This window comes from Lissotriton vulgaris, chromosome 1_2, assembly GCF_964263255.1.
Source record: "Lissotriton vulgaris chromosome 1_2, aLisVul1.2, whole genome shotgun sequence".
NCBI lineage: Eukaryota > Metazoa > Chordata > Amphibia > Caudata > Salamandridae > Lissotriton > Lissotriton vulgaris.
Genome location: NC_141686.1, coordinates 181338311 through 181626668, shown reverse-complemented (window position 1 = coordinate 181626668; position 288358 = coordinate 181338311).

Below are 288358 nucleotides of genomic sequence, written 5' to 3'. Positions count from 1 at the left end.
GGTGTAATCTAAAATTCTGTTTGTGACATTCAAATTGTAAACATTGATATGTGTGTATGGTTTGTGTGAGAGTGTGAGATTGGAGTGCTGATGGTGATCAACCACGTATGAAAGACTTTGTGATTAGAGTACATTTTATGCTAATGTCATTTTTATGAAAACTGTATTGTGTATTGTTTGTTATCTATTCATTTTGTGTATGTTTGGTGAAAATTAACCAACTAAAATTTAGAAAAACATATGATAAATTAAAAGTGATTTATTCTGACTGACAGTCCAAATCTACACTCAGTTTAATTTTTTGTGTGGATCAATTCAATTCTCTCTAGCAGAAGTTACAGTACTGGCATTTGTTTCGTTGTTTTGTGATTGAGAGGCTTGGCCTTACTGTGGGAAGCCCACACCCAGTGTTGTTTTTCCATCCTCCTTGTCCAGGTCATCATTCGCCTTGACCAGCTCCTAGCCCTCCTCCTCCTCATCTTGTACTTTTCAGCAAGTCTTAGCAACTGACATAGTAGCTCAGAGGAGTATTGTATGTTTTTCTTTATTGCCCGCTGTCCTCAGCTTGTAGATGATGTAGCACCATCGTCCCAATACCTGGAAGGAGATGTAAATAGTGGAAGGTCATCAAATACAGTTTTTTGCTTATATTTTAATATGCAACTTTAATTGACATTGTCCTGCAAAAACAATAATAAAGTTAGCACCATTTAAACATAAAAAGCATGTGAAATTAAGGGATGGAATTATTATATCTATTATATCTCATTAACTTGAACTCACCAATTCCAGCCTCAGACAATCAATTTCCAGATCCAGCATCAATAAGAAAAATGCTCAATTCATATTGACCATGTATAAAGGTATGTAATAACAATAGAGGAGTGAATATCACAGTGCTCAACTAATAATACTCAGCTACAAAAAACAGTGTGTCAAAAAAACCCGATGTGTCGAAAAAACACACGACTCACAGGAATCGCAAACACCTACCCCAGTTGGGTTGTAACCACAACTGGGCACCTGTATCCCACATTGTAAAACAGGACAGGGATCTCCCTTTTGTAGAAGGACCCTCACTCACCACTAGCTGGTGACATGCTTCATCATGGGGTCCCCGCTGGGGTGGTCTAAAACCTCCCCAGCGTGCTACAACGCCTGTTTACAGCGGAGCAGGATGTGGTGAATGCAACAGTGCCCAAATCAAAATGTTGTGATAATAAGTGCAGATTAAAAAATACTAGGTTGTAGTCTTTATACCTATTTTAATAATGACCAACCCGTATTTATTAAAAACAAGAGGGCGGACTGATAGGTTCTGTGTTAGGAAATCGAGCAAATCGCAGTCAAACAGCAGAAACATGTTGACCACAATTTTTCTATAACTATCAAGGACACTGGTTTCCTAACACAGAACCTATCAGTCCGCTCACTTGTTTTTAATAAATACGGGTATATTTTTGATTTGCGGTTACATGGATCTGGGAAACACAAGTTTTGGAGTTATTAGGATCGCACTTACCAGCGTATTATTAGCTGGGTTATAGGAATAAGAACTGAGAGCCTAATTTTAGCCCTGAAGAAGTCTGTGGTCTATAACCACCAAAGACGAAACACGTGTTGGCAACGGCTAGATTACTGTTGTGGTTTGTATAAGAAGACACTAGTAGTCAGCTGTTAGTTTCTTGGAGTCTTCTTTATTGATCCACCTCAAGTAGGATAAACAGAGATCAACCTGGTACAACTCTATATCCAGTTCTTGTACTCCTATGCCAGTCCCAGTCAGCCCCACCAGGAGCAGCCTGCCTACCTGCTTAGCCCATCTCCAACTGTCACCCACTCACACACACAGGCACCCAGGCATTCCATTCATCACAGGCACACCAACATTCCTTCACCATCTCATGCACTGGCTGAGCAGCTAGGAAGACCTAGGCTGACTTACATGGCAATGTAAATCTCAGGATACAACATTATCCCTTTCCTTTAAAAAAAAAGAAAAACAAAACAAACAATCTCAAATGAAAAGAACTATACACAAAAGCAAAAATGGCCATATCTAAGGGAAGCAAAAGAAATATAAAGCATCACCAAAGAGAGAACAATACTAGTGAGAAAAGATGGGAAATATACATCATATAAGAACATGCATCAAAATCCCCCATCCTCCCTGATGACAACAGTGAAAAATTAATTAGATGTAAACACTGGGAAGGAACAATGTAAAACAATATTACATGAGCAATTAACCATGACCCCATCCTTTCCCAAAAACACAAAAGCACAACTCAATAGTGAAGGGTACACAGACCCTACGACAAACACCCAAGTCCAGAAACCAACATCAAAGGTGTACACACACTACAAATACACGTGTACCACAACATGGACATACAGAAGGTTCACACACAGCGAGGCGCAGGGCGACTTACATACAACAACATCTGAAGTGCAGGACGACTTACACAGAACAACATGTGACGCGCAGGACGACTTACACACGACAACACCTGAAGCGCAGGACAACTTACACAGAACAACATGTGAGGCGCAGGGCGACTTATACACAACAACATCTGAAGCACAGGGCGACTTACACAGGACAACACGTGACCCTCAGGGCGACTTACACACAACAACATCTGAAGCGCAGGACGACTTACACAGGACAACATGTGAGGCGCGGGGCGACTTACACACATACAAGCATAAGTGTGCAGCGCAAGGCGACTTACCAACACTTAATACAGGATGATGGAGACCACCCACCATAACCAGAACTACCCTCAACTAAGGGGAAACCAGTGATGTCCACCCTCCAAGAGACATAAATATCCCAAACTGTAAATAGCGTAAAACTGTGGCATCGTAAAACTGTGGCATCACTACCTGCAAAACCGGAAACATAGGATAAGGTCCTAACACAAATCCACAAACACTAGACGTGGTGATCTAAACCCCACACCGGTGAGCGATTTCTCCCCCTAGATGTGCTGCAAAATGTAAATGCAACAAATACATCTTCCACATAACATGCACCATAACTTGTGAAGCGATACATTGCAAAGGTGCTAGTGTAATTGAGATAAAAAACAACCGGACACTTCTATTCCAAATTTAGCATGAATTCCGAAAATCTCATTGACTCGTTCTGTTCTTTTCTGGGTTCCCAGTATAACTTCCCAGATCCACTGTTATACTGCACAGATCCACAAGATGGCAGAACAACCTATTGCAGAACATTGAAAAACAATAGATGTAGAAAAGTCACCGTATCTGTAATGACAGAAGAATCCCACGAAGTGAAGAAAAACGAGTTGAAGCGAGTTGGTCATCATGCCTCTCTCAAACTTATCTGCGTACCCCCTAGAAAGTTGACACATTCACAATGATGAGGTAATTAGACTTGTAGATGGCGGTACTACTTAGCCGCTGTCTCTATAACATCGCGTGCCCTCCATAGGCAACAGAAGGTCCCTTCTAAACCTAAAATGGCACCAGGTACAATTACATCATTCCGGGTGGTTCAAAGTAGCTGCATGCACCAAAACGCCAGTGAACAGCGCAGCAAACGATGCGTCACAATAGATTATCGGGAAAATGCAGTCCGAAGATGTCACCAGAGAGATCTCGGATCCAAGGCACACACGAAGGTGAGCGCAAGCAAAGACACATTTAAACTTTGAAATCGGCAGTTTGAAGTGGTAATAAAAAGAAAAAATTACCAAAAGGATTGCTCATGCTCACTCATAGTTAATAAATATAGTCAAAAACACATTTCCTTCACGCTTTCCCTTATCTTTTCTCGAGCGATAAAACTGTCAAAGTCAAAACATTTTCTTCACGCTCTCACTCCTCTTTGTTTGAGCGAAAATAACTGTTAAAGTCAATTACCCAGCCTCTCAGCCGCTCATCTGGTTGAAGTTTTGTAGCTCGGCTGTAAATTAGTCGAGCAAACCATTGCCCAGTTCCTTGTAGATTAATTTACAAACGGACAGAAAGAGAGGAAGCAGCGGCACTTTTGATAAAAAAAACGATCTTCTCATTTGGGGCCGGTTCCGATCCGGAAAATAGCACTTCGAATCCCGGAACGAGGCTTGTATCCCCGTACGAATCGTACCTCTACACGTCTCCGTACGAATCAGCAAGTACGATCCCAATCCAAAGCAACACTCCATACACCTCGTAAAAAACTCCATACAAATCGAAAGTCCATACGAATGGCATATGGCTGACGCTTCACGCAACGTCCGAACGTAAATAGACCGCGTCATCCGTACCAGGAAGTACGATCCGTGTTGAAGACACTCGGTACGGCTCTTCTGCTACGAGAGTCAAAAACTGCATAGTCAGATGTGCCGCACCTAAGTCATCGATGTCGGGGTACAGTACGCTACCGCATATCACCAGTGTCATAGTCAGACATGCCGCACCTACGTCATCGATGTCGGGGTGCGGTACGCTACCGCATATCACCAGTGTCATAGTCAGACGTGCCGCACCTACGTCATCGATGTCAGGGTGTGGTACGCTACCGCATATCACCAGTGTCATAGTCAGACGTGCCGCACCTACGTCATCGATGTCGGGGTACAGTACGCTACCGCATATCACCAGTGTCATAGGCAGACATGCTGCACCTACGTCATCGATGTCGGGGTGTGGTACGCTGCCGCATATCACCAGTGTCATAGTCTGACGTGCCGCACCTACGTCAACGTTCCCGGGGTACAGTACGCTCCCCCATTTTACCAGTGTAATAGCCAGATGTATGGGACACAACTCTGCAGTCACAATGCAAGTGTAAGCGATGTGTAGAAAACATACCCAGCATCAGAGTGTGTGTGGCTAAGACCACCACCAGTGCCCAGCAGTGCCCAGCATAACAGAGTGTGTGTGGCTAAGACCCCCACCAGTGCCCAGCAGTGCCCAGCATATCAGAGTGTGTGTGGCTAAGACCCCCACCAGTGCCCAGCATAACAGAGTGTGTGTGGCTAAGACCCCCACCAGTGCCCTACTGTGCCCAGCATAACAGAGTGTGTGTGGCTAAGTCCCCCACCAGTGCCCAGCAGTGCCCAGCATAACAGAGTGTGTGTGGCTAAGACCCCTACTAGTGCCCAGCAGTGCCCAGCATAACAGAGTGTGTGTGGCTAAGACCCCCACCAGTGCCCAGCATAACAGTGTGTGTGTGGCTAAGACCCCCACCAGTGCCCAGCAGTGCCCAGCATATCAGAGTGTGTGTGGCTAAGACCCCTACTAGTGCCCAGCAGTGCCCAGCATAACAGAGTGTGTGTGGCTAAGACCCCCACCAGTGCCCAGCATAACAGTGTGTGTGTGGCTAAGACCCCCACCAGTGCCCAGCAGTGCCCAGCATATCAGAGTGTGTGTGGCTAAGACCCCCACTAGTGGCCAGCATAACAGAGTGTGTGTGGCTAAGACCCCCACCAGTGCCCAGCTGTGCCCAGCATAACGGAGTGTGTGTGGCTAAGACCCCCACCAGTGCCCAGCAGTGCCCAGCATAACAGTGTGTGTGTGGCTAAGACCCCCACCAGTGCCCAGCAGTGCCCAGCATAACAGAGTGTGTGTGGCTAAGACCCCCACCAGTGCCCAGCAGTGCCCAGCATAACAGTGTGTGTGGCTAACACCCCCACCAGTGGCCAGCAGTGCCCAGCATAACAGTGTGTGTGTGGCTAAGACCCCCACAAGTGCCCAGCAGTGCCCAGCAGTAAAAGCAGAAACATACCATTGTTAACCCCATTACCATCAGGAAATAGACACATGTTACAATTCCCAAATCTGAACATCACACCAGCTCCCAGACACACAGCAGTCAAAGCCATTATCAGAAAAACTAATGTACTGAAACAAAAATAAATAGCTTTATTCAGCTGCATCCAAATGTCAAACGCAAATATGAGTCTATGCTCACAGAAGGCCAATGGCCAGTCCAAAGAACTGATAAATAAGTCTGTGGCTTCCTGGATGTTGTCACACCCAAACTTGCCTGAACATAGGGTTTAATCGTCTGTGGAAACAGTGGGAGCATCATCTGGGGAATCCTCCGGCACCGCAGGGACAGGAGAGTGAAGGACAGGTGTAGTGGGTGCAGGTGGAGTGGATTCCTCCACACTGGCTGGTGCATTGCAGAAAGTAGCAACATAAACTTGGCTGTACACACACCTCCGCCAGTTCTGTAAAGCTACCACCTGAACCCGGGGACACATTGGGGGTGGAGGTAGAGGGTTGTGAGTGTGTGGTTGCGGGTCTGTAGATGCGTGTGTGTTGTGTGTCCCCTCTCCCTGTGGGTGTGCCTACATCCCCTTGAGATTGGGTGAGTGGTGATTTGAGTTTCTTCTGCCATGTGGGTGTGCTGGGTGTGTCTGTTGTTGTGTCGGACCTGTGGTGTCTGCGTGTGCTTTGGGAAGGCATGTGAGAGGCTGAGGTGGATGGTTCAGAAGGATTGGGGGGGGCAGATGCTGCTGGGTGGACAGAGCTGCCGTCAGTGTTGACTCTATGGCAGCCACACTCCGACGTAGATCAGACATTCCAGATGACATGCCATCCATGAACGACACCAACTCTGTAATGAGTTGTGTATGTCCATGGAGGACAGTCAACATGGATGTCTGACCTACAACAAGCTGCCGGAGTAGGTCCACAGACTCAGCACTGAGGGCAGCAGGGGGCACAGGGGTAGGTGCAGCGGTGCCGGGACCAAAGGAGACACGGGGGCTAGCACGGACCCTAGGGACACGAACAACTGGGAGGGTGGAGATTGTAATGGAGGAGGAGAGGTCAGCCAAAGATGTAGAAGAGGCCATTTCTGCGTATTCCCCCTCCTCCTGAGAGTCTGATGCTGAGCCGTCGGCATTGTAGGAGGTGTCGGTCACATGGGGTCCGGCCCGCAGTCTCTCCTCACCCTCCGTGCCACTGCCTCCCTCCGACTCCTCAAGCAGGTGGCACTGTCGCTGGGTCCCTCTGTCAGGTCCGTGTCTGTGTCTCCTCCAGATTGTAGTGATGACGCTGTTGGCAAGGAGAATTAGAAAAACGTATCAGTCACCTGTACACATTAGACAAATCAGCTAGTTACAAATTGACAACATTTTTTAACATGGCATGCATCATGAGTCCCAAAAAAACTGAACTATGCACAATGCTTAGCCTACTCTTGGCCAATCTGAAGAGATACTACGTAAAATGTATAGTAGGGTAGAAGTAACAGGCAAGGCAACAACTTGTATTAGAGAGACACATTGATGACCGACTGCATGACAACTGGATTGCTGATGATCATTCACTGTTCATTTTCCCACACTGACACACAAAACCAGACCTGGTCATGGTTCAATAGCTGTGACCCTGTGCCACATGCTCAAAGTCCTTCATGAACTTCCATATGATGCCATCCTTGTACCTGGAGCCAAGTGTACCTTCACCTCACACTGGCATTAAAGATGTCTACACCCAATTTCACATTGTCTCGTTGTCCATCTATAAGATTAAGAGTATATGCACACACACACTGCACAGTGTGACTATGCACAACCCAAAATTACATGTACTGTACAGTGTGCACCTGTAGCTAACACATGACAATTAGAAAGTACACCATAGACAAAGGCCCCTGAGGCAGACTTGTGCGGAAAAAAAATGTTGAGACACCAGATCATAGCGAAAATATGTATAAGGTCAGACACAGTGCACATGTGGTGCTACTTGTAAGGTAACAACAGGTGTCACAGACCTCCCTCCAACATTATGATGTGCTAAGGAATATGCATACTTATACATAGCATCTTAGGAGTACCTGTGAATGAAAAAGTTTTGGCAAAGAGCAGGGCAAATGTTGACTAAGGCAAGGCATGTAAAGGCATGTAAAGAAGCATCAGCTGACACTTGGCCATTCTCATGCCAATGCATGAAGTGTCTGTCTGACAACACCACTCCAACTGTGGGAGTGTTAGCATGCCTTGGAGCACTGCAGGTAGCATGTGTCACACATGACAACAAACAGACAAGTACCTACCCCCGTCTTGCTGCTGTCTCCCCTGCAACTGCCTATGGAGGTCTGGGAACACCACTTCCAGGACCCGGAGCATGTGGGGGGTGAGGTGGCGGGTGCCGCCATGCTGGCGTGGAGCTTCCAGCTTCAGCTGGACTCTGGCAATTCGGCGGGTCCTGCACCGGATGTCCTGCCACCTCTTCTTGATGTTTCTGAGCCTCCTGCGAGGCCCCCCCTCTCTCCTGACAGCCCTGGCGATGTCCAGTCAGATGTCAGCCTTCTCATAGGCAGATACCTGTCACAAATGTAAAGATAAAGAACATCAGTACACCTGGACCATGTCCCAAAGACACACATATGCACAAATTACATGAGGACAACAGGGCATAGGATGATGAACACACTTGCATCATTGTCCAGGAGTTTGTGGCCTGTGAGCAAACAGAAAAGCACAACATGATATTGAAAGGCTACAGATGACATAAGGGGTACAAACCACTCATTCTGCATGGCACCCACTGAGCAATATCTGCCACATGAGAGTGCACTGCAGCACATGACATGCAGTCACACACCCCACTACAACAAATAACCCTCAGACAATACTGTGCACACCGGCACTCACTCAAAACAACATTGCATCTCTCAGAAATATGCATACACAATGGCTGTAGTGTCACACACACACACAACAGGTGCACACTCCAAGGTAATGCACACATAAATCACCTGATCCTCTGGTCTCCCATACAGCTTGCTGTATTTAGGCAGAAGGGCATCCAGCAGGGCCATGTTCTCCCCCTCACTGAATGAAGGTGCCCTTTCCATGGTCAGCAAATCAGGGCCCAGAAGATACAGAGACAGCAGCTGTGTTTACCACTCCAATGTTGTGCAGGCAAGTGCCCTCCCTCAGCCACATGCTGCCTTATATCTGTGCTGCTGAGGGTCTGTGAGTGCAAGGAGTAGTGTGTGATAGGCCACAATAGTTAACATCCTATGTTCCATCCAATCCAATGACACAAAAGGCCATGACACACATATGCATAGTTTGAAAAGTGAGCCAGATCTGAACAACAACTTTTGCAACATTGTATACTTTTGCCCAACTGAATTTTCCAGATCACCTGTAGGACACTCTCAAATCCCTGTAACCATGACAACCTGGCTGCATTCTACTCCTACCATTGTTCCCCTAGATGTTCAGTATGTTTCTGTTTTTGAAAGTACACACAAGTACGGTGAGATTGCCATCGCAAATGCAACTCATTGAATGGTGAAACAAGGCGTACACACGCACGTACGATAGGGGTACGCTCTGCTCGCGTATGGCTACAATGCATTGGGAAACGAGACGTACACACGCACGTACGATAGGGGTACGCTCTGCTTGCGTATGGCTACAATGCATTGGGAAACAAGGCGTATACACGCACGTACGATAGGGGTATGCTCTGCTCGCGTATGGCTACAATGCATTGGGAAAAGAGGCGTACACACGCACGTACGATAGGGGTACACTCTGCTCGCGTATGGCTACAATGCATTGGGAAACGAGACGTGCACACGCACGTACGATAGGGGTACGCTCTGCTCGCGTATGGCTACAACGTATTGGGAAACGAGGTGTACACACGCACGTACGATAGGGGTACGCTCTGCTCGCGTATGGCTACAATGCATTGGGAAACGAGGTGTACACACGCACGTACGATAGGGGTACGCTCTGCTCGCGTATGGCCACAATGCATTGGGGAAATGAGGAAGAGGCCTACACATGCATGTCCGGTACAGTGCGTCAGACATGCTCAAGTGAATGGTTGGGTAGGCTGCGTCCATGACCTCATTCAGGTCAACATTGGGAGAGTGACCCCAGGAAATCGCATGGCAGGGATGTATTGAGCATGTGGATGTATACATCTGCATGGCATCCTCCCATCAGCAGGCCCTAGGTCTGGCAGACAGTGATGTATCACAGGAAATGTCATCTTGTTGCTCACTTGATGTGTGAAGAGCTGTTGAGACATGTCAATGATCATGGTGCACATGTGTCTCACATACATACAACACTTATCAGCTGAGTAACGTATGCAACATGTTGTGCTGCACGACAACACTGGAAGGGCACACCATTCAGTACATGGAAATGTCACATCATGACATTGACATGCCCACCTTCACAGATGTGAAAATGGCGCACAGCATGACCCTTGTGTCACCATCTCATGTGTGTGCCATGTGCGACACTGTGCATGCTGAAATCATATGATAGTAACAGGTCTGTTTCATATTCCTCCCTTTACAATATCCACAACCGTCAGACAGGATCTGCAAATCTGTGTCCGGCAGTACCCTTGTGCGTCTGTAGGCAACGTCTGTGGCTCCATGTGTGTCATTGGCGTTGTGTGTGCCATTATGACGTTGCCTGAGTACTCAGACGCTGCCTACGTGTGCTGACGTCAGGTCTGAATTTTAAACCCCAGCAGCGCAGTACTGGTATGAGTGTCACCTTAGTTATTTACAATTGAAACTTTGTACTATCACTTTTGCTGATTTGACTTTGATATTCTAATCTGGACGCTGCCAATAGGGATGTCCGATGTCAAGCCTGTGAGGATTGCCACCAACTGATGTCGGTTACTGACCCTCACCGTCGGTTACTACTCTGTCGCAACATCAAACACGACAACAAGAGCTGCTCCAACTGCCGGGCCCTGACTTTGGAATGTAGGCGGTAGTGGTCCCACAAGCGGCTCCAACTCCAGCAGTTGCCTTGCACTGCAAGAGGTCATGGTCTGGACGGATGTAGAGGGACCGTGCGTTGGGTTTGAGCCATCAGAGGTCCAGGAGTCAACATCAATCCTCTGTGGCAAAGTTGTCTGCAAAACACAAGAAGTCAGAGAGGTCATCGCTCTTTCAACTCCCCACGATGCACGTGCAATGCAGCAGGGGATATGTGTAACACCGCCCACACGGCTCCGTCACAGTCACGGGTGTCGTAGCCTGCCCCACATCCTCCAGTCCATGGGCAGCATGCAACGCAGGATGCGTTTGAGCGCTTCCTCATGGCCATGCTGTCCCTCACTCCTCCGACGGGCAATGCTGCGGCATTGGGCCCAGCGGACACATCTGGGCTCCCTAGTGGGTCCAGTGGTCTGGCCCTGACGCTGACTGGTGCTTTAGCTCAGACGGCGCTGGCGCATTTGGCACTGTGCCGCTGGGCCACACTGGATCCAGAACTTGATTCTGGTCCTCGCTGGTTGACCTCACGCACGCACCGTCTACAGTCACTCAGGTCTCACCCTCGGCGCCGTCATCGTGTGGTGCCGTCCACAAAACCATAATCTAAATGGCTCTGGCGCGGGAACGGCACAGCCAAACGGTGCCTTAGATGCCGCATGGGGAGTATTAATTAGACGAGCCGGCCACATCTCTCGCCAACCCTGATAATCATGGAATGGGTGATAAGGAGTATTGTGATTGGACTAAAGACCCACTGACACGTGAGTGTCAATCCCAAGACGAATGGACATATAGACTGGGGGATGCGAGTGGTCTGCACACCTCATCAGACACTGTTTTTGCCACAAATCCAACCCTGGCTTCGGAGCAGGGCCCAACCTACAGTGTGGTGTGGACGCCGGCGGCCAAAGCCTTGCCCCTTTGTCTCCCTGTCGTGGCTGTGAGGAACAACCGCCTCACTGACGTTCTTAAAGTGCAGTCAGGCTCAGCTGAGCCTCTGCAGCCGTGTCACGAGGCATTGCCTGATGCTATTTGGGGCACTAGGTCCAGACGCGATGCAGATTTGGCTGTGGATAGGCACGTGGGCAGATGCCAAAACCCGCCACAGGACTACCCATGTGTCCTGTCCTGCTACCCCACCACAGAGAGCCTGGGCATCCTGGCCTCCAATTCACAGACCACATTCCCATCTGCCCTGCCGGATAGGGTATCCATGAGGTATGAGCAGTAGGCCAAGATGGTATCATCCTCCCTGAGTCTGGAACTGTGGTCTTCCAACATCACATGCCTCGTTGTCCGCTACACCCACTCTTAGCGGGATACGGTTGCGGAACTGCTGCCCGTTGTTGGTATGGGCAAAACTTGACCAATCCCTTTTGAAAGGGCAAGCAGCGGCATGGCATGTGATCCTGTGTGGGCTGGATCGCATCGACTCACTGGGCAGTGGCAACCACGGAGGCAAATCGTAGCAAAGCCTGGTTGGAGTCCAAACAATTTGTACCCGATGTCCAGAGTACACTCATGGACATGCCGTTTGATGTAAGTTGCCTTTCTGGCAACAAGGCAGACCATGCGCTGGAGCACATTAAGGACTCCAGGGCTACGGGCTTGTCCATGGGCCTGTTGCCCCTGCACCAGCAAACTGATACCTCTTTTCTCTTTTCGTGGACAACGGGAGGTCAGTCCATACCTCCCCTGCTACATCTGCGTACACACCCCCCTACTCTGTTCTTTCATGGCCATGTGACACCAGTGGGGGGCATGGTTCGCCAACACCCCTACCACTAGCGCACTGTCACATTTGACATGTGGGCGCAGCAAATCATCCCAAGTGGCTAATCCCTCACCCTTGATGCAACCACTGAAGCCATGCCACCGCCATCCAAATGTGTATCTGGAGATCATTGGCAACTGCAGCATGCATGAGTCACAGCCCTCTAGGGCAAGAGGGCCAACTTCCCCGTTCGTGGTCCCAAAATAGGGTGTGTCTGCTACTCTGACTACTTACTGCTACCCAAGAATACCAATGGGGGCGTACCCACTATCTTGGACACATGTAATGCCAATGGCTTCCTCCGGAAGTAGACGCTCAAAATGCTGAGAGTGGCCCAGGTCCTACCTGCCCTGGACCAAGGAGACCGGATGGTAGCGGTGGACTTCCAGGATGTATATTCCTACATCCCCATCCTGCCGGCCCACCAGCCCTACCTGCGGGTCACGTTAGGCCACAAGCACTTACAGTTCTCCAGCTGCACTTTGGCCTTAGCTGCGCAACACGGATGTACATGTCAGTACTGGTATCCAGAGTTCTCAGAATGTCAGTTGACCAGCCGGGTCACCTGCCTCTCCTGGAGGACCCTATGTTGCTGCATCAGAGGACGGTCCACCACCCGTACCTGGACAGTCTCCACCTCCATGCTTGGAGATTGAGCGGCGACTGTAGAGGCCGTTTGACTTTCATCCTCAAGTCTGTAATTTCATCCATGCTGCCAGGTGACACTACACAAAGTTTGAATACGCATGCAGGTGGACAAGATTAGTGGCAAGGTGCACACCAAAGGCTATGGACCCTCATTCTGCGCCTCTTCATGAAATGCATCTCTTCCTTCTTCCTCATGCCCAGTAGGGCTCTGCTCTGGACACTGTCAAGGGCTACGTTAATGGCCTCACACCCATACGAAGGCTGATTGATCAACCTTCTTTGTACTAGTCCCCTATTGTGAGTTGTTTTCTGCAAGGCATCAGACACACGTGTCATCATGTTCCGTATGTGTTGACTCAGTGGGTCTTCAACATGTTACTTACATTTCTGTAGTGTGCTCCCTTTGAGCAACTGCACAATTTTCTTCTCAACCTTCTTACTCCGAAGACTGCTTTTCTCTTTGCCATCAACACTGCCAGGAGAGTGAGTGAGCTTCAGGCTCTTACTACATAACCTCCTCACCTTTCAGTCCATCCGGACAAGTTAGCGTTTCAGAATACACCCTATTTCCAGCACTAGTTTGACACAGACTTCCACATCGGCCACTCTTTCACCTTGTACACCTAATTCCCACCTATGCATCCCCCAAAGGAGATGGAGCAGATAGACAGTCTGGACCCAAAATGTGTGCTCACATAATATGTGGATGGCACACTACAGTTCCTGGTGGATGAACACCTTTTAGTCTGTCACCTGTATGCTGTAAATTGAAGGCCGGTACACAAGCAGACCATCTCTCTGTGTGTTTTCTGGTGTATGAAGGCTTGGTACCCCTTCCCAAATACGTAGACTCATGTTGGGCTGAGTGCCCATTCCACTTGGGACACGGTGGCTACTACTGCCCTGGGTCGGGGAGTCCCCTTGCAGGAAATTTGTCAGGCAGCTACGTGGGCCTCAATACACACGTTTGGAAAACACTACTGCCTGGACAGCCAAGTCCAGAGGGATGTCTAATTTGGCCACTCCATCCTCCGCTATTTTCTTGTGTGATTATTTTGTTCAAAACCCACCACAGGCATTGGTCTTGCTGGGGTATGTTTTCCAAGGTAGGAATCTGTTGCAGACTACTGCTATTTACAGCTGAATTGTTACAACAGGTAAGTAACTTGTTCATACTGTTAAGTATATCTGCTGTAGGAGCATAGATGATGTGTCATTGCTGTGATGAGAGGGTGTCCCATGTACGTACACCATGCCACTTGTGCCAATGATCGGTCCATATGTGTGATGGCATCATACACAAATAGTCTGTAAGATATATTTGGGCGGTCAGATGATGCCCATGTTTGACTATTGCAAATGTTACATGGCAAACAGGATATGTCTGATGATTGCTAATTATGGTGCATGTGTTGTGGGTGTGTGCATTGCTGTCAGCTGTCTGGAGGTCCAGACAACCTGCTAATGCAAATCATGTGACGTGTGTGACTGACCAGATACATTGTCACGCTTACTCAGACCTTCCCGTCAGATCATTTGTATGCATGTCAAGTCCATTCCACAGACCACAGGTCTTGTACTTTACATGTAGGAGTGGCTTGGAGCTGTCACATGTTTCCTGTGTGTGTATCCCACGCCACACTCACAATGGCATTGATGTGTTGAGCATTGTTGCTTGTGCCATGTATATTGTGATTTTCTATGTCTGACAGTTCTACACAATTTTTCACTGGTAAATGATTTTGCAGGGCACCCCCTCTGCCAAGGCCGTTGCCAGACTTGGATGCCATGAGGGAACGTGATTGCATATGACGTTACCGCTTCCCAGCACAGTTGATTCAGGAACTGACGGACAGACTGGAAGCACACCTGCTACCACGACATAGGTATCCGACTGCGCTAACACTCAAGGTAAAGGTGATGGCGGCTCTACATTTCTTTGCCACAGGTACGTTCCAATTTACCATAGCTGATGTGGGAGGGATGTCACAGACCATGTTTAGCCGGGTATTAGGTGATGTATTGGATGCAATGTTGCTGCACATTGATGAATTCATCACATTCCCTACTCCTGAACAATTGACAGATGTCAAGGGGGAATTCTATGCCCTGGGACGCATGCCACATGTAATTGGTGCAATTGATTGTACACATGTTGGTCTGGTGCCACTACAGGCTCAGGAGCAAGCGTACCGCAACAGGAAACACTACCATTAGATAAATGCCCTGGTGGTGTGTCTTGCCAACATGCTTATCTCACATGTTTGTGCTCGCTTTCCAGGATCTTGCCACAATGCATTCATCATGAGGCGTAGCAGGATACCACAGATGATGCTGCAGCTGCAGAACCATCGGGCATATCTAGTTGGTGGGTGTACTCTGTTAGCCATGTATGTCATTATGTCATTAGTTCATGAACTGCATCATATTACACACTCATTTCCATGATGTCAATTTGCAGGAGATGCAGGATATCCTAACATGCCGTGGCTAATGACTCCCCTATGCAATCCCAGGACAGCTGCAGACCAGCGGTACAACAATGCTCATGGGAAGACCAGCCGGGTGATTGAGCGTACTTTTGGACTCCTGAGGAGCAGGTTCAGATGCCTGGACAAGACAGGCGGTGCACTCCAATACACCCCACTCAAGGTGTGTAACATCTTTATTGTTTGCTGCATGCTGCACAACATGGCAGTGGAGAAGGCTGTGCCACTCATCCTCGAACCTGAGGAGCTGGAACATCCGCCCGTTGAGGATGAAGGCCTTGGCCAGGATGCAAGTGACGAGGAGGTTGAAGATGATATCCGGAGTCACCTCATCCGCAACTTCTTCTCATGATGGTGAGTCATAGTAGAATATTGTCCAGTACTCAACTTCAGAGTTGCATGGGTAGCATGCTGTGTATGCACTATGCAGCTGACTGTATGCAATGTCCTTTTTTATGGTTGATGTGCAGATGTCATGCAACACACATATGTGCTATGTGTGTAGTTGGAATGTACACGTGTACTACAACATCAGGGTAATTAACATGAGAATGTGAAAATGACATTCAACAGTACTTGACCCCTTGTGTGCCTCTCATCCTCAGCTCACCCTGCTTGTTGTCCGCTGGTGCCATCTTGGTCATCCTGCTATTGATCATCATGATTGCAACGTCAGCCGAATCAAGGGAGCATGCATGGACATGTGGAAAAGTCTATTTGGGTAAGGACTCATATTAGGCTGTTTAGCGTTGGTATGTTTTCAATAGTATGGTACATGTTCTTGCACATGTACTTTGACCATGCATACATGTCACCACATCATGTTTCCTATTACATGTAGGCCCACTCCCATGACAGGATAGCCACCCCACCTGACAGTCATCTGTACTTGTTTTAGACTCTGATGGCAGCATCAATGTGGGTTGACATTGACACTGATACATTGCATATACCATGGTTCAACATTGTGTGGGAGGTCTCAACCACAGACTCTGTGGGGGATTGCAGCCTCACTGTGTGCATTACAATGTATCAAGATCATCACCTCCAACTTGTGGACCAGTCCAGTTTGGTACATAACAACCATGTGGTGTAAGTGTGGCCCAGTGAAAGTTCCACATGTTAAGGCAACTGTCCTGTGATTCTGTTTGCATGGATGCATCACCCCAAGTTGCAGTATGTCATGTCGCTGTTGTGTCGTTACCTCACTGCAGGTTGTGACTACCGCTACACCAGCCTTCACTGTGAGTATGAGTTCTGTTTACATTGACCTGATGCCATGCATGTTGGGCTGATGACATCACAATGGTGTGCTGATGCACATGTTCAATATTCTGTGCCACCAGTGGGGTGCGGTAATTCCCATGAGTCTCTTGTCCCTTGCAGCATGTATGTGCGACTGTCGGGTTATTTATGTGGCTTGGGTCCTCATTGATTGTTGTTTACTATCATTCTACTAGCATGTCATGTTTACCATGCTGAGGCTCAGTTACTATCGCAAAATACCTGCTACATAGTGCCTGTATTGCATTTAGGTGATTGTCTTCCACATCATATGTGATGCTGACAGCAGTTGTGGGTGATGTACAGTCTGCCCTCATGGCCCTTACGGGTACACATGTACATGTACAGATGTTACACTTTGCAGAAGTACAACTTCCATATGTCTACCTGTGTTTGCAGGGGATACATCAGCATACATAGTAAACGATTATTTCTGAACACAAATCTCTTTGCATCGTAGCAGATTTGTGACCTTTAACCAAGACTGAAATAGGTGACAGGCTGTCCTAGGTTTCATGTGTCCGTGTTACGGCATCTGCTCTTATGTGATAGCATGATGACTGGTCTCAAATTGGCTACAGTCGGTACATTTCACAGGTGTGACAGGCACAGTGAATGTCATGTGGAATTTATAGTGTCTGTGACATGAGATTGTACTCTGAATGCTTGTGTGCCTCTGTTTCAGGTCTACCTCCCTGCAGTTTCCATCCTCTCCTTCCCTCGCCTGATCACCCTTTTGTTTCTGTCATTTGTATTCAGACCAAGGAGCTATCTGGAGGTGGAACCCTTTGAGCATCACACCACTCTGATGGAGTAAGGTACGGCCAGTCCCTGGCAGTCTAGTGCAGAATATTTCAGCTGCTTTCCAGGTGAGATCATTCTTTGACTTATTTGGTGTACTGGTTGATTCCACTGTCCATGTATGTTGGATTTTTCTCAATGGCCTCACAAGGTAAATCATCATGTAGTGCATGACATGTAATTACAAACGAATATTGTGCATCCTTGATGTCAATGCACATGTCCTTGTTATGTGCATGTATTATGTATGAACTATTGTAGGATCATTGATGATAGGTGTTTACCTGTACTGTGACAACATGGATGTTGTAGGTTTTTGCTTAAGTACAGTATTGTGTGTGAGGTAGATCGGTATGCAGCTGCTGTTCTGCTTTGGACACAGTACATGTAGACTACACTTGCTAATGGTGTGTGTCCTGTGCCCCACTTGTCCCTAAGGGGCCAGGTCCTGTGACTGTCATCTTTGCTGATTACTGTGTAATTTAATATGCAGTGACCCTGAGTGAGGCAGACACTCCTGCTTCCACATACACAAGTGAGTTAGTGGCTTGAAACAGCCCTTGTGGTATGTGCTTGTTTTGGAAGTTGACGTACACATTCTGCCTTGCGCTCTTCACTCATTACTGGTGCTGCATACACAGCCACTATGTTGCGCACACTACCCAGATCCAGGACCACACACGACTACAGGTGACCCCTCCTTCAAGCCATTAGTAGAGCATGCTCCAGCCATCCTGCACACAGGGAACACCAGACAATCATCCACCTGGTATCTGAAGACCTCAACCTCACCCATGACGGATCATCTGCCTGTGTGTGCAACTCATACTGACAAGACTATGCAGAGACACATGACAGTGTGTCGAGGTGCAACCAGGTTATGTGCCTCGAGGGCACACACACCTTCCTTCCACCAAAATATGGACAGTGTTACCTTGTCAGCACCACAGCAGCACACCTTACCTTCCTTACAGTAACCTGGCAGTACACTCCCTTGGCAGACCTATTCTATATTTCCCTCACAGCCAGTGAATTAGCCACCGGGTACACACACCATTACCACGTCTCATGGGTGTGGTGTGATGTGGCCATTCTGGTGAGGATAATTGTCACACGTGGCTAGGTGTTCTGTAGGCGTTGCACACATCACATCAGTTGTGTACTTGTAACTCCATAGGGGAGGTCACGTGATCAGGTGAGCTTGTGTGAACTGATACAGACCATAGGCCACAGTCTGTGCTGCCACCCTTTGCCAGTGCACCATTAATCACATCCACAGTACAGCTGCATCTTGATGATATTTGACATACCTGAAGACACAGTTGTGGGTACTACCAACGTGGCCACCTACCTTTATAGCCCTGATCTATACACCTCCAAGTTACTTTCCTGTGCCTGTCATTGACAGCAGTTTTGTGAGGCTATACACCCTACAGCATTTACAAACCTTCACAGGTGTGTATTTCCATCCATGTATCTATTTGTTGGAATATTGTTACCTATGTGTGTCCTCATCCAGACTCATATCCAAGTGTGTGGATGGCTACGGTTAGTTGCGTACTCTTGCATTTCATACATTTGCACACACATATTCTTTATACTGTGGTTACAGGATGACTACACAAATGCGTGTGATGACATTGTGATTTATTAGGTGATCCTGTGCAGCAAACGTGAGTAGGTGCTGTACAGAAAGGGGGGAATCCAAAGTTCACTGCTGGGGATGAGATGCCTTGCCCATCAAGTCAACAGAGTCCAGCACACAGTGCTTGGCATCATTGGGCAGATTGTGACCAGCAAGTCCATGTGGGAGAGTCTGATGGGTGATGCTGTTGCACCCAAGGCCAATATGCCAGGTCAGGTGTCCTGGGAGTTGTGCATGACCTACTTCCTCTAAACGTCGTAGCCGTGGACGACCCTTCTTCCTTGGGGGACCCTCAGGTGCAGGCCGGGGCGATGCATGGGACGCTACGTCAGACAGTTCCTCCTCCTCCTCCTCCCTCCCTGTGGCTGGTGTTGCACTTTGCCTTGATGTTCCTGCCTGGTGACACAGGGAGGGTGCTGCATGTTGTCAGCAAGCCGGCGTAGTGATTGGCTCATGTCCCGATGCACCATCAAGAGCTCAGCCAGAGTTGCCTCCACCCGTCCATAGTGTTGTTCTTGCCTGGCATGTTGCTCCGCCTGCTGTTGATTGAGTTCGGTGAGGGCCTCAGCTACCTGGGTAACCTCCCTGGTGTCCTGCCTGTATGCCTACAGAATGGAAATCAGTTCAGTCAGACCGGTCCCTGCAGCTGACTGCCCAGATTCTCGCCTCCGCCTTGCGCCACTCCCACCACCCTGACCCAAATGAGCGCAGCCTGCGGTTGTGGGCACATCCGATCAATGGGACCCCCGAGTGCTGGCAGGGTGGATGTTGTCTGCCACCTCAAGGGTATCCGTCAATGAATGTCCCTCATTTTCAGACTGGCTGTCTGTTGGATCATGGGCAGGGCTCCGACCTGTCTGCTGGGATGTGGTGGGAATGGGTCCGGTAGTTGGCACGGATGTAGCTGGTACAATTGCAGCAGGGGTTTGGGATACAGAAGGGCCAGGTTGGTTGGGGTCATCCACAGTGCATTGAGTGGCGTTGCTGTCGGTGGGGTGAGAGTCCTGCTGAGCCTGGGACTGGGATCCTTCTCCCCCCTGGTTGGGGGTGGTTGCCACACGTTGCCCTGTGTGTGTGAGAGACAGACACAGTTAATGCACTATCAGGGCACATATTTATTTTTTATCCATTTTCAGCATCACTGTTCCACAAGCTTGACATTGTTGTCATTGTTCAGGTGTGTGAGAAGTGGTAGCAAATTGACATGTAGTTAAGTTTTTTTTCCTTCTTCCATTCTCTTGACAATGAGTGACACAGCCATTGCTGTGTCTTGTCTTGCCACCACAACACTGCACTGTTTCATGCTCCATTCAGGATGTTATGTTATGTTATGTTATTTATTCTTTTGTATAGCGCAACGGTTACTCAAAAAGAGTGTCACGGCGCTTTAGGTAAGGAGAACTGATTCGCAATAACATAACACAATAAAAAGAGAGTACAGAACAAACAGGTAAAAAAGGGACTGCTGGGAGGTCTACTGGGCGAACAACCAGGTTTTAAGACCTCTCCTAAAGTCAAGAAGACTAGTAACCCCCCGAAGTGGGAGCGAAAGCGAATTCCACATCTGTGGAGCCAGCAGGCTGAAGGAACGGCCGCCCAGGCGCGCTCTCTTAACTCGAGGGACAACCGCCAGGAGCAAAGATTCTGACCTCAGAGAGCGAGCCGGATGGTAAAAGGCCAGTCTCTTTTGGAGATGCTTTGCTCCCACAGCGTGGAGAGCCTTGTAGGCCAAATTCATAGCCTTAAAGGCGATCCATTTGCGGATGGGTAGCCAGTGCAGCGTCAACAATAGACCCGAGACGCTGGCACGTCTGTTTAGACCAAAAATGGCCCTGGCCGCTGCATTCTGCGCAACTTGAAGCCGCTGCAACAGGTACTCTGGTAGGCCCAGGTAGAGAATGTTGGCATAATCCAACCTGGAGCCTATCAGAGCCTGCACAGTCAGCCTCCTGTGCTCCTCCGACAAAAGAGGCAAAAACCTCAGCAGCATCTTTAATAGACCGAAACAGGTGCCGGTCACCCCAAGGATCTGGGCTTTCATCGTCAGCCCCTTGTCCATCTTAACCCCCAAGTTTTTAGCCATAGTGGAAGAACCGGACGGAGGGAACATATCGATGGGCCACCAGGCCTGCCAGCTAGGCTCCGTATCGCACCCGAAAAAGAGTACCTCGGACTTATCGGAATTGCACTTGAGGCTGTTCAGTTGGAACCATGTGAACACAGCCCCAAGGCAATTCCGGATACTCTCCCCGTCAAAGTCTGCCCCTCTCTCGCAAGAAAAGAGGAGCTGGGTGTCGTTGGCATACGACACGATCCAGGCACCAAACGACTCTGCCACCGCCGCCAAAGGGGTCATAAAGATGTTAAAGAGGGTCGGGCTCAATATAGAGCCCTGAGGGACCCCGACTCCCAAAGGCGGCATCACGGCGGTGTCAGGCGATGTCTAGTGTAATACATGTCCTTGAGACATGTTTTGTAGACGCATCATTTGGTGATACAGTAAGGCAGTGTAGCAAGTGAGTGAGCCCAAAGCACCTGTCTCCATACCTTGTTGACCTCTTACATCTGTCTGTCTCCCTCCCTCTGACACTCTCCCTGTGTGTGGCAACCTCTGTCGCTGTCCCTCTGTCTCCGTCCCCCTCTAAGTCTGTCCCACTCACTCTCCCTCTGTCTGTCTCCCTACCACGGTCTGGATTAGACACCCTGTCACCCTCCTCCCTCTGTATTACACCTTCTGTTATCCTCCCGCGGTCAACTCACCCCAGTGACCTGTGCACACACAGTCACACCACAGCACTTCATAGGTCCATTGAAGAACATACACCACATTGTCGAGGGACGTAACTCAATTACCAGCAGTAATGTGCCAACTGCCTGAGACACACCCAGCATTTGCAGGTAACACAGTACTGTTACAGGACACACAGTCTGTATAGGCCTGTAGTAGAGAATGGGCCCTGGTGTAGTCAGAACAAGGCACTCCTGTGAACATTCCAAACAAAAACTCCTGGACAAGGTCAGATATCCTGTGTAGGAACCCTCAACCACGATCAAGGTAGCATGTCTCATGAGGGCACAGCCAAACCACTAAAAAGAGGTACGATTGCTACTGACATACCAAGTACAACCATGGCCCGTAACACACCCCGTACAGAAATTAATCCCATGGGGACAGGCAATGGAGTGCTACACTGTCACAATGGTCATGTACCACAACTAAACAGTTTCACATATGACTACACATACAACAATAACATGCACAGTGCAGATGCTCAAGTCCATTGTGCCTCTCCCACAATGCACTTGGCCCATCATATGAACGTTGTGCATCACTCGAGTCCAAACATGGACATGTGTATTGCCAAGGTGATGCCTGTAGTACAAGTGTGACGTCCTAACGCCATGATGCAGATGTGGGTATGCATGTCCTGGGGGGTTGGCATAGCTTGGCCATCATGGAACAGCAACAACTATCCAAAGTACTGCAATGTATCAGTAAGAAATAAACTCTGTCTCACACAAGAACCTGCTGCATCTGAACTCTGTGCATGTCTGACGCAGCCATACGGATTGACACTGTATCAAGTGATCCCGCCATGATCCCGCTGGGTCTCAAGCGAATGCGGCCCCCAACGGCCCTTACAAGTCACCCGCATGCACGCACACCACACGCACACCCCCCTCAGGCGAACGTGACCCCCAACGGCCCGTACAAGTCACCCACATGCACACACACCACATGCACACCCCCCTCAGTATACCATCCCTGGGAGGAGAAAGTCATGACCCTGCTGCCACCGGTGGGAGTACACGGAATAGTAGGAGTCATTGAGCCTGGTGAGTACACAACAAACACATGTAATATGGTGGATCTCAACACAGTGCACAGCAGGATGGGGGTGGGTGGCCATGAGTCACAGCGCAGCAAAACTGAATGGGGGTAGTTGCATGGGGAGGGAGTTAGTCATAGGGTAGGAGGCTGCTTCCATCCCATATGACCCAGGTACACACACAAGCACCATGCTGAATGCACAGGGAGTGTGAAAGTACAGAGAAGACAGCACACCACACAAAACTAGTGTACGGGCCGTTGGAGGTGTTGGGGGTCACGTTCGCCTGAGGGGGGTGTGCGTATGGTGTGCGTGCATGCGGGTGACTTGTAAGGGCCGTTGGGGGCCGCATTCGCTTGAGGGGGGTGTGCGTGTGGTGTTTGTGCGTGCGGGTGACTTGTACGGGCCCTCGGGGTCGCGTTCCCTTGAGGACGGGGTGTGCGTGTGGTATGCGTGCATGCGGGTGACTTGTACGGGCCGTTGGGGGTTGCGTTCGCCTGAGGGGGGGTGTGCGTGTGGTGTGCATGCATGCGGGTGACTTGTATGGGCCATTCGGGGTCGCGTTTGCTTGAGGGGGGTGTGCGTGTGGTGTTTGTGTGTGCGGGTGACTTGTACAGGCCATTAGAGGTGTTGGGGGCCGCGTTCGCTTGAGAAGGGTGTACGTGTGGTGTTTGTGCGTGCGGGTGACTTGTACGTGCCGTTGGAGGTGTTGGGGGTCGCGTTCGCTTGAGGGGGGGTCTACGTGTGGTGTTTGTGCGTGTGGGTGACTTGTACGGGCCCTTGGGGGTTGCGTTCGCTTGAGGGGGGTGTACGTGTGGTGTTTGTGCGTGCGGGTGACTTGTACGGGCCGTTGGAGGTGTTGGGGATCGCGTTCGCTTGAGGGGGGTGTACGTGTGGTGTTTGTGCGTGCGGGTGACTTGTACGGGCCGTTGGAGGTGTTGGTGGTCGCATTCGCTTGAGGGGGGTGTACGTGTGGTGTTTGTGTGTGCGGGTGACTTGTACGGGCCGTTGGGGGGCGCGTTCGCCTGAGGGGGGGTGTGGTGTGGTGTGCGTGCATGCGGGTGACTTGTACGGGCTGTTGGGGGTCACGTTCGCTTGAGGGGGGTGTACATGTGGTGTTTGTGCGTGCGGGTGACTTCTACGGGCCGTTGGTGGTGTTGGGGGTCACGTTCGCTCGAGGGGAGGTGTACGTGTGGTGTTTGTGCGTGCGGGTGACTTGTACGGGCCGTGGGAGGTGTTGGGGTTTGCGTTCGCTTGAGGGGGGGTGTGCATCTGGTGTTTTGATGTTTGTGCGTGCAGGTGACTTGTACGGGCCCTTGGGGGTCGCGTTAGCTTGAGGGGGGTGTACGTGTGGTGTACTTGCGTGCGGGTGACTTGTACGGGCCGTTGGTTGGTCACGTTCGCCTGAGGGGGGTGTGCATGTGGTGTGTGTGCATGTGGGTGACTTGTACGGGCTGTTGGGGGTCACGTTCGCCTGAGGGGGGTGTGCGTGTGGTGTGCGTGCATGCGGGTGACTTGTAAGGGCCGTTGGGGGTCACGTTCGCTTGAGGGGGGTGTGCGTGTGGTGTTTGTGCATGCGGGTGACTTGTACGGGCCCTCGGGGGTCGCATTCCCTTGAGGAGGGGGTGTGCGTGTGGTATGCGTGCATGCGGGTGACTTGTACTGGCTGTTGGGGGTTGCGTTCGCCTGAGGGGGGGTGCGCGTGTGGTGTGCATGCATGCGGGTGACTTGTATGGGCCATTCGGGGTCGCGTTCGCTTGAGGGGGGTGTGCGTGTGGTGTTTGTGTGTGCGGGTGACTTGTACAGGCCATTAGAGGTGTTGGGGGCCGCGTTCGCTTGAGAAGGGTGTACGTGTGGTGTTTGTGCGTGCGGGTGACTTGTACGGGCCGTGTGAGGTGTTGGGGTTTGCGTTCGCTTGAGGGGGGGTGTGCATCTGGTGTTTTTATGTTTGTGCGTGCAGGTGACTTGTACGGGCCCTTGGGGGTCGCGTTAGCTTGAGGGGGGTGTACGTGTGGTGTACTTGCGTGCGGGTGACTTGTATGGGCCGTTGGTTGGTCGCGTTCGCTTGAGGGGGGTGTACGTGTGGTGTTTGTGCGTGCGGGTGACTTATACGAGCCGTTAGGGCTCGCGGTCGCTTCATCGAGGGGTAGACGGTTGGTATGTTTGCGTACGAATCAGTCTTCATGCGCGACTACTTTGGCCCGTACGAATCGCGTACAGGCTTTCCGCACCAGATCGTACTAGTGTTAATGTACAGCATGTTTAGTAATCGTACGGAAGGATTTCCAATTCTTATTCCTACGGGTCACCGACTTGGAATCGTACGGTGCGATTATTTTCGTACGGTAATGAATCGTACTACGCAGGTCGTACGGATCTTTCCCATTCGTACGGAATCTGCTACGAATACGAATCGTACAGAGATTTTTTTTTTACGGATCGGAATCGACGCCCTAGTGTGCACACGTAGAGAATACTGCTAAAATTGTAAATAGATCAGAGTCAAACAAATATGAGTTAGTGATGACTCATAGCTTCCATTCATCCATAGCTTGAAAAGCTTAAAACAGATAAACAGTATTTCATGGTCATACCAGTATCAACTTTGAAAAATGACCATGTCTGTGCTAAAAAGGCACGAAGCTTAACACCACGGCGCTCCTTGCTCCACAGAGTTAAACATAACTCTAATCTTGACCAACCACAGTTCTCTTGTGCAGTGGATACATCCATACTGCAGGGTAAAAGTCTCTACAATCATACCCAAACTGCAAACAGGCCATACCTGTGGAGAAGTCTATGGAGTAGGATCAGGCGGCAAGTTGGGGCCGTCCGATGACTCGACACTGGTGGGGCTAATTTGCCTTTTACTCCATACTTTTTCTTTCTTTTTTTTTGATGTTGCGCTTGTTACACTGTTTACTTAGGAGTCTCTGGATTTGTGTTCAGTCCTTAAGTACTCTTGGGTCTTGGTCCTTGGTCCTCATCGCCAAAAATAATGTTGTGGTTTGTATAAGAAGAAACTAGTAGTCAGCTGTTAGTTTCTTGGAGTGTTCTTTTTTGATCCACCTCAAGTAGGATAAACAGAGATCAACCTGGTACAACTCTATATCCAGTTCTTGTACTCCTATGCCAGTCCCAGTCAGCCCCACCAGGAGCAGCCTGCCTAGCTGCTCAACCCCTCTCCAACTGTCATCCACCAGGCATTCCTATCATCATAGGCCCACCAACATTCCGTCACCATCTCATGCACTGGCTGAGCAGCTAGGAAGACCTAGGCTGACTTACATGGCAATGTAAATCTCAGGATACAACAATTACATTAAGAGTGATCACTGGAAAATCAAAAAAAAGAGAAGAAACACACAACTCGTCATTTGTTGATATATAGTCTTTAATGTTTGTTAGCTCAGGGTATACTTTGGATTTAGGGTCCCAAAACGTGTTTTCCCCATGTTATTTTCCATAGGAAACTTTAGACACGGCTAGAGACCAAACTGCTGAATGGTATTACACCAAATGTGGCAAAAAGGTAGTCTCTGGTTCAGAAACAGTCCTTTTTGTTAAATGGTGTAAATCCGTACAGTAGTTCCTGAGAAATTCAAAAAATAAAGTTGGAAAATGTATTTCCCATAGGAAACTTTAGCCAAGGCTACAGCCCAAACTACTGAACAGAATTACACCAAATTTGGCAAAAGGTAGTGCTTGGTTCAAAAAGTGACGTTTTTTTTAATGGTGTAAATCGTTCAATAGTTGCTGAGAAATTCCCCCCAAAAAAGTTTGGATATCTACGGACGCAGTGGGATCGCAAATCCTCCCGACAACAAGCTTAACTGTGATTTGCTGCCAACACTCCAAACCAGGGAGTTTTGGCAGCCATCTTGTGACTCAGTAGAACCGAGTCACAAGAAAACAGTAAAACAAAGTTAAACGTGAAGAAAAGGGGTCAGGGTAGAAATACCCTGACTGCCTAGGCCTGCTCAGGGGGTCCTTTTTAAATATGTTCGAATGCGCGCTGGGTGGACAAATCCAGACAAAATTAAAGAAAAAGTTATGCAGGGGCTCCCCCACTTTATTTCAATGCACCCCCAGGTCGGCCAGGTCCCGGGTGCAGCCGTATAACCATACCGCCACCTCCTCGGGGCTATGTAAATTAGGAGCGGGAGGGAGATAATATAGAGGGAGAAAGAGTGTGAGAGGGAGAGTAAGTGCCGACACTGTAGACAAAAATATCACAGCTCACCTTTCCACCATTGGTGTGTCTCCAACCACATGCCGGGACATACTGCAGCCCCCAAGCTCACTCATCTGAAACATAGTATAGAATCAGTAACCACAGAGTACATACATCTGCACATGCCTTCATTGCTGTGCCGCCCCTGCACACCCAGGCTGCTGCACCCCATCCACTCCTGGGTGCACAGGGGCAGGCAGACCCCTCTGGGCAGTGGGAGTGGATGGTGTGCAGGAGCTTGGGTACACAGGGGCAGGTGAAGTAGTTTCAAATAAATCCAGGCAGAGTCTTCATTAAGATGAAGAGTAGTTTATTGGAGCATCCACCTTCTGAAGACCAGCAGTGTAACTGAAGCTAGGCTGATCTTCAGAACGTGGGACAACAATACACAAACAGTGCATGGATGCATAGAGAAGAAAGTTCCATAGGGAGAATACATAATTTAACATTCTAAAAGAGATTCTATCCTTAGACCAATATATTCTACTACCACATATCCCCCCTCCTTGCAAAATAAATGAAGGAGAAATTAATGATAAAAAATTATTTAAATAATACATCTTCAAATTTCTTGGGTAAACGTTTCTGTCTCTTGGAGGTAGGCAACAAACTAGAAGAAGAAGTATGGTATCAACATCAAGATGCAGTTCAGAAAAGGAAGAGAAAAGTCAAAAAAAGGGTGCATGTTTATGTCTTTAAAAAGCATGTTTCTTATTGGTTAGTAAAAAATGTTTGAAAGGTACATTACGTAGGATAAGCTCATATTTTGGAAAGTTGACCACACCTGCTGTTTGTATTTGCAACATTGTGTGGTGAATTGGAAAATATGCTGAACTTGTGACCTGTGAGCTCAGTTGAGAGTTCCATGAACTGTTACTTTGGAAACAGGTATCAAGCAGGATGGGGTAGGGTTAAAAGTTAACTGTGGCATTAAAATGTAAATGTGTTATTAATATTAAAATAATATGTTATTACAGTGGGATTTTCCAAGTGAGTGTTATCTTCAATTGTGGTGTGTTATTAAAAAATTGTGGTAATATTATTTGAAATATATTTTTGAACTCCCGTATGGCTTTGCAGTGCCATCGCTTACGGTGCACGGTGGATGCGCGACTCCAAAAAATTCCAGAAGCGGTATGAGTTCATTTAGAAGTCAGCTGGCAAGGGTTGATATGGGTAACCAATAGAAATGTGCTGTAGAATTTGAAATAATCTGGGAAGCAATGTGATTTGTTATTTAGATGTATATGTGTGGAGAAAGAGAGGGAAAGTTTGCCCTTACTGGTTTTGCTTTGCTGCGAGCAGTGGTGTACATTGATTGTGTGCATAAGAACATCTGTTCTTTGTTACTTATACTTCATCATCTACAAATCAATTTCAACCGTGATTTATACATTTGTGAGGTGTATAATGTGTTGGCTTTGTTTTTAAAGGTAAAGTATGAATCATGAACTGAAATTTGGCATACATTATTAAATGTAGAAATGTTTATTACAGTTTGTTGTAATGTATTTAAATGTTGTTTATATAGATTATGTATAGTATTATGTGTATTTTGGAATATGTATTACTGATTATGGTAGTTTGCTTCAGTGTGTTGATATGTACATTTGTAGTGTATCGCATCATTTTAGGTGTTGGTATCAAGTTGGAAGTGTATATGTTGGGTTAAGGTATCAGTGATTAGACTAGTTTTTATAAGTCTTTAGAGAGGTACAGTTGAAATATGCCACAACATTTTTGGTGTTTGTTCTGTGAATTTATGAGGTGTACATAGTGTTATGGTACTGAGATATCTATGCATGTTTTCAGGAATTTAATTATAATAATATTAATAACAATAATAATAATAATAATATTTGCATTTTTAGAGCGCCTGGTTACACTGGGCCAGTGTGTCCCCGTGCTAAGGTACCAGCTTAATTCAGTGACAACAGGGCCTACAACCAAGACCTAAAGTTATACCGCAGGAAACAAATCGGTCTTGACACCTTTCCGAAAAATAGACTCAGAGCACTCCAGCCGGAGACTCTGAGGAAGTGTGTTCCACAACTGAGAAGCCAGATAGCGAACAGAACGACCGCCCATCCTGGCTCTCTTGATGTTGGGAACACACACATTTCCTTTCCCACCAAATCTTAGATGTCTAGTCGGTACATAGGAAATTAAAAGGTCATGCAAGTACAAGGGCCACTTCCTTTGTATAATCCAGTGACTAACACACAGGGCCTTAAACTGTACTCTCTACCTAATAGGAAACCAATGTAGGGAGGCCAAAGCCCTAGTTGTTGAGGCTCTCTTAGGAAGCATAAGAATACATCTTGCTGCTGCCTTCTGGATGCACTGCAATCTCTGCATGCATTTGGCAGTAGCACCCAGATACAGGAGGTTGCCATAATCCAGACGAGAAGTCTCCAAATCGTGCACCATGATCTTCCTTGATGCAGTGGGAAGAGCGTCTAGAATTTTCGGTAGACCTCGTAAGATACCAAAATAGGCGCCTGCCACCCGCCTGGTATGGTAATCAAAAGACAACTTGTTGTCCACCCATACCCAAAGGTTCTTGGCTTGTTCACAAGGTGTAGGAGTAGGGCCCAGAGTCTGGGGCCACCATACCGAAGACCACACTGATGGAGCCTTCCCTATCACCAGCACCACGGTCTTGCTGCCATTCAATTTTAGGCAGTTATTTGCCATCCACTCAGACAGTTCTTGAAGGCAGGACACAAAATTGGAGGCAGCACCAGCCCGAGCTTGGTGAGGAGGACCACCAGCTGGGTGTCATCAGCGTAGGACAGGGCAGGGTATGGTGAGACTTATAGCAGAGACATGTGAACGGTTCCTGCTTTCTATTTGGTTAAGTGTAACATTATAAGTAATTGTGAAATAGTAAAGCAACAGCACAAAAGTGAGGTTTGAGATATGTTTGTAGAGATATTATCACTCAAGCAGTTTGTATGTACTTCTAAAATGTCCCAGACATTACCTTAGCACTCATGGAATCACTAGGCATTACCTATGTACTTGTGCAATCCACCAGACATACATCTGTAATCATAAATTCATGAATGGATTAGTACACTGGTTCAATCTATCCGTCACTATACTTTCACTGCTACAATCACACTGTCAGGATGTATGCACCATTCTAATCACTTAGGCAGTGCTGATGCACTTTCTAAATCATGTAGGCCCTACCTATGCAATTATGTAATCATCCAGGCACTACCCTACTACTGTTCCAATCATCCAAGCACTACCCTTTTTCTCATGTAATCACCCAGGCAGTACTACTGCACTCCTTTGATCACTGAGCCAGTACTGGTGAAGTGATTTGATCACACAACCACTACCTAAGCATGTATAAAATCACCCAGGTACTAGTTTTACACTCCTAAAATGCCCCACATATACCTTTGCATCCATGGAAGCACCAGGCAAAAGCTATGTATTCCTCTAATCCCCAGACATTACTTAGGGAATTATGTAATCATCAATTCATTAGTTAAACACTGGTTAATTCACCCACACACTACCATTGCACTCCAGCCATCACCCTGTCAGGATCTATGCATTCCTGTGGCTTAGACTCCCAATATTGACTACCTGTAGTTCTTCCTCTCTTAAAAAGCATTACTGAGGAAATTTCCATCTCACAGCCGGATGACTCCCCAGTGATCCGCAACAATAATCTCGCCCCATGTAACCAAGCCAATGTGAATAGCTATCCACACCAACAAACCAAGGTCAATGGGGTATCTTTTAATATAGGCCTCCCCTCAGGAATCAATAATTGAACTCCAGGAAATTAAACTTCCACCCTGGAATGTGGCAGGCATAAGGTCCAAGATACCTGACCCTGATTGGTATAAGCTAGAGGACGACTGCCACCTATGCCTATTACTGGAAACATTGGTGGTTGAATGTGTTCATAGGGTAGGTTTTACAAAATTCAGCATTGAAGCTAAGCAGTCCAATGTTGGTCGTCCAGCTGGTGTCCTTTTAATCTGGGTCAAAAATACCTTGACCTGCAAAAACAAGGCTCTCAACCTCGGCTCTGATCAAATACTTGGGATAGAACACTCCTCTCTTAAAGGGAACACCCAACTTAGCTTATTTAATATCTATAATTGCTTTAAGACTCCTCATAAACTATCTGGTACACTAACAACATTAACTAATTACCTTGAGACTGCCAAAGGGAATCACCGACTCATAGTTACGGCGATTTTACCACAACCTTCGAACCTATAGACTATGTACAAGAACTAATACTAGATGTCGACAAAGCTAAAGGGATCACCAAGCTCCAGATACCCCCCATTAAGAAACACACTAGGGTGGGGCAACAGGTTTTATCTTTTACCATCTCCCATGGAGTCTGTGCTTGCAATGGTAGGGCTGACTCTGATAGAGAAGCATGCCACACAATTAAGAGGGGGGCAACCAAAACCAGGATTGATTACATCCTGGTTGATACTGAACTTTGGTCTAGTGAAAAATATATGGTCGTATTAATACGGTAAGATAGTGATCAGAAAACCTTGGCCCTCACACTTATGGGCTAAGCTCTATTGTTCGGCAACTCCAGGACCAAGAGTGGTCCGGTTATCACTAGCAATAATAACAAAAGAGTCAAATGGCCAATGATACAGGCTGATCCAACTGCCCTTTCCAAAATATATTCTGCGGTGGAGCAGACTCTTGTTTATCTGAGTACCACTGCTACCAGCATAAATGACATCCTGGCCATATTCCTTAAATTGACCGCCGTAATTGGACCAGTCTTTTGCAAATTACAAAAGGGTCAACACTTAAAATAGAACATAGCCCCTTGGTATAACATGGCGTGTGGCAAATCCAAAGCTGACTTAACCATGGCAGTTAAATAGAAACTTCCCCTAGCTGTAAAGAAGTGAAGGAAGGCCAAAAAAGACTGGGAGGCAGAATACTGGGCCAAGTTCGTCAAGGCATCAAAGCTAAAGAATAGCCAGCTGTTTTGGCATCTTCTTTGCCAAAGGTTTCCCACACTCAAAAATAAAAACTGATTTTCATATTCAGCACCATGTGTGGGAGGAGTACTTTAAAGAGCTATACGCAGGACACTGGACTACTCTTGACCCGGGCTTGCAACTCAGACTACCAAACACAGTTTTAACTGAGGAGACAGTCATCAGCGTAGAGGTAACCATCGTAGCCATAAATGCACTACAGAGAGGGAGAGCCCCGGGCCTAGACACGCGCCCGGGAGACCTGTACAAGGCTGAACCATCAATCTGGGGCCCCGTATTACAAGCAATTTTTAACGCCATCTTTTCTGGTGGCGAAATCCCGGCAACCTGGAGGGGTGGCGAGATTATTCCCATTCACAAAAAGGCACATAAAGGGTTGCCCTGCAACTATAGGCTGATAAGCCTTATAGATGTCTCTCAAAAAAATGTCTGTAAAATAATCTTGACTAGGATCCAAAACTAGATAGAGGATAATACCGTCAGACCTTGAAGCGGGATTCAGGGCGGCCAAAAGTACCACTGATCAAGTCTTCAGATTTCTCCTACTAATCTGGAAGGAAGTGACCATTAGAAGTGACCACTTGTACGTTGTATTTTTGGATCTAAAACCGGCCTTTGATTCAATAGACCGCAACCAACTATGGGTTGCTCTGAGCGAACTGTGTATCCCAGCCTATTTACCTAACATTTTCTTTATTTATTTATTTATTTATTTATTTATTTCGGCCAATCTTGGCCATAAAAGACACATATACACATTAAAAGTAAACAATCATAGCAGCATACATAACAACAATTTTAAGTCAATAAATTTAAAAGTATTGTTAAAAATGATTTTTACAATCTCCTTTTAAAACATATTTCATTTTAGCTACAAGATTTTGTAAACATATACAAGGGTCCTGCTCAGAGTACCTAACCATGTTTCTTACGAATAATGTAAACAGAGTAGAGGAACCTGCTTATGCTAAATACAATATACTGGGTTGGATTGCTTTTCATGATCCTATAAGCTATAGAACAGGATCTGGTTCCTAGAAGGTTACACATGGGTTTTAGCCATTTCTTTCGAGCCTTCATGTACGCACTACATATAAAAAACATATGAACGTCGTTCTCCATACAGGCGTTTAAACACATAGGGCAACACCCGCTTTTAACTTTCAATTCTCCCAGTCTTTTCTGTGACCATCGTTCTGTATTATGGTTCAGCATAAGTATCCCATATCTGAACTTCAAATAGAGGGACTTTGCGATAGGTGGCTCTATTTCGTCCAAGAATGATTCAAAACGAAACTCATCCTTGAATGATAGGAAATCTTGAACTGCGGACCCAACTCTACTTCCATCTACCAGTTTGTCACTCATGTGAGTCCAGAAGGCTCGCTTGACTATTAATTTAGAAGAGGTCGGCAAGTTGTCAGGAGTCTCCCACATTGAGTATAGGCCCAGGAGAGTAAACCATTTTTTGATATGCACAAGCCACTGGATGGAATTAAAAGAATCAAGATTCAACAGCTCTTGTAGACCATTTCTGTATTCTACCAGTTCTGGGGTGGTCCATAACCTAACCCAAAATATTAATGGTCTTAGAATGGCAAAATAATCTGTTCTTTTAAAATTCAGGTCAAGTTGGAGGGGTATTAAAGGTGTACTATTTGGGACCCTTACAATGGCTCGCATAAATTTGTTGTCCAGGCTCTGAAAACTATCTTTTGCCCAAGGTCCCCATATCTCCGCTCCATACAACACAGCAGATTGGATTTTGAATTTAAAAAGTTCTAAAACAGGGGTTACACTTTTACTTGTGCTAGCATTCAGTTTGCATATGATAGGTTTGACATTGTGGGCATATGATATCTTGCTTTTCTCAATTTGGGCTTTCCAACTTAGTTTCGAATCAAGTGCAACACCCAGATAAGAAAAGTTTTCCACAATTCCTAATTTCTGACTATTCAAGGTCAAGAACCCTCTGTCTGGTTTGCTGGGATTTAATGACATACATTTAGTTTTATCTGCATTAATTTCCAAACCCTTTGTCATGCAGTATCGGCTAAAGGAGTTAAGGAGTGCCTGGAGTCCCTTCTTGGTCTGAGATATGAGAATAGTATCATCTGCGAAGAGCAACGCAGGCACCCTTTCTCCATTGAGCTGCTGGGAATCATTAATACAACCGTTCAGATAGTCTGGGACATCGTTGACAAACAGAGAAAACAAGGTAGGGGCCAAGACGCACCCCTGGCGAACCCCGCATTCAATAGGAATGTTGCGCATCAGCTCACCATTTGGACCCCACCTGATGTTTGCAAAGTTTCCAGCGTGCAACTCAACTATTTGTGCCAAAAGGCACCCTGGTAAGCCTACTTCACTTAACGTTTTCCAGAGCAAGCTGCGAGGGACAAGATCGAATGCAGCTCTCAGGTCGACGAAAGCTACGTACAAATGACCTTTCCTAACATGCACGTACTTCCAGATCAAACAACAGAATCAAAATATTTGATCAATGGTGCTGGTCTTACTCCTAAACCCAGCTTGGAATTTGGAGATTATTTTGGAATCTTCCAGCCAGTCGTTGATCCGGAATAACAAGTGTTTGGCATATAGTTTTTGCAGCGTGTCCATAAGACTAATTGGTCTATAATTAGAGGGTATCAGTCTGTTCCCCTTTTTAAAGATTAACACAACTTCCGCTGCATGCCAACTATCTGGAAAGCAACAATTTGTAGACAAAACATTAAACAAACGGTTCACATAAGGAGCCCAAACCCCAACATCATGTTTATATAGGTCCCCCGGTATTTTATCTGGGCCTGGTGCTTTAGTGTTTTTTAATTCATTAATCGCCCTTATTGTTTCCGCCAGTGTAAAGTTAAGGGGTTCTATAGGAGGGGGAGACCATAGAATCCTGTTGTTATCACCATCATATTGTTTGTAAAGAGATGTGAAATGGGTCACCCAAGTCATTTCGTCCAAGAACATGTCTTTCACAGCTCTGCCTGCGTGCCCCTCATTTGCCACCAGCCTCCAGAAGCCAACATTATCATTGATTTTTGCAGCAGCTAGCATTTCAGCCCAGATCGACTCCTCCCATAGTTTTTTTGATGTTTTTTGGGCGCATTTGTATGCCTCCCTTGCAAGTTTAACTTCTTCTTTTGACTTACTTTTGATAGCAAGCAGTAGGTTTCTCTTAGCCATCCTGCATGAGTGGTCGTACCATAGCTTTCCATGACTGCCCACTCTTATGTTTTGTTGTTTTTTCTTGGCATTTTTGACAAATATGTTTTTAATTCACTAAAGAAGGCATTGTGGAGTTCGATAAAGTGATCAAAGTGTACAGGTAAAAAGGTTTGGTCAGCTATATGTTCAAACGTCTGCTCAAAGAGAGAGTACACCGACGCTAGGGCCTTGCCATCCGCCAAAATACAGGGCCATTTTACTGCGCGTCTATTGTTATTTATGTGAACGTCCTCACACATTTTTCCGTTGGTGTTCTCAGTTGGTGAGGTAGCTGAGTTGACGAGAGTGTCACTAAACATTTGCACATCGATGTAAAGTTCCAAAGGATAGTGATCACTTTCCCCCCTACTTGTCACTTTTAAGTCAATCAAAAAATGCCAGATACTAAGAGAAACAAGTATGAAGTCTAGATTGCTATTGGCTTTGAAAAAGGTTGGTTGTTTTAGCAGGTCCGAGGGGAGGCGGCCGTTACATGCTCTAAGACCATGATCTGCAGTTAGCCGGCCAACGTAGAATACTTGACAAATTTGGAAGTTTCGAGCTGGGGAATTTTAAACACTTGGTCCTCATCTTCAAAGACATCATTGATGCCAGGAACAGGTTCGAAATTGCAGTTTAAATCACCTCCCAAAATAACCGGAGTATCTCCAACTACATTTTTCAAAAAGAGATCCAATGTTTCCAAAGTAGGTGAGACCTTGGAATGGCCAATTGGTCTGTTGTATACATTGATGATGTAACATTCATTTCCGTTAGGGGGAATAAACTTTAGGGCCAGAATGTCAGGAGTGCCTGTATCGATAGATTCAACCCTCATGATCAGAGTGATTTTAAGCCATATGATCAGACCCCCTGATGGTCTTCCTCTGTCAGACTGGACTGCCTCAGTTCCATAGGTTTTGTATCCGACCTGTGTGGAACTTCAATTGCCCAGGTTTCTTGCAGCAGACAAATGTCACTGGTGTCAACATAGTCTGCCCATTCGGGGTCCTTTAAATTCTTAACAACACCAGCGATATTCCATGACAGGATAAGCAAGCGAGGTGTTAGGCTCTGGTCATCAAAGGCTGACATGATTGCCGGCTGATTAAGTACACTGCCTAACTGTGAATCGGCCATTTCTTTCTCTACCTCTTTAGCCATATCTCTAACTACAGTATCAGATCCCCCGTCCAGACAACCCATATCCAGGCTGTAACAAACTTTGTCGACTGGTAAAGGCAGTTCCTTGTTCTGGTGGTTAGGCATTATACTACGCATCCTATCCACAACACCCTTATTATCTGTGGTCATTTGTTTGTCCGTTCTGGAATAAGAAGTGTCATTACCAAGACTACAAAAGGTGTCATATAGCTTGGAAATACAATCTGGCATAATTCCAAGTCAGTCGACGGCATCTAGACAACTGTACCTATTGAAGGTGGGAATACCAGACCACATATTTTGATCAACCTGTCTAGCCAAGTTAGGTGCGTAACCGTGATACTGATTAACAGTATTCCAGTTAGGCCCATATTGTATAGGCCTGGGTGGAGGGTAGAAAAACGATAGGGGCCTAGCTTCAATGGGTGGTGTAGCTCCATATGATTTCCATTTGCAAATCTGTTCAGCACTATGGGGTTCCTCACAGGAAATGACTATACAGTCACCCATAATTGATTTAGCCATGGGCCCTACCCACGGTACCCTCCGAACCATAAGGATTTTGCTTTTCATGTGGTTCGGAATGGGTTTGTTTGTGTTTAACCAATATATCACTTTATTTTTTAGGGATTGGAAATTCTCTTCATATTGGCTTTCTAGTTCAGGGACCCCTGTAAGAACGGCTACAAATGGGCTGGCGTCAGGTGGCAGGTCTATATACCCTCCTTTAAAGTTATTATACGCATGGCTAGATTGGTAGTTTGTCTTGCTAGTAGTATTGGCAAAAGATCTGTCAGACAGGGGTTTATTACTGACAGGAGTGATATAAGGGTAGGCAGGAGGATTTGATGGGGGTTTCTGTGGAGCCGGTGCATTCGGGATAGAAGAATGGGTGATGGCAGCATTTGGCAGTTGGGACGTTTTACTTTGGCCATGACTTTTCTGCAGGGGTTTGTTAGTAGTGTTTACAGATGAAGAAGTTGAGGGTAATGAGTTTGATTTGTCAGTAGTGTTAGTTAATTGTTTTGTATTTATATTTTTTACTGTTCCCTCTTTTTGTTGCTGATCGCTAATTGGGTTTTTATTCGTGGTTAACACAGGAGCAGCAGCTGGAGCTTGCTTAGGGACTATAGGTACATCAGTACAATTAAGCCTTTAGCTAGATAAAGTGATGACACTTTTCTCTACCTCAAGCAACTGGTTCTCAATACCGGTTAGTCTGACTTCTAGCGGCCTAAGTAGTCTCTTAAGCGTCTCCCACACCAGTTTTAGAAATTCTTCCCTTCCCCCTTCTTGTTCTGTCATATTTAAAGAGACTCTCTGGCCCTCGTGAACAGAATGATCAGCCATTGTAATCGAGTTTTGCTCATCTGTGCTGTCATTAGCACTTTCTACAATTAAAGGTGCTTGCTCAGATATGGTATTGTCAATAGTTACGCTAGGCATGTTTGGAGCACCCCCCATAATGTTTTGGCTAAGGGCTACCTTTGCCTTTTTCCTAGCATAGGCAGTTAAATGTTTGCGTTTTCTCTTGTGTTTTAATGATGCCTTAGCAGGCACCTGGCTTTTGTTAGACTCTATTTCAACCAGTGCTTTTGGGTTCTCCCCATTTTTGGTGCCCTCGGTACTCCCTATCGGAGGATCCAAAGGTGGAAGGCTTTCAGGTTCAACACTAACGGAGGGCCCAGTGGATGTGAGGTCATGGTTAATAAGGGGGGTTGTTTCCTCTGCAATAGAGTGAACCTCGGCCAGAGTGATGATTGGTATGGGTCCAGCGGTGCGCTCGGGAGTAGTAGCAATACTACCTAAAGAGGATTTTTTCTTAAGTGCAAGTTCGGTAGAAAGCCTCCTAGCAGACTCTAGTTCTAGTGATACTCTGTGCTGGAGTTTGGTTATTTCGTTATCAATTGAAAGACTAGTCCTAGTGATAAAATCATCTAGGGTGCCTGTGGCCTTTTTTGAGGACTTAGTAGACTTACTCCTAGTTTCACGGACGGACATTATGTGGGCAGTATGTGAGATAAATCAAAGCAGAGAACCCAACTAAATAGCTCACATAAAAAGACCAAGAGGGATAGCCCGGTCCGGTCTTAATCTGTCTATAACGGCCTAAAACGGCCCTGTCTTTGCCCAGTCTTCGCCCGGGCTGCGTCCCGCGCTGCGGGAGTAGGATGTTATTATGTAGGTGGCGAGAAGGGCGGGGGGCGGTCCAGCAGGGAGTGCGGACCGGAAGCTCTCCGTCGGTCTGGCAGGGACTTCTGGGAATTGAAGTCCCCGCACGCTCGCAGCCCCGCTGAAGCCACATGCCCGGTACCGCTTTTCCTCCTTACCGCCTCGATGCTCCTCAAAGACGTGAAGTTATGATCCCCGCCTCAGCACAGACGAAGGGGCACCCGCGGAGCGGGTGCGCCGAGTTGTTGAAGGGTGAGCTGCTGTGCCTCGCTGACAGTGCTAAGTTCCTCCGTTGGGTAGGCAAAATGATTGACAAAGTGTCCCACTCGTTAGGCAAACAGAGTGCTGTAATGAAGCCTCAGGAGGGCGGGGGGCGGGCCAGCAGGGAGAGCGGACCGGAAGCTCTCCGCCGGTCTGGCAGGGACTTTTGGGAATTGAAGTCCCCGCACGCTCGCAGCCCCGCTGAAGCCACACGCCCGGTACTGCTTTTCCTCCTTACCGCCTCGATGCTCCTCAAAGACTTGAAGTTATGATCCCCGCCTCAGCACAGATGAAGGGGCACCCGCGGAGCGGGTGCGCCGAGTTGTTGAAGGGTGAGCTGCTGTGCCTCGCTGACAGTGCTAAATTCCTCCGTTGGGTAGGCAAAATGATTGACAAAGTGTCCCCTAACATTTTGATTTACACCATAATACTTATGGAAAGGTTAGGTGGAACACTGAAGGCAGCCTGACAAAATACATATTAGTACAGAAAGGTGTGCGCCACGGTTGCAACCTGGCCCCAACACTATTCACCCTCTATATTAATGGTTTAATCGAAGAACTATACAATTGTGGTGGTGATCCCCCAAGAATAACAGGCAGTTCTGTACCTTGTCTACTCTTTGCTGATGACACCCTGTTAATCTCAAGGACACCTAGTGGGATATAGAATCTCTTAAACAAATTTGACAAAGCATGCAGGAAGAAGGGGTTAGAAATAAACTGCTCCAAAACAAAATACATGACTTTTAATCCCTATAAATTAAATAAGGGCAAACTCATGCTGGGCTTGCAACCACTGGAGCAGGTCAAATACTTTGACTATTTGGGTGTACGCATCAGCGATAGGTTGCCCTGGACGCCCCAAACAGAGAAGAGCGTTGTGACCCTCCAGCATGCTGACTGCCCTATAGTCAGGAGGGATAGGGTGTCTCCTTATCGCCCAGTGTCGCCTATTTTGGAACTCCATAGGGCTAAAGGTCTAGGAGCAGCCCTTTATGGAGCTGAGCTCTGGGGGTTTAAAAATCTAAAAGATCTAACCCTAACTGAAAATAAATTCACCAGGCGGTCCTGAACCTACCGGCGAGCACCCCCATTATTGCTGCTAAGACTTGATCTTGGCCTAAAACCCATAGGCCATTTCGCTATCCTCAGGGCACTCCTGTTGTTTTGAATCAGAATCTGGACCAGTAAAACAAAGATCCGGTCTAATTGTTTTGCACAAACAATCAGGCCCTATAAAATCGTTCAATAAAATCAAGGACTGCCTTCTGGCACTGGGGTAGGGGTGGTTTCGGGAGGTCCCGGGCTCCATAACAAAATCAATGGTGCCTCACCTCAAAAAAAGGTTTTGGGAGTACATGGATCACCAAAATACAGAAGGTGTTGTACATGGCACTTTAACCACTAGTTTTTAAAATTTTAAAGGAGTCTTTGGTTTTGAAATATTTATGGATGATATTGAACCCCCACAAGCAAAAGCTTTGTACATTCAATTTAGACTTGGGACTTTACCTTCGAATCACTAAAGTAACACTTGGGAGAATGCAGTTGTAACACCTCTGTACCCTACGTGTCACACCAGTTCTGAGACCACTGATCATTTTCTTTTTTATTGTCCCACCCATGCTGATCATACGAAATCCTGGATAATCCCAGTATGCTGCTTACTGTCGTTCAGATCTCCTAGCAAAGCTCTACGCATCTTTACATCTGATACAACACGGTGGCTCATATTTGCAATATTGAGATTTTTGCTGTATGCTTGGTGGAGAAGGTCCAAACTGCATAAAAGTGCCTCTGTAAACATGACTGGTTAATATCGACTTCTATATGTTCTTGTGATGAAATCATGTTTTTATGTACTCCTTCTAGTGCTGCTATAGTTCACTTGTCATACGATTTTTATGAAATATGGGTTTTTAACCTTTTATCGTTTTACATATATGAAATGCTTTTATTACTGTAAATGATCATATTTTGATTGAATTAAGAATATATACTGGTAAAGTGTATTGATCACACAGCCACTACCTAAGCACTTATAAAATCACCCAGGGACTAGTTTTGCACTTCTAAAATGCCCCACATATTACCTGTGCATCCATGGAATCGCGTCTCATCAAATGGGAAAAGGATCACTTGTCCTGCAAAAACTTAGGTCTGCAGGTTGGTAACTGGGTATCTCCCAATAAATCGACATGCAAAGATTTCTTCTATCTCCACACCACACCGTTAAAAACATCCGCTCTAACAGCCGCCACCATTTCCGGGTGGACGGAGGTAGAGACAGCACATGCTGCAGACGAGGACGCGAAGGCGAAAGGTAGAAGACGAAGGCTTCGTGCAACTGACAGACGGAAAGCGCAAGTATAACCTGCCCACACTAACTAATATTTTACTTCCTCTAGCGCTACCTTCCTCTTCAAACCCCCCTCCCCCGATGAAGCTACTAGCTACAAAAAAGGAGGTAGGCACAATCCTAAAGACCCGATATAGATCCACGCCCAATCCGACATCGGTCACGGTTTCAAAACCGCCTTTTTAAAAACAGAATTTCGGAGGGAAGATAAAGGGGTCCCTGCCTTCTTATGTACTTAAAAACACGAGAAAATGAAATGTGTTATATTTACTCTCCAGATTTAGTGTAAATGACGAAAAAAAAAAATTACCACCTCTGAAATGAGAGTGATTCTGCGCTAAGTATTGCCATTTTACAGTTTCTTTATTCGAAATCAAGTGATTTTGAATGTGTACATATTTGTACTTTATCAAGTCTTTTTTCCCTTTCCCCCAATCTCCCTTTTGGTTGTTGTTGTGTGCTTTCGGTTTACAGGTACATTGTGACCTCTCAACACTTGGAGAATCAGGTTATAAATTTACCTATTCTTACACTTTTTTTCACCACTCTCACCCCCTGGTCCTGAAGAAAGCTGTCTGACAAATTGTCAATCAGAGCCGAAACATGTCGACCATTTTATTAGACCATTAAAGTGTGCTAGAATCCATAACAGATTCAACAGCAGCACGAACTCCCTTTTTTAAGAATAGCCCGAATCCAGATTTAATAAATTTTCAAGTACTGGCTGTCCGGACTATTTTTTAAATCACTCACCACTTTCCCGATCACTTTTTTCCACGATCACTACTGCCTTAAACTTAAGGTATAACCTCCTGGTGGAGGGTGCACACAAATGAATTGACCCAGTGATTACGCACACACGTGTGATATAAGCAGGGACACATCACATACCGCTAACGAAAGCAAGAAAGAACTAAAACACACATGTATGAGTGTCATTTTATTGGGAGACACCCAGTTACCAACCTGCAGACCTAAGTTTTTGCAGGACAAGTGATCCTTTTTTCATTTGATGAGACGTAATTAAAACAGGAGACTGAAAGGATCTAATCTCTCCCCCCCCCCTAAATTGATTATTTGCATCCATGGAATCACCAGGCAAAAGTTATGTATTCCTCTAATCCGGAGACAGTACTTCTGCAACTATGTAATCATCAATGCATTAGTTAAAGACTGGTTGACTCACCCACTCCCTACCCTTGCACTCCAACAATAACCCAGTCAGGATCGATGCATTCCTCCAATCACTTAGGCAGTGCACATGAAGTACCTGTTGACTTCTCCAATCACATGTACATTTGTGGTATATCGCAAAATTTAGGTGTCGCTTTCAAATTGGAAGAGCAGTCTGTCAAGTTTCTAAGGTGTGCATGGAGTTGTGTGTGAAGTATGGGGCATATTAACAAGGGCCGGCGATAAATATCACAAAGCGTGCTTGGCGCTTGCATATTTATCACTAGCTATCTGTGAAATGTATCTCCCGGTTAGCGCTTTATCAACAACGTGCATCGCCGAGGCGATTAAAATTCCAGAGATAGTATGGATATTGCCGTTTTCTATGTACTAGATGATAGGGCATGTGGTCTTAGCCATCGAATCCACTCCCAATGTAAAATATGCCTTAGTCAGTAATTTAACAGACATTAAATTCCTGAGTGAAGGGACACTTAACGCAATTTAAATAATCGCTACGCTTCCTTGTTAATATCGCGAAGTTGCTTTTGCGATATTTTCCCTGGTTGGTTTCACCGCCACGCCTACTTTACATCTCATTAGCGATGCAAAGTTAGGCGTACTGGAAATGCGCTCTAAGTCAGCAAAACACGCGATAGCGTGTCTTTGCTGATAAGGCGATAAAATTATTGCTGCTTTTCGGCCGAAAACGACCACAAAAGCGGTGATAATTTTTTAGCGCCACCTTGTTAACATGCCCCGTAGTCTCTACTTGCATATGTTGAGTTAAGGTATTTGTGATTAGACTAGTTTTTATAAGTCTCTAGAGAGGTACAGTTGAAATATGCCACATAATTTTTGGTGTTTGGCTTAAATTTGAAGTCTGTTCTGTGAATTTATGAGGTGTACAGAGTGTTGTGGTACGGAGGTTTCCATGCATGCTTTACGAAAATGGTGAGATTTATAGTAGAGAAATGTGAATGGTTCCTCCTTTGTATTTGGCTAGGTGTAACATTTAAAGTAGTTGTAAAATGGTAAAGTAGCACACAAACTCATGCACTGCTAGAATTCCCTAAGCACTAGTCTAGCAGCGCAGTCATCGCCCTGTTAGTATCCATGCATTCCTCTAATCACTCATCCAGCACCATGTACTTATCCCATCATTCCGCCAATGTAGCAATGTAATCATCTTGTCAGTACTGACATACTCATGCAATGACTCAGGCACTAATGTATGCACTGCTTCAATGCTCTGTGCACTATCCATGCAGACCTCTAGCCAGCTACATACTACTGATCCTCCTATTACCCAGTTACTATCCATGCAGTCCAGCAATCCCTGTCACTCCTCACGCACTCCTCCAATCACTCATCCTGCATCATGTACTTTTCCAATCACTCTGCCAATACCCACGTGCTTAGTAATTTAGTATGCACTTGCTTTGTACTACTGTAATGATCCAGTCAGTATCCATGGACTCATGCAATGATCCAGGCACTAACTCATGCAGTGCTATAATCCAATGACAACTACCCTTTCACTCCAGCCATTGCCCTGCCAGTACCCACGCACTCCTCCAATCACCCATCCAGTACTATGTACGTATCCAATCACTCCACCAAAACTCAAGGATTTTTAAAATCACTGTGCACTGTCCTTGCAGCCCTCTACCCATGTACTGATGCAATGGCCAGGCACTAACATGTGCACTGCTACAATGCTCTGTGTACTTTCCATGCAGCTTTCGAACCACCTACACACTCCTGATTCATTCCTCTAATTAACTAGTTAGTACCCATGCACTATATCAATCCCCCTGTCACTTCCCACACACTCCTGGAATAACCCATCCAGCATCCTGTACTTATCCAATCACTCCACCAATACTCAAGCACTTATACATTCACCATGCACTCTCTTTGCAGTTCTCTAATCATCCATTCACTACCCACTTACTCATGCAATGACTCAGGTACTAACACATGTACTGCTACAATTCTGCATGCACTACACATGCACACCTCTAACCACCTACACACTACAGATTCAATACTCCAATTATCCAGGTAGTACCCATACACTCCTGCAATCCCCTGTCACTCCCCACACACTCCCCCAAGCACCCATCCAGTGCCATGCATTCATCCAATCACTCTGCAATACCCACACACTTATACATTCAACATGCACTCTCTTTGTAATACTCTAATCATCCAGTCACTACCCATGTACTCATGCACAGACCCAATCTTTTGTCATCATGTTACCACTATCCAAACATTCATAAAATAACTATATTGTACACTTGCAAATCTGCAATCTCCCACACACTGTCCAAACTCTCATACAATCACTTACATAATTTTTTTTTTAACCAGTAGATGTGGTTACGTAAGAACCGTTTGTTTTTCTGAACAATTTTTTAAACATTGTATTTTTTTTCCTTTTTTACTTTTTTGTGTGTTTTTTATTTTAAAAACAGCAGGCAAAAATGAAGACCGGGAAATGATCTCGAACAAAAACAAAAGCACATTATAAAAAAATGTAACATTTATTTGCCTTAAGAGTTGCAGATATGACGTCAATACATTGTTCTCCAACATACAGCTTGGTGTTGCACTTTATGCAACTAACTGCTGCATTTAAAAATTCAGTCATGATGTGAGGCTTTGGAGCAGATGGAACTGGTGCTGAAGTCAATGGGCTATTTGTGTCTTCTTTGGCAGCAGCATTTAACTGTCTCTTTGTCTCCTCTCTTGCAAGGTGCACAGGGCGTATGGTCTCCATGTACCTCATCATTCTGCTCATCATGCAATTTGTTTAAATTCTCATTTAAACGAATTTCGTTGTGCGCACTGCATTGCATTTGGTGATGCAGTGCATGCAACGAAATTCGTTTTATTTATTTATTTATATGTTTACTTACCTGAAAGCTCCCTAATCCAGACATTAGTACCCCCCACTCTGCCTCTCCCCCTTCCCAAGTCACCGTCCGGTAGGTACTCCCACTACCGTCCGCGGCTGCCCATACAATGCTTTCTCTTCTTTTTCTCTTCTGCAGCACTATCTGTTCTTCCTCCTCTATGGCAATAGGATCAACTGAGGCGAGACTGGAAGCCATTGTTCAAGAAAAAATCAACAAACACACAAGAAAAGTATAATAATAAAAAGAAGCAGAAAACAGGTCATATCTGTATGAAAGACAAAAAGTAAGGGAATTATCAAAAGGATGGATGCTCCCTCTTTCACAATCAAATTGATTTCAACCAATCAGATTCTTTTTTTCTTTTGCTGACATGAAGTCGTGTAGGGTGCGTGCACCGATCACGCACCCTTCGCTCACCTGTGAAATATCATATATAGGATTACACACTATAAATAGAAATTTCTATACACTTTTAATAAGTATATTAGCAAAACTGTACAGTCTAATATCATATTCAAAGGTTCAATAGTCATTTTTTAAACTTTTAAAATACGCTGAAGTCGCAACTCTGGTGCGATCACGGCGCGACCCCGTAAATACGTGTGGAGAGGGGTCACGCACACTAAGCGCATTCAGTAAATTCACTTTCGGACAAATTATATTGAAAATAATAGTTTAAAAATACTTTTATAAATAAATTTAGACAAACACAAGTGAAACTTTTATTCATAATTAATTTAAAGATGTTTCATACTTTACAAAGTACGCAGTAGTTGCAACTTCCGCGCAACCTTTCAAAATGGCTTTGAGAATGTGTACAGACATTGGGGCCGATCAGGATCGCGGACGGACTTGCGTCCGTCCGCGACCCCAGAGCAGGAGGGAACCTCCGCATGGCATGCGGAGTTCCCTCCTTTGCAATTAGGATGTGACCGCCACCCTGGCGGTCACATCCTCTATTTTTAACATTGCGGCGGGTGCAGCTTCAAGCTGCACCCGCGGCAATGTTAAAAATGCACGCATTGCTTTTGCATGCAGAAAGAGGCAGGCACCGTGCGGTGCCTGCCGCTTTCTGCATGCAAATGCAGGGGGGTACCATAGGTACCCCCCATGTGCACCCCCCACCCCCCCTTCACCTAGGGGGCCCGCAACGGGCCCCCGCAGTGAAGTTCCGTATGCTTTTCCACGGCGGGAAACGCGCCGCGGAAAAGCATAATTCACTGCCCATCCTAATATGGTGGACGGTGTCTGAGAGACACCGTCACCATATTAGAGCTTTTCCGCCGCGGTTGTAAGCCAACCGCGGCGGAAAAGCTGCGGACGGAAACCAGGACCCACCAGCCATCCTAATGTGGCGGTGGGTCCTTGGTCAGTCCGCTGCGGTTTTTCCGCATCCTCGGGGCCGGCGGTGGCTTCCGCCGGCCCCGAGGATGCGGAAAAACCGCTATCCTGATCGGCCCCATAGTGTAGGATACGCAATGGGTGTGTGACTTCTGTATAATAATAAAAAAAAAGAAAGAATGAATATAATTTCCTAAGTAGAAATTATAATTAACTTTTCAAAAAAAATATATGTATATATGTAGTCAATAAAAAAAACATAGGTTTCAGGCACATTATAGTTAGAAATTCACATTTAAAAAAAACTTCAAAATTCACAAAAAGAAAACATAGATTTTAGCCATGGTATAGCCAGAAATTAGCATTTAAAAAACCTTGGAGATTCACTGAAAAAAACATAGGTTTCAGACACGTTTATGTTAGAAATTAGCATTGAAAAAACCTTTAGAATTCACTGAAAAAACCATGGGTTTCAGGAACACTATAGTTGGACATTTCACTCATATAAAACCACAGAAATTCCAGTGTTATAGTTAGTTCAGCTAACTATAACTCGCGCCCGGGCAATGCACTGTTGATGACGTCGCATATTACATCATTCATGACATGGTCAGTGACATCACTGATGACATCACTGATGACATCCCAAATGATATCACTGATGACATCACTGATCACATCATCCACATGATAATCCGATGCACATCCTCATACCCTAATAAAACCCTTGATACACCCACTCTAAAATGTGAACTACTATTGTCGAAACCATTGACACACCAATACCAGTTACTACATAGCCACTCACTGATTCCTAGGCCTAGGCACATGTCCACTCATTCATCCATATAGTTAGTCATACATGCAGTCACTCATCAACACAACACTATCATATGCACTCATACACCTATACAGAAATCACACACCACTAGTCACTCATAGAGTTACTCACACACCTAGCCATGCAGAGCATCAACCACACTCATATTTACTTACCTATACAATTAAACACACACCACTTCAGTAATTCATATAGATACAAACACATACTACTTTCTTCTACAATCACTGACACAAGCACCCACTCATCCATACAGCCCATGTCAGAATCATTCACACTCACAATACTGCCTTTCACATATGTAGTTACTTACACATATACCACTGAGAAATCCATTCACTCACCAACACACTCATATATACACTCACCCACCCATACAGCCCTCCACAGATGCACTATTGAACCCATACACCCAGTAAATCACCTACTCACACAACTATGCACAGAGTCACATACCCACCACCCACCTACAGAAACACTCAGGCACCCATACATATACTCAGACAATCAATAAATAAGCCATATAGACACTCATGTAGATACTCACAAACCCAAGCAGCCGCTTACACACCAACTAACGGACCAATACAGACATTCACAGTTTAGTCACTAACCCATGCATTTAGTAAAACACGATTAATCACTCACTTTTACAGTCACTCACATACCTACTAAATCATCTATTCACACACTCATACACCCACTCATACTGCAATACACCTTTATATATATATATATATATATATATATATATATATATATATATATATATATATATATATATATAAAGGTGTATATGTATATTACCTACTGGCGGTCGCCAGTAGGTAGTTATAGTTAGGATTTTTTTCAATGTTTAATCTCAAAATTCTATTTTGAATAACTTTGGCACCGGTTGACGAATCTGCTTGAAAATTTCCTCAAAATGGCCTCTTCGAGCACCGGTCCTTCCCTGAAAGTTTGGGGGGGATTTGTCAAGCGGGGGCCGAGATAAAAGGGGGATAGCAAAACGCGTTTTCCCAATGTTAATTTTCATAGGGCGGTAGATTTAACTTTTAGCCTGAACGGCTGAATGGATTCCCACCAAACTAGGCAAAATTGTAGGGACTGGTAGCCCGATGTGCCTTTGCTATGTTTCAAGATATGTGCTCCAGTGGATTTTGAGTAATTTAGGTTAAAAAAAAATATATATCTATAGGCGCGCTACGGTACGCGCACCGGGGAGCGCACCGGGCGCGCCGCGAGACCTTTCAAAATGGCTTTGAGAATGTGTACAAACATTGTGTAGGGTGGGCAATGGGTGTGTGACTTCTGTATAATAATAAAAAAAAAGAAAGAATGAATATAATTTCCTAAGTAGAAATTATAATTAACTTTTCAACAAAATATATATGTATATATGTAGTCAATAAAAAAAACATAGGTTTCAGGCACATTATAGTTAGAAATTCACATTTAAAAAAAACTTCAAAATTCACAGAAAAAAACATAGATTTTAGCCATGGTATAGTCAGAAATTAGCATTTAAAAAACCTTGGAGATTCACTGAAAAAACCATAGGTTTCAGACACGTTTATGTTAGAAATTAGCATTGAAAAAACCTTTAGAATTCACTGAAAAAACCATGGGTTTCAGGAACACTATAGTTGGACATTTCACTCATACAAAACCACAGAAATTCCAGTGTTATAGTTAGTTCAGCTAACTATAACTCGCGCCCGGGCAATGCACTGTTGATGACGTCACATATTACATCATTCATGACATGGTCAGTGACATCACTGATGACATCACTGATGACATCCCAAATGATATCACTGATGACATCACTGATCACATCATCCACATGATAATCCGATGCACATCCTCATACCCTAATAAAACCCTTGATACACCCACTCTAAAATGTGAACTACTATTGTCGAAACCATTGACACACCAATACCAGTTACTACATAGCCACTCACTGAGTCCTAGGCCTAGGCACATGTCCACTCATTCATCCATATAGTTAGTCATACATGCAGTCACTCATCATTACAACACTATCATATGCACTCATACACCTATACAGAAATCACACACCACTAGTCACTCATAGAGTTACTCACACACCTAGCCATGCAGAGCATCAACCACACTCATATTTACTTACCTATACAATTAAACACACACCACTTCAGTAATTCATATAGATACAAACACATACTACTTTCTTCTACAATCACTGACACAAGCACCCACTCATCCATACAGCCCATGTCACAATCATTCACACTCACAATACTGCCTTTCACATATGTAGTTACTTACACATATACCACTGAGAAATCCATTCACTCACCAACACACTCATATATACACTCACCCACCCATACAGCCCTCCACAGATGTACTATTGAACCCATACACCCAGTAAATCACCTACTCACACAACTATGCACAGAGTCACATACCCACCACCCACCTACAGAAACACTCAGGCACCCATACATATACTCAGACAATCAATAAATAAGCCATATAGACACTCATGTAGATACTCAAAAACCCAAGCAGCCGCTTACACACCAACTAACGGACCAATACAGACATTCACAGTTTAGTCACTAACCCATGCATTTAGTAACACACGATTAATCACTCACTTTTACAGTCACTCACATACCTACTAAATCATCTATTCACACACTCATACACCCACTCATACTGCAATACACCTTTATATATATATATATATTCACAGAAAAAACCATAGGTTATAGACCATATATAGTTAGGAATTTGCATTTACAAAACCTTGAAAATTCACTGAAAAAACCATAGGTTATAGACCATATATAGTTAGGGATTAGCATTTACAAAACCTTATTTTATTTGCACAAAACCATTGAAATTCCATATATAGTTAGTTGCACTAACTATATATCGCGGACCCGCAATCCACTGCTAATGATGTCACATATTACATCATTCATGACATGGTCAGTGACATCACTGATGACATCACTGATGACATCTCAAATGACATCACTGATGACAACACCCAGTGACTGTATGTTTCTGTAAAGTTAAAATATGTCTTACATATTGAAGAATGAGTAGATGTATAAGTGTCTGGATGAAGGATTTAGTAGGTGCATGACTGACTGTATGAGAGAATGATTAAATGTGTCTCACTGAGTGCATGGGTTAGTGATTAAAGTGTCTTAATTTGGCAATCATTACATATGTTGTTATATATATGTTGTTCTGTAAAGTGCTGCATGTTTAAATCAGTAGCTATATCAGTAACTATATGGGTTATTGAATGGTTGCCCAAGTATTTGTATGGGAGACTGAGTATGTGTGTGGGTGGCTGGGACTGCAACCGGCAACAGATCAACAACAAAACGGCACTCGCAGCAGAGATTTAAACCACGTACAGTTTATTTTGCGCAAAAAACAATCCAAACAGACGCGTTTCAGCACTTGCCTTCGTCAGTGTCAGCTGGCGACGGCAAGGCGGAAGTTGATAAGGCTCATTTCATTGAAACAAAAAACGGATCATAGCACAAATGAAAGCGCCATCTTAAAGAGATGAAATAACGCTATTTACAATACAAAATGATAAACTTTCTTAAGCAATGAATGTAAGCTGTACAGTTAATCATCCTTAATCCTGTAAACTCTCCAGAATATATGTTTCAAAACATCAAGCCCTGGATGGGCAATTGCTCTAACAAATTAAACTTGAAATCACAAACCAGCTTACAGCTCACTGCTCGACTGATCATATTAACATGTTGGTGTACAGTTCAAGTATCCCAATCCCCATGATCTCCAGAAAGAATGGTAATGATTGAGGCCTGGATGGCCATAGACATAAGTGCCACAATTTACATTGCCTCACTAAATTAAACCCTAAATCTATGGAATAGACAAAGGGGGTGGGGTAAGGGGGGGGGTTGTTACAGTAAACCAAATGATATCAAAACATTTCAGTATAAGGTAGATGTACTACAGACAGTGACATAGTTCAGGAAACGGGGATTGTGTTTATAAGTGTGATAGTAGCTCTTCCCCTGAGTCCTCCTGGTGACTTGGTTTGGAGGTCGATAATATATCGTGACTCCAAACGTCTAAGTCGCCTTTTGAGATCTCCACCCCTGATGTCTTGAGGGATGCAGTCTAAGCTGAAGAAGCTGAGTAGTGTCCTGTCGCTATTGTGGTGGCTTGCAAAATGCCGGGCCATCGGATAATTTTCATCTTTGTTTGCAATGGCCCGTTGGTGCTCTAAGATCCTAAGCTTAACTGCTTTCGTAGTGCTTCCTACGTACATCCGTCCGCAGGGGCACTTCAAGCAGTATACCACAAATGTGGTTGAACAGGTGATGAACTTGTTGATTTTGATCTTAGAGTTCCTATGTGGCACCTGATAGCTCAGTACCCTCTGGCTGTTACTGCAGGCCTTGCATTTCCCGCATGGGTACGAGCCATGCATTGTCTGCAGTTCTCCTTTGGACTTCCCCTTCTGTAGGTGGCTGGTGACCAGTCTGTCTTTTAGTGATCTTATTCTTCTAAAAGTTATCATGGGATGTTGTTGTAGGTCCTTCCCAATTACATTGTCAGATTGGAGGATCCCCCAATTTTTAACCATTATGGCTCTCACTTTGTTGGCTGCCACTGAATAGTTGGTAATGAGTCTTATAATGTCACTCCCACCTTTGGGAATGTCAACCTTCTTATCCTGTAGGAGGGTATGTCTTACGACTTTCTCTGCCTTCTTCTCAGCTTGTTGGAGGGTAAATGCAGAGTAGCCGTGAGATTTAAAGCGTTTCACGCTTTGTTGCGCGGCCTCTGCATAATCTCTCTCCAGAGAACTGTTGCGCTTGATCCTCAACAGTTCCCCGCAGGGGATGCTTTTGATCAGGGAGGTCGGATGGCTGCTGCGTCCGTGGAGGACAGAGTTACCCGCCGTCTCTTTTCTAAAGAGGGCGGTTTGGATTGTGCCTGAGTCAACGAAAACCCTGAGATCTAAATAGTTAACCTCTGTCTTACTCATTGTACAGGGGAAATGCAGGTTAAGATCATTTTCATTGAGAATGCCAATATACTCTAATGCTGAGAGCTCGGACCCCCTCCAGATCAGGAAGAGGTCATCGATATACCTCCTCCAGCATATCACCTTGTCCACCCAAGGGGTTTTGTCATCTGCCCAGGCCACCTGCTTCTCCCACCAGCCCACGAAAAGGTTCGCGTAGCTGGGGGTGAAGCAGGTGCCCATCGCAGTCCCCCTTACTTGCCTGTAGCGCTGATTCTGGAAAATGAAAATATTGTTATTTAAACAAAAAGATATAAAGTCCAGAATCATTTGACTGTGCTCTAAGTATCGGGCGGGTCACAGATTCAAAAAAGTCTTAACTGCTGCAATTCCGTCATGGTGTCTAATACTCGTATAGAGGCTCGAGAAGTCCATAGTGATCATCAATAAATCCTCCTCCCACTCCACGTCTTGTATTTGCCTCAAAAAGTCTTTGGAGTCCTTAGTGTAGGAGCTCAGCTGTGTGACCCATGGTGCCAGAAATGAATCGATGAATTTCGAAATTTTTTCAGTTAGGCCACCGATGGATGACACGATGGGTCTCCCTGGTGGTTGCGTGGCGTGTTTGTGAATCTTCGGGAGGTGATAAAAACTCGGTAGTCTCGGTTGTTTACTCTGTAGGAATGAGTATTCCTCCCTGCTTAGTATGCCTTTTCCATACCATTTTTCAACAAGGGAGTGGTAGTTCCGGATACTCTCCTGATACTCACGTTCCGTTGTAGGCATGTAATTGTTGCAGTCTTGTAGTTGACAAAGGGCTTCCTTGCAATACTGTTTGCGACTCTGAATAACAACGTTCCCGCCCTTGTCGGAGGGCTTGATCACTATAGAGTCGTCTTGTTGTAAGCTAGTAATTGCTTTTCGTTGTTTAAAGGAAAGATTCCAATGAATGTTCTTCTTCTGTGATTCCTCAAGTTTTGAAAGCCTCTGTAAGTCCTGGTTCACAGCTTCTGAAAAAACGTCCAATGCATCCATTGGTGTCTGTGGGAGAAAGCGGGAGGGTGGCTTGAAGTTACTTGGTTCACCAGTCTGGATTATGCCTATGGACGTGCCCCTTCCAGCTGTATCAATTGCCGGTACGGCTTGACTCAGTCCTTCTTCCAGCAGGTCTTCAAGCACAGCTAAGCTCTCCAGATCACTGATACTCATCTCAGTAGGATCAATGTGAGTTGTGTCGGTCCCCCTCAGTGGGTCTTGTGCTTTCTCCTTAAGCGCTTTCTGTTTAAAATATTTCCAAAGTTTTAATTTGCGAATGAATAGGAACAGATCTATTCGTGTCTGTGCATATTCATAACGGCCTGTAGGGCAGAAAGAGAGTCCTAGCTTTAGGACATTCTCTTCATCCTTAGTGAGTACTCTTTCTGAAAGATTGATGATGTTTAAATCTTCCATTAATTCCTCTTGGACCTGGTCTGTCGGTTCCTCTGTTTTCTGATTTCTCCTTCTCTGCTTCCTCCTGCCGCGTCTCGTGATACGTCTCCGCTTCTGCCTTCGGTAGATTCCGGGGGACGCTTCTTCCCTCCCCTCAGCCAGTTGCTGCGGATTAGATCGCATTCCTCGTGAAAAGAAGGCGTTTCACTTTCTTGTGCGCTCAATTGCGCTCTATTTTGTGCCTCGTCTTCGGACTGTTCCGCACTGGTTACCTCAGACTCTGAGGTGTCTCGTTGTGCTTGTGGTTTCTGCCGCCTAGCTTTTAAATCCCAGTGAGGTGCATCGTATTTACGTGCAAATGTTAGTATTCTTCCTTGCTCATAGTCATGAGCATCGCGTTCAAATTTTTGTTGTTTCCTCAATTGGATCTTTTTTTCATAGCTTGTTAGCCTTTTCTTCATGGACTCCTTTTCTGTGTCCAATTGTCCCTGGTCCGCCAATTCCACGATCTCTTTCTCTAGCGCTTCAATGTCTTGTAGAGCTTTCTCCCTGTCTTTCCAGGCAAATTTTATTAGAAGGCATAGCATCCCTTCCAAAGAGTGCGCTGTAAAGGTAGCCCACTCATTCAGTAGTTCTGGGTCAGGGTTCTCATAGGCCGGGATCGTGTAGATACGGAGACCACGTGGGACCCTCTTCACATCCACGTAATGCTGCAGCGAAGTGGCCTCCCACCACTTCCTCGTTTCCCTCTCATATATCCTCTCTAGTTGCTGGTATTTACTTTTGAGAGTTGATTGAACCACATTTACGGTCTGTGTGGCGTTCCGTGCCCTTGGCTCCGGTCGCTCTTTGAAAATGCCAGTTGCCGCCCCCCGGCGCGCTGTGTCGCTGAACATGAGTTTCTCAATTTGTTTTTCTTTCTAATGTTATGCGCGTTCTGCTTCACTCGTGCCAACTTTAAAGTGGAATAAGTCGGTGTCTCCTACCTCGCACCGTCCGTCTCCGTCACTCGGATTGCAATCCTGGATCCAAGCTCCTCGGGACTGGTAACGAGGCTGCCGACTTCCCTGGCGGTGCGTTCTCCTTCTCCTCCGTTAACTTGCTCCAAAAAGACGCCAATGGAGACCGCACTCAGCCGAGTGGGTGCCGAGAAAAACGGCGGCGTGCCGTTTAATGTATTGAAAGCTCTGCAGGTCTGCGACCGGGAACCGGCAACAGATCAACAACAGAACGGCACTCGCAGCAGAGATTTAAACCACGTACGGTTTATTTTGCGCAAAAAACAATCCAAACAGACGCGTTTCGGCACTTGGCACTTGCCTTCGTCAGTGTCATCAAGGGGGTCGGGTAGGGGGGGGGTTTGTTACAGTAAACCAAATGATATCAAAACATTTCAGTATAAGGTAGATGTACTACAGACAGTGACGTAGTTCAGGAAACGGGGATTGTGTTTATAAGTGTGATAGTAGCTCTTCCCCTGCGTTGAGTCCTCCTGGTGACTTGGTTTGGAGGTCGATAATATATCGTGACTCCAAACGTCTAAGTCGCCTTTTAAGATCTCCACCCCTGATGTCTTGAGGGATGCAGTCTAAGCTGAAGAAGCTGAGTAGTGTCCTATATATATATATATATATATATATATATATATATATATATAACCTACTGGCGGTCGCCAGTAGGTAGTTATAGTTAGGATTTTTTTCAATGTAAAATCTCAAAATTCTATTTGGAATAACTTTGGCACCGGTTGACGAATCTGCTTGAACATTTCCTCAAAATGGCCTCTTCGAGCACCGGTCCTTCCCTGAAGGTTTGGGGGGGATTCGTCAAGCGGGGGCCGAGATAAAAGGGGGGTCGTAAAACGCGTTTTCCCAATGTTAATTTCCATAGGGCAGTCGATTTCACTTTTAGCCCGAACGGCTGAATGGCTTTCCACCAAACTGGGCAAAATTGTAGGGACTGGTAGCCTGATGTGCCTTTGCTATGTTTCAAGATATGTGCTCCAGTGGATTTTGAGTAATTTAGGTTAAAAAAATATATATATCTATAGGCGCGCTCCGGTACGCGCACCGGGGAGCGCACGGGCGCGCCACGCGACTTGCGCGCAGAAAGCTGATTGGCTCTCGGGTGTCTGTAAACATTCTAAACAGTCCGGAGCGGCTGCCATCTTGTGTCTCGGTAAAATCGAGACACAAGAGGTGGCAAAAACAAAGGGGAGAATTGACCACAAGGGGGCAGAGTAGACCCCCCCTGACTCCCTAGGTTTGATATGGGGGCGCAATTAAAGGGCCCCGCGGGGTCTCAAAATTATTATTTTTTTCGATTTTCGCGGGGGAAGTGCCCAATACGCGCACCGGGGAGCGCTCCTGAGAGCGTACTATTGGGAAAAAAGAATCACTTTTAAAAATTGTATGTTTATTAATTGTTCTTTTTTTTTTTTTTATTTAAGTACCAACTGTTAGGTATCAATGCAGAGTCTATAATTTAATATATATAGTTTCCTTTGTAGATATCTTGCATGTTGTTACAGAAGTTATTGTGGTATATGGAATTCATAACATAGTCTGTCAGGAAAGCAGAAACAACATTGAGGCAGGAGATGATAAAGAGATGTTAAATACACATTTGAGATAATATAGTGGGAGAAAGGAATTAACTATGAGCAAACTTTCTATGTAACACAATAAAGTTGCACAGTATATTATAAGTCCCTCTTTAAATTTTAAACATTTTTGATCTACTTGATGAATTACGTATAAAAATGAATAATGGCTCGAACAATTTTTGATTATTAAATAGAAATTTATTCTTCTGATTCTTTTTCATAATTTAATAAAACTTCTAATAAAATGTTGTCTGGAAGCTCTTCATTTACATTCTGTGTGTTCCATTGATTCCACACACTCAAGTAATTCAAGGTCCAGAGACTCATCCATAAAGTCAATGTTATCATTTTCAGCATTTTTTCCATCCTGGTTGTTGTTCAAAACAATTTCAAAAGATATATTCTTTTCTCCTTCCATTTTGTTGCTGTAAATTGCATAAAAAATAATTATATCAGTACAGATAGGGCATTGTTGGGTTTAAGTTCAGACATGTAGTTTGGATTTTTTAACAGTGAAGTTATCTTTGGGCAGTGTATGGTATCAGGCTGGAATTTGAAATATAACAAAGAGTATGTGATGAAGCCTAAGTAAATTTATAATAATACAAGGGAAGTCTTGCTCAATCCATAACTATAACAGAGAAGTCTATCTCAATCTATAACTATTCCATTCAGGTGCTATGGTCGGATCACAGGTTGGTCAAATATTGTGTCTCGGAGGTAAGAAAACCATCTGGAGTTCCTCGGCAGCATTTTCAAGGATCTAGGGCATTTCATCGGGTTACTCCAGAACTGCTGACATAGGCATGCCTGGCTCATCCGTGTATCCTGACAGGGGATTTAGATAGGGATGCAGAGCTGTTGCAATTATGGCTCTCAGAGAGGCTATCTGATCTTGATCCGGTGAGACCCCCCCGCAAAATGGAAAAACGGGCGTCCGCCCCGTGGTTCACCCAAGCTCTGTCGGCCTCACGACGGCAATGTAAGGTGGCAGAAAGAGTGTGGCGTGCAAAATATGACCCGGTGGCAAAACTCGCCTATAGATCCTCAGTAAAAGCTTATCACCGAGACATCCTCTCTGAGAAGAGAGGCTATTTCGCGAGAAAACTCGAGTCGGCCTCCAATTCTTGTAAGGAGCTATTTGCCATTGTGAGGGAATTTACGGCCCGCGTGCTTCGCCGAATCAGGTTCCTCCCTCGGAGGCCTGGGTGAGTGCCCTTGCCAACTTCTTTACCTCCAAGATCAAGCGGATTCAGGACTCCTTCCCCTTGCAGGGGTCGGAGGCTCCCCACTGTTTGGAGGATATCCCTGTTTCCACAGTTAGTAGGGACCCGATCTTGGTAGATTTTCCCCCTCTTTCGGCGGCCGCATCCTTGGATTTGATGTCCTGTCTTAAATCAGGTTCTCCTCGGGATGCATGCCCCGCCAAATTTTTGGCCAAAATGGCTCAAGTCATCAACCCCTTTGTGAACCCCCTGCTGAACTGCTCTCTTAGTCAGGGTGTAGTTCCTCAGATATGGAAGCAGGCGATGATTATTCCTCTGCTTAAAAAGCCCGGACTGGACTCGGAGGTCTTGGCTAATTACAGGCCTATTTCGCTTCTACCTGCCTTTGCCAAAATCCTTGAGAAGCACGTGCATAAGGTACTCGCCAATTATCTGGAGTCACATGATCTACTGCACCCCACTCAATCTGGTTTCCGCACCAATCTACGCCCCGAAACAGCACTTTTGGAAGTTTCAGAGGCGATTAAGGAGGTGCTGGATTCGGGTGGCAGGGCGATGCTGGTGATGCTTGATCTGTCGGCGGCCTTCAACACCGTCCCCCATGAGGGTCTCCTCGCCAGACTTTATGAGATCGGTCTGAGGGGGGCGGTGATCAGATGGTTTCGTTCTTTCCTGGCGGGCCGTCGACAAACGGTCTGGGCCTCTGCTAGCTCCGCTGAGATGTCGCCATTGGGTGTCAGAGTCCCTCAAGGCTCAGTGTTGAGCCCGACTCTATTTAACATCTTTATGACCCCTTTTGCGGCCCTGGCGGAGTCTTTCGGGCCCAGATCGTTTCATACGCCGATGACACCCAGCTCCTCTTTACGTGCGAGAAAGGTGCAGATTTCGACGGAGAGAGTATCCAGGGTTGCTTGGGGCTGTTTTTAATTGGTTCCAACGCAACAGCCTCAAGTGCAACTCGGATAAATCGGAGGTACTCTTCTTCGGGTGCAGTTCGGATCCAAATTGGCAGGAGTGGTGGCCAGAGAACATGTTTCCTCCTGCAGGCTCCTCTCAGGTGGCCAAGAACCTGGGGATTAAGATTGATAACGGCATGACATTGCGCTCCCAGATAATCGGGCTCACTGGCACCTGCTTTGGTTTGCTCCGGATGCTGCGCAAGTTTCTTCCTTTACTATCGGAGGAGCACAGGAAGATAACAGTGCAGGCCATAATTGGCTCGAGAATTGATTATTCTAACATTCTTTATCTCGGCCTGCCAGAGTATCTGTTGCAATGGCTGTAGGTGGTCCAGAACTCGGCAGCATGGGCCATTTTTGGATTATCTGGCCGTGCTAGAGCCTCGGGCCTCCTGCAGTCACTTCATTGGCTTCCCGTCCGGAAGCGGATAATTTTTAAAGCTCTGACCTTGGCTCATAAAGCCCTTTATGCCTCAGGTGCAAAATATCTACAAAAAAGGATAGCTTTTTACCATCCGGCTAGGTCCCTGAGGTCTGGGTCCCTGTTTCTTGCCACGGTCCCTCGCATAAAAAGGGCTCGCATTGGAGGCTGATCTTTTAGATTGCTCGCTCCGCAGCTCTGGAACACGCTGCCTGTGACTTTGCGCAGCACTCCAAATTTATTGGCGTTTAGGAAGGGTTTGAAAACCTGGCTGTTTTCTTCTTAGATATCAGCCCTGTGGTTAGTCTGGATTCTTTTTTTCTCTTTCTGCTTTTTCTTGCTGTTATGTTGTAATACAGGTGTGCATTCAAAGCGCCGGGACACTCATTGAGTAGCCGTGCGATATACAAAACAAATATAACATAACAATATAACATAACATAACTATTACAGAGGGATAGTATATGTTATGTTATGTTAAGCATTTTGTAAAGCGCAAACAGCTGCCCCAGCAACGGGGCGTCCCGGCGCTAGAACCATAACACAACCAGCTGAGTAGAGAAAAGAAGGAGACCTACAGGGGGGGAAAGAGATGAGTTTTGATAGCTCTGCGGAAAGCTAGTAGGTTGTCGATGCAACGGATGTGGAGGGGAAGGGAGTTCCATAACTTAGCCCCCAGTGGTCTGAAAGAGCGTCCTCCGATGCGACAGAACTTCGTGTGGGGTACCATGACTAGATGTTGCCCCTTGGACCGGAGGTTGCGTTGGGGATTGTAGGGCGTTAGCAGCGGGCAGAGGAGCTCTGGCCCCTCGGTATTCAGAATTTTAAAGGCAAAGATGAGGGCCTTGAATTGGATGCGAGCTTCCACGGGCAGCCAATGTAGTCTGTGAATGGTAGCTCTCGCGGAGCACCTTCTAGGCAGGCCTACTATTGCCCTGGCAGCCGAATTCTGAATCCGTTGGAATCTCTTAATTTCAGCTTTGTTAGCTCCTAACAGCAGGACACTCGCATAGTCCAGTCTGGCCATGATGGTCGATTGTACAATAAGTTGCCGCGTTTTGGAATCAAAGTAGCCTAAGATGGGGTTGAGGCTTCTCAATAATCCAATACAAGTTGCGGCAACTTTTTTAGTATGAGACTGGAAGTTAAGTGCAGAGTCCAGCCAAACTCCTAGGTTTTTTGCCAGAGTTTTCGGGGGGGGGGCTGGGCCCAATGAGTGGGGCCACCAGAGGTCACTCCAGCTGTTAGGGTTTTTCCCCAAGATCAGCACCTCGGTTTTGCCACAGTTGAGTTGGAGGCAGTTTGCTGTCATCCAGTTAGCGACGGCGGTCAGTCCATCCCTGAATCTAGTGGCATCGGGAGAGGGAGCCTTGTTGAGGCTGATGACCAACTGTGTGTCGTCGGCGTACGACACCATTGTGAGGTCCCGTTTTTTGGCAACCTCCGCCAGGGGTTGCATATATAGATTAAACAGGGATGGACTGAGGGCAGAGCCCTGTGGGACTCCTTGTCCTATGTCTCGGGGTTGGGAAATGAACAGGGGGGGCAGATACCCGGAAGGATCTATTAGTCAGAAACGACCGGAACCATTGTAGTGCCGAATCTACGATCCCGATGTTTTCCAGGCGTTTTAGTAGGATGGCATGGGAGACCGTATCAAAGGCCGCGCTGAGATCGAGCAGTATCAGCGCGGCACTTTTACCGGTGTCCATAATTTCTCGTAAATTTTCCGTGGAGGTAAGGAGCGCGGATTCCGTGCTGTGGCTCGGCCTGAACCCATGTTGGGAGGGGTCCAGGATGTTGTTTTTCGCCATGTGATCATTAAGTATTTTGTTCGCGTGGGCTTCCGCTAGTTTCGCCACCCATGGGAGCAGTGAGACGGGCCGGTAGTTCTCCGGTTTGGAGGAGTCTAGGGAAGGTTTTTTTATAATGGGAGTAACCCAGGCCTGTTTCCAGCAGGTGGGTACCGTGGCGAATGAGAGATTGAGGAGTGAGGTCAAGGATGGGAGGAAAAATTCCAAGGCTCCCAGGAAGTGGATTGGCCTCATCGGATCTGTGGGGGCACCAGATTTCACCTTCCTGCACAGTTTGGTAAGTTCCTCGCCAGAGATAGCAGGTAGGCATGTGAGCCTGAAGCCCTCGAAGGTGGCGTTGGGAGAGCTGATGTCCTCTGGACGGTTATGGGTGAAGGAATTGTACATTTTCTTCACTTTTTCCGTGAAGAAGGTGGCTAGATCTTCACATTGCTGAGTGGAGGTGACGTGAGAGGCAGGCTTGTCTCCGTTTTGCAATTTTTGTACGATTCGGAAAATAGTTTTCGTGGGGTTGTGGCTAGCTTTGATCTCGTTAGCGTAGAAGGCTGCGCGGGCTATGCGTATTGCTTTGTGGTATGTTCTAAGCACAGCCAAGTATAACTAACAGAATATTTTTTCTCAAATTAACTTAAAGTGTACAACATACTTCACTTTCCAAAATAACAACTTGCCTTTGAGAAAGCAGTTGAAGTTGTCAGTGTTATTTCTTTTCAAATGTACTTCAGGAAGCAGTAGTCAAAATGGCTGTGTTTCCTTCTATTTTTATTTATTTATTCATGTACATAACCAATCAAATGTCAGGAAATAATCATAGAAAATGAAAGAAACTTTTTAATTGGTTGTAAATTCTCATACTTCATATGTGTTTTGGTCATGTAATTTATATTTAGTCAGGCCTGTAGCCTAAATGTCTCAATGGAATTCCACTAAATTTGGGCAAATGGTAGGGACTGCTATGTAGTAGGACCTATTCTATATTTGATGAAAGTGTCTCCAGTGGTTTTTCTGTAAATTATTTCCCACCTTTTTTTATGGAGCGCTTACCGGTGCGCGCTCCGGTACGCGCACCAGGAGCGTTACGGGAGTCCTCCATTTTGTGTTTCGGTACAATCGAGACACAAGATGGAGGACAAACAATGCTCGGAATGGGTAGAAGGGGGCACCGTAGACACTTCCTGACCCTCTAGGTTTTCTGAGGGGGGCTTAGGAGGCTCATGAAGGCTATAAAAAACAAAACATTCTTGAATTTTCCACGGGGGAAGCGCCCGGTACGCGCACCGGTACGCGTACCGGGAAGCGTACTTTGGTGAAAAATAGTGAAAAAAGTTCGAAAAAGATAAACGTTTTGAATGATCAGAGGTAGGGTAGCTCTGAAAAGAGCTTTTGGGTTATGTGGTTGATTTAGGTACCTACAAGTAGGTTCCAATGCACAGTCTTAAATTCAGGAGGAATATTCTATTCCCCTCATCTGAGAAGTGCACACCATCTCCTCAGTAGATGTCTTGCATGTTGTAACGCAAGTTATTATTGTATGTTGAACCCATTCCACAGTCTCTCATGTAAGCAGAAACAGATTTATTCACATGTTTCCATGCTTTCTCAAATTGTGGACAAAATTGGTTGGACCACTTCCATTTCTGTCTTTGGCATATATTGGAATATACCAAGGCAGTTTGTGGAAAAAGTGTCATCAATTGATCAAAGGTGTCCTTTAAAAGCATTTCCAGATCAACCCCAGTCATAGTGCCCAAATCATTTCCACCACAGTGCACTATTAACACCATCGATGCTAGTGTTATTTTCCTCCTGTGCTGGCACTCATGTATTCCCATTGTTCATGACGAGCTCAGCTCGTCATGAGTGTATGGAGGTGTACATCATGACGAGCTGAGCTCGTCATGAGCGTCGAAGGAGTTAAGAGGTCAGGGCTTGGCAGATGCAAAAAGGTTTTCACCAATGGTATCAATTGATGACATCTCAATCCTCTCTGGCCAATCCACTTGATTTCAAGATTTGATAAATCAAGGTTGGGATAATTTCTGCTTGCTGCATACCTTTGAGCCCAGTGGATGTAGCTATGTCTAATAATCCAGCCAGAATAAATGATGTGAGAAGGTTCTGGTGCAGTCAGATGAAGTGTGGGAATGAAATGGCAGTTGGAACAGTAGGAGTTTACAAAAAAATAATTGTGGAGTTTCACTGATCTTGAATCACAAGCAATGATTGGTGGATTTAGACAGTTGACAACTGAAAGTTAGGGTGCATGGTTGTGTTGTGTGAAAGAAGCAATTTGAATGGTTAAGAAAAAGTCACTAAAAGCAATAATACCCTGGATAAGCTGGTGTATTGAGAGGTCAAACATCCTTGCTGAGTTAATTTGCAACATTGTACAACAAACTTTTGAACCTGAGAGTTCAGTTAGGAGGGAGTTGCTATGGTAACAGATAGAAAGATCTGAGAGGGGGAAGGGTGTTGGTTTGAAAATAGTGAGGGAAGACTTTTGATTGGTTGAATTAAGGCATATGTGTACAAAGTTAGAGATTTTCTATGCCAGTCTTGGTTTCAGTGTATTGAGTGCACACCTTTTGCTCTGCTAAAGAAACATTGGTGTGTGTGTCTGACACTGTTTTCAATCTTCCAAAGCATTTGTAAAGGTATGAAATTATTTATTTAATTAAGATAGAGACTTGTTTGCTCTATGGAGAATATTTGGAAGCAGACAGTTATGTTTCAGAAGTGAAATTGTATGCTTGTATATAGGTCCTGTGTTGTGTTTCTAAAATGTTATTTAAAAAACGATTTTGGGGGCAATTCATTGGTATTTTCATTTGGCCCTTATTTATGATTGCCTTGTGCAGCTGGTGCATCACTTTAAACATGGGAAATAAGTGACACTCTTGTAGCGCAAAGCCTTCATAAATAAGGCCCTGAGTTTGTTGGCTGTTGATTTGGTTTTTGATTTTTGATAATACTTATTATGAACATTTGCAAGATAGTGGATTTGTATTTTGGGACACAGTGATGTTTCAAAAGTGATATTGAGTGGTTGTACATAGGTTCTGCGCAGTGTTTCTTAAATGTTATTCAAAAAACGATTTTGGGTGCAATTCATTTGGTATTTTCATTTGGCCCTTATTTATGATTGCCTTGTGCAGCTGATGCATCACTTTAAGCATGGGTAATAAGTGATGCACTGGCGGCGCAAGAACTTCATAAATAAGGCCCTGAGTTTATTTGCTTTTGGTTTGTTTTTGGCTTTTTGATAATGCTTGATATCAACATTTGCAAGGTAGAGGATTTGTATTTTGGGAAACAGTGATGTTTCAAAACTGAAATTCTGTGCTTGTACATAGGTTCTGCGCCGTGTTTTTTAAATGTTAATCAAAAAACGATTTTGGGGGCAAATCAATGGAATTTATATTTGGCTGTTATTTATGATTGTCTTGTGGCGTCAGTATGTCACTTTTAACATGGGAAATAAATGACGTTCTTCTGGCGCAAGGCCTTTATGAATAAGGCCTTGAGTTTCTTTGCTCTTGGTTTGTGTTCTGCTTTTTGATAATGCTTGCTATCAACATTTGCAAGGTAGAGGATTTGTATTTTGGGAAATAGTGAGATTTCAAAAGTGAAATTCTGTGCTTGTACATAGGTTCTGGGCAGTGTTTTTTAAATATTATTCAAAAACGATTTTGGGTGCAAATGAATGGTATTTTCATGTGGCCCTTATTTATGATTGCCTTGTGCAACCGGTGCATCACTTTATACATGGGAAATAAGTGATGCTCTTTTGGCGCAAGGTCTTCATAAATAAGGCTTTGAGTTTCTTTGCTCTTGGTTTGTGTTCTGCTTTTTAATAATGCTTGATATCAACATGTGCAAGGTAGTGGATTTGTATTTTGGGAAACAGTGATGTTTCAAAAGTGAAATTCTGTGCTTGTATATAGGTTCTGCCCTGTGTTTTTTAAATGTTAACCAAAAAATGATTTTGGGGGCAAATCAATGGAATTTATATTTGGTTGTTATTTATGATTGTCTTGTGGCGCCAGTATGTCACTTTTAACATGGGAAGAAAGTGACGCATTGGTGGCGCAAGGCCTTCATAAATAAGGCCCTGAGTTTCTTTGCTCTTGGTTTGTGCTCTGCTATTTGATAATGCTTGATATCAACATTTGCAAGGTAGAGGATTTGTATTTTGGGAAACAGTGACGTTTCAAAAGTGATATTTAGTGCTTATACATAGGTTCTGGGCAGTTTTTTTAAATGTTATTCAAAAAACGATTTTGGGTGCAAATGAATAGTATTTTCATGTGGCCCTTATTTATGATTGCCTTGTGCAACCGGTGCATCACTTTATACATGGGAAATAAGTGATGCTCTTTTGGCGCAAGGTCTTCATAAATAAGGCTTTGAGTTTCTTTGCTCTTGGTTTGTGTTCTGCTTTTTAATAATGCTTGATATCAACATTTGCAAGGTAGAGGATTTGTATTTTGGGAAACAGTGATGATTCAAAAGTGAAATTCGGTGATTGTATATAGGTTCTGCCCTGTATTTTTTAAATGTTAACTAAAAAACGATTTTGGGGGCAAATCAATGGAATTTATATTTGGTTGTTATTTATGATTGTCTTGTGGCGCCAGTATGTCACTTTTAACATGGGAAGAAAGAGACGCACTGGTGGCGCAAGGCCTTCATAAATAAGGCACTGAGTTTTTTTGCTCTTGGTTTGTGCTCTGCTATTTGATAATGCTTGATATCAACATTTGCAAGGGAGAGGATTTGTATTTTGGGAAACAGTGATGTTTCAAAAGTGATATTTAGTGCTTATACATAGGTTCTGGGCAGTGTTTTTTAAATGTTATTCAAAAAACGATTTAGGGTGCAAATGAATGGTATTTTCATGTGGCCCTTATTTATGATTGCCTTGTGCAACCGGTGCATCACTATATACATGGGAAATAAGTGACGCACTTGTGGCGCAAGGCCTTCATAAATAAGGCCCTGAGTTTGTTGGCTGTTGATTTGTTATTTGCTTTTTGATAATACTTATTATGAACATTTGCAAGATAGTGGATTTGTATTTTGGGACACAGTGATGTTTTAAAACTGATAATGAGTGGTTGTACATAGGTTCTGCGCAGTGTTTCTTAAATGTTATTCAAAAAACGATTTTGGGTGCAATTCATTGGTATTTTCATTTGGCCCTTTTTTATGATTGCCTTGTGCAGCCGATGCATCACTTTAAACATGGGTAATAAGTGACGCACTGGTGGTGCAAGGCCTTCATAAATAAGGCCCTGAGCTTATATGCTTTGGGTTTGTTTTTGGCTTTTTGATAATGCTTGATATCAACATTTGCAAGATAGAGGATTTGTATTTTGGGAAACAGTGGAAAGGGGCGACCACTCGGTCCCCCCGAACGTATGGTTGGGTGCCCCGATCCCCCCGGGAAACCATTATGGGTGGGGGCGTGGCTCGGCTGGTATGCCCGAAGTGGCGTAGCCGGGGCGTGCCTTTTCCCGCCCAAGAGGGGTTGTCCTAGACACCTACACGGAAGACCACGCCCAGTAGGCGTACCAGAGGAGGGTACACGCCCTCCCGCAGAAGAATAAATAGAGCGGGAATCCGAAGAAGCGTCCTCTTGTTCCTGTGCGCTGAAGGCTGCACCCACTCGTTGCTCGTGAGCCCTCGAAGGAACAAGCGGCAATTTTGAGAACTTGTAATCTTGTTTTTTCTCTTTCAGTTATTTGGAGTACGAAGGATCCAGGACCTCGTTGATCGACTAGGAGCCGAATACTCGAAACCATGGATGGCAAGAAAGCAGGAAAGGGCTCCGAGATGGAGAAGGTATTACGCCTGTTGTCGAACCGAATGGCTGGCATGGACCGAAAGCTCGGAAAAGTTGATTCGATCGGTCGAGGTTTGTCGGAGGTTAAGAAATAGTTGGCGGCCCTGAGCAACTCAAGTCGCCCTAAGAAGGTAATAGGCCCGGCCTTGCCGGGAGTCATCCCCGAGGGTAGGGGAAAGCGAGTCAAGAGGAGGGTGATTTCTGGGGAGGTCCCGGTTCCTGAGGTACCCCCAGTCACCCCATCACGCCGGCGGACATCCCGGTACCAAACCAAGATATAGGTTTGCCGATCCCGGTTGTAATTACTCCCGCTAATGATGAGGAGATGCCCTCCGAATTGGCCATCCAGTTAGCGGCGGTGTTGCCATGGCTCAAGAAAAAGCAGGGGGGGCAGTGGCCGCGGGAGACCCGGCCGAGGAGGCCAGACTAATAATCGAGCAATTGCGGCAGTCGAGAGAGGCCGCAACGGCGAATGTTCCTCTTGTTCCCCCACAGGTGGTGCGGGAGGACCTGCGGTTGGTCGGGAAAAGGCGGCAGAAAAAACGGCCGAACCTGGTAAGCACACATTGCCAATGGCGGGGGAGGGTTCATTACCCTCGAGGCAGGAAAGGGTGGCACAGCACATCCCTATGGCCACAAAAGAACTAATATGGGGGGACAAATATGTCAACATGTTTTCCTTATTGACTGACCATCCCGAGATGGAATATGCAAAATCCCAGAAAGATTTATGGCATCCGAGTGTATGGCGCGCCAAGATGGCGGAATTCAGGGTTGATGAGACAGTAACGAACTGGGTTAAGGCCTTTTCCATATTTATTGCAGTCATGGGGGAACGAAAGCCTGAACTGATGACCGAGTCGACTTGCTATCAGAATCGGATTATGGATTTTTATTCCATGTATGAGGGGGATGAATGGAAAGGTTATGATATGAAATTTCGGAAAGCGAAAGAGTTTGATGCTACTTTGACTTGGGACTGCCTTGACTCGGTTTCATGGCACAAGCAGCTCTTGCCAGGGGCGGCAGGTAAGTCCTCGCCGAGCGGGAGCGGGTCGGGGTTCATCCGCCAAAAGCCCGCAGTGCCCATTCGAGTGGGCGCCGGTGGGGACTATCAGCCCAAGACCAGCGGGAATGGCGGCAAGCGTGGGGTTTGTTGGGGCTTCAATAGAGGCAACTGTAACAGACCCCAGGGAACATGTAGGTTCAGACATGCATGTGCGGGCTGTGGGAACTCCTCACACCCGGAGAGTAGCTGTAGATCTAAAAACAGTGGGACGGGAGGTAAAGGGGGGTCTAAGCAAGAGTGAGGTAAGACTTTGTAACCGATTGCCTACACCTGTTGATATCATGGCTCTGACTCCTTGGTTGAACAAATGCCCTGATCATGTTTCCGCTGGGGTGTTGAGGAAGGGATTCTTACATGGCTTCCACATCCCGGCGGGGGATTCTTGGGGGGACTCCTTTTGTAAAAACCAGTTATCTGTCTAACACAACCCAAGCGTTGCAGCAAAGAAAATTGCAAAAGAAGTCAGCTTGGGGCGGGTGGCAGGGCCTTTTCATCGCCCGCCGGTGGCGGAGTTCATATGTTCCCCGTTAGGGGTTGTCCCGAAGAAAGACCCTGGGGAGTTTAGACTTATTCATAACTTGTCCGCCCCAAGGGGTTCCTCAGTGAACGAAGCCATTGACCCGGAAGTTTGTTCAGTGCGGTACGCATCGTTCGATGATGCCGTGGCCATGTAAAATCGCCTGGGCCCCGGGCGCTGATGGTGAAATCAGATATCGAATCGCTGTTCCGGTTGCTCCCGGTACACCCACAGGATCAGCGCTTGCTAGGTTTTGCATTTCAAGGGAGTTATTATTTGGATAAATGCATGCCGATGGGTTGCTCCATTTCTTGTGCTTATTTTGAAATGTTCAGCTGTCTTCTACAGTGGGTATTCACTGAGGCCACGGGCCATAAGCATGTGATGCACTATTTACATGACTTCCTCTTTTTGGGTGCAGCCGGCGATACGAGTTGTGCGCTAGCGCTACGGGACTTCTGCATCCTCATGCGGGAGTTCGGGGTCCCACTGGCACCAGGTAAGATGGTCGGACCATCTACTTCACTGGAGTTTCTTGGAATTGAGCTCGATTCGGTGGAAGGATGTTTCCGTTTACCGATGGAAAAGGTAGCCAAATTCAGGGCTTCCCTGATACAATGCCTGGGCAAGGAGAAAGTGACCCTGCACCAGTTACAGCAAACAGTGGGTCAGCTTAACTTTGCCTTGAGGGTAATGCCAATGGCCCGCCCCTTCTCACGCTCTAATGCACAAGCTACGGTGGGTCTCAAGGAGGGACACCACCGTACGAGACTGTCGGCGGAGGTTCGCCAGGATATGCGCATTTGGTTGGCATTTCTGGCGGACTTCAACGGTCGAGTTATGTGGAACAAGCCACCAGCGTCTTCAGACGAACTTGGTCTGTGGACTGACTCAGCTGGGAGCGTGGGATTTGGCGCCATCTTTGGCAACCGATGGTCGGCGCAAGTATGGCCGACGTGGTGGCACTCCAGCGGTCTCACAGGTAACATTGGGTTCTTGGAGTTATTCCCCATTTGGGTTGCTCTGATGGCATGGCCAGACGACTTCAGGGACCTTTCAGTGGTGTTTTGGTCTGATAATATGACTGTGGTCGAGTGCATTAACCAGCAGGCAGCCCGCTGAAAGTGGATCTTGAGATTGTTGAAAGAAATTGTACTACTTTGCATGAGATTGAATGTACAGTTCAGGGCGAAACATGTGCCAGGCGTACTGAATCATGCACCTGATGCACTCTCTTGTTCACATATGCAGGCGTTCAGGGGCCACAGCGGACCTGGTTGCGGCACCATTCCCCGAAGTGCTATGGCTAATCGGTGCCCCGGATTACAAGACCTCATGGCAGCAAGCTTAGCCCCCAGGATAAGGAAGGCATACGAAGGAGCGTTTTGTTCCTACTGCACATTTCTGGGTCCAACAGGGAGACAGAGCTGGGGTCAGGAGGAATCCTTCCTGGGGTTCCTGGTAGCGCTGCACAGAGAAGGCCGATCAGCGGCAACGGCCAGTAGACATAGGGCGGCCATTTCATTCATGGCACAGGTGCATGGCATAAAAGACCCGACGGGTTCCTTTTTGGTTAAGAAAGCCCTTCGCGGCTGGCAGCGCCTTGAGGGTCGCAAGCAAGATGCGAGGCGCCCGATTGGCTTAGACAGGTTGTCTCTACTGGTAGCAAAACTGGACGAGACGTGCTCCTCCCATTTCGAAGCAGTTCTGTTCCGGCCAGTGAAATTCTGTTCTTGTACATAGGTTCTGCACAGTGTTTCTAAAATGTTATTCAAAAAACGATTTTGGGTGCAAATGAATGTTATTTTCATGTGGCCCTTATTTATGATTGCCTTGTTCAACCGGTGTATCACTTTATACATGGGAAATAAGTGACGCTCTTCTGGTGCAAGGTCTTCATAAATAAGGCTTTGAGTTTGTTTGCTCTTGGTTTGTGCTCTGCTATTTCATAGTGCTTGCTATCAACATTTGCAAGGTAGTGGATTTGTATTTTGGGAAACAGTGAGGTTTCAAAAGTGGAATTCAGTGCTTGTACATAGGTTCTGCCCTGTGTTTTTTAAATGTTAACCAAAAAACGATTTTGGGGGCAAATCAATGGAATTTATATTTGGCTGTTATTTATGATTGTCTTGTGGCACCGGTATGTCACTTTTAACATGGGTTGCACTGGTGGTGTAAGGCCTTCATAAATAAGGCCCTAAGTTGTATAAACTTAAATATGTTGCAATTTATTGTTTATATTGTTTGCTTTTTGTCATTACTTTGTTGTTTGCTAATAGTGATGTTTCATGTGTTTTTTTTTTAGAACAACAGATTTAAATAAACTTCTGAAAAGCAAGAAAAAATGCCTTCTAGGCAAAAAATTATCAAAAATACCATACGTAAAAGGAGAACATCAGCAACAGAATTTAAGGAATCCTCTACAACAACTACTTCAAAAAACACCAGAAAAGCTCCTGGTAAGCCAATTAAGTCTTTTCTTCGCAACATATGTCGTACAAAAAGAAATGATATTGTTAATGTGAATATTCAGAAGGAGACAGCAAATCTAAAAAGGAAGGAGAGGCCCACAAAAAATGTCTCGATTGGAGCAGGAGAGAAGAGAATGGATAACAATAGAAGGGTAAATCAATTTAGGGACATTCGTAGGCGAATGTTTCGCAATAGGGTAGTATTAAATTTGCTAAAAAAATGATAAGAAAGGTAAACTGAGAACTGCTTTTTACAAGAAAAAGAAAAGTGTAGAGAAGATTGTTGATCAGGCTTTTGAAGTTAAGAAAAAATTCTTTATTTTAGTAATCAATAGAATTAGGATACTTAATAAGGCAATTGATGTTTTCAAATCGAACAGTAGATGGAAAAGAATTATTAATCGGAGTAATTTTTGTGAAGTATTTTCTGGTGAATGGATGCATTGATCAAGTTCTGAGCCATTTTTCAATGAGGAGAGTTACTTTCAGGAAAATGATTTGGTGCATGCAGTTGACACCAGTGGTCGAGCATATGAGGTGAAAGATGGTTGTGTGATGGAAACAGAGAAACTTGTGTCTAGAGATGCAGAAGAGGTGTTAGCTGATGAAGTTTTAGGGAGATGTACTAAGGGTCCAGTGTACACATGGAAGTGAAGTAGTGTTTGTAGTGTGCGACAGGATTCAATCGATTTGCTTCGAAATTTCTTACGTACATATAGTAAGAAAAGTCTCAAACAAAAAATGAAGATCTTGCAAGAGTTAGATCCTAGCAGAGTGAGAGAAAGCACAGGTTTGCATGGGCATTCACTAGCTTGTCTTTCTAGATAAGTATGTCAGAGTGTTTTTCATCATTTTAGGATGTTAGCAGTGCATCATAATAAGGTGAGGAAATTAGTGAGAAAGTTGTATTATGCAAAAAGTCCAGCACTTAAGCTTAAACAGTTAAACAGTGCTCTTTTGCATGGATCTGAAGTGGATGTGAAGACTATTTGTGAAGAAATTGAGTTTCGTTATTTTGGGAACAAAGAGGACAGTGTAGAAATGGATATAGTAATGGATGGTAATGTGGAAGATAATGGACAGATTTCAAGTACAGAAAAGTTTGACGAGGAAATTACCAAGTTTAAGGTGAAATCAAGTGAAAGGCCTAATTTAACTTGTGTGTGTTGTCGACGGACTCATTATAAAATTCAGACTAGGTTAGTTGATTTATATGCAAAATGTGAATTGGAAAATAAAAGTGAATGGAAGGATTTTGTAAGTTATTTGTTGGTGGAGAATTCTTTTGATTTGAGCTTTGATCAGCGTATTTGTAAGTATTGTTTTAAAAAATTAAATGAAAATAGAATGCCTGCTAGAGCAGTCCATAATAATCTTCAGTTGATAGATATTCCTTCTGAATTGATGGATTTAAATATTTATGAATCAATTTTGATTCAATGTGTCCATCCTTTTCAAGCTATTGTTCGCATGGAGCCTAAAATAGGGAAATTACCTACTACAGATTTACAAAGAGGATTAAAGGGATGAGTTGTTTATTTGCCTCTAGATATGAAGAAAAATATTGATACAATTGGTGTAGAAAGAGTAGAAGAGGATCCTCTAGTTATTCTAGTTAATGGGGTTCCGACAAAGAGTAAGAAAATCTGGCAAGATTTAGTGGATGTTAGGAAAGTCAAAAAGGCAACGTTGTATTTGGTCAAAAACAATGAGTACTACAAAGATGTAAGTGTTGGACCAGAGGAAACAGCTACAGAAGAAGATAGTGATTGTTCAGTTGGCCAAATTGAAAAAGTTGATGTGTCTAGAAATGAAGAAATTTATGAACATTATACTGTTCATCCTTTGCATTCCAAAGAAGTAATGGGGAATGCAATTGACTTGTTTCAAATGAAAGAAGCAAAAGGAATTCCTATTAGTGTATGGGAAGAAAGTTTGGAAGCTCGTTGTTTTCCACAGTTATTTCCAACAGGTCGTGGTGGACGATATGACGATTGACCAGTTCAAATTCCTGCAGCTGAATACCGGACTTTAAGATTATATGCTGAAGATCCAAGGTTTCGTCAATGTATTCCGTATTTGTTTCATCTACTGTATGAAAGTGATTTGTCTGGTCTTTCTTATGCAGTTAATCATATACTGAAAAGTGGAGCTCATCTGCAAAATGTTTCTGCAAGGGACTTTATGGAGAAAGTAAATCTGCAAGATAGTATTTTGGAATCTCGGCTAATCAATCTCATGGCATGTCAACGTGGAACCAATGAGTATTGGTTCCATCGTCATGGAGAATTGAAATGTATGCTAAGAAACTTAGGAAGTCCTACATGGTTCCTCACTCTTAGCTGTGCTGAGTATGCATGGGACGACTTACTTCAATTTCTACGAGAGGCAAATGGAAACATACAAAATATAGAATTGAAAACACCTGGAGAACTGTGTTCTTTGGATCCAGTGAAAGTTTGCAGATATTTTAATCATAGATTTGAAGCTATGATGTCTTTTATTACCAACAAAAAAAAACCTCCCCTTGGAGAGGTTTTGGATTTCTTTTGGAGGAAGGAATATCAAGCGAGAGGTGCTCCTCATATACATATGTTGTTATGGATTAAAGATGCACCCAAATTTGGAACTGATTCGGATGAAACAGTGATAAGTTTCATTGAAGAGTATTCAACATGTGCTATTCCAAAATCTACTGAAGAAAACAGTTAAAGGCAACAAGTTTTACGTTTTCAATCTCATCGTTGTGGAAAGTACTGTCGTTGAAAATTTAAAAACAAGGAAAAGTACTACACGAAATGTCGTTTTGCGTTTCCACGACCAGTGATTTCTAAGGGAAGAGTAAATAATTTGATGTCATCTCTACGACATACTGTGATGAGGAAATCTCCCAAAAATACATACAATTTGAAAAGAAATGAAGAATCTAAGTACATCAACGATTACAACCCAGTGATTTTGTCCATGTGGAATGCTAACATGGATATTCAGTTCATTGCTGACAATTCTATTGCTGTGGCTCGATATGTGACATCTTACATCACTAAAAAAAGAAAAGACAGAACTGAAGGAAATGTGGGAGGACATTTTACATGAAAAGAGTCTAAGCAAGAAATTATACAGTTTCAGTCTGAAGATGTTGTCGCATCGAGAAATTGGAGCATATGAATGTTCTGATCGGTTATCATCAGCAAGTCTCTATGCCAAATCAAGAACAATCATTTGGGTGAGTCTAGGTCTTGCTGCAACACGAAACCGAGTTTTGAAATCTGTACAAGAAATTGAATATTTGGCGGAGAAAGAACCAAACAGTACAGATATTTTGAAGACAAATATGTTGGATACATACTATCCAAATAGAAGTACTCACCTTGAGAACACTTGTTTGTATGAAGTTCTGCAAAACTACAGTTATAAGAAGAACATCACAGAAGATATCAATAATGGAAAATATGCAGTCACTGGCTATGAAGGATGTCTAGTGAAGCAGAAAAAAGGCCATTTGATTAATCATCGAAAATTGAGTTGTGAAGCTCCAGACAAAAGAGAATTTTACTATTTTGCTCTTTTGCAACTCTTTAAGCCATGGCGTACAGAAGAGGAACTACTTGGAGATTTTCTCTGTTATGAAGACTCTTTTAATGCAACTAAAGATACAATAGAATGTCCTATTTTTCCAAATTATCTGCAAATGTTGAACGATGAAATAGAGCAAGAAACCACAATTGCTGAAGAGATAGCTAGAGACAGTTCTCAAGATAATCAGAGTTCTACTTCATTGAGTCAGGATCCACTAGGAGGACCTATTATCCAAAATGAAGCTGCCACTGCCATGGATGAGGTGGAAAGAGCTATGGAACAAGCTCAAGAGGATGGAGTTAACTTAGAAGATTTGGTAAAGCAGCTAAACGTTGAGCAGAAAAAGATATATGATGAAGTCACAGAGCAGATTGAACATGAATTCAGACATGAGAAAAGAGTGCTCATGTACATCATTTGACCCTGTCCGACTGTATGTAAGTGGAGAAGCGGAGACAGGAAAAAGTTTTCTGATTAAAGCCATTGCATGTTATCTGCAGAAAAGGACTGATTCACCGCTGTCTTGTGTTGTAACTGCTCCAACTGGTCTGGCAGCACATAACGTTAAAGGGATTACTCTACATCGTTTACTGATGCTGCCAGTTGAGCATGATAATAAATTGCATTACAACAAATTATCTGGAGATGCGTGTTCTGAAGTTTCAAGAGTCTTGAAGAAAATGAAACTTCTTATAATTGATGAAGTAAGCATGGTCTCAAATCTAATGCTTGCTTTTGTGCATTTGAGAATGCAAGAAATTCTTAGAACAGAGTATGATGTGTTATTTGGAGGAAAACACATTATTATTTTTGGAGATCTATTGCAGTTGACTCCAGTAAAAGGACAACCAGTGTTTAAAAGGCTCACACATGAAGATACTAGGAAGTCCCTTGGAAGCATTGGAAACGTTAATATATGGTTACATTTTAAATATGCTGAACTGCTTCAAAATATGCGACAGGCAAAGGATGAAGATTATAAAAATATTCTACAAGATGTAAGAATTGGAAAAGTAAGCGAGCTTGGTAAAGAGGCTTTACATGATCGATTAATTTCAAATTTGTATCCAAATGAAAACATTCTTCCAGAGAATATTTTTTAAAAAATTACTGAGAAGCAATCTGGGATATGTTTGATGCCAACTCTGCAAGAATGTTCCATCTTCAACAACAAAATGTTAGAGTTAGAAAATAAAGAGATTGTGAAACTGGAAGCAATAGATATATGGCCGGGATGCCCGTCACCCCCTCCCAACACAATCCCCAAGTATGGGAAGTCGGACGCAGTTCTGAACTTTTGGAAGGCGGGAGGGAGTCACCCTCCCGGCCGTATTTATTAAAATATGAAACAAAATTTAAAACATTAAATAAAAGTTTCATAATCATGTACAATTTTCATTTATTACATTTCGATGAAGACATGTTCTTTGGCTAACCTTAACAAATCTCTAATACAAAGGTTTCCTAGCCGAGTCTAACATCCTGCAAATGCATACATTCTAAATGAAAATTGTACATCCTAGCATTAAGGGCCAACGGCAAAGTCTTAACCGGTGTCAGATTCCTACTCCAAAAACTCTCGCCCTCACGGTGTGAGTGGCGGCCGCGCAGACGACTGTACCCTCCTCGCCAACTCTAATTTCCCTTGCCTTGTTGGGGGCCCCCCTTTCCGCTCGATGCCATCTTAAAGGTCGTCCGAGCACCCGTGTGAGGTATCTGTAGGAAGGACAGCGTGGACTCCCCCCCCGACCCCCACACTCTCTATCATATCCGCCGTCGCGGATAACCGGGCCCCGGGAAGTTCGTAGGAGGGGCATATAGCCGCCTCCTCCCCTGGAAGGGGCCTATGGCCGTCTCCCCTTAGGCGACCCATCCTTAGTGGGTGCCGCCTCCCAGTGGGAGGGGCCAATGGCCGCCTCCCCCCGGGCGCTCCCATCCATAGTGGGTGGCCCCCCCTCTAGGGACCTTGAAATTACTGCTCACCGATCATGACCTTACCGCCCGACCAAAAGAATAAATACGACATTTGTTCACCTACTAAGGAAGAAAATATCAGCATGTCTAATTGTATGAAGACAGTTTTACTCCTAAAAGAAAAAACAGTATCCTAAAGACAGAAGTCACATCCTCAATCTAGACATTCATTTACTTCTAAACGGAGGAAAAAAGGCCTATCAGAGCAAAAACTTTATTGCAAAACCAAATATTGCCATAAGGGGCTGGTGGGTGGGTCAAAATCGCTCCTTGTTCCGTCGAGGGCTCACGAGCAACGAGTGGGTGCAGCCTTCCAAGCACAGGAACAAGAGGGCGCTTCTTCGGATTCCAGCTCTATTTATTCTTCTTCGGGAGGGCGTGTACCCTCCTCCGGTACTCCTACTGGGCGTGGCCATCGGTGTAGGTGTCTAGGACAACCCCTCTTGGGCGGGAAAAGGCGCGCCTGGCTACGCCGCTTCGGGCATACCAGCCGAGACACGCCCCCGCCCAAAATAGTTTCCCGGGAGGATCGGGGCACCCAACCATACGTTCGGGGGGACCGAGTGGTCGCCCCTTTCCAAAATAGAGCATATGGGTGCAACAATTGTTTTGTCTGAAAATTTGAAAATTAAATTGGATTCATTAGAGAAAAGTATTTCTAAGACAGCTGGTTTTGAAAAGACTCTGAATGTGTGTTTAAATTGTCGTATCATTTTGAGAAGGAATTTAAATGTTGAAAGAGGTCTGGTAAATGGAGCAATGGGTTATGTTGTTGATTTTGTGAATTATAGAAATAGAGATGGAATTGAATTTTTAAAAATAAAATTTGATGGCATTGAGCAAGTACAACAAATCAGTCGTTGTTCTGCTAGATTTTTACTTGTAAAAGACTTCAATGTTCGCCGAAAACAGTTTCCTGTTTGTTTGGCATATGCAGTAACAATTCATAAATCTCAAGGTTTAAGTGTAGATAATGCTTTAGTGAACATTGGAAGATTTGTGTTTAAAGAGGGTATGGCATATGTGGCATTATCCCGAGTCAGAACTTTATCAGGATTGTACTTGATTGAGTGTGATGAGACAAAAATTTGTGCAGATCTAGATTGTGTTAAAGAATACAATAGGTTAAGAAGAGAGTATGCTCCACATTTGCCTCAATATCCTCTGTTTGAAAAACGTGTGGTAGGCCGAAAAAGAAGAAATGAGGATAATTGCAGTGAGGAAGAAGCAAAAAGACAAAAAGTAGACAAAACTGTAATTGAAAACAGGAAGAAAAAGAATTGTGAAGAAAATGTTGTTGTATTTCAGTTTGAAAATAGTTCTGGTGTCAACTGCTATGCTAATATAGTGGTTAATGTTGTTTTTTTTCTTAACATTTTACAAGAACAGATTGTTGAAAATCGGGATCAAAAATTGTGTGGTTTATTGAATTCTGTGTTTCAGAAATGTAGCAGTGATAGAGCAAAAATAGAAAGTGTAACAGAAATTCGAAATATTTTAGATATGTGTTCTGGTCAAGATAAATGTTCACAGAACATTCAGCAGGATTGTCAGGAATTTTTAATGTGTATGTTTGGTGTTTTGGAAGATGAAGATGTAGATATAAATAATCTTTTCAGCCTTTCTTATCTATGGCAGCATGACTGCCACAATTGTAGGTCATCAAGTACTACTAGAATAGACACTGAAAGATTTATATATTTGACTTCACCTGACTGTAAATCAGTGTCATTTAAAAATCTAGTTAAAGCAGCAGATCATAATATGGTGTGTACTCAATGTTAGTATCCAATGCTATCCACATTATTTTATACAAAGTTATGGGCAGTATATCATTTTAGTTTTTCAACGATGGAGACCTGATGGAACTAAATTGACAACTTCTATCAAAAATGTTGTGGCTTCTCAGTTATCAATTTCAGGAAGAACCTTTACAACTGAAGCTATTATTTATCATGACAGTTCTTCGACAACCTCAGGACATATGGCCTGGATACCCGTCACCCCCTCCCAACACAATCCCCAAGAATGGGAAGACGGATACAGTTCTTGAGCTTTTGGAAGGCGGGAGGGAGTTACCCTCCCGGCCGTATTTATTAAAATATGAAACAAAATTAAAACATTAAAATAACAGTTTCATATCATGTACAATTTCATTTATACATTACGATGTTTATTGGCTGACCTTAATATATCTCTAATACAAAGGTTCTCCTAGCCGATTCTAAAACATCCTGTAAATGCATTTCTCAAAATTCAAATTGTACATCCTAACATTACGGGCCAACGGCAAGGTCGTAACCGGTGTCAGATCCCTAATACCAGAACTCCCCCCCTTACTTGTGAGGGGCGGGCGCACAGAGGACTGTACCTCTGTGCCAACTTCCAATTTCCCTTGTCTTAACGGGGGCCCATATTTACTCGACGCCATCTTGGTGGTCGTTCGAGGACTCGTGTGAGGTGTCTAGAAGGTAGCGTAGACCCCCCTCCCACCCCACACTGCTTACCACATCCGCCGTCGCGGATGTCCTGGCCCCGGGAAATTCCAAGGAGGGGACCCGTAGCCCCTCCTCCCCAGGGAGGGGTCTTGACCGCCTTCCCTTTCGGCGGTCCCATCCTTAGAAGGGTACCGCCTCCCCGTGTGAGGGGCCAATGACCGCCTCCCCCCGGGCGCTCCCATCCATAATGGGTGGCGCCCCACCTCTAGGGATCTTCCAATTACTGCTCACCGATCATGACCTTACCGCCCGACCAAAAAATAAATACGACATTGTTTAATCTAATGAGAACGAAATAAACAGTTATACTAGCATTTCAAGTATAAACTTTTATCTCTACAATACACTTCTTTCATCACAGCTGCGATACTCGCCTGAGTTCATGCTAAAAGAGCAACCATTTATTGTATATCAAAACATCAAACTTTATTAAACACAACCTGAAAAAGAGATAATATCATCATCAATCGACTTTATTGCAATACAAAACGCTGTCATCAGGGGCTGGTGGGTGGGTCAAAATTGGCTCTTGTTCCGTCAAGGGCTCACGTGCAACGAAGAGGTGCAGCTTCCAAGCACAGGAACAAGAGTATGCTTCCTTGGATTGCTGCTCCTTTTATTCTTCTCCGGGAGGGCATGGACCCTCCTCCGACCGCCTACAGGGCGTGGCCAACGGTGTAGGTGTCTAGGACAACCCCTCTTGGGCGGGAAAAGGCGCGCCCCGGCTACGTCGCTTTGGGCATACCAGCCGTGACACGCCTCCCGCCCAAAATGGCTTCCCGGGGGGATCGGGGCACCCGACCATACGTTCGGGGGGACCGAGTGGTCGCCCCTTTCCATATGGCCTGGATACCCGTCACCCCCTCCCAACACAATCCCCAAGAATGGGAAGACGGATACAGTTCTTGAGCTTTTGGAAGGCGGGAGGGAGTTACCCTCCCGGCCGTATTTATTAAAATATGAAACAAAATTAAAACATTAAAATAACAGTTTCATATCATGTACAATTTCATTTATACATTACGATGTTTATTGGCTGACCTTAACATATCTCTAATACAAAGGTTCTCCTAGCCGATTCTAAAACATCCTGTAAATGCATTTCTCAAAATTCAAATTGTACATCCTAACATTACGGGCCAACGGCAAGGTCGTAACCGGTGTCAGATCCCTAATACCAGAACTCCCCCCCTTACTTGTGAGGGGCGGGCGCACAGAGGACTGTACCTCTGTGCCAACTTCCAATTTCCCTTGTCTTAACGGGGGCCCATATTTACTCGACGCCATCTTGGTGGTCGTCCGAGGACTCGTGTGAGGTGTCTAGAAGGTAGCGTAGACCCCCCTCCCATCCCACACTGCTTACCACATCCGCCGTCTCGGATGTCCTGGCCCCGGAAAATTCCAAGGAGGGGACCCGTAGCCCCTCCTCCCCAGGGAGGGGTCTTGACCGCCTTCCCTTTCGGCGGTCCCATCCTTAGAAGGGTACCGCCTCCCCGTGTGAATGGCCAATGGCCGCCTCCCCCCGGGCGCTCCCATCCATAATGGGTGGCGCCCCACCTCTAGGGATCTTCCAATTACTGCTCACCGATCATAACCTTACCGCCACAGGCCGGATAGTTGACCGGCTATCCGGACCCCCCACAAATCTCCTACTAAAGGTCATGGTTACGTAAACGCTTTAACCAAGCTAAGAAGTCTCCTATGAGTAAGACATTTCCCTCCCGGGACAAATGAACCCCATCCGCCAAATACATATGGTCCCCCCGGATACACCCGTGTGGAATACACTGCAATTTACCTGTACGGAACAACCTACTCAATTTGTTATTAACCTTCTTTACTGACTGGTTCAAAGCTAGCACAGAGAGGGCCCCCCACCACACCTTCCGAGGAATCATGTGTGACCATGCGATTGTGCACCCTGAAACCCTTCTTGCCAACCAACTTACTGTGGACAAAATTAACTCGAGAAGCACTCGTCGACCAATGGTCACCAAATCATTGCCCCCAAGATGCACTATGATTACAGATGGCGGTGACCTCGTCCGCCCTAACAGTCCCTCAATGAAACTTTGAAACTGGTCAATACAGAGCCCGCCCCTTCCGTGGAAGGTCACCCTGTACCCGTATTCCCCAGCCACGTGAATCATGTCACCTGCTTTGAATACGTCTGCGGCGCGCCTCACTTATGAGTGGCCAACGACCCACACCACTCTTTCCTCAGCCGGTGATCTTTGACCGCTGGTCCCCAGGTGTCGGGTCAACTGCACAGTCCTCCCCGCAAAGCCTGCTCGCGAAACTGTAAACCAAACAGAAAACAAGAAGCGTGAGTGCATGACATTAGCTTCATAACATGTGAAAACGCACATACCTTGTATAACAGTTTGAGGACCAACGCCCCAACCGCTTCACTTTTTCAACACTCAGACCCCTGGCTGTAGCCTCTGTAGCAGCCCCTATCCGGAAGGAATGGGTCCCAAAATCGCTCGGGTTCAAGCCCGCCGCCGCGATTGCCATTGTTAACACCCGCTGAAACTGAAACCTAGTCAGTGGGGTGGCATCGGTGTGCCTCAGCAAGCTTCCCCCCCATGCTGCCGCCCTCAGCGCTAAGTACTCTTCAACGCATTTAACCGGGCACATGGGAGATCCCGGAATCCGCTGGACTACCACACTGTCCCCGATTGCTCCCTGATCGGCTTTGGACCTGGCTATCGAGATCACCATTGTCTCGCCCTTAATTTGAATGTGTTCTCGACACAGTCCTCCCCCCGTGTCCTGCTTGTTCCTCGCTACCAGTTCGCTTACCCGCACAGCCCCATGGAATGCTAATGCAAAAGCGGCCCGGAACAGCACCGTCTCGGATTGAGATGAACATGTCGCAGGAAGTACGGACATTAAAAGGGACAATCTTTCCAAACCTATCGGGTGCCTCTCATCCACTCTACGACCCTCAAGGCGTTGCCACCCACGCAGCGCCTTCTGTACCAGAAAGGACGACGTGGGATCCTGGATGCCATGAGCCCGCGCCATGAAGGAAATGGCGGCCCGGTGCCTATTGGCCGTAGCCACTGATCTGCCTGCCTGATGTAGTGATACCAGAAATTTCAGGACATACTCCTCCTGCCCCCAGAGCTCCCCCCTAGCTGAACCCAAAAAGGACCAATAGGAACGGAACGCCCCTTCATATGCCTTCCTTGTCCTGGGTGCTAGACTCTCTCCCACGAGGTTTTGTAATCCGGGGCACCGAGAGACCAGAGAGCTTCGGGAAATGGTGCCGCCACCGAGTCCGCTGAGGGCAGAAAACCCCGGAAGGCCTGCATATGGGAACGAGAGAGTGCATCAGCTGCCTGGTTTAGTACCCCTGGCAGGTGTCTTGCCCTAAAGTGGACGTTTATTCTCATACATAGCAGGACAATTTCCTTCAGCAATCTCAAAATCCATTTGCAGCGTGCTGCCTGATTATTGATACACTCAACCACGGTCATATTATCAGACCAGAACACCACAGAGCGATCACGAAACCCCTCTGGCCAAGTTTTCAAGGCCACCAGAATGGGGAACAGCTCCAGAAACCCAATGTTACCAGTGAGTCCATTATCGTGCCACCACACAGGCCAGGTTTGTGCCGACCATTGATTGCCAAATATGGCGCCAAAACCTACACTCCCTGCCGAGTCGGTCCACAACCCCAGTTCTTCCGAGGAAACTGGTGGATCGGTCCACACGACACGACCGTTGAAATCCGCCAGAAATGCCAGCCATATGCGCATATCCTGGGGAACCTCTGCTGACAGTCTTGTGCGGTGGTGCCCTTCCTTGAGGCCCACCATGGCTTGTGCGATAGAACGGGAAAAGGGGCGAGCCATCGGTATTACTCTCAGAGCAAAGTTAAGCTGACCCACAGCCTGTTGTAACTGATGGAGAGTTACTTTTCTCTCGCCGAGACACATTTCGAGCGAGGCCCTGAATTTTATTACCTTCTCTTTGGGCAAGCGGAAGCACCCCTCTACAGAATCGAGCTCAATTCCCAGAAACTCGAGTGTAGTAGATGGCCCTACCGTCTTACCTGGTGCCAGTGGCACGCCAAATTCCTTCATAAGATTACAGAATTCCCTCAAAGCCTGTGCACATTCCGTGTCCCCGGCTGCCCCCAGAAACAGAAAATCATCAAGGTAATGCATAACCTGTGTAAAGCCCGTGGCTCTTGTGAACGCCCATTGCAAAAAACTACTGAATTTCTCAAAATACGCACAAGAGATGGAGCAACCCATTGGCATACATTTATCCATGTAATAGCGTCCTTGAAACATAAAACCTAGGAGACGCTGATCATCTGGGTGTACCGGGAGCAACCGGAACGCTGACTCGATGTCTGATTTAGCCATCAGCGCTCCGGGCCCCAGGCGATTCAAAATGGCGACAGCCTCATCAAAGGAAGCGTACCGCACCGAACAAACTCCCGGGTCAATCGCATCGTTCACCGAAAGACCCCTAGGAGCTGACAAATTGTGTATTAACCTGAACTCACCTGGGTCCTTCTTGGGGACCACTCCCAACGGTGAACAAACAAAATCGCCAAGTGGTGGCATGTCATATGGTCCAGCAACCCGACCTCGGGTCACTTCCTTCCCAATCTTTGCCTGCACCACCGCCGTATTTTGTTGAACCGATAGTTGGTTCTTACATTGTGCCTCCCCCCGAAAATCCCCCGCTGGGATGCGGAAACCATATGAGAAACCGTCTCGCAATACCCCGGCGGAGATATGATCAGGGTATTCGTTCAGCCAAGGGATCAGTGCCATGATATCAACAGGAGTAGGTAATGGTGCCCCTCGGTCGATTTTAGACCTGTTTTGCGCCTCCTCTACCTCCCGTATCACCATTCTTGGCTCTGCACGAACTTTCGGGGTGTGAGGACTGTCCGCACCCTGCACACTCATGCCTGAACTTGCATGTCCCCTGTGGCCTAGTGCACTTGCCTCTGTTAAAGTTCCAACAGACCCCTTTCCTACCCGAGTTCCCATTATTCTTCACGTTCTGATCACTGCTTGTGCCCGCTCGAAAGGGCGCCCCCAAAGAATGGCGGGAAGGCTCAACCCCGTTCCCGCCCAAAGAAGGCGACTTCGCCGTGTTCGACCTCTCAAGTTTCTGCCAGGAAATGGAGTCGAAACAATCCCACGTCAGGGATGAGTCGTGCTCCTTGGACTTACAAAATGTGCTATCATAACAACACCATTTATTGCCCCCATACGATTCATAGAATTCCATGATACGTGTCTGATAAACGGCTAGTTCCAACAATAATTCGGGCCGACGTTCCCCCATAATTGCAGTGAACATTCCAAACGACCTGGCCCAATTGGCGATCGTTTCATCTACTCTGAAACCCGCCATCTTTGCACGACATACACTAGGATGCAACAACTCTTTCTGATGTGGCCATCGGTGTAGGTGTCTAGGACAACCCCTCTTGGGCGGGAAAAGGCGCGCCCCGGCTACGCCGCTTCGGGCATACCAGCCGAGACACGCCCCCCGCCCAAAATGGTTTCCCGGGAGGATCGGGGCACCCAACCATACGTTCGGGGGGACCCTGTGGTCGCCCCTTTCCAAAATAGAGCATATGGGTGCAACACTTGTTTTGTCTGAAAATTTGAAAATTAAATTGGATTCATTAGAGAAAAGTATTTCTAAGACAGCTGGTTTTGAAAAGACTCTGAATGTGTGTTTAAATTGTCGTATCATTTTGAGAAGGAATTTAAATGTTGAAAGAGGTCTGGTAAATGGAGCAATGGGTTATGTTGTTGATTATGTGAATTATAGAAATAGAGATGGAATTGAATTTTTAAAAATAAAATTTGATGGCATTGAGCAAGTACAACAAATCAGTCGTTGTTCTGCTAGATTTTTACTTGTAAAAGACTTCAATGTTCGCCGAAAACAGTTTCCTGTTTGTTTGGCATATGCAGTAACAATTCATAAATCTCAAGGTTTAAGTGTAGATAATGCTTTAGTGAACATTGGAAGATTTGTGTTTAAAGAGGGTATGGCATATGTGGCATTATCCCGAGTCAGAACTTTATCAGGATTGTACTTGATTGAGTGTGATGAGACAAAAATTTGTGCAGATCTAGATTGTGTTAAAGAATACAATAGGTTAAGAAGAGAGTATGCTCCACATTTGCCTCAATATCCTCTGTTTGAAAAACGTGTGGTAGGCCGAAAAAGAAGAAATGAGGATAATTGCAGTGAGGAAGAAGCAAAAAGACAAAAAGTAGACAAAACTGTAATTGAAAACAGGAAGAAAAAGAATTGTGAAGAAAATGTTGTTGGATTTCAGTTTGAAAATAGTTCTGGTGTCAACTGCTATGCTAATATAGTGGTTAATGTTGGTTTTTTTCTTAACATTTTACAAGAACAGATTGTTGAAAATCGGGATCAAAGATTGTGTGGTTTATTGAATTCTGTGTTTCAGAAATGTAGCAGTGATAGAGCAAAAATAGAAAGTGTAACAGAAATTCGAAATATTTTAGATATGTGTTCTGGTCAAGATAAATTTTCACAGAACATTCAGAAGGATTGTCAGGAATTTTTAATGTGTATGTTTGGTGTTTGGGAAGATGAAGATGTAGATATAAATAATCTTTTCAGCCTTTCTTATCTATGGCAGCATGACTGCCACAATTGTAGGTCATCAAGTACTACTAGAATAGACACTGAAAGATTTATATATTTGAATTTACCTGACTGTAAATCAGTGTCATTTAAAAATCTAGTTAAAGCAGCAGATCATAATATGGTGTGTACTCAATGTAAGTATCCAATGCTATCCACATTATTTTATACAAAGTTATGGGCAGTATATCATTTTAGTTTTTCAACGATGGAGACCTGATGGAACTAAATTGACAACTTCTATCAAAAATGTTGTGGCTTCTCAGTTATCAATTTCAGGAAGAACCTTTACAACTGAAGCTATTATTTATCATGACAGTTCTTCGACAACCTCAGGACATTATACATGCTACTTAAAATGTGAAAAAGGATGAAGTTACTGCAATGATTCTCATTTAACTTATAAACAACGTTTGCCTTATATAGTGTTTTTAAAACCAAAGTTTTAGTAAAGGGAATTGGCCTTTGAAGACGGGAATAGATAATAAAAGTTAGTTAGTTAGTTAGTTAGTTAATTTAATGTTTTAAATTATTTATCTTATAAAGATAGTGTAAGTGGATCTCAAAGTAAAAAATACTGATATATCTGACACAAATTGGTCGTGAGGAAAGTGTAAGGTATGATGTTCTTAGATCTTTTTTCATAGGAAGTCGATGAAATGGAAGTTATAGAGCACAGCAGACTTTTTTCCACCAAAAGGACCTTCACTATCTTCTATTTGGCCTCACGGAAAAGTAAGTGAATCAAAGATTAGTGTACATATATGAGATGTATGTTTGAATGGGTTTTTTTTAAACACAATCTTTTAGATTGTGTTTTTTTCCCCCCTGTTATATGATGAAGACTTTGAACTCACTAATTTAAGTGAAATTCAATATATTCTGAGAACAGCAAAAATAAATAATGTAACATATTGTAGAAGTTATTGTATAGTTTGCATTGTGTAATTTATATTGTATTCACATTGTCTCACACTCATTTTCCTTTTTCACCCTTATTTACCTCTCTTTACTCATTTACACTGCTTTGTTTCATCGCTGTTCCTTTACTGCACTTCATTCACAACTTCTCAATCCAATTTGAACTTTCTGCATTTCCTCTCTTCCTTCCACCACTTTTTATCTTTTTCACATTCTCTCAGTACCACTGCTTTAGTTTTCTTCCACTCTCTTTCTTTCTTTTTCTCCATTTTTTTTCTTTTGCACTCATTGTACTGTAGTTTACTTAGTCCTTCCCTTTGTTTTTCTGTGTACTTACTCTCTCACTCCTGTTTCATCCATCGTTCTATATTAACCTCATTCCCTTCATCCCTTCACACTGTGACTCCCCTTCACTCACTCTCAGTCATCTTCTATTCCTCTTTTTTATTAATAGTTCCTCATCAGACTCCTCTCCTTTTCACTCATTTTCCTTTTACTTTCTTATCTTTCCTGATTAGTTTTTTTGGTATCTCACATTCTTTTAGTATCTTACTTACCATCAGTAATTTGTTCTCTTTCTATTTCTTATTCCTTCTTTTTTCTCTTTCTACATTACTTTATTTCTGTTTTTGTATCCTTCACTATTGCTTTATTTCTTAGTAAATGTTTTTAGATTGTTTAACCTCTTGAACTGTTTCTTCTATTTTAATATATATTTTTAACTAATTATAACATGTTTTTTCTTTTGTCTTTCACAGAAACAAGTTTTCATTAATTATATGGTAAGTGTGTTTACAAAATGTACTTTCTTATCACCCTTTGCTTTAACCTCACCACTTTTCTCTCACTCTACCTCACCCCTGTTTCCTTACTTTGCTTCCCTCACTTATTCTTATCCTCCATGTTTACTTCCTACCACATTCAACTTCGTTCATTACCTCTGCTTATCCACACTCCTTCACTTACCTTTTTTACTGGTTCACTTAGTCCCTTTGTGACACTCCTTCCTTTACTCTCTCTCTTCTTTCTCTCTGTCACTCCCCATGTCTTACCCTTATTCACTTATATCCACCCTCTTTCACTCCTCTTAACTTACACTCACTGCTATTTTCTTTCCCTCCGTCACTACTGTTTTTTTCTCTGGTTCCGTCACTATCTGTCATTCCCCATACTTAAGTCTCCTTCCTTTTACTTTCATCACCCATTCACATTTTCCCAGAACCTCTGCTTTAGTCTTCTTCCTCTTTCTTCTCTTCCTTTGCTCCCTTATTCATTTTCTTTTTCTCAGTTACTTCCTCTTACACCTTTTCTCTGTCTTACTATCTATTACACAATCCCTCTGTGTTCCTCCCTCTAGCTCTCTTTCTCTTAACACCACTCTCTCTGTCCCCATTCTTCATGCTCACTCCTTCATTAATTTTTTTTTCTTTTTTTTTGTTGGTGCGCTGACGGGACGCGCACCAGGGCGTTCACCGGTACGCGCACCGGGAGCGCTCCAGAGTCAAATATAAAAAAAAAGAAAAATACTATTTTAAAACAAAAATATTATCTTAATATACAATATAGGGTTCATTTATAGAAAAACATACCTTTCTCAGCTATAGACATTTGTGAAAAAATAAGCTTAGAAATTCACTACAAAGTACATAGGTATAAAGCCCTATAAAAAGTAAAAAATTAGCAGTTAAAAAACCTATGACATTCACAGAAAAAAACAGAGGTTTCACACCAGTTATAGTTAGAAATTAGCATTAAAAAAAACTATGAAATTCACTGAAAAAACCAGAGGTTTCACACCAGTTATAGTTGAAATTCCCACGTTATAGTTAGTCGGACTCACTATAATTTGCGCGTGCAATGCACTGCTGATGACATCACATATTACATCACTCATGACATGGTCAGTGACATCACTCATGACATCACTGATGACACCATCCTTGTGACACAGTGACAGACCTCCTTTCACTGTAAAGTAACCTTTGAAACACATATTCAAAAATAGAAACTAACATTTTCAAAAAAGTGGATATACCCATACCAGTTACAACAACCAATTCAGTAATTTCACCATCTATATAACATTCACACATTCACCAACAGTTTTATATAGTCACTCATACATATACTCCCTCATCATATGTAGTGATACCCCTATTCATCCTGTAACACACCGACAGTCATCAAAAAGTTACTCACACATATACTCACACATGCAAATAAACTAATAAACATCCATTTATTTGCATATACAGATTTACACACACTACCACCTTACTTCTAAGGAAACTTACACATATGTACTCTCTTAAACAATCACTTATAGAAACGCATACTTATTTAAACAGGAACTCTTACAATCTCTCACTCTCACATATACTGACTTATATACATCAATACTCACATATACTAGATTAAAATATATCTTGTTACTGATAAACACACTAGTGAGACAGGCATTCAATCAGTAACACACACATATACACACTCATCCACTCATACAGTCCTGCACATATGCTGTTTTAAAAAAACATACAAACAGTGAGTCAGTCATTGATACATCTATGTGCTAAGTAACACCCCCACCAAACTATACAGACACTCATACTGATACTAAAAAAACATATAATAACCCATATACACACACATGTAGCTACTCACCAACCCATACAGCCACTTATACAAAAAGTGAAATACTGATACATATATTTAAATATTTAAATATTACTCACCAATATATGTATTCACTAAGATACACTTAATAAGCCAGTTAACCAATCATTTAAAAAAAAAAAAAACATTAATTAAGACAATAATTTAAACATTTATTCTTCCATCGACCTTTACATATACATATATAAAACATATTTATTTTTTCAGAAAGACACACATTCACTGGATGGTGTCATCAGTGATGTCATGAGTGATGTCACTGACCATGTCATGAGTGATGTAATATGTGATGTCATCAGCAGTGCATTGCACGCGCAAGTTATAGTGAGTCCGACTAACTATAACGTGGGAATTTCAATGGTTTTATGTCAGTAAAATTTCCAGCTAACTATAACTGGTGTGAAACCTCTGGTTTTTTCAGTGAATTTAATAGGTTTTTTAAATGCTAATTCCTAACTATAACTGGTGTGAAACCTCTGTTTTTTTCAATGAATATATATATATAAATATATATATATATAAATACATATAAAACATATTTAAACTTTATAGAAAATATAGAGGCCATATTACCTAGAGCGGCGTGAAAATTATCGCCACTTTAGAGGCAGGAAACTGATGCTGAAGCGGGGATAATGGGCTTGATAATATGCCCTTGTGATCATTGCCACTTTAGCAGCAGTTTCCTGTCGCTAAAGCCCCCAAGTCACTGGAGGATGTCATCATTGATGCATTTGAGATGTCATCAGTGATGTCACTGACCATGTCATGAATGATGTAATATGTGACGTCATCAGCAGTGCATTACGGGGGCTTGAGTTATAGTTAGCTGAACTAACTTTAACGCCGGAATTTCTGTAGTTTTGTACGATTAAAATGTCCAACTAACTATAACGTTCCTGAAATCTATGTTTTTTCAGTGAAAAAAAAATAATAATAAAATATATATATATATCTATATATATATATTGACGCTCACACTCTCCTTTGTTACGCAAGAAGAAGGCAGCACTCGTAGTCCAAGAGACAACCAAAAAGTTTTAATCAGAGGGAACAGATAAGCACAGACGCGTTTCGGCGTGAGCCTTCGTCAGTGTGTCACTAGTCAGTATCATACATCCCTTTAAGTAAACAGATTCGTAAACATTGACATAAACATGGGACTATACCCCGTTTTGGCCACTGTGGGCGCCGTGTTGGAAAGGTTTTCTGTCCGAGAGGGGGTCCTATCTTATTCATGCGTGACTGTTCTCATGTTTGAAAATAAAGCCATGGATCGGCTAGTGTCCTATGATTTTATGTACAATGCCATATTTACAGATAGATAAACAAACATACAGTGTAAAATCATAGCAAAAGTCATCAGGGACATAGAAAGAGTAATACTATCCTTCATATTGAAATTTGTTCAAAATTCATCATTGAAATTCGTCATGGTCAGTGAGGACTGTTATTCCATGGGGTATTAGGCAGAAGGGTAGTCTTACAAATCAATGCATCCGCAAAGGAAAAATCTATATAAGGTATATATACACCAACAAAAGAAAGAAAGAAGGAGGCACCATCCGGTGTATATGTAAATGGGTGCTAGTAATCATCACAGCGGACCTCACACAGTAGGTCATAATTTACGCTGACTTTTACTATACACATATGTACAAGTTTTGCTATCTACATATATACACACCTATGGTAGCCTATCATCGTCTACACAGGGGTATCACAGTTGATATTGTTATCAAAAGATTTTTTTTTTTTCTCAAGATCAAAAGTTCAAAATATCAAGAATCTGGGTCAGGAACAGAACCAAAATTGGAACCAAGATTGGAATGATATGGTAAAACATCATAGAAAACATATTAGAAAGACATGTTAGGAGAGTGCGTTCTTACAGAAATACAGTTGAAGTACTGTAGGAGAAATGTACATATTATTGTTGGACTGACAGTTGATGTACCAGACTTCCCAAAAGATGGAGAGATTCTCCCCCTCCATAGTCTTACTTCCCCAGATGACATGCTAATTCCTCACCACTATTGAGTCCCCCAGGATGTTTCGTGGAAAGATCTACAATATATCTGGGCTCTAGTCTGCGGAGTCTCCTTAACCTGTCACCTCCTCTTACATTGGGTGGAACGATGTCCAATCCAAAAAATCGGAGTAATTTGCGGTCGTTACTGTGCTCGTCCGCAAAATGCCGGGCAACCGCATATGAGGTGTCTACTTTCTCGATTGCCCGTTGGTGCTCCAAGATCCTCAGTTTGAGCTCCTTGATAGTACTGCCTATGTAGCGTAAGCCGCACGGGCAGACTAAACAATAAACCACAAACTGGGAGCTACATGTAATAAAGTGCTTGATCAGCACTTTCTTACCGGTGTCAGGTATATCAAAAGACAGCACCCGTTTGCTGCCACTGCAAGCCTTGCAGTGGCCGCAAGGAAAGAAGCCCGCCATCCGCTTCAAAGAATTGGTTTTGGGTGTCGGTTTGTCTAAGTGACTGGAGACAAGCATGTCACTGAGTGACCTGGCCCTGCTAAAGGTGATTAAGGGATGAGCAGGTAGGTCATCTGCGAGTACACTGTCTGTTTTCAAGATGTGCCAGTTTCTATTCAGCATGGCTTTCAGATCCCTAGCTCCCTTAGAGTATGGAGTAATGAGTCTGAATTTACCATTTTCCTTGTTCGGTTTTCTGTTCCTTCCCACTACAGGATCGTCAATTGCCAAGAGTTGAGATCTTTGCATCTTCCTTACCTTCTTTAGAGTATTTTTTAGTAAGGTGTTGCCATACCCCCTCATGGAAAATCTGTTAATGCATTCTGAAGCGGTCGCCTCAGAATCGGAGTCCTTTGAGCAGTTATATATATATATATATATTCCAAACGAACACAAGCGCACCCTTCAGCAGCGTGAAACAGACCACATCAACGTACTTTCCAAATTCTTTATTCCAGGCAAAACAGCATGGCGCGTTTCGAGGTGAAAAACCTCTTAATCAAATGCACAGTTCAAGGGTGGGTTTGTTAGCTTTATAAAACATAACTGAGACACTGAAGAAGGACCACTGTCCATTTGCTTACTTAAAGAGGCAGTCGATTTTTCTTAGGTAAAGGTGGTAAGTACTTTTCTATTTTCTTTCACATTTTCATTTCAAAAGTCTTTCTGAAAAACATCTGCGTGTTAGTTCACCTTTAGAATCTGTGTGATTGTTTCTTCATTCATCACTACTCAGACTCCAATGCCCACAATGCCTCACATATATAATCTAAGATTTACTCAATGCAGTTCTTGGCAAAACTACCGAAAGTGTTACTTTCTACCAAATGCATACAAAGCCTTTACTGGATTAAGTACCATGCTTCTTGCATTGACAAACTGGACGGAGTTGGATTTACCACAGTGAGTGCTAAAGACCTATGTACACATATCTTCCTGAACCTCATGTGGATATCTTGGAAGCTATTAGTAGAGGTAATGTTCAGCATGGAGACGGTTACTGGACAGGTGATAAAAGTGTAGTCAAACAGTTTTTTCATATGTGAAGGTTGCAGATGCATCAACTCCAGCAACTCTAAGGAACTCTTCACCATCATTCAGGAATTCACCAAGCCACCTAGCGAAGCCACGGACATAACACCCTCCCAGGACCTCAGCAATAAACTTGGCTCTTACTTCCACCCAAAGATAAGATCCATCTACAACAACTTCAACAATCAGACACGGTACACCGAACCCCTCCCTTCTCCCAGCAATGACAGCCAGCCTACCATCTTCTCCTGGATCACAGTCACCAACGAAGACACTGCATCAACCATGGAAGGCATTCACTCAAGAGCCTCCATGGTCCCCTGTCCTCCTCACATCTTCCACAAAGCTGCCTCCACCATAGCACCTGAGCTACGATGCACCATCAACACCATCTTCGAAGCAGGCACATTCCCTGATGACTGGAAATGCGCAGACGTCAAGCCCTTCCTCAAGAAGCCCTCAGCAGATCCGATGGACCTCAAGAACTTCTGACCCATCTTTCTCTTCCCCTTTACGGACAAAGTCACTGAAAAAATGGTCAACGCCCAACTAACAAACTTCATCAAAGAGAACTCCATTATCGACCCCTAGCAATCCAGATTCCACAGCAAGCACAGCACCAAGACCGCCTGACTCACCACCACAGATGACATCCACACCCTTCCCGACCAAGGCTACACAGCAGCCTACATCCCCATTGACCTCTCTACAGCCTTCAACACCGTCTCCCATTGCATTCTCACCACCATAACCCATGACGCCAGCATACATGGAGCCACCTTCGACTGGCTCTGCTCCTTCCTTACCAGAAGAACCCAAAGAATCAGACGTGCGCCCTTTCTCGCTGAAGCCACAGAGAACAACTGCGGAGTGCCCCAGGGATTGTCTCAAAGCCAAATGCTCTTCAACATCTACATGACCCCCATCACTGCCATCGTCAGACAGCATGGACTCAGCATAGTATCCTACGCCGACGACACCTAGCTCATCCTCTCCCTCTCCAAGGATCCCCACGCCACCCAACTCAGCTTCCAGTAATGAATGAAGGACGTTACATCCTGGATGAGCAGTAGCTGCTTGAAGCTCAACTTGGAGAAAACAGAAGTCCTCGTCCTCAGACTCTCACCCTCTGTATGGGAATTGCCTGGTGGCCCACTGCCCTCAACAGCCTTCCCACCCCCAAGGACCATGCCTGGAACCTCAGCATCATACTTGACTCACTATGAACTGACAGATCAAAGTTGTTGCCTCCACCTGTTTCAACACCCTCTGCATCCTTCGCAAGACCTCCAAATGGATCCACTTGAATGCAGAAAGACCATCACCCATGCTCTCAAAACCAGCAGGCTGTACAATGAAAATGCCTTCTATGCTATAAACAACAAATCCCTGCTCCACAAGCTCCAGATCATACAGAACACCGCAGCCAGACTCGTCCTCGACATGAGCACATCACACAACGCCTGCGACACCTCCATTGGCTCCCTGTTGAGAAGAGAGTAACCTTCGAGATACTCACCCATGCCTACAAATACCTCCACAATACCGGACCCCAATATCTCAACGAAAGAATACAAAAGAGAAACCTCCGATCCACCGATGTTGCCCTTGCTAAAACCCTGCACATCGGCAGAGTAAGAGTGGGTGAAAGAGTCTTCCCCTACATGGAGGCAAAGACCTGGAACGAGCTCCCTATCAACATCATATGCACTCCCACGCAACACTCCTTCAGGAAGAGCCTTAGGATCTTCGACTGACCAGGAGCTGAATCCCCTCCCCCCAGCAGCTTGAGACACTCTCGGGTGAGTAGCATGCTTCACACTTCCCTGGTTGATTGATTGATTGGTCAACTGCCAACATTTCTGAACATAAATAGGGTTTCTGTCCTGTGGCATATGAGTGCAATGGGCCCTTGCACAGCGGCGGTATGGTGATGTGAGTGATAATTAACTGCCCACCCCATAGTCCGGCACAACTCTATAAATTACTATTAACAAATAAATAAAAATTCAAAATCGCTTTTGTCACAATTCTTTTCCAATATTCATGTCTCCCGTTATTTAAAGTTCAATGTCCAAACACCTGCAAAAAGGGTTCCCAGACAGTCTCATACTCTCCCATTCGATCATAAAGTTTATAAATTAAGGGCCCGATTCACAGAACTAATTTAAGACAAAATCCTAAACTTACTACTTTTGGTATTCACAGAAGGCATTTAGAAGTAGTAAAGTTACGATTTTGTCTTAAGTTTGACTTAAGACAGACTTAAGACAAACTTAAGACAGACTTGGGACAGAATTAAGACTGCCTGAAGACAGACTTAAGTTATGATTTTGTCTTAAGTCTTAAGTCTATCTCAGGTCAAACTTAAGACAAAATCCTAACTTTACTACTTCTAAATGCCTTCTGTGAATACCAAAAGTAGTAAGTTTAGGATTTTGTCTTAAATTAGTTCTGTGAATCGGGCCCTTAATGTTCTCAGCCTATCATCCTTGCCACTTCCATCACCTACGACAAGGAGGCAGGGAGAGAGGGCTGCATCCAAAGCCTTATAATGCAGCCTTTGACTAATTTGAGGATTGCCGCTAGTCAACATTACAAGTGTTTGGAGGGTATCATACAGTCCGCCGTTTCGTGGAGTAGAGCCAGGTGCATTGAGGGGTGTGTGGTATGTCGCCGAGCGGTCACGGTTGACCACACCGCAGACCAGAATGGCTGGTGAGTCCCAGAGGATGTGTGGAGAGTGACAGTCCCTAGCTTCACTCCTCCAGCAGGAGGCGTGCAGTAGGAGGCCAGTAACATGCTTTTTCTGTGGAATCCAATGCCAACTATGCAGTACTTTGGAGAAGTGGAATTTCAGATTACCCTCTCCAATTAGTGTGTTATGCAAGTAAAGGAGAGTATAGCAGTCATTGGCAGTATTGTACCTGGGTAGCATGAGTTGCCACTGATTTCTCGCCTCTCTCCTGGGTGGTGTGGAGAATTGGTGGTCTACAAGTAAGTTAAACAGACCGGAAACAACACCCCTGTGGTTTCCACAAGTTTACGGGTAATGTCTTACATGAGAGCGGTGAATCTCAAACTGTGCCCTCAAAGGACTAGTGGCACATTTTGGACATAGAACCAGTATTGGGATGAGATAGCAAAATTCCGCTCTGAGGGATGAGAATGACTTAATTGCTTGACCATCAATTAACTGATCAACCTACAATATTTCTGCTGCCCTCAAGGAAAACCCGGAGACAGTGCAGCTACCTAAGCATAATCCATGGTTATGCTAAATAGGAGCAGAAGCAAAAGTAATGGGCTCACCAATAGCAGGGTGTGGGAGAACCGCCATATGGTCAACTTAGCCCTGATCACTGGTTATCAGGCTGTAATGTCCTGTCCTTGAAGTCATAGATGGCATCAAGGGACCTGTTACATTCCAAAAGACAATTCTCATCAAGTCACTACAGATCTATTTTATTTCAGTGGAGTAACCAGTCATTCTGACGTCAAAGGTGAGTTGGCCCAAGCACATAACGTGAGTCCAGGTAGCACTCTTGGTGTGCCTTTGGTTTGACCTATGAGAATACGCTATCCTGTGTCTCATAGATGGGAAGCTGGAGGCAGCTCTTCCCATAATGGCAAGATGGAATCAGACATTCAGGTTGGAGGTCTGTAGAAGAGTACTATACTGCCTTCCTGAGTCCAAAGGAAGGTAGTGACCGTTATGAGCCTGTCAATGTCACCCAATTGCTGGCCATACAAGCCTGCACTCAGCCTGTAGTGGTATAGTGGAGGGCGCTGCATTTGGGACTGCAATGCCATTGGCCATCAGGGAAGTTGCCAGGCCTGTACCGGCGAATTTAACACAAGATGATGAGCATGGGATGTCAGTCGGCTGGCCGGTGCCACCTATTTGAGATCACACAGCTCCTAGTCCCTGACTCAGGCTGCAAGGCAAGAAGAGTCCAAACCTCTCCATATTGGGTCGAGCCATGCCTGCATTTGAGTGGGTCACAGAAGAGTGGTGCGCTTGGAGCAGCTGCTCTGTCCAAGCATCAGTTGGAGGATATCAATGTTCCCAGCACTCCAGGACTCCAATCAACGAGGCCGCAGGCCCTCCTGCTTCGGTCTCTCCTAAGGTAACCAGCTCCTCCCGGCTGGTTGGCCCCACTGCATTGTCATGCATGCTGCAGTTGGGCATGGCACCATTGCTGGTTACTGTGCCTGTCAGGCCAGGTTGTCCAGAGTAGTAACATCCTTCCCTAGGTTAGGATTTGCAGCCAGGGCATGCTGTGGTAAGTGGAGGTGGAGGAGTGACCAGCGTTGTTCAGGCCCTGCGGCATCTCAGGAGCCAAGAAGAGTGCTTCCCAGGATAGGTTGGAGCGCCGCCACTGGGGACAGTGGAAATGTCCTTCCTGAATCAGGCAATGTGAGGTCACCTCAAAAATCAGCAGCTACTGTGCCCAGGTGTTAGCAAAACCCCCTCACAAAATGGAAATGTCCAGTATTTGTAAAGTGCAAACAATTACCCGAAGGTGTCAAGGCGCTGGGGGCAATCGGGAAGATTAAGCAAGCTATTGCCTAGAGTCACATGGTGGTGGGCTGATCTGCAGCTGGCACCAGGGATCGAACCATAAGCCCACAGGTTCCACAGTCAGTCACCCTGGCCGCTGCGCCACACCTCTTACTCAAAGGCAACAGAGAAAAGTAGTACTGAGCAAATCTGCCATCTTGTACCACCTACATTATATTGTGTTTTGACTTTTTAACAGTTTTTGTACCTCTAAATACTGTACAGGGTTTCGTTAACTTAAGTCTGTCTGCAATGTGCCACAGATTTCAAGTGTTGAGCTCTTTTTTGAATTACTGAAACCTTTGACTGGACCTAAATGGAGAGTGACTTTATTACTTCATCACATTCTTTGAAAGACTTTTTAAAGAAAAAAACATTCCTTGCATCCAAACTGTGTAAGGAACTTAGGTGACTTCTTGATATCCCTTCTCTTGATGTCCTCTGAAGCAGTGAAAATAAAGCAAGCAGCAAATCACAAAAAGAGAAAAAAAATAATAGCTTTAAACTGCCTACTAACATACCTCTCGCTGTAAAATCGGAGTCATTCGGAACCTGTCCATTACCTGCTGAGTGTTTGCTGGATTCCTTGCTGCCCCTGAGGCTCCTGGCACCTGACTGTGCTGATTCGTCCCTGCATTGCTCCTGACTCCTGGACCCTCGCTGGCGTTGCACACCGCCGGCTGACGAGGAGGGAAACTACAACACCCAGGCTCCCCCGCAGGTCGCAACGTCACCTTTGCGACCGGAAGCGCGATAAAGACCACAGCGACCCCGCGACGCGGGTCACCGCGCGGGTCGGTGCCGGGCTAAGCCCGGGCAAAGGGCGGGCCCTCTACGGCCCTCATCGGCCATAAGAGGCTGGGCTGGGCCCAAGGTCTTGGTCCTTCATCGGAGTAAGTAGTGATCTATCTTCTACCATAGTCCGCCATTGTTATCATTGTATTATGGCCACAGCTGCTACTAGCCCTGCTATTGCTGGACTGGATAAAAACTGAGGTATGCTAAATTGGACCCTGGACGGCTATTTTCTTAAATCAGCTCCTGAGGGCAATAAGGAACTGCTGCTAGCAGAGCGGCGGGCAGATCGTCGTCGTTCAATTGAACGTATCAAAAATAGGACCCTGTCAGAACCTATAATGTCTGTCACCTTGGAAGACGATTTGAACACCACATTGACAGGCAACATATCACCAACTGCTAGTGTGCCCCTCCTACTTAAAGAATGTTTAGCTCCTGCCGTGTCACCTACGCAAACCCAATCAGATTTACTAACTGTGACAAACGATCTCCATAGTATATCCAAAATTTCCAAAACTATGATTTCGCCCACAATTAGACCAGGCAAGGTAGTAAGAGGTAAAAACTCGAGGGCATTGCCACATAAAATACACGGGCCTCCACCTCCCAAAAAGAGATGAAAAATAACCAACATAAATAAGCCCAAATTAAGTCACACTGATTTTGGGAAGAAAGCGAACCCTGTTACTACCATGACTATGGGAGATCTTGCCACCAAGCAACCAATAGCATCTGGTTCAACCATCCCAACACTCGTGATACCATCTCCCCAAGCTGTCATAGAGCCAGATATCACCCATATTCCAATGGAAGAAGGTCTGCAACCAGCCTCCCCTAAGACTCTTTTGGACAATATAGAACTGATTGTGCGAAGCTACATGCTTGCCTTAGCTGAAAGACTTAAGGGAATGGAACTAAGGTTGGGAAAAATAAAGGGGGATCTGACAACAATTGGGAATTCTGTCAGGTCACTAGGGCCCTTGAAAGTGTCACACCCTCAAAAAATTGCTACGTCACTGCATACCCTCCCAAAAGATGTGGTGGTTGTAACATCCTCTACTATTGGCAATAATCAGATAGCAGTAACTCCAGCTGCTTCTAACCATTTGCTCGCAGGTGTGCCATCATCTGTTAGCAAACTCTCTAATAAACCCAAGCCAAAACAGCCAACAACATCTATGGGTAAACCTAACGCAACATCAATCAGTAATACTGATACTCCAGCCAATACCCAGGTAAGGGAACCAAGCATCCCCTCAAATAGACCCCCAAGATCAGAAGAGAATGAGATCAACCATGTAAGAGGGGGACAGGTTAGGAGACCACCTATGGAACTCCCGCCGGAAGCTCTGCCGTATGTGGTTGTACTTACTGGGGTTCCTGAATTATCAACTGGCAAACGGGAAGGCTATTTCCAGTTAAAAAACAAGATAATGCACTGGCTATCATTGTATAGACCCAAAACCAACCAGGTAAATGGTGAAATAGTCCATGTTCGTCGCTTGTCTTGGCTGGGTGGAAGATCAAAGGATATAGGGGGTGAAATTGTTGTTATAAACTTCAGGGACAGAAAAGCAGTTCAGTACATTTTGAATTGGCCTTTTGGTAATGAAACTAATTGTATTCTACCACGTCCCTTGACGTATTTTTATCCAAGATCCACAGTATTTCCCCCCCAACATTTAAATAACAACACCCATTTCACTAACCACTTTTTCAACATGCAGACTGCCAGGAATCCCGCATACATGCATCAGTCAGCTCCAACTCCCGCGATGCATGGGTGGAACACTATACCGACAGGCCGCAATATAGGAGAAAATGGTAACATGACCCATTTGATGCCATTTACTCCTTTCGAGTTATCAAACAGGTTTGAGGCATTCAGTGGTATGGAGGAATGTGATTGATGCTTAAAGAGCACAGAGGATGTCGGGAGGATTGAAAATGTATTATGCACCACGAGGTTGTACAAAGAAAAGGGTACTAGTTGTTTAAAGACAGGGCTATGTATTGTTGCAACTGATGATGATGTGAGTAGTAGTTTGCCTGTTATTCCACCCACAGTGTCTTTTGGGAGAAAAGAGGGATCTACATTGCTTATACCTACTATAAGGCTAGAAAGTAGAGATGATGTAAGAGGGATTGAAAACGACCCATGTATAGTAAAATACAATGAAGAAAAAGTGATTAGTGGTCCTATGGTGGGCTTAGGTGCTGATGGTCCAAGTAATGATGAAGATATTAGTAGTTTGTCTGCTGTCTTACCTGTAGCGCTTCATGATACAAATGAGGGATCCCCCTTGCTTACACTTGTTTCATGGACTATAGCTGGGGTGCGTGCGAAACTATGCGATCCCGACTGGAATGAATACATGAATACTTTTGATACCTGTGTGTTACAGGAGACCTGGGCCACAGCACAGATGCACAGGGTTGGCTATAAAACTTACCAAATAGAGGCTGTGCCTTCTACAAGAGGTTGTGCATCAGGAGGTCTACTAATATGGATCAGTGTATCTATCAAAATAGGCATAAAAATGCTCAACACTGATTCCCCAGACATTCTCGGTCTGGAAGTAGCTACAGCGGATAACAGGGTGATTCACCTCTTTAATGTATATAACAGCCCCCAGTCTCCCCATAAGGAATCATGGATTATAGGGAAGCTAGATTCACTCATGGATTCCTTAAGAATAGGCGCAAGTGTAATCTTATGCGGGGATCTGAACTGCAACTTCGAACCAATTACAGATATAGTACAATTGTTCGAAGACGAGGACACTGCCAATGGAATACCAGTCCTGAATGAAAATAGAATGGTGGCTGGCACTGCATTGGCTCTGCAGATCACAAGGCTGTTGACTTCCCATGGCCTGAGAGCGTGTAATGGGCGTATGCCATCTGATAGCCCGAAAGCCCCTACCTTTAAGAGACATGAGTATGAAAGTAAATTAGATTATGTCATAGTCTCTCTTGATCTGTGGTCTTTCACAGAAGATCTAAAAGTTAAAAAGAGATATGAAAGTGACCACTTCCCTCTGGAAACAAGCTTCCAATAAAGTATGTTAAAGGGGTTGGGAGCTACGGAGGTAGGCCATAGCCCAGCACCCTCATCTAGAAAAGACAACATTGTCCTTAGTAATAATCGTAGGGCGGTTAAATGGGCCTATGTATTGGAAAAAGAGGATTTATTGGCCAATATATACAGTACCTTTGCAGATACCCTAAGCTCATACTGTCCGTATAGCTGTGATCCCAAAGATTTCATAAAATTGCATAAATCCCTCTTCAGCAAACTACTAGTACTCCTCACAAAAATACCTAAAAAAGGTGCAGGCTTGACCAACGCAAAAGTCACAGGCAAACCTTGGTACAACAGGGAATGCCGTTTGGCTAAAACTGCACTGATTAATGCTGTTAAAAGGGAAGGTCAATTAGAAATCAGAGATAAAAGGAAGGCTTATAACAAAATTATAGTAAGAGCTAAATCCTCTTGGGATGAGGAAATATGGCTCAGCATGCTAACAGCCGCTAAAAACAAGGACCAGAGACAATTTTGGGAAATAGCAGCTAAGGGAAACAATCGTGAGAAAGGTTCTAGGGAGGTCTACTTAGATGAGGATACTTGGGTTAAACATTTCACATCACTATATGAAGCCAAAACTCTAACTGACGTTGTTGTAACAAATGCACCCACTGTCACAATACCAGCTAATACCCATCCGGTAGTGTTTAATATACATGAAACAGAAACAGCAATTGCCAAGGTAAAGAAAGGGAAGGCGCCTGGACTAGACAAAATTCCGGGCGATCTCTATTTGTGCAATGTCGAGGTTTGGGCACCCTACTTGAACCATCTATTTAACATAGTTGCAGCTAGCGACCACTTTCCGGACACATGCGCAGAAATTATTACCATTTTTAAAAAAGGGGATAGTGGCGACCCAGCCAATTATCGCCCTATTAGTCTTTTAGACATAACGCAGAAGATCTATGCTAGACATATTTTAAACCGAATAAATTCATGGCTGGAGGATGAGTCAGTTTTATCCAAATATCAGGCAGGATTTAGGAATAAAACAAGTACTATAGATCAGGTATTTAGGCTATGCTGCTTGTATTGGAGATATGTCATCATACGCAAGGGTCACTTGTATGTGACCTTTGTAGACCTGCGAGCAGCATTTGACCTAATTCCCCGTGATCTACTTTGGGAAACTGAATAGGCAAGGGCTGCCAGGCGAATTGTTAAAACTCGTAATGGGCTTGCACCAGGAGAATTATGCCAAAGTTAGGTGGGGCCCAAATGGGGAACTTACAAACCCAATCCCCATAAAACGGGGAGTACGCCAGGGATGCGTACTGGCCCCCACCCTTTTCTCCCTATACGTAAATGACATTGCAGCCTATATGGAAAATTGTGGGAATGATTCGCCCCGATTAGGAGGGGAACGTGTTGCGTCCCTCCTTTTCGCGGATGACACAATTTTAATTTCGCAAACACCACGCGGCCTTCAGATCCTCTTAGACAGGTTCCAACAGTACTGTATTACGAAAGGACTAGAAATCAATATAAAAAAAACAAAATACATGGCACTAAACCTGCACAAAACTTTTAAAAGGAATTTAATGTTAAACAGACAAAAATTAGACTACGAACACAGTTTTACATATCTGGGAGTCCTGATAGATTCTTTAATGGGATGGGGCCCACAACTAGAGAAATCAAAACTGGTGTTTAAACAAAATTGTTTTCCCATATTGCAGAGACACAATAAAAGTGTCAATAAGGCGGTCACCCCAGCAGTAGAGCTTTTTAGATATAAGGTTCAATCAGCCTCACTGTATGGGGCGGAAATTTGGGGGCCAGTATGCAAGAAAACTTTTGAAGCACTCGAGAATAAGTTTATTAGGGGTCTTTTAAAAGTTCCTACTAATACCCCACTGATCCCCTTGTTTCTTGACTTAAATATCAAACACACAGACCATCATGCAATATTGAGACCAGTATTGTTGTGGGTCAGATTATGGACAACTATTGAACTATCAGATTACAAAAATGCCTTGAAAGAGGTCCTTGAACTTGATAGTGACAGGAAAATCTTTTGGTTTAAACATGTAAAAACCTGGTTAATCAAGCTCGGACTAACGCACTTTTGGAATGAGCCAGGATCTTTAAACTCAGTTTCTAAGAAAATAGTCAAACTGTCTTTTTGGTCATATGTGAGCAACGATTCCGTGTACATAAGAACACATGGTCCTCTTACAGAAAAATTCCTTATGGTAAAAAATGAGGCATCTTTTGAACAATTTTTAGATGAAATTGAGCCACCACTGGCCAAATCTCTGTATTTAAAATTTAGATATGGAACATTGAGATCCAAAGCAACAGAGAAAAGTTGGGGGAAGACAGACAATGACTGTTGTAGTTTATGTACCAACAACCAAAGGGAGGATATCTATCACATATTATTTTTCTGCCCTAGCTATGTTAAGGCAAGGAAAAGATGGATAGTCCCTTTGTGCCGCAATATTGGTTCTATTTCACATAGGGAAGCTGGTAGGATCCTAAGTACGGACACCAGCCAAGTACTCGTGTTCGGAATCAGCAAATTTTTATTGTCCGTTTACTATACCAGAAGGAAACTAAACCTTTTATTTTAAATAAGGAAAACTGCCATCCTGATATCTTGTAAATCATGATTTATGCCTAGCTATTTGTTTCTTCTCAAATTCCCGGCTGTTATCACCAATTTAATGTTTTTTTTACGTGATTTTTAAACATTTTAACATATTTATTTATTTCTTGCGCCAAATATAAATTGTAATCTTGTGTGTCCTAATATGACTAAATGTTGCTCCTATAACGGGGTGCTCAACCATAATGAATTGTAAGCTTTACATGTGGTGAATTTTATCATGTTTTGTCATATTTTATTGTATCTTTTATGTTGCAAGTCAACGAAATAAAGATTAAAACTGAAACTGAGTCATTCCCTGAAGAAGCAGCAAAAAAGTATTTTAATTGGTCTTCCAGGGTTTGCCTGTGTTCCCACAAGATGAAAACCTCAGTTAATACTTCCCAGGGGAGCAAAACAATAGATTTAAATTCGGCAGCTTGGTGTCGACATTCAGTGTAAGGCCGGCTTTGATTCAGCTAAAGTCCCAGTGCCAAATTTCACATAAGGTGATCGTTCAAGTCATTTTCAGATTGACTCGGAGAACTAACGAGAGGACACATACTTTTCATGGTAAGTACCAGAAATATTTAGTGTTGCTTGGCGGCGTTATGTTTGCTTTCAAGCCATGAACAGCATATAGAAATCCTTATAACCCTCAATTGAAGGAGGAGCAGGCAGTATAGTCCAGACTTTGATCGCACCACCCTTCTCTTGTGTATTGTACAGAATCATCAACTTAAAAATCTACATTTCATTGTTTAGTTACATATTCGTCTTCCTCTTAATATAAACATATTAATATTATTGCAAAACGTGCATTAATAATCAGTTGTTGTCATTTAGACTCATCTATTATTAGTGTATGCAAAAAAAATAATTCAATCCCACACAACATTTCTGCTGGGTTTCAGGGGTGTTTGCCACTATGTGCAAAAAGTGTTCACACCCGTAATTTGCATTATTTTTTCTTTACGCATGGCATGTTTAGCAACACATATTCCACCAGCACTGATCAGAGCAGGGTCAGGCAGGCTTCGGTCTCAGAGTTGGGTCAAGTTTCATGCCGCTGCAGGGGCAGTCTGATGCCAGGGTGTACCACCACTTCTCATGCCCCTGCAGTGTGTCGGAGGTTCCGGTATTTCTGGGCCTGTAATGAGCAGGCTCAGAGTTTATGAAAAGTGACGCATCGCTGCGTGAAAACAGTGATGCATCACTTTTCACTGCGCCCTCCTTGCGACACTAATGATGGGTCATATTTACAGTATGACGCATCATGGCGCAAGGAGTTACAGTATTTCTGACGTGTCTGTATGGCGCAAAAGTGACGCATTGCTGGAGTGTGTCACAAAAGTGATGCAACTCCAGCAATGTGTCCTTTCACATGGGGCAAGCCCCATGTGAAACGGCCAGCGTCAGTCTTACGCCTGCTGTGAGGCAGGCATAAGAAATTGACGCATTTGTGTCCTAGAAGTGACGCAGTGAAATCTTATAGATTTCACTGTGTCACTTCTATGACCCTTTCTTGCGTCAGAACGCCCCCCCTGAATACATTATACCTGGCGCAGGTATAATGTAGCGCAGGGGTTTACAAAGTGACGCATCTACTTAGATGCGTCACTTTGTAAATATGGTGCAACAAGGCACATTTTTTACGCTGCTGATGCGTCACAAAAAGTGACGCACCGGCGGAGTAAAAGTGACGCACAGCCTCATAAATGAGGCCCTAAGAGCCTAGAGACATACTGGTTGAAGAACTACACCTGGGGATATCACTCTGCATGAAATTTCACCACGCAGAATGAGAAAATGAGTGCTAGATTACTAACAGGATTTTCTTCCTGTCTCTGGTGGGTCCTCACTGTTCTTGACCTACATTTAGCCCCCACACATGACCTCCATGCACGAGAATACATGGATATCCTTTCGGAATTCACAAACATTCACAGGAGTTGGCCTGCAAAGGCGTACCAGTCTCAGCTCTACAGGAGGACTACTGGAAAAGCCATGGGGCAGATTTACAAGCCCCTTGCGCCACTTTTGCCTCACTTTTCAAATGTTAAATGTAACGCAAAAGTAGCGCAATGGGCTTGTAAATCTGCACCCATGTGTTTTAACATTTGTCGTTTTGGGGTGAAAGAAATCGCGCCATGCAAATGCAATTTTTGTTTTTCTTTTCTCTAGGGAGACACTTCTCTCACGCCTCAATGACGTTTTGGGGTGATTTCCATTCTGCTTCCATTTTCGGGGTGTGGAATCAGGTAATGAAGGTAACAAAATCACATCTGTTACTATTCACATACTCTCTTGCCAAACACGGCCATGAGTGTGGTTTGTTATTCATTTTTTACACAGTTGTGGCATAAAACTATGCAGTTAGAGCTGGAAGGTTTTATTTTCTGAATTCCTGTTGAACGTAATCTGAGCTGTAAATTGTTTTTTTTACAGCTGTAAAAGGATTTGTGAAATCACAAGGCGCAGGAATTAGGAGTTAGAGGGGTGGGGTGGGGTGGTAGTGCTTCAAAATCCTAACTTCTGTGAATACCAAAAGTAGTAAGTTCATTCTGGGAATGCCAAAAGTAGTAAGTGCATTCTGTGAACACCAAAATAGTAATAGGTTTAGGATTGAGTCTTATATCAATTCTGTGAATCGGGCCCGAAGTGTTTTTCTTTGTAATTTTTAAGTGTGATGGGAGCAAAGATTTTAATAATATGTTACACAAATTAAGACTGTACTGCAAAATGCACAAAAGACAATTATTTTCTGACACCCGATTTTCATACATTATCATTTGTGCCCTATATAGTTTTATCAGTAAAGCTACATGTCTTTGCAAATTCAGTGGCAATTACAATGCACTTCCACACGAACCACACCATGCTTTAGTAAAGTATTTGCAATAGCGTGCTCCAACATGCTCCACCAGTTACGTACAACACCTTTAACGCTCTTTTGACGAACAGGTGTGGATCACTTGCTATATTTGTTTGTTGTGTGATGCTTAGATTTTTCTTAATCCCTATGAGTTCAGTGATGTAACAATGATGACAGCATCCTCCCTCTGAAAAACTATTGGAAAGAAATGAAGTATTTTAATACTATGAATTATTTTTGAAGCTTGTGTGTGTGAAGTTTGTGTGGATTGGAATGTCTAATAAACTGCTAAAACACAGAAGGTGTATATTGTTTTTGTAAGCCAGAAAATGGGTTGAGTTGTACAGCTGCCTAAATAGATGAGTTCTGGTCATGTGCAAAACAGAAAAGAGTGTGTGGAGGATGCCAGGTCCACCATCAGCATAAAGATGCATTTGCATGACAGTTGCTGCTGAGTTTTGTTCAGAATACATTTACACAGAACTATGATTAGCGGTTAGGCACCTGAACCAGTGGTGGCCACCAGACAACAAAGGTGTGGGTTTGGGGTAATGTGATAGGAAGGGACGGAATGGGAATTATGGGAAAAAACAATATTTAAAAAAATGTACCCTCTTGCTGCCCGACACCGACGGCCGCCTCTGTGCTTCACTCCCAGTAGCATCTGGGAAGGCACAGGCTCCCTACCCAATCCAGACACTGCGGGCCTGATTCACAGAACTAACTTAAGACAAAATCCTAAACTTACTACTTTTGGTATTCACAGAAGTTAGGATTTTGTCTTAAGTTTGTCTTAAGACAGATTTAAGACAGACTTAAGTCAAAATCCTAACTTAAGTCTGTCTTAAGACAAAATCCTAACTTCTGTGAATACCAAAAGAAGTGAGTTTAGGATTTTGTCTTAAGTTAGTTCTGTGAATCGGGCCCTGCTCTCCTGCTATGAGAGCAGACCAAGGATTGGTCTGGGTGGCCTGGTCTACCACGCACGACACTGCATGTGGCTTTTCCCTCACCCGGCTTTAAGCACAGCTAGGTTGGGGAAATAAAAGTGTGTGTGCCTGTTTGGATGGCCTAATATGACTGGGTAAGCTTACATGCTCGCTTCTAAGGGCATACCACTGCAGCCTGCCATGAAAATCCATGCCCTGCATGCACACACCATCAGCCTGAGCCTGTCACAGAAAAATACCATTTTGGTATTGCTTCAAAGTCATTTTATTTTTCTGTGACTGACTCTGACCAGTGGGGCTATGCTCCTCCGCCATTACAGAGGAGCCGCCTCATATCTGAATATGTTTGTTCCAATGTTATTTCACTTAAGAGCATTTCCCACATAGCAGCAAGCCTCATTACATGATGGAAAACAATGAACATCTCTTCCACCCCGAAGTATCGACATTGACAAACTCTACATTCCGGGATGATTTGCAAAACCAGCTGCATCCATATTAATCAGTTACAGACATTATATCTGGCATTACCACCTGACAAACAAAACGAAAAAACCTGCACTTCTTTAATTTTAAAGGTAGGCACTTCTCAGCAGATTTCAATATTATTTTAAGTGGAAGAGCACTGGCATTTCTCATTAGCAAACAGGTACCCAGGGATGAAAAACACATACTCCTCTATATTTCAATTTCAATGAGTGCTCATAGGTACACATGAATGCAATGAGACAAAACACTGCCATTTAGAGAGAACTAACATTAGTGCTTAGCATTTGCCTAGATTCATGAACAACAACAGTCTTGTCAGGAAAAAGCTGAAGACCCAACTCATCAAGGATTATCACATCGTATCATCAATAATTAGCTTCCAAGGTCAAATTGCCCATGTGGGATAGACCTAGTGGTGACACTTCCTTTCCACTATTCTGATACTGAAAGGTTCAGTTTTGTCTGTCTCCATTATACTGTTATATTTAGTTTCCACTGCCACATCACTCACTTGGCTTGTGCTGTATGAACATCAAAGCAAACATAAGTAAGTAGATGTCCCATCACTGGTATTTTCTCATCTGAACTGACGAACAGGATGGCAAAAGAAGAATATTTCCCCACTTGGAAATGTTTGGAAATTGATGGCAAAAGCGTGACAAGAAATAATGAGTAACTCCAATGTTTTAATAATATCCTGAAATTATATTATTACCGCCTCATGAGATCAAAATGTGTTTCATGAGGCACATTGTCTTGAGATTGCTTTCTGTTTCTGCCCGTACTTCTCCTTTGTAGTGTCTCTGTTTCACCATATTTGTTTTGTTCAAAGTCAATCGCTGTCTTCAGGAGTCAGAGTCATGGTTGAAAAATGTAGTGTTGTTTCCTGTTAGAGCCTGGTGAGAAGTTAAAACATATTACAATTATTCAGTCGTATGGACTGATCATTTATTTGATCAAATTGGATGGCATTTTATACCTGGAAATAGGTAATACTTAGAACCAATGGCCCATCTACTTTTCCTAATGTTAAATGTAATATGCCGAGAAACTGTTATGCTATACATTGCATATAGCTACATTGAAGGAAAGAGCTCCGCTGCTGTCAATTTCTGAAATGGATATATGTCTTCTTTCTTGGATCAGATTTACATAATCTAGGCCGATGTATCATCGTTCCTATTTGCGATTTCTTAATAGCGATTTTTAGCGAATCGCTAGTTAGAAATCGCAAAATGGGATGTATGTTTATAATCGCTATTTTTTTGCGATTTCTTAATATTCTTTATTTGCGAATTCGCAAGTTGCGAATTCGCAAATAAGGAATAATTTCCCATTCATTCCTATGGGCCAGGACGCCCATAGGAATTATTGTGAAATACATCTCATTTTGCAATTCGCAATTTGCGAATCGCAAAATGAGAATGATTTCAAGGGTGCAGGGTGTCTCAAGGACACCCTGCTGTACCCCTGAAATCAGCATTTGTGTGCATATGGTGCACATACATGCCCTATGGGCATGTATGTGCGTTATATGCCACCTTTAAAAATTCAACATTTCAGATTATTTTAAGATTTCGCAAATTACCACCCCCTTCAAGTTGGTGGTAATTTACTATTTCTTAACCCAAAATCGCAAAATTTAAAAGTTTCATATATAGCATTTAAGGATTTGCAAAATTCCTTAAATGCTATAGCAAAATAAGGAATCGCAAATTTTTGCGATTCTTTATTTTGCGATTTTTTAATGCATCTCAAAACATGCAAAAAGACCGTTTACGATTCGCAAAGGCCGAAATTCGGCGAATTTCGGCCTTTGCGAATCGCAAAAGGCTTGATACATCTAGGCCCGAATCTCATACATGGTATGTCTCTGGAGTGGGTTGTTGCCTATGACCTGTATTTTTTCCACAGAGTCTGCAGGTCTTTTCTTAGGGTCTTTGAGCAATGAGTGGTAGCTGGAAAGCACATATTGCGGTTACTGTCTTTTGCCTCTGCTATCCCAAGGCACAATGTTATATAAGTCCAATTACATTACTTAGTTACCACCCTTGAGCATTAGCCTCTCCACAGGTAAAGATGTGGAGTAGTCAAAAGCTATTCTAGATGGATTTGGGACATTTTAAACTCAGATAAAATGTTACTTATACAGTGTGACACTCTAAATAATGCCATGTTTTCTTATTGGGCTGCACTGAGCCATAAAATAAAAGCTTTGGTAGTTGTTAGTTTTCTTATGATTTGTGACTTAATGTGGATTCTGCAAGTCAGGTAAATGTAGGTACTGTGGAGCAAGTCTCACGAAAGGTCAAGCCATTAATATTTTACTGGTTAACTCACCAGGCTACAGTCTAAGCCAGTCAGCTCCTGGTACTCATAAATGTTATGTCAGAAAATGTTTTGAACACAAAAGCACATCACCTAAACAACATTCATTCAGCTACTTATAGTTTACTGGTATATTAAAAGTTATATTACTAAACTTAACCGTGACAGTGTTCTGTCATATGTGTGATTATATGTCTCCATTGCTATTTAATCTCTACCTGAGGCCCCTGCTCCATTCACTAAAAAATCGTAAAGTAAGCATCTTTAATTATGCAGATGACCTCCAGCTGATATTCCCTCTGGACTCTCCTAATGCTGCTGTGGAATTTCAAACCACCATGCTCCACATTCAGCGTTGGATGGACAGCAACCATTTGAAACTCAACCCAGGCAAGACAGAACTCAGGTTGCCTGGGAAGAGCAAGGACTGCTGGGGACCACATTTCTGGACTAGTGAATTGGGCCCCCCCAATGCGTCCCCTTCCGTAAAAAGTTTAGGGGTTGTAATCAACGCGGATGTCTCACTTAGTGGACAAGTGGGTGCTGTGATCTCCACCAGTCTATACCAACTACGTAAAATCAGGAAGATCGCTCATTTGCTGTCCCACTCAGCCCTAATCCAAGTGGTGATAGCATTGGTCCTCTCACGCCTGGATTTCTCAAACTTTCTCTACAACGGTCTGCCCCAGTATCTGCTAAAATGATTGCAAATAGTTCAGAATCAGGCAGCAAGATTAATTTATAAGCAGCCTAAATGGCACTCTGCTAAGTCCTTGCTGATTAAGCTCCACTGGTTACCCTTGGAGCAACGTGTGGCATTCAATACTGGCTGTCTAGCCTTTAAAGCATTGCATTGCAACAGTCCTACATTTATCAATATCATGATCAATAAACACGTCCCACAGCACAATTTATGATCATCTCATCTCCATCTTCTCTCTGTCCCGACTATTAAACTCAAACGCCATGGAGGCTGCAGGTTTTTCTATCTGGCACCCACTCTCTGGAACTCCTTCCTTTAACAATGAGATGCGGGGACCACCTACTTGCTTTTAGAAAAGCGCTTAAAACATGGCTGTTTAGGCTAGCCTTCTAAATGGGTCCTTACGCTACAACCTGAAGCATGATTAGCGCCATGAAACCTCTGATGACTGTGCGCTCTACAAGTAACTGATAACATAACATAACATAACATTTAAATCTTGTCCCGCGCTTTGGGGACCACTGTTAGCTATGGTCCTAAAGGCTTGTTGTACCCAGGGATTTACAGCTACTTCGACGGAGTCCATACTTGTCCCCATTTATAAGAAAGGCAATCGTAATAACCCAGCCTGTTACAGACCAATAACACTCTTTGACTGTTTCATAAAGGAGGCCAGGTGTGTTGTCTTAAATTGACTGCAGCTCTGGGTGGAGGAAAATGGTATAATTTCAGATTTACATTATAGATGTTGCCAAGCTTTGGGTACTGTTGAACAGAGACTGAACTTGAACCTCCTGTTGGTAAAATATCTACAGGCCAAAAGGGAGAGCTTATATTTGTGTTTTTTTGATTTGAGTGGGGTTGGATCACCCAATGTACATTTTTTTGAAGCAGTCCTAGCTAGACGCTAGGGCCTGGGTGCGTTATGGAAGAAGTAGCAAACTTAACCACAGTTTCCCTGTTAAGAAGGGGGTGCAGCAGGGGTGTGTGCTAGCCCCCCATCTGTTTACCCTTTATATTATTAGCTTGGGAGCAACATTGAGAAGTGAATGCCAGGACCTACCATGCACTGGTAAACAGCCAATCAGAGCATTGTTATATGCGGACGATGCTGTCCTTTTGGCTCGTACTCCTCTTGGTCTACAAAAATGTATCTCTAGCTTCTCTGCCTATATGTTATATCTTGACCTTAATGTAAATATTAACAAAGCATTTACAATTAAATGTTGTAAGCCCAATGTTAAGTGCCGAGATTTCTATATTAACAACAGGAAACTAGATTTTGCTAATAATTTTTCTTATTTGGGCATTATATTTGAAAGAAGGGTCTATGGGCAAAAGCTATTGAGTCAAGAAAATTGCTATTTTGCAAAGCAACCGGCATTTGGCTAGAAAGTTAGGAAAGCACCCAATTTCTGATTTACTAATTATCTATAAAGCCAAATGCATACCGATTGCCATGTATGGAGCTGGCATCTGGGGCTATGCTAATGTTGAGTCGTTGCAGCTAGCAGAAAATAGATTTTTAAGATATCTTTTAGCGGTACTGAATAGCATAGCTACATTTATTTGCCATTCTGAGTTTAATTTGTCATACTTGTCCGACCAGATCAACATGCAGCCAATCCAGCTATGGTATAAGGTCTGGACTAGCACTTTCATGAGCTTGAATCAGGATGTGATTAATGACTGTCTGTCTCTTTACGGGGTAGACATCATTCCATGGATTCCATATATTAAAAAATGTGTAAATAACCTAGGACATCCAGAGTACTTTGTTAATCCTGACAGTTTGAATCATGTTACCAGGAATGAATTAAAGCTGTTATGTATTGATCACCTGGAGACCATCAGATTGACTACAAATATTATGAAACCATCAGTAAGAGCACATCAATTACTTTAACCCAACCAGGAACACAACCCTGTCTGATAAATACATTAGGAATTAATGAAAGGTTGTCATTGACCTGCATATGGTCACTTTTCCAAATATAAACGACTGGTCTCGCTCTTTATGCTCATGGCCCTGTGATAATATGTCTGCACAGTCCACAATTAATGTTAGGTTATTTTGTAAGTTTTATACTTTGCCTTGGAAAACATGGAATTTACCCATTTTAAAAGTATATGGCCTGAGACAATATCGACCTTCTTTTTTAAAGTTGCAATTTTTAAATGATGGAACTGTGACTGATCATATAGCCAAATACCTGAAAGGGGTGGTTAGATATAGAATGACAATGGATGGCCCCTCTTTCTTTGACACCTTTTGCGATTTTTCTTTTTTAATTAAATTACTTTGATGTAATTCATGTTTTAAATGTATTGTGCTTTTATGGTTCAACACTTCTTAAATCGAATAAAGCGTATTCTGGTTCTGATTCTGAGTTGTGTAGTCTAAGCTGTCAAATTAAGAGAAATACTTTACAGTTGAAAATTCTGGTATGCTTCTCCTGCACCACGTGAGAAGTACAAAAGCAATTTAAAACTCTCACAGTAGCCTTTTGACTTCGAGAAAAGGAAAGCCACTTATATCTTTAGTAGCTGACTCTGTTTTCTGACAGAACAATTCATTCTTTCATAGGCTCTCTCAGCTTCAGGAATGGTGTACAGCTCCCACTTGCTTAATGGCCTTCACTCCACACACTCTGTTGACAGGAAATTCAAGCCCACAGATAATGGCTTAAGAGTCTCATATGTCAAGTGAAGAGAAAAACCTCAGACCTGAGAGTTTCCACAAGCCTTCCCTGCATAGTTTGAAGAGTTCATCAGGAGTTTAACAGTAATGTATTCCCTTGTACCAGGCTCCCGGTTTACACACAAGGAATGCCACTTATCTTTTCAGCAGGAACTGTATTTCCCTAAAAACTAAAGAATCTGAACCTCTCTGATTGCTTGCTTCAAGCAAAAGTAAATGTACAAAATAATATGTGGCTGTAGATTATTATTGGGATTTTGTGTGAACTAGCTAGCAACATGTCAGCTCTGAACCCTCCTTGTTTTCACCATATACATATACAGCATTGTGTTGTAAAAATGTAAATCTTTTCCCAAACTAGGGTCAATAGAGATATCTATGTTAATTTAAGAAGATAATTAAGTGTAGATCAACCATGCCATTGTAGGTTTGCAACATCAACTAGATACATTGGCTGGCTATTGGAGCACACACAAATTGTTGGTTACTTTGAAAAAAAAACATGAAAAGGAGTTCTCGAAGTATAATGACCCTACCATTCGTCGAATGGCAATACTTACCTGAAAATTATAAGAAAATACCCATATTTGGGAGTTATTGAATTCAACAATTTACTGTGGTTATCTCATGTAAAATGACAGTTAGCAAGTACAAGTTCTGTAGGATTGGGTTTACTGTAAATTGGAAAAATAAATGTTCACATCATAAACTTTCTTATTTTCCCATACCAACAAAAAGCTTTGCTACAAATGTAAAATGAAGGTTTGGGAACGACATAGACTAGTTACCTGGAGTCAATGTATCAATATTGATTTATAATGTGAAATGTTAGGCAGTATTGTGTTTTATAAAATATAGCACAATATATCTCACATAGGGCTCGGTTTGGTGACTTGCTTGGCAATGTGGATCACTGTCCTTTGCTCTATAGTGAAATCATTTCTTTCAAATTTCCTCACCTGAGCCAGACTATTGAGCCAGTTACATGATTCAAAAGATTTCAGGTCAGGTAAAATAAGGAAATCATCAACAAATGTCAGGTCAGGGTGAATCATGGATCATCCTCATTCCTGCAGAGATATAAAGGGGTGCTTGGGCAATCTGACAATAGACAGTATAGGCACTCATCCATCCCCAAGTCACAGTAGAATATCTAGTTTCTGATTTTAATGTCTGCTTATGCCTTTAGGGTTACAGTGATAAGTGCACATGGTTCTGCCTGATTTATATTTGGGGCTTGTGCTTAGAGCTCCTTCTCTAAGTGTATAAAGACATTTTTTTGGGCTTCGTCAATCATTTGATAACCAATGTTCCACCAACGCTCAACACAACTAAAATACATGAGTACTCTTACTAGGCAGACGTTGACCTATCCGGAACCCAATGTGTATTGTGACTGCTCACACTGGCATTAATCTTTCTGGACCTTAGGCTTAGACCCTGCAGCAGACAGGCGGGTTCATCGATGAGGAACGATAAGACAAGATGAAAGTAAGACATAGTTCTGGGCAGTGCTGAGCAGTTATTTTGGGCATACACTGGACACCCCTCATTTTTCACATGGCCTCCCAGCCAGACAATATATGTGAAGCATGCCACAGGAAAAGCATGCATTGCATATAAACTGTGGGGAAGGGTGTGAACTTTTCAATATGTTTTAGGGCCTCCAGTCCACCCCGCAATGAGGTTTACACCCATAGATTAGAAAGTGCTGCCACTGACCATCAGTTTCCCGTAGCCCAATGTGAGTAGCTCTTACTGACTACTATGGTGGTACACTTTAGATGCAACTCGCTGATAAAGCCAACGGTATCAAATGTTGAAGAGGTATAAACGCAGTTGGTATCGCAAGACAGTATAACACTTTTTTTACTGCCCTCTTTTACTTACAGTTCTCATGGAATTACATGTAATGATCTGCGAATCCAGGCCCACTGAGGCAATTTGAAACCCCCGCCAATAGATCATCCATCCACAGGTCTTCTTGGAGCCTATCTTCTGGTATTACACAGATGTTCCTTGTGGCTGTTCCTGAAGAAGGCACTGCTGTGCTGAAGTGTGCGTAGAAATACATTTGATTATTTAGCCACTGTTTGCCAATTGGTTACACAATCTCTTGTGTTATTGATCAGTACTTTTTTGACTAACTGCACCATACAAATTAAGAAGCGCAAGATTTTATCAGTTTAACCTAATATTGTTGCCATTGTCTTTGTTTGTGTAGCTTTTTTTTATTCTGAAAAATTGATTTAGAATTAATGTAGATACGTTTGAAGTATGGATGTGGATCACTTAGCTAAATATTTATTTTGTACTCTTTAAAATGTATTTGTATCTGTTTATAATAATTAGTTGTTGTCCCTATATGTTTATGAATGGTTTTCAAATTTGAATATATGTGAGTTACCCTAGATATTTGCATTTAATTGCATGTAATATTAATATTATGGATGACAAGTACAGGTTTTACTTGCATTGTGGGTTTGGTGCATTACTTTGCTATTTTCCTTCCACGCACAGCCTGCCACCCTGAGTGGAATTGTAATAAACACAATAGAGCACACTGTCTACATTCATCCATATCCTCCCATCATACCTGCTTTTCTATGATTTCTCAATCTAACTTTGATTGATTGGTATTTATTTTTCAGAAGATATCGTTATAAGTATGCTTCTGTCAGAGAAAAGGAACAAAACCTTGTCTACAGATTTCATCCTTGCAGGCTTTGCAGTGGACCCAGATTTAAAACCCCTTCTCTTCATCGTGTTCTCAGTCATGTATCTCATTACAATTTTAGGAAATGGAAGCTTCATCTTGCTCATTGGGCTCAGCCCTCACCTTCACACACCTATGTACTTCTTCCTCACCACTTTGTCTCTCTTGGACATCTGCTACTCATCTGTTGTGGTTCCTAACACCCTAGCTAATATCCTCAACAAAGAAGGAAGTATTACTCTCATTGGATGTGCTGCACAGCTGTTCTTCTTCTCTGCCTTTGGATCAACAGAATGTCTCCTATTATCTGTGATGGCCCTTGATCGCTATGTTGCTATCTGCAGGCCCCTGCATTATACCACACTCATGACTGGTGGACTTTGCATTCAACTAGGAGCTGCATCCTTTGCACTGGGCACGGTTCAGGCTTTGTTGCAGGTCAGCCTGACATTTAGGTTAAAGTTCTGCCAGGCAAGAGTGGTGGACCATTTCATCTGTGATGTTAGACCCCTCTTGAAGTTGTCCTGCACCAACACATTCATTAATCAGATTGTGATATTTCTCTGTGCATCTTTGGTTGGTGGCACATCTCTTGTGACTATATTAATGTCATATACATACATTATATCGGCCTTGCTCAAAATCCCATCTATAGCAGGTAGGAAAAGGACATTCTCTACTTGCACATCCCATCTGACCTGCGTGATCCTTTTCTATGGAGTGGGACTATTCACATACTTGCGACCACCCACACTTTATTCTCCTGAGACTGAGCGATCATCCTCCATTATTTACACAATAGTGATTCCAATGTCCAACCCATTGATCTATAGCCTGAGGAATCAGGAAGTTAAAAACTCTTTGAAGAAGATGAAAAATATAACAATTTGCAAAAACCCTGACTCCGTCCCTGCATGACTTTGTAAAGAATTGTAATTCAACACAGCTGCTTGCACTGTTATCTATACCATTTCTAACTGGGCGGCGTTCAATGGGTGGTGGCATATTACCAGATTTACTAAGGGTAGTAAACCTGGGATTAGGTCAAAATGATACAACTTCCCAACTAAGGAGGTCATTAGGATGGCGGGCGGACTTTGCCCGCCCGCCATCCTCACGGGGATTGGGACCGCCCGCTAAAAGGGCGGGGGTCCCGTGGTGGGGATTATGATGCGCCCACCACAGTGGCTGGCGCATCCCTCATTTTTAACATTGTGGCGGGAGGTACTTTCTGCACCTCTCGCCAAAATGTTAAAAATGCATGCATGCATTTGCATACACGAAGCTGCAGGCACCACGCGGTGCCTGCTTCTTCGTGTATGCAAATGCTGGGGGGTGCCACAGGTACACCCCATGTGCAACCCCCACCTCTCCTTCACTCTGGGGGCCCTCAGGGGCCCCCCAGATTGAAGACCGCATGCCTTTCCGTGGCGGCATCGCCGCCACAGAAAGGAATCTCCCCAACCCATTGTAATATGGCTGGGGGTGTCTAATAGACACCGCCACCATATTAATCCTTTCCCGCCCCGGCCGCAAGGCGACCAGGGTGGAAAAGCGGTGGACGATCTTTTCTGTCCGCCGCGGTCCCTCCCGCCATACTAATATGGCGGAGGGAATTTAGGTGCGGATGGCGGGCAGATTGCCCCCGCCAGGCTGGTGGTGGCTCCCGCCAGCCTGGTGGGAGCAATCCGCCCGCCATCCTAATGGGCCCCTAGGTGTAGCAAGGAAAAATATTGGTATTTCTGCAGCACACAAAGAAAGATGAAAATGCTTTTACAGTTTGCTTTTGTGTACAACTAGTAATTAGGCCACAAACACAATAATAGATTCATTTTGGGTCGCAATAAATTATTCCTTAGTAATGTAATGTAATGTGAACTCTAATTATAAATTGTACTGTGACCCAACAGGTATTCTTGATCAACCCTTGGTAGTTTGCGGCCAGCAGGCAGGCGTAACTTATATGACAGGTGTGTAAAGCATTTAAAAACACCAATAAATTAAATAAGTAAGACACAACACACAATAAAAATTCAACTCCAATTTATAAAAAGGATTATATTTTTATGAACAAATTGACAAAAAAACAATAAAGGAAAATTATTTTTTAAATATTAAACACGACCTATTGCTTAAAAAACAATAATTCAAAATGTGGACATCTGGTCGCACTTAACTGAGAGAAAGTCAAAGTTGTAGCTTGCCTTAGAGCTCCTCTTCAGGCTGGGTTCATGTCACCATCATCAGCTATATTTTCTATCAGGCCCTGGGGATATCCTGAAAGACTGGAGCTCTGGAGCTTTCAGCTGGATGAACTTGAAACCAACGCCGGATCCCAGTTGAATGGCCACTTTGACTATTGAGGTTCAGTCGGTCACCTTTGGAAGCTTTTCACCAAAAAGTTCCAAAACTTCACCAAACTTCTGGATCTTCTTCAAGAATGTATCCTTGGTAGTTCAAAGTATCCACAGCATTCCAGGGGTCTAGAATCTTTGAGATGGTCCTTGGGGTGCTGGGAGTACAATTCCCACAATGCACCTGTCCAAATCCTTAAAAGCCCGCTGGACTCACTCAAGGAAAGAGACTTTTGGTGGAGATGTTGCAGATGGGCTCAGTTAACCTGTAGCTTGCAGGGAGCCTACTTCCTAATCCTTCCTAAAGCAAGGCAAAGTCCTTTGGGCTGTAGTCCCAGAAAGTGCAGGAGATGCAGTCTGTCAGAGTGCATACCTTTAGGGTGCAAATCAGTTTCAGGCTTCAGATCTAAGTTGGTTGGCAACTCTTTCAAATGTATTCAGTTTTCCTGGGCATCAAGCAGGGGGCACCTCTGACCAATGGTGTGCAGGGTGCCCCCCAGGTGTATGACCACTTCCTCCAAAGTGTAGCAAATACTTACCCCAGAAAACACTGTTATTACAAAATCCAAAATGGATAAAGTCTCCCTTTTCATTCCCTTCCCTAATCTAATTACAGGGGCTCCAGTGTGGCTGGTGTTATGGGAGTGAGCCTGTGCAGTCCCCAACTCCCATTCTCCCTTTGAAGACCAGTTTGGTCACTGCACCCACCTTCAAGCCTGTAGCTTCTGCAGCTGCAGTTCTCCTCCCATAGGAAATCCATTGTCTCTCTAGCAGGCTAATTCACACCTCATCAAGACAGCTTGGTTCAGTCCGGCAGAGGCTAGCCAATCAGGGCAGGGCAGCTGGAAGATTAGATATTGGTGTACAGATATGTATTATAAATCTGACAGTGAGAAGTTGTTGGAGTTATCATATTTTATATTTTAATACCTTGAATGATGTTTTCATCTCACTCCTGTCAATATTTAAAGTCAAATAAAATGTTCCAATGTTACCCCATGGAGCTTGTTATCTACAATGGGAGTTTTTCACTCACCAAGCCATATAAAACATAATTTACAATGCCCCTGTTTATTGTTACATGGCACCCTACTTACCCCCTGGGGCACCTAGGGGAGACCTAAGGGTGACATATGTAAACATTATGTAGATTACTTCGTTAGAAGTACCTTTGATTTCAAAGTCAAATTGCATATGATGTAATTTTAAAAACAATGCAAAGTAGGGTTGCCTTCAAAATGACAGCAAGCAACATAGTAATGCACGCCCCAGTGCAGGAAATTTACAGATCCTCTGAAACCTCCCTGCCCTAATAACTAATAGGGAGTTATAGGTAGTTTGAATCACAATTGCCATATTATGAAACTAGGGACTTACTGGAGTCTGTCATTGACAATTATATTTCTACCTAACTATGATATACCTTTAAAGCAGAACACTGGCCCTGGGTCTGGCAAGCAGAGCAGAGGGCGCAATCAGAGTCAGTAACTCCTAGTATGCATCAAAATTGGGATAATCAGGGCCAAACAGATGACTTTCTCACAGTCTACCTTCTTACACAAAACAATCCTACCTGAAAAGCAGACACACTTGCACTATAGGGCAAGCAAGTCTGGATTATCGCTAGCCTTGAACACAGCGTGCCAGACTAAGGAGAGAGTAGTAATGCTCAATATAAGTGTAAAAATGGAACATTTCTGCTCTTTCCCTTTCCCGCAACACAGACCACCAACTTTGCTTGCATTAAAGATTATCTAATATGCCCCTGGATTACTTTGATTTAGGTGGACTGGCTGCAACAGTAGTGATAGAGGAGCTGACATACATGTTGTTCAGAGATTGATTTGTGTAATGCAAGATGATCATCATATATTATTTACTGTAGTAATATAATCTAATTTAATAATCACATTTTATGATAATTTGGGTGTTGTGGTTAAATTCAGTGGTTTAGGCATAGGGCCATAGGTACGAACACATTTTCCCATAGACACAGAAGGGCTAAAACCCAATGATACATCTGGCCCTTAATCAACAAACTTATCAATATAGAATATTTAGGGGTAGTAGTTGGTTTTTCCAGCTTTATTGGGGTCCTAGAACTCAGTTGAGCAATTTAATGCCAGCCCAAAACTGAAGGGGGTATGATATAGTAAGGAGCTTCTGAAGGGGAAAAAAACATTATTAGCATGTGCAAAGACACTTTTCTTTGTATTTACACATGCACACTTGAAAATACCATGAGTACTCCTGGATTCTATTGAAATTCCAATAATTAGTAATTCTACAACCAGCAAGATTGTAAGTTGTTGTTATAAACTAGCAATTATTTTGTGTCTTAGCCCTGCAATCTTTGGATGGTCTATGGGTTAGGTAGACTAATTTCCTTTTGATCTTAAAATAATTGGTAAAGATGTTTCAGGTAGTAGATATTATTTCTTACACACTCAGTAATTCTCTGGCATGCCACCACTCTGAGGTTTGTCCCTCAAAAGATTAGCCACAACTTCCCACTGGAATGGTTTAGCAACACCTGCCGCTGTTTCAGGAAGCAGAGGGATTTAACAGTCCTTATAACTATGACTGATCCTAAAGGTGAGGCATTGTGCTAATTTGTAGTACTTCATTTGTGTCTGTGAATGTTAAGTGGTATTATGCAGTTTTGCTTCAATCAATCAATCAATCAGAGTACTTGTAGTGTGCACTACTTACCCGTGAGGGTCTCAAGGCGCTGAGGGGGAGGGGCGGCGGGGGAGTGCTGCTGCTGCGAGGTCTTGAGGAGTCTTCTGAAGGCGAGTTGGTCTTGGGTCTGCCATATATGGGTAGGAAGGGTGTTCCAGGTCTTGGCGGTGAGGTAGGAGAAGGATCTGCCTCCGGAGGTCGTTCGTTGGATGCGGTTGACAGCGGCAAGGGCGAGGCTGGTGGAGCGGAGCTGGCGGGTGGAGGTGTAGAAGTTGAGTCTGCTGTTCAGGTAGGCTGGTCCGGCGTTGTGGAGTGCTTTGCGTGTGTGGGTGAGGAGCTTGAAGGTGATCCTCTTGTCAACGGGGAGCCAGTGTAGGTCTCTCAGGGGGGGGGGTGATGTGGCTGCGGCGGGGGACGTTGACGATCAGTCGGGCGGAGGCGTTTTGGATGCTTTGTAGTCGTCGTAGGTGTTTGGCTGGGATTCATGCATAGAGTGCAGTATCCCGCCGTCGTAAGGGTTGATAGCAGTGAGTTCATTCGATTTTGCTCTGGTATTATAGTAACAATAAATATTTGGAGCTGAAAAATAAAAAATAAAATATTTTAGACAAAATTCAATAATATCACATAATCCTTCAGAAGGTTGTAGACTTGTAGAAAAACAAATCACTTCTAATTTTAGATCGGCAATGTGTGGAAGATGCTTCAAAATATCTTTTCGACTTTAAGCACATGGCTAGTCAAAGAGAATCTTCTCTTTGCACAACCCTATCTCCTCTTTTGAATGCCTAATACTTAAGACTATTTAAAATGTGAAATACCATTTTTTAGAAGTTAATGCAAATAGTATATAAACATTGGATTGTGACAAGTTAGATAAACACTGCTTAATGTCAGTGCATGAATTTAGTGACGTGTGCATTTCACCCCTTAACTGTTGCACCTTTTCCCTGGTGCTGAGGTAGTATAAACTTATGGATCCATACATTTATTTCCACATAAGGTATCCACACCAAAGGTGTGTATTTGTTTTCAAACATCCTGTGAATTATAAAGGTGCCCAGTGTTTATGGATTCCCCTGGAGAGGACTGAGAAAATGGGCAAAAAATAGCTAAAGGTGTTTTGGGGAAAACATAGGAAAAAAGTGTCTGTTTGGTTACAAAAAAATTGAATAAATGAATAGTTTGCTGTGCTAAAGACCTTTCCAGTTTTCAGGAACATACAGAGCTGAATAAAAAATAGAAAATGTTACCACTGTTTTTGCATTCTTGTAAATGTAGTACTTTTAATATAGCACACAAATCACCCCCAAAGGGGTCTCAAGGCGCTGTGCAACCCTTCCTGGCCTTTCCCTGTGAAGTGCCCACTCCTGGGCACCCACAAGGTGAAGCCAGGCATCCTAGTGCTGTTGGGGCCATTGTGGAGATTAAGCAAGCTATTGCCCAGAGTTGCAGTGTGGGACCCATGATTAGAATAGGCACTGAGGCGAGAATTATCAGGTCCGGGGAAATTGAGCCCAAGACCAGCCGAGGCAGGAATTGAACCTTGGTCCGGGCCAAACCTCTGCATCAGGGTCTGCCGCTCTAACCATTGAGCCACACTTCTTCAAAGAGCTAGCCCATTATTTCTATTTTTGTATTTCCAACCGACTTCCAGTTTGTGGCAGAGACGTATGTGAAACTTATAAATGTTCCAGGAAAGCTATAGCTGTCTGAAAAGTAGACAAAATTCAAAATTCAGCAAGGGATCATGCCTGTAAGTCTCTTAGGTTTTTCTAAAGAAACCTATTGTGTAAATAAAGAAATTTTGGAAATGAGTAGGAAAAAACAGCTGTTTGTGACAATATTTTCATCTGTAACTTATTATCACAATGGCAGATTTACACAATCCAATCAATATATCAATACATTCACTAGACCCTACAGGTTGAAATGATATGTAAGGTTTAGAAGTTCTCCTAGAACCAAAGGTTCCCAGAGCATACGTACCAACATTATAGAAGAGGAAAGGGAGAGATTTAAAAAAAACAGAGAGAAAGTATCACTCCTACAGACTTATATTTAGGCCAGAATAAGATCTATTGGAATGTATTAGACTTGCAAGTGTGCTGCTTCCAGATCGGGAATGCAAAAGCAAATATACGTTTTTTTTCCATATTTGTCAGGAACACAATGAAATCGCTATGGCAAGCAGAGAGAGAGAGTGACAAACAGAGTGACAAACATGTTGTGTACTGGCCACAGAAGCAGGTTACAGACAGTTCAAATTCTGATTCACATAAAACTAGTCCCTGCTGGCTAAAACCCACTGAAGAATCAGATTTTTTGCATGCAGGAATCTAGCAGCGGGAGACTAGCCTTGAAATCGGGAGGGTTGGCATATACCTAGGAACCAACAACTTAACTGCACTGTACAGTGTTTTGTTTGTGTGTACCAATTATATACACACAGTTACACATTAATCGAGGTCCTCAAGATGGCCGACCGAGGATGAACTTCGACCAAAAGTCCCTGAGTTTTGGACTGCCGTCTAGACCTCAATCCCCTGGATGCTACCCCCTTTCGTGGACCCACTCTCACACCTTGTTTCAATTTTGACTGCTTTTCTCATCTCACCATCTCCCACATTTGATTGTGATTTCAACATTGTTTTTGTTTACCGTACCTTACTATGCTTTTGGAACTGATGTAACTTGCAACGCAACAATACTCTTGTAAAATGCTCTGACCTTTAGACACAGTTACTTCCTCGTCTCCTCGCTGTGTCTCCTACCCCCTCCCCCACCTCTTCCCTCCTTCATTCTTTGCTTGCCTCCCCTTTTGCTTTCCTCTCACCCCAGAATCTCTCTCCTCTTGCCTGGTTTCTTTATTCTTGTGCCTATGCTCCGCTTAATCTCCCTCCCCATCGCCCTTTTACATTATCCCCCTACCCTTCTACATGCTATGAACCAACTGATGTAAATTGTAATTGAAGTACCTTCTGTAAGAATTTGTAACTTGTAACCTATGAAACCCTACCAGCCTGAATCCCTAAAATGGACCCCATTAGTGTGCTCTTGTCCAAAGCACTCCTACTCCCCTTGTTGGGGATGGATCCAGCATTTTTTGCCCTGGAGTCTCAGAGACCTTTCTGAGAGAGTCCACAGTGACAAGGGAGTCACACATAGTGGAGGAGTGGTATTGATCTCCTTTCCATTGGGAACCATCTCCTACCCTGCCGGAAGCTGGACTCTGTGTTCATGCTAGGTTTTCTACCCCCTCCCCTCCTCTTCCCTCCTTCATTCTTCTAAGTGTGCGCGTGGCTAGAGCACTCCTCTCCACTTGTTGGGGCCGGATCGGGGATCCATGCCCTGGAGTCTCAGCGACCCCGCTGAGAGAGTCACCCGTGACAAGGGAATCACACATAACGGAAGACTGGGAATGATCCATTTACCGGTGGGAGCTGTCTCCCACCCAGTTGGACATCAGACACAGTTACTTCCTCGTCTCCTCATTGTGTCTCCTACCCCTTACCCCACCTCTTCCCTCCTTCATTCTTTGCTTGCCTCCCCCATTCCTTTCCTCTCTTCCCTGAATCTCTCTCCCCTGCCTGCTTTGTTCCATTTAATCTCCCTCTCTGTCGCCCTTTTACATTACCCCCTTACCCTTCTACACGCCATTAACCAATGGATGTAACTTGTAATTGACGTACCTTCTGTAACAATGTGTAACTTGGAACCTATATAACTCTCCTCACATAAAGCGCCCTGATACCTCCTGGTCTAGCCAGCGCTATATAACACTCATGTTAATAAATAAATATAGACCAATTCATAGGGTGAAAAATGGGTACCTAAGAATTTCTGAAATGGGCACAATAGATGGAGTTTAGGAGCAGTGGTTATTTGTAAATCTCTGAATTAGTCGACACTCTTGCTATAATTTACAGGATATTTTTCAACATTTCTTCTTTTAAAAAAAAATCTTATTTAGATTTTAAAGGCACAAATGCAACAAATTCCAATTGGTAACAGCAAATGCTGTACTATTCTATGTTCCCACATATCTTCTGATAACAATGGCACCTCACTTGTGTGGGTAGGCTTAGTGTCAGGGTCAGAAACAGGCCAAAACACAACATTGGGTCATCACATTTTTCCACTGAAAACTGCCACCTTTTTTCAATGTGCGTAGCTGTGGATTTTGGACCTTAATTTAGCCGACACGTAGGTAAACCTAGCAAACCTGTACATTTGATCAAATTAATTAGACACCTACAGGTATCCAAGGGTGATTTACAGGGCTCTCACTTGTTTTTGTAACCAATCAACCCTTGCAAAACTCAGAATTTGACTAAAAAAGCTATTTCTTCGCCCATTTCTGTGATGGAAAGTTTAAGAATATGCAAGGAGCATCAAACTTTGTTCCACCTATCATTTCTCTCAAGTTGCCCAATAAAAATGTTACCTCACTTACTTGGGTAGGCCTAGTGCCCACCAAATGAAACATCCCAAAACGCAACATGGGGACATCATATTTTTTTCATTCAAAACTGACCCTTTTTTGGGACTTTGAGACCTAGCTCAGCTAGCACCTACAAAAATCTCTCACAAAGGGTTTTCTTTTGCCAAGAATGCCTTGCAAAACTTATACTTTGAATAACAAAGACACATTTTCTCAATGTTTCAGTGATGGAAAGTTCTTCTATCTGCTTGTAGCTAAAGACTTCCTTTCACCCAGTATGCCCCCAAGTGTCCTGATAAAAATGGTACCCTTGCGAGAAGACGCCCATTGACATCCATTTGATCCTTTCCTGTTCCAGACACTAGTGCCAACCACACAAGTGGTGCAGCATTTTTTTTGGCACATGTGGGACAATGCTGGGTGGTAGGAATTTTGTGGATGTAAATAACAGAAGTATCCATCACAGAAATGTAAGATTAATGTGTAATTTCAGGACAAGTTTGAGATTTGAAAGGCGTTATGGGTAAGAATAAGAATACAGGTATACCACACTGCAATTACCTGGTTGTCTAGTTCTTAAAATGACAGTCGCTGGTGGGCTTTCATGGGTGATGGCAGAGCATGGCCCTATATCTCTCAGCTACCCCTATTGCTGATCTCTACGCACACTTAGGGGCATATGTACAATACCCCATCACCACCACAACCTCGCCTTATTTACAAGTAAGCCTTTAGCCACTTAACATGGCTTAACACTGCCTTGCAAATAAGATTATGCTTAGCACGAAAGGGGTGGGCAGTGGGTGTTACAGTGGGAGTTCCACTGCAACACCCATTATTTTTTATGCTGCTCCATATTTACAAGGGCAGCATAAATAGGAGGCAGATCCAAAAATTAGTGCCAGGAAAAACCTCGTCTAAAGATGGTGAGTCAAGGAGAAATTCTTTAATTCTCCTCATTTTCGCTGTTTATGTACAGGAAGGTGACCATTCCTACACATAAACAATCTTTTAAAAAAATTAAATGTTGTGACTTCCATGTGTGCTGCATTAGGCAGCACACATAAAAGTGACAAAATGGCATTTCAAAATTATTTATCTGCAGGACGGGGGACCTTCCTGTACATAAACAAACTTCCCCTGCGAGCAGACACCCTTGCACTATTGTGCAAGGATGCCTGCATTGACCCTACACTGCTAAGTGTAGCGCCATCACAGGCGGAAACGCAAGACTGCACCATATCCTTGTCCATATGGTGCAGCCTTGCGTTTCTGAAGTGGTAGAGTAAGGCATTAAGCCATGACAGCTAATGCCTCACTCCACCACTTATTTGTAAATATCCCCTTTGGGCCTTTTGTGCCAAGGTCTTTTGGTCACCCACAAAAGTAAAGTACCATTTTTATTGGTAAATTGGTGGAATGCTTTGTGGTGGAAAATGTGTGGTTCTCTGCTGCTCCATTTACTTGTGTCTATTGGAATTTCTGCCCCTTCTGTGGAGTAGATTGGTGCTATTTACCCACAGATACCCCTAGGAAGGAAGGAATACTGTTGCCCCATTTACTTGGGGTCGATGCAGGGCATGTCCCTAAATTTAAAAAAGGATGTCCTTGAAGTTTTGCCCTCCACGGTTGCTGAAACACTGTTGCCCCATTTAGTTTGGATGAGGGCATAGCCATGCTTATGGTGGGCAGACCCACCTCAATGTTTTATTTAATAAATCCCTGGAATCAAGTAGGCTGTCTGCAGATTGTGGGTAGTTGCACCTGTCTTCCCCCCATAGGGGGACTGAAAGACCGAATGAATAAAATTGTCAAGGAGGAGTGCAATTCCTTTACAAAGGGGCTGATCCCCTAAACTTAACAGCTAGGTGGTAGATCCCTGTTTGGGGATTGTTCTCATGTGGTGATCCCCCATAGGGGGAATATTCTCCCCTTTCCAACAATGACTCTCCATGGAGAATGAGTACTCAGGGAGTTGAAATATGCCCCCGAGCAGTGATTAATTCCCAAGCAGCCTGATGAAAAAATAGAACTACAAAAAAAAATAGAACTCACTCTGGTGCAGATCACCAAAAGAGTTTTTCTAAACCTCCCCAGTGTCGGCCGATGGGGGTAAATAGAGTTGATTTGATATGCAGGATTGAACATATGAATTCCAAAAACGGATCTCTTTTTTTCACATTCCTTTCTAGAACACCAAGCTGGCTAAGGATTATCGAAGCACGATCTGTGGAAAGGAGAATGATCCTCGACTGCAAGGTGGGCATGACCATTCGACTCCACCAGCGAGGGGGAGAAAGCCATACCAAGTATTTGCCTGCTCAGAGATAAACCAGCATTGGTACCAAAATAATTTGGCTGGAGGCTGAGGAGCCAACTTGGTAGGCGGCAGTTCTCGGAGGTCCTCCTGGCATGACCGTCCAGTGATGTCCAAAGGGCAGACCCTTTAACCATCTGGGCTTGCACCCATACCCTCCTTAGCCCCACAGGCCCCCATGACAACTGGACCTCCGGATGCACTCCCTGCACAGGCATTATTTCCTCCTCCCAGTGACTGGCTAGAACAGCACCAGCAGTTTAAGGACACGTGCCACAAACACCCCACTACTCCCTTACACAGCCCACTTCCTTCCCTTCCACCACCGTGTCCTTGGCTGCTCTCAAGGAGGTTTTGAGGCCAATCGTAGAGGCACGGGGAGCAATCCCTGCTACCCCATGTTGCCTTCTTCCCATGGGGTGTCTTTTCCTGATATGACCAACCATTTAATGCCCGTGTCAGAGGGGGATTCCAACAGTATTGTGGCGAAGACAGAGAATGCAGATGGTTAGAAACATTTTCCCCAAGCCAGGACCACAACTTAAACATCCCCTCTGGCGTGGAGGGTTGATTTATTATATTTTCGGACAGTGTACTGTTATTTTTTAATCCATAATGAATGCAAGTGTGTTATTAATTAGGGTGGACGGCTGTCCTTATAAATATAGGCACACATGTGTTAAGGTAAAGCTTTCATGAATTTAGACCTGAACTCAACCCCCTGGCTGCTATGGTACAGAGCCAAGAGGCCTAAAATAGGGAAGTGTGTAATGTGCTTAAGCAGGAACAAAATAGTTAGAAGATCAAAACACAATACAATAAAAATCCCACAAACACTTCATCAAAATAGAGATCAACCCTAATAAGCAACATGAAAACAAAACAACACAATTTCAAGAAGGAATACCAGAGATATAAATCTTTTGATGATTTAAGCCAAAATGTGCCAAGAAAAAGTAAAATGCCAATCAATAGTTAGTAGACCTAGGCACAATAACTGGCTGATATGATTGAGTGAGAGTCGGATATAACAAGAAGGTTGTCCCTGTAAAAGATTTTACATTACAACTTTGTAATGAGAGTCGCAATACTCCAAGACTCAAAGACTGACACCAGTGTGACATATCCCACTTTTTTGTGACATGTTTGCTTACACTATGGTAATGCAAATTTGATGCCATAAAAATGTTGACAAAAATGTTCATACAGATATTTATTCATTTTTCTGCTCTTCTGTTAGTTTTCTGTGTTATGTCCCTAGCTTAGCATAACTGTTAATCAATAATTTTTATTATGTATCAAATTGAATATGCTAACTATGCCCAAATGATGCAACTTATACGCATTATACAATTATATGTATCATTGTATATTGAATTGCATATAAAGTGTGGTAGTTGGGTATGTGTGAGAGTGTAAGAATGGATAGTGAATTTTTGATCAACAGAATAAGTGAGCCAAGAATGAATTTGTGACAGTCCAATTGTTTTTATTGTGAAATTGTTTTTGTATGTTGATTGTAGGTGTTTATAAATGTGAAATTGGTGTAATATAACCAACAAATGCACTAAAAAGCACTAATAAAAGGGATTTATTCAGACTGAATTATAAGTCTCGTACTCACATTAAGTTCAATTCTAATGGTAGAGAATCTTAGGAGGTATACTGAGTATAACAGTATGGCAATTGTATAGTTTTCTAACTATCTCACTTAATGGCAAGCAACTCTACCGCCTCCCACCCCCTGCCAGGCTTGTTGGCATGGCCTTTTTGTTGACTGCCACACCTGTCTCCAATGTCTCAAATTACAGGCGGTAATGCTGTTGCTTCCACCTCTGCCTCCAGGGCCTAGCAACAGAATCTAAGTGCTTCAGCTGTCTGGTTCTCTAGCTTGGGAATGTGCCATTCCTTTAACACATTGTTATCTTATGTTATGTTAATTTATGTTATGTTATGTTATGTTATATTATGTTGATTTGTATAGTGTACTAGTCACCCAGGAGGGTATCTAGGCAATTGGGCAAGGTGTGCAGTTGTGTAGTACCAAGGTGCCTATATGAAGAGGCAGGGCTTCAGCTTCTAGCAGAACTCAAAAAGAGGAGGTTTGGATGTGTTAAGGGAGGTCAATCCATTTGTTGGGTGCAATGTATGGATTTAGGACTACTATCTTTACTACTACTAAATGCCTTGTGTGAATACCAAAAGTAGTAAGTTTAGGATTTTGTCTCAGATTAGTTATGTGAATCCGACCCTATGTCTACAGAAGATGGGAACAAGGGCTCAAGGAGCAGGAAAAGGAAGTTAAAATCCCATAAAAGGAACTGGGGCTCCTGACAGAACAATATGTCGCTCACATGGACTAATTGTTTGGGAAGGCTCCTTCAAAGTACCAAAAAGCCAAAAAATAAAGATCTCAACCAGCATCTTGGAGAAGGTGAACTCTGTAGAGATCACCCGTAGGACCATCCCTGAGCTACGCAAAGGCTGGTATGATCTGAGGTCTCAAATGAAGGAAAAGGTGTCCAGCAGGATGTCTGAGGGTCGTGGAACAGGTGATGGACTGTCAAAACACCCCACTCCCATGGAGACACTCATTGAGGGGGTCCTGAAATTAGAGAGTGTGGCAGGAGTGTCTGATATCGACACCTCCAAACCAGCAGGCACCAGTCAGGGTAAGTCTTCTTCCCTTACTTAGAAATAGCATAACGTCAGCAAATCCACATATTATGCATCACAGCAAAAATACCTCCACGGAGATGCTTGCCCTATCCTTTGCAGAGACAGAAGCACAGACAGTGCAGGCAAGGTTTGTTTCGTTCACCCATTCCGTCAACAGATTTTCAGTAGCCACAACAAAACTAGCAAGGTTTACTGTGAACATAGAGACTGACATAGGGACTGATGTCAGGACATTGCACATGGGCTAGTGCAAGTGACCACTGCCCATGGGAATATACCAACTCATAACCTCTGTTTTCATTGAGGGAAGATGTCCAGGAATGCCTCAGCACTCAGAGGACATTTCAACAACTGAACGGACAGGGACCCATGAGTGCCCCTTCCATCTCACCCAAGGTTAACATCAGTCAGTCTTCAGCAAATCAATCAAAAGCAATAACTCCATTATCCAAGCTGGAGAGAAATTGTCTGAGGAAGGCCAGGAACAGCAAACAACTCAGGCATTCAACAAAGGCAATCAGAACCACGACTGAGCTAGAAAGTACCGAAAGTGAATACATCACCTCTTCAATCTTAGGGGAGGCCGGAACTACTGCGGACCACTTGACTACCCCGACTGAATCATTTGTTGCTCAAAGCACTCAAAAATCGCACACAGCGTAAAGAATCCACCTGCAAAGGTATACAGAATATTAAATTTGGCTGAGCGGAAGGGAAAACAACATCTCACAACTCAGGCGACACAAACCAAGAAGCACAAGCTAAGTAACAACACAAAATAACCCACAACAAACAGCCTGATGGAGGTCATCGGGCCAAAAATAACAGAAAGTGAAGTGAGGCCGAACTCAGACAAAACAAACACTCCAGGACAGGGAGGTAGTGTAGCGAACTCCATAATGAGCAATGACAATTCATCACAAAATTAAGTAATCAACAGATTTTGTTCCTATCAGACCCAGAGAGAATCACGGTTGATCTGCAATTTAATCAGAGCTCGGTTATTGAAAGAGGACCCGCCCACTCCAATCGCGATCAGAAGTTGGATTTTATTCCTCATTACGTCTCAAGGGGACCTCATGACATCCTCAACAGAAGCGCACTATTGAAAGTATTTAAAGCCCTTTCATCTCTGTGTCATATTAACACCAGCAACATAGAAAGCATAGAGTTTAGACCAAACTTCAATCCAATTGGCCAAGAGATCTCCACAGTCACCTTCCTTGACAGCTCCATCATTGAGCAGATCTGGCAGCAACAGGACTCACTCGCCAAATGGGGCATGGAGGTAAAAAAGCCCGCTTTTAACTGCTACCCAAGCCCACTTCAACCACCGAACCAGAGGGCTTGCTCAGAGGAGCAAAAGACCAGGAACATGACAGCCCAATGAAGGTAATAGCCCAAACCCTAAGAAACATCACCATAGGTTTCCCTATCCTTTGCAGAGACAGAAGCACAGGCAGTGCATGCAAGGTTTGATTCGTTCACCCATTCCATCAACAGATTTTCAGTAGACACAACAACACAAGCAAGGTTTACTGTGAACATAGAGACTGACATAGGGACTGCTGTCAGGACATTGCACATGGGCTCGTGCAAGTGACCACTGTCCATGGGAATATACCAACTCATAACCTCTGTTTCCTCAAAATTCTGCCCTCTACTTAGAGTGAAGTGTGTTTTAGTCTCAGTGGCACATCCGTTCAGGAAGCATGCAGTTCCAGGTGTTCATAGTGGTGGACTTCTGAGACTAACAGGTCTAGAGTCCCATGGCCCAGTGTTGCTGACAAGGCACCCAACCCCAGAGGATGAAAGAAGTGAACCACTAAACATGCTGAGGAATGAATTACCTTTGTTTTGTTTCGCATTACATACTTTGTTGTTTATTTTCAACAATGTTACATCCACAAGGATATACCTGATCCTTGAATGAAACTATGTTGTTTCAATTGAATTAAAGGTCTCTCAGGTATGTATCAAGCATTACCATCATCTGTGGTCTCATTATTGGATGCTTTTACCTCAGAAATAGTTGTTTGTGATCTCTGTGAGTTGTGCTCGCCCCTCTGCTGCACATGTACCCTCTAGCTGCACCTGTAATGGTGGTAATTCATCAGGATCAGAACTAGCCTCCATGGGGTTGTAGTGCAGAGCATTCTTCTTTGCGATATTGTGCAGTATGGCACATATGGTGATGATCTTCTAGCATGTCTATGGTCTGTACAGTACTGCACTGCCGGGCTTGTGGAGGCAGCAAAAGTATAATTTCAGGATCCCAATGGTCCGATCTATTATTTAACGCATTGTCCTGTGTGCCCTGTTGCAGTGTCTTTTACTTCTTGTCCTTGGAGTCAGGAAAGGTGTGAGTTTCCTGGGACACAAGGCTTATGCAGTGTCACCTTAAATTTACGAGAAGGAAAAACATTAGGTCACATTAAACCCACCGTCCTGGCCACTTTATTTATTGAGTCTGCATTTCTTTTTTTCTTTTTAAAAATTATTTTTTATTGTAAAACATAGGCTTCATACATCATCTGATGAAAAGAGAGCAATATTTATTACGTGCCCTGTTGTATCTCCTTTCACTTCTTGTCCTCTGAGTCAGGTATGGTGTGAGTATCCAGGGACACAAGGCATATGCACTGTCCCCTTGAGTTTACACAAAGGAAAACCATTTAGGTCACATTACACACACTCTCCTGGCCACTGTATTTATTGAGTCTGCATTTCTTTCTTTTTTTAATTCTTTTTATTAAAAAACATAGGTTTCGTACATCATATGATTAAAAGAGAGTTGATATTTATTATTTACACACGTATCCATAATATATTGTATGAATGATCTGTAGTTCCCAATCTTGCAAGACTAGCACTTTTAGGGATGTACAGCATGCATATACCACCCTCACAGCTCCTCCCATACCAAAGTTCCTCCCTCACCCTCTAGAGGCCTGTGTTCTCTATATTTATTCCATGCCCCCAAACATTTTCCATCTGCAATGCTCTTACCTAGCAGGAAACCATCACCAAATTCCCCCTGTGACAGTAGTCTTTGTATTTCTGCACAAGAAAAAGTTTCACTATTCTTGTTTGGTCAAAAAATTGTTTCAATAATTTAAACATGAGCTCAAACCCTGGTAGCTAAGGCAGAGAGCAGGCTGGCTTAACGTAATAAGATGTGCAAAGCAGTTAGTACCAAACAAGTTAGAAAGTTGAAAAAACAACTCAATAAAAATGCTCATGTTAAAAAAGAAAGCATTCAATTAACAAAATGCCCTAAATAGAAGTGGAATCGGAAATATGAATTTTTAAAGTGTAAAATAAAAATATCACCAAGATGCTTTAGGCATTACCTATGGTCATCTGGTGCCACTTGAATGGTATCTACATGTAATTTAAGGCAGATCTTGATGGATAGTGGGCCAGAAAAAGAAACAGGTTTGATCCAGTTGGATGTTTTACAATCTGACGTAGTCTCTGAAATTGAGGTCATAAATCTTAAGTAAGGCTAGGCAGCAGGCTGTAACCGAGAAGTGCTTTTGGCGGGAAAGCCCAGGACCCTAGAAATGCGCCAAATGACCAAAGAAGGTCCCTCGTCTGCCTGTGAAGATTTCTACGCATGGACTCCTCCATCAGATCAAAGCTTGTGCCAAACAGGAGTCGAAGAGGACAGATACCTTCCATGATTTCCTTCTGAAACAGATTTGCTACTGTGGAAAATCTCTGTGCAGGTGCAATCTGAATCTATGGCCCAGTGGGAACTCATTTTCTTTGGATTGACTTGGGAGGTTTGTCTCTGTCCTTCAGAGGTTTTTGAGCACAAATGTTCCTAAGTCGCAGGTTTTCAGGATGATAGGAGGAGTGCACAGTCAAGGGTCTCTGAACCTCAAGAAAAGCACTTAGGGGGCCACCACTCAGTCCAGCAGAAGCCAACAGGGACTAAGGTAAGCCCAGTTAGAACTAGTCAGTTGGTCTCTTAAGGAAACAGTGCATCTTTGAGCTTTTTGCATGAGGTCAGCCGACCAACCCTTAGAGTCCACTTTTATCCTGGATACAACTGGAGTAAGTTGAGCCTTTCAGATCTCCTCACAGGACTCAACAGTAGGTGCAGGACTTCTTCTGCCTTCTACAGGTCTACATGGTGTGGTGAAAGAGGTACCCAAGGCTGCCATTTTTAAACCTTGTGGACGACAGATACTTCTGCCAGATCCATGACCAATAAGAAAAGAAATCCCATGGGTAATCCTACTCACATTTGCAGCAGTTTGTGTTTGCTGCACCAAAACAATCCTGCACTGCATCTCTCTACCTAATTTCAACATGGCAAACCCTCCTCCCTCTGTGCAGAACCTATGTGCCCATTCAAGCGGTGTGGCCCAGGGTGTGCCTGCTTGACTGGGGGAAACAAAAACTGGCCTGTCCAGATGTCAGCGAATGTGCCTGTGAAGGGGAAAGCCTCCTCCAAGTTAATCACATTCCTTGGCACAGCCCAGATGACCATTCTGTCAGAGACAAAGAGACTCCTACCCACACCCACCGCCTTTGTTCTGCTTTGGGAGCAGTTTTCACAGAGGCTTTTGGCAGGGACAAGATGACTTTCTAAAAGTGTTTTTTCTTTAACAGTTATCACAAATATGATTTTACCAGTAGATTGGATTTTAAATAGCTATTAAAAAGACCATTTGAATTATATTTCTAGTGGTTTCCTAACATGAATTAGAATAATTAAATATAATTATGCAACCCAGTACTTTCTTATGGAACAGCAAGCCTTCTGACATAGAAAATAGCTTTTGGAGAGTTTTCACTGTACAGATATGTGTAACATTAAATTCTTTACATGTCCTACTTCTAAATACCATGCGCCCTACCATAGTGCTCAAAAGGTATAGTTAGGGATGGCATTACAAGGAAAGTTTTACCTGTCAAGACAAGATATATTTCAGTTTAAAACTGCCACATTCAGGCTATATTAGTAGCTATGCAGTCATATTTACAGGGCAATGTGGTGGGTGGTATTGTGGACATATTGATATTTAACTTACAGGCCATGGCTAATTTTTGTACCATATATTATGAACTTACAGGTAAGTGAAATATGCAAATTTGAAGTATAACCAATTTTGAAAGGTTTTAAGGATCAAAGCACATGCACTTGGTCCTGGTTAGCAGAGTTTTGATGCAGAGAGCCAAAAAGTAGCAGCATTTGTCCACAAACATGGTTATGATGATGTAAAATCCATCCATACTAATATAATAAAGAGAGAGAGACCAAAATTTTGAGGAGGGTAATCTCAGTAACCACAGCACCAATCACAACACCCAATGCAGCGTTGGAAAGGGCAGTTGCAGCAGAAGGACATAGGCTATGCAGACGCCCACCATATACATTTAAAAGGTAAAAGAACCGTGCCAGCAAAGTAGTCCCTTGTGGGCGTTTCTGCTTTGTGCAGTGGGCGTTTGCTGGGGGAGTGACACACGTTGGGGGCGTGTGGTTTGTTCCGCCCTTCATGCCATGTCTCATATCGTGTGCTAATCCCACCCTGCTCCCTTTAATACCCCTGCACCCCATAATCATAACCCACCCTTATTCCTTTAAATACCCCAAAACCCTTAAACACTAACCCATCTTAACCCTATACATATACACTGTACCCCAAAGCCGAAACCTATCCCCTAACCCTAAAAATACCGCTGTACCCCAAAACTCAAACCTAGCCCTGAACCCTATAAATACCCCTGTACCTCAAATCCCAAACCTACCCCTGAACCCTAAAAATTCCACTGTACCCCAAAACCCTAAACCTTGCCCTGAACCCTAAAAATACCACTGTACTCCAAAACGCAAACCTACCCCTTAACCCTAAAATACCCCTGTACCCTTTTAGACACACCTCCCTCCACAAGTTCTAGAATTGCGAACTTTAGAGCTGGGGATCTACGTTTGAATCTCAGCATCAGCTCAATATCCTGTGATTCCAGGCAAATCGCTTTGTCTCCTCGTGCCTACCACAAATGAATGTGTTCTTCTGTAATGTAAATTGTGCTCATCCCATGTTGTTGAGTTTGCGCTATGTAATATTGCAAGGAAAAATAAAGTAGGGAAACTCGAGTTCACACACTACTGAACGCGCACTCTTAAGTGCATCAGCAGTGCACTGTGAATCTGAGCGTTTCACAGGCCTGTCACAGATAAGAAATGCTATCAAAACGAAATCCTACAAAACAATATACTACTGGCCGGCAGCAATTCATACCGGACAACTTCGGGACGGGCTGCTAGTACTAATATAATAAAGAGAGAGCCCAAACTTTTGAGGCGGGTAATCTCAGGAACCACAGCACTAATCCCAACACCCAATGCAGCGTTGGAAAGAGCAGTTGCAGCAGAAGGACATAGGCTATGCAGACTCCCACCATGTACATTTAAAAGGTAAAAGAACCATGCCAGCAAAGTAGTCCCTTGTGGGCCTTTCTGCGTTATGCTGTCGGCGTGTGCTGGGGCGTGACAAACACTAGGGGCGGGTGGTACGTTCCGCCCTTCATGCTATGTCTCATATCGTGTGCTAATCCCACCCTGCTCCCTTTAAATACCCCTGCACCCCATAATCATAACCCACCCTTACTCCTTAAAATACCCCAACACCCATAAACACTAACACATCTTAACCCTATAAATATACCCTGTACCCCAAAACCCAAACCCATCCCTAAACCCTAAAAATACCACTGTACCGCTAAACCCAAACCTAGCCCTGAACCCTATAAATACCCCTGTACCTCAAAACCCAAAACTACCCCTGAACCCTAAAAATACCCCTGTACCCCAAAACGCAAACCTAGCACTGAACGCTAAAAGTACTACTGTACCCCAAAACCCAAAACTACCCCTGAACCCTAAAATACCAATGTACCCCAAAACCCACCTAGCCCTGAACCCTTAAAATACCCCTGTACCCCAAAACCCAAACCTAGCTCTGAACCCTAAAAATACCCCTGTACCCCAAAATCCAAACCTAGCCCTGAACCCTAAAAATAACCCTGTACCCCAAAACCCAAACCTACCCCTGAACCCTAAAATACCCCTGTACCCCAAAACCCAAACCTAGCCCTGAACCCTAAAAATACCCCTGTACCTCAAAACACAAACCTAGCCCTGAACCCTTAAAATTCCCCTGTACCCCAAAACCCAAGCCTACCCCTGAACCCTAAAAATACCCCTATACCCCCAAACCCCAAACATAGCCCTGAACCCTAAAAATACCCCTGTACCCCATAACCCAAAACATTATCGGAACCCTTAAAATTCCCAAACACCCCAAAATATATACCTCAGTACCCCAAAACATATACCCCTATACCCATACCTTATCCAAACATTAAAAAAACATGCTTTTACCATTCATGCAATTACAACGAATTTCTTTGTAAATGTATGCGTGTTAAAAGCATATAAAATGAAATGCCATGCGTTATAATGGCATTGCGGAGTCATGGTACTTTCGTACTGAAAGCATGTGGAGTGATGGTATGCGGAAAGAAAGTTGAGGAATAATGGATGTTTACCCTCCCCCGGTAAGTACATTGGTGGCATAGCGGCCCACATCTCCAGCAACATACTCATATTTTTTCACCACCCATTTGAAAAATGCAGAGGTCTCTCGCATTGATGACCAGCACCGACGTACACTTTTAGACACACCTCCCGCCACAAGGTCTAGAATTGCAAACTTTAGAGCTGGGGAGCTACGTTTGAATCTCAGCATCAGCTCAACATTCTGTGATTTCAGGCAAATCGCTTTGTCTCCCCGTGCCAACCACAAATTAATGTGTTCTGTAATTAAATTGTGCTCATGCCATGTTGTCGAGTTTGCGCTATATAATATTGCAAGGAAAAATAAAGTAGGGAAACTCGAGTTCACACACTACTGAACGCGCACTCTTAAGAGCATCAGCAGTGCACTGTGAATCGGAGGGTTTCACAGGCCTGTCACAGATAAGAAATGCTATCAAAGTGAAATCCTACAAAACAATATACTACTGGCCGGCAGCAATTCATACCGGGACAACGTCGGGACGGGCCGCTAGTGTCATATAAAAAAAAGCATTTTCTTACATTTGACACTATTAAACAACGATACTGACATTTCATAGGTGATATATTTTCATTATTTTACAGGCAGAAGGAGAGTAAAGCTACAAGTGAAGTACTACTGAAGTTTTTACTCAAACAGAGGTAGAAGGTATCGTCCATAGAGGACAGTCATATTGTCTTCACCAGACGATACCACCAGCTACCAGATACCGCCAGCCTGACGAAGAGCATGCCCTATAATGAAGCATGACAACCAGCTGAGTGTGTGAGGTCCCCATTTCCAAAATTTTGAGACACCCTGTCTCTACCTCTTCTTTTTTCTTTCCAAGGAATTGCATACAACTTCTGCTTGCTTGATCTCCCCTGGAGAACTCAGATCCCCCAGAAGATAGTGCAGAGGGTGTCCTTTGAAGTAGGTCCACCTTTATTCCACCTTGGATGGTACAGGATCGGCAAAGGAGGAATAGTTCCTCCTCTGCAGAGTCCATTCGCCTCTGAAACATCTGTAGGAACATCCATCTCTAATAAGAGGGATGACTCCATAGATAGGGAATAACAAAGGATCCACCTAGAGAAACTGAGACTCAGGCTCAGGCTCAGGAAGCATCAGTTGGCCCTTGACAAGATCCCCTGTAAGTATAGAAGGTAGGACACATTTGGGATTAGAGTCCCATGGTGGCAGCCCCAGTGTCCCTAGGCTCAGGGAACCCTCCTTTGGCACTTTGGAACCTGAGCAGGACAGTCCCTCCTTACCAGGAGGGTGATGCCATCCACAAATGGATAACTGCTTTAGAGAGGGTCTGTAAAGCTCAGACGGTCCCTCAAGGGCAGTAGCAGCTATCCTGTGACTCTCCTGTGCTACAAAAGGATGAGATACGCTCCTCACTGCTAGAGACAAGGATTCTGACAATTATTTAGTTTTGAAGAGTGCTCTCGCAATTGAGTTTGGCATAACCACTGAACAGTATAGGATTAAGTTCAGAAACACCCAGAAGGCACACACCCAGGACTGGGTAGATGTTGTAGGAAGTGCTATTAAGGCTCTTGAATGCTGGCTTCATGGAAGCAAGGTACAGGAATATGAGGGACTGAACAATTTGATAATGAGGGAGCACTTCCTTAATAACTGTCAGAACCAACTTTTGCATCAATCTCTGGTGGACTCTGCTCTGACCTCTCCCCAAGAATTGGTAAATAAGGCAGTCAAATGGGTCCCCACCATGGTTAGGCAGAAATGGAGGTTGTCGGAAGAAGCAAGATTCTTCTAAGTCCGACGATAAGGGTGAGGACAAGGGTAAAGATAAAAATAAGTCTTCACAAGGGCCGGAAAAACCTGCATCTGGAGGTGAGTCCCAAAATTCCAAGAAAGGCAAAAAGATACCCAGGTGCTACATTTGTAAGGTAAAGACCCATTGGACAAGGGATGCTGATTGTGGCTCACTGGTTAGAGGCGGCAGACCCGAGAGCAGAGAACGGCCCGGGACCAGGGTTCGATTCCCGACGCGGCAGGGTCTTGGACCAGGATCAGCGGACTGATAATTCTCGCATCGGTGCCTACTCCGACCAGAGATCACACTCGGCAACTCTGGGCATTAGCTTGCCTCATCTCCACAACGGCCCCACACAAACGCCGGGGATGCCTGGTTTCACCTTGGAGACCCCCAGGAGGGACTATCTCACAGGGAAAGCCAGGACGGGTTCCCCAGCGGTCTATAGCGCTACGAGGCCTGCGGTGCGGGTATCAGTGCGCTTTACAAGACACAATTTATTTACAATTTCTTGTCCAAAGGCCAAACAAACTCCTACAACCACTGCCACTAATGCACCTGCTCCTCCTAGCACAAGTACAAGTGCGTGTACAGCTACCAAGGGATTAGCGGGGTTAACCTTGGGTTCTGAGATAGGTTCTGAATTAGTAAGAACTCCAGGTCAGGCTGTTTGAGTCTGTTATGGTGTCATTGACCTTGCCATCTTACTGGTATGTCCCACTAACTTGAGGAAGTATAGACAACAGACTGCTCAATGGAAAAGAAGCAATGGCTTACAGAGACACAGGGGCCAATGTCGCTATTGTGATGTAGAAATGTTGGGTCCCCAGAAGAGTTCAAACTATGACAAATATAACAAGTAAGCAAAGCTAGCAATGTTAAGACTGACTATTTCTTGTTAGATTATGTTAAAAAATTCTCATAAAGCACATATACACTGATTGTTTTCATGGCGCTGCTCTAAGAGATGCTGTAGCCCTGTTGAATGTAGTATGCTAGTCTTAAAGCCAAGTTTTGAGAAGTTTCCTGAAGCTTAAGAGCTCAGTGCAGGATCTAATTTCGGAAGGAATAGAGTTCCAGTATCTGGGTGCCAGTAATGTAAACCTGCGGCTGCTCTGTCGCTTCAGTTTGAAGGAGGGTATTGTCAGAAAGTTCATGTGATCTGAGCGTAGGTTACGCTTACGTGTATGCCTTTACATAAGGCTGTCAATGTATTTGGGGCTCCAGCCATTCAAGGATTTAAAGATGAGGCAGCCTTCCTTAAATTCGCATCGCTGTGGGATGTGGAGCCAGTGGAGCTTCCTCACGAAAGGGTGACATGTTGCCACTTAGGTTGCTGAAAGATCAGTCCAGCCGCCTGGATCTGCACCAGTTGTAGTTGTTTGGTTAAATATAGTGGGATGCCAAAGAATAGAGAGTTGGCATAGTCCATAAGAGACATGATCATGGCTAGAACAACCTATATCAGTGCTTCCTAAGTGATAAGTCTGCTGATTTTCTTATCTTCCTTAACTGGAAGAAGCAAGTTGAAATTACTGAACCAATTTGAGTTTTCATTGTGAGGTCACAATTAATTGTTACCCCAAGACTTTTAGCAGAAGGGGATGGGGTGGGGGAGGAACCCAGTTTAGTTGGCCAGAAGTGTGGGCTCCAAGGATTATTGGTGCCCCCGTTAGGACCAGTGCAGTCTTATCTGGGTTGAGTTTCAAATATTTTCTGTCCATCCAATTGCGGATGTGCAGCATAATAGTCTGAAATTCGAGGCCTGATTCAGAAGAGTTGCTAATGGTGAATATTAATTAACTGTTGTTTGTATAGTTGAAGGTGCACACCTTCATCTCTTTCAAGGACCAGCTCAATGGGAGAAGATAGAGATCCTCCTTCAAAGACTGCCTGGATAAAAATGCACACGACAGCAAAGAGCTCTTCCGCATCGTAAAAGAACTCTCCAACCCCAGCGCCAACACCAATGTCATCCCGCCCTCACAGGAACTGTGCGACTCACTGGGCATCTTCTTCCACTGCAAGATCGCCGACATCCACGAAAGCTTCAACACCACGACCGACCCGATCATGCCAGACTCCACCCCTCTCCTGAACACCAACAGCACCCACCGCCTGACCTCCTGGTCCAACGTCAGTGACGTCGAGACACGCAAGTTAATGAACTCCATCCACTCTGGATCACTGACATATCTGTGCCCACACCACATATTCAACAAGGCAGACGCATCCATTGCACCCCAACTACGGAAGATCATCAACATCTCCTTAGAAACAACGACATCCCCGGAAAGCTGAAAGCACGTCGAAATCAACGCCATCCTCAAAAAGTCCAAGGCGGACCCCAAGGACCTCAAGAACTTCCGGCCCATCTCCATGCTCCCGTTCCCGGCAAAGGTCATCGAGAAAATCGTCAACATGCAACTGACCCGCCACCTCGAAGACAACAACATCCTGGACCCGTCCCAATCTGGTTTCAGATGAAACCACAGCACTGAGACAGCCCTCATCTCTGCCACAGACAGCATCAGGCGCCAATTAGACAACGGCGAAACATCTGCCCTCATCCTCTTGGACCTCTCGGCTGCCTTCGACAGGGTCTGCCATCGCACTCTAAAAACACGCCTCCAAGAAGACGGTATCCAAGAGAAGGCCCTTGACTGAACCACATCCTTCCTCTCCGACACATTCCAGAGCGTCCGCCTCTCACCTTTCTGATCCGAAGCCACCAACATCATCTGCGGTGTCACCCAGGGTTCCTCCCTCAGCCCGACGCTGTTCAACATCTACATGGCCCCCCTCGCACGAGTGGCCCGCCACCACAACCTCAACATCATCTCCTACGCTGACGCCACTCAGCTCATCCTCTCCCTCACTAAGGACCCACGCACCGCCAAAACCAACATCCACGACGGAATGAAGGCCATCGCCGACTGGATGAGGAGCAGCCGTCTGAAACTGAACTCGGACAAGACGGAGGCCCTCATCCTCGGACCCAACCCCTCAGCCTGGGACGATTCCTGCTGGCCAACCACTCTAGGGACAGCACCCACACCCACCGACCATGCACGCATTCTTGGATTCATCCTCGACTCCTCCCTCTCCTTGTCCAAATAGGTCAACGCCATCTCCTCCTCCTGCTACAACACCCTCTGCATGCTCCGCAGGATCTACAAGTGCATCCCGACCGAAACAAGAAGAACGGTGACACAGGCCCTCGTCAGCTGCAGGCTGGACTATAGCAACGCACTCTATGCCGGAATCCCAGCCAAACACATACGACGACTACAGCGCATCCAAAATAAGCATGGGCTGAAGATTCGTTCCGCTCGCGGAACTTGCGGATTTTCCGCGATGTTGCGATCTGCGAATCTCGCGAAATAAAATAAAATCCGCGAATCAGCGGGGACGAATTTTCAGCCAAGCACTTACATGGTTACAGCAGCAGGTGCAAAAGTTGAAGCTAATTTTTTGTAACCTTTTACAAAAGGGTTACAAAGAAATTATCTTCAACTTGGGCACCTGCTGCTGCAAGCTTTTAAGTGCGTCCTGGTGCCTCGTTGCCTACTTGCAACTATTCTCTGACCCTACTCTGACCCTTGAAGCAGGGTCAGAGAATAGTTACAAGTAGGCAATGAGGCGCCCGTCACGAAAATTAAACCTCAACTGTAAGCACTGACAGATATAAAAACAAGCATTTGCAATGCAATAGATCTCGCATTAGGAAAGTTTGAGCTATTGGTCTTGTAAATGACAATTTTTTTAATTTATGTGTTGGTTTTGAAAATAGCTAAATTAATAGCTTTGTCATTTACAATGCCAATAGTTATAACTTTTGCAAATGTGACACCTATAGCATTTGTAATGCAACATGTTTTTTATTTACGTGACTTAGATTTATTGATATTACAAATTACACTGGCTTTGAAGTTTTTTTAAATAATTAATACTTAAATAAAAGTGTTTTTAATTTATACTGGCAATAGCTTAAACCTTATGTAAATAACTTTTGTGAAGATTATGTTCAGTGTATTTTATTGTGACGAAAATCCAAAATCAGAAGTGAAATATTAACAACTTTTTGTGACATTTGTAATAAAGCTTGAAATATTGAGAGACCATATTTGAACCAGTTGTTGTTGAATGGTTGCGCAGATTGATGCTGTGGTGATGCTGAGTGGTGCTGTGGTGGTGCTGAGTGATACTGGGATGGTGCTTAGTGATGTGTAGGTGGTGCTGAGTGGTGCTGTGGTGGTGCTGAGTGATGCTGTGGTGGTGCAGACTGATGCTGTGGTGGTGCTGAGTGGTGCTGTGGTGGTGCTGAGTGATAATGTGGTGGTGCTGAGTGATGCTGTGGTGGTGCTGAGTGATGCTGTGGTGGCACTGAGTGGTGCTGTGGTGATGCTGAGTGATGCTGTGGTGGTGCTAAGTGATGCTGTGGTGGTGCTGAGTGATGCTGTGGTGGTGCTGAGTGGTGCTGTGGTGGTGCTGAGTGATAATGTGGTGGTGCTGAGTGATATTGTGGTGGTGCTGAGTGATGCTGGGGTAGCGCTGAGTGATGATGTGGTGATGTAGAGGGCAGAAAGGCACAAAAAGCAGTCTAACAATGGGCAGAAGGGCAGAAAAACAAGGGAAAAACGAGTCTAACAGAGGGCGGAAGGGCACAAAAAAACAGTCTACGAGAGGGCAGAAGGGCACAAAAAACAAGTCTAACAGAGGGCAGAAGGGCACAAAAACAAGGGAATAACAGAGGGCAGAAGGGCAGAAAAACAAGGGAAAAATGAGGCTAACAGAGGGCAGAAGGGCACAAAAAACGAGTCTAACAGGGGGCAGATGGGCAGAAAAACAAGGGCAAAACGAGTCTAACAGAGAGCAGAAGGGCAGAAAAACAAGGGAAAAACAAGTCTAACAGAGGGCAGAAGGGCACAAAAAACGAGTCTAACAGGGGCAGAATGAATCCCGCCCTGCGTGTTTGTCCACGAAGATGCCACCTTTTTGTGCAATACCTCTGCTCAACTGGAGTACTTTCTACTTTCTAATCAATAAGTGCTCCCTCATTGGCTAAATGTATAGGGGCAGATTTACAATAACCGGCGCATCCCCAGGGATGCGCCAGTTATTGTGCGCCGCAGCTCCGCCACCCATGGTGCGCCGCATTTACAATGCGGCGCACCATGTGGCAAAAACGGCACAGATGCATCACGCAATGCTCTGGGAGTCCCTATCTCCCCAATGCTGCGTCAACCCTTGCGCCTGCTTCAAGCAGGTGCAGGGTTTTGACGCAGCATTTGCCTAATAGTGACTGAGGGAAATCTTGTAGATTTCACTCAGCCACTTTAAGGAGCGTTCATGCGCAGGAACGACCTCCCCTGCGCTGGAACGCCTCCTGAAGCGCAGGGCTTTACAACGTGACGCATCTCTCAGATGCGTGAGGTTGTTAATACCCAGCCCCATGGCGCATCTTTTGTGCTGCCGCTGCATCACAAAAGTGAAGCAACTGCGGCGCAAAAGAGGCGCAAGCGGCTTGTACATTTTCCCCATACTGCTCTTACTACACTGTAGCTGCGTAAAGGGCCAGAAGATGTGTCTCTAGTGACCATGTGTGCCCGTGTTACAGGCACACATGGTCACTGGAGACACATCTTCTGGCCCTTTACGCAGCTGCAGTGTAGTAAAAGCACTATACATTTACCCAATGAGGGATCACTTACTGGATTAGCCAGTAGAAAGTACTCCAGGGCAAATCACAAAAAAATCCACGAATTCGTGGGAAAATTCGCAAATTCGCAGATTTTTTTTGCGATTTCGCTGGAAAATCCGCGAATTCGCGGAATGCGAATTCGCTACTTTCACCCATGCTTAATCCAAAATGCCTCCGCCCGACTTATCATCAACGTCCCCTGCCGGAGCCACATCACCCCCCGCCTAAGAAACCTACACTGGCTCCCCGTCGGCAAGAGGATCACCTTCAAACTCCTCACCCATGCACACAAAGCACTCCACAACGCCGGACCAGACTACCTGAACAGCAGACTCAGCTTCCACACCCCGACCCGCCAGCTCCATTGTGTCTAGTGAAGAAAGGCTGGATGCAACCTCTCAAACCTCCTCAACAGAACATTGTGGACTATGTCCTTAGGCCGCCTTCACACAAGGCTGAGTACAGGAAGAAGTCCAGCAAAAACCTGGAGACCAGCCAAGAACTCTAAAGAGCTTGTTGTGACCAAAATGCTGTCTCAGCCTGGCCAGTGTGGGTGTTGGAGCCTGCGTCCCCAGCAGTTCTCCAAGACAAGTGGTGTGGGCCCCACACTATCATCAAATAAAAAAAGGTGACGTCACCTACTTGGTGGACCTAGGTACTCTGAGAAGTCCCCATAGAGTACTTCATGTGAGCTGCCTGAAATCTTTTGTGGACAGAGCTGACATGGGCTTACTCATGGCAACTGATGAGGGGCAGGAGGAAGAGAATGACCCTCACCCTGATCTCCTCTCTCAGAACCCAGATGAGGGATCAGTAGATGGAGTAGCCTTAGCTGGCACCCTCAGTGACCAACAGCAAGCCGATTGTAGGCAAGTCCTCAATCAGAAAAAACATATGTTCTCCCTGATACCCAGTCAGCCCAACTGGTGTACCCATGAAGTGGACACAGCTCACAGCCTGCCTGTAAAGAATACAATCTACAGACAGCCTGACCATGTCAGGGATTGCATGAGAACCAAGGTCCAAAAGGTGGTGGAATTGGAGGTCCTTGAGCTTTCAGATGACCCCTGGGCTTATACAGTAGTTCTTGCATAAAACCTCACACCAAGGGTGGAAAAAGAGCGATGAGGCTTTGTCACTAGGACCTGTATAGTTACCCACTTATACAGCCAGTCACGCACCCACTAAATCATACATACAGGTTCTCATCCACCCACTGATCCATTAATACACCTTGGTCTATGTATATTTAACATTCATAAACTTTTTAGAAACACACGCAGTCACTAGATGATGTCATCAGTGATGGCAGCAATGATGTCAAACATGAGGTCGTAAGCAGTAGATTGTGCGGGCAGGGGTTATAGTTGGCTCAGCTAACTATAACTGTTGGATTTCATAGTTTTTTACAAGTGAAATGCCAGCCTAACTATAACACCCCTGGAACCTTTGTTTTTTCAGTGAATAAATATATTTAAATATATATATATATATATATATATATATAAATGAACACACAATTGAAAATTGTTTTAATCGTGTGTGCCCACACACAATTAAAACATTTTCTCACTGTCTATCATTGATATTAGTGTCTACGTTTATTGTATAGAGAGATGGAATTAGATGTTATATATCGAATAAATGTTGGATTTGGATTTTAACTAGGTTGTTTTTTAGGTCTGCAACATTTTTTTCATAACTATAGTTTAAATTTGAGAAATGCATTCTAGCTTACATTAAAAGAAAACATGGGGCATTTGGTTTTTTGGATGACCTTATTTGTGGATTGCCAAAGAATGGAATATGAAAAAAAATGTATTTTCAAAACGTTTTCGTAATGGGTTTTTGTGGATTTTTGTTCATCTCATTGGATTGCTGGATTATTTAGGATTCTTGGAGAGATGTTTCATAAAATATCACCAAGGGCCTAATAAAGAAGACAACTAAATGTCAAAATGTAATTTGTTTATGGAGTCAAAACAGGAGAGTTATTTAAGAGAGCATTGATTGATGTAAGTAGTGTAAATGTATGCAATATTGTTAACGTAGTCTGAGGCTCTCATTAATGGAAATGTACTTTTTTTAAATTTGAGAAATCAGAGTACCTGTCTATGATTGCACAATTCTTATTTCCTGAAAAAGTTTTCTTTTTTTCACGGAGATTATAGAGTTAAGGATGAGCTTTGCCTATTGCGTTTTTGCATTATTGTTTTTTTCACCTCCTTTTAAGTAGGTTTAAGTAATAGTTCCACCATTCTATAGAAAATCTTCGTTTCCTCCTGTGACCTGACCTGCTTCGATGCCCAATCCATGTATCTTCGAAATAATTTAGAAGTGGAGCCAATTTCCCTAATTTTGTGAACATTACAATGATTGCACTATTGAAGTGTAGATGTCCTCTATACTCTCAGGGCGGACAAAACACAAAGCTGTTAGTTTTATTTAATGTATATTGCAGTTTGCTATTTGACATTTAACCCTCAGCTAAGAATGTTTTTTTAGGTTTTCACAAACATGCCTGGGAAACATTAAAAAAGAATCCTTGAATTTGTGTTTTAGGATTTATTTTAGTTATTGTATTAATCATTCGAAATTCAAAGTCAATTATTATTTTCTTAGGACTGTTAATAATTGTTTGAGATTGTACACCTGATATAAATTCAGTGTTATTTGAGGATTGTTTGCTAAGAAGTAAACTATAAACTAATGGGTTGTTCTGTTATTAATGTTTGCATGAATAGTGTAAATTTGGGTGAATGAATGGTGGGTAGATTTAAAAGTTCCATCCTTCATCCAAACGTCTCCAGGGTTACTGTGTTACATAGTGTACTAAAGATTAATATTCATTTTAGGGGGTTCTCGCTATCATAGAGTGGAGTAGAAAAAGTAAATTAGTAAAAAAAACAGTGGAGCAGATTCACAAGCCCCTTGCACCTCCTTGCGCCACCATTGCATCACTTTTCTTGACGCAACAGTGGCGCAAACGATGCAGCCAATTTACAACGTGACACATCTAGAGAGATACGTCACGTAGAAAATCCCTGTGTCATGTTATACCTGTGCCAGGTATAATGTATTGTGGCTAGGCATTCCCAATCAAAAAGCCATGTAGAAGTGATGCAGTGAAAATTGCAAAATTTCACTGCGTCACTCTACGCCTTCACTGCGTCCAAATCCCTATGCCTGCTCAGACCAGGAATAAGGAATGACACAGGGCTTTTTGTAGGGGACTCTCCTTTCTGTTGTGGCTCCCTGCTGGAGTTGCGTCACTTTCATGAGCAACTCTATCTATGCGTCACTTTTGTGCCAACAGATGCGTCAGTATTTCTAACGCATCTGTTTATACTTGCGCTATGGAGCACTGTCTTGTAAATACAGCGCATCCATGGAGGCGCAAGGACATTCGGCACTGGTGCAAGGAAACTGACACATCTATGCAGATTCGGCAGTTCTTTGCAAATCTGCTCCCCCACCCCCATGTTCAAGGGAAAGGGTAATAACAAAATAGGTTCGAGGAGTTACTCTTTGGGGATCACTCACCTGTTTTGACTTTGAACCCTTCTCCTTAAAATTGGGTTTGTGGGCATACTACTGGCAATGTGCCTGTGGATATTCTTGGCTACCTCCCTAAAAACTGAGCCACTGGGTTCATTGGCGGTGGCGACAAGTGTCTATATTTGTTAAATATTTTCTCTAACTTCTAAAATCAATTACAGAGACAGGGTGTTTATGCTCTGTGGTTCTCTCCACTGTATCACCAAGAGTGACCATTCTTCATTTGCATTAGGATGAATAATACTCGACACACCTCCATTGACTCCCTGCCTCAGTTAATCTCTCCTTTCAACAAATTTAGCTGCCATAGTTTAATAATCTGTTCCCATGTTTTGATTTGATGTAGCTAGCTTGCAATGCATTTTTCATTTTTCAACGATTTGTAGAACAAAAGTACAGAAACAAATATTAGTTTAATGTAACAATCCTGTTGTTTGTTTACTTAATTATATATGGTCCAGTTAAGATAAAAATCAAAATGTTTACTGATGCAGCCTGTTGAGAATTGTTGTTTTAATTACCCCATTGAAAGAGAGGAAATTAAATATGTTAGTTTTGTGTTCTGTAAGCATGGGCGAATTTTTCACCACTGCCACCCTCTGTTTCACCCATGCCACCCTCTGGTACATCAATGCCACCCTCTGGTTCATCATCACTGTAGATTATGGGGAGGAAAAGCAAGCAGACCTGCCCTGCTTCAACTGACATGAATTAATTTGGGGTTGATTTATTAATGTGTCACTGTTTTAAAATTCCAGTCTGGCACCTGCTTCCTTATCTGTAATTTGCTTTCTGTTGCAGTGCAATTTTTTTTTCCAGGACCTTTGTGGCCTACTTGTAGCTATTCTATGAGCCTGCTGCAAAGGTTCGGGCAGGGTCATAGAATTGTTGCAACTAGCAACTGAACTCTGGAGGGGCCCCAGTCAGGAAGCACTACAGGGAATGGTTACTAATAATGAGTTTGAAGTTGAACTTTTGCACCTGCTGAGTGCTTTCAGTTTTGCAAAACTTGTTTTTCTGCAGAACAGCAACTGTAATGCCCCAAACAAACATAGGCAACTGAACTCTGGAGGGGCCCCCCAGGAAGTACTACAGGGAATGGTTACTAATGATGAGTGAACTTTTGCACCTGATGAGTGCTTTCAGTTTTGCAAAACTCGTTTTTCTGCAGAACAGCAACTGTAATGTCCCAAACAAACTTACTTGTGAAAGTTGATTTCTATTCCAAAAGTGATCCAAAGAAAGTCAAAAGGCCTCAAATCCAAAAAAGTGCAGGCAAATGAGAACCTGAGGAGTTATTCTGATAAAAATCATCATTTTCAGAAGGTCTATGCTGCTTGCTAGTGGATTTCTTGTGCAGAATTGCAAATTTTGTAATTTCGCAAGTGCGAGATTGTTGCTGCCCGCTGCACCTACATGTTCGCAATTGCGAACTCTCGCGATGCATCGCCAAACTCCCGCGGGATCCCGCAGCAATGTCCAAAATGGCACAGCACTTGCAAAATATAGAAAAAAACAACTCGGCAAACGCTGAATGACGGTAAGTGAACGCCGCACGCCGCAATATTGTATCACCAAGAAAAAAAAATCCGCTACGCGCAAATTTGCGGATTTTTGGTTAATTCGCGAGAGTTCGCGGATTGCGAATTTACAGAAAATCCGCAAATTCCGCGAGCGGAATGGATTTTCAGCCCATGCTTAGTGTTCTGTGAAAAGAAAGTTATTATTATGATTATTATTATTATTATTATAAATGCAGCGCTGAGGCAGTAGGAGGGATGGTTAGAGACTGATGCGGAGAAGGGAGAGGGTGGGGGGATCGGGCGGATCAGGGTTGGGGGTATGCTTATTTTTCTGTTTCCTTTTGTTCTGTAAAAGTGGTATCTTAGCCAGTTGACTTGCCTATACATAGTGGTCTGCAATTTATAGCGGGCCGTCCTCCGGGTTGTAGACCTACACGCTGTGTATTGACCATAACATAACGCTCTGCCGGCATCTGGATGAAGGCAGCTAAGCTGTGTATATTGCCCTCAACCACATAATGGAAAGGGGCGACCACTCGGTCCCCCCGAACGTATGGCAGAGTACCTCGATCCCCCCGGGAAGCCATTTTGGGCGGGAGGCGCGTCTCGGCTGGTATTCCCGAAGCGGCGTAGCCGGGGCGCGCTCTTTCCCGCCCTGGAGGGGGCTGGCCTAGACACTGACGCAGCTGGCCACGCCCTCGGGGCAGGCAGGGGCGGGTTTACGCCCGCCCTGAAGACGGATAAAAGGGACGCAAGACCGGAAGACATCCTCTTGTTCCTGTGCTCTGAAGCTGCACCTCCTCGCTGCACGTGAGCTCGAGACGGAACGAAGAGCCAATTTTGAGCGTTTTGATCTTTCTTTTTGTCTTCTAGATACTTGGTCGGAAAGATGCCCAAAAAAGGCGCGAAGAGAATGACGACGGAACAGATGGTTCGGGTCCTCATGAAGGAGATGTCCGAATTGAAGAAACGGGTGGCGGAGCGAGATGGGGAGGGGGGATCGGGGCGTCCATCGGCTGGAGCAGCTCCTGGAGGGAAAGCCAAGAGGCCTAGAAGGGGACCAGCCGGGGGAGACGTCCCGGTTCCCTGTACCCCGCTCGAGGCGCCAACCCCGGTACCGGTGGAGGGGAATCCGATTCCCGTCGTGGTCACCCCGACATCCACTGAGGATATGCCTCCCGAGTTGGCGGCACAGCTAGCAGCGTGGTTGGGTGACAGTAGCGAGGGCGCCATGGCTGCCGAGGCACAAGTACTGATGAAACAGTTGCGCGAGAAGCGAGATGCAGCCAAGGTGCCCGCGCCGGCTGCAGTGATAGACAAGCCGCAGGCCCCGGTTGCGACCACAGAAGCAGCGTCCGGTGCAGGTAAGCGGCCATTGCCGATCGCGAGGGATGAGTCAGCACCCTCTCGTAGAGAAAAGTTGGGGCAACATGTTCCTTTGGCAATAAAGGAAAAGATTTGGGCAGGGGAATATGTGAACATTTTCTCCTTGCTTGTCGATCATTATGAGGTGGAGCATGTTAAAGGTCAGAAGGATCTGATGCATCCGAGTGTTTGGCGCGCAAAAATGGCCGCCTTTAAAGTGAATGAGAATATTGGCAATTGGGGCAATGCATGGGGAATTTTTACATCGATCCTAGGGGAACGTAGGCCCGAATTGCTTTCTGAGTTACCGATCTATCAGTCACGAATCATGGGGTACTCGACGTCTCACCAGGGTAACCATTGGTTCTGTTATGATAATCTCTTCAGGAAGGCGAAGGAGCATAACAAAAGTTTAACCTGGGACTGTTATGATTCTTTGACATGGGATAAAATGAAAGAGTCAGGAATGTTGAAAATGCCGTTGGTGGGGAGCAATGTTGGCGAGTCCTCCCGCCAATATGCGGGGACGCCCTTTCGGTCGGGTACGAGTACCGACGATTACTCGAGATCTGCCAGTAATACAGGGAAAAGGGGTTTCTGCTTCAATTTCAACAAAGGTAAATGTACTAGGCCACAGGGATCGTGTAAATTCAAGCACGAATGTAGTGGTTGCGGTTCGTCCCATCCTGAGTCCTCGTGCAGAGCCAGAACGGGTGAGAATGGGGGTAGGGGAGGCGCCAAACAGGTCTAATATAGTCCGAGGGGCGCCTTTACCAACCCCGATTGATACCTTGGCGATGATTCCCTGGCTCAGTGAATACCCAGATCGTACTTCTGCTGGATTGCTGCGAAACGGTTTTTCATATGGTTTCCGCATTCCGGTGGGGGACTTTCAGGGTGTCGGGATGTGCAAAAATCAACTTTCCGTCCTGCAGCATACGACTGTAGTGCGGGATAAGATCCGGAAAGAGGTTATCCGAGGTCGTGTCGCCGGCCTGTTTACTGCACCTCCGGTACAGAATTTTGTTTGTTCTCCTTTAGGGGTGGTCCCCAAGAAGGACCCGGGTGAGTTTCGATTGATTCATAATTTGTCAGCTCCACGTGGTCTTTCTGTAAACGATGCAATAGACCCAGAAGTGTGTTCGGTGCGGTACGCATCCTTCGATGAGGCCGTAGCCATTTTGAATCGCCTGGGGCCCGGGGCGCTGATGGCGAAGTCAGATATCGAGTCAGCGTTCCGGTTGCTCCCGGTACACCCGGACGATCAGCGTCTCCTAGGTTTTAATTTTCAGGGTTGTTATTACATGGATAAGTGTATGCCGATGGGGTGCTCTATATCTTGTGCCTATTTCGAGAAATTCAGTAGTTTTCTGCAATGGGTCTTCACAAAGAAGACGGGTTTCCAACATGTAATGCATTACCTTGATGATTTTCTGTTCCTTGGGGCAGCCGGGGATCTCGAATGTGGCCGGGCCTTGGCCGAATTTTGTGTATTAATGAAACAGTTTGGTGTGCCATTGGCACCAGGTAAGACGGTGGGTCCTGCGACTTGCCTCGAGTTTCTGGGGATCGAGTTAGACTCCAGAGAAGGTTGTTTTCGTTTGCCAGCTGACAAAGTGTTCAAGTTCAGGGCAACCCTGCAAGAGTGTCTAAATGGATCTAAAATTACGCTGCATCAGTTACAGCAGTTGGTGGGACAGTTGAATTTTGCCCTTAGAGTTATACCGATGGCCCGCCCCTTTTCTCGTTCAATTGCCCAAGCTATGGTCGGCCTAAAGGAGGGCCATCACCGCACGAGACTATCGGCTGAGGTCCGCCAGGACGTGCGTATTTGGTTAGCATTTCTGGCGGACTTTAATGGTCGAGTCATATGGAACAAACCAGCCGTATCCTCTGAAGAGCTGGGGCTATGGACAGATTCTGCAGGTAGCATAGGTTTTGGTGCCATCTTCGGCACAAAATGGTCGGCACAAAGGTGGCCGACATGGTGGCATGACAATGGTCTCACAAGTAATATTGCTTTCTTGGAACTTTTTCCCATTTTGGTGGCCTTGAGAACCTGGCCAGAAGGGTTCAAGGATCACTCTGTGATATTTTGGTCCGACAATATGACTGTGGTCGAGTGCATCAATAGTCAGGCAGCACGATGTAAACTGATTTTAAGACTGCTCAAAGAGATTGTTTTGTTGTGTATGCAACTGAATGTGCTGTTCAGAGCAAAACATGTCCCAGGGGTACAGAATCAGGCGGCTGATGCACTGTCTCGTTTTCATATGCAGGCTTTCTCGGGCTTCCTTCCCTCAGCGGACCCAGGGCCGGCACCCTTCCCCGAGGCTCTCTGGTCTCTCGGTGCCCCGAACTTCGTCACCTCGTGGGAGAGAGTCTAGCAACACGGACGAGGAAGGCATATGAAGGGGCGTTTAGGTCCTATTTAGCCTTTTTGGGGACTGATAGAGAGAGACTTTGGGGCCACGAGGAATGGGTAGTGAATTTCCTGATGTCCTTACGTAGGGCTGGGAAATCTGTGGCTACGGCTCAGAGGCATCGTGCTGCTATTTCCTTTGTTGCCAGGGCTCATAGTATCCAGGACCCAACGGCGTCTTTCGTTGTACAGAAAGCGCTGCGTGGGTGGCAACGCCTTGAGGGTCGCAGAGTAGATGAGAGGCGCCCGATAGGTTTGGATAGGTTGGCCCAGTTGTTGGCTACACTCCCTGCCACATGTTCATCTCCGTTTGAGGCGGTGTTGTTCCGAGCCGCTTTTACGCTAGCATTTCACGGGGCGATGCGAGTAAGCGAACTGGTGGCAAGGAACAAACAGGATGTGGCGGGGGGTTTGTGCCAAGAACACGTTCAGATCAGAGGAGAGGCAATGACGCTCTCCTTTGTCAGGTCCAAGACCGATCAAGATGGGATGGGTGACTGCATAATCATACGCAGGATTCCCGGGTCCTCCATATGCCCGGTAAAGTGTTTAGAAGATTACCTAGCACGAAGGGTGGCATTACGGGGGGGGACCTTGTTGAGACACGCGGACGCCACCCCACTGACGAAGTTTCAGTTTCAGCGGGTGCTTGCGATCTCAATTGCCGCTGCGGGCTTGAACCCGGGCGAGTTTGGGACCCATTCCTTTCGGATAGGGGCTGCTACAGAAGCTACAGCCAGGGGTCTTAATGTTGAACAAGTGAAACGAGTGGGGCGTTGGTCCTCCAATTGTTATAAGAGGTATGTGCGGTTACACATGTTGTAAAGCTGTAATGATGTACTCACGCCTCTTGTTTTTGTTTGGTTTTCAGTTGCGCAAGCCTACGAGGCGGGGCGGACTTTGCAGTCGACCCAACACCGGGCCAGCGGTCAGACATCACCGGCTGTGAAAAAGGAGGTGTGGGTCGTGGGCCACTCATACGTGAGGCGTGCCGCGGACGTATTCAAAGCAGGTGACATGATTCACGTAGCTGGGAAATACGGGTACAGGGTGTCCTTCTACGGAAGAGGCGGTCTCTGTATTGACCAGTTTCAAGCATATTTTGAGGATTTGTTAGGGCGGACGAGGTCACCGCCGTCTATAGTCATAGTGCATTTAGGGGGCAATGATTTGGTCACCACCGGTAGACGACTTCTCCTGGAGGCAATGCTTTCCACTGTAAGTTGGTTGGCGAGGAGAGTTCCGGGGTGCACAATTGCGTGGTCCCATATGATCCCACGAAAGGTGTGGCGGGGGGCTATTTCTATTCCTGCTTTGAATCACTCTGTTAGAAAGCTTAATAACAAAGTGAGTAGGTTGTTCCGTTCCGGGACATTGCATTCTATTTCGCATGGCTGTATTAATGATGACAGTGTGTATTCGGGGGATGGTGTGCATTTGTCTCGGGTGGGGAATGAGTTACTCATAGGAGACTTCTTAGCGTGGTTAAAAACGTTGAAGCATGACCTTTAGGTAGGAGCTTTGTGGGGGGTCCGGATAGCCGGTCAACTATCCGGACCTGTGGCGGTAAGGTCATGATCGGTGAGCAGTAATTGGAAGATCCCTATGAGTGGGCGTCACCCAACACGGATGGGAGCGCTCGGGAGAGGTGGCCATTGGCCCCTCAACGGGGAGGCGGTCCTGTCTAAGGAGAGGCCGCCGGAAGGAAAGGAAAGGCGGTCAAGGCCCCTTCCTGTGTAGGAGGGGTTACAGCCCCCTCCTGGGGAATTTCCCGGGGCCAGTGACGTCTGCGACGGCAGATGTGGTAAGTTGTGTGGGGTTTGGGGGGAGGTCTACGCTACCTTCTAGATACTCACACGAGTCCTCGAACGACCTTTAAGTGGCGTCGAGTTTATTGGGGCCCCCGACAAGTCAAGGGAAATTGGTAGTTGCACGTGGGGTACGCCTCAGTGCTGTCGCCCCTCCCAAGTGGGGGGGGTATTTCTGGTTAGGGATCTTGACACCGGTTACGACCTTGCCGTTGGCCCTTAAAAGTTAGGATGTGCAATTTCATTATTTCAAGAAAATGTTTTGCAGGTTGGTAGTTCGGCTAGGAGAACCTCTGTATTAGAGAATCTGTTAAGGTTAGCCAAACATCGCAATGTGGTTATGAAATTGTACATTAATATGAACTGTTTAACGTTTAATTTTGTTTTAATAAATACGGCCGGGGAGGGTCACTCCCTCCCTCTTCCAAAAACTTCAAGAACTGTTTCCGGTTTCCCTCCTTTTGGGGATTGTGTTGAGAGGGGGTGGCGGGTATCTCAGCCATATGGAAAGGGGCGACCACTCGGTCCCCCCGAACGTATGGCAGAGTACCTCGATCCCCCCGGGAAGCCATTTTGGGCGGGAGGCGCGTCTCGGCTGGTATGCCCGAAGCGGCGTAGCCGGGGCGCGCTCTTTCCTGCCCTGGAGGGGGCTGGCCTAGACACTGACGCAGCTAGCCACGCCCTCGGGGCAGGCAGGGGCGGGTTTACGCCCGCCCTGAAGACGGATAAAAAGGGACGCAAGACCGGAAGACATCCTCTTGTTCCTGTGCTCTGAAGCTGCACCTCCTCGCTGCACGTGAGCTCGAGACGGAACGAAGAGCCAATTTTGACCCACCCACCAGCCCCTGAGGACAGCTAGTTGTTTTAAGATGGTTCGATAATTCTATTTTTCGTTTACAGGTTGTGGTATTATCATGTTGATATTGAGTGTGTAATAAAGTTGGCCGATTTTATGTATGTTCTGTGATTAAAGATATTCTGTTTTTTGTGTCCGTTATAAGCATGCTTATTCGGGTCATAGTGGCCAATGGATTGTTGGTTTAGGTAGCATTGTCGTATTTATTTGGTAGGCGGTAAGGTCATGATCGGTGAGCAGTAATTGGAAGATCCCTATGAGTGGGCGTCACCCAACACGGATGGGAGCGCTCGGGAGAGGTGGCCATTGGCCCCTCAACGGGGAGGCGGTCCTGTCTAAGGAGAGGCCGCCGGAAGGAAAGGAAAGGCGGTCAAGGCCCCTTCCTGTGTAGGAGGGGTTACAGCCCCCTCCTGGGGAATTTCCCGGGGCCAGTGACGTCTGCGACGGCAGATGTGGTAAGTTGTGTGGGGTTTGGGGGGAGGTCTACGCTACCTTCTAGATACTCACACGAGTCCTCGAACGACCTTTAAGTGGCGTCGAGTTTATTGGGGCCCCCGACAAGTGAAGGGAAATTGGTAGTTGCACGTGGGGTACGCCTCAGTGCTGTCGCCCCTCCCAAGTGGGGGGGGTATTTCTGGTTAGGGATCTTGACACCGGTTACGACCTTGCCGTTGGCCCTTAAACGTTAGGATGTACAATTTCATTATTTCAAGAAAATGTTTTGCAGGTTGGTAGTTCGGCTAGGAGAACCTCTGTATTAGAGAATCTGTTAAGGTTAGCCAAACATCGCAATGTGGTTATGAAATTGTACATTAATATGAACTGTTTAACGTTTAATTTTGTTTTAATAAATACGGCCGGGGAGGGTCACTCCCTCCCTCTTCCAAAAACTTCAAGAACTGTTTCCGGTTTCCCTCCTTTTGGGGATTGTGTTGAGAGGGGGTGGCGGGTATCTCAGCCATATAAAACATGATTGATTCTAAATATATGTTTAATGTAAAAAATATTACCTGGTGATTCGTTTCTTTTTCCTTCGTTGTCTGAAATTTGTGGATGGTATTTTTTGATTGCAAGAGGTTTTCAGGCCTGCTAGTGTTCTTGTTTCTTTGATGTCTATCTAAGGTTACAAAGAACTTGTTAAAATATCTTCTGCTTTTCATGCTTTTTTGTGTATACTATTGACTTTGTAATTGCTTACTTTTATCTTGTAGATTTTCTTTTAGTGATGCTCGATTATTTTGCAGTCTTTCTTTTTGGTTTGTAGCAAATGTTTACTCTTCAGATGCTTTGAAGTTTTTTTTATGTTCCATGAAGGAAAAAAGCTAAGTACTTGTCGGAGTTGCAATAGTCATTTTGCTCCCCATCCACTCTCTGCCACTTTCACAGAGGTAAATACTTGGAGGAGTTATAATAGTGATTTGTTCCCTAAGCCGCTGCCTGCCACTTTTCCCTAGGTAAGCACGTGGCTGGTTTAGAATAGTAACGTTGCCTCCACCCACCATCCACCACCTTCCCTGAGTTAAGAACTTGGTGAAGTAAGAATAATAATTTTGTTCCCGGCCACTGTCTGACTCCCTTCCTGAGGTAAGTACTTGGCAGAGATAAATTCGTAGTTTTGCCCCCAACCACTGTACGCCACCTTCCTCAAGGTAAGTACTTGGCAGAGTTTGAATAGTAATCTTGCCCCATCAGCCACTGTCCAGCACCTTCCCTAAGGTAGGAACTTAGCAGAGATAGAATAGTAATTTTTCCCCCTGCCATTGTCCTGCTCCTTCTCCAAGGTAAGTACTTGGCAGCTTTAGAATAGTCATTTTGTACACCAGCCACTGTCCGGAACCTTTCCTTAGGTAAGCAATTGGTGGAGTTCCAGTAGCAATTTAGACTCCCAGCCACCGCCCAATGCCTTCCCTGAGATAAGTACTTGGAGAAGTTGCAAAGTAATTTTACCCTCCAGTCACTGTCTGGCACCATCCCTGAGGTAAGTACTTGTAGGAGTTAGAATAGTAATTTGGCCCCCGAAACTGTCCAGCACAATCCCTGAGGTAAGTACATGGTGGGGTTAGATTAGAAATTTTTTCCCTAACCACTGATCAACACCTTCCCCAAGGAAAGTAATTTTGCCCTAGAGTCACTGTCCTACATCCTCTTTGATGTAAGTACTTGGCAGAGTTAGAATAGTAATTTTTCCCCAAAACCACTATCCATCACCTTCTCCGAGGTGAGTACCTCACCTTCCCTGACTACATTGTAGGTTTTTATCATTGTTAGTCTTGAGGAAATATTATTATTGAATAAAATAAAATATAATAAAATAAATTGTATTTTAATTTGAAAAGCTTCACAAACTCTTAGTGTTCGCAAACTTCACATGTCTGAAAGTAAGTAAGTACACAGTTATAAAGTTAAAGGTTCTATGATAGTTCTAGTAATTTCTAATTCCATTAAATGTCAAGTTTGCACTTACTTGGATAGGAAAATGGAAGTATTTTAGACTGTGTCTGATCAAGACTCCGATTCACTCTTGTGCCTGTGGTCATGTTAGAAAGCAGTGTACCACTGACTACAAAATTTGGCCCCCGAAACTGTCCAGCACAATCCCTGAGGTAAGTACATGGTGGCGTTAGATTAGAAATTTTTTCCCTAACCACTGATCAACACCTTCCCCAAGGAAAGTAATTTTGCCCTAGAGTCACTGTCCTACATCCTCTTTGATGTAATCAATCAATCAATCAATCAGTGACACTTGTAAAGCGCGCTACATACCCGTAGGGTCTCAAGGCGCTTGGGGGGGGGGGGGTGCCGCTACTGCTCGAACAGCCAGGTCTTCAGCTTCTTCCTGAAGGAGAGGTGGTCTTGGGTCAGGCGTAGGTCGGACGGGAGGGAGTTCCAGGTCTTGGCGGCCAGGTAGGAGAAGGACCTTCCTCCTGTAGTCGCTCTTCGGATGCGGGGGACGGCGGCGAGGGCGTGGTTGGCTGATCGGAGGTGGCGTTTGGGAGCATAGAAGTTGACTCGGCTGTTGAGGTAGCTCGGGCCTTGGTCGTGTAGGGCTTTGTGTGCGTGGGTGAGGAGGCGGAAGGTGATTCTCTTGTTGATGGGGAGCCAGTGAAGGTCTCTCAGATGTCCGGATATGTGGCTGGATCGTGGGATGTCGAGGATGAGTCTGGCTGAGGCGTTTTGGATCCGCTGGAGTCTCTTCTGGAGCTTGGCGGTGGTCCCGGCGTAGAGGGCGTTGCCGTAGTCCAGTCGGCTGGTGACGAGGGCCTGGGTGACGGTCTTCCTGGTCTCTGTGGGGATCCACCAGAAGATCTTTCGTAGCATGCGTAGGATGTTGAAGCACGCCGAGGAGACGCTGTTGACTTGCCTGGTCATGGAGAGGGAGGAGTCCAGGATGAAGCCCAGGTTTCGTGCATGGTCTGTCGGTTTGGGTGCGGTGCCCAGGGCGGGAGGCCACCAGGAGTCGTCCCAGGCGGAGGGTGAGGAGCCCAGGATGAGGACCTCCGTCTTGTCCGAGCTCAGTTTCAGGTGGCTGGTCGTCATCCACTCGGCTACCTCTCTCATCCCTTCGTGCAGGTTGGCTCTGGCGGCGGCGGGGTCGTTGGTCAGGGAGAGGATCAGCTGGGTGTCGTCGGCGTAGGAGATGATGCTGAGGTGGTGTTTGCGTACGATGGCCGCGAGGGGGCTCATGTAGACGTTGAAGAGGGTTGGGCTCAGGGATGATCCTTGGGGGACGCCGCAGATGACTTCGGAGGCCTCTGACTTGTACGGTGGTAGGCGGACTCGCTGTGTTCTTCCGTCGAGGAAGGAGATGATCCATTCCAGCGCCTTGTCCTGGATTCCGATGTTGCTGAGGTGCTGTATTAGAGTGCGGTGGCAGACCGTGTCGAATGCCGCGGAGAGGTCTAGGAGGATGAGGGCCGCTGTTTCTCCCTTGTCCATCAGGGCTCGGATGTCATCGGTGGCGGCGATGAGGGCGGTCTCGGTGCTGTGTTTGGCTCGGAAGCCGGACTGTGAGGGGTCGAGGGATCCGTTCGTCTCGAGGATGGCGGCCATCTGCTTGTTGACGGTCTTCTCGATGACTTTGGCTGGAAACGGGAGAAGCGAGATGGGGCGGTAATTCTTGAGGTCGGTGGGGTCCGCTGTTGGTTTCTTGAGTAGAGCGCTGAGTTCGGCGTGTTTCCAGCTTTCGGGGAAGATGGCGGTGTCGAAGGATGTGTTGATGATTTCTCGCAGGTGGGGTGCGATGACAGTGTCGGCCTTGTTGAAGACGTGGTGAGGGCAGGGGTCGGTCGGTGATCCGGAGTGGATGGAGTTCATCGTGCGGATGATGTCTTCGGTGCTGATCGGGGTCCAGGCGTGGAGGGTGGTGGTGGGGGGGGGTGGCTGGTCGGTCGTGGTGTGCGTAGGTTGGTTGTTGAAACTGCTGTGTATGTCCGTGATCTTGTTGTGGAAGTATGAGGCGAGGGAGTTGCAGAGGTCTTGCGATGGGGTGATGTCGTTGTTTCCTGCGCTGGGGTTGGAGAGCTCTTTCACGATGTTGAAGAGTTCCTTGCTGTTGTGTGTGTTGTTGTCCAACTGGTCCTTGTATGCTGTTCTCTTGGCGGCGCGGATCAGCTGGTGGTGTTTCCGGGTGGCAAGTTTGTAGGAGGTCCTGTTGTCCGGTGTCGGTTCCCTTTTCCAGACTTTCTCGAGGGCTCGGCAGTTCTTCTTGGAGCTCTTGAGTTCGTCGGTGAACCATGGGGCCTTCTTGCTGCCGGGTCTGCTAGGCGGGGTCCTCAGCGGGGCGAGTTCGTCCGCGCAGTTGCTGATCCACTTCGTGATGTTCTCGGCGGCCTGGCTGGGGTTCGCTGAGCTGGCAGGAGGGTGCTGGCTCAGGGAGGTGGCGAGCTGGTCTGCTGTGATCTTGTTCCAGCTTCTGCGGGCGGTGTGTTGCTGGTGTTGGTGGGTCGTCGTTCTCTTGAAGGTGAAGTGGACGCAGCTGTGGTCCGTCCATTGAAGCTCTGTGGCGTGGCTGAAGTCGATGTCTGTGCTGGATGAGAAGACGGCGTCGAGTGTGTGTCCGGCGAGGTGGGTGGGGGTGGACACCAGTTGCTTGAGTCCCAGGTTGGCGAGGTTGTCGAGCAGGGTGCTGGTGCTGTGGTCGTTGTTGTTCTCCAGATGGAAGTTGAGGTCTCCCAGGAGGATGTAGTCAGCGGAGGGGAGGGCATGCGGGCTGATGAAGTCGGCGATGTCCTCGCTGAATTGTGTGCGTGGTCCAGGTGGTCGGTAGATCAGGGTGCCTCTGAGGGTGGTGTTCGGGTTGGTGTGGATCTGGAAATGTAGGTGTTCGGCGCTGGTCAGGGTGTTGTCGGTGCTGGTCGTGAGACGGATGGTGTTCCTGTGGATGATGGCGATGCCTCCTCCCATCTGGTTGGCGTTGCGGTCCCTCCGGACGATCTTGTAGCCCTCTGGGATGGCGATGGCGATGTCGGGAGCTGAAGAGGCGTTCATCCAGGTCTCCGTGAGGAAGGCAACGTCAGGGGCTGTGGTGTCTAGAAGGTTCCAGAGTTCGATGGCGTGTCTGTGGACGGAGCGGGTGTTGAGCAGGATGCACTTGAGGTGGGTGCTGCTGGAGTTCGCCTTGGCGGGTGCTGGTGCGGGGCTGGTCCGGATGCAGGAGAACTTGCAGGCGTGGCAGCTGAACGGGCCTTGGGTGCGTCTTGGAGTGGCTTGATGGCATTCTGGGAGTCGGCCGGTGTTGAGTGCGGTGAGGGTGGCGGCGGAGTACGTCAGGCGGGTCGGTCGGGGTCTTCGTGGGCCAGGGGTCCTGGCGCTGGTCGCGATCCGGTCGCGGACGGGCGCAGACGGGCTTACCTTTGGCGCGCCTTCGGCGCACAATCGGCGCACCCGCTGCGCGTGACCGCTGCGCGTTCGCACGGTCGCCATTTAAGGCCAAGTGCGCGGGTGGGCGGGGCAGCTGGGAGGCGGGAGCAGAAGGGAAAGGGGGCGTGGTCAGCGGTGGTGGCGGGAAGCGGGGAGCGGGGAGGGAAGGCGGAGGGCGGCGCGGTAGGCGGGCAGACAGGAAGGAGAACGATAAAAACGGGCAAAAGTGCCTAAAACAGCAGGCACAAATGCTCAAACAACACAGGAAGTCAAATACAGTAAAAAAAAAACAGGCACAAATGTTGTACAGAGGCAAAACAAAAACAAAACAGACGGCAGCGGCGTCAGCCAGCAACGAGGCAAAGGAACAAGCACAAATGATTTTCAAAACAAGACAGACTGCAGCGGCGTCAGCCGGCAACGAGGCGGGCAGCGAGGCAGAGGGCAAAGCGGAGTGGCACACGCAGCAGCTGGTGGCCGTGCGGCGCGGGGGTGTCCCACAAGTGGGTCACACTCACCTGCGTCGCACGGTCGCCATTTAAGGCCAAGTGCGCGGGTGGGCGGGGCAGCTGGGAGGCGGGAGCAGAAGGGAAAGGGGGCGTGGCCAGCGGTGGTGGCGGGAAGCGGGGAGCGGGGAGGGAAGGCGGAGGGCGGCGAGGTAGGCGGGCAGACAGGAAGGAGAACGATAAAAACGGGCAAAAGTGCCTAAAACAGCAGGCACAAATGCTCAAACAACACAGGAAGTCAAATACAGTAAAAAAAAACAGGCACAAATGTTGTACAGAGGCAAAACAAAAACAAAACAGACGGCAGCGGCGTCAGCCGGCAACGAGGCAAAGGAACAAGCACAAATGATTTTCAAAACAAGACAGACTGCAGCGGCGTCAGCCGGCAACGAGGCGTGCAGCGAGGCAGAGGGCAAAGCGGAGTGGCACACGCAGCAGCTGGTGGCCGTGCGGCGCGGGGGTGTCCCACAAGTAAGTACTTGTAGTACTTGGCAGAGTTAGAATAGTAATTTTTCCCCAAAAACCACTATCCATCACCTTGTCCGAGGTGAGTACCTCACCTTCCCTGACTACATTGTAGGTTTTTATCATTGTTAGTCTTGAGGAAATATTATTATTGAATAAAATAAAATATAATAAAATAAATTGTATTTTAATTTGATAAGCTTCACAAACTCTTAGGGCCCGATTCACAGAATGAACTTAAGACTCAATCCTAAACTTACTACTATTTTGGTATTCACAGAATGCACTTACTACTTTTAGCATTCACAGAATGAACTTACTACTTTTGGTATTCACAGAAGTTAGGATTTTGTCTTAAGTTTGTCTTAAGACAAACTTAAGACAGACTTAAGACAGACTTAAGACAAACTTAAGACAAAATCCTAACTTCTGTGAATACCAAAAGTAGTAAGTTCATTCTGTGAATAACAAAAGTAGTAAGTGCATTCTGTGAATACCAAAATAGTAGTAAGTTTAGGATTGAGTCTTAAGTTCATTCTGTGAATCGGGCCCTTAGTGTTCGCAAACTTCACATGTCTGAAAGTAAGTAAGTACACAGTTATAAAGTTAAAGGTTCTATGATAGTTCTAGTAATTTCTAATTCCATTAAATGTCAAGTTTGCACTTACTTGGATAGGAAAATGGAAGTATTTTGGACTGTGTCTGATCAAGACTCCGATTCACTCTTGTGCCTGTGGTCATGTTAGAAAGCAGTGTACCACTGACTACAAAATGGTCTTGTCCAGTTTGATATGTGTTTGAGGGTATTCTATAATTGGAATAGAATAAATGTTGGAAACTAGTTTTTTTTTCTAAAGTAAGTCGTGACTGAGTTATAATTATATTTGGGGTTTTTGACCTCCTCCACAGTTTTTGTCAGGCATCCTGGTTGGGGACAGGATTTAACCTCAGTCGAAAACATTTGCACGGTATTGTGATGCGATGCTCTCTTTAATATTTATACTTGCAAATATTTGTGAAGCGTTGTGATATTTTCCATTGTGTTGAGTTGATATGTAATGATGTTATGGAATTTGTGAGCTGGTACATTTTTGAGCACGGTGTTGCACAGTTACATTAACTTTGGAAACAATGCACAGGGTGGAGTTGTATTAGGTTGACTTTTGATATGTTGTGTTGTTTTATGTTCTGTTGCATGGAGGTTTGTCACGCATACATTTTGTTCTAAAAAATATATCTCACATTATTTTTATATTTTAATGCTTAAATCTACTTTTGTCAGTACCATTCTTTTTATTAAACGTATTGTAAAGGTTTGCATGATAGAAGTCTGCGTTGTAACAGTGTGCATGATAATGGCTCATATAATACATGTCTATTAACCCCTTCACTGCTGGCCCGTTTCCGCCCCTGTGCTGTAAACAAATGAACAGGGGCAGGCCATGACGAACCCCAGCCGTCATCAGCACACGAGCACTGTAGTGCATGACGGCTGGGGTTCGTCATCAGCATGCAAGGGGTTAATGTGCATGGTAATGATATTTGTGTTAAAAGATATACTTGGTAGTGATGCGTTGTAAAGACTGTGTGATAAAGGTATGCCTGGGAAAGGTGTGCATTGTAACGTCATACAACCAAGTTTAGCTGCTGTCCTGCCGCCAGAGTACTATTTAAGCCACACAAACACTTGGGCCTCATTATGATTTGTGTAATTTGACAGAAAGCAATAACACCACTTGAAATACCCAAGTTGTTGGGCCTGGAATTGTTTGGTCTGAAAAAAACCAGACAAGATCATTCTGGGGCAGGTGACAACAAACCACACAAAGTTGTACAAAGCAGGCGCTGCAGCCAGCAGAATTGCCAGGCCTTGCCTCCCCCATGCAGTAGGAAACAGTCAATGCTCCCCCACTATTCCACATACTGATTTTATTCCCACTGAAATCAAGAAAGACTATGGGCCCCATTAGTATGGAGGGCGGATTGCCCCCGCCTGGCTGGTGGTAGCCACCGCCAGCCTGGTGGGGGAAATTCGCCCGCCATTCTTCCCTGTATTCCCCCCTGCCATATTAGAATGGCGGGGGGGACCACGGCGGAGCAAAACACCGCCCGCCACTTTTCCACCCCGGTCGCCTTGCGGCCGGGGCGGAAAACGAGTAACATGCAGGCGGTGTCTGTCAGACACCGCCCGCATTATTACAATGGGCATTTTACAATGACTTTCCGTGGCGGCATTGCCACCACGGAAAGGCATGCGGTGTTCACTCTGGGGGCCCCCTCGGGGCCCCCAGAGTGAAGGCCAAAGGGGGGTGGCACACGGGGGGTACCTGTGGTACCCCCCTGCATTTACATAATCAAAGCGGTAGGCACCGCACAGTGCCTGCCGCTTTGATTATGTAAATGCTGCACAGCATTTTTAGTATTGTGGCGGGCGGAGCACAGAGCTCCTCCCGCCACAATACTAAAAATACAGGATGTGCCCGCCACAGTGGCGGGCACATCCTAATGCTGCGTGCGGGACCCCCGCCCTTAGGGCGGGCGGTCCCAATTTCCGATAGGACAGACAGGACACAAACGCAGTTGAAAATATGGACCCACCAGTGTTGCCAACAAATCCATCACGTGCCCCAAACACAAGCAGGGCAACTGTCCCACCACTGGTCACCATGTATTCTGATGATGAGGAAAATGCAACACCAGGGACCGGCCATGGCCAAGCTACTCCCATTCCAAATACACATACACATACACAGGTCCGCAGAATCAATGTCAGAGTCCGGCGTAGAAGAGCTAGATCATTTGGAACACAGCAGGAGGACCAACCAAATGATGTCTGGGGTGGCCTTGAGGGACAGATGCTCTGTATGCAGTGCCTGCAGGCCAAAAACACACATTCAGTACAGATACAAATTGGGAAGATGACAGCCAACATTGCAGTACTGTCAGCTTGTGTGCAGCAACTGACCAAGGTTATGAAGGAGGGACATGTATCCCAGAAAAGAGACTGCAGCACCCCAGCATCTATGCTAAATCCAATATTAGGCTGGCCACAACAACTGCACTGCTGGCACGTAGGTCTGTTACCATGCAAACAGAAATGTCCCATTGGAGCGGGGATGTGGCTGAGGCACTGGGCCTGGTGACCAATGCAGTGGCCAGTTGCCACTGCAGGAAGACACAACACACGCAGCAGTACCCCCTCCGCTAACAACATGAGGGATGAAGATGCTGGCTCTGACAGGCGTCTGGGTGTTCGTGGGAGAAAGCGCTAGACTGCCATGTACAATGACATTCTGATATGGTGACATAACCATTTTGACTGACTTACAAGTCAATATTTATTTTCATACCACTTGTGTCCATTACTGAAAATCCTGTGCCACTGGTCACATTAAACGCGTGCTTCAACACTCATGTCATTTTTTGTTAAATGAAACACACTTTGATTGCAATATACACTTTTTGCGTCATCAATACTCACCTCAGAATTAATTTTGTGTGATGTTCAATATTCTCCTGCACCCTTCTGCTGCGCTTGCCCCTTGTGCTGCACAGCAGTGTGGCACTTGTTGGTTCTCATCCTCCGAATCGCTTTCAGATACCTCGATTTCCGAGCCTCCCTTTGTCGCAATATTGTGCAGCATAGCACATGCTGCTACTATCTAGCAGTATTGTTCAGGGTTGTATTGAAGTGCTCCACCGGTCTTATGGAGGCATCTGAATTGGCTCTTCAGCAGCCTAAATGTGCGCTCTATGATGTTCCTTGTTGAAATATGCGCAGATTGTACCTCTGTTGGTTGGCAGTTGTAGGATTGAGGTAAGGCATCAAAAGGTAATAACGCAAGGTGTATGCACTGTCACCTACATGTTAGTAAGCAAAGGTTCAGTGGCAGTTTGACATTGGCATACGTTCAATGACTGTGAGAATCAATTACACACATTTACCAAGCAGATGTCCTTTCCAAATTCTCCCCTGACAAGACGGGTGTGAATGCCACTTTGCCTGAATATATAAGAATCATGTGCACTCCCTGGAAATTGCACCACAATGTCAGTAATTATGTTTTGGGCATTGCAAACAACCTGAATATTAAGGGAATTATAACATTTTCTATTTCTAATTAGATATTCCTGTGCTGCAAGGGGACATATTGCCACATGGGTGCAATCAATACAACCTAAAACATGTGGCAAGGGAGCTATCTGGTAAAACTCCTGCTTAGTTTTTGCAAGAACATGCGTGGTAGTGGGGAAATTGATGTGCGACCCGATCCGAGCTATCATGGCATCAAGGAAAGCTTTTGAATATTCTTGAAAGTGCGCTCTGCAACACACCCCCAGCTACTGCAATGACCCCCTGAAAACAGCCTGACGCCAGTAGGTGTAGGCAACATAGGATCTGCACATGCGTTGGGATAACATTGGTCCTATGTGTCTGTCGAATGGGATCTAATTCATTGATTAGATCATGGATCATTTCTGCATTGAGCCTATAATTATCGTATATCTCATCCTCTTGCTGTCCTAGCAAAGTTATGCAGACTCTAAATATGCGCTAATTTATTCGCCTTCGTCTATGTCCAGCAGCCTGCAGCCTCATCCTCCTCGCCATCAGATAAATAAATCCCTGCCATTGTGAAATGTAGTAGCTCAAATAAGTTTAAGTTGATCTTCAGCTGTATCTGAATTGCACCCATGATTACCACCAGGTTGCGATCCTTCTTATTTAGCACTTGCAAAATTGCGATGTTCTGTAAAATCACAATTTGTGATTTTTCATGCATATATTTTGCGATTCTTTTTTTGCGATTGGCTATTTGGGAGATGCAAATACAGAATCGTAAAATATTCGCAGATTGGTTCCCGATTCTTTATATTTGTGAAAACTTGTCTTTTCGCAAACATGCAGTTGATGCATTGCTACACAGTATTTTGCGATCGCCAAAGCCATTTTTTAGCGATTCGCTAATTTTGTGATTCTTTTAACTCTTGATACATATGTCTGCTTGAGCTCACTTCTTCATACCCTGGTAATTACCCCTCCTTTGGGTACCGGAGGGAGTTTGCCGTACAAAAATCCAGTGGCAGTGTAATAAGGCCCTTGATGATTACTCCAATTGGGGTATTTCGCTGCCAACAGGCATGCTTCCTTAATCCACACATACATAAATAATATGGGCATTTTCCCATTTTATTGATGACACATGCCCATGAATGGAATGACCTATCTTACTAAAAGTGCATCCACTGCAACAGTGAGAAAGCATTCAGGATTGAAGTGTCCCTATTTAAGTCAAATCTAATGTGTCTGTAAAGAAGGGGACCATGGGCATAGATTCTTTATGGCCTCAGAGGTTTTACTTCTTGCTTACATTTCTTTCCCTTGCTTATTACCTTCTGCGGTGAGTTCTGCAAATCTGAGGAATGCAGGCATCAGATAACTACATCACCCTGTTTATTCAGAGTATGAGCTACAGGTACATCAGCTAACACCAGAACAACGTGCCATCAGGTGATGATAGTCTAAAATGAACACTACATAATTCAGGAAAGGCTAACTGAGAGAAAGAGAAAGGTACTCTAGACCGTGTATCAACAGAATCCAGATTGAACACAACGCCATACCTGTGTAGAGTTGTAAACACTAAGCATAAATAATGACAATACTTGAAAGTGGCGGCTCCTCCGCTATTGTGGGGGAGCATTGCCCCATTGCTTTTAAGCAGTGCAAAGTAGAAACATAAAATGATCGTTATTATCATTTTATGGTTTGCGCTGATTTGCGGGTGGGAGGCTGGGCAGGGCTGCTCTGCTCTCAGAGCCGGGGCAGGGCAGGGGAGGAGTTGTTTGCCCACTTCTAAATGAGCAATGACCGTTTGGACTGCCCACTCGGGACATGACCCCCTTGCATTGCACTTGAATCCATGTTTCCTCCCTTTATTTATTTCATTTTTGCTTTTTCTGCAAAGATGTGAGTAGTTACCTAACAGAACATATGTACATGTATATGTCTGTGTGCTTTCTGTCCTGATGTAAGTGGGAAATGGAAACTTGCATGTTATATCACACTAAGCTTCCATTTCATACTTTGCAATGGTGCAATGTGTTAAAACAAAATTACTTTACTTTGGAAATTAATAGTGAAAGGTGATTCCTGTTACCTTGCTACCTATGGGTAACATCTGAGAACACGCCAGCATGTGGATCATTTGCTAAAACACAGACTTCAAAGTATACTAGCAAAAACTCTATCTTTATAGAATATCTTCAAAATTAGAATTCAAAATGCACCAAATTCCAGTGTCAAACGTTTACCATCAAAACCGACTGGAGTTGGAATGGTAAATGAACCAAGTGCTAATATATAAAAGAAAACTGAAAGGATTCAGGGCTTAAATGCAGGTCAATTACAGAGTTTAATACTGGCAATTTATGCATGGTCATATTTACGAAATATTTCAATATTCTGAATTTTGGAGACAATGTTTTTACAATACATGTAACTCGTTTTCACACCTCAAAATTAAACATGCAGGGCCCGATTTACAGAAAAAACTCAATCCTAAACATACTACTGTTTTGGTATTCACAGATTTCACTTACTACTTTTGGTATTCAAAGGATGAACTTACTACTTTTGGCATTCACAGAATGCACTTACTACTTTTGGTATTCACAGAATGAACTTACTCATTTCGGTATTCACAGAAGTTAGGACTCCTAACTTTAGGACTCCTAAATACCTTCTGTGAATACCGAAAGTCTTAAAATTAGGATTTTTCTCAATTTAGTAGTAGTAAAGTTAGGACTACTAACTTTAGGACTCCTAAATGCCTTCTGTGAATACCGAAAGTCCTAAAATTACGATTTTTCTCAATTTAGTAGTAGTAAAGTTAGGACTACTAACTTTAGGACTCCTAAATACCTTCTGTGAAAACCGAAAGTCTTAAAATTAGGATTTTTCTCAATTTAGTAGTAGTAAAGTTAGGACTCCTAACTTTACTACTATTAAATTGAGAAAAATCCTAATTTGAAGACTTTCGATATTCACAGAAGGCATTTAGGAGTCCTAAAGTTAATAGTGCTAACTTTACTACTACTAAATTGAGAAAAATCCTAATTTTAAGACTTTCGGTATTCACAGAAGGCATTTAGGAGTCCTAAAGATAGGAGTCCTAACTTCTGTGAATACCGAAATGAGTAAGTTCATTCTGTGAATACCAAAAGTAGTAAGTGCATTCTGTGAATGCCAAAAGTAGTAAGTTCATTCTGTGAATATCAAAAGTAGTAAGTGCATTCTGTGAATGCCAAAAGTAGTAAGTTCATTCTGTGAATATCAAAAGTAGTTAGTGCAATCTGTGAATACCAAAACAGTAGTAAGTTGAGGATTGAGTCTTAAGTTCATTCTGTGAATCAGGCCCGCAGTCTCAATGGAAGAACACTTTCCTTGGATGGCTAATTCATTTATGTGGTTTTCCTCTATCAGTTAATTTAGTAATTTAGCATAGTTAGGTGGAATTGCTTTCATTCACAGAGATCAAATGTTCTCCTAAAAAGGGACAGTGTAACTTTTGTTCACCTAAATACGGTAAATGGAAATAAGTCACAATTCAGTTGGCTTGGTATTCCAATCACCTTCTTCTGCACCTTCTTAATTGGATGGCTGAGTATGATTGACACCGTGGCAGTTCTCAAAATGTGACACTAAGGGGCAGATTTACTTCGTTTTTATGATATGCAGCTCTGATTTGAGTGAAAAAAAGAGTGCAGAACAGCTCCATATCTATCAAGACATGGTGCTGTTGCTTACTCTCCTACAGTGCTTGGTGTCTTATGCTAGTACATGCACTCTCGAACTATAGTGCAAGGGTGTGGGCATGAATGTTGTAAAGAATAGGTTTTGCATTATGCCTGCCTTGAGATGGTGTTATTATTTGGGGGAAAGTCCTCCATACCTTTTTAGGTAAATAGGACCTTGAACCAAAATCCATGGATTGTTGTAGTGGAATGCCCATGTACCACCCAAGGACTCAAATGAATGCAAAATAAAGTTACTGCAGGGTTGCATTCTAATGCATATCAGAAGTTGCACCTGGAAGTAAATTCCAAAATACCACGTTTGGCCTCTTTGCATCACTTATGTGTTGGAAACGCATCACAAACTGTTAGTAAATCTGCACCATGGCCTGCTGTACATTCTATATGATATGGTCTTTAAGCAGGCGATTATCAGTCCATCAACACCTTTCAGTGCATTGATTTCTCAAACTGTTGCTACCAAAATATGTTTTGTTCTTGGAACAGCAGAAGAAGTACATGAATACTTTGAAAGGAGGCAACTATACTGAAATGATGGAATTTATCCTCTTGGGACTCACAACCACATAATTCAAAATCCTCTCTTCTTCTTCCTGATGGTCTACCTTGTCACTGTGGTGGATAATATTGGAATTATCCTCACATGTTACTTTGACTCTCAAATCCACACACCCATATACTTCTTTATCAGTAACTTATCTTTTGCAGATCTCTGTCACTATTCCACGATCACCCCTAAGATGATTACTGGCTTCTTGATGGAAAGGAATGTGATATCCAAAAAGGGATGCACTCTATAGCCTTAGTTCTTATCCACATTCTGCATTGCTGCGTCTATTTGCATCTCAGTAATAGCTTTTGATCGATATGCAGCCATTTGCAAGCCACTGCATTATACAACCATAATGACAAAAAAATTCTGTAATCAGCTGGTAGCTGGTCCCTATATAGGTGGACTGCTATCTGGAGTATTATATATAATTGTCACGTTTAGGCTTTTAAATTGTGAGAACATGATCCCTCACTATTTTTGTGACAGCCACTTTTTAGTCTCGCTTGTGAGGACACGAGGTTCTGTGAGATGCTTGTATTTATAATAGTTACCTGTTTTGGGTCTTGCAGTATCCTTGGAATAATCGTGGCATATATTTGTATTTGCATTGGTATCCTCAGGATCCAGTCGTCCAGAAGGAGACAGAAAGTCTTCTCCACCTATTCAGCCCACTTTGTGTCTGTTGCCCTCTTTTATAGTACTGGCTTTACATGTATCAATGTCCCGGTGCCAGAAAATCAGATGAAAAATATAAGGTAATATGCGTTGTAGGAGAGTAGTATCTGCTTCCTAAGGTTACACCCACTTTTGCTGGTGTTTCACTGTTTTTCGACTTTAGTCTGGCTGAGGCCCTGCCATCCTGGACACCAGCCTAGCTGCTACCTCTCTAAAATGATTGCATGTACTTTAGGTACACTCCAGTTTGGTTACTGGGGTACCCTTGAGAGTCCCTATTATAAGGAACTTAGGTATCAAGGGCATAGGTATCCAGATGTCTACAAGGGGCTGCAGTATGTATTATGCCACCCCTGGGGAGCCTTCCAAAATAACACCACGGGTCTGCTACTGCAGCCTGGGTAAGGTGGTGCATGCACCCCTTACTAACCCATATAAACCTATGAGTCACTCCTATGGCAGGCCTTGACAATCCTGAAGGCAGAGTGCTTTGTTTTGTTTTAGAGGGCACCCATGCATGAGCAGAACCCCTCTGCAGCTTTTGGAATCCGTTCTCCGAAGCTGTTCTGTGATGCAGCCAGACCATATACTCTTAAGATATGGTTACTGTGCGCAGAACCATGGTACAATCCCTGATTCTTCCCCGGCTGGACTATTGTAATTTACTCTACCTAGGAACCCCTAAATTCACGATCAGGAAGATCCAGTGCGTAACTCAGCAGCCATAATACTTCACAATATTCCAGGAAAACAATCAGCGAACCCAGCATTATTAGCACTACACTGGCTGCCCATAGCAGAACGCGTTAAATTCAAGGCACTATGCATTGCCCACAAGACTCTCCAGAACCAAGACCCTAAAATAAATTATGCCCTCCTAACCTTTCACCGACCATTACGTAACCTTAGATCCGCCAACCTTTTTCAATCCAGTGTACCCAAAACGAGGAGAGCAAAAGCAGGTGGATACATGTTCTCGTACAATGTATCCATCCTATTCAACTCTCTCCCAACCGAGCTCAAATCCAATCCTGACCATCTAACGTTCAGGAAACAACTAAAAACATGGCTATTCCAGAACATACACTAAATTCTCCTTGGTGAGTCCGTTGCTTGACAGCGCTGGGATGCCTATGGGTAGCCATGCGCTCAACAAGAATTGATTAAAAATAATAATAATAATAATTAAGTGCATTATAACCCCGTGGTAAATGCTAACTTTGGAATGGCTGCATGGAAACATGTTGTGTTCTGGTGTCAAACACTTTGGAATCCTACCCCCCGCCAGTCCTGGCAGTGAGAGTAGAATTCCACCCTTCTAGAGGGAGAGACATGTACACACTGGTCTGCCCAGTAACAGTTTAAATGAGCCCCAGCATCACAAAATTGATGCTGCAGCCACAGAAACGAGTCTGGCCTCCTGCTGCAGACCGAAACTCTGGCAGGGGAGGCATGGACAATAGGTTTCCTGTCACAGGCTTTAGTTTATTGGGGCTGGGTGGGTGCACTCTGAGCTTTGATGTCTGCACTAGGGGCACATTTGGTGTCCCTGTGCATAGTCCAGTTCAAACCGGTTGCTGGTGGGTCCCCAGAGTATGTCCAACCACTTTTTCTTAGTATAATTAAGGTACCCCTGGCAACAGGACTTTAGATTACACCTGGATGAAACTCTGAAACAGAATCCAGGAACTTCGACACTCTACTAACGATTAGAGGATGGAAGAATCTCCCTTGGGGTCAAGCAGTGACTCCCCTGTTTAAACAGGCACCAACAAAACATTTGCCGGTCTGCATCTCTGAAGCTCCTGCCGGACTCCGAAGAACTTGCAGCCCAGGAAGAGGATTTCCAGACTTCCCGAAGGCCGACCTGAGCCCCTAGCAAAGCTAAGAGCTGCAGCCCTCACGAGTGACGTGGAACCGGATGTTGCAGCCTGCCAGAAGGGCACTAAGAGAACACTGACTCGGCGTGCTAAACAGACCTAGCCACCCAAGGAACTAAAATACCCATGAGCCTCGGCGTCATGACGTTGGTGACGTCATGACGCGTGCAAGGCTTTTCCCGTGATAATCACTTCTAGGGCAGCAGTGTACTGCCACTTACTTTTTCCTTGAGAAGCTTCTCTGCGGACAAGGGTTCTGGTAAGGGTTCTGCATGCACCAACTATTTGTTCCTTCTTTGGCAGAGAATCGCTCAGTCTCTCTGTTGTGGCAGTTTTGTATTCGGCATTGCTCTATCGGCTAGCTCCGTTTGGCGGAACTAATTGCTGGTTCCTTGCGTAGCAAGCGTTTCTAGCGGAGCCTCATTTCAGGTACGCCCTCCGTAGGATAGACCCGTGCTGTCTCGCCATGGTCTTCCTCTGAAGCTTGTTCCCGTTATTCTTTCCAGTTGGGAGGGAGCTAGCAACTCGATCATTTTTTCCCTGTTGGTAAGCCCCAATTGGCTCTAGTAGGAAAACGCTGTTTCCTGAAGATTGCAAAGGGCAGGATAAGCCAAATCTGCTTTCCCTGTTGGCGAACCTTCATAGGTTCATGCAGGGAATGCACCTATTGTTTCATTTCAAAGACCAAGCGTTTAATACTGTTTACTGCCAGCTATAGGTGGCTGGTTATTCTCTTCTTTGTTGGGTCAAACGATCTATAGCGACTATTGGAATATCGCCTTACCCAAGAAGCATTGGGGAGGGCAGAATACTGGATTTGTTTTTTTTCCTTTTCTTGCTGATTCATATATCCTATTCCTTTGGAGACATTTGTGATTTTTCTATGTGTCTAGTAGCAGGGGTATTGAGAGAGAGCAAGTGGACCACCCTTCCAAACCCCTGTCTCAGCATATGAAATAATATAGATGGCATGTAGACGATTTCTGGGTACAAAACCTTACTTGACATTACATGTTGTTGGGGAAACTACTTATAAAGGCTTTCCTCCACCAGATTTAGCAATGTACTTCAACATCCAGAAAACTCACAGAAAATAGAAGAGACGTTCATTTTTCTTTCTTTACAGGTACTAGTTGAGCTATATATCTATATATTTACTGTTTCTCCATCCAGAGGGGTCAGGGTAGGATAGGAAACAACTGTATGATACACTGTGGTTGATAGTTGTCTTGTTGTCATTCCAGGTCTCCCTCCCTGCTGTCCTGTTCCTTCCCTTTCCCCACTTGACTACTCCATGGAGCCTGCGTGTACATATTCAGACCGTGGTGGTGTCCAGCGGTGGACCATATTAAGCAACGTCCGATCCTGAGGATTCCTGCCCATAACACCGGAACTCCTGACACTGGGCACATTTTCTAAGTGCATTGACTTTCTGATATTTCCTGAAGTTGTGCTTTGAGTTACTTGTAGCCCAAGCCCCGAGCATCATCTGCACTGAAGACTGTGGGCCTACACTCCACGAGCCTACACAACATAGGCCAAGAATAATTAAACAGCTGCATACAAATTCACCAACCCACCAGACACCTATACTATGCCTCACACTCAATTGCACACACTCCCCGCATATGCAAAAAGGTAAGCTGGAGATCGCTCAATCTCCTACATCACAACCACAACATGGATTGATCCCTCACACAACAGAGCCTTCTCTTAATTTTTGAGTTCCGCAAGAAGCTGAAGACTTGTCTCTTCGTGTAAGGCTGCATAAACATACTGCAGTGGCAGGTCTGAGACATGTTTAAAAGACCACTCAAGTGGGTTTTACAAGTGCAGCATGTGCCCTAGTAGCATTTAATTTACATGCCCTCGGTACAGGTTGTGTAACTTTACTAGGGACTTTCAAGTAATATAAATGACTAAGACTAGTTTGACCTGAGAGGAAGGTGGCTAAAGGATGAACCAGCTGTGGAGTCCCGCTCCATCCTGTGGCTCCAGGACTGCTGCCACCAACCTGCCATGATCTGTTAGAGCCCATTGCAGAATTCCCCTAAGATGGCTTCTTGCAGTTAATTTTTTGGTCAGCATGCTTTCTGACAGCAAGGTTTTCCAGGGCAAATGGGGCAGCTCCACAGTTGGCAGACATACAGCAGTACCAGACTCCACGGGTGTCTGTGTCTAGCAGTATTACTGCTTCTCCAACCGCGCATTTCCAATTATTGCCCGCAAGGAGTACACATGGCCCTGCAGGAGGGAAATGGTTCCTGGGGGAGCCACAGAACTGAGGGGTAGTGTGGGGGGAAGGCCACCCTATGGTAGTGCAGGATGGGCAGCTGCTAGAGGAGGGTGAGCTGAGCACACCAATAATGCCCTTGGATCAATGTTGGCCGCCCTATTAAAAAGTTATGCAAGCAGCAGCTAAAGAATCCTGAGCTTATGGTGAGCATCATCACCTGCAGAAACCTCAATGGTGGCAGCTAGAGCAGCAGCTTCTGTTGCTTTCTATATCTCAGATCAGGTGAAAGGAAGCAGCAAGTCTGCTACAGATTCTAGGGAAATGCCAGTTCTGCAAAATGTAGCAGGAAGTAAGCTGAGCTACTTCTCTGATCCACCTCTTGTGCTCTCAGTGGGTAAATAGCATACAAAGCCCTCATATTGTGGAACTGGCAGCAAAAACTGGGAGTACTACATTTTTTAATACCTCAGGGTCCTAGGAAGCGGGGGGTTTCCGCTGTTGCAGAGCCTTTAGAGAATGCAGGCTGTGAAGTGGACTGCAAAGTAGATTGTGAAATAGCGAATATTGAAGGTGCAGCAACACAGTGGTGCAGCAATTTAAACTCTCTTTCAAAGACAATTTATAGTAACAAACATATATCCATCACGGCTTCCCCTGATCCCATCAAGACAATGGCCTCTATATAGATCCTATATCTATCCAGGGGGGTGGTCAGCATTCAGCTCAGCATGGCTAGGGTCATACCAGAAAGACACCTTCGGTCCAGGCTAAGTTGTACCAACTGTCTAGACCCACAATTCAGCGGCGGGCTAGCAAGATAGGCAAAAGGGTATCCCGATCAGTAAGTTAGGCAATTGCAAATCATGCAGTCCAGTTGGAATTTCACCAAACCAAAACTGAAAAAATGGAAAACTGCCAGAGGAAAAATAATCTTAGGATATTTGGGATATTGAAGGGGAAGGAGGGACCAGACCCTCCACAATCTAAGGTTCAAATGCTCGGAAGGGGCTTCCATTACCTGATGTATGGGACTGGGACACATCACAGCCTCACCCAATCACAATATATGTTAGAAACTTCCTTCTGAGGCAGGTGATCTCTCTTAAAGCATGGCAAACAAACCCTATCCTGGTTGATACCATGCCAATTGGGGCCCGTTCAGACCTCTGCAGATCCACTATGGACTGAAGATGGAAGATCCACCAACTCATTGATCCCTCAATAGGCTATGGTAGCTCAGGTTTTTCTGCAGGAGCCAGCTCTCCTCAAGATTATTAAAGTTGGGCAGTCTCAGATGTTTTACTCTGAGGTGGGTGCTATGCAGGCTCTGGCTCACTTGAGGGGGGCTCTGGTTGCTTGAGGGGTGTTAATAACACAGTTCTTAAGTAGAACTCTAGTCCCAAGACATGTATTTCTTGTTTCTTTCTTCATCAGCATCTCTTTTTTCTCTTTACTTGACGGTTCGTCTATTCTGACCTGGGCTTGTGCTTTGTGGGGACGACCTTTGATAGTTAAATGGTACTTCTAATTTGGAGTGGGTGTCTGCTCGGGCTTGGGGTGGAGGTTGGTGCTCCTTTAGGACTGTTTTTTATCAAAAGCCAGAGGGCTCTGTGATTCCTTCTAAAACGCCCTAGGGGTAGGGATGGGTTGAGGATTAAAGGAGTTTGGGAAGGAGAATGCAGCAGCTGGCCTCATGTAGGAGGCTAAGGTTTTCATGTCAGGGGCTGGTGTAGGTGTAAAACAAGTCAGAGTATTGCCAATCTATTCAGAGCTTATTTCCAGTTTTTCTCAATGTGGTGGAATATAGTCTAGAATATCTAAGTTATAGATGCTTAGGCAACGTATATAGGTCGTATGGACAAAATTAAATGCATGTGTTGGAATATATCTGGAATTAACTTGTGGAGTAAGCGATAATTGGTTAGGCAGGAGATTGGATTGTACAGACCCCAATTGGTGGCATTGACTGAGACAAGGATTGCTCTCTACTCAAGCAGCTGGAATATGATATAATTGTGAGGATATCACAATCTGTTTCATTCTGTGGGGTTGCTTTGCTCTCTTGAATTTTAAGCCTGATTCTCCTACTCTAATGGTATTTGTAATGGTGGTTTATGTTGGCATTAAACTGTGCTCCGAGGTTTTTAACATTATTAAACGGAATTATGAACTTCTGTTAGCTGCAGTCATTTCTGAACTGAATTCCTGAAATAAGTTACTACTTACTATTGTTGGGAGAGTCAATGTCATCAGGATGAATATTCTTCCCAATTGCCTTTTATCGTTTAAGGCGATTCTGTTGAAGGTCCCTGATTCTTTTCTTACGCGCCTTGAGGGCACCATTGGGGTTACAGGCAGGCAAGACAAGCCATTCACTTCATTAAACTCCCTTACAAGAAGGGGGGCTTTTCCTCCTAGATTTTAAGCTTTACTTCTGGGCTGCCTTTACCAGTTGCCCGCCCTGCTTACTAACCCCACATAATCCAGATCTATCATCTTGTGGCTATCAGCTTGCTTTAGGGGGCTAGTTCAGGTTTCTTTCTATCGGTTGGCTGATCCTAATTACAGCAAAAGGGTATGCTTTGAAGTATTAAGGGATATTATTCATATCGGGAAGGATATCTGTTCTAAATATTCAATTGCCTGGATCCGTCTGGATTCTCTCCATTACGGTCGCTCCCCCAGCACTCCATCCGCAAAACGGAAGCCTTCTCCTCGCTGCCTGCCTCGCTTGCCCTGATACCTGCTGCCTGCCGCCCTGTTACAGCGCTCATTCCTCAGCGCTTGGTATCGTTTTGTTTTGCTCTGCTCGCACTGACTTCATCAAATTAATCACATAGCTGTTGTGCGCTTAGCAGCGTCTTTGCTCGCATTGATTTAATCAAATCCATTACTTAGCTGTTGTGCGCTTAGCAGCGTCTTTGCTCGCATTGATTTAATCGTAATTAATTAATTAGCTGTTGGGCGCACTTAGCATCGTTTTTACCGGCATTTCACTCGAATTGAATTGAATTGAATTCACAGTTTGCTCACACTGCCTCTTTGTGATCTACTGTATAGCGGCGGATGTTACAGTTATTGAAGCGTCTCTTTGGATACTTTATATCAACATTTATTGACTGAAGCTCCGGCTGTGCCCCAGTTTCGATTTCTCACCGGGCGGCCATTTGAGTTTGTTTTTACTTTTAACGTGACTCCTCCCAGACCCCACCTCCCAGCTGACCCTCCCACACACTGTTACACTACACTCGCCCCGTCCTCTCTTTCCCTGTGACCGTCTGGATTCTCTCCATTACGGTCGCTCCCCCAGCACTCCATCTGCAAAACGGAAGCCTTCTCCTCGCTGCCTGCCTCGCTTGCCCTGATACCTGCTGCCTGCCGCCCTGTTACAGCGCTCATTCCTCAGCGCTTGGTATCGTTTTGTTTTGCTCTGCTCGCACTGACTTCATCAAATTAATCACATAGCTGTTGTGCGCTTAGCAGCGTCTTTGCTCGCATTGATTTAATCAAATCCATTACTTAGCTGTTGTGCGCTTAGCAGAGTCTTTGCTCGCATTGATTTAATCGTAATTAATTAATTAGCTGTTGTGCGCGCTTAGCATCGTTTTTACCCGCATTTCACTCGAATTGAATTGAATTGAATTCACAGTTTGCTCACACTGCCTCTTTGTGATCTACTGTATTGCGGCGGATGTTACAGTTATTGAAGCGTCTCTTTGGATACTTTATATCAACATTTATTGACTGAAGCTCCGGCTGTGCCCCAGTTTCGATTTCTCACCGGGCGGCCATTTGAGTTTGTTTTTACTTTTAACGTGACTCCTCCCAGACCCCGCCTCCCAGCTGACCCTCCCACGCTCCGCCCCCTCCACCATCCATTTATGGCCAATGCCTACACGCGCAGCGTCCACGCGCTTCGGCCGCGCCGAAGGTGCGCCAAAGGTAAGCCCGTCTACGCCCGTCCGCGCCTGGACCGCGCCCAGCGCCATACCCCCTGGTCCTCGTAATGCCCACCCCTCCTGCATTACTTACGATGCCACCACCCTCCTAGCCCTTAACCCCGGCCGTTCCCCCAACTGCGTCCAAGCCGCTCCTGGACACACCCATGGACCCTTTGCCTGCTACTCCTGCAAGTTCGACGGCGCCAAGAACAACTCCTCATCCACGAACACACAACAGATATCCGATCCCAACCACCTACAATGCTTCCTGCTCAACACCCGCTCGGTCCACAGACACGCCATTGACCTCTGGAATCTACTCGACACCATCTCTCCGGACGTCGCCTTCCTAACAGAAACATGGATGAATGCCTCTTCAGCCCCAGACATCACCATCGCCATCCCGGAAGGCTATAAGATCATTCGCAAGGACCGTACCGGCCACACAGGAGGAGGCATCGCTATCGTCCATAAGAAATACCTCCGCATCTCAACCAACTCAGACGTCCACCTCGCCAACTCTGAACACCTTCACTTCCAGATCCACATCGACCCCAAGACCACACTCAGAGGCACCCTCCTTTACAGGCCACCAGGACCCCGCGCACAATTTAGTGAAGACATCACGGACTTCATCACTCCACACGCGCTCCCCTCCGAAGACTACATTCTACTGGGAGACCTCAACTTTCACCTTGATAAGAACAACGACCGCAACACCACCACCCTTTTGGACAACCTCGCAAACCTCGGACTTAAACAACTTGTCACTACCCCCACCCACATCGCAGGTCACACACTCGACCCTATCTTCACCTCCAGCAAGCACGTTTCCTTCTGCCACACCACAGCTCTCCTTTGGTCTGACCACAGCTGCGTTCACTTCACCTACAACAAGCCCTCATCCAACAACCACCCCCAACCCACTCTGCAAAGAAACTGGAACAAAATCACCATCGACCAGATCTCCTCATCGCTTCTTCAAAAGCCCCCCGCCCACTCCTCAAACCCAGACCAAGCAGCCACCAACCTCACCCAATGGTTATCCAACAGCGCCGACATCCTAGCACCACTGAAAAAACGACAAATCAAACTAGGCAGCAAGAAGGCCGCCTGGTTCAACGTTGATCTTAAGAAATCCAAGAAACTCTGTCGCTCACTCGAGAAGGCCTGGAAAAAAGACCCAACCGCCAGCACCAAGGACGCCTTAAGAAACGCCACCCGCATTCACCACCAACTAATCCGAAATGCCAAGAAAGCAGCCTTCAAGGACCGTCTAGATAACAACGCCCACAACAGCAAGGAACTATTCAACATCGTCAAGGAATTTACCAACCCCTCAGCCAACTCCAACAACATCACCCCCTCTCAAGCCCTCTGCGACTCCCTAGCCTCATTCTTCCACAACAAAATTGCAGACATCCACAACAGCTTCGACAACCAACCAGAAGACCAACCCTCCCAATCCCCTGCAGGACCTCCACCCCCCCTGAACATCCTCAATGACTGGAAGCCAATTTCCACTGAGGACACCATCCGTCTGATGAACTCTATCCACTCAGGATCCCCCACAGACCCCTACCCTCACCACATCTTTAACAAAGCAGACTCCATCATTGCACCGCACCTCCGAGACGTCATCAACTGCTCCCTCAACTCCGCAACCTTCCCGGAAAGCTGGAAACATGCCGAACTCAGCGCCCTCCTGAAGAAACCCACAGCTGACCCCACCGAACTCAAAAACTATCGCCCTATCTCACTCCTTCCATTCCCAGCCAAAGTCATCGAGAAAGCTGTCAACAACCAGCTCGCCGCATTCCTCGAAACCAACAAATCCCTCAACTCCTCACAGTCCGGCTTCCGAGCCAAGCACAGCACCGAAACCGCCCTCATCGCAGCAACAGACGACATTCGAACTCTACTGGACAATGGAGACACAGTCGCCCTCATCCTCCTCGACCTCTCCGCAGCATTCGACACAGTCTGCCATAGCACCCTTCTACAGCGACTCAAAAACATCGGAATCCAAGGAAAAGCCCTGGAATGGATCACCTCGTTCCTCTCCGGAAGAACCCAGAGAGTCCGCCTCCCACCATTCAAGTCAGAGGCTACTGAAGTCATCTGCGGCGTACCTCAAGGGTCCTCACTCAGTCCCACCCTCTTCAACGTCTACATGAGCCCCCTCGCGGCCATCGCACGCCAACACAACCTCAACATCATCTCCTACGCCGACGACACTCAACTGATCCTATCACTCACCAGAGACCCGAACACGGCCAAAACCAACCTACACGAAGAAATGAAAGAAGTAGCTGAATGGATGAAGCACAGCCGTCTAAAACTGAACTCAGACAAAACAGAAGTCCTCATCTTAGGTACCTCCCCCTCCGCCTGGGACGACTCTTGGTGGCCAGAGGCCCTTGGAAAAGCACCCACCCCGACGGACCACGCACGAAACCTGGGCGTCATCCTGGATTCCTCACTCTCGATGAACAGACAAGTCAACGCCGTTACTTCATCTTGCTTCAACATTCTTCGCATGCTCAAAAAAACATTTCGCTGGATCCCTACCGAAACTAGAAAAACAGTCACCCACGCTCTGGTCACGAGCCGACTAGACTACGAAACACCCTCTACGCCGGCACCACCGCAAAACTCCAGAAAAAACTACAACACATCCAGAACGCCTCAGCCAGGCTCATACTAGACATCCCGCATAAAGAACACATCTCTGATCACCTGAAAAACCTCCACTGGCTCCCCGTCAATAAGAGGATCACTTTCCGGCTCCTAACCCACGCACACAAAGCACTCTACGAAATCGGACCCGAATGCCTCAACACACGACTATCCTTCTACACCCCCTCCCGCCAGCTACGGTCCTCCAACCAAGCCCTTGCCAATGTACCTCGCATCAACAAAACCACCATGGGAGGTAGATCCTTCTCCTACCTAGCAGCCAAAACTTGGAACTCACTTCCCACTCACCTTCGCCTTACTCAGAACCACCTAGCATTCAGAAAGCAACTCAAAACATGGATATTCGACAAGTAACTCCCCACCCTTCTACAAGCGCCTTGAGACCCTCTGAGTATGTAGCGCGCTATACAAATCTTTTGACTTGACTTGACTAAACAAAGAAGCACCGCTCTGGGACAATCCTGCTTTTCCCTCGGTTTTTCAAAATTCAACTTGCAGGGCCTGGGCAGGTTGCTGGATTGTGATGATGGGTCAGCTTTATGACCTGAATGGCTGAAGGTCCTTCTCAGGAGTGTAAGATTCATATGAGCTCCCATGGGAAATTTTTCTTTAAGTCTTTACAAGTGAGGAAGAGGTATTGTGCTGACTCTGGAACAATGGGGCTCACAGTTTGACCCCTGGCGCCAGCTGCATGTTAGCCAGCACCATGTGACTCTGCGCAACAGCTCTTACCAACGGGCCCCAGTGCCTTGACACCCTTAGGGGTAATTGTTTGCTCTTTACAAATACCAGATGATTATATCCGGTCAGGATGCGAATACACCTTTGACATCAAAGGATCTGAGATTTCATCGTACTATTACAAATCAGGCATGAAACCTTTGATTAAGAAGTTTTATCAAGGACTTTCTCACTCTTTTACAGACGATACCGTGTTACTAGCAGCAAAGTGGAGCCGGCTGCACTTATCTGAGATCTCAGTTTCAGCAATCCAGAGGGACTTAGAGATATTGGATTGTTCTGTATACTCTGTTAACTTAAAGTTACAGCAGCTGCGCACCATATGATTTGTGTACTACACTCTGGATAAAATCTCTTCAGTTCTAGATATTCTTCATACATTTTCTTTACCTATGTGTACTTTTTCATTTATTTGCCTTGCTTTTTATTGTCTATACTGTTTTATTATAATTGTGACTAACTCTGAATTGAAAAATATTTTTTTTAAACTGGTAATTTAAATAGGTCAATCAGGTATATGCTTATCAATCTATGTTTTAAGGCAGGGCACACGCATTTTTGCACTGATAAGCAGTGGCAAAGTATGTAGAGTCCTAAAACCAGCAAAACCGAATTTAGCAAAAAATAGGAGTGTTGCAAGGATTCTGCACCTACACAGAACTGTGCACAGAGACCCAGGACCTTAGTGAATTGTGGTGTACCAAAAAACTCACCTCTGTACCTAGAAAACCCCAATCAGCTAGCATCAGTGTCACATTAGCTCTTCATCCAATGGCAAAGTAACCAATGATTAGACAACCCAGAAAATGCGACATAGGATATACTAAGGAATGGTGGGAAGTGAGAACACTCTTTCGTTATACTCTCATACCAGTATACAACAGGACACGGGAAAGGTTAAAATATTTATTTTAACAACGTGCTCTCAGGTGCAGTATCTTTGCCAACATAAGCAGATATATGATTTGAAATATTATGGTCAGCATTGCTGCAATTCCATAAAACACAAAAGGAGAAATTATATTACAATGATGGTGAAACCAGGTCGTATAGTGCCTAGTTATAACACCCTCCCTATCTAGGAACTATGGTTTATAAATTAAAGAAGGTCTCTTAGGCTTGTTTGGGGGACCCCATTACATCTCAGCTGAGCAATAGTGAATCACATCAGGATCAGCAAAAGCTCTCTGCATCACTGGAAACGGAAAATCTTTCAAGTGTGTAAAATCATGGCTACAGTGGAATAATAAAGGCGCCATAATCTCAGTTGGCTGGCAGCTGCCATGTGTTGTGTCTAAAAACGTGAGCCGATCAGTTCGAACAACAGCTACCTTTTTATGATAACCTTGGAGGCTTTAGCACTCACTGTGAAGAGACTAGGTTCACGATGTAGACGAAGACATTCACGCAGCCTAACTTACAAAAACAGCTATATGCAGTGTTGTCTGCAAAAAGCAGCAAAAGGTAAAATGGCATTTAAACCTCTAATGAGCCATGCTAACATAGCAATGTGTGCAAACCAGGACTATACCACACTGCAGAAGGCTATACCACTTCCTCACTAATTTTGAGGGAGTGAAGTCTCCCAGTGAAGGTTATCTAAAGCTACTCATTTTTGTCTAGATCACATCTATTTGTTTTTGCACACCAGCATCCTAGTTACTGATTTTCTTCCATTTGATAATCGAAGAAGGTATTCATAGGCCAATACTTTATTTTGTGTTATAATCATCAGTGCCACAGCAGAGGATTTACAAATTCCCAATTCACTGGCTGGCTTATGAATAATAATGGTCAGGAATCAGTGAATTGAAGCAAAATCGAATGCTGACAAAGACTCCCTGGTATGGGAGAGAAGATCACTGTCTCAAGATTGGAATTTGCAATCGCACAGAAATTGTCATTCTCAGAATGGGGCCGAAGGGGGAGCATCAAGAGGTAATTAGACTGCTGTCTACCCTTGTAGATGCCCAAAGGCAAGCTATCCGAAACTGGGATTGTATAGTATGTGACCAGTTGATATCTAGCAATAACCAAGCATAGTCTGAACTCCCTTCTCACCTTCCAGCTCAATTATGGCATACACTCATTTTTAATGTCACAACGTTGCACTACTCAGCAAGACATCTATGGCCACAAGGTCTGTTGTGATACAGGAGGCATAACACATTACCTACACATTAGGTGAGTGTCAGCTTTTCCTGTTCCTGTATATCTGTTGAGTTTCTGAGGGGGACATATGGTAATATGTGCCGATCAACACAGCCACTGACATTGGAGAACTCTGCTAACCTGTAGAACATCAATTTGGTTGGCGGGGTATTGGGTAAAGATAAATATTGGTTGGGTTTACTAACCATGAATTCTCAACCTCCTTGCCAGAAGGTACAACGTGAATTGAATTTGACAGATTGTGGGTGCCTTTTTATATTTTTTACCTGGTTACCACCTGATCTAAATTTCTTAAATGGCCATGTTGCGACTTGTCACAATTAGGAGAACCGTTCTTCATGCGGTTAGAGATTCACAACTTGGAAATCCCTTTTAGCGATTTCGAATTTTGCAATTTCTGAAATGCAATAATTAGTAGGTAGAAATCACAGTTTAAACCAACGCAAATGACTTTTGTACATTCCAAAATGTCATTTTGCATTTCCTCAGGATGCCAAATTTGCAAATACTCTTAATCTAGCACTTTTCTGATATTTCTCCTGTCTGAAAAGTAAGTGGCTGATATGAGAGCGTGTAGTATTATTTGGGGTGGATACGGTAGTCTTCCACAAGTAATAATTTCACTCATCTTTTTAATCCAAAAAGGTTTTCAATAAATTAATCATGAGCTCAATCCCTGGTAGCTTTGGCTCAGAGCAGGCAGAATGAATTTAAGTAAATAAGTTAAGCATTTAGAAGTACCAAACACGTTAGAAGGTTGAAAACACAATAAATAAACACATTTTTGAAAAGAGAACCATTTAATTAACAAAATGACACCCAAATGACAAAAATATGATAAGTGCAATTAAAAAATGAATGTTTAAAGTGTTAAATAAAAATAGCATTAAAAAGTCTTAAGAACCACCCATGGTCAACTGGTGGCACTTGAATGGGATGGACATGCAATTTAAGGTAAATCGCAAGGGAACGTGGGTCAGATACAGAAAACAGCTGCTAACCAGTTGGAGCTTCCACAATCTGACATGTCTCTGAAATTGAAGTCATGAATCATAAGTAGGGTCAAAGCAGCAGGATGTAGCCAAGAAGTGCTTTTGCCCGGAAAGCTCAAAGCACAAGAAATACAAAACGTGTACCCAAAGAAGGTCTCTCATCAGAGAGATACTTTTGGCAACTTAACTTGATGATGATTTCCATGTTCAGGCTTCTTTACATTATGCTATCATGGGCTCCTCTAATAGGGAAAGGCTTCAAGCTGCAGCCAAACAGGGCTTGACAAGGCTTTTCCATTATTTGAAGCTGAAGCAGATGTGCTACTGTGAAAAAGCTCTAAGCAGGAGCAATCTGAATATTAGGCCCAGTGGCAACTCATCTCCCTTGGATTGACTTCTCAGGTTTTTCCCCATCCTCCAGAGACCTTTGCAGCCAAAATGTTCCTAAGTCCCATGTTTTTCAGGATTATAGTAGAAGTACACAGTCAAGGTTCACAGAATCTCAGAAACTCTACTCAGGGGTGCAATACTCACTCCAGCAGTAGGCAAAGGGGACAAAGGTAGGACCTTTTGGAACTAGTCAGCTGGGCTCTTCAGGAAATGGGGCTTCTTGTGAAGCTCATTTGTATGAAGTCAGCCAACCGATATTTAGAGTCCATTTTTGACCTGGGTACCAATGGAGCAATTAAGCCCTTCAGATCTCCTCACCGGACTTTACAGCAGGTGCAGTACTTCTTGTATCTTCCACAGGTCTAGTAGTGTTCTGAAAGAGATACCCAAGGGTGCCATATTTATACATGGCACTAGCTTAGCTTGTGGATGACATAGACTCCTGTAATATCCATGACCAATAAGGAAACACATCCCTGGGGTAACTTTCTCAAATTTGCAGCAGTTCCTGCTTGCCTTACAGAAACAATCCCACACTGCGTCATTTTACCTATTTTCAGCATCACAGAATCCTTCTCCCTATGTGCAGACCCTGTGTGCCCATTCAAGAGGTGTGTCTCTGTAAGTGCCTACTTGACTGGGGCAACAAAAAAGACGCCTGTCCAGATGTTGGCTAACATGTCTGTGACAAGGTAGGCCTCTTTGAAGTTATTCAAGTTCCTTAGCACATCCCAGATCACCATTGTGCCAGAGACAAAGAGACACCTCCCCACACCCAAGAGGTGATGTCATTTTATTATTTTACAGGCTGAAGAAGAGAAAAGCATAAGTGAAGTAAAGCTGCAGCTTTTACTCAAAAAAGGGAGAGGTAAGTGTGTCCATAGAGGACAGTCATCTGGCCTTCCCCAGATGGTAAGTGAACAACAATAAAGGGGAGAACCAACCTAATTTACCATGTTCCTCACTCACATCATCAAGTTCTTAGGGCAAATGCACGTCATTTTATAGGACACTCATCCACACAAAATGTGTGTGCCAATCTTCATCATCGGGTCCTCATCTAGTCGTCTAATACGCCCCGATGGGCTCAACTCTAACTCTTCGCTCTTGTTGTTTTTATGTTGGAATCCTATATTACATTTTAAATAGTCTCTAAAGCCCCTTACACTCCTTTACTTTCAAAGCTCTTCGGACTATATTAAAAGCAAAAAAAGACATGTTTGGAGTGGATTACTTCTCCCACTTCTGTAAAGGTTGACATGTTTCAGACAGCTTTTTCAATTGCCCATTGAATTACTTCAGCTTTCTTTAGAACCAGATGGATCCCTAAACCAATTCTGCCCAAACTTGTTTTTGAATTCCTCATTCAGTATTGCACAAGACACTCATGCTCACAATCCAACTCTCTCGGTTTTTGGTCCTTTGCTGGTGCCTTGCAAAATACCCAGCAACCTTATCTGCTATGCAAAAGAAACATTACAGATATTTGTATTAGTCATTGTTGATGTGTTTTGAGAAAACCCAACTGCGCTACACAGCACACAATATATACTGTGCTTCAAGAACATCTTGTGTGTCATAGTCATGCCAGACTATTATATCTTCACCATCTTGTGTGTATCTGACTCCAAGGCAGTCGGCATGATATTGCACCTCGGTCTGGTGTACCATGACCATTGCCTATCATGCCTATTGCCTATAATTTCAGTGTCATTTTGCCTATTACATTTCTATCACATTAGTATATATTGGGATTACTATTGTGTTGTGTTTTCAAATTTTTACCTGTTTTGATATTTCTGAATGCTCTACGCATTTCTGTAAAGTTAAGCCTGTCTGCTCCAACTGACAAAACATCTAGGGCCCGATTCTCAGAATGTATTTAAGACTCAATCCTAAAGTTACTACTATTTTGGTATTCACAGAATGAACTTACTACTTTTGGTATTCACAGAAGTTAGGATTACTTAAGACAAAATCCTAACTTCTGTGAATACCAAAAGTTATAAGTTTATTCTGTGAATGCCAAAAGTAGTAGGTGAATACCAAAATAGTAGTAAGTTTAGGATTGAGTCTTAAATTCATTCTGTGAATTGGGCCCCTAGAATGGGAGGGAGTAATAACCAAGGAAACACCATTGTGGGACAGCAACACCCTGGAACAGTAGGGCATATAACACTGGTTCCTCAAGTGGGACCCCATAGGGGAAAAGGGTGATATATGTGGAGATGGGGCTTTCATTCCTACGGACACATTCCAAAAGAGGAGAAGTGAGGAAATGCCTGAGGCTAGCGATCATAGAATGCTGAAAAACAAATCTTACTCTATATGTGGGAGAAAGGGAGCCAGCTGAAAAACATTAAGGGCCCGATTCACAGGACTAACTTAAGACAAAAACCTAAACTTACTACTTTGGTAATCACAGAAGTTAGCATTTTGTCTTAAGTTTGTCTTAAGACAGACTTAAGACAGACTTAAGACAAAATCCTAACTTAAGTCTGTCTTAAGTCTGTCTTAAGACAAACTTAAGACAACATCTTAACTTCTGTGAATACCAAAAGTAGTAAGTTCATTCTGTGAATGCCAAAAGTAGTACGTGCATTCTGTGAATACCAAAATAGTAGTAAGTTTAGGATTGAGGCTTAAATTCATTCTGTGAATCGGGCCCTAAGTTATTTGTTGTCCTAGGTTGATCAGTTGCAAAAAGGAACGCTGCCTGGAGATGGGGAGCGAGTAACCCGTAGAACATACGTTAGCAGAAAGATGCTATGGACTGGTTCATGCTCACAAGGAAACAGGTCTGTGAAAGTGGAGGATGCCCATTGAAATAGACAAAAATTTGGAAACCCAATAGAGGACTTTATCTGAGCATGTAAAGCATGAGATGTGGTTTTGGAATCCAAGTCAATAAGAGATATGATAATCAAAGTCAGTTGAATGTGGTCATTCTCCCTCAACTAATGGATATCACTCCATAGCTGCCAGAGACTTAATTTGTGTTAATGCTGGTTACGTGTTGCTCCTTTCATAAAAAATAAAAAAAACATTAAAATGTTTGTTTAAAAAAAAAAGCCAGTCATCTCTGTGCCATAGCTACTTGGCATAGAGCTTAGATTTAAATTACAGAAACCTGTGACTGGACCTTAGAGGATAGAGAATGCATTACTTGAGGTGGACTCCTATCCACCCCAATTAGTAAACCTCTTTCGCTCATCATGTGAAAGTATTTTAAAGAAAAAACAATCATGTCTCTTGTCTTAATACCCCTTCTCTCAAAGTGCTTTAAACAGCAAATACAAAGCAACCATCAAGTCACGAACACAATAAATTGATAACTTTGTACTTCTACCAATACACCTCTGGAAAATATCACAGATAGTAGTTCCCTGAAGAACCAGCAATAGAACAGCTCTAATTGGTCTTTCAGGGCATGTCTGTGATCCCACAAGATTAAAACCTCAATGGTTGCTTCCCAAGTGACGAACGAATTAGATTTAAATTTGCCAGCTTGGTGCAAGCTTCTTGTGTCGACTTTTGGTGTAGATCCGTCTCTGGTGTAGCTCAATTCCCACTTTCAATTTCTCACAAGGAGATCTTTGCAGTCCTTTCCAGAGTGGATTCGACAAAATAACGAAAGGTGTCATGTTTATCCCGGTAGGTCCTAAAAATAGTTGTTGCTAGTGTGTCCTCATGTTTGCTGGCACCCCATGCTCAGCATATGGAAATCCATTTGATCCTTATTTTAATGAGAAGGAGTAAACATTGGCCAGACCTCATCCAGGAATGATGTCTCCAAGTTTCACTTGTAAATGTGGTCCAATGGCAAAGGGCGTAGGGCAGATGGACCCCTCCCCCACTCTTTGGGCTTATGATTTTGTATAATTGGAAATGCTTGCTGGCATTACATATCGTGTGTGTGGAAGCAGTGGTCAGGAACCTTGGAAGGACTGATTGGCTTCAGATTGTCAGAACTTCAAACTATAAACTGGAGACCCACTCCAGATTATGACAATTTTCCTTAGCAGCAGACGTGTGTGGATCCCATTGACGGTGTTTGCAGAATACGAAGCAGCGTCGTCAAGGCAGTGCTATGCTGACATGCACTGGTGATGCTGTTGACCTTGATGCCATAACAGTAGCCACCCAGCCCAAGGATTCCAGGGATGCACCCAGAGGGCTTAGAAGACATCTTTAGCACTCATCAGAAATCAAATGATGGCTGCCTTAATAATCTATTGTTACAAAATGCATGTGAGTGGAGTGGGGAGTGTGCCTAAAATCACAGATCCACCCTGCAACACTTTGTTTGTCTTTATCCTGCTCATTAGCAAGAGTAAGAGGGGCCTACATGGTCCAGTGTGCATCCTTTATGATATAAGTGAAGCAGAGGTGGCAGGCTGACCTCTCCATCACTAGAACTGCCCTCCACCTGGGGAGAGACATTAACCTTGAACCACTATGTACCCCGAGGGGAATAAAAAGCAACAGACAACCCATTTATAACCCTTTAAACAGGCCATGATGCTTACGTTTGTGGGTATAATTGTACAAGTGTGCAATAGAATGTCTCTGTTCTATCCACAGCATGTTGATTTACTGTCATTCTACCATGTTAACGTCACGCAGACATGGTCTTGATACTGAGATAGCCAAGACTACTTATCTGTGCTGAAGATGATGAAAAGGTAGCACTGTGTCGTGTACCTACCCAATGAAAGCTAAATAGTGAACCGGCATAAACGGAGCGCATCTTGCAAGCCGGTAGCAATAATGGTAGCTTGGTTTTCATAATCGCGTGTCTACCTCTTCTAAGCACTACAATTATCTCTCTACGTCTGACCGATAGGTGTGAGGCTCTCTTCTGTTGAACGAGTTCACCTCCTTCCCTGCACTCAATGTTTGGAGTAAGGGCCACTGAACAATGAGATTTAGCCTAAAACCTTCCTTCTGAAATACTATGTCCTAAGTAGAAGGCAGAAACATGCTTGCAAATATTTACCTGGGTGTCTGCCTGACGGAGATATGTCAAAGAAGTGGTAAAACTAAAAATCACTTCGCTCTCGCTGCAGCAATACAAGGAACTCCCCGAAACATGTTACAAAGAGACTAAAAAGAACAAACTGTTACTTAAACTTGACACATACTCAACACACAAAATACTTCCTGGGAAGAGCAGTGAACCACATGTATTCACTGGAAATGTATTATGGCACTCACAGGGTTGCCACCTTTCTTCTAAAAAACTCCCAGCTATTTTTTCAAATGTTGCTGTTCTGGAACAACCAACAGCTCGAACGTAAAAAGAATTCATGTAAAATTGTCCGGACTCATTTTCTAAAACAATTACTGTTTAATGTAAGAGCTCAAAACGAATTCCAATAATCACTAATTACACATGAGGAAGAGCGGCGAGAATGCAAATCCAAATGATCCATTTCCACAATGTATACTCGAACCAACCCAGCTAGCAAAACAAGGGAGGAGTAGTAATTTGGGTTTGTTAATCGGGAGATATTATTTCTCTTAAGGATGGTAATGCTGCACCACTAAATGGTAACACGCGTCATCATGAGATACCTCCTCACACCGGCAACAGATGTCACCAGCATGAGCTACAAGAATGTAGACCAGGAAAAAAGTTTTGATTTATTTCTAGGGTACCGGACCTCTGATAAAATAGGGTGGAGATGATTATTTACATGTTTTCGGCAGTGGTGGATAGTATAAAGTTTTAAAAAGGTCTGGGGCCAGCCAAACAGTCATGCGCCCTTTGCATGTTCTCCACCAAGGCTGTATTACAGCCTGTGTGGAGAACATGCTGAGGCTTCTGTTCCCTGGCTGAGAGCTGAAACACTGCATTGCAGCATTGTGATTGGCTTAAAGGAAACTGTGTGCTTCCTGTTATGGCCAGACGTGGAGGAGAGATGGATAAATAAATTACGATTTTTTAAATGTATTTTATATACCTTTCCTCCCTCCTACCCCCAACCCTGATCCATGCTGACCACCACTGGGAAACACTCTTCTGCTCCAACGGAGAAGCCTGACCATGTAATAGGTACATGTTTCACTGGGTCATGTTTTAGGAATCATAATATCACACTATAAACTGAGAGCCATCATGCTTGCCGTGATCTCTTGAAATTATTGCTGATATGAGAAAAGTGTCTACAGTGTAAACATGAATGATGAGTTGGCCCCTGTTGTAAGTAAGTATTTTATGTTTTTGTTTCATGCTTCCCAGTCCATCAACATCACAGGGTGGTTTGCACTACCTAAACATAATTGCCAGTCCTATAAATTCATACATTCTGTAATCAACAGTTGGAAGTTGACCATTTAACATTATGAAGATGCCAGGTACTATGGTTTACTGATTGTAGACATTTTAACTATGCAACACAAAATGTATTGGGTGTCAAGTGCGGCTAAAAACAATCAAACATAAAAAGAGAAGTTGTCTACGTGGATGGCTGCTGCCCAGGAATCACTCAAATATTGAAGGACATCTCCGAGGCAGGGTGTGTCACTGGGACACTATCAGAGGGAGGGGATGACGGAGCAGAATAAGGAAGAAATGCATCAGTCGCCAAAGTTCTATATGATAATGACTTATCTTCCAATGACTTTGTGGATCATGGTCATGGCAGTCATGATGTCCCTTCAGAAGCACAATTTGTTCAGCAGAGAAACAGTAGCTGGGTAGCCCAATCTGGAGTGTAGGCAATTATAATACCAAGCACAGACAAAATCCTCTCTTGGTAGACTTCAAATGTAGTTCATCCCTGATTGCCCCAATTCACTGCACACACTAGATGTAAAGTCAAAACTGTAATTTTGTGAATTGTGAATTGTGAATTCCTTGAGGTAAATGTGCACCAAATAAATGTGCATACCAATTTCTGAAGCTAATTGAGGACCTCTTTCAAGGGCACACTGTTGGATTCCCACTTCACTTGGAGAGTTGAAGAAATTTTTGGCCTTATGCTCAAAATAGCTGTAGTGTACAAATGAACAATGCAGTCCTATCAGTCTACTTGGACTGTAGAGGCAACAGACAGCTTCACCCATGTCATGGGAGGAGATTGGTGTTAGGAGGTAGGGCACCTTCAAAATACAATCACCACATAGGACTGGTGTGTACTGGGAATATTGGTTTGATGTAATAGGGTTTTTTTCTTTCCTATTCTTTGTTTCCCTCCTTTTCTCATTTCAATCTTGCAATAGTAATGCATTGTTCAAGTTCTTACCACACTAGCATTGCAGACTTGGTGGAAGTTACGGAAACCTGATCGTCAATTTGGTTCACCGTGTTACATATATATTAGAAAGTGTGTGATGCTTTTCATGTTTCCCATTAATTGGAAGCTTAGATGGTGAGTGTCTCTGATGCACCCGAAACTGTAGAATTTTACTTGTTATAAATACTGCATTAAAGCTGTAATGCCTCTATCGTGCAAAGCAATGACTGTCCGCTGAAACAAGACATTTATCCTGAACTGTATAACCTATGGCAAATGTATCTATACATAACAAAAATGCAAATAAAGAAATATAAAAAATAAAAAATGGGAGGAAATAGGTGATTGGCCCTGATTTTGTAGGATTTTGCATAGGGCTGCACAGCAAGCACTTTGCTGCACTTCCCTACATCAAGGAGAAAGGGCAGGAATGCACGGTATTTATGCAATAAAGTGCATTCCTGTCCTTTCTCCCTGCTCTGGCACCGTTTACGCAGTCTAGCGCTAATGTATGCACCCATGCACAATGGTGCAAGGATGCCTCCATTGCACCCAAGAGAGCTCTTTTGCATTATTCTCAGATGTGTTATCCTCTTTCTATGTGTGCTGCAGAATGCAGTGAAAGTGCAAAAAAACTAGGCCAAATAAAGATATTTCTCCTTTTTAAAACTCACCTCGGGAGGGCTAATGATTTGAAGCTTCCCCAGGTTTACATGATTTTGTAAATCTGGGGCAGCGTCAAAATCCATGTGTGTTGCATGGAAACCCTACTGCAATACCCAGGGAACACATCCCAAGCAAGGCATTGCTGTGATTACTCAAGATTTGTGATGCCACACCTAGCCATGCAGGGTGGATTTGTGTGGTCTCGTAAATCTGATTCTGAACCCTGCGTCCTTCATTTATCACCTTATGTAGCATATGCTGTATTTCTGCAGCATTGCCTGGGAACATCAAGGCCATGACATGTTGTTTAATGTTGTTTCATGTTGTGAAACATTTGTCTGACAGGTTTCCAGATGTTTATACTCCTGAAAAGAATATAGTAGTTTCTGAGTGCTACATTCTGTTATAAAGGGTGACTGCTGTTCAGGCAGTACATATCAGGCAAACTAGAACAGTATGGCTTCAAGATGTACATGATGTACGAAAGCTCTTTTGGTTATATATACAGCCTGATTGCATCTACAAGGAAGGATTCCGCTATAAATCCGCAGGTTGCCTTTCCACATTAGGGATCACTGCAAAAATTGCATGACAGCCTTTACAATCATTCCTCCTTAAAGTTAATACCTTTATGTGAAAAGCGTCAACACAGGTGACGAGCTATTTAGCGAGTGTAATAAATCTGGCACTGTGGCCTGGGGTACAGTAGGATGTTGCTACCAAGAAGTCCCACAGGAGCTTCATTGTAAGAAGCCTGAAAATCCTGAGGGCACAGTATTGTATTCAAGCTTCTCCCAGATAGACAGGATGTATTTGTGCTCATTGCTACCCGTGATAAAAGCACGTCTCCTGTAACACTTTGGTATCATCAAGTAGAAGTAACCAAATGTGTATTTATTCATAACAAGTACAATAGCAGAGTGTATGAGAATGATCGAACTTCAGCCATATAAAGTGAGTTGTAAAACTGACACATGGTATAACAAGTTTTTTACCCTCCTGATACAATTGGAAACATGGTATATATGTGTTGTTTACTGTCAGACCACTGTTTCAGTTTCAAGTACTTTATTCAGTTTTTCATATTAAAAACCAAGACTATAATACAAGTTCAGTGCCTATGTGTAAGACTACAGAGCAGATGAAGTGCTCATGTACAATAAATAACTGTTTGTTAAGAAAATTTCCCATCACTTGATGGGATAGGGAGAATCTTCTATCACTTTCCCTAATAGCTCGTCCTCACACATCAATTTACCCATTCATATTTATTTACAACACTTGAATAGACTGATCAAGCCTCGTAACAGCAGCCAAGACCAACAGAACTATGAATCCACTGAGTGCTTATGGAATCACTGCACAGCCCCCCAGCAGCCACCCAGGACTGGACCTAAACTTCTGGCATGTTTTTGAAAACAGTCAGTAACTGCACTGACCTATTATTCAACATGATGCTTCTTGAGTCCAACGACTCAATCCGTGCAGTCCTGCAGGTCCTGATTCACAGATCAATGAACTCTATTTTCAATAGACTTCGTCGCTGATTAGCCATTACTGGACAGATGCATATGACGTGTATGGAGTCTTGATCCCCTGATGGCATAGTTGGCAGCTTGTGTCATTGCCCAGGGTGCCTTTCCTCCATTTTGTCAGGAAGTCTAATGTAGGTATCTCACCAAGTCTGCAAGCCAAGAATGACTGTTTCACCATCCAGTGGTAATGCGCTGTAAGTGGTGATTCTCTTAGGGATGACCAACACCAGCCACCCATGTAGACGCCTGGTCAACCTTTTTCTGCTGTACCACTTTACAGTTTAATCTACTTGTTTACCATTTTCTTGAAGGCTTGCCCAGATATATTACAGATCAATAGACCACCAATTCTAGCATCGTAATACTATTCGCAAGATATTTCTTGTAGGCACCATTCCACCGTTGCCAATTAATTTCAGACCAAACTCGATTAGCCAGCATATTGTCGGCAGCTTTCATGCAGTTTGTGGCACAGCTTTACAACTGCTGCAGGTTTAGCATCTGGAAAACCAGATGGCTTTTTTATAGGATCTTAGCACTAGTTTGTCGAGTAGTGTAGACTAAGTGCCTAACATTATCTCTGATCCATAGGTAAGGGTTGGTCTCAGTTTGGCCTTCATTGCTCTGCTCCCAGGGGTTTCAGATCGTGGGGGGGGCGGCCGAGCACTTCGCCGGGCCGGTTTTGGTTCCCAGTCGGCCTTGCTCCCAAACCTTTTTCAATGTTATTGATGAGCTTCCAGAATCATTTTGAGTTGTTTGTTTTTGTGGAATGTAACAGTTGGGCCCATAGTGTTTTGTGTTTGGCTATTTTCTGCACCCAAATCACTTTTTTTTAAGCAACATTTCTCAGTGCAGAAGTGTTTTAGTAATTCTGGCACTCCTAAATTTCGACGTAATTGTCAGAAGAGCTTGTCTACCTTATTTTTTGCTTTTCAAATATGAATTGGCATTATTATATTTTTACATTGAGCCTGGGGAGCTCCTTTATTCCAGCTATTATCTTTATAGGTTTTGATCAAATTATTGGTGAATATCAACCATTCCACTGTCAGATTAGAGGCAGTTGGAACTAAGCGGCATATTATAAATGGGGCGATAGGAAATTATCACCACCTTAGCGGCCGTTTTCGGCCGCTAAGCGACGATAATTTTATCGCCCTATTAGCAAGCTGTCGCTAACAGCAGTTAGCAACAGCTTGTAGGCGATAGCAAGCGGTTTGGGCCCCGCTTTGCATGTCAGCGATATGTATAGCTAAGGACATGCAAATTGGGCGTACCCATCCTGTTAGCCACTGAAAGCAGTAGCTAACAGCGCTATCGCCTATTACCAACACAGGCTTAGCAATGGAAATATTCGTGCTAAGCGCGAATATCTCCAAAAACTAACGCCTGCTCAGACCAGTTCTTAGCCATTATATCCAATGGGAGGTGGATATAATGGCTAAGACCCTGTTAGCGATAATGCGTGAATATCGCTGTATTCTCAGCGATATTCACAGATTTTGCCGCTATCGCTGGGAATTTTATCACTTTTGAGATAAACGTTGCTAATAGCACGTTATCTCAGTGATAAAATCCAGTCATGTGCAGCAATAAAAAATTGCTGCTAAGCCTACTTAACGATAAATATCGCTATTTGTTGATAAATATGCCCCTAAAACCTCCAGACTTACACAGTTTCTTCTGCTAAACTCTGAACCGTGCTTGAGGACCACTTGGGACATTTCAAATTTCCTGTTTCAATGTCCCCCTGTAGCATAGATACCGCTTCGTGCTCACCTATGTTTGTATCTACCGTTATCACCAGGGAAATATGGATGCTTTCCGCGTGATGCACAATGTTAAAATGGCATATCCGATTAATAGGGACAGCGTGTCGAGGTTGTAATCTAGAATGGAGACTATGTTGTCCCAGACTTTTGTCCAGGAACGTGGGATGCCACCTGACTTCTGACCATTCAAGATCCAGTAGGCCCATTAGCTCAAAGGACCTGATTAGTACTTCTCCAATGTTATCCTTCTGGTTTTTGTAGTGTAAATTCTTTAGGTGGCATTACTTGCACAGGGAGGATTCCAACTGCATCAGTGTGTTCCTCAGTTGGCTGATGGAATAAGTTGAGATTAAAGTCTCCTGTGACTAGCCAGTATGGTTTGTGATGAATATCTTGTAATTGGGTTAATATAGTAACCATTCTTCTAGCTATTGCTGCTTTTTTCTTTGGATGATGTTTAAATTAAAGAGAATGATGGATTCTTCAGGATTGTTATCCCAAGCATCTATTTTCAATGCCAGCATACCTGGTTCATCCACGTACAGTTATAGGATCTTAGCCCATAGGTTAGTATTGAGGTACACTGTCAGGCTGCCTTTTACCCTTCCACAGGTACTTTTTCTATTGTCCAATTTTGCGTTTTCTACATATACAATCAAGGGAATGATATCTTGAGCCTAGGGTTCCTGGAATATTGATATATCGAATAAACCGAGAAAAAGTACAACTGCTGAGTCTGTGACTTTAGTCTGCAAACCGCTGATCTTCCAAGAACAGATTCTCAGGCCACCCAGTTTGCTTGCAGGTGGCCACCCCGTCACTCAGGCATTACTGCTCCTGCCTCGCGACAAGGCTGTAGGTAACCAACCCCAGGTGTTTTGGTGTTCTTGATTATTTGCAATTCTTCACTGCATTCTACTTAATCAATTACAGTAATTATCACCTTTGTGAAGTCTGGTGCACTTTTATTTTACAACTTTTGCTCCTCTTAGTACTGAAAATGTGATCACTAGGTGCTCATCTAGGGGTGGTCCTGCTAATAGCACGTGGAGATCTCTGTCACCCTGATGTGCTATTACTTCAATCCCCAAGGCATTTAAATACTTTCTCCTCTCCAAGACCTGGGAAGAAAGGTCTAGTGTGTTAAAGGTTAGCAGGGTGGCATCAGTATGCAGTTGCTATTTTGACAGCTAAAACCTAATCACCGCACTGCCCTCTGACTTAACATGCTCCATGCCCGGAAGGGCTTTAATCAGCTTTAGGACATTTGAGTGATTTAAAATGTCCTGCGAGCCTTGCGATTTTAATTCAGGAATCCATAGCAACTTCTGACCAGGGTTAATTTGATGTCCAGAATGATCGCTGGCTCCAAGATGATCTCTCAATATAATTAGATTTTGAACATTGGTTTCACCATTTACTGGCAGTAATTGACCTTCCTTGGGGCCCTGGTCCCCAAAAAAACTGGGTTTGTGTTGCTTCTTCCTTGAGCTCTTTAGGTTTTGGTTTCTCAAGCTGCTTGTTATTATCTTTTCGGGAACATTCTTGTATTCCAGTTATTTCCCTGTCCTGAGTACTGTGGGGCAGATTTACAATTACTGGCACATCCCTGCATATCGGCAGGGATGCACCAGTAATGGGGTGCACAATGGGGCAAAAACGGCACAGATGCGTCCCGCATCTGTGCCGTAAAAGCGGCGCATTGCTGGAGTTGCATGCAAGTGCGACGCAGCTCCAGCAATGATCAGGGGTGCCCTATGTGCACAATGATGCGTCAATCCTTACGCCTGCTTCAAGCAGGCGCAGGGTTTTGACGCAGCATGGGCCCAAAAGTGACTGAGTGGAATTTTGTAGATTTCCCTCAGCCACTATTGGGAGGCGTTCCTGCGCCAGAACGCCTCCCCCTGCGATGGTACGCCTCTTCTGGCGCAGGGCTTTACAACGTGACGCATCTGGGAGATAGGATGGGAGTGTATGATTTACATCTTGCTGCCTGACATTCCTCCAAATGTGACACTAAGGGGCAGAGTTTATACGTTTTTATGTATGGCCTTGGAGAAGGGGGTTTTTAGTCCATCAACACCTTTGAAAGCATTGCTTCCTCTAACTGTCGCTACAAAGCCTAGATAGCAGGAAACCAATTCACACAATATTTGGATTTTAATGCCTTTCACAGTGATACATTGGGGCCGATTCCGATTCGGGAAAAAATGCTCCGAATAGCCGTTCGGAGCGTTTTCCCCGTACAACTCGTACCCTGCAACGTCCCCCGTACGTACGATGAAGTACGATTCGTAACAGGAGCCGTACTCCGTACGAGTCGTACAGAGACCGTACAACTCTAATCTCCATATGATTCTCCCTCGGAACCCGCTGTACGCGGCATCTGCATGGTTCGCGGCTGGTTTTTACGACCCAGCAAGTAAGATACGTGTCGGGTACGCACCGTACGACCCTTTTTCTACGGGAGCTGAAAACAGTCGTAAAAGCAGAGTTCGCGCTGAAACAGGTACGGAACGGCCCCCCCGGGTACGGTGAAAACCCCCCCATGATCGCAGGGGTACGGTGGGTACCCCTGCGATCATGAGGTGTATGCACCGTACCCCATGTATGCTGGGTGTATGGGGTACGGTGCGTACACCCAGCGTACATGGGGTACGGTGCATACACCCATCGTACATGGGGTGGTACACAGTCAAAATATCGAGTAGGAAATATCGACCTACCATAATATCGAGTCTGAAATATCGAAGGAGCATAATATCGAAGGCAAGAATATCGTAGGACAGAATATCGACCCAAGGTAAGTAATATCGAAATACTTAATATCGATGTAAGTAATATCGAAGTTAGTAATATCGATAGCATATATATCGATGTTAGTAATTTCGATGACACTAATATCGATATTTGTATTATTTTATAGTATTTTATTATGTATGTGTTATATGTTTAATTTAAGTATTTAAAATAATTACTATTATATGTGTATAAATTTTATATAATAATATATAAATTTATAAGTAAATTTCATGTTTTAGTACCGGAGCGGGTTGTGGGTTTATAGGGGAATAGGGTGGGAAGTAATTTAATTATGGTAAGTTTATTAATAATTAGTAGGATTAATTAATTATAATTATTTGCTAATTAATAATCATTAATTGGGAAAAAAATTAATTGATTAATTGATATATATTTTCTGTAGTGGGATGTGGGTTTATAGGGGAATAGGGTGGGGAGTAATTTAATAATAATTAATTAATTAATATATGTTTTTAAATATTTATAATTAATTAATTGGCAAATAATTAATATTAATTCGTTAATTAATTAATATAAATTTGTACATATTTTAAATTAGTAATTAATTGGTAATTAAATAATATTAATTAGTTAATTACATTAATTAGAGTAATGTATTTATATATATAATTTTTAGTTACTGTTAATTAATTAATTGGGGAAAAATGATATTAATTATTACATTATATTAAGTACAGCTAATGTGCTAATATATTTACTTTATTGTTATTGTTAATTAATAATTAATTGCTAATGAAATAATATTAATTAAGTTTGGGTAAAGGAGTATTTTTAGGGTTCAGGGTCACTTTTGGGTTTTTGGGTAAAGTGGTATTTTTAGTGTTCAGGGTCAGTTTTGGGTTTTTGGGTAAAGGGTTTTTTTTAGGGTTCAGGGTCAGTTTTCAGTTTTTGGGTAAAGGGGTATTTTTAGGGTTCAGGGTCAGTTTTCAGTTTTTGGGTAAAGGGGTATTTTTAGGGTTCAGGGTCAGTTTTCAGTTCATGGGTAAAGGTTTTTTTTTAGGGTTCAGGGTCAGTTTTCAGTTTTTGGGTAAAGAGGTATTTTTAGGGTTCAGGGTCAGTTTTCAGTTCATGGGTAAAGGGTTTTTTTAGGGTTCAGGGTCAGTTTTCAGTTTTTGGGTAAAGGGGTATTTTTAGGGTTCAGGGTCAGTTTTCAGTTCATGGGTAAAGGGTTTTTTTTAGGGTTCAGGGTCAGTTTTCAGTTTTTGGGTAAAGGGGTATTTTTAGGGTTCAGGGTCAGTTTTCAGTTTTTGGGTAAAGGGGTATTTTTAGGGTTCAGGGTCAGTTTTCAGTTCATGGGTAAAGGGTTTTTTTTAGGGTTCAGGGTCAGTTTTCAGTTCATGGGTAAAGTGGTATTTTTAGGGTTCAGGGTCAGTTTTCAGTTTTTGGGTAAAGGGGTATTTTTTGGGTTCAGGGTCAGTTTTCCCTACTGTTCCACTCTCTGGAGTAGGAATAGTAATTTTTACCCTTACGCTATCCAACGTTTTATATAATTAATTGTTAAAATATCAAATGTTTATTTTATTTTTTATATTACTTACATTTTATTTATGTTATTGTTTTATGTTTGTAAATGTATTAGTAAATTAGAATATATTTCATTAATTTATAAATTAGTAAAATAATTATTAATACTTATTGTTCAGTACATATATATTATATATTTACTATATATATTTAATTAATGTTTTATTAATATATATGAATTATTTAATTGTAAACATTATTACATACTTTTAAATATGTATATTTTATTTATTAGTGTTATATACTTAATTTTACATTTATATATTAAAAGAAAAAAAATCGATATTTTTAACATCGATATTTTTTACATCTATATTATTTTTTCGATATTTTTGTACTTACCATGTTGTAGATAGGATGTCAATATTTTTGCCCTCGATATTGTTGACTCGATATTCTTGTAGGTCGATATTTCTGAGGTCGAAATTCTGTCAGTGATCCACATGGGGTATGGTACGTACACCCCTTGATCACAGGGGTATGCACTGTACCCCTGCGATCATGGGGTGTACTCACCGTACGGTGTGTATGTGTTTGTGTGCTTTTCCGTACGACTCGCCCTTACCTGACGTGGTCCGTACGAATCGCGTCCTTATACCCCGGTCCGGATCATACTCGTCGGGTCGTACGGCATGTGTACAAGTCGTACGGTTCACGGTTTCAGCCTTGCAATACGTACGGATCGTGACAATTCGGACGGATTCACGGAATACAGATCGTACTATGCTCCGGATACAAATCATATGGACGTTTTCTTTCCCGAATCGGAATCGACCCCATTATTTCACAAGACATGTTTCCAGTAGCCTATTTCCTGATTTAGGATTTTTAACCCCCAGTGTTCATGTTTGTGCTTTCTTTGGAAAGGAAGTTGTAGCATATCCACTCTAACATATTTTTTGTCCTTGCAACAGCAGAAAACGTGTGTGAATACTTCGAAAGAAGGTAACCAGACTGGAATAATGGAATTTATCCTCATGGGACTCACCGATAACCATAGAATGCAAATTCTTCTCTTTGTCTTCTTCCTGATGGTCTACTTCGTCACTGTGGTGGATAATATTGGAATTATCTTAATATGTTACTTTGACCCTCATCTCCACACACCCATGTACTTCTTTATCAGTAACTTGTCTTTTGCAGATCTGTGTTACTCCTCCACGATCACCCCCAAGATGATTACTGGCTTCCTGGTGGAAAGAAATGTGATATCCAAAAGGGAATGCGCTCTACAACTTTATTTCTTCTCCACATTCTGCATTGCTGAGTTTATCCTCATCTCAGTAATGGCATTTGATCGCTATGCAGCCATTTGCAAGCCACTGCACTATAGAACCATAATGACAAGAAAATTGTGTAACCAGCTGGTAGCTGGTCCCTATGTAAGTGGACTGCTATCTGGAGTAGTATACATCATTGTCACATTTAGGCTTTCATATTGTGGGAACATGATTCCCCACTATTTTTGTGACATGCTGCCACTCTTCAGTCTCTCTTGTGAGGACGCCTGGCTCAGTGAGATGATTGTATTTATAATAGTTGCCAGTTTTGGGTCTTGCAATATCCTTGGATTGATAGTGTCATATGCTTGTATACTCATTGGTATTCTCAGAATTCGTTCGTCCAGGGGGAGACAGAGAGTCTTCTCCACCTGTTCAGCCCACTTTGTTTCTGTTACCCTCTTTTATGGTACTGGCCTTTACATGTATCTAAGACCTAATGCCAGAAAGTCAGATGAAAAAGACAAGGTAATATCCGTATTTTACACCATCATTATCCCAATGTTGAATCCAATGATCTACAGCTTCAGGAACAAGGATGTGAAAGCTGCTGTTGGGAGAATCCTCACTATCAAATGGACTTTCAATGGAAGTTAATATTGACTTGCACCAAGAACAGTCTGTTCCTTAAAGATGAGAAGGTCCCGTAATTAACTTCGAAGGTTAACAGAGAAACATGGGTCACTCATTTTTCTACTATTTTTGATATGGACAAATCTATGGGTCACGAAGAGGCGTGTTGGCCCATCGTCCCTTTGGACATTTCTGTCACTGAAGTTTTAGATAGCATTAGGGCAAGCAAAGGGGGGAAGGCACAGGGTCCGGACGGGGTGCCTATTGATATTTATAAATTAGTTCCAGAACTATGGGGCCCTATTTTAACAAAACTTTTAACGCAGCAGTTTGTAATGGGGTGCCTCCTGCATGGAAAGAATCGATCATCATCCCTATATATAAAAAAGGAGACCGGGGTGATGTGAAGAACTACCGCCCGATCTCCCTGTTAGATTCTTCGGTAAAAGTTATGAGCAGGGTGCTTCTGGTTAGGCTGGAGGAATGGGTTGAGGCCAATGGCATTCTGGCAGAATGTCAATATGGATTTAGAAAGGGGCGGGGGATGATCGAACAGTATCTAAACCTTGAACTGTTGATCGGAAAGTATACGCAGGCCAAGCCGGCACTATTTACTTCTGCTTCGCAGATTTGAGTAGTGCCTTCGATTTGTTGGACCATGCAATTCTTTGGGCCAAGCTTATTGAAATAGGGGCACCGGTGGGTATTGTCTATTTTTTAGCCCGTCTTTACACCAAATTACGTACTTGTGTAAGATACGGTACCAATGGTGAGTGTACAAGCAAGTTTAGGATTGGGCGAGGTATTAGACAAGGGTGTGTTCTTGCCCCCTTGCTCTTCACCCTTTTTATTAATGGAGTGGATTCCGTCCTAAAAACCATTTCAGCAGATGCCCCTAAAGTTAATGATGTCAGCATCCCGGTATTACTTTACGCGGACGACTCTGTTTTGCTGTCCCGCACCCCGATAGGCCTCCAACGCCTGATAGATGGGGTTTCACAGTTTATAAAAGGGAGAAAGCTTGTGATTAACAAATCTAAGACCTATATCATGGAATGTGGGCAGGGGCATAATTGAAATTCATCCTCTTATTTTATTGATGGAGATAAGGTCCAAAAAACTGAAAACTTTTCATACCTGAGTATCACATTTTTCAACAATAATAGCTGGACTAGTGAGCATAAAAATGTGGGGGCCAAGATGGTGAAGAGTGCTTACGAAGTGTTTACATTGGCCACAAAATTAGGGATTAGGCGGGTTATGAGACATGCTTAAAATATTTCAGTCTAGATGTCTCTCTACCGCTTTGTATGGCGCCGGGGTATGGGGCTTCGCCCCTGCCGGGAGCTTACAAGTCTTTTTAAAAAGACTCCTGTGTCTACCTAATTCTGCCTCTAATGAGCTAGTACATAGAGAACTCGGCATTCAACATCTTACCGATCTGATTCTCCTTAGACCCCTTATGTTATGGCGATCAATCTGGATAAAAGAAGAAACATCTCTATGTAGAGCCATCATCAATGACTGCCTCTCAATGGATAATTATTCTAAGATCCCATGGATTAAATACAATCTAGATAGTTTCCAGGCGATCTATGGCCTCGATAATGAACTAGATAACTGCAGGGCCTCTGATCTATCTAAATCCGAAATGAAGAAGTCCTTCTTGAATCTTCTTTCTGAGAGGCGGCTTAGTAATAGTGGTAACCTATCCACTTGTGTGTCATATTATGGTTTGAATGAATTTGTGGGTTACCAACCATATCTGACCCAAGTGACTAGAACATCACACCGGTTTGTATTAACAAGATTAAGGATCGGGATTGTCCACAAACTGGTGGCTTTCCCTTCTCAGAACAGGCACCCGGTTGGACCATGTCCGTGTGACAATACTTCAGCACAAAGCACTATGCACTTTCTTCTGTTGTGTCAATTGTATAGGTATTTGCGAATTGTTTATTTAAAACCTATTTTTGTGAAGTTCGGAGTGAGGACTGTAAAGGATTCCATGAAACTGCTTTTTAACCTGTATCATCCTGATGTTTGTTTTTTTATGGCTACCTTCCCCCTTAAAGCAATCAATGTAAGGAAAAGTTTGAGTTTTTAATTATTTATTAACCCTTTGCCTGTATATTTTTTAAATGTTTTTTATTGTGCTATTATGGACATTGTTCTTTGTTCCGAATAAAGCCTTATGAAATGAAATGAAAATGACTTGCACTAACTGTGAATATTATTATTATGGTCTTTGCATGAGGTACAGTCATCTGGACAATGCCCTAAGACTCAAAGGTGCCAGTTTAGGAGGTTAGTCTAAATAAAAAGGAACACTAAATAAATGGCAGCAGAAATGCAGATGTATCTAGGTGAAATGTCGATGAATACAGTGCCCTCAAAACGAGCACCATGTATATCAAAACACAATACAAAGAAAAATGTAGCAACAAGAGGCCTTATTAAGTTGTCAGCAATCACACGCTGCAGCACAAGCCGAAGTGTTACAGAGCACTTCCTGCACATCCATGCACCATGTGCCAGGCACAATGTAGTGTATCTTTGTAGGCCTTGGCCAGGAAGGCAATGACGATATGTTCTATTATTTTGTGATATTTAATGGGGAGGCCATCCTCCCCTGGAGACTTGCCAGTAGACATATTCCTTATGGTCTCATGTATTACATCTTCAGAATTGTCTCCTTCTAGTTTGACAGCTGAGCTATCCAGAGAGTGCTTGATCTGTTACTGTCGGCGTTGTTGGGCAAGATGTTAGATGCTTTTTTCCTCCAAACTCACAATGACAATGTTTTATATGACCCAATGCTTTCTCTTTTATAGAGGTGAGCAGGAAATTAAGATCCATCTTGGTCTGTACAAGCAGGCAAAATATTGCTGATGTCAGGTATAAACAGTATTGTGCAACCAGTTCAGTAATTCAAAGTTCTAAGTGGCGCTCTGACTGTCTGAAGTTGAATGTGTAAGGCTGAATCTATAAGAAGTTGCTCATGCATATTGGCCTTACGTGCTGCCAATAGAATTTGGGGTGAGACCTCAGAGTCATAATTTACAAACTTGTATGCTCAAAGATGCTGTTGCAATTTTTCTTGGCCTCACAGTCATTACATTTTCAAGTAGGTATTCACCACCGTCACGGTAGACACGATATTCGGTCTATAGGATATTTTTGGTTGGGATATTCTGTCAGTGATCCACAATATTTATGAACATGGCCTCTCCAATCACACTCTCTTTCAGTTGGATTTGAGCCTGGGTATTCTGGGACCACCACCATGGAGGGGTTAAGTTTAGTCTTCCCACTTCAGCGGGTGCCACAGTAGGAACAGCGCTGGACTTAGGAAAGGTTAAATTAACATTTCCCACACCAGTCAGTGCAACAGTAGGGAAAGCATTGGATGCCGGAGGGTTTAAGTTCCTATTCCAACTCCAGTAACTGCACCAGTACTGAAAGCTTTGGACTCAGGAAGGGTTACATTTAATATTCTCCCTTCAGTCAGTGCAACAGTAGGGAAAGCATTGGACTCAGGAGAGGTTACATTTCCTAATGCAACTCCAGTAAGTGCAACAGTAGGGGAAGCTTTGGACACCAAACGGAAAACATGTACTATTCCCACTCCCATGTGTACAATAGTAGAGAAATCATTGGACAGTACATAGAGAGTAATTCACTTCAAACAATTAACATATCTTGGCAATGCCATTAATTACCCAAAAATATAAACATTAAATTTTTTAATTGTGACACTTTTTTAAAACAAATAACATTACAGGTTTCAATAATGATTGTCAATGAGCACAAATATTATTAATATAATTAAAATACCACACTGAAGGGCATATTAGCAAGGGCAATATCGCCGCTTTAGCAGCACTTTTTGCTGATAAAGCGGTGATATTTGTATCGCCCTATTAGCAAAATATCGCTAACAGCAGTTAGCGACAGCTGTTAGGTGATAGCGACCGGTTTGGGGCCCGCTTTGCATGTCAGCAATATTTATCGCTAATTACATGCAAAGTGGGCATACCCAAACTGTTAGGGACTGAAGGTCGTCGCTAACACAGCCATCGCCTATTAGCAAGGCAGGCTTAGTGATATAAAATATCACGCTAAGCGCGATTATCGCTAGAATCTAATGCCTGCTAAAAACATCACTTACCTGTTTATCCAATGGGAGATAGATTGTCAGGTTAAGTCCCCATTGGCGTTAATTTGTGAATATTGCTGGATTTCCAGTGATATTCACACATTTTACCGCTATCGCTGGATATTTCAGCACAATGGAGAAAAATGTTGCTAATAGCACTTTTTCTCCGTGAACATATCCAGCAATAGGCAGTGATAACAAAAATTTGCTAAGCGCATTTTGCGATAAATATCGCTATTCCTTGCTAATATGCCTCTATATTCTCACAAACAGAACAATTAAAATGTAACAACAAAAATAAAAAAAGACAGCACAATTAACATATTATTTTATTTTTAAGATATCTGGATATATTTTTGTATTCATAATTACTTAAATAACTTCCTCCCCATTCCTCTACAAAATAAACAACACACACCTAAAATATATTAATAAAGTAATAATTAATAAAAACATTCCAAATTAACTTCCCACCCTGGAACCCTAAATACACAACAACCTGCTCCTAACATATAATTCAAAAAACATATTAATTTCTAAATATGCATAGTTATCAATATGATAATGAATTATAATTTAAAAACATTTGAATTATAAATAATCTACTTCCCACAAAATATATTAATTTCACAATTGACATAATTAATTATCAAGGAAATAGTTAATAATAGTTCACATTACTTATCACATAATTTTAAGTAATTTGCTTCCCTCCAAAAACCACTATAAACCCCATAACCCACACCTAAAACATAACTTAAAAATGTCATTAATTACTTAATATATCAGTTAATCAATTCATATTTTAAAGTACACTATTAATTAAATGAAATTAATTTACTTGCCAACATGTACACCGACAAACCCCATAGACCACTTCTAAAAGCTAACTTGAAAAGTACATTCATTATACAATTAACATAATTGATTATCAATTAAATAGGCAATAAAAGTTACAATTATAATTAATTATAATGAAATTACTTTGTACTTACAGCCCTACATGCCACACGACCTGCATCTAATACTTACCTGAAAAATAAATTAATTACACAATGTACATAATTCATTATGAGTTACATAATTAATAATGATTAGAAATTAATTATTAATTAATTGCAATTACATTACTTCCCAGAACCTACTATGACACTAAAAAGCACAATGAACTAATTAAATAACGAAAACTAAGAATGTATATTCTGTATTAAAAACATGAATAATAATTATGCAAAAAAATTCTATACATTTAAAACATATGCTATAATACATTTACAAAAATGTAAAAACTATATATATTTTTTACAGAGTTTTATATAGCGCAAACTTGACCCGAATCGGGTATCAGAGTGCTTTACATAGCACCAGTTGCATTACATGAGGACACATTCATTTTTGTTAGGCACGGGGAGATGGAGTGATTTGCCAAGAATCACAGGATGTTCAGCGTCATTGCAGAGACTCGAACCCAGTTCCCCAGATTTGAGTTTGACCGCCCTAGCCGTTAGGGATATTATATTATTAACAACAATATTTTTGCAAAAGATAGCAACAAAATTGATATTTTCAATATCGATATTAACCACATAGATATTTTGGTTGAGGTAATTATCAACATAGATATTTTTTACATTGATATAACTTATGAAAAAATGACACTATTTCTGTCATCATATCAAAAACTTGATATTTTTGCATCTCAAAAATTATTCTTTTGGATATTATGTCCGAACTCCCTGTAGCACATGACACAAATGCCCAATTACATACAATTACATACAATCCTTCTTTAACAGTATTTACTTTGTAGAGGTCCGTGGCAAAGGGGATGTACTAGGCAACTAATCTGAGCCTAGTCCTCATGAGCAGAAACAAGATATATGTAAACCTGGGTTGAGAAATACCAGGCATCAGGCCCATTAGATTATAGTACAAGCCAATACACATACACATAGCAAAGCTGACAGTTCAATGGGTGAAGGCAGTGCATTATTAGCTCAATTTATTTATTTATTTATTTATTAATTGATTTATTGAACAGGTTTCTATAGCGCGAACAAGACCCATGAGTATCAGAGCGCTTAACAACATATTGAATATGTTAAAACACATACCTTTACAATATGGCGACACAAACATATATAGTATACAATAAGACTAAAAGGTAATAAGTTAGGAATAATTCCATACCGGATGATTTAGGACGATAGTATAAAAATAAAAATACGTAAGGGTCGGTATCTGTTTAAACATTAGAATATAATGCCCTGAGGTAGGTTGGGGACTAATTATATTTCTTTAGGACTTTATCTTCTCCCGTCCCATGGTTGGCATCATCTCAATCACCAGTGTTATCATATCTTTGGTGCGTTTCTGTGATTTTTCCTGAGTTGTTATCCAACAGTCAGCTCAATGTCAGTTTTTAGCTGGTGGTTTGTCAAGTCTATGGTAGGAACTTACTCATAAGAAAGATCTTAGCTTCCCTCTTAAATGTTGCAGTGTTTGTAATGTTTCTAATGCTCTTGGGAAGAGAGTTCCAGATTCTGGGGGCCGCTCCTGAGAACGCTCTCTCATAGGTTTTTTTCTTTTTGAAGATAGGTGGTCTCAGCACCAGGTCTTTGGCACTCCGGGCAGGTCTGTGTCCTCCTGAGATTTCTATTTTCTGGGTGAGGTATCTCGGTGTGTTGTAGTGAATCGCTTTATGGGTGATACATGCCATTTTTAGCTGTATTCTGGATTCGTAAGGTAGCCAGTTTAAAGCTTTCAGGTGGGGGGAGATATGATCAAATTTCCTCGTTCCTGTAATAAGTCTTGCCGCTGCATTGAGGCATGCTTCTAGAGGTGCGGAGGAGATTTTTGGTAGTCCTGCTAGCGTTGTACACCCATATTCAATCCTTGAGATACCCAAATGATTGCACTGCTAGTTTTAGATCCGTCTCCGTTAAAAATGATTTTATTTTTCTTAGGTAGTTTAGATGGAAACAGGCGTTTTTGCCATTAATTTAATGTGGGATTTCATGTCTAGCTTCTAATCTAGTGTGATTCCCAGTGATTTTGCCGAGTCAACTAGTGTGGGGGTGCAATTTAACGCTGGGATCATTTTGGACCATTCCTTCACTTCTGACTAATTATTTTGTGGAGAGATAAGTAAGAATTCTGTTTTATTTGCGTTAAGCTTGAGATGATTGATGGTTAACCATTTTAGAGACATTTTGAGGGCCTCATTCATTAAGGTGATGTCTTTCAGTGACGAGATTTTGATATATATCTGCGTGTCGTCCGCGTACATGTGATAAGAAATCTTGGAATTTCGTATAATTTCTGTAAGGGGTTCGATGTACAGGTTAAATAAAGAGGGAGATAATGTTGATCCTTGGGGAACCTAAGTCAAAGAACTACAATAGTGTTTGGGCATGACGATGAGAGTGAATGGTTTACCAGGAATCTCTGAGTTCTGTTCTGTAAGAATGATTCAAACCATTTTAATACATTACCCGATATACCCATCCTGTCGTGAAGTCTGTTCAGTAATTTTTTGTGGTTAACTGTATCAAATGCGGAAGACAGGTCTAAGAGGATGAGTAGACAGGATTGATTGTGGTCTAGTGCCTGAAGTGCATCATCAACAATGCTATTGCTGTTTCTGTACTGTGACCAGTTCTGAATCCCTAATGGCAGTCATCCAGCAGTGAGAAATTTTCGATGTGCAGGCTCAACTGATTCTGTACACATTTTTCTATTAATTTGGCAAGGAAAGGGATGTTGGTCACTGGGGGATAGTTATTTGGATCTGCTGGGTCAGCGGTAGGTTTTTTGATGATTGGGACTACTTGCCCTGTCTTACCGCATTCTGGAAGGATCCCCTGGGATAGAGAGGCGTTTATGATTTCTGTCCATATTGGAATCACGATATGGCTGATTTCTTTCAGGCATTTTGATGGTAATGGGTCGTTATAGTGATTGTTGAGTTTGGTGTCAGATAGTGTTTTAGCTATCTCGTTCGGTATTCACCTGTTACAACGCATTTTTTACAACGCACTACCACTACAACGCAGGCATTACAACGCATACCATTACAACGCATGGCGCTGGGGGGCGCTCTAGGATAAGAGGTAAGTTTAATTTACTATCCAACACCTTCCCTAGGGTCCACTGGGACTGGAGTTAGAATAGTAAATTATACTTACCACTATCCAGCACCCCAAAGCGCTATGCGTTGTAGTGGTATGCGTTGTGAATACCGCGTTGTAATGGTATGCGGAGTAAAAGTATGCGTTGTAACGTCATACATCCATCTCGTTCTGGTCCAGTAATTTGAATGTGTCCCAATGTTCCTTATTTTTTATCGCCTTATTCGCAAAATTCGAAGTATGTTGTGACGATGGTGTAATGTAGTCAGGGTTGTCTGCTGTGCTCCTGAGTTCACCTTCTAGCTTGTTGGCTTTATTGGAGAAGAAGGTAGTGAATTCTTCGCAGCTTAGTTGCGTTTTGGTGACTTCTTGGGTAGTTTTTGCTAGCTTGTTTGATTGTTGTTTTATGATCTCAAACAGTTTCCTTGGTCTGTTTTTGGCATTATCCAGTTCTGTTCTGATAAATTCCTTTTTTGAGTTGAGGATCTTTTTGTTATATTCATTTCTGATTGTTCTGAGGGAAATCAGCTCAGGGGATGATGGGTGTTGTCTCCATTTTCTTTCCGCGCATCTCAATTTTTGCTTTTCTTCATTCAATAGTCCATTGAACCATGGGTTTTTAATCTTCTCAGTGACTCTTTTGAATTTAAGCGGAATAGTGGTGTTGACTATTTTTGTTACTGAGGTAGTGTAGTGGTTCATTAGATCAGTCGCATTTTGCATGTTGTCAGGTGGTTTTAAGTCTTTCTTGCAACTTTCAATTAGTAGATCCATGTTCGAATCTCTGGTATCTCGCATCCATCTTTTGATTATGCTAGGATGAGTAGTTTTTATCTTCTCCTGTGTGGGTATTACGAAGGTTATGGCATGGTGATCTGACCAGTTGCATGGCTCTATTGCGAGGATTGATATGTTATCATTTTTAGAGATAATCCAGTCCAATGTTGCTCCTTTCGAGTGTGTTGGTTGTGTGCATGCTTGGGATAGGTTTAGTTCAGTTAAAAAGTCTTTAAACGCGTTGACTTGTTTGTCATTGATGTTGTTCCAGTGTAGATTGAAATCACCTAAAAATATATTGTTAGTGTCAGTGTTAGGGTTAGCTGTTCAATGAAGTTTATAATATTTCCCGGAGGATGATACAAGGCATGTAAGTTGCATTTCTGTTTATTAGCCAATCTTATATTAAGCCCTAGGTATTCACATGATTCCAGAGGGTCAGATTGGAATTGTCCAACTTGTATGTCCGATCTGTGGATACAGGCTATACCTCATCCTGTTTTTTTGGGTCTATCACGTCTCATTATGTTATAATGCGGGGCACCAAAAGGTCCAAGACTGGGGACGAGGATTCAGTTAGCCAAGTTTCGGTAAGAACTGCTATGTCTGTTTCCTGGTTGATGATGGTATCGGCTATGTCAGAGGCATGTTTAGCTGCAGATCGACAGTTGAGCAGTAAGCATTTTAAAGAGTTGTCTGTTCTGTCAGTCTTCTCGTTTAGCGAATCAGTGATCAGTTGGATTTGTTTTAAGTTGGTGATATTGTGTTTCCTCTAATTTCTGTTGGCGTCTATCGGTACTCTTTTGATTTCCTCCCCCTTAATGTTGTCCGTAGTTTCATAATCCCGGAGTAGGAATAGTATTTCTTCTTCCGTTAAATAATTCTGAGTCCTATCCGGTCGGTTTTGTCTATTTGATAGTGGCATCGCCCTCTTGTTGCTCTTGCCTTTGGATGTATTCAGAGAAAATATTTCTCGGGTGTGCTCTACTTCGGAATGAATGTTTTCCATAATATCTCTAGGTTTTTATATGCCTTTCAGAGTGTTTAGTACCTCCTGCGACATGTTGTTTATTTGTGTTTGTATCTCTATGATTTTTCTTGTTACCTTGGTTGAAGTATTGTGCTTCCTTATCTGTCTATTACGATGATCACATTTTTTGTTCCCGCCTTTTCGTTCAAAGCATTTCCTCTAGGAATTCTTAAGGTTTCCCTTAGATTGGTTGACATTTGCGCCCTTGTTTGTACTGTTGGAAGTTCTATCTAAGCTTTGCGTTTCAAGGCTGTTGTTGCTGTTCGCATTTCGAGTTCTCTCTTTGACATTCTCAACCCACGTAATTACAGTTCCGCTTATGACTCCTGGTGGAATAATTAGTTCAGGTTCCTGGAGGTCTTTAGATGGGGTGTTAATTGTTTCGGAAGTTCTATCTAAACTTTGTGTTCCAATGATGTTGTTGCTGTTAGAATTACGTGTTCCCTCTGCTTCCTTCTCCAGCAACCTAAGTTCTATTTCTTTTGTGACTCTTAGGTGATTACTTTGTTTGGGTTCCTGGAGGTATTTAGTTGGGCTGCTAATTGTGGAGATAGTGACCAATGAGACTGTGATGTCTTCTGACGGACTCTGACGTTGTGTAGATCTTGTTTCTCTTAATTGCATAAATTGTTCAGGTTCCTGGAAGTCTCTAGTTGTTGTGCTAGTTGTGGAGATATTGTTAGTTGGGCCATGGTTGTCTTTGATAAGATTCTGGTGTGGATTTGGGTTCTCTACAGCTCTTTTTAAGGATGAGAATATGTTGTCAAATGTTTCCAAATCGCTATTAGAAGCTTGGATCATCACTATTCCCGTCTTGAAGATAGTTATGCAGTGGTCTGATCTGAGTCTTGGTGATGCTCTGATCATAATTTTAGTACCATGAGGGATATTAGTTGTGGATTATATGTTAAGCATCTTTGTTATGGTAATGCTCCATTTCGCCGTTTTTATGGTATAGAATATCATGTCTTTCGCGATAATTCCTTTATCCATGCAGAACGAAGTGTCAGAAATCAGTGTGTCAGGGTTTTTCCTCATGAGGTTGTGCTTGAATTTTTTGGCTGCATTCTTGGAAAGATAGTTTGGATATTTTATGATATAGGAGTTCATACTTATTGGTTCAAGGTAGTTATCTTCCATATTTGTGGTATTCACTTGAGTAGTATTTGTGATATGCAGTTGCGTAATATTAGGGTTGCCTTTTCCTGTTAATTTCTTATGACTGTGGGTACGTAGCTATAATATAGCTTAGATTACTATGTTAGTTCCACATCCTTGCAATTTCTTTTGATGGTGAAAAAGATCCTCTCTCCAACATAGGTAACTATAGGGTAACTATATTATAATTATTATGTTTTCAAATTACATTGTGTTGTCTCTTAAAGATGTCCGCCCTATTAGTTAGTTCTGTGAACTTCAGTCTTTTTCTCTTTCAATTGTTTTACATGACCTCTTTCACTATAAGAACTTAAGCCTTTTCTCTCTTTCTATGTTTTACATGTCTTCTTTCACTTGCCTTAGTATGTTTCAGTTCATGCGTTCCTGTCCTTTCTCCATGTTTACTTCAGTTTCCCTATTGCTTTCAGCCATTTTGAGGTTCAAATGCTGATATATTTTCCTACTTTAATTAGTAACATTGTGGAAAAAATGGTTCATATGGCTGAGATACCCGCCACCCCCTCTCAACACAATCCCAAAAAGGAGGGAAACCGGAAACAGTTCTTGAAAGTTTTTGGATGTGGGAGGGAGTGACCCTCCCGCGGCCGTATTTATTAAAACAAAAAGTTAAACATTAAACGTTTCATGTTATGTACAATTTCATAATCACATTGCGATGTTGGGCTAACCTTAACATATTCTCTAATACAGAGGTTCTCCTAGCCGAACTAGCATCATACAAAACATTCTCTATAAACTCTGAAATTGTACATCCTAACGTTTAAGGGCCAACGGCAAGGTCATAACCGGTGTCAAGATCCCTAACCAGACTTACCCCTCCCACTTGGGAGGGGCGACAGCACAGAGGCTTACCTCAAGTGCAACTACTAACAATTTCCCTTGACTTGTCGGGGGCACTTAAGACTCGACGCCATTTAAAGGTCGTTCGAAGACTTGTGTGTGGTATCTAGAAGGTATCGTGGACCTCCCCCCACCCCACACAACTTACCGCATCTGCCGTCGCAGATGACACTGGCCCCGGGAAATTCCCCAGGAGGGGGCTGTAACCCCTCCTACAAAGGAAGGGGCCTTGACCGCCTTTCCTTTACTTCCGGCGACCCGCCCTTAGACGGGACCGCCTCCCCATTGAGGGGCCAATGGCCACCTCTCCCGAGCGCTCCCATCCGTGTTGGGTGACGCCCACTCATAGGGATCTACCAATTAGTGCTCACCGATCATGACCTTACCGCCTACCAAAATAAATACGACAGTGCAAATTAATCTAAGAATACATTGGCCACTATGACCGAAAGAGCATAGATCAAAATTCGACACTAACTGAATATCTTTAATGGCAAACATACTCAAAAACGAACATTCTTTATTAACTCGAAATCAACATGGCACTGCAACCTGGAAACGAAAACAAAACAAAATTAATCAACTTTATTATACACAACTGGCTGTCTTCAGGGGCTGGTGGGTGGGTCAAAATTGGCTCTTCGTTCTGTCCCGAGCTCACGTGTAGCGAGGAGGTGCAGCTTCGGAGCACAAGAACAAGAGGACGTCTTCTGGTCCTGCGTCTCTTTTTATCCGTCTTCAGGGCGGGCGTAAACCCGCCCCTGCCCGCCCCGGGGGCGGGGCTGGCTACGTCGGTGTCTAGGCCAGCCCACTCTAGGGCGGGAACAAGCGCGCCCCGGCTACGCCGCTTCGGGCATACCAGCCGAGACGCACCTCCCGCCCAAAAATGGCTTCCCGGGGGGATCGAGGCACTCCACCATACGTGCGGGGGGACCGAGTGGTCGCCCCTTTCCATATGGCTGAGATACCCGCCACCCCCTCTCAACACAATCCCAAAAAGGAGGGAAACCGGAAACAGTTCTTGAAAGTTTTTGGATGTGGGAGGGAGTGACCCTCCCGCGGCCGTATTTATTAAAACAAAAAGTTAAACATTAAACGTTTCATGTTATGTACAATTTCATAATCACATTGCGATGTTGGGCTAACCTTAACATATTCTCTAATACAGAGGTTCTCCTAGCCGAACTAGCATCATACAAAACATTCTCTATAAACTCTGAAATTGTACATCCTAACGTTTAAGGGCCAACGGCAAGGTCATAACCGGTGTCAAGATCCCTAACCAGACTTACCCCTCCCACTTGGGAGGGGCGACAGCACAGAGGCTTACCTCAAGTGCAACTACTAACAATTTCCCTTGACTTGTCGGGGGCACTTAAGACTCGACGCCATTTAAAGGTCGTTCGAAGACTTGTGTGTGGTATCTAGAAGGTATCGTGGACCTCCCCCCACCCCACACAACTTACCGCATCTGCCGTCGCAGATGACACTGGCCCCGGGAAATTCCCCAGGAGGGGGCTGTAACCCCTCCTACAAAGGAAGGGGCCTTGACCGCCTTTCCTTTACTTCCGGCGACCCGCCCTTAGACGGGACCGCCTCCCCATTGAGGGGCCAATGGCCACCTCTCCCGAGCGCTCCCATCCGTGTTGGGTGACGCCCACTCATAGGGATCTACCAATTAGTGCTCACCGATCTTGACCTTACCGCCACAGGTCCGGATAGTTGACCGGCTATCCGGACCCCCCACAAACTCCTACCTAAAGGTCATGTTTTAACGATTTTAACCAAGCTAGGAAGTCTCCTATGAGTAACTCGTTGCCCACCCTTGACAAATGCACACCATCCCCCAAATACATACTGTCATCATTAATACAACTATGCGAGATCGAATGCAATGTCTCGGAACGGAACAACCTACTCACTTTGTTATTCAATTTTTTAACGGAATGATTCAAAGCAGGGATCGAGATAGCCCCCCGCCACACTTTTCGTGGGATCATATGAGACCACGCAATTATACACCCCGGAACTCTCCTTGCTAACCAACTTACCGTGGAAAGCATAGCCTCCAGGAGAAGTCGTCTACCGGTGGTGACTAAATCATTGCCCCCTAAATGTACTATGACTATGGACGGCGGTGACCTCATCCGCTCTAACAAACCCTCAAAGAATGCTTGAAACTGGTCAATACAGAGGCTGCCCCTTCCGTAGAAGGACACTCTGTACCCGTATTCCCCAGGTACGTGAATCATATCACCTGCTTTGAATACGTCTGCGGCCCGTCTCACGTATGAGTGGCCTACGACCCACACCTCCTTTCTCTCAGCCGGTGATGTGTGACCGCTGGCCTGGTGTTGGGTCAACTGCACAGTCCGCCCTGCCGCGTAGGCTTGCGCAACTGAAAACAAACAAAGGACAAGAAGCGTGAGTACATGATTACAGCTTCACAACATGTGCAATCGCACGTACCTCTTATAACAATTGGAGGACCAGCGCCCCACACGTTTCACTTGTTCTACATTAAGACCCCTGGCTGTAGCTTCAGTGGCAGCCCCTATCCGAAAGGAATGGGTCCCAAATTCGCCCGGGTCCAAGCCCGCTGCGGCAATGGCCATTGCAAGCACCCGCTGAAACTGAAACCTCGTCAGCGGGGTGGCGTCTATATGCCTCAACAATGTCCCCCCCCATGATGCCACCCTTCGTGCTAGGTAATCTTCTAAGCACTGTACCGGACACATGGATGACTCGGGGATCCTGCGAATGATCGTGCAGTCCCCCCTCCCATCTTGGTCAGTCTTGGACCTGAGAAAGGAGACAACCATCGCATCACCCCTGATCTGAACATGTTCCCTGCACAAGCCCCCCGTCACATCCTGTTTGTTCCTTGCAACTAGCTCACTAACTCTCATAGCCCCGTGAAATGCCAGCGTAAATGCAGTCCGGAACAAACAGGTCTCGAAAGGGGACGAGCATGTGCTAGGGAGTGTGGCCAGTAACTGGGACAACCTATCTAAACCTATCGGTCGTCTTACGTCCACCCTGTGACCCTCTAGGCGTTGCCACCCCCGCAGCGCTTTTTGTACTGTAAAAGACGCTGTTGGGTCCAGAATGCCATGGGCCCTGGCAACAAAGGAAATGGCGGCACGATGCCTTTGGGCCGTAGCCACCGATTTCCCAGCCCTACGTAAGGACATCAGAAAAAGTACTACCCACTCTTCCTGACCCCAAAGTCCCCCTCTCTCTGCCCCTAAAAAGGCTAAATAGGCCTGAAACGCCCCTTCATATGCCTTCCTTGTCCTGGGTGCTAGGCTCTCTCCCACGAGGTGACGAAGTTCGGGGCACCGAGAGACCAGAGAGCTTTGGGGAAGGGTGCCGGCTCTGGGTCCGCTGACGGAAGGAAACCCGAGAAAGCCTGCATGTGAAAACGAGACAGTGCATCAGCAGCCTGATTCATTACTCCTGGGACATGTTTTGCTCTGAATACCACGTTCAGTTGCATACACAGTAGGACAATTTCTTTGAGCAGCCTTAAAATCAATTTACAATGGGCTGCCTGACTGTTGATGCATTCTACTACGGTCATATTGTCGGACCAGAACACGACAGAATGATCTCTGAACCCTTCAGGCCAGGTTCTCAGGGCCACCAAAATGGGAAATAATTCGAGGAAAGCAATATTACTCGTTAGCCCCTTCTCGTGCCACCATAGGGGCCATCTTTGAGCAGACCATTTAGTGCCGAAGATGGCGCCAAAGCCTATGCTTCCTGCTGAATCTGTCCATAGCCCCAGCTCCTCTGAGGACTCGGCTGGCTTGTTCCAGACGACTCGGCCATTGAAGTCCGCCAGAAATGCTAACCAAATCCGCATGTCCTGGCGGACCTCAGCCGATAACCTCGTGCGATGATGACCCTCCTTTAGGCCAACCATCGCTTGGGCAATCGAGCGGGAAAAAGGGCGAGCCATTGGGATCACCCTCAAGGCAAAGTTCAACTTTCCCACTAATTGTTGCAACTGATGCAGTGTGACTTTAGATGCATTCAAACATACTTGGAGGGCTGCCCTGAATTTCAACACCTTGCTAGCTGGTAAACGGAAACACCCCTCCCTTGAGTCCAACTCGATCCCCAAAAACTCGAGGCAAGTCGTGGGACCCATAGTTTTACCCGGTGCCAATGGCACGCCAAGATGACCCATCAACACACAGAATTCAGCTAAGGCCTGGGCACATTCGGGATTTCCGGCGGGGCCAAGGAACAAAAAGTCGTCAAGGTAATGCATTACATTTCGGAAACCCGTTTTCTTAGTGAACACCCATTGCAGGAAAGTACTGAATTGCTCAAAGTAAGCACATGATATAGAGCATCCCATTGGCATACACCTATCCATGTAGAATGACCCCTGGAACCCGAATCCCAGAAGACGCTGATCGTCTGGGTGTACCGGGAGCAACCGGAACGCTGATTCGATATCTGATTTCGCCATCAACGTCCCGGGCCCCAGGCGATTCAAGATGGCTACTGCCTCATCAAACGATGCGTATCGCACCGAACAAACTTCTGAATCAATTGCGTCGTTCACCGAAAGACCATGCGGAGCAGACAGATTATGGATCAAACGAAACTCACCTGGGTCCTTCTTGGGGACCACCCCTAACGGAGAGCAAACGAAATCCGGTACCGGGGGTACACTAAACGGGCCGGCGACCCGACCCCGGCTAACCTCTTTCTGGATTTTGTCTTGCACTACAGATGTATGTTGTAAAACGGAAAGTTGATTTTTGCACATCCCTACACCCTGAAAGTCCCCTACCGGGATGCGGAAACCATGTGTAAAACCGTTCCGCAGCACCCCGGCAGAAGTACGATCTGGGTATTCACTGAGCCAGGGAATCACTGCCAAGGTATCAATCGGGGTTGGTAAAGGCGCCCCTCGGCCTAGCTTAGACCTGTTTGGCGCCTCCCTTACCCCCATTCTCACTCGTTCTGGCTCTGCACGATGACTCAGGATGGGATGACCCACACGTACTACATTCATGTTTGAATTTACACGATCCCGGAGGCCTGGTACATTTTCCCTTGTTGAAATTAAAACAGAAACCCTTTCTCCCTGTATTGCCTGCGGGCCTCGACTGGTCGTCGGTGCTCGTACTTGGTCGAAAGGGCGTCCCCACACTTTGGCGGGAGTAATCAACAACATTGCTCCCGACCAATGGCATTCTTAACATTCCCGATTCTTTCATTTTATCCCATGTTAGAGAATCGTAACAATCCCAAGTCAAACTCTTGTTGTGTTCCTTTTCTTTCCTGAACAGATTGTCGTAACAAAACCAATGGTTACCTTGATACGTTGTCGAGTAACCCATAATCCGTGATTGATAAACGGGAAACTCAGAAAGCAACTCGGGCCTACGTTCCCCCAAAATCGATGTAAAAATACCCCATGCATTGCCCCAATTGCCAATGTTCTCATTTACCTTAAAGGCGGCCATTTTTGCGCGCCACACACTCGGATGCATTAAGTCCTTCTGACTTTTCACATGCTCCACATCATAATGATCAACAAGCAAGGAAAAAATATTCACGTATTCCCCCGCCCAGATCTTTTCTTTTATAGCTAAAGGCACATGTTGTCCCAATCTCTCTCTACGAGAGGGTGCTGACTCGTCCCTTGCAATCGGCAATGGCCGCTTACCTGAACTGGACGCAGCTTCTGCCGCTTGCGGCTTGTCTATCCCCGCCAACGGCGCAGCCACTCTAGCTGCCTCTCTCTTCTCACGAAGCCCTTTTATCAGCGCCTGTGCCTCGGCAGCCGTGGCGCCATCACTACTATCCCCCAACCAAGCTGCTAGCTGTGCTGCCAGCTCGGGGGGCATGTCATCCTTGGATGTCGGGGTGACGACCACGGGGATTGGATTCCCCTCCATTGGAACTGGGGTCGGCGCCTCGAGCGGTGCAGAGGGAACCGGGACGTCTCCACCGGCTGGAATCCTTTTCGGCCTCTTAGGCCTCCCTCCAGCCGGCGCAGGGCCCGAACCCTCCTCACCGTCTCGCTCCGCCAACCGTTTCTTTATCTCGGATATCTCTTTGCAAAGGTTCCGCACCATCTGGTCGGTCGTCACTCTTTTTACGACTTTCTTTGGCATCTCTCCGATGAAGTATCTAGAAGACAAAGAAAAGGATCAAAACGCTCAAAATTGGCTCTTCGTTCTGTCCCGAGCTCACGTGTAGCGAGGAGGTGCAGCTTCGGAGCACAAGAACAAGAGGACGTCTTCTGGTCCTGCGTCTCTTTTTATCTGTCTTCAGGGCGGGCGTAAACCCGCCCCTGCCCGCCCCGGGGGCGGGGCTGGCTACGTCGGTGTCTAGGCCAGCCCACTCTAGGGCGGGAACAAGCGCGCCCCGGCTACGCCGCTTCGGGCATACCAGCCGAGACGCACCTCCCGCCCAAAAATGGCTTCCCGGGGGGATCGAGGCACTCCGCCATACGTGCGGGGGGACCGAGTGGTCGCCCCTTTCCATAAGGTTGAGAGACCTTTGGCCGTGGATGTAGAACCTTTGTGTGCAAATCTGCTTCATAGGCAGCACGGAGCTACATTAGTTCGATCCTCCTGATGTCTTTAGCGGCCGCCTCTTCCTGCTGTAGCCGCTGTCCGGTCCCTTGACTCTGTGCAGCGCAGCCGATCACATTTGCGGGTGATTTCGCGGCAGTGCGTGCTCAGCTGAGAGTATCCTCCAAACTCCAAAAATACCGTCGTGGCATTCAGGATCGCAAGCAGGTCCGCTTTACCGCTGCTCCTCTTTTGAAGAATCTGTCCTCCGTCACATCGGTCTTGCCTGGACAAATTGCTGGTACTGCCAGTCTCTCCCTACTGATGGGCTCTCGTCGAAATAAGTAAGCCTCTTCACCTTTTTTCTACGCTTTCTTCATTCTGGTGTCTGGTGCTCGGTGGGTGGATGGTTGCTGGATGGCTGCTGCAGGGTTTAACGGGGATATTGATTGTTTTGATTATCCCCAACCCTGGAGCTCACGCTACTAGCTCGCTGGAAGCTCCATCAGTGGAAGACAAGAGTCTCAGAATCTGGCATCTGACATATTGAGAGCACTACTGCTAGTAATAATGCCACAAACACAATCAAAGGTTCAGTTAATGTCTCAATAAACCCTGGTAGCTGGAAAAGAGCAGGCAGGCTAAACTTACGATACAGGTGTGTAGAGCTTTTTCCAAACATTTTACCAAACTTCTGGAACTTCTTTCTGAAGTTCCTCTTGAGGTTCTAAAGCAGAGGTCTTCAAACTTTTGTAGGTTGACCCCCCGAGTTTAATTTTTTTAGATGTTGGGCCCCCCCACAACCTGACAGAAATTTCTGGAATCTGGTACACTACATAATCGACTGCCACGTGCATATCACGGGCCATATTCGGCAAAAATGTTTAACACAATAAGAGTGTTTAGTAAACTGCAGGTTTGTGAATGGGTGTCGTGAAATGACAGAGACTTATTACAAAGCTCAAAACACAACTTTCAAAGATAAAATGTGCGCAAATTCTTTTTACTTGGATGCTTTGTTTTACACATGACCTAGATTAGTAATAACACCACCAACATAAATGCAAGGACCCGTTTTGATCTAAAATTGCATGAAACTAAAACATTTATCTGCAAATAGTAATAGACTCTCTCACATCAATCACTTTAAAAATAAATTAAACAAAACAGTATTAACAAGAATCTGTTTAGGAAGTATTCCAGGCAATCAGGGCAAAAACAGAACTGCCTCTATCAAGGGAACCCCTGAAAGGCTGGATTGTAGTGCACGTAAATATATCCTTTTGTAATTTAGGACGAAAACCTTGATGGGGTGCGACATACCCATACTTGTGTACAGGGGTGCAACTAGACACGAACTTCAGGGGGGGTAACACTCCCATCCAGGGCTGGCCCTAGCACTGGTCGCACATAGTGCAATGGTCTGTTTTGGCACCCCTCCCCCATTTCCTCCTTCTCCATGAATTTCCTCACTACTACTCACAAACAATGCACCCCATCTCTCGATAGCACCTTTCTGGCAAATATTTCATTTTTTTATAGTGCTACTCATAGTTTACCCACACTCAGTTCTTTGATCTGAATGGTACACATTCTTTGTAGCAGGCACATTAAACCTCTGCGCTGTGTGAGTACATGGTGATCAGAGTGAGTGCATGGTGATAAGAGTGAGTGCAGGGTGAATGGTGTGAGTGCAGGCTGAATGGCAGGAGTGCAGGTTGAATGGCATGAGTGCATGGTGATCAGTGTGAGTGCATGGTGATCAGTGCGAGTGCATTGTGATCGCTATGAGTGCAGGGTGTGAGGGTGAATGGTGTGAGTGCATGGTGATCAGTGTGAGTGCATTGTGATCATTGTGAGTGCAGGGTGAATGGTGAGAGTGTATGGTGATCAGTGTGAGTGCATTGTGATCGCTGTGAGTGCAGGGTGAGAGGGTGAATGGTCTGAGTCCATGGTGATCAGTGTGAGTGCATTGTGATCACTGTGAGCGCATTGTGAGCATGAAAGTGAAGGGCAAGAATGAGGAGTGAGTTGTCTGAATGCAGGGTGCATTCCCAGACACTTGAACTAACACAGCAGGTTATTGACAGCAGCATAGGGTTTCAGATATGTTAAACTATTGCTATTATGGCATTAACCAGGGATCAGGGTGGAGGAAATGAATGTGCTGATCTTGCAACAAACTTCCAGTTTTATGGTTAGGGTTGCCAGTTCATTGTTTATTTTTGTACCAACAGGGCCATCAAAATAGTCACCTAAAGCTGCATTGTCAGTACTTCTCTGTGCATACTTTGAACAGCACAAATAAATAGTAGCACTTTTAATTGTGTTTTAGGTCTGCCTGAATGGTCCATGACTGATAATAAAATGGAACAAAGACAGAAAAGTCACATTACTAATGTATACATATTTATTTATAAGTATATTTGGTGTCAAGACAAGCAATTTGCAGGCTGTTTAAAAAACACATGGCTGGCTGGCATTTTTCTTTTGGTAACTTGAAGCCCTGTGGGCGTTGCAGCGCCTGCCTGTGTAAATTCAACAGAAACTTTGTCTACTTTCTGCTAACAGCTTCCTTGGGGTTAAACTGGTACACCTGAAACGCATCAGCTGCTTTGGGAGGCAGGATGTCTCCTTTGCTAAAACTGAAAGCAAGGAATAGAGGTAATTTCAGCTGCAGTGGGAGGCAAGGAGTCTCCTCTGCTATGAAATCAAATGCAAAGGAACAGGACTGTCTGTTCATTTGTTTTTGTATTTAGCAGAGACCCTTCCTCCCACTGCAGCTGAAGCAGCCCAGCTCTACCAATTAACCCCCTCCTGGGAAGGTTAACTGTTCGCTCTATACATGCCAAAGGCGCAAGTCGTGCCTTATCTATTTCCCCTCCCGCCTCCCTCCTCCAGCTCTCAGTTACCGGAGCTTGCAAATAAACATTTGAAAGGGGTGAAGACTTGCACGCCTCGGACAGTAAAGGGAAGGGAAGTTGCTAGTGTGGAGTGCGTGCCCCCCTGAGATGGTGTCACGCCCCCCCTAGGGGGGCGCGCCCCACAGATTGAAGAACTCTGTTCTAAAGTGTCCGAAACACTAACCAAAGGGTCAGGAAGCTATGAGATGGTACTTGGGATGTTGGGACTACAATTCCCACTATTCTCCTGGTCAAATCCTTAAAACTAATTCCAGATGGTGATGATGCAGGTGGGCTCTTTTAACCTGTAGCTTTCAAGGAGTCCACTCCTTAATCCGTGTAAAGCCACGCAAGGTCCTTAGGGCTGCAGTTCCAGATTATGTAGTAGGTGATGTCCTTCAGAGTGCAATCCTTTGGGTACTGATCAGGGTTCCAGCAGAGCAGTCCTTCTTCTCCTGGCAGTTTCAGGCAGGGATCTGATTAGCCTTGCAGTTCTTCTATTACTATTCAGTGTTCCATGTTGTCAATCAGTGGGGCACCACTGACCAATGGGATGTAGGGTGATACCCAGGTGTTTGACTACTTCCTCAAAAGTGTGCCATATTCTTGCACATGAAAGCACTATTCTTCCAAAATCCAAAATCAAGAAATTCACTCCTGGACGGTTAAATCTGGCTAAGCCAACCCATTGGTGTGGCTAAGATTCTATAACTCTCTTGTTCCAGCCCCTACTCTAATTTAACTACAGGGGCTCCTGTCTGGCCGTGGGTGCAGGATGTGGGGATGGGCCTGTACTGTCCTAAAGTGTCATTTTACATTTGAAGACCATCCTTGTCTCTCTGGCAGGCCACTTCACACATCATTTAGACAGCTTGGCTCAACCTGGCAGAGGCTGGACAGTCAGGAGAGTGATACAAACAAAGTGGTCCCAGAACAGGGAAAGAACAATATAGAGCAATGGCAATTGATTATAAACTGAATTCAAAGAAAGTTTGCAGCATTGTTTTTAATCACAACCAGCAAATGCAATAAATCGCAAATAATTCATAAAATATATAAATATATATACACAATTAGTGTCCCTAAAGGAAGGGAAGGGTCAGGGTGGTGATGGAAAGTGTAGGAAAACTGGACAAGTGACAAATTAATAGTCAGTTTTAGCCTTAATACATAAAAATGGCATATGACCAACGATTCACAAATAAATAAAGGCAATCTCATGCTTCAATGAAAAAAGCAAAAATGACAAATAATAACAGAAGCTGAGGAGAGGGAGGGTGTGTCGACGCTTCGACCCAAAATCGCTGCAGGTACTGGCTATGACCTTGCTAGAGGTCATTAACTCACCCAGGTCCCAGTGACTTATTTGAGCAAACCCCTGTGTTCATAACACAGGACAGTCAGGAGAGGGCAGCTGGAAGGATGGAGTTTGGCCCGTGGGAAAGAAAGTTCTATAACTTATTTTTTTGAGTCCTTGAATGACATTTCTAGCTTTCTCCTATCAATATGTATACTTAATAGAGTAAATCTATTCAAAATATTGGCAACATCTGCAGAAAAGTCTCCGTTCCCATAAGGGACAATCTTCAGCCATTGAACAAGGAGAAAGAACAGTTATGCAGAGCAAAGATTTGTGGTAGGGGTATGCTAGGAGAATTTGGAGGTTAAAAAAGAATGCAGTTTGCCAGAACACTTTGTAAATAAGGGGTATTGACTTAAAATGATTTGTAGGCTTCTGGGTAGTAAGCATAGGATGTACCATGTTACAACGCATACCATTACAACTGCCTACCATTACAACGCTACCATTACAACGCATACCATTACAACGCATTGCGCTTAGAGGTGCTGGATAGTGGTAAGTATAATTTACTATTCCAACTCCAGTCCCCGTGGACACTAGGGAAGGTGTTGGATAGTAAATTAAACTTATTCCCTATCCTAGAGCGCCCCCCAGCGCAATGCGTTGTAATGGTATGCGTTGTAATAGTAGGTAGTTGTAAAAGTTGCGTTGTAACAGGTGTATACCTTTCGAAAGTGAAGAAAGTTGAGCAAATTATTTGGTGTAATAATCGATTTAATCGACCTAATCTGTATCACTGCAAAGGAGCAGCTTCATCAGGAATTTAGGACCTGATTTAGATCTTGTCAGAACGGTTACTCTGTCACAAAGGTGACGGATATCTCATCTGCTGAAATATCAATTCCATGATATCCTTAGGGATTTATATTTCGGTGCACAGAATATCTCTTCGCAGTTGTGAAAGAGTAACCCATCTGCCGAGATCTAAATCAGGCCCCTTTGTAAGAAACAGCTGCTAACATATTTGGAACCTTATTGGTCCAGGGAAAGGTAGAAATTGAGATGAGGGCTAAAGGGTACTGGGTGGAGGCCCATCACCTTGTGGCCAGGGATTTTGTGCCACTGGGCAGAATCAGTAGGGGAAGTAAAACTTCTGTTTTCAGGGGTTTTATAAAACAAAATATGGGACATCCACCAACACGTAATAGCAAGATAGTTATTCAGCTTTTGATTTTTGATATTGGAACAGTGGACTTTTTTGCTGGCAGGAGATGGTAAAAGGGAATTGTGTGTCATCCACATACATAGGACTGGGAACCCTGAAAATTGAGAATCATTACTAGATGTAAATATACAAGTTCAAAAGCAGTGAAGAACTCTGAAGGACCCTAACATTCACTGCCTTGCTTTTGACTCAAAAGAGGGAAGCCACAGGAATGCTGGTAGTTAGAGAGGAAAGATAAGATCCATTTCCATTCCTTAATTAAGATGCCTGTTTGTTGTAAGTTCTTGTAGAAGATGTTGTGATCAATGGTTTTGAACGCTGCAAAAAACTACGAAGAATTCAATATCACGGATGCCTACCATTCACACTGGTCATCTAGGAACAAAATAACCACCAGCTCAGTGCCGAAAGCCAGACTGGAAAGGATGGAGCAGCTCCTTTGCCTCCAAGAAGTTTTGAGTTAGCTGATGGCAAGTCTTTCCATTATTTTCCCTAAGTAGGGTAGGAGTGGAATTGACAAAATGTTAGAAGGCAACTTGAGTTGAGGGAAGACTTTTTAGCAGGGGTTTCACAATTGGCTACTTCTACTCATCAGGGACTAGTGGTTGAGAAGGGGGACATTTAAAAGTGCCTGTAGATGTTCTTTTCAAGAAAGGGGAGAGGTGTTAGATCTGGGCTGACAGAGAAGGGTTGCATCGGGATCCTGATGGATGGCTATATTTGTTAGCTGAGCTTTCATCTTTAAGATTGAGAATTTGATGTTGGATTTGCCTGAAGGAATAACTATGGCTCATCCATTAGATAATGAGATATTTTTGTTCAAGAAGGAAACATTTTCCTAGATGTAAACTGAGAGCTTTTTACAAAGCTGTGTGATGGTATCAGAAAAGGAAGTTCAAGGAGGCTAATTCAGAGATAATTCTAACATTTTCGCCAAAGAATGTTGGAAAACAGACAATGCAAAGGAAGTAAAAGTACTTTTTATGCTACTGAATTTTAGATTTGTTCAAGGTCATTTGTTGGAGATAAGGCACTTTAATTTCAGCTGCATAATTCACTATCACGAACGGGAAGGGATTGATTAATTTATAGACCTAATATGAAGTGTGGGACAATAGCTACCACACTCCCACATGTTGTCTCTCGATCTGCCCTTAAGATTTGAACATTTCAAAGGAATGTTAAGATGCTTTGTAAAATCAACTTAAAACTTAAAATCATGCCAAGGATGCCAGGTCTAACACTCAGGATCAATTATCTACACATGGTGTACCTTTGACTGCCTGTGCAAATTTGAGCAATGTAACTAGATGAGCAATAATGAAGTCACACACATATGAGGTGTAACTTCAAAGGCGGACATGCAGAGCCTAAGTGTTGATCCTGAGTAAATAGAAGATCTTTCTAAATAATGCAAGTAATCAAACTCTTTATGTTGTTTGGCTTTACGATGCGTTTAATACATGCTAAGCTGTAAAATCTATTATTTGTATCTTTCTCTCCTCCGCTCAACAAGAGCTCTAGACGAATGGTGCCAGAATAACACAGATGAAGAGGACACCTCTTTCTTCATCTCTCTGCACTACTTCCTCTTTTTTTTGGTTCATTAGGGTTAGTGAGATGGTGTCTTCCTGAACCCTCACACCTGCTTGCTTACACCACTCTGTCTGCTCTTGCAGATTTCACTCTCTTGCGCCAAATTCTTACTTTATACACATGCTAGTCAGCGTTAGTAACCTGTCTTTCAAAGATAGCGAACATCCCACCTTGCCAGACTTCTGACCCCTTTTGCCAGTCCAGTTCCTCTTTCCTTCTTTCTTGATAAATAGGCCTGTCACGGACAGTGCTCTCCTGTTACTTTTCTCTATCTGTCATGTCTGGTATTGTTTCCAGCACTTAAAACAAATATTTCTCAAGCTTTCAGAATCTTATCATGTGCAGTAAGTGTGAATTTATGTACATTGTCTTATTACTTTGAAATGATTTATGAGTTTATAGGTGTACAAATAACTGACTTTGGTGTCTTGTCCATGCCAGCAATCCACACTCTATATATTTGCAATTATACAGTACACACTCACTTGTTATCAATGAATACCCTCTGGTGCTGTGTGTTTGTGAATATTTATGGATTTGTTTAGAGGCAATGTATCATGACCTACGTTTCCTTGATGCTGTAGAAAAAGAGCAAAGACCTATAGTATTGGAGTCTTCTTGGACAGAATTGTATCATCCAAACAGGGTATCACATCAGCCTGCTTGATTGTGATGCCAGCAATATTTGCATCATATACAAGTAACCAATACATATATCTTCCACTGATTAACACTATACAATCCTATCATATGTTAGGCTTCAATTCACCTCCAACTTTACTCTTAATCAGACCATAATTCATATTTCTAGTCAATACTGGGCTTTAACTCAGCTTAGTTCTCCAGTTCAATCAACTATACTTTTTCTTGGAATCATTGTTTATGTGGAACCTGCTAGTTTATTATTGGTTCCAACTTAAGAGCTCCTCTTTTTTCTTTAAAATATGAGCTTTTGCTAACCATAATGCACCAAAACTTCTTTTATAGTGCAAATGCAATGGTCGCAAAAGTATTGATGACAAAACCAAAACTTTAGTTGAGTATATAAACAATAAACATTTTCTGTAGAGCAGAATGGCATTTTATCAAGCATGTCCCACGATTTGCTGGACTGCAAGGAAGAAGAAAATCCCTACCTGACGGTTCTTTCACTTTATTGTATGGAGTGCAAAGTACAAAAAGAAGTGGAGGAGCGTTATGTAAAAATGTGTTTGGCATAGGTATGGGAACAAATATTTGTGTTTCTTACAAGTTCAAGAGAATACCCCAAGTTTATTTTAAATTCTTATACTTTAACCACATTTTGAAAACCTAGACCACGAAATGTGGGAATTTCAAGAAAGAATCATTCCAGATTCCTTGTTGCGTTCTGCAGGGCTCCTCTCTTCTGTTTACTCTATGTCTTGCCCCCCTGGCCAAGCTGGGGCAAGATGGTACGGTCTTTTGGTATTCAGGCACTCTCCTGTGTGGGTGACACCCAAATAATTACTTCCATAGCAGATGGCATACTGCTAGTGGCAGAGAGGGTTAAATTATATATGACTTGAATAAACAGAAACTTGGAGCCCCCTAACTCTTCCGGTCCCTTTGCAATAAATCTATGGACAGTACCCTCCTTTTGATATTCAGGGTAGGAGATCTGTGAGTTCCTCCTTCTTCACCATCAAAACATTGAAAAGGGGGTTTTCCATCATACCAGCTGAACTAAGACTGCAGTGGTCATCGTCCGTATTACATCGCGCCTTGAAGCATATTGTAATATTTAGTATTTAAACAATGATACGTCTGCACTGAATAGACTTCAGATAATTCAGAGTTTGCAGCTCGACTGCCCCTTGAAATTTCTAAATGTTTGTCATCCAGGGAGGATGCCTGGTCCCTTCACTTGTTGCCAGTCAGAGAGTGAATGACCTTTAAAGCCATCTATCTGATTCATACAGTTCTTCATCTTCAGGGGCAATTGCCCCTGAGAACGGCCTTACACTGCATATTCGCAAAAGACAGCTGAGGCGTTTTTCTCTAATAAAGGTGACTATAGCCAGATTTCAGAAAACTAGGTGGGGTGGTCGTTCTAGTTTAACCTCCCATGTTGCTTTTTGTAAGCAATTGAAAACGTGGCTCTTCTCTCTTCCATGATGGTTGGGTTCTGGTCTATCTTCCCTGTAGTTGCTCATCTCCTGTGCTAGTGCTTTGACACCTATGAATGGAATGCGCTCTATAAATACCTAAATACATGCAAATACATTAACACATACAAACCAATAGCCAGATGTACAAAGCCTTTTTGAGGTCACAAACAGCCTCATTTGCAGAATCAGGCCTTTTGATACAGCAAAAATGCTTTTTTTTATGTTCAAATGGCTAACTGAGATTGTACAGAATAGCAATTTGACTGTGCAAATGGGTAGATGGCAGGGGTGTGTGTTGAGTGTCATTTCTAAATACCTAACTGCAGTCGTGTGTATTCAAGTATTGAAACCAAATTCGACTCACAAAATATTTTACCACTTCCTGAAAGATGGTGCTAAACCATTCGAAAACTGGAAAAGATCCCTAAGGGACCGCTTCCCCTTTGTGAATACTGAAACGTATATTTTGTTTTGTCCTTTGAGACACTGCCTACTCCTATAAAAAAGGTAAATTACCTTTTTTATTTTAAATGCATGAAAATTTCCTTTAGGGAAAATGGGATTAATCAAAAATAAAAAGAATGCTTTATTTATGATGGTTTGCTGACCTCAGCAGGCTACCAACTGTGTGATGGCTGTCATTCATAATGGGTCGCAAATCAGGACATACCTCATTAACATTCATGGACAATTTGCAACCCACAAGGAATAACCATTTGGACATCACTATTCTAAATGTTTGTACATCTGGAGTAAAGTATGTGCAACATATGTTTACTAATTTGTTTGATTTAAATAAACGTTATTTATTTTCCCCTATCAATCAATTAATCGAAAATCAATCAATCAGGGTTAGTATGTAGACTGCTGCTACTCACCCGTTAGTGTCTCAAGGCGCTGGGGGGGTTGATGATCCATATGGGTGTGGAGGTTCAGTCAAAGACCCAAGTCTTGAGGTCCTTCTTGAACTGTGTCAACAACATGGATTGCCTGGGGTGGAGGGGCAAGATGTTCCAGGTGTTAGCGATCAGGTGGGAGAAGGATCTTTCTCTGGTTCTGGTTTTATAGATCTGTGGGACAGGGGCCAGGGCAAGTTGGATGGAGCAGAGTTGTCTTGCAGGGGTGTGGAAGGTGAGGCATTGGTTCAGATATGCTGGTTTTGGAGAGCTTCCAGGCATGTGTGAGAAGCTTAAAGATGGTTGTCTTGTTTATAGGGAGTAAGTGAAGTTGTTGAAGGTGTTGTGTCATGTGCTTCTAGCGGGTATGTGAAGACCAGTCTGGCTTTGGCTTTTGGGATTTTCGGTAATTTCCTGACCTGTTTCTGGGTTATGCCAGAGTCCAGTCTACTGGTGATGAGTGCATGGGTGACCGTCTTTCTGGATTCTGTGGGAAGCTATCTCAAAATCTTTCAAACTAGGTGGAGAGTGTGGAAACAGGATGAAGATACTGCATTGAATTGGCCTTCCATTTAGAGCGAGGAGTCCAGTATGATGCAAAGGTTGGATGTGTGGTCTGTAGGCAGGGGAGGGGTTCCTAATGAGGCAGTCTACTAGGAGTCATTCCTGGCCTAGGGGGTGGGTCCAAGGATGAGCACTCCAGTTTTTGTGTGCATTGAGCTAATGGCAGCTGTCTTGCATCCAGGTAGCAATTGCCTTCATTCTGTCGTGAAAGTTGGTTCTGGCGGTGTTGAATCTTTGGTGAGGGAGATGATCAGGTGGGTGTCATCGGCATAGGAAACGATGTTGAGTCTGTGGCTTCTGATGATTGCTGTAAGTGGAGTTATTTAGATATTGAAGATGGTGGTGCTCAGGGAGGAGCCTTTAGGCACTCCGGAGCTTATCTCTGTTGGTTCTGAGAAGAACAGGGGTAGTCTGACTCACTGTATTTGGCTGGTGAGAAAGGAATGGATCCAATCCAGTGACTTGTCTTGGATGCCGGCGTTGTGGAATTTCATGATTAGTGTGCAGTGGGAGACGGTGTAGAAGGCGGCCGAGGGGTCCAGTAGGGATAAGGTCCGCAGTTTCTCCGCGGTCAAGGAAAGTTTGGATCTCATTAGTGGCAGTGATGAGTGCAGTCTCAGCTCTGTGGCTGCTTTGAAAACCCAATTGGATGGTGTCCTGGACATGGTCCTCTTTGATGAACTCAGAGAGGTGGGCGTCGGATGCCTTCTTGATGACAATGGCTGGGAAGGGGAGGAGGGAGATGGGTCTGAAGTTCTTGAGGTCTGTTGCGTCTGCAGACAGTTTCTTCAGCGGGGGGTTGATCTTGGCATGGGTAGTTAGCGGTTTCAATGAAGCAGTTGATGCTGCGGCAAAGCTGGGGCTGATGTAGATAGCTGCTCTGTGGAAGATGTGGTATGGGCAGGGATCTGATGGGGCTCCTGAGTGGATGCTCGTCATTGTCTTGAGTGTGTCATCAATGGTGAGCAGAGTCCAGTTGAACATGATCAGTTAGGGTGCAGCGTGGTTGTTTGCGGTGTTGGCGGACGTGGTACCAGGGTCTTGGGGGTCAAAGTCATCATTGATCTGCCTTATGTTGTGTTAGAAGAAGGTGCAAGTGTATTGAAGAGGTCTTGGGAGGGTGGGAAGTCTATTCTCTCACTGTTGGGCCTGGTAAACTCCTTGACAATGGTGAAGAGTTATTTTCTGTTTTGTGCATTGGTGTTAATTCTGTTTTGGATGGATGCTTTCTTTGTGGTTTTGAGGAGAAGATGGTATGCGTTGACGGCAGATTTGACAGTTGAGTGGGTTTCTGGGGTTTTGTGATACCTTCATTTCTTCTTGAGTTGTTGGCAGGTGTGTCCGGTAGAGAGTGAACCAACTGTATTTCTTGAGGGGTGCTAGAGTGTCGGGCAGATGGAGATCCATTGGTTAAGGTTTCGAGCCATGGTGTTGGTGGGGTGGTCATGCTGAGGAGGTTGACGAAACGTTCTTTATTGGCCTTGTTCCTTCTGCGATGGGGGCGATGAGAGCAGTGGCATATGGTGGGTATGGCAAAGACGAGATGCACGTGGTGGTGGTCGGTCCAGAGGTACTCTGTAGTGTGCCTGTATGTGAATGGGGTTGAGCCTGTGTCCAGCTGTGGGGCTTAGTGCGGACACTATTTGCTTGAGTCTGTTGTTGGCAAGGTTCGCCAGTAGGGATGTGGAGCATTGGTCATGTCGGGCCCCTATATGTTTCCATAGGAAGATTACACAGCAGTGGTGGATTTTTTCAAACGGTTAAGTACAAGGAAAATTAAAAACTCGTTCTTACTTGGACCCTAATCACCAGGAGCTAACGTCAGGAGTCGAACTTGCCTGCACCGGTCCTCGAACCTCGCCGCACCCGCTTCGCGGGTGTTGCATCGCCTGGGATTGAGAGGGGCTGTATGTTGAAGCCGGAGTGAGGAAAGGACACTTGGACCCTGAGGCACACAGCGGGGCTGCGAGCGTTACAGGGACTCCATTACCCAGGAGTCCCTATGTGACCGATGCCAGCTTCCGGTCCGCTCTCCCTGTTGTACCGCCCACCGGAGCATTTTTAAATCCCCTTTCTCCCTGCTTCTGTGGGACCATGTTCTTACATTGACCCTAATCATCAGGAGCTAACGTCAGGAGTCGAACTTGCCTGCACCGGTCCTCGAACCTCGCCGCACCCGCTTGGCGGGTGCCGCATCGCCTGGGATTGAGAGGGGCTGTATGTTGAAGCCGGAGTGAGGAAAGGACACTTGGACCCTGAAAGAGGCACACAGCGGGGCTGCGAGCGTCACAGGGACTCCATTACCCAGGAGTCCCTGTGTGACCGATTGCCAGCTTCCGGTCCGCTCTCCCTGTTGTACCGCCCACCGCCCACTGGAGCATTTTTAAATACCCTTTCTCCCTGCTTCTGTGGGACCACGTTCTTACTTTGACCCTAATCACCAGGAGCTAACGTCAGGAGTCGAACTTGCCTGCACCGGTCCTCGAACCTCGCCGCACCCGCTTTGCGGGTGCCACATCGCCTGGGATTGAGAGGGGCTGTATGTTGAAGCCGGAGTGAGGAAAAGACACTTGGACCCTGATAGAGGCACACAGCGGGGCTGCGAGCGTTACAGGGACTCCATTACCCAGGGGTCCCTGTGTGACCGATTGCCAGCTTCCGGTCCGCTCTCCCTGTTGTACCGCCCACCGCCCACTGGAGCATTTTTAAATCCCCTTTCTCCCTGCTTCTATGGGACCATGTTCTTACTTTGACCCTAATTACCAGGAGCTAACTTCAGGAGTCGAACTTGCCTGCACCGGTCGTCGAACCTCGCCGCACCCGCTTTGCGGGTGCCGCATCGCCTGGGATTGAGAGGGGCTGTATGTTGAAGCCGGAGTGAGGAAAGGACACTTGGACCCTGATAGAGGCACACAGCGGGGCTGCGAGCGTTACAGGGACTCCATTACCCAGGAGTCCCTGTGTGACCGAGTGCCAGCTTCCGGTCCGCTCTCCCTGTGTTACCGCCCACCGCCCACTGAAGCATTTTTAAATCCCCTTTTCCCCTGCTTCTGTGGGACCACGTTCTTACTTTGACCCTAATCACCAGGAGCTAACGTCAGGAGTCGAACTTGCCTGCACCGGTCCTCGAACCTCGCAGCACCCCCTTCACAGGTGCCGCATCGCCTGGGATTGAGAGGGGCTGTATGTTGAAGCCGGAGTGAGGAAATGACACTTGCACCCTGATAGAGGCACACAGCCGGGCTGCGAGCGTTACAGGGACTCCATTACCCAGGAGTCCCTGTGTGACCGATTGCCAGCTTCCGGTCCGCTCTCCCTGTTGTACCGCCCACCGCCCACTGGAGCATTTTTAAATCCCCTTTCTCCCTGCTTCTGTGGGACCACGTTCTTACTTTGACCCTAATCACCAGGAGCTAAAGTCAGGAGTCGAACTTGCCTGCACCGGTCCTCGATCCTCGCCGCATCCGCTTCGCGGGTGCCGCATCACCTGGGTTTGAGAGGGGCTGTATGTTGAAGCCGGAGTGAGGAAAGAACACTTGGAGCCTGATAGAGGCACACAGCGGGGCTGCGAGCGTTACAGGGACTCCATTACCCAGGAGTCCCTGTGTGACCGATTGCCAGCTTCCGGTCCGCTCTCCCTGTTGTACCGCCCACCACCCACTGGAGCATTTTTAAATCCCCTTTCTCCCTGCTTCTGTGGGACCACGTTCTTACTTTGACCATAATTACCAGGAGCTAACGTCAGGAGTCGAACTTGCTTGCACCGGTCCTCGAACCTCGCCGCACCCGCTTCGCGGGTGCCGCATCGCCTGGGATTGAGAGGGGCTGTATGTTGAAGCCGGAGTGAGGAAAGGACACTTGGACCCTGATAGAGGCACACAGCGGGGCTGCGAGCGTTACAGGGACTCCTTTACCCAGGAGTCCATGTGTGACCGATTGCCAGCTTCCGGTCCGCTCTCCCTGTTGTACCTCCCACCGCCCACTGGAGCATTTTTAAATCCCCTTTCTCTCTGCTTCTATGGGACCACGTTCTTACTTTGACCCTAATCACCAGGAGCTAACGTCAGGAGTCGAACTTGCCTGCACCGGTCCTCGAACCTCACCGCACCAGCTTCGCGGGTGCCGCATCGCCTGGGATTGAGAGGAGCTGTATGTTGAAGCCGGAGTGAGGAAAGGACACTTGGACCCTGATAGAGCCACACAGCGGGGCTGCGAGCGTTACAGGGACTCCATTACCCAGGAGTCCCTATGTGACCGATTGCCAGCTTCCGGTCTGCTCTCCCTGTTGTACCGCCCACCGGCCATAACATCTCCTATATCTAAGGTCTAATCTCCCGCAGCGCGGGACGCAGCTCGGGGCGAAGACCGGGCTAAGAGCGGGCCGTTTGAGGCCGTTCGAGGTCTGAAAGGCCTGGCCTGGGCCACCCCTCCTGTTTATTTCCTGCCATATCTATATCTTGTTAATTATTTATTTTTTTCTCTTGCCATCATGTGTACACAGGGTAGTCGTAGCAAAACTGCTAAGAGGGAGCACAAGCCCACAGGAATTTAGGACCTGATTTAGATCTTGTCAGAACGGTTACTCTGTCACAAAGGTGACGGATATCTCATCTGCTGAAATATCAATTCCATGATATCCTTAGGGATTTATATTTCGGTGCACAGAATATCTCTTCGCAGTTGTGAAAGAGTAACCCATCTGCCGAGATCTAAATCAGGTCCCTTTGTAAGAAACAGCTGCTAACATATTTGGAACCTTATTGGTCCAGGGAAAGGTAGAAATTGAGGTGAGTGCTAAAGGGTACTGGGTGGATGCCCATCACCTTGTGACCAGGGATTTTGTGCCACTGGGCAGAATCAGTAGTCAAGTCAAGGCAAGTCAGAGAATTTATATAGCGCACTACATACCCAGAGGGTCTCAAGGCGCTTAAGGAGGGGTGGGGAATTACTTGTCAAATATCCACGTTTTAAGTTGCTTTCTGAATGCTAGGTGGTTCTGGGTAAGGCGAAGGTAAGTGGGGAGTGAGTTCCAGGTTTTAGCTGCCAGGTAGGAGAAGGATCTACCTCCCATGGTGGTCTTGTTGATGCGAGGTACAGTGGCAAGGGCTTGGTTGGAAGATCGAAGCTGGCGGGAGGGGGTGTAGAAGGACAGTCGTGTGTTGAGGCATTCTGGTCCGATTTCGTAGAGTGCTTTGTGTGCGTGGGTTAGGAGCCGGAAGGTGATCCTCTTATTGACGGGAAGCCAGTGGAGGTTTTTCAGGTGACCAGAGATATGTTCTTTACGCGGGATGTCTAATATGAGCCTGGCTGAGGCGTTTTGGATTCGTTGGAGTTTTTTCTGGAGTTTAGCGGTAGTCCCGGCGTAGAGGGTGTTTCCATAGTCCAGTCGGCTCGTGACCAGAGCGTGGGTGACCGTTTTCCTAGTTTCGGTGGGGATCCAACGAAATGTTTTTTTGAGCATGCGAAGAATGTTGAAGCAGGATGAGGAGACGGCGTTGACTTGTCTGTTCATTGAAAGTGAGGAATCCAGGATGACGCCCAGGTTCCGTGCGTGGTCTGTCGGGATGGGTGCTTTTCCAAGGGCTTCTGGCCACCAAGAGTCGTCCCATGCGGAGGGGAAGGTACCTAAGATGAGGACTTCTGTTTTATCTGAGTTCAGTTTCAGACGGCTGTGTTTCATCCATTCGGCTACTTCTTTCATTCCTTCGTGTAGGTTCGTTTTGGCGGTGCTAGGGTCATTGGTGAGTGATAGGATCAGTTGAGTGTCATCCGCGTAGGAGATGATGTTGAGGTTGTGTTGGCGGGCGATGGCCGAGAGGGGGCTCATGTATACGTTGAAAAGGGTGGGGCTGAGTGAAGATCCTTGTGGTACGCCGCAGATGACTTCAGTGGCCTCTGACTTGAATGGTGGAAGGCGGACTCTCTGGGTTCTTCCGGTGAGGAACGAGGTGATCCATTCCAGTGCTTTTCCTTGGATTCCGATGTTTCTGAGGCGCGGTAGAAGGGTGCTATGGCAGACTGTGTCGAAGGCTGCGGAGAGGTCGAGGAGGATGAGGGCGACTGTGTCTCCATTGTCCAGTAGGGTTCAGATGTCGTCTGTTGCTGCGATGAGGGCGGTCTCAGTGCTGTGTTTTGCTCGGAAGCCGGACTGTGAGGAGTCGAGGGATTTGTTGGCTTCGAGGAAGGCGGCGAGCTGGTTGTTGACAGCTTTCTCGATGACTTTGGCCGGGAATGGAAGGAGCGAGATGGGGCGGTAATTTTTGAGTTCGGTGGGGGCCGCTGTGGGTTTTTTCAGAAGGGCGCTGAGTTCAGCGTGTTTCCAGCTTTCCGGGAAGGTGGCGGATTTGAAGGAGCAATTGATGACGTCTCGGAGGTGCGATGCTATGATGGAGTCTGCTTTGTTGAAGATGTGGTGAGGGCATGGGTCTGTGGGGGATCCTGAGTGGATGGAGTTCATCAGGCGGATGGTGTCCTCAGTGGAGATTGGGTTCCAGTCCTTAAGGATGTTCGAGGGGGGTGAAGGTCCAGCAGATGGTTGGGTGGGTTGGTCTCCGGGTTGGTTGTCGAAGCTGTTGTGGATGTCTGCAATTTTGTTGTGGAAGAATGAGGCTAGGGAGTCGCAGAGTGCTTGAGAGGGGGTGATGTCGTTAGAGTTGGCCGAGGGATTGGTAAATTCCTTGACGATGTTGAAAAGTTCCTTGCTGTTGTGGGCGTTGTTATCTAGTCGTTCCTTGAAGGCGGTTTTCTTGGCCTTTCGGATCAGTTGGTGGTGTATGCGGGTGGCGTTTTTGAAGGTGTCCTTGGTGCTGGTGGTTGGGTCTTTTTTCCAGACCTTCTCAAGGGAGCGGCAGAGTTTCTTGGATTTCTTAAGATCATCGTTGAACCATGAGGCCTTCTTGCTGCCAAGTTTGCTTTGTCGTTTTTTCAGTGGTGCTAGGATGTCGGCGCTGTTGGATAGCCATAGGGTGAGGTTGGTGGCGGCTTGGTCGGGGTTTGAGGAGTGGGCTGAGGGGTTTAGAAGAAGCGATGAGGAGATCTGGTCGATGGTGATTTTGTTCCAGTTTCTTTGCAAAGTTGGTTGGGGGTGGTTGTTGGGTTTGGGCTTGTTGTAGGTAAAGTGAACGCAGCTGTGGTCAGTCCAGAGGAGAGCCGTAGTGTGGCTGAAGGAGACATGATTGCTGGAGGTGAAGATAGGGTCGAGAGTGTGCCCTGCGATGTGGGTGGGGGAAGTGACCAGTTGTTTAAGTCCGAGATTGGCGAGGTTGTCCAGAAGGGTGGTGGAGTTGCGGTCGTTGTTCTTTTCAAGGTGAAAGTTGAGGTCTCCCAGAAGGATGTAATCTTTGGAGGGGAGCGCGTGTGGAGTGATGAAGTCCGTGATGTCCTCACTAAATTATTATTATTATTATTATTATTATTGCATTTATTGAGCGCACAGCTACCCGGAGGTTTCCCGGCGCTTGCCTTGGGAACCCGTCCTGGCTTTTCCATGTGAGATAGCCCCTACAGGGCATCCCCAAGGTGAAAGCCAGGCATCCCGCCGCAGGGGGCCATTGTGGAGATTAAGCAAGCTTAATGCCCAGAGTTGCAGAGTGAGAACCCATGATTAGAGCAGGCACCGAAGCGAGAATTATCGAGTCCGTGGACATTTGAGCTCAAGACCCTGCCGCGTCGGGAATTGAACCCTGGTCCCGGGTCTGACCTCAGCTTCCGGGTTTGCCTGCTCTACACCGTGAGCCACACTTCTCCACAATTGTCGCGGGGTCCTGGTGGCCTGTAAAGGAGGGTGCCTCTGAGTGTGGTCTTGGGGTCGATGTGGATCTGGAAGTGAAGGTGTTCAGAGTTGGCGAGATTGACGTCTGAGCTGGTTGAGATGTGGATGGATTTCTTATGGACGATAGCGATTCCTCCTCCTGTGTGGCCGGTACGGTCCTTGCGTATGATCTTATAATCTTCTGGGATGGCAATGGTGATGTCTGGGGCGGAGGAGGCGTTCATCCATGTTTCTGTAAGGAAGGCGACGTCCGGAGAGAGGGTGTCTAGAAGATTCCAGAGGTCGATGGCGTGCCTGTGGACCGAGCGGGTGTTGAGCAGGATGCATTGTAGGTGGTTGGGGTCGGAGATCTGTTGTGTGGTCGTAGATGAGGTGTTGGTCTTGGAGCCGTCTAACTTGCAGGAGTTGCAGGAAAAGGGTCCCTGGGTGTGTCCAGGAGTGGCTTGGATGCAGTTGATGGAGCGGCCGGGGTTGAGGGCTAGGAGGGTGGTGGCATCGTAAGTGATGCGGGAGGGGTGGGCATTATGAGGACCAGGGGCTCTGGCGCTGGGCGCGGTCCAGGCGCGGACGGGCGTAGACGGGCTTACCTTTGGCGCACCTTCGGCGTGGCCGTAGCGCGTGGACGCTGCGCGTGGGGGCATTGGCCATAAATGGGTGGTGGAGGGGGCGGAGCGTGGGAGGGGCCGCTGGGAGGCGGGAGCGAGGTCGAGGGAGGGCTCGGGTCAACCAGGGAAATGGCCGCAACAATAACAACAGCGCGGAGACAGGGTTAAACACAGCCAATGTAATCACGGACAATGAGCAGCCAATACAAACACATGGATATGCACAGCAAATATAAAATAGTTTACAGTCTGCCAAAGCGCTATGATAATGTTTAGGCAAACGTGCGCGCTAGCAGAAAGGCAGATGCAGAAGTCACCGCTACACTCAGCCAAAGCGCTATGAACAAATTTGAACAAACAAACTAGTGCGCTAGCTGAGAGGCAAATGCGGAGGTCGGCGCTACACTCAGTCAAAGCGCTATGAAAATAATTAGCAAACAAACGAGCGTGCTAGCTGAGAGGCAGATGCGGAGGTCAGCGCTACGATACCACAGTTGGAGGCTGAAGGAGGAGGCGAGGGGAGCGACCACTCGCGTTGTAGGCAAGATGGTCACAGCTCTCTGTGTGGGTGAGGACGGCCCGTAGCTCTCGTGGGTGGGAGGGGCCGCTGGGAGGCGGGAGCGTGGTCGAGGGAGGGCTCGGGTCAACCAGGGAAATGGCCGCAAGAATAACAACAGCGCGGAGACAGGGTTAAACACAGCCAATGTAATCACGGACAATGAGCAGCCAATACAAACACATGGATATGCACAGCAAATATAAAATAGTTTACAGTCTGCCAAAGCGCTATGATAATGTTTAGGCAAACGTGCGCGCTAGCAGAAAGGCAGATGCAGAAGTCAGCGCTACACTCAGCCAAAGCGCTATGAACAAATTTGAACAAACAAACTAGTGCGCTAGCTGAGAGGCAAATGCGGAGGTCGGCGCTACACTCAGTCAAAGCGCTATGAAAATAATTAGCAAACAAACGAGCGTGCTAGCTGAGAGGCAGATGCGGAGGTCAGTGCTACGATACCACAGTTGGAGGCTGAGGGAGGAGGCGAGGGGAGCGACCACTCGCGTTGTAGGCAAGATGGTGATGGCAAGTAGGGGAAGTAAAACTTCTGTTTTCAGGGGTTTTATAAAACAAAATATGGGACATCCACCAATACATAATAGCAAGATAGTTAATCAGCTTTTGATGGTTGAATTTGGAACAGTGGACTTTTTTGCTGGCAGGAGATGGTAAAAGGGATTTGTGTGTCATCCACATACATAGAACTGGGAACCCTGAAAATTGAGAATTGTTACTAGATGAAAATATACAAGTTCAAAAGCAGTGAAGAACTCTGGAGGACCCTAACATTCGCTGCCTTGCTTTTGACTCAAAAGAGGGGAGCCACATGAATGCTGGTAGTTAGAGAGGAAAGATAAGATCCATTTCCATTCCTTAATTAAGATGCCTGTTTGTTGTAAGTTCTTGTAGAAGATGTTGTGATCAATGGTTTTGAACGCTGCAAAAAACTACGAAGAATTCAATATCACGGTTGCCTACCATTCACACTGGTCATCTAGGAACAAGAGAACCACCAGCTCAGTGCCGAAAGCCAGACTGGAAAGGATGGAGCAGCTCCTTTGCCTCCAAGAAGTTTTGAGTTAGCTGATGGCAAGTCTTTCCATTATTTTCCCTAAGTAGGGTAGGAGTGGAATTGACAAAATGTTAGAAGGCAACTTGAGTTGAGGGAAGACTTTTTAGCAGGGGTTTCACACTTGGCTACTTCTACTCATCGGGGACTAGTGGTTGAGAAGGGGGACATTTAAAAGTGCCAGTAGATGTTCTTTTCAAGAAAGGGGAGAGGTGTGAGATCTGGGCTGAAAGAGAAGGGTTGCATCGGGATCCTGATGGATGGCTATATTTCAGTTAGCTGAGCTTTCATCTTTAAGATTGATAATTTGATGTTGGATTTGCCTGAAGGAATAACTATGGCTCATCCATTAGATAATGAGATATTTTTGTTCAAGAAGGAAACCTTTTCCTAGATGTACACTGAGAGCTTTTTACAAAGCTGTGTGATGGTATCAGAAAAGGAAGTTCAAGGAGGCTAATTCAGAGATAATTCTAACATTTTCGCCAAAGAATGTTGGAACACAGACAATGCAAAGGAAGTAAAAGTACTTTTTATGCTACTGAATTTTAGATTTGTTCAAGGTCATTTGTTGGAGATAAGGCACTTTAATTTCAGCTGCATAATTCACTATCACGAACGGGAAGGGATTGATTAATTTATAGACCTAATATGAAGTGTGGGACAATAGCTACCACACCCCCACATGTTGTCTCTCGATCTGCCCTTAAGATTTGAACATTGAAAAGGAATGTTAAGATGCATTGTAAAATCAACTTAAAACTTAAAATCATGCCAAGGATGCCAGGTCTAACACTCAGGATCAATTATCTACACATGGTGTACCTTTGACTGCCTGTGCAAATTTGAGCAATGCAACTAGATGAGCAATAATGAAGTCACACACATATGAGGTGTAACTTCAAAGGCGGACATGCAGAGCCTAAGTGTTGATCCTGAGTAAATAGAAGATCTTTGTAAATAATGCAAGTAATCAAACTCTTTATGTTGTTTGGCTTTACAATGCGTTTAATACATGCTAAGCTGTAAAATCTATTATTTGTATCTTTCTCTCCTCCGCTCAACAAGAGCTCTAGACGAATGGTTCCAGAATAACACAGATGAAGAGGACACCTCTTTCTTCATCACTCTTCACTACTTCCTCTTTTTTTTGGTTCATTAGGGTTAGTTGAGATGGTGTCTTCCTGAACCCTCACACCTGCTTGCTTACACCACTCTGTCTGCTCTTGCAGATTTCACTCTCTTGCGCCAAATTCTTACTTTATACACATGCTAGTCAGCGTTAGTAACCTGTCTTTCAAAGATAGCGAACATCCCACCTTGCCAGACTTTTGACCCCTTTTGCCAGTCCAGTTCCTCTTTCCTTCTTTCTTGATAAATAGGCCTGTCATGGACAGTGCTCTCCTGTTACTTTTCTCTATCTGTCATGTCTGGTATTGTTTCCAGCACTTAAAACAAATATTTCTCAAGCTTTCAGAATCTTATCATGTGCAGTAAGTGTGAATTTATGTACATTGTCTTATTACTTTGAAATGATTTATGAGTTTATAGGTGTACAAATAACTGACGTTGGTGTCTTGTCCATGCCAGCAATCCACACTCTATATATTTGCAATTATACAGTACACACTCACTTGTTATCAATGAATACCCTCTGGTGCTGTGTGTTTGTGAATATTTATGGATTTGTTTAGAGGCAATGTATCATGACCTACGTTTCCTTGATGCTGTAGAAAAAGAGCAAAGACCTATAGTATTGGAGTCTTCTTGGACAGAATTGTATCATCCAAACAGGGTATCACATCAGCCTGCTTGCTTGTGATGCCAGCAATATTTGCATCATATACAAGTAACCAATACATATATCTTCCACTGATTAACACTATACAATCCTATCATATGTTAGGCTTCAATTCACCTCCAACTTTACTCTTAATCAGACCATAATTCATATTTCTAGTCAATACTGGGCTTTAACTCAGCTTAGTTCTCCAGTTCAATCAACTATACTTTTTCTTGGAATCATTGTTTATGTGGAACCTGCTAGTTTATTATTGGTTCCAACTTAAGAGCTCCTCTTTTTTCTTTAAAATATGAGCTTTTGCTAACCATAATGCCCCAAAACTTCTTTTATAGTGCAAATGCAATGGTCGCAAAAGTATTGATGACAAAATCAAAACTTTAGTTGAGTATATAAACAATAAACATTTTCTGTAGAGCAGAATGGCATTTTATCAAGCATGTCCCACGATTTGCTGGACTGCAAGGAAGAAGAAAATCCCTACCTGACGGTTCTTTCACTTTATTGTATGGAGTGCAAAGTACAAAAAGAAGTGGAGGAGCGTTATGTAAAAATGTGTTTGGCATAGGTATGGGAACAAATATTTGTGTTTCTTACAAGTTCAAGAGAATACCCCAAGTTTATTTTAAATTCTTATACTTTAACCACATTTTGAAAACCTAGACCACGAAATGTGGGAATTTCAAGAAAGAATCATTCCAGATTCCTTGTTGCGTTCTGCAGGGCTCCTCTCTTCTGTTTACTCTATGTCTTGCCCCCCTGGCCAAGCTGGGGCAAGATGGTACGGTCTTTTGGTATTCAGGCACTCTCCTGTGTGGGTGACACCCAAATAATTACTTCCATAGCAGATGGCATACTGCTAGTGGCAGAGAGGGTTAAATTATATATGACTTGAATAAACAGAAACTTGGAGCCCCCTAACTCTTCCGGTCCCTTTGCAATAAATCTATGGACAGTACCCTCCTTTTGATATTCAGGGTAGGAGATCTGTGAGTTCCTCCTTCTTCACCATCAAAACATTGAAAAGGGGGTTTTCCATCATTCCAGCTGAACTAAGAATAAAGTGGTCATCGTCCGTATCACATCGCGCCTTGAAGCATATTGTAATATTTAGTATTTAAACAATGATAAGTCTGCACTGAATAGACTTCAGATAATTCAGAATTTGCAGCTCGACTGCCCTTTGAAATTTCTAAATGTTTGTCATCCAGGGATGATACCTGGTCCCTTCACTTGTTGCCAGTCAGAGAGTGAATGACCTTTAAAGCCATCTATCTGGTTCATACAGCTCTTCATCGCGGGTAATTGCCCCTGAGAACGGCCATACACTGCATATTCGCAAAAGACAGCTGAGGTGTTTTTCTCTAATAAAGGTGACTATAGCCAGATTTCAGAACTCTAGGTGGGGTGGTCGTTTTAGTTTAACCTCCCATGTTGCTTTTTGTAAGCAATTGAAAACGTGGCTCTTCTTCTCTTCCATGATGGTTGGGTTCTGGTCTATTTTCCTTGTAGTTGCTCATCTCCTGTGCTAGTGCTTTGACACCTATGAATGGAATGCGCTCTATAAATACCTAAATACATGCAAATACAATAACACATACAAACCAATGGCCAGATGTACAAAGCCTTTTTGAGGTCACAAACAGCCTCATTTGCAGAATCAGGCCTTTTGAGACAGCAAAAATGCTTCTTTTTATGTTCAAATGGCTAACTGTGATTGTACAGAATAGCAATTTGACTGTGCAAATGGGTAGATGGCAGGGGTGTGTTTGGAGTGTCATTTCTAAATACCTAACTACAGTCGTGCGTATTAATGTATTGAAACCAAATTCGACTCACAAAATATTTTACCACTTCCTGAAAGAAGGTGCTAAACCATTCGAAAACTGGAATTGTCCCTAAGGGAAGATTGGATCTCATCAGTGGCAGTGATGAGTGCAGTCTCAGCTCTCTGGCTGCTTTGGAAAACCCAATTGGGAGGTGTCCTGGACATGGTTCTCTTTGATGAACTCAGAGAGGTGGGTGTCGGATGCCTTGTTGATGACAATGGCTGGGAAGGGGAGGAGGGAGATGGGTCTGAAGTTCTTGAGGTCTGTTGCGTCTGCAGACAGTTTCTTCAACGGGGGGTTGATCTTGGCGTGGGTAGTTAGCGGTTTCGATGAAGCAGTTGATGCTGCGGCAAAGCTGGGGGTGATGTAGATAGCTGCTCTGTGGAAAATGTGGTATGGGCAGGGATCTGATGGGGCTGCTGAGTGGATGCACTTTGTTGTCTTGAGTGTGTCATCAATGGTGAGCAGAGTCCAGTTGAACATAATCTGTTAGGGTGCAGCATGGTTGTTTGCGGTGTTGGCGGACGTAGTGCCAGGGTCTTCGGGGTCAAAGCCATCATTGATCTGCCTTATGTTGTGTTAGAAGACGGTTCAAGTGTATTGAAGAGGTCTTGGGAGGGTGGGAAGTCTATTCTCTCACTGTTGGGCCTGATAAACTCCTTGACAATGATGAAGAGTTATTTTCTTTTTTGTGCCTTGGTGTTAATTCTGTTTTGGAAGGATGTTTTCTTTGTGGTTTTGAGGAAAAGATGGTATGCGTTGACGGCAGATTTGATGGTTGAGTGGGTTTCTGGGGTTTTGTGATTCCTTAATTTCTTCTCGAGTTGTTGGCAGGTGTGTCCGGTAGAGAGTGAACCAACTGTATTTCTTGGACTGTTGCTTGGTTGGTGTCTTCTTGAGGGGTGCTAGAGTGTCGGGGCAGATGGAGATCCATTGGTTAAGGTTGTGAGCCATGGTGTTGGTGGGGTGGTCAGGCTGAGAAGGTTGACGAGACGTTCTTCATTGGCCTTGTACCTTCTGCGATGGGGGGCGATGAGAGCAGTGGCATATTGTGGGCATGTCAAAGATGAGATGCACATGGTGGTGGTCGGTCCAGAGGTACTCTGTAGTGTGGCTGTAGGTGAATGGGGTTGAGCCTGTGTCCAGCTGTGTGGGTCAGTGCGGTCAGTATTTGCTTGAGTCTGTTGTTGGCAAGGTTCGCCACTAGGGATGTGGAGCATTGGTCATGTCGGGCCCCTATATGTTTCCATAGGAAGATTACACAGCAGTGGTGGATTTTTCCAAATGGTTAAGTACAAGGAAAATTAAAAACTTGTATTAATTTATCATAGATTAGAAAAGATATTAATTTAATCTTTCATGTATTTGAAATTAATGCATTAAAATTATGTTTCTGAAGTTTCTATTAAAACATTTATTCCTAGATCAATAAATTTAGTTATGCATTATTAATTGTTAAAAGTGATGTTGACAATTAAGTAAAATCAATTATATTCTAATACATTGTATTCTTCATGTAAATGCTTAATGGTAATTAAAATATGTTATAATTAAGTTAACAATATGTACCATTTGCAGATTTTTTAACATTAATTTAAAATTATTTTTATATTTAACTATGTTCAATTATTTAAATAAAAATTATTTGAAATGGGTATTCTATTTATATATCTGGCTCGGTTATTTTCTATTGGAGGCTGTTGCAGTTCCCATGATTGGTCATATGTGGTGCTAGACTTACTACTGTTGTTTAATAGAAACTTACACTCAGATTTATCTCCACCTTTTGAGAGGGGAGAGATGTGTAAGTCTACACTTTTGTGTAATTTTACACTAAACCTTTGCGGATAGCCAAAAGTAGTGAAGTTAATCATTCTGAATTATTTACAAGTGTAATTTACCTTTCCAGATAGTCCCAAACATTACTGTTCCAAAGTGATTCATTAGTAGTGATAAGTAGGGACCTACCACTGGTGATAAGGCCACAAAAATAATAAAAGGCTGGTAATGAGCAGGCAAGCTCAACTTAGGAGACAGGTGTGTAAAACATTTCAAAACACCAATACAAAAAAGTAAGACACAACACACCATAAAAATCAAACACCAATGTATAACAATACAAAATACTTGCATCTTTAAAATGATACCACAATGAGAAAAATCCAATATAAGGAACCAGAGATATGATTTTTTTAAAATATAACATTTCCAGTGCTCACAAATCAAAAGCACCAACTTGGGACATCTGGACACACTTGGCCAGGACACAGTCGCAAATTGAGGTTGGCCCCGATGGATCCCTGGTTAGGATAGACTAAACGAGAGGCCTCGGTCAAAATGTAACATTTGCACTAAGAAACTTTTTTGGAGCTTTTTCTCTCGATGTAGAGCGAGGCTCCTCTTCAGGTCAAATTCATGTTGACATTGCCGACTCCCTTCAGCATAAGTCCTTGGTCAACTCCTGAAAGTCTTGGGTTCCAGAGCTTTCAGTGGGTCAAACTTGAGTTCCGAGTCTAGGTTTGATGTTCTAGGCTTGACTCTTGGCATCAGGTCTGTCAACCTGTGGAATGTTTTCCAAATGTTGCTCCAAAAGTATCCAAACTCCTGGGATACCTTCCTGAAGTTCCGCTGAGTTCAAAATGTCCAAAACAAATCAAGGGTATAGAAGCTCTGAGATGGTCCTTGGGAGGTTGGGACTAACATTCCTACAGTGCACCTAACCAAATCCTTAAAAGTCCACTGTCTACACTCCAGGATGGGGATGCCATGGTTGCGAGCCAGGCAAAGCCCTTAGAACTGCAGTACCTGATCATGCAGCAGGTGCAGTCCTGCAGAGTGCAGTTCTTTTGTTGCAGATCAGGTTTCCAGCAGGGCATTCCTTCTTGTCCTTGACTGACTGACTGAAGTACTTGTAAAGCGCTCGAATGCCGCGGCGTCTTGGCGCTAAGTGACTAGAGGAGAGCAGTGTGAGCCAGTCTTAATACGAGGAAAAGAGCCAGGTTTTCAGTGCTTTTCTGAAACAAAGTTTAGATTTTTGTGAGCGTAGTGCAGGGGGTAGAGAGTTCCACAGTCTGGAAGCCTGGTAAGAGAAAGATCTGCCACCCCAGCGTTGTCTTCTTATTTTAGGTTGGCAGATAAGATCAAGACCGGCTGATCTCAGCGCACGTGATGGCACATATCGAGGAAGTAACTTGGCAAGATCGTCAGATCCCGTACCGTGCACAGATCTGTGGGCCAGACAGAGGGCTTTAAATTGAATTCTACACCTGACTGGTAGCCAGTGAAGTTTCCTAATGACTTTAGATGTCGGGTGACGATAGGGTAGATTCATCAGAACCCTGGCTGCGGCGTTTTGAATTGCCTGCAGCTTATTCAGTTGTTTTTCTCCTGTGCCCAAGTAGAGAGAGTTGCAATAGTCCACTCGGGACATTACCAGGGCACCCATAACAGTTTTTTGCAATGTGGGGGGGATATAAGGTAAAACTTTCCTAAGGATCTTGATGGTATGGAAGCAGGTAGACGTTACCTGGTTAATCTGAGCCTTACAAGATAGATCTTTATCAACCAGAAAGCCAAGGTTCCTGACCTTTTCTGCTGGACTTGGGCAGGAGCCCGCCTCTGGGGGCCACCAGAGGTTGTTCCAGATCGATGGTTTCTGACCGAACTCAATTATCTCGGTCTTGTCTGCATTTAGTTTTAAAAAGTTAAGGCTCATCCAGTTTTTAACACTGAGAAGACAGTTCTTAAAGCGCTCCGCAGTGGCTTGAATGGACTGGGACACTGAGACTACTATTTGAGTGTCGTCAGCGTAGGATACTAATTGCAGACCATGGGATTGAACTAAGGCAGCTAAGGGGGTGACATATAAATTAAACAGGGTGGGAGATAGTGCCGATCCTTGAGGGACCCCACCTGGAAGGGAGAATTCGTCAGATGTAAGACCTTCCCAGTGCACTTGTTGGATTCGAGAGTCCAAGAAGGATGTTAAGAGGGCTAGGGCAGCGTCCGTGAAACCAAGTGTTTTTAGTCTGTTTAACAGGATTAAGTGGTTCACGGTGTCGAAAGCCGCTGTGAGATCAAGTAAAATCAGGGCAGTTCTGCCGCCTTCATCCATAGTTCGTCGAATATTTTCCGTCGCCATAATCAGGGCCGACTCCGTTGAATGGGAAGGGCGGAATCCATGTTGGGAGGGGTCTAGAAGTTTGTTATGATCAACATAGCGCATCATTTCTAGGTTGATGGCTTTTTCGAGAATCTTGGCAGGTAGCGGCAAGCAGGATATTGGTCGATAGTTCTTTGGTTCGGCTGGGTTCAATGAGTCCTTTTTCAGGATTGGTCGAATACATGCTTTTTTCCAGCTGATAGGGAAAACACCTGAGATGATAATGTTGTTAATCAAGGGGGTCAGAACAGCTGCCACTGTCAGCGGAACCATATGTAATATACGCGGTGGACAGGGATCTAATGGAGACCCTGATTTCATCTGTGTGATGAGGTCTGCCACCTGTGACTCCTCTAATAAGGGAAAGGAGGGATAACTAGGACCAGACCGGGGGACAGTGTCATTATTCTCCTTAGATGAGATTGATGCCGATGAGCTAAGGTCGTCATAAACTGTCTGGACCTTATGTTGGAAAAAGGTAGCAATATTAGTCACGAAGTTTTGGTCAGGGCTAAAAACAGTGTCGCGGGGGGTCCTAGTGAGATGAGCGACAGTTTTAAATAGTTCTTTTGAGGTATTGGAGGCTGCCTGGATTTTATTTGTAAAATAGGCCGATTTAGCCTGCACTATTGCTGTTTTGTATTCCTGTAGGGCTTTGATGTAGATTTGTTTGTTTTGAACACAATAATCCGAGCGCCACGACCGCTCAAGTCGTCGGCATTTTTGTTTTATGTGTTTCACCTCCATGGAATACCAAGGTGCAGTGGCACAGCGTCTTCTGGCTTTTTTTATTTCTACAGGGGCTAGTTCGTCAACTGTCTGCTGAATCCAATCTTGGAATTTGGCCGCTCCTAAGTTGGTGTTGCCGGTATCGAGAGCAGGGGGATCTTTTGCAAGTGACTGTGCCAGAAGGGCGGGTTCAAGCTTGTTCCAAGGCCGTGTCTTTTCGGGAAGCATAAGGCCTCTTCGATGATGTGTACGTTCAGTCAGAGACATATTAAAAAAGATAGCATAGTGATCAGACCAAGGGACTGCTTTGGTAGAGATAGCTTTGATATGGTTATTGCTAGTGAAAATGCCATCAAGGGTGTGTCCTGCGATATGAGTGGGGTTTGAGACTAGTTGAGACATATCAAAACTTAAAAAATTGTCAATTAAAGTAGTTGAGTCAGAGTCATTATTTGCTTCTAAGTGAAAATTAAAATCACCCAGAACGGTATATGTGGCGGAGTTAGATGTAGATTCAAGAAAGGTGTGCAGTGCTCTGATAAAAGGTGTTCTCAGACCAGGGGGGCGATATACGAGTAGGCCCGAAAATATAATGCAATTATTCTCTTTAATTTTAAAGCTCATGGCTTCTGCTTCTAGACCAAGCTCGGGTAATGAGAAAACTTTTAAATGGGATTTATAAATAATCCCAATACCACCTCCCACTGCTTCTTGTCTATTAACAAATTCTACATGATAGCCTACAGGAACTGCGTCATTCCAGTCCGGTCCAGAGGTATCAGATGCCCAGGTTTCTGTTAGAAACATAAGATCAGCATCATGGTCTGTGATCAGGGCAGAAATTTCGTGTTTGTGTTTAACCATAGATCTTGTGTTCAACAGTATAGATTTCAGAGTTCTATTTCCAGCTACCCGTGGGTCTGTTACACCCTTAGGTTTATTGTTGGTAGGCAAATGGGAAATCTTAGTCGGACGTTTACAAAAGGCCGAAGGCAGATTGTAAAGATTCTGGGATTGCGAAGGGGGATTGTGGGGTATGTGCAAGCCGCAGGAAGCGCAGCAAAAGGGTAAGGAGAGATCTCCAAGGTTTACTTCATGCATGAAGTTACACGGGTATTGATTTAGCTCAAGAAGCTGTGAGCTAGAATAGTGCAGACTTTGGTGATTAGGAAAAGTGGCATAATGTCCGGCGCAGGGCGCGGGACAGCCGCGGACGGGCGCAGACGGGCTTGCCTTTGGCGCGCCTTCGGCGCGCCGCCGGCGCGCCCGCTGCGCCCGTCCGCTGCGCTCCCTGTGAGGGGGGGTCATTTTGTAGTTGTGCTTGAGGGAGGGGCCGAGCACTGGACCGCTCGCAATTTTCCCCAGTAAGATGGCGGGCGCTAGAGCCAGTCACAGCCCTGTCAGCGTTAGTTCTGCTGCGAAGGGGGTGCGCAATCAATTTAGATAAGGGAGCGCTCGGGGATGTAAGCTACTTCCTATTATTCAGGAGGATTTAAAAGCACTAGTGAAAAACAAATCAGTGCAAGTAACGGTATTAATTAAAAAAACGGCGATTCTCACATAAATTCATGCAGATAACACAAGCCCCGGCTTCCGCCTCAGGACTGTCAACAACACACAGCGCTCGTGATCAGCAATGCGGGTTGGAGTGAAGGTTTTTGTAGTTGTGCTTGAGGGAGGGGCCGAGCACTGGACCGCTCGCAATTTTCCCCAGTAAGATGGCGGGCGCTAGAGCCAGTCACAGCCCTGTCAGCGTTAGTTCTGCTGCGAAGGGGGTGCGCAATCAATTTAGATAAGGGAGCGCTCGGGGATGTAAGCTACTTCCTATTATTCAGGAGGATTTAAAAGCACTAGTGAAAAACAAATCAGTGCAAGTAACGGTATTAATTAAAAAAAAACGGCGATTCTCACATAAATTCATGCAGATAACACAAGCCCCGGCTTCCGCCTCAGGACTGTCAACAACACACAGCGCTCGTGATCAGCAATGCGGGTTGGAGTGAAGGTTTTTGTAGTTGTGCTTGAGGGAGGGGCCGAGCACTGGACCGCTCGCAATTTTCCCCAGTAAGATGGCGGGCGCTAGAGCCAGTCACAGCCCTGTCAGCGTTAGTTCTGCTGCGAAGGGGGTGCGCAATCAATTTAGATAAGGGAGCGCTCGGGGATGTAAGCTACTTCCTATTATTCAGGAGGATTTAAAAGCACTAGTGAAAAACAAATCAGTGCAAGTAACGGTATTAATTAAAAAAAAACGGCGATTCTCACATAAATTCATGCAGATAACACAAGCCCCGGCTTCCGCCTCAGGACTGTCAACAACACACAGCGCTCGTGATCCTTGTTGTTTCAGGCAGTAATCTGAGTTGATTGACAACTCTCCCATATTTATTCAGTGTTCCTGGGAGTCAAGCAGGGGGAACCCAGACAAATGGGGTGCATGATGCACCCTCAAGTATGACCACTTCCTCAAAATTGTGGTATAGTCTTGCCTCAGAAAGCACTAATCTTTCAATATCCAAAATGGAAGAACTCTCTCTGGGAGGGCTACATCTGGATAAGCCAACCCACTGGCTTGGCTAAGATTCTCTAACACTCTCCTTCACTAATCTAATTACATGGGCTCCTGTCTTTCCGAGATGCAGGATGTGAGGATTAGTCTGTTCTGTCCTAAAGTGTAATTCTCCATATAAAGACCAGTCCGGCTTCTCCACCCCCATACTGCCTTTTGCTCCTGCAGTTCCAGTTCTCCACCCACAAGAAATCATTTGTCTTCTATTTTGGACACTTCACAACTCATTAAGACAGCTTGGCCCAGCGTGGCAGAAGCTGGCCAATCTGGAGGTGGCAGCTATAAGGCTGGAGTTTGGCTTGCATAAAAGAAAGCTCTATAATTGATTTTTGTAATAGTTATAACAAATCTAATAATAGCAAGTTGTTGGATTTGTTCTAACTATTAATTTAAGTATTTGAATAGCATTTCTAACTCACCTCTGTCATAACTTTTTAATAGAAACATTGTATTGAAATTTTGCAAGTAAACATCAAACCTTTTGCCTCGTACAATAAGAGAATGGACACAAAGGTTAGCATTTATATCACAAAACAGCTTCCCCACATAAACCGCAGAGACTATGACTGGCAGTTAGATTGGTGATCCATGGTAGTCTCAACATTTTTCTAAGACTTTATCATATTTGCTGGGGCACCCCCTGGCTTCATAATTCGTCCCCTCCAAGTTGCCACTTCAGCCCATTCCCTCAGTCCACGCCTCTAGGAAGGTGGCCACAGAGGAGGTCCAATTGTGAGCGTTGAGACATTTATCCAGTAAAGTGCCCATAAGGATTTTGTTTTTCAGGGGACTGCATTTGGTGAGATCCCAAAGCTCATCAGCATTATCATGGAGGGCATGGATGCGATGTACATAAATATAACATTGTGAGGGTAGCGTCTGAAATTATGCTTGGCGTTCTTGAAAGGATTTCATATATTGACCGCCCAAAAAATCTCCAAGACGTATCTATCCAATACAATCTCACCCCTTTAATACCCCCAGGAAAACACCATAGTCGGCCATCTAACCACCCAGCATAGGGTTTCTCTAGTAAGTTTGTAATCCCATCCCTGCAACCACAGTGTGTTGCCCTCTGCACTTTAAATGCATAAAGCACAGTGTCCAGAACCAGTCAGACCAACTCACACCTGACGGCTGGATCATTCCATCCCCCATGCACCCAATCAGTAATGGTGAGTTGTTGCACCGACCAACAATATAGTCATATGTCTGCCACCGCTAAGCCTCTATCGTATATCGCCCGAGTGCAATCTTGGGTGCCCCTCCAGTGCAAGTAAACCTGCGACCCATAGCCAGGACTGAACCAAACCATGTTTGTGGGATGTGAAAGGGATAGTTCTGTGGTGCATAGAGGGGTCTGGCCTAAATCTTCATTTTGTACAAGGTTAATCTACCCATGGAGTCAGATAAAGTCATTGGCAGAGTGCCTCCTTTTCTCTTGTCAAACCAGGGGCGATATTCAGGCTTCATACCAAATCCAATTGCCATGATTCATCCTGGCGGTCTTCTTTTATTGGAATCAATAAGGATTTTTCCCAGTTGACCCTAACCCCCAAAACCTACCTAAAACATTAAGGATTTGAAGTATTTTAGGCCCTGTTTGGTGGTGTGGACATAAATAAGAGGACATTGTCTTCATATAAAACTATTTAGTCCTCTGTAGCCAGCCCTCAGTCAAATACCCACAACTGAGCATCGCACCAAATCCACCCCGCCATTCTCAGTTCCACACAGGAAAGACACAATTAAACCAGACTCGAGCATCCATGTAGAGGACATTCACATACTCCCAAAAACAAGGTCCGAGACCCATAACAACAAGCACTTCATCCAGGTAGGTCCAGATAGGTCCAATTGACTGTTTCAAAAGTTTTTCCAAAGTCTAGTAACAAGAGAGCTGTGGCCCTCCGAGAGTTCTGATATGAGAATTTGTACTTGTTTGAAGCAGTGGCTGGTACTGTGCCGGGAAATACAATCACATTGGTTCTGGTGAAGTAAGGAATGGAGGACTCTCAGCAGTGGATTAGCTAGAAAGAACCTAGCACAGATCCCGCCCTAGGCGTAAACAGCAGAATATATTTACAGAGTCCTTCACAAAATATTTCTCCCATAGTTGGTGGATGCCTTAGAATCTGCAGCTCCTCTTCTACTCAGAAACTCTGAAGTAGATGCTCTTGTACTAGAAACTTGTCTCAGGACAAATGTTCAGGCGGTAGCCCCTCTGAACTCCCCCACCTCCAGGAGGAGTGGTCTCTCCGCCCCTTGGTTTAACAAATCCCTGAGAGCCTGGAAAAGCAAATGCAAATGTTTGGAAAGGAAGTGGCTTAATCATTATACATAAGCTAATCTATAAGGCTGCTCTAAAATCTTATTATCTGGAGGTGAAAGATAAGTGCTCCCTACAGGCTAAGATTGCGATCGCTGCCAATCAAGGGCAAGGTTATCTTTAACTTAGTGAAGTCCTTCAACTCCCCCAATGCTGCGGCTAAGGAATCTCTGCACTCAGCGGCACTAATCATTGATGATTTTTTGCTCCCTCTGCTACAATCACGGTTCATTTAATAAACAATTCATGAGTGGCACTAAAAACGAAGCCAATGGATTAGGAGCTTTAAATGAATTAATGAAACTTTCCGTGACAAAGTGTTGCCCTCTTTAAACTACTCTAGTAGTTCTCTTTATTAGACGGACGCACAGGAAGTGACGCAAAAAGCCGCGGGAACCTTCCTAGATACCGGATATCCGCCGACGCATATAAACACCGGGCCTTACAGGTCCGTTATCATCCCGATGAGAAGAGTATTGAGTGGAGCAGGGAGGCCGAATTTCCCTGATCAGGTACGCAAGGAAAGATAGATTGTGTAAATAATCAAGCGTAGCCAGAACGTTCCTTAATAGATAGTATTGGGTCGAGGTGGTAAAGAAGACTGCATAGAGACAGAAACAGTACCCCAGCGCTTAATAATAGAAGGCACTGTGTCGATAGGAAAAATTGTATTACCCAGAGTTAGTAATACCTTTGAATAACTTAACGGACACTGTTCGGACGTAGTAGAACAGTAAACAAGTTTGCGGGCTAACAGAACATAGCTTTTAGATCCCAGCTACAAGAAGAGTGGACACATGCCTAAGATCTTTTTAATAGCTAGATCCATGTAGAAATATGCATTTACCATATAATTTAGTGATGAGGTTAACGACTCAAAATAGTTAGCGTGAGCATTTCCTGTCAGTAAAAGTGGGTATTTATAAATCAAAAACGGATGATCCGTTTTATAATAGATAGTTAAATGTGGCTACTATGAGACCAAGCTGATAGCACTAAGGATCTAAAACCACAGTTTTAATATATGAATCCTTCATGATCAATAGCTTAAACAAGCAAATACATTACTAACTTTAGCAAGAGTAGAACTATAACGCTGCACATTATTAATTATATATTATAGAGCAGGACAATTTAAAAACTCTGGGTCTAACAAGACGTATCCCAGGAGGACGCGACAATATACAAGAGCGCAATTGAAATAACGCCATTGTCATGAGCATCCAGTTACAAGTTGCCATTATCATCTTCCCTACATACAAGAGTGAGTGAGATTCATCGGTCCCCCTTTGTTAGCGACCTAGCGTCACAAATGTATATGAATAAAGAGTAAAATTCTCTCTTTCTTTGTTTAAAAGCTTCAACCCTGCATCAGTAAATAACGGTGGTTGCCTCAACTCTTTTAAATAAGAATATATTCGCTACACATTGAAAGGTAATAATGATCCACCTCTTTCAATTTTATTAAAAAAGTATAAAGGGGCCTAATGATGTACTAACACATGATACCATTTACTCCTTAGAAACTGTCTGTGCACTAAATAGAAGCACTTGGCTCTTGCTCTTATGAAGTTGATATTACATTGAAGAAGATTAACTCAAATTGATTAAAGAGGAGGATAATTTATTACTTGAACTAGCAAGGTATGCGAGTACGATATTTTACGGGTACCTCACTGTGCAATCATCAGGCACTTTCAATCTAGTTTGCTTCTAGTGATAATAATCCTTCCCTTAATGAATCAACCCCAAAAAACCACATGTTTTGATAAAACAATAACAGTGCCCCAAATGCCCACTTTCTGTTGTATAAAGAACCTTCGTGCCTTAACTGCAAATGTTGTTAATATTATTTAAAAGTGACAAAAAAAGAAAAACACTGAATGTATCTAACTGTATGTTTATTTTTTAACCAGAACTTTGTCCTGTTGAAGGTGCTATAATAAAACCGAAATGCTGCGTCGACAACTTCTAAAAAGTTTTTTAACTGTTCTTCATGTGAATTTGACACATTTTTAATACTGTATTTTAAGGCACTCAAACTGTGGATGAATGTATTGTTTTACATTGAATAAATTGTACAAATATGTTTTACTACTATTGGATATAGTTTCTTGATTATCTCAGTCAATTGAGGGTGTTTGACAACATTGTAGTTTTTTGTACTTATGGGCTTGAATGTTCACTAAGGGTTGTATTATTACTGTACCTCCATGTTTGGAAAATAGGGACTTTCCCCATTGTTTTTGCACTGTTACTGCTCCTTGTCCCTGATTGGATTTGTAAGGAGACCTCCCTTATTTCTTTTACTCTCACTGGATAGGCATGTGCTTTTATGAGTATATGTCATTCATTTACTCATATAGGGGGGGGCAGCACGGCAATGGCGGGAGCCTTCATTAAGCAACCAGCTTGCAAGCGTCTTTAAATGGCTCTCCTCAAGAATTCACTGGGGACTGACAAGTCCAGGGGCCGAACAGGGCGAGGTACTATGGGGGGTAACTGTATCAGCTTGGGTCTCCCTGAGCCAGCTCGCCCCCCCAGCCGGGGCCATAAAGTGGCAGTACCAGTGCAGATTAATTTGCAGCACTAGCACTCATAGGGGTTGGCAGATGCAAAATCAGTTAACCCCACCCAGGTGGCAAGCAGTGGCCCACATCCATTCTGCTCTGTGCTTCATGGGCCTATCAAGGCCAACAAGTCCCCACCAGGAGGCTGTCATCAGGGCAACCAGCTCAAGAGAGGCCCCAAGGGGGAGGGAATCACTACCCCACAAACCCCACCACTCAACCCCACCACAGTCTTGACAGGGATGGCCACAGAGTAGGAGCTCTATGCCAGAGCTCGCAGGCTGGGGATTACCAAACCTGTAGATGTCCCCTTGTTTGCCCGGCCTTCCACCATCCACCAGGATTGTAACCACGTAACCTACATGTTCCACCGGATCTCCCACCTACCTGCGGGGACTATCTTCGGGGACTCCAGGAACTTGTCATCTGCTTCTCCGCTCATCACCAGGACGGAGTCCGCCTAAGGGGACAAGCAGCGATTCTTCCATCTCCAAACAGACCAACGCTGTGTCACTACTCCATCAGTGGCTCACCATCAGACTCGCTGATCCACTGACGGACTGTACTTGCTTCTGGGGTGAGTATATTTTAATTTGCACGTCTGCTGCTCCGCTCCCGGCCAGCTTTGCACCTGCTGAAATGAGCGAGCTGCTTCCCCAAACAGCCAGATGGACAGGGGCTATGTCATTGACGGCTCTTCCCTGGGGTGAGCGTGCTCTTCTAATTGTTCTCCGGACGCTGTTGATATGTAGAATCCGGTTGCAACACTGCGGTGGCCCGGGCGGTGGTGCCCTGGCCCACCATCTTGTGCTGATTGCTCTGCTGCCGGGATCACACACGCCGAGGCAAGCGAGCTGCTTCCCCCCATCGTATCAGGGGTGGCTCTTCCCTAGGTTGAGCGTACTTTTCACCCTGTTTGTACTTCTTGTCCTGCAACCGCAAAGGCAACGCTACTGTGACCTTGAGCAGAGATGCCCTAGTCCGCTATGTTATATTGGTTACTGGTCTTCCATTTCATTCTTCAGCTGGAGTGCACCTACCTGTGCTCCCAAGGCCAGTGAGGCATAGGCAAGGAGGCAGCACCAGGCATGGAGCGGATTTGGAATCATGTGGCGCGCCTGATCCTAAAATGGCGGCTGCAGCACCAATGGTGGCAAACCTCAGTAGCAGAGGCCCAGGATGCTCCAGGTAAGAGGGAAGTCACACGCGGGAGGCATCCAGGACCACAGACGAACAGTGTGAAGACCAGACGCGAGGGTTGTACTGAGCTGTACCCAAGGCCACTGGGGACATCTGACACGCCAATTTTCAAATAATGGCCAGCATGAGTGGGGCCCTTCCAAAGCACTCCTCCCCTTGTTGGGGAGGGATCCAGCATTTATACCACAGAGTCTCAGAGACCCCTCCGAGAGAGTCCACAGCGCCAAGGGAGTCTCACAAAGCGAGGCCTGGGTTTTTATCCCATTACACAGCACCCTACACCATGACCAGTGCACTTGATGGAACTTTTGGACTATGCCCCCCTAGGCGGAAACTATAACCCTTCTGTGTATACTGTGGTGCCCGAGCACCCTTTGGCCGATGACCGGTGGAGCGGTCCCTTAAGCTATAGAGGAGTTTGGCTCTGGTTAACCCTTTGGCCATCACCTACCCAGCCGGACGTCGGACACTGTTTTTCCTTGTCTCCCCGTTGTGCCTCCTCTACCCTCCATTATTTTCTGTCTACCTCTCCTATTCCTTCCCTCTCTCCCCTAATCTTCTCTACCCTTGCCTATTTTTTACCTCATGTTTATGCTACACTTTTGTACTCATGTAATTCCTGTAACTAAGCTCCAGTAACTGATGTAACTTTGTGACAATGTTTCTTCCTTGTGTAAAGTGCTCTGACACCTCCGGGTCTTGCCAACGCTACATAAAACTCAATAAATAAATAAAATTAGCGCATCAGGCCGGGATAAGCACTGGTCACCAGGGAATGTGAAGGTAGCCTCTGGACACCTCAGATGGGCAACTAGCACCAGCTAAGGGAGTAATGGCTATTCCATCCTCAGCTGAAAGCACATCAGCACCTGCAAAACAAGTCCTGTAGAGTTGTTTGACTGAAAGTTCTGGTGCGTGCACCTGCCATCTTTGTGGACCTTGACTCCTGTCAATATTTATACTTAAATAAAATATTTGAATCTTAGCCTATGGAGCTAGTTTTCCACAATGGGGATACCCCAAATTGGCAATGTTCATCAACTGGAATTCTATTAACTCAGATATATTCTGCTCATCAAAAAGTATCCTTGATGTGGGAGAGAACATAGAAATTTGACAGATTTCCATCAAATTTATTCAGCACCCTCTGTTGGTATGCAGTCTAAAAATCGAGTTTTTTTTATCGAGTGGACATAATATCGAGTCAGGAATATCGAGTCTGCAATAATACTGAGGTAAGTAATATCGAAGTAAGTATTAACGATTTTTATAGTAAAAAAAAATATCGAAGGTAGTAATATCGAGTTGTTAATATCGAATGTGTAAAATATCGTTTATATTTGTAAGTAAGTAACATCAAAAGTAAAAATATAGAGTGTCAGAATATTGAATGTAAAAATATAGAGTGTTAGAATATCGAATGTAAAAATATAGAAAGTTAGAATATCGAAATTATAAATATAGAGTGTAAGAATATTTATATTTGGATTTTAGATTGTTAAATATGTTATTTAAGTTATAAAAAAAAAAATATATATATATATATATATATATATATATATATATATATATATATATATATATTTATATAATTTGTAATAAATAATAAAAAAAAAATTATTTTAAAAAAATGTATAATAAAATTTAGGAGCTGGATGTGGGTTTTTAGGGGAATAGGGTGGGGTGTGTTTTAAAAACGTAAATTTGGATTTTTTTAATATTTTTTTTTTAAATATTTAAATAAATGTACAATAAAATTTACGAGCAGGATGTGGGTTTTTAGGGGAATAGGGTGGGGAGTATTTTAAAAATGTGAATTTTGAATTTTTGTTTTATAATTTTTTTTAAAACAATATTTAAATAAATGTATAATAAAGTTTAGGAGCGGGATGTGGGTTTTTAGGGGAATAGGGGGGGAGTGTTTTAAAAATTTGAATTTTGAAATGTATTTATTTTTTTATAAAAAAAATCATAAAATATTTAAATTAAATGTATAATAAAATTTTGGATCGGGATGTGGGTTTTTAGGGAATAGGGTGGAGAGTGTTTTTTAAATGTGAATGTTTTATATTTGTATTTTATTTAAAAAAAACATTTAACATTTAAAAAATGGATACATAAATTTAGGAACGGGATGTGGGTTTTTAGGGAAATGTTTGGGGAGGGTTTTACAAATTTGTTTAGTAAATTTTTTTTAAAATATTTAATTTTTTGATTTTTTTTAAATTTTGTAATAAAATTTAGGAGTGACATGTGGGGTTTTAGGGGAATAGTGTGGGGATTGTTTTAAAAATTTCAATTTGTAATTTTTTTTTATTTAAAAAAAAAAGTTTTACGTTTTAGAAATGTATACATAAATTTAGGAATGGGATGTGTGTTTTTATGGGAATAGGGTGAGTACTTTATTTAAAATTTGTATTCATAAATTTCATATTTTTTTAAATTAAAACCATTTATTTAAAAATAATAATAATTATATTAAAATGTAGGCGTGGGATGTGGGTTTTTATGGGTATAGGGTGGGGATTGTTTTAAAAATTAGATTTTGAAAAATGTAATCTTGTTTACATTATAAAATATTAATGGCCTTATTAGGATGGCGGACGGCAGGTTCGTCCGCCCCTGATCTCCGGGTTTTGGAGGGCTATTTGGTGGCGATGTCTGCAAGACACCGTCAGCCAAATTAGGAAGCATGTGTAGACATGCTTTTCTGCCGTGGAAAAGCCTGTGGACCTTTGCACATGGGGGGTACCTATGGCACCCCCTCTGCATTTGCATGCACAAAGCGGCAGCCATTGCGCGGGGCCTGCCCCTTTGTGCATGCATGCATGCTTTTTTTATATTGTGGCGGGCGCCGCTTGAAGCAGCACCCACTGCAATTTTAAGGATACAGGATGTGACCGCCAGGGTGGCGGTCACATCCTAATTTGCATGGAGGGACCACCGCTGCCCATGCGGACGGTCCCTCTACCTCAGGAATGGCGGACGACGCAGGAGTGGGATGTGGGTTTTTATGGGTATAGGGTGAGGAGTGTTTTAAAAATAGTAAATTATATTGGTTTTGTGTACAGTACATTCCCTGAAATAGTACTTAGTGGAGTGGGAATAGTAAATTATATGGGTTTGGTATCCAGCACCTTCCCTGACTTTGTACTTGGTGGAGTGGAAATAGTAAATTATTTTCTTTGAGTGTCCAGCACCTTCCCTGACTTTATACTTGGTGGAGTGGGAATAGTAAATTATATGGGTTTGGTATCCAGCACCTTCTCTGAGTTAGTACTTGGTGGAGTGGGAATAGTCAATTATATTGTTTAAGAGTCCAGCACCTTCTCTGAGTTTATACATGGTGCAGTTGGAATTGTAAATTATATGGGTTTTGTGTCCAGCACCTTCCCTGACTTTGTACTTGGTGGAGTGGGAATAGGAAATTATATGGGGTTTGTGTCCAGCACCTTCCCTGAGTTAGTACTTGGTGGAGTGGGAATAGTAAATTATATGTGTTTGGAGTCCAGCACCTTCCCTGCGTTAGTACTTGGTGGAGTGGGGATAGTAAATTATATTGTTTCAGTGTCCAGAACCTTCCCTGACTTTAAAGTTGATGGAATTGGAATGGTACATTATATGGGTTTTTTTGTACAGGCAGAGGGTGAAGATCCCAGGATGAGGACTTCCGTCTTGTCCGAGTTCAGTTTCAGGCGGCTGCTCATCATCCACTTGGCTACGTCTGTCATCCCTTCATGTAGGTTGGTTCCGGCGGTGGCGGGGTCGTTGGTGAGGGAGAGGATCAGGTGGGTGTCGTCGGTGTAGGAGATGATGTAGGGGTTGTGTTGGCGTGCGATGTCTCTGAGGGGGCTCATGTAGACGTTGAAGAGGGTTGGGCTGAGCGAGGAACCTTGAGGAATGCCGCAGATGACTTCGGTGGCTTCTGATCTGAACGGGGGGAGTCAGACTCTCTGTGTCCTTCCGGCGAGGAACGAGGTGATCCATTCCAGTGCCTTCTCCTGGATTCCGACGTTGTTGAGGCGCTGTACTAGGGTACGGTGGCAGACAGTGTTTAAGGATGCGGAGAGGTCTAGGAGGATGAGGGCCGCTGTTTCTCCGTTGTCGAGCAGGGCTCGAATGTCATCGGTAGCTGCGATCAGGGCGGTCTCGGTGCTGTGGTTGGCCCGAAAGCCAGACTGCGAGAGGTCAAGGGATCCGTTCATCTCGAGGAAGGCTGCCAGCTGCTTGTTGACGGTCTTCTCGATGACTTTAGCGGGAATTGGGAGCAGCGAGATGGGGCGGAAGTTCTTGAGGTCGGTGGGGTCGGCTGATGGCTTCTTTAGTAGACCACTGAGTTCGGCATGCTTCCAGCTCTCCGGGAAGGTGGCGGTGTCGAATGAGGTGTTGATGATGTCCCGCAGGTGGGGTGTGATGACAGCGTCGGCCTTGTTGAAGACGTGGTGAGGGCAGGGGTCGGTCGGAGATCCGGAGTGGAAGGAGTTCATTGTGCGGATGGTGTCTTCGGTGCTGATCGGGGTCCAGGCGCGGAGGGTGGTGGTGGGGGGTGGTGGTTCAGTCGTGGCGTGCATTGGTTGAAAGCTGAAGCTGTTGTGTATGTCCGCGATCTTGTTGTGGAAGTAGGAGGTGAGGGAGTTGCAGAGGTCCTGCGAAGGGGTGATGTCGTTGTTTCCGGCGTTGGGGTTGGAGAGCTCTTCAACAATGTTGAAGAGTTCCTTGCTGTTGTGGACGTTGTTGTCCAGTCGTTCCTTGAATGCAGTTTTCTTGGTGGCGTGGATCAGTTGGTGGTGTTTTCGGGTGGCGAGCTTGAGGGCAGTCATGTTGTTCGGTGTTGGGTCTCTGCGCCAGGCTTTCTCAAGGGCTCTGCAGTTCTTCTTGGAGCTATTGAGTTTGTCGGTGAACCATGGGGATTTCTTGGGGGTCTGCTAGGCGGGGTCTTCAGAGGGGCGAGGTCGTCTACGCAGTTGCTGATCCACTTCGCGAGGTTGGTGGCCGCCTGGCTTGGGTTTGTTGCGCTGGTGGGAGGGTTCATGCTCAGGGAGGTCGCGAGCTGGTCGACTGTGATCTTGTTCCAGCTTCTGCGTGCAACCTGTTGCTGGTGGTGGTGGATCATTGTCCTTCTGAAACTGAAGTGGACGCAGCTGTGGTCCATCCAGTGGAGTCCGGTGGCGTGGCTGAAGGCGATGTCCTTGCTAGATGAGAAGACGCGGTCGAGTGTGTGTCCGGCGTAGTGGGTGGGGGTGGTCACCAGTTGCTTGAGACCGAGGTTGGCGAGGTTGTCCAGCAGGGTGGTGGTGTTGCGGTCGTTGTTGTTCTCCAGGTGGAAGTTGAGGTCCCAGAGGAGGATGTAGTCAGCGGAGGGGAGGGGGTGCGGGCTGATGTAGTCGGCGATGTCTTCGCTGATAAAAAAAAATGCGTGGTCCCGGGGGTCTGTAGATGAGGGTGCCGCGGAGGGTGGTCTTGGGGTTATTGTGGATCTGGAAGTGCAGGTGTTCAGTGGGTGCGAGGGTGTCGTCAGTGTTGGTCGTGATGGGGATGGTGTTCCTGTGGACGATGGCGATGCCTCCTCCTGTGTGGTTGATGCGGTCCCTCCGGATGATCTTGTAGCCGTCCGGGATGGCGATGGGTTTTCTGTCCAGTACCTCCCTGAGTTTGTACCCGGTGGAGTGGGAATAGTACATTATATAGGTTTTCTGTCCAGCACCTTCCCTGAGTTTGTACTTGGTGGAGTGGGAATAGTAAATTATATGAGTTTTGTGTCCAGCACCTTCCCTGACTTTGTACTTGTTGGAGTGGGAATAGTAAATTATATGGGTTTGGTATCAAGCACCTTCCCTGACTTTGTACTTGGTGGAGTGGGAATAGTAAATTATATTGTTCTCTGAGTTTATACATGGTGGAGTTGGAATAGTAAATTATATGGGTTTTGTGTCCAGAATCTTCCCTGACTTTGTTCTCGGTGGAGTGGGAATAGTAAATTATATGGGTTTTGTGTCCAGCACCTTCCCTGAGTTTGTACTTGGTGGAGTGGGAATATTAAATTATATGGGTTTGATATCCAGCACCTTCCCTGAATTAGTACTTGGTGGAGTGGGAATAGTAAATTATATTGTTTGAGTGTCCAGCATCTTCCCTGAGTTTATAGTTGGTGGAGTTGAAATAGTAAATTATTTGGGTTTTGTGTCCAGCACCTTCCCTGACTTTGTACTTGGTGGAGTGGGAATAGTAAATTATATGGGTTTTCTGTCCAGCACCTCCCTGAGTTTGTACCTGGTGGAGTGGGAATAGTAAATTATATGGGTTTTCTGTCCAGCACCTTCCCTGAGTTTGTACTTGGTGGAGTGGGAATAGTAAATTATATTGTTTGAGTCTCCAGCGGATGTAAGACGTTACAACGCGTACTTTTACAACGTGTGCCGTTACTACGCAACTTTTACAACGCAAGTCGTTACAACGACTTGCGTTGGGGGTCCTGGATAGTAAATATTGTAATTTACTATTCCAACTCCAGTCCCCGTGGATAGTAGGGAAGGAGTTGGATAGTAAATTTAACGATTTACTATCCTGGAGTGCCCCCTAGCGCAAGTCGTTGTAACGACTTGCGTTGTAAAAGTTGCATGGTAACAGTACCGCGTTGTAAAACCTTTGTTGTAAAGGTTGTTCCCTGTCTCTAGCACCTTCCCTGAGTTTATACTTGGTGGAGTGGGAATAGTAAATTTTATAGGTTGATTGTGCTGCTCTTTCCCCCAGTTTGTACTTGGTGCAGTTGGAATAGTAAATTATATGGGTTTTGTGTCCAGCACCTTCTCTGACTTTGTACTTGGTGGAGTGGGAATAGTAAATTATATGGGTTTTGTGCCCAGCACCTTCCCTGAGTTTGTACTTGGTGGAGTGGGAATAGTAAATTATATGGGTTTTGTGTCCAGCACCTTCTCTGAGTTTATACATGGTGGAGTTGGAATAGTAAATTATATGGGTTTGGTGTCCAGCACCTTCCCTGACTTTGTACTTGGTGGAGTGGGAATAGTAAATTATATGTGTTTTCTGTCCAGCACCTTCCCTGAGTTTGTACTTGGTGGAGTGGGAATAGTAAATTATATGGGTTTTGTGTCCAGCACCTTCCCTGACGTTGTACTTGGTGGAGTGGGAATAGTAAATTATATTGTTTGAGTGTCCAGCAACTTCCCTGAGTTTATAGTTGGTGGAGTTGGAATTGTAAATTATTTGGGTTTTGTGTCCAGCACCTTCCTTGAGTTAATACTTGGTGGAGTTGGAATAGTAATTTATTTGGGTTAAGGGTTTAGCACCTTCTCTGAGTTTATACTTGGTGGATTGGGAATGATAAATTATTTGGGTTGACTGTTCAGCATTTTGGTATAATATATAGTTGATGGAGTAGGAATAGTAAATTATAATATATGAATTTTGAGTATTTTGTGAGAGTATATATAATGATATTAACTATGTTTAATTCATGTTATATGGTAACATTATTATAACAATATTAATTATTTATTGGAATTGTTAGAAATTTAAAAAAAAAATTCAGAGTCACAGCATGTTTTAAATATTTTATTATTTTCAAAAAGTAGGGAATACAATAAGAAATCAGAAAACAATTGTATTGACATTTTTAAATGTTATCTGTACATTTTTATTTTCATGAAATAAATTAAAAATAATTACATTTTCATCACTGTTGTACATTTGTCTCAAAAATATTTGTGTTTATTTCACACCAAAAAGGTAGGCTTTGTTAACATTAATATAATATTTACATTTGTGTTTTTTGAAATAAATTATTATTATTAATATATGAAATATTAATAAGAATATTTTTTACAGATACATTGCTAATGTTTTCAGGTAAAATATTGGTTTATCCAAACAGTAAATAATAGTAATAATAATAACAGTATTGTATATTCATACAGTCATGTAAGTAATTTTTAATAAGGTAAATGTTTGTTTATGTATTGTACAGACTTTGAAAATAATATATAGTACATTGAATAATTTTTATAACAATGTTACATTTTTGTTTAATTAACAAAATACAATAGTTGCATAATGTATATTGTAACATGTGTAAAATAATTGTAGAATGTTATTTAATATTAATATAAATGGGACTATTTGTTTGTTTGGGACCATTTAGTAACTGCGTCATGTTATTTTGGGTCGTTTCGACTTGGAAGAGCTCGCAGTTGGAGGCTCCTTTGCGTGTGGAAGGGTGAGTTTAATTTTAAGTACTTTATTTAAGTTATATGTTTAGTTTGAGTGTTTGTGGAGTGTGTGTAGGTTTTCTATTGTTTGGTAGTTGTAGGATGTGTGTGTTTTAGGCGGTAGTTACGGTTATCGTTTTGGTTCCGGGTTACTAGTTTTGGGTTAGTATGTTGATGAGGTAGGAATAGGGTTAGAAATGTAACTTAATGTTTTGTAATATGTTTAATAATGTTTTACATTGTATGTTGGGGTGCATTGTGTGCGGGTGGGTATATATTTTTTTATTTTACAGGTACTTCATATGGATGTCGTTTTTGGGAGCAGATTGCGTTTTTTTTCGTAAGAGGGTCTCTATTTTTTTTCAATATATTAGAGGCACACTTTCTAACATTTTCGGTTTTTCGAGGAGCGTTCTTTATCTTTTACATTATTTTCGGGTTTTTAATGGGTTATCGCTGGATCTATTATGGAGAAGTATCGTTATGGATGTGTTTTTTTTAATTTTTTATATTTCATTTCCATGGAGCTTTTTTTCTGTTTTTGTGAACTATTTTCGGGTTTTTAAGGGTTTTCGAGTGGATTGTGTTGGAAAATAACTTTTTTGATTTCATGTTATTTTTGGATGATCTCGTTTGGATTGTTTGGGTGGATTATTTCTAAGGAATGATTTATTTTGTTACAAAGGTTTCTCTTCAGCAACAAAGTGAGTAAGTATTTTTCATTTTTTTTGGGTGGGATTGTCATGTTCTTTTTTTATGTAATTTTATGGTATATGTTACAGATTCTGACATGTGTTTAATATGTATATTTTATGTTTACTATTTGAATAGTGTAGGTGTGTGAGTTATGTTTAAAGAATTGTTTTAGCTATGGTAGATGGTAGGTCTCTGGTAGTTGGGTATAGGGTTACTTGGCTTTGTAAGGTGTTGTACATTTTTTTCATTTCTTTAATTAGTTTAGGGCCTATTTGTGTTATAGATTGCTCCATTCGGAGTTTATGTAGGGTTAGGGAACCTCTGCCTGTACCTGCTTGGAAAGCATTGTGCCATCCTTCGACAGCGTTGTTGCTTTTAGCTTGTTCATTTAGTGTACTTAGGTAGACGTTCCACCAGGGGATTTGGAATTTTGTTTGCCTTCTGTGTCCAGATATGTGTAGTCTCCCTACCCATGTATCTTCGAAATAATCTAAGAGAGGGCTTAGTTTTGTTTCATTTTTTTTATAATAGGGGCTGTCAAATAATAGGTTGTAATGTTCCGCTATGTCTGTAACTGGAACGTAGGCCAGTGCAATTAATTTTTTTACCTAGTAGGCAAAAGTATTGTCAGTGCAGTATTGGGTGCTTAGGGTAGATTTTTGTATATGTTTCCATATACATTTGTTAGAGTGGAAGTAGCAACCTTGGATTGCTGTGTGAGGGTAGGTCTTTAGAATTGTATTTATCATTGCTTTCTCAAAGTCAATGATAATTTTTTTGGGGAAGTAATTATTTGTTAGGTCTTTTATTTTATTTAGTACTTCAGTATAGGTTGTTTGCTGTTTGTTGGGTAGTAGGGCATATATGAAGGCAGTTTTGATGGTGTCCATGGATGGTGTATAATTAGTAGAATGGTTTTGGGCATACTGAGAATGTGTCGTCCATCATCCATGTTTTGCATTGGTGTAATTTCACCATATTGTCTGCTGTAGCAAACATAATTCTTTTATCTTTAGATGCATTGTCATATATGATGAAAGGTTTGTTATTATGGGTTATTGTTAGTTTCAGGGGGAATTTGGATTTCCTCAAATGTTTTTGGGGCAGGTGGTGTAGCTGTAGTTGTTCTTTTTTGCCTAGCTATTGTCCTTTTTAGAGAATCTATAGAAGGGAGTTGGCTTGCTGCATGTTGGGGGAGAGTTCTTAGATGGTCTTTAATAATAGTTGTAGATGGGTGATCTGTGTTAGTGCTTGCTTCTTTTAGTGAGTCAGGCATTTGTCTAATTTCTATTTCTGTCACGTTGGGAGGGTGGTTATGTTCTGTTGTGTTAGTTACAGTTGTTTCCTGAGTTATAGCGCGACCATAACATTTATTACTGCAATATTTGCTGCATTTCCAAAACACTTTCAATTGATGTTGTTTTTCTTGGGTATATGTGTAGCCCATATAACAAAGAAGCATTTTGCCTTTCTGTGAAGTTACAAATTTAGCTTCTTCTGACATTGTTCTGGTTTCTTTCTATAGTAAATAAATGTTACACAGAGAAATTTCAATTTGTTTTACGTTTATCATTACATTTATCAAATTTTCACAGTATATTTACCAGTTTTCAGATGTTTGGAGGGCTGTGCTCTGTTTTTGATGCTTTTCTTCTCTGTTTCTTTTGTTGATGGCTCTGTTGGTAAAAGTAAAATCATTTTTTGTATATGTTTTGTTTACAATTATTGGATTCCTTTAAATGTGGACGTTTTCTTTCTAAGTGTAGTTTTATAAGTTGTCTCTGTTATTTCAGTTTGTATACTTACTTTGTTTTTAGAGTTGATAGGTTTGTAAATGTTGGCCTTTTTTCCTTTAATTGTGGTATATCTGAAATAAATGGTAAAAATGAAAGAAAATGATTAGTTTATTGTTTAATGTATTATTTGTAGCTTGTAGTGCTAAGCCTAGTAGTTAGTGGCAGGTAATTACTTTTGTTTTCTTTATCCTTTGTTTGATGGTAGCAGCTTTCTGTTCTGGTGAACAGTTGGCAGAGTTTCCCCTTCTTCACGTTTTGTAGCACCAAGTGGTATCTAATTGTGTATTTTCTTTCTTCATATAGTGTTTCAATTATGTGTTGATTGATTTGATTGGTATATTTAATTGTTTGGTGTTTTTTATTGGTTGTTTGAGATATTTTTAATTTTTTTGGGTAGTTATGTGATTCGTTTTGTACATGGTAGGTAATGGTTTTATATTTTGGTGCATTTATTTTTCATTCTTTTTATTTAATATTGTTTGGTAATGTGAGCTGTATAATGTTTTATATGATTATATTATGTGAACCTATTGAATTATAAAAATGTTTTATATGTTATAAATGTTGCTGTTTATTTATTGTTTGATTGTAGTATATTTTATATAAGTATGCTGATTTATGTTACGATTTACTGTTTTTTTTCCAGATATATTCGTATATTTATTATGTATAGTGAAGTCGAAAATTTGATTTAGCGATATTTTAGTGGTCTATATTTTTGTTTTTGATATTTTTGATTATGTCTTTATGTGTGTTGAAAGTCGATATATTTTATTTGCGATATTTTTTAGGGTCGATATTGTTGTTTTCGATGTTTTTTTGTTGCGATATTGTTGAGTCGATATTTGTGTAGTTTTATGTTTAAGTATTGGGAGTCGATATTTTTGTATTCAATATAATTACGTCGATAATTTTTGTACTCGATATTCAGTCTGTCAATATTGTTTCAGTGATCCCCCTCTGTTGAAATGCTTGTGACTTTCAGGGCCTCCCCACAATTTGCCATTTGACCAAGACTGTTAGTTGTCTACGGTCTTTAGTAAGGGCTCTGGAAAATCATTAAAAAGGGGGTTGGGGGAAGTAGAATCATTTATGTTTTGAGACCAGTATTATAGATGGGCATTCTTAGCTACAGCTAGCAGATCTGGTATCGAACTTTAGTTGAAAGGAGATGAAGAAGCCAATTGCTGGAATCTGGAGGATTACTGATTCTCCATAAAATTGAAACTGTGGGTGGCCCTGCAGCAGTATGACAGCAGATGTCTGTTAGGATCATGGAAGAGCCTAACATGCAGACTGCCACTCCCACAGCAGTGTGTGTACCTTCCTGCACAGTTTGGCATACATGCCACACTATGCAGGAACTAGAGGTGAAAATATGGGGGGGCACTACATTAGCTCCCACATTGTTCTCCAGGTTCCAGAGATGGGTTACCACCCCCTTAGTTGCCTTGCTGCCATTCTTTTTTATGGCAGGCTCACTGCCATGAAATGAGCAGTGGAATGGCAACTCAATATGCCAGGCGGTGCTGCAGTGGCACCACCAGCATAATTATTCTCCTGATCACTGCACCACCGCCATGGGATCCTGGATCCCAGGAGATATGCCCCCCCTATTTTGGTCCAACTGCCACACTAAGAATATTGCAGGCAGGCCTACAGGGTGGAGGTGGTCGAACCGCCACCGGAATACGCCACCGTACATGAAATAAGGCTCTTTATGTTCTGTGGACATCTGATTTGCAAAAGTACTGACACCGTATCTCATCACTTTATAGTTAACTCTTGCTTTGACGATGTGCTTCCAGCTGAATGTTCACCTCATCTTGTCGGACCAGACTGTCAGACTAGAGTTTGACTCAAATACAAGCTTTGGGTGGAAACAAAGATAACCTTTACATTCTGGACCTCTAGGTGGTCTGATCACAACAGTTCTACAACAGCTTCTTGGTCAAAATATATCACATTCATGTAAGAAATACCTTTTCAAAGATGGCACATTTTAAATCTTTGGTATGCTCAGTCATAAAGAGGGTCCAGTAGGACTGCTTGGATTGAGTTGGCACGCAACCATGCCTCAAAGTTCTACGTTCATCACTGTCGGAGACTCCATCAGAGCCACGGAGGATTCAATGCTGTCGGAAATGCCATCGGAGAAGCGGAGGTGCGCATGCATGATTGTACGACTGATGCGCCCACAACCATGAACAGATCGTCGGGCAGCAACTGTACCAGCATACTTGAGCAAAGATGCTGGTTGAAAATCAGCACAAAAAAGGGAATATTGAAAGGCGGGTGATTAAAGAAAGGGTCGCTGCAGGGCTTATCAGGGCCTCCTGTATTGTACCTCCCTACCTCAGCAAAAGCCTCAGTAGTTTATGTTATGGTACTTATGGAATACAAAGAATTGTGTTTTTATCAAAAATTGTAGAAGAAGAGTTTATGCTGTGTAGTAGGCTGAAAAGCGTGGTGGAGGCCAACAGTTAAGTTGCACCTTGGTATGAAAGTGCTGGAAGATTCAGAATCACAACCTAGCCTAAATCTACAACAATTACACAATAGGCATGTGACATTAGGAGATGGCCCCAGGGAAGAATAAAGCATGTAAAGGGCCAAAAGAGCATTCACAGACGATTAATGAGTCCTCAACTGAGAATGGGACACTAGTAGGGAAGCTCCAGAGAAAGAGAAAAGAGGCTACCGAGGACTGAAATAAAACAGAAAGCTGCAATTAGAACCACTCAACCGGGAGTGAAAGGGCGAATGCTAGTGTTGAAGTCAATAAAAGACTTTGTGGGCAAACACTTTAAGAGGATACAATCCCTATTCAAAATCCCGGACACTGAAGTAGGACAGCAAAAAGTGTGCGAGATTAGTGACCATAGCGCACTAAATTTAGATTCATTGTTTTTAAAATATCAAACTATTTTAAGTCAAAATTAATCCATTTTGAAACTGAGACTGTCTTCATCTCCACGGATCCCTTCCTTTCAGGATAATGAAGAGTTGGGACAGGAGGCGAGTATTACCAATGGAGTAAGAAACAATCAGGGAGACATTTCAGATATGGCCACAAGGCCCAAGCATGATAAGCATACAGGGCATTCTGTAAATCAAGGAATTGATATTACAGAAGGGTCAGTAAGTAATATTACATTAGGACGAGCTATCTCGGCAACTCCCTCAGTCTCAATGTGAGACATAATGCTGATGTTGCAAAAAATCTGAAAGGGCTGTTAAAAGTTATTGTGTTAAACAATGAAAAAAAAATTTTAAAAACTGAACTCCCGAAGATTGTTGGTGATTAACAAGGCATTCGGGGCCTAATGCCAACAACAGTAACACCGGTTTCTGATATTCAGAACTTGGGCACTGTTGGGCTAACCAAGCAGTTAGAAGAATCACAGAATGTGTATATCTCTAGGTGTCCGGTACCGATAAAGAGATGGGGAGAAAGCACATGAGTGTAAGTAATATTTATTTATATTGCACAGTTACTTAAAACCATTTACAATACATTTTAAAAAGAAAAGCAATCCTAAAAAAATGCATTTGTATACGAAACTTTCAAAATCAGTATATAAAAATCAATATATATATTAATATTTGTATCTGTGAATAAAAAACAGCAAGCATATACCAGTGTGCCCACATTAGTGACTTGCTTGTGTAAGTTAAGATATTATAGTTATTAAAATGATGTCTTATCCGTCTGGTTTGTGGGGCAAGTTGGCTTATTGGTCGAAGGTGACTGACACCTTCATTTTTCGAAAGCCTGTTTCGAAGCTTGGCCATGTATTTCCCAAACTTGGCCAGGTCTGATGGAAGAGTGCAGGAGAAAAGTACAGAAACGGCTTCTTTTACTGATCGAACCCTGTGTCGTAGCCAGATTTGTTTTAAAAAGATCCGTCGGGGCAAGAGCATCTCGGGGCAGCAGCAAATCATGTGTAACAGAGATTCATTTTTGTAGTTGCAGAGTCTGCATCTTATTTTGTATTCCAGGGACCTCCACCCAGGGTTTAGCTCTTTAATTTGGAGAGGCACTATTCTTGCCCATATGATGTTTTTGAGTGCTTTCCTTCCAAGTGCTTGGCTGAGGTAGGGCTGTGTTTTATGCCCTATATATGATGTTGCCAACCCGGGTGGTCCTCTTTTTGTTACAAATTCTTCTAGATCATTTGTATTTGATGAATAAAGACATTGTTTGTTTATTGCATTTTTAATCACCAGGTAGTTTATTGGTGCATCTTTACAGTTTTCAATTGCTAGCCCCAACATTTCCACTGCTTTTTCCTTGTAGCTATGCCACGGGTTAGCGGTATCTCCGTAAATTGGCTTCAGCATACTTTTTAAACTTCCAGCTAGGGCAGTTAAAACTTGGTAAAAGTATTTAGCATGTGTTCCCAAGCATTCCTTACTTTGTTGCTTTATGCCAAACTCCGAACGAATTAAACTGTGACGAGTATATTTAGGAAGTTTAAAAATACTTTTGTAGGCCTGGCATTGTACTTTATCCAACATTGCCGCCATTTTGCCTGGGAACGCCTGTTGTGCATATCCTGCGATTGCCCGGATCTTGGCTTGTAGTACCTTTCTAATGGGAGCTGACGTTGGGCTCTGCATGAGCTCATTTAATTTGCATTTTGAAAAAATGGTTGCTTGTGCTCTGGCCTTCATTTTTTGTGTTTTTGATGTAGCTTTGCCAGTTTCACTTAACCAGCCCCCGAGATAGTTATATGAGCGCGTGGTTGTGATGATTTCCTTCCCCACTTGCCATTTCAATGAGGCTTTTTTGGGGAAGTGGCCAAAAACAACAACTTTTGTTTTTTGCGCGTTGATTATGAGCTCGTTGATTTCATTGTACTTATTTAAGGCTTCTAGTCCATTACCACTAAATCGTCCACATATTGTAAAATTTGCAGTTTGTTTCTCCCGATGTTTGGCGTTGCAAGGCTGGCGTTGAGAAGCTTCTTCCCCAGATCTGCAGTATAAAGAAATAAACAGCGTGGGGGCGAGTACGCAGCCCTGTTTTAATCCACGATTAGTCTGCCACTTCTTTGTTATAGTATTGTCTGCTAGTTTTACTTGGATCCAGGTATTGCAGTATAATGAAATGATAGCGTTAAGGAGTCCTGCTGGGATGTGCCAATTGCTCAGTTTTTTCCAGAGCTTATTTCGGGGTACCCCGTCAAAAGCGGCTGAATAGTCTACAAAGCATGTAAAAATTGGTTTGTTGTTTTTACAGTTTGCATGCTGGCTCAAGTATGACATGGCCATGATGTTATCAATTGTGGAGCATCCTTTGCGAAAGCCAGTCTGGTAGTGGGGGAGGATTTCGTTCTCTTTAATCCATTTGTTTAGTTCCTTCAGTAGGGTACTGGCATAGGCTTTCCCTTCAATGTCCAGGAGAGCAATGAGTTGATAATTTTTTGGGTCTGTGTTGTCCCCCTTCTTGAAGATAGGATGCAAGAAGGACTCTCACCACGAGTCTGGTACTTGTGCTTTTAGTCTACATTTGGTAAAAAGTGTGGAGAAAATTCTACTCCAGTAAACTGGATCTTCTCTGAAGATTGCCCCGGGGAGGCCATTAGGCGCAGCAGCCCCGTCTCTTCTTATCCTGCTTATCACTTGTTTAACTGAGGTGCCATCTTGTTCTTTTCCAAGTGATTCCGCACGGGCTTCCGTAACAGTTTCTTCTCCAGGTTAAAGTAGGACCTCTTGTTTTTCATGGGCTGCGATAGATGCTTTCTCAGTGTAGATTGAGGCAGCATACTTTATCCAAACATCGGCGTGTACTGAGTTGCGCCTATCCACTTTTCCGTTCTCCAAGTTTGCAATGTATTGTCAAAGTTGTTGTTGTTTGTTGAGTTTTGAAAGCTTGTGTATTGTTACCCAGTCATGCTCTAGTTTTTCCTGTTTGAGTGACCATATTAAGTGTCTCTTCTTCTTTGATAGGTCTGTGCATTTCTCCCTTGTTTCTTTTGTTCGTCTAATTTTGTGTAATCCTTTTGCTCTTTTTAGTTTGCGCGACAACATAGTCAAATCTGTATTATGTCTAAACCTTGAGGTAAGCGTTATTTTACCCGGGCCGCTGACATTAGGATTGTTGACCAATTTAGCTTTTAGGTTTCCTATCCACTTTATCCAGTTTTCCATGGTGGGTGGGTTCCTTGGGCTCATCTCTTGCTTTTTTTTCCAAAGGTTGAACCGCTTGGCTTGGGACGTGTTCCACTTTATCCTTTTGACTAGGGAGTGTTCTTCGGTCCCTATTGATTGCGATATTGCCTCGGCTTGTTCCCTCTGTGGTAGGCACAAATTTAGGTCCACCTGCAGTAGTTTGTGATCACTGGTCTCATGTGCTATTATTTCACTATTGACAATTTTCTGGGATAAGCGATTGGACAAAAATATGTAATCTATGGTGGAACAATCCCTAAATGTGGCCACACTCACAAGCTTAGAGTCTGGTGATTTCCATGTGTCCCTTACAGATTTTAGGTCGTAGTTTTTTAGGAAGGAATTAATAACCCTTTCGGAGCTTCTTAACCCGAGAGTATCACTCTGGTATGTGCCCAGGTGATGCAGATTAAAGTCTCCTGTGATAACTTTGGCCAGGAGCGCGTTCGAATGTAATATTCAGTGTGGGAGAAAGCACATGGCATAGGCATTATAACCCACAGAGAAAAATAGGAAGGAAGGTACGACAACAGGGGAAGGTAAAAGTATGACAGAAGGGGACTGATGGAGGGGGTTTACAGCAAGCAACCACTCGAGAGAGGAGAGTTCCTAGCATTAGCAGGAAAATATGGGGGAGAAAGAGGTTATCGGGAGAGACGCAGAAGAATGCTGAAGTGGAGAAAAGAAGGTTCAATCAAAAAACTTTTGGGAAAATAGCAGGGAGGGTACAAATGATAAATCATATGAAAAAGATTTCGGAGGAAATGATAACATCAGGAATCTAGTGGAAGAAGGTAGAAAACTTCAATTCATTGCCATTAAGAGGGAATTCCCATACTGCAGAAACGAAAGCAGTGGGTAATATGTGACTGTACTTTGAACCATACAAACAAAGAGGGGGAATTAAAAAACAAGTGAGATTCAACCCCTACATCGGTCCCAGCTTTTATTTTATTTTTCAAAATATCCTAGCTTAAGATAAATTGGGACCAAGGACCTTAGACAGGTGGGTTGCAGTCACAACAATAAAGGAAAGGAAATCAATAAGGTTTTAGTGTATTCAGGGCTGTTAAAGGCAGTAATTGTAAAAGCAGAGATGGAGGTATTGAAGGAAGGGATAGGGTTAATCCCAGAAGTAGAATTGGAGGAGAGTACCCTTTTTGAACTGTCATGCAGGTTTAGGAAGAAGGCAGGTAAGGTAGATAGATAAAGAGTGTGGGGAAAAAAGAAAATATCAAAATTTCCATTGATAACTCAGAGATTAGTAAGCATTGGGGTAAGTGGATTCTAGAAAATAGTCAGACAGCCACACCCCAGTGGAATCAGGAGGAAGATGATTGCCTAAGTGAAATTTATTAGGATGATGTCTCACAGCATAGCCTTAAAATTACATCATGGAACATAAATGGGTTTAGAAGATTGGTAAAATTAGAAAGCTTTTAAGAGTTAGCCCAGAGCATACAGATTATATGGTTACAAGAAACCTGGCTATGGTAATTGAAGGATTTGACTAACTTCATAGGCAAGCAAAGAAGAAATTGTACGGACATCCAGAGGGGGTCATTATAACATTAATATCAACCAGGATTGCGAAAAAGGTGACAGCCATAAATGTAAAATGCAAATGGTTGCTTGCTAGCAGGTAATCTTTATTGGTCTCAGATAGGATGTATGAAACTTTGGTAATTATGAATGTCTATATGCAGTGGGGTTGCTATGAGCAATATAGGATAGAGATGGGGAATGTTAATGAAGACGTGGACACTGGGCCAGATTCACAGAACTAACTTAAGACAAATCCTAAACTTACTACAATTTACTCATTTTGGTGTTCACAGAAGGCACTTACTCATTTTGGTATTCATATAAGGCACTTACTCGTAGATGATTAAGTGCCTTCTGTGAATACCAAAATGAGTAAGTGCATTTACTCATTTTGGTATTCACAGAAGGCAAATAATCATCAATGAGGGAGTGCCTTCCATGAATACCAAAATGAGTAAGTGCCTTCTGTGAATACCAAAATGGTGGTAAGTTTAGGTTTTGTCTTATGTTAGTTCTGTGAATCGGGCCCACTGTGTGAAAAGTATAGTAATGATATGCTTATAGTAATGGGAGATTTTTATCACAAACTGAATCCTAAAAAGGTTAGATCCCTGGTTTATAGAAATATTGTGCTCATATATTATAATGTTAGCCAACTTTCCTGACTGTATTTCTTCCAGAAGAGATATATTATTAAGGAAGAATTTGGGGACACAGGGGTTGAGTTTGAATGGCAGTATAGAAACTGACTGCCCAGCTAAGCAAACTTTTAGATAGGAACACAACATTGCCCAATTGATTACGTCTTTCGCCATGCATAGACTTTCGCAAAAATAAAAGGGTTTCGGGTAACTCAAAGAGAAGTTGGCGATCACAATCCCTTGCTACTTTAATTAATTAGAGGTGCTATGAGCTCATGTGATATTGTAATTCCCCAACAACTAAAATACCCCAAGCGCTTGACAACAAGATTATCAAAAGTTAAATGTGGACATTTTTACGGGTCACAAATTGAATGGTTTGAAGAAATAATTGAACAAGTAGTACAATGGTCAGAGTAAAATAAAAATAAAATAGGGAATTAGGCTCAATGGAGAACCAAACAAACCAAAGAAAGAGAAAAAAGTGGTTCACCAAGGATTACATAAAAAACAAAAGGTTGATAAGGAGAGAAGCTAGAAACCTGAGAGTTAGATATGACCAGGGTACATTTACTAAACTTGACAAGTTAGGGAAGGGTTATAAAATGTAAGTAAGGAATCAGAAGAGGATTTACAAGGAGAAATACTGGAAAAGTCTTCTGGAAGCCATTGGAGCAAACAATTTATAGAAGTTTTGGAAGTTGATACAGGAAGCTTCAGGATAGCCCAAAGGGGCTATGAGTTGTGTGGGTGAAGAAGTAGCATAGGAAGAGTACTTCAGTGAACTGAATGGTACGAGTAAAGCAACTGTAGATATCAAAATATTATCTTGGGGAGGGGTAGTTAAAGATATAAAAATGTACTTCACAGTAGATAATGTAAAGCATACTATAAGAAAGCTAAAGTTAAATTGAGCAGCAGGACCTGATAACCTTCCCGCTGTTATAATAAAGACACAGCTGAATTGGTGGACTGAAATCTTATCACAAATATTTTTAGCTATAATAGATTCTGATCAAATCCCCAATATTTGGAGGGGAGCTATAATTAGAACTGTACACAAGACAGGAGATATGAAAGCTCCCAAAAATAAGTTAATAATGGTGTAAGACAGGGCCGTATGCTGGCCCCCAACTCTTTGCCACATTTTTTGCAGATCTGTGCTGTATGTAGATAGAAGTGCAAGCCCGAAATTATATGGAAAATAGTTATTGTGTCTACTGTGTACAGATATTTTAGTAATCCTAGACCAGACAGAGTTGGGCCTACAAAGGAAGTTAACTGCATTTAAAGAATATTGCATGGCAAAACATTTAACTGCAAATATGAATAAAAACAAAGCTTTATGATTTGGAAAAATAGATCCTAAGTGGAACTGGTATTTGGGCCCAACAAAACTGGAAATAGTGAATGAATACAAAAATCTTGGACCCTGGTTTGACATGTCCCTAACTTGGCATACACACTTAGAGGCCCTAAAAGCTAGGACCATATAACAGGGTGTGGATTGAAAAAATGTATTCACGCTATTGGAGAAATGTCCCATAGACCGCTGACAAAGGCCTATAGTGCTATGATACCCCGCAACTACAATATGAGGCATACTTACTCTGCGTAATTGGTCAAATTGGATGGGACATTGAGGAATGAAAGTGTATAAAATCCCTAATGTCGTTACTGGTCTCATCTATGATACAGGCATTTAGAATAGAGCTGGGGATAAAATCATGGAATTTACAGGCTGAAGTGGCTCTATTAAGATTTTGGAAAAGACTGGGTACAGGAGAGGACCAGAAAGTTTCACAATGGTGTAAAAATGAGATCCAGTATAGCGATATAAAATGGGTCAAAGGGGTTAGAAAGAAATTTAATTCAGTTTGTAACCTGAAAGGTGAGAATATGTCAACAGACACTACAAGTAGAAGCTACTAAGAGTGAACTCAGAACTCTAGGGAAGAAACTAACTGTCTAGGAAGGAAGACGGAGAGTATATGAGAAATAAAAAATCCATGCAAATCATGTTAAATAGCTGCCATAAGGAAGCCTGGTTCCCATACCTGGATACATTACCAAATCATTGGCTCCGATGTGAATTATTAATATTAAGAATTGGTAATAACTCCTGGATGATAAATGAGAAAATAAAAATAGAAATGATGCAACACAGTGGCAAATATACATGGGTGATAGGCACAAAATGTGAAATGTTGCATATATTAATGGATTGCTTAAAGGTATTAGCTTTATAGAAACTGTTTTTACATCCCATCCTTTTAAAGTATGGTATTAAACCCTGTGCACAAGCTGCAGAACTTCTTGTACATATGCCAAACCTTGATATGCAATAGCTATTGGGAAACATGTGAAAGCTGTTAAAAGGTTTTTATATGGAGAAATGAATCTGAAGATTGAAAGCTATGATGACATTGGAATTTATAGTTTTATCTGATGAAAGTTTTAATGAAAGGATAATTTTTATTAGGTATACTTATAATTATTTTTTAAATGATTTTATCTATTTTATACACAGATATGACTATAACCTATTTATTAGGTAATAGTGTAATTGTGTAAAGAAGTGTATGGAAATCCGTTCTGCTTTTCTCGTCTTCTTATAGGATATATATTTTAATGGTAACTGTTGATGAGATTTGTCATGATATTAGAATATATATATATATATATATATATATATATATATATATATATTACCTACTGGCGGTCGCCAGTAGGTAGTTATAGTTAGGATTTTTTTCAATGTTAAATCTCAAAATTCTATTTGGAATAACTTTGGCGCCGGTTGACGAATCTGCCTCAAAATTTCCTCAAAATGGCCTCGCGGCGTTCCGGTCCTTCCCTGAAAGTTTGGGGGGGATTCGTCAAGCGGGGGCCGAGATAAAAGGGGGGTCCCAAAACGCGTTTTCCCCATGTTAATTTCCATAGGGCGGTCGATTTCACTTTTAGCCCGAACGGCTGAATGGATTTCCACCAAACTTGGCAAAATTGTAGGGACTGGTAGCCCGATGTGCCTTTGCTATGTCTCAAGATATGTCCTCCAGTGGATTTTGAGTAATTAAGGTTCAAAAAAATATATATATCTATAGCCGCGCACCGGTACGCGCACCGGTACGCGCACCGGGCGCTTACCGCGACTTGCGTGCAGAAAGCTGATTGGCTCTGGGGTGTCTGTAAACATTCTAAACAGTCCGGAGCGGCCGCCATCTTGTGTCTCGGTAGGATCGAGACACGAGAGGTGGCCAAAACAAAGAGGGAAATGACCATAAGGGGGCAGAGTAGACCCCCCTTGACCCCCTAGGTTTGATGTGGGGGCCATAAAAGGGCCCGCGGAGCAAAAAAAAAATAAAAAAAATGTTTGATTTTCGCGGGGTGAGCGCCTGGTACGCGCACCGGTACGCGCACCGGTAAGCGTACCGGGGAGCGTACCATGGGGAAAAAGAATGACAGTTTTAAAAGTAGCTGTTTAAAAAAAAAATGTTTTGTTGTTTTTTTATACATACACATACATATATATAAATGCATATGCATATATATATATGCATATATGTGTATATGTGTGCGTGTAGAGAGAGGTAGAGAGGTAGAGGTGTAGAGGTAGAGAGGTAGAGAGGTAGCGGTAGAGAGGTAGAGATTAGTAGAGAGAGAAGAAGAGAGAGGTAGAGAGGTAGAGAGTAGAGAGTGAGTAATAGAGAGTAGAGAGTGAGTAGTAGAGAGTAGTAGAGAGCAGTAGAGAGAGTAGCAGAGAGTGAGTAGTAGAGAGTAGTAGAGTGAATAGTAGAGTGAGTAGTAGAGAGTAGTAAAAGTAATTTACAATCGTTCGGAATATCGGTGTTTGGGCAGATATGATCCAGGGACCCCCAGTATGCAAGGGGAATTAGTCCCCCCTCTACAAACGCGCCAGTGGCCTGCATTGCAGAGAGGTGTAACAAGGGTGTGGCCTCATTACACTTCTCTGCAATGCAGCTCCCTCGCGCATACTGGAGGCTCCTGGTGGACCAGTTGACCCCAGGGACCCCCAGTATGCAAGGGGAATTAGTTCCCCCTCTGCAAACGCGGCAGTGGGCTGCGTTGCAGAGAGGTGTAACAAGGGGCATAGTCTCATTACACCTCTGCAATGCAGCCCCTGGCGCATACTGGAGGTTCCAGGTGGGCTAATTGGCCCCCAGGGGCCCCCAGTATGCAAGGGGAATTAGTTCCTGCTCTTCAAACATGCACGGGGGCTGCGTTGCAGAGAGGTGTAAAAAGGGTTGTGGCTTCATTACACCTCTCTGCAATGCAGTCCCCTGGCTCATACTGGAGATTCCTGGTGGGCTTTCAGGTCTTATATAGTTAGGAATTAGCATTAAAAAAACCTTTGAAATTCACTGAAAAAACCATAGGTTTCACACCAGTTATAGTTAGGAATTAGCATTTAAAAAACCTTTGAAATTCACTGAAAAAACCATAGGTTTCACACCAGTTATAGTTAGGAATTAGCATTTAAAAAACCTATTAAATTCACTGACAAAACCATAGATTTCACACCATTTATAGTTAGCTGGAAATTTTACTGACATAAAACCATTGAAATTCCCACGTTATAGCTAGTTGGACTCACTATAACTTGCGCGCCTGTAATGCACTGCTGATGACGTCACATATTACATCACTCATGACATGGTCAGTGACATCACTCATGACATCACTGATGACACCATCCTTGTGACAGAGTGACAGACCTAATTTCAGTGTAATGTAATGCTTGAAACACATATTCAAAAATAGAAACAAACATTTTCAAAAAAATGGAGATACCCAAACCAGTAACAACAACCAATTCAGTAATTCCACCATCTATATACACATCCACTCATTCACCAACAGTTCTATATAGTCACTCATATATATACTCACTCATCATATGTAGTGATACACCTATACATCCTGTTACACATCAGCAGTCATCCAAAAGTTACTCACACACATACTCACACATGCAAATAAACTATTGAACGTCCATTTATTTGCATATACATTGATACACACACTGCCACCTTACTTCTAAGGAAACTTACCCATACTTACTCTCTTAAACAATCACTTATAGAAACACATACTTATTTAAACAGGAACTCCTACAATCTCTCACTATGTTTACTATACTCACTTATATACATCAATACTCACATATACTAGATTAAAACATATGTCGTTACTAATGAAGACACTAGTGAGACAGTCATTCACTCACTAACGCACACATATACACACTCATCCACCCATACAGTCCTGCACATATGCTGTCTTCAAAACACATACAAACAGTGAGTCAGTCACCAACCCCTGCAGCCACTTATACACAAAGAGAAACACTGATACAAACATTTAAATATTTAAACAATACTCGCTAATATATGTATTCACTAAGATACACGTAATAAGCCAGTTACCCAACCAATTTTTTTTTAAAAAAACATCCATTTACACACTTATTTAAACATTTATTCTTCCATCGACCTTTACAAATACATATATAAAACAAATTTATTTTTCAGAAAGACACACATTCACTGGATGGTGTCATCAGTGATGTCATGAGTGATGTCACTGACCATGTCATGAGTGATGTAATATGTGACGTCATCAGCAGTGCATTACAGGCGCGCAAGTTATAGTGAGTCCAACTAACTATAACGTGGGAATTTCAATGGTTTTATGTCAGTAAAATTTCCAGCTAACTATAAATGGTGTGAAATCTATGGTTTTGTCAGTGAATTTAATAGGTTTTTTAAATGCTAATTCCTAACTATAACTGGTGTGAAACCTATGTTTTTTTCAGTGAATATATATATATATATATATATATATATACACAAATATTGGTTTTATGGTGTTTAAAGACCTGTGCTATAAATAAACGTTATTTTGACTGACTGACAGACAAATTGTTCATGCCATTTCAGTAGGATTTTACAACCTTAGCATTTCGCACAGAGAATCCTGTAGGCTGTGCAATTGCAAAGGCAAGTATCTTTGCTTCTTAATAGCTCTACCAGCACACCAACATTTTTGCACACAACAACATACAATTGTACATTTTTATGAGTATGTTAATTTGTAAACAAACTAAGAAGAATTATTTTATTTTCCAATGGGTGCGTGTAATGGAAAGAGAAATGTAGCATATTGCCTCTAATATATTTGTTCTGCTTTGTGTTTCAGCATATTGATGCATGGCAAGGGAGCAACCAGACTGCCATCATTGACTTCCTTATTTTCGGACTCACCAACAACCAACGCATAAAAATCCCACTTTTCTTTTGCTTTTTTTATAGTCTATCTCATCACCTTGGTGGATAATATTGGAATTGTTTTTATTTGCTACATTGATCCTCAACTTTGATGGAGTGCAGATTTTATCTGGAGTCAGGCATTGCTTTATTTTTGTGCTTCAGACA